The following is a 216,959-nucleotide window of genomic DNA, read 5'->3' as shown; positions in this document are numbered from 1 at the left end:
CAGGAGTCACTCCTGAGTGCAGAGCCAGGAGTAACCCCTGAGCACCGCCAGTGTGGACCAAAACGAAAACAGAAGTAGAGCAATTGACGTCTTTAAAGAAAGACCCATCTCTCCACCTTCCTCCTGTGCAGTGCCAGGAATTAAGCCCAGGAAGGTCACCTTTTCCATGGTGTCCCCGAGGTTTGCTCAGCTCCACACATGTGTCGTACTTGTCCTGAGAAGCGCTGACCGTGGGTCTTTAGGGCCAGACGGACCCGCTCCAAGTTCTCATCTCCGCCCCCCTTTTCTTCTTTGATTTTTGCTATTGATTTGGGGCCACTACCAGAGGTGGCCAGGGGTTGCTCCTGGCTATTCACTCAGGGGTCACTCCTGGTGGGACTCAGGGGGCCATATGGGATGCTGGGGATCAAACCCGGTCAGCCATATGCAAGGCAAGTGCATATGGTATTATCATTCCATCCCCGGGGGCCATACCTGGTGATGTTCATAAGTTACTCCTGGCTCTGCACTCAGGAATTCCTCCTGGTGCTGCTCAGGGGACCCTATGGGATGCTGGGAGTCGAACCCAGGTCAGCCGCATATCAGGCAAACGCCCTACCCACTGTGCTATTGCTCCAGCCCCAGTTTATTTTTTGTTTTGTTTTGTTTTGAGCCAAATGGTGGTGCTTCGAGCCGACTCCTGGCCTTGCACGCCGGCATCACCCCTGGTGCATTGGGGGGGGGAGGGGTCCCTGTGTGGTGCCTGGATCAAACCCAGGTCAGCACTTGCAAAGCAGGCACCGGACTGTCTCCTCAGCCTCCATTTTCCTCTTTTCCTCTCTGAAATTTCCTGTCCAGCCTGTGGGTTGGGGGCACCGGGGGCTTTCTACAGAGTCGCCACGAAGCCGTGTGCAAACAGCACGTGCCCGGCACGCGGGGTGCTGGCAGCGGCCAGAGAACTCATCGCCCTCCCAGTCTCCACGGCCTGGCCCGGGACCTGGCCAGCTTCTGCCCACGTCAGGTACTAAGTAAGTACTTGGGGCTCGGGGAGCCAGGGAGCGGCGCCCAGATGTGATTCAAGGACTCGAGTGACTGTGGCACATGTGATCATTTTGAACATGTCAAAAAAAAAAAATCCTCTGAGCTTCATGAGAAGAAAACAAGCCGGCGGATGGAGGAGAGCCGAGTCCCTGTGTGCCCGCAGCCCTGCTTCTCCTACTTTCCTCACAGGGAAAGTTTCTCTGAAGTGTGTTTACGGAACATTCGTCTTTCACATGACCATGAGAAAGCCTCGTGTGGTCAGAGCTGCTGAGCCCGCATTTCTGAGCATCTGCCCTCCCCGCTGGGAGAGCACTGAGGGCTGGGAGCATCCTGTAGAATCCGGGTCCCAGAGGACTGAGAGTTCGCTCACGGCGCATGCTGAGGCCTGAGTGCTGGCTCTGGCGTCACCCGGTCCCTGGATCACTGCTAAGAGATAGCCCAAACGGCTTTTGGCATCCCAGGTTTTTTAGGGGATGGCCACTCCTGGCTCTGTGCTCAGGAATCACTCCTGACAGTGCTCTGGGACTATACGTGGTGCCGGGGATTGAACCTGGGTCAATGCAAGGCCAGTGCCTTACTGCTAGACTCTCTCTCTGGCCGCTAGTGTAAGTTTCCTTTAGGTGTCGTGGTTCCCAACAGTGTTTCTAACATTTCAGGGCACGGCGTGGCTGCACCCCGCCAAGCACCAGTGTCAGCCCCCGCCTCACTGTCTCTCGGGCCCTCCCTGTCCCTCTCAGCACTCTGGTGCTGTTACATTGACCGCTGTGGACCCCCGCCCGCGTGGCTCTGCGCCACATTCTTTGTCCTTCCTCTCAGCATCTCCCACCCCCTCTAGCTGCAGCCAAGTTGCAGTGACCTTGAAGAAAAGCATTTGTTGGGGCTGGAGCCATAGCACAGCGGGGAGGGCGTTTGCCTTGCACGCAGCCAACACAGGTTCGACGCCCAGCATCCCATAGGGTTCCCTGAGCACCGCCAGGAGTAACCCCTGTGCATTGCCGGGTATGCCCCAAAGAGCCAAAAAAAGAAAAGCATTTGTTTTCAGCTACTGGTCCACACAGAGGAAAAGGTGGAAAACACTGGATTCCGTCTCGGGCTGCGATGGCCGCGCAGATTCTCTCACTCCCATTATCGGTTGTTAAAAGTCACACTTTCTAAGAACCAATTTACATTAAATTAGGACTTACCACTCCTGCGATATTATATTAGCCTGTTACTCCAATTCACTTGCTTATAGAACTTCGTTCTTGAAGTCGGCATTGAGCTGATTTAAAATCTGCCTAGAGGGGGCCAGAGCTATAGCACAACGGGTAGGGCGCTTGCCTTGCATGTGGCTGACCTGGGTTCGATCCCCGACATCCCATATGGTCCCCCAAGCACTGCCAGGAGTAATTCCTGAGTGCAAAACCAGGAGTAACCCCTGAGCATCGCTGGGTGTGACCCAAAAAGCAAAAAAATAAATAAGTAAAATCTGCCTAGAGCGTCTTTTTTTTTTTTTTTTTTTTGCTTTTTGGGTCATACCCGGCAATGCACAGGGGTTACTCCTGGCTCTGCACTCAGGAATCACCCCTGGCGGTTCTTGGGGGACCATATGGGATGCTGGGAATCGAACCCGGGTCGGCCGTGTGCAAGGCAAACGCCCTACCCGCTGTGCTATTCCTCCAGCCCCTAGAGCGTCTTTAAAAATGATCAAAATGTGGGGCTGGAGCAATAGCACAGCGGGTAGGGCGTTTGCCTTGCACGCGGCCGACCCAGGTTCGATTCCCAGCATCCCATATGGTCCCCCGAGCACCGCCAGGGGTGATTCTTGAGTGCAGAGCCAGGAGCAACCCCTGTGCATCGCCGGGTGTGACCCAAAAAGAAAAAAAAAAAAAGATCAAAATGTGGGGTTGGAGCAGCAGCATAGCAGGGAGAGCGGTGGCCTTGCATGCAGCTGACCAGGGTTCAACCTCGGGCACCACATATGGTCCCTGAGCCCCATGAATGATCACTGCGTACAGAGCCAAGAGAAAGCCCTGAGTACAGCCGGTGGTGGCTCAGAAATAAATAGAAAAGATTAAAATGAGTCAGAGAGATGGCCTGTGCATATTCAGGGGCATTTGAGTTCTCCATTTAGCTGCTTTTTTTTTTTTCCTTCTTGCCACCCTAGGCAGTGCTCAGCGCTTATTCCTGGCTCGGCACTCGGGTCACTCACTCCTAGGGGTCCTTAGCGGACCACCAGGGGTGCAGGATGGAGCCAGTAAGCCAGACACCCCACCCTCTGTACTGTCTCTCTGTGGTGGGAATGATCTTAAACTCCACCCTGGTCCAGTGTTGCTGAGTTCAAGTTGTTGCAAGGTCTGGGCTGTCATGCTCTCTGTCCCTGTCTCTGTCTCTCTCGCACGCGTGCACACAAACACACACACACACACACACACTCTGTCTCTCTTGCACGTGCGCGCGCGCACGCGCACACACACACACACACACACTCTCTCTCTCTCTCTCTCTCTCTCTCATAAAAGGACATTAGCAAGAGTTAAGTGGATGCTAAAGGCAAGCTAACACTAAATGGATGTTCTGCTTCATTAGAACCTAAGAATCGTGAGAGCACCGAGTGGTAACATGGGGTGCACTGGAACTCGGGTCCCGCCGACTAACTGCCACCCCACATCCCACCCTTAGACTGAAAGGAAACAAAGCAAGCCGGGCCGGGAGGGAGCCTGAGGACCCAGATTCTACCCCGAGCTCCCCGCTTCTGCCAGCACCAAACTAGATGCCTCTGAGCATCTCCAGATACGGCCCCAAAATCAAAAAAAGAAAAAGAAGAAAAAAAAAATCAAACAGAACAGGGCTGGGGTGGTAGCACAGAAGATAAGGTGCTGAGTTAGTGTGCACCCAGCTCCAGGCCCGCATATCACCAGGGCTCACCCTGAGCACCAAGAAAGTAGCCCAAACCCCCCCACTCCCCAAAAAGAAAAAAAAATCCAGATTAATTTTACTGCTTTTGTGGATCCCGGGGTCATTGGACAACTCAACCGAACCTCAACACGGCAGACTGTGGGAGACGAGAGGAGCTGGGTGGGGCACTCCGGGAGCCGCCGGGGCGGCAGTCAGTGCCTCTTCATGGCTCTCCATCACATGCTGAGAGCGACACGCCACATCCGGTCACTCCGTTCCGCATCTGATGCTCCTGTGAGGTCCGTGGGAAAAATCATTTTGATTTCAGTGGAAACTCTTGGATGCTCTCTCCTCCACGGGATAGAATTACAGTAAGACTTTTCCAAGCCCTTTGTGTGGCAAGAAACAAAAGAGAGAATTCTCTGTAGGGGGGTGTTGCTATAAACACAGCCTGGAGTGCTGTAAATTCCTCTCCGTTTGGGGGTTTCTCTGCCTCAGCCAGGGAGCCCTCTGGGCAGGGTTGGCTGGGAACTCAGAGCTCTTAGTGTTTCCTGACGACTGGCCCGCCCAGCGGGGTGCTGGCAAAGGCCGGGAAAGCAAGAAGGGGCGCTGGGAGACGAGCCGTACAGGGCTGCGGACACGTGTCCGGTGTGTGAACAGCCCAGGTTCTGTCCGGAGCCCTGTACGGCCCGAGCGGCTGCTCAGTCCCCTGCCCCCACTGGAATTGTCACCCTGGTTGGCCAAGACTGGCCACGGGATGGCACGGGGTCAGCATGGGTGTGACAAATGCCCTACCCTCTGTCCTACCGCCCCCGTCCCTCTGATTTCTTTTTTGCTTCTGGAGATAAAGCCAGGACCTCATGCCTCACGCACTGGTGCGTGTATTCTTCCACTCACTTTGTTTTCTTTCTCTTTCTTTATTTTATTTCTTTCTTTTTTCTTTTTGCTTTTTGGGTCACACCTGGCGATGCACAGGGGTTACTCCTGGCTCTGCACTCAGGAATCACCCCTGGCGGTGCTCATGGGACCCTATGGGATGCTGGGAATCGAACCCGGGTCGGCTGCTTGCAAGGCAAACGCCCTCCCCGCTGTGCTACCACTCCAGCCCCTTTATTTTTTTTCTATGTCGCTCTTCCTTTTCTTTTTTGGTTTCAATTTGGGCGTCACAGGTGTGGTACTCCATGGTCTCCCCTGGTGTGGTGGTTAGGGGTCATGCCTGTTGGTGCTAGGTATTGAACCCAGGGTGCCTGCGTGCAAAGCACATGTTCTAGTCCTTTGAGCTCTCTTTTGGGCCCCGCATTCTGTGTTCTTATTGTGCGTCAGTGTGGCATGGCAGCCAGTTGGTACTCACACAGAGCTGAATTCCTGCCTGCAAAGTGAGTATAATTATAGCCCCTGCCTCCTAGGGCTGGTCTAAGATTAAAGGAGTTAATAAATGCCAGGTAATCAGAGCAATGGCAGCACATAGTAAATGCTCAGTTTGGGGTAGCTGTCCCCATTGTTGCTGTTAATATAATTACATACATGCACTAACAGATGTTTGTGTGTAATATACATTGTGAGTTTTAATTACTTCAGTATCGTGAGTCACAGATTTCTAAAAAACGCTATGTGGGGTGAGCTCTTGTAGCCCACATAGCCCCCCTGGCACCACTGGGTGTCAGCCCCCCACCAAAAGGAAAATACGTATTTGGTCACTCATGTCTCTTAAAGGTTCAATTTTTTGCTTCGTTTTGCAGCTACACTAGCGATGCTCAGGGCTTTTTCTTGGTGCTGTGCTCGGGGAGCACTCCTGGCGGGGCTCAAGGGAGCATGAGGATCGAAGGGGGGTGGATCGCACTAGGGTCAGCCACGTGCGGGGCAAGCACCCTGCCCTCTGTGCCACCACCCTGGCCCCAAGGGACAGTGTTTGGTTTTGGGGGGTGGGGGTCGCACACTCGTATACCCCGGGGTGGGGTATGAGGACTCATGTTTTGTGGTGACTCCAGGGATCCAAGACGGCAGAACCGGCAGCATCACGTTTGGGCATGTGCGGTGGTGCCAAGGGTCAGACTCAGCCTAGGCTCGCCAAGCCGGCACTTTGGGCATCGCCCTACGGCCAGAGCCCGAGGCTGCTATTACAGCTGAAAAATGATGGTTTTTCCAATTCCACTGCTGCCTTCTTACCGGTGAGCGCCCAGCATCTGTCAGCAAGAGTCCTCTCCTCCGTCCCATTATTCATCTATTTATAATTTTCTCTATACTAATGGATTTGCATTATTTTCAATGATTTATAATTTATGGCTGTTATTATTTTGGTGCTTGAACTGTCCTAGATTTGGCCAGGGAAAGCCCCTGGGGCTGGCTTTTTGTGTCCTTGGGACATGTCCCCCCCCATTCTTTTTGTTTTGTTTCGTTTTGTTTTTGGGCCACACCTGACTCTGCTCAGGGCTTGCTCTCGGCTCTGTGCGCAGGGATCACTCCTGGAGGTGCTCAGGGGACCATTTGGGGTGCTGGGGGTCGAGCCTGGGTTGACCAGGTGCCAGGCCAATGTCCTGCGTGTTGAGCTGTCTCTTTGGCTCCTTCCTTTGAACTTTGGAGTTTAATTCTCTTCCCAGAAGTGCAGGGGGAGATATGGGCCACACCTAGTGGTGGTCAGGGGCTATCCTGGCCCTGGAGTGACCCTGAATGATGTTCAGGAAATCATGGGGAGTGGGGATCAAACCACGGCTTTGGCCCCTGTTCCATCTCTCTCTCCCGTATTTAATGTTTTGCCACCAGAGTCCATTTGGTGAACTGCACAGGCCTCAGATATAATTGGCCTCATTAGATTCACACACTTCTTGGCCTACAACTGTATAATGGGTAGTTTGTTCTGGCTTGTTCTGCTTCTCCTCCCCACACACTTTAAAAATTAAATTTGGAGCGATGGAACAGCGGGGAGGGCATTTGCCTTGCACGTGGCTGACCCAACTTCAACCCCCGGCATCCCATATGGTCCCCCGAGCACCAGCAGGAGTAATTCCCGAGTGTAGAGCCAGGAGTAACCCCTGAGCATCGCTGAATGTGACCCAAAAGCAGCCAAACAATTAAAATTAAAGCAGTGTTTTATTTTATGACTTTATCCAAAGAACCCAAATTTTTATTTGTTTTGATCTACTCTCTTCCAGTTCCCAACTTCATTACATCCTGCTTTGTTCTCGATTGTTTTCTTCCTTGTGATTTTTTTTCATTCTTTTGCTAACTTGAATTGGGAATTTAATTCAGTTCAACCCATTGTTAATTTGCTTGTTTGCTTGGGGGCTACAGCCAGCAGTGCTCAGGGATTGTTCCTGGCTCTGCACTCAGTAATCACTCCTGGTCATGCCCTGGGGATCATGTTGGTTTACAGGGAAAAAACCTGGGTCACCCACATCCTCGCTGTACTCTCGCTGTACTCTCTCTTCAGCACCTCATTGTGAAATTTTTGTTGGTGTAGGTCTGAGGTCCCTGGTATATATGAAACACACACACACACACATACACACACACACACACACACACACACACACAGAGCCACTGATTCTGATATGCAGGGATCCTGTGTTTTATGCAGTTCCCTTACACTCATGGTTTTTTTTTGCTTTTTTGGGTCATACCTGGCGATGCACAGGGGTTACTCCTGGCTCTACACTCAGGAATTACCCCTGGCTGTGCTCAGGGGACCATATGGGATGCTGGGATTCGAACCCGGGTCGGCCGCATGCAAGGCAAACGCCCTACCCGCTGTGCTATCGCTCCAGCCCCTACACTCATGTATTATTCAATAAGACGTTTAAGGTGTTCAGGTGGGAAATCATCCCAGTGAGCGAGCCACAGCATTTCTCTTCTGCTCTGTGAAAATGGGTGTGGGCCCTTTAAGTAGCGTGCCCATTGGCACTGTGCCTAGCTTTGACCATAGAGGGCACTAGAGAGGCGTCGCGGGAGGCTTGCCCTCTGACTTTCTCAGCCGTCGGCGGCTCCTGGTGCCAGGCCTGCCCGGTGGGGGACAGGCCGCCTGGACAGTGCCTGCCCCAGTGCCTGAAGTTCAGACTCTCCTGTGTTGCCTCGGGCTCCTGCCAGGGCCGGGAGCTGCACCGAGGGCTCCCTGCAGAGGGGCCCCTGTCAGCAGCGCCCGGCCCTCGCAGGGCAGGTGCCTGGCCATCCCTACACAGGACTTTCCTGCAACTGTATTTTTGCTTGGGGGCCATAAGCAGAGGGGTTCCCCCTGACGCCGGGCTCGGCGCTGGTGCTGGTGGGTGGCTCCTGGGGGCACTCACGGATGGAGGCCAGGCCTCCCCCGCCCCGAGCACACGCAGGACCTCGCTCTCCCCGCCTGGCTGCAGTGAGCTGGAGGCGAGTTGCAGCTAGGGCTGGAGATCACACAGCCTGGAGCCATGGGGGTCCTGTCCCGGGGTTGGGGGGGTGCTGGGGATCACACTCGAGGTCTCCTGCCCACAGGGAGTCTTTATTCCTCTTCATTCCTCAGGACAAATCGATGAGAGCAAACACATCTCTCAGTAACAGGAAGGAAAGAGGACTTCCTTCATCTCTTTCAGGGCCCCGCTTTCAGACCTGGCCAGCCAGGGGGGCTGGGGCGATGGACAGCAGCTAGGGTGAGCTAACAGACATTTGAAAAGTAGTAGTCTTTTTTTTTTGGGTCACACCGGTGATGCACAGGGGTTACTACTGGCTCATGCACTCAGGAATTACCCCTGGCGGTGCTCAGGGGACCACATGGGATGCTGGGAATCGAACCCGAGTCGGCCACGTGCAAGGCAAATGCCTACCCGCTGTGCTATTAACTCCAGCCCTGAAAACTAGTAGTGTTTGTTTTCATGCTAGGGGGATTTGGGGGCCACGCCGAGCGGTGCTTAGGGGCGGCTCCCAGCTCCATCCTCGGGAGTGACCCTGGCCGTGCCGGGGAGGACGTCTGGGCGGGCAGTGTGCCGCACGAGCACTGCCTCACCCCCTCCTCTCTGTGGCTCCTCTGTGAGTTTTCAAACATCAGTCTTCACAAGAGCTAAAATGTACAAACAACTCACATGTCTACCCACAAAAGCATAAACAAACAAAGCCTGGTTTACCGGCAATGGAATATCAAGTGGCCATAAAAGGAGTGGAGTTCTGGTGTGTTCTGCAACGTGGACCCAACTGGAAGCAGTTACGCTGTGTGGAAGAAGCCAGTCTCAGAAGAACAGGTGTAGTTTTGTTTGTTTCTCTGTCTTTTTGGGTCACACCCGGCGATGCTCAGAGGCTGCTCCTGGCTCTACACTCGGGAATTACTCCTGGCGGTGCTCAGGGGACTATATGGGATGCCGGGGATTGAGTCACGGGGATTGTGTGTGTGCATACAAGTCAAATGCCCTTCCCACTGTGCTATCTTTCCAGCCCCTGTCTGGAAATATCATTCACTGTATCTAGTGAATGCAATTATGCAATGGGCACTCCCAAGAACCTCTTTGTTTTAGCAGTAAGCGCCCAAGCCTTGTGCTGTGCCCGCCCTCCCCGATGACGTGGTGTTCACCTGTGGTCCCCTTGGAATATGCTGGGCCGAGGGCTGCTTGAGAAATGCTGCCTGGCAGGGTAACCAGCATCGACTCAGCCTTTTCCCTTCAGGGGAGCGACGGGGTGACGCCAGGCATTCCCCAGCTGGGAAGGATCAGATCGTTCTGATGCAATGACTGAATCTCTCACGACTGCTGGAAACTCATAAAAATGTCTGAGATTGCATCTAAGCCATTTGAATGTTCAGCAACACTCCCCAGAACGACACGACTTCATCAGTCTGTACCTGGTTTTGGGGGTCACACCCAGTGGTGCTCAGGGACCCATGTGGTGCCAAGGATGGAACCTGGTTCTCCTGCTGCAAAGCCTGGGCTACAGCCCTGTGCATTATCTCCCGTCTGTGCACATTTAATATTAGATGACTGCAGTTTCTTGCAAGATCCTTGCATGCTTGAGGCCAGTGGATAGATGGTTTGCCTTGCATGTGGCCAGCCCGGGTTCCATCCCTGGCATCCAGAACACTGCTAGGAGGAATTCCTGTGTCCCAGGACGGGAGTTACCCCTGACTGTTGCCAGGTGCGGCTCCCAAACAAGCAGCTATTTTCATGCCTTCATGTAGCAAGCATAGTGGTGTGTGTGTATGCTTGATGTTTGATGAACACCATCACCCACTAAATACCAGGGTCCAAATATTCGCATTTTTAGACTGTACTGAGTTAGATTCCCACATGGGGAATAATCCCACGTCAAGGGATCTGAACATTTTTACTCTTGATCTGTATTGACAAATTGCTTTGTAAAAAGATTGCACCAATTCACACTCCCACCAGCAGTGTATGAAAATATATTTAAATGCAAATTCCAAGCTGCAGAGTCTTTTTCTCACATATTTCATTTAAGAAAATGTTTGGTTTTGGGCCACACCCAGGCATTGCTCAGGGGTTACTCCTGGCTCTGGAATCACTCGGGAATCACTCCTGGCAGTACTTGGGGGACCGTATGGGATGGCAGAGATTGAACCTGGGTGATCGGTAAGCAAGGCAAACACCCTACCCACTGTACTATCGCTCAGACCCCTTAAAAAAGTTTATGCTAAACAATAGCTGACCAGGACTTTTAAAAATACATAACAATTATAAATAAGGATCTGATATGGGGCCAGGGAAATAGTACAGTGGATAAGGCACATGCCTTGGCTGCAGCTGACCCAGGTTTGATCCCCAGGACTTCAGACTCTGAGAGGCCAGGGGGCAAGATAAGCCAGCCCAGGGTGGTCCAGCACTGCCAGGAATCCAGGAATGATCCCTGAAGTGCAGAGCTGTGAGTGTGGCACCAAACCCCAAATTAAACATTTAAAGCCAAAGATCTGATATCTATCTATCTATCTATCTATATATCTTTTTGGGTCACACCTGGCGATGCACAGGGGTCACTCCTGGCTCTGCACTCAGGAATTACCCCTGGAGGTGCTCAGGGGACCACATAGGATGCTGGGAATCAAACCTGCGTTGGCCACGTGCAAGGCAAACGCCCTACCCGCTGTGCTATTGCTCCAGCTGAGATCTGATATTTTTAAAATGGAGCAGACAGGGGCCGGAGCAATAGTACAGCGGTAAGGTGTTTGCTTGCTTGCAACTGACCTGGGTTCCATCCGCGGCATCCCATATGGTCCCCTGAGCACCGCCAGGAGTAGTAATTCCTGAATGTAGAGCCAGGAGTTACCCCTGAGCATCGCCCGGTGTGACCCAAAAAGACAAAAAAGAAAAAAAGAAGAATTTAAAAAGCATGGAGCAGATAGCTAAGACCAAACACCTCCCCTCCTAGAAAAAAGAAAAAAAATCAAGCAAAAATAAAGAAACCAGCCTTTAGGCAGAGATATATAAGCTTTAGAGAGCCCGAAGCAGGCCCAAGATTTCTCTGAAGGCAAGGAGCAAGGAGCACAATTGTGAAGGGACAAATTAACAGTCTGGCTTGGAAGGGGCTGGCCACCGCCAAGAATGTGGGGTGCGGCCGATGGGCCAAACTCGAGTTTCAGAAAGCAGGGTCTCCTGTTTATTTGGACTTCACTTTGTTCGAGGGCCGAGGGACCTTCCAAGGGAGGAGCCGGGCGCGGGGGTGGCTTGGGTCTGGATGGCCCCAGTGCGGTGGCACCAGCCGCCGCCCCGGCGCCCAGGGCGGGCGCTTATCTGCGCGCACCGGCCCAGCCTGCAGCCCAGCGGCCGCCTCGACGTGCGCAAGACTGGGGCGCCGTGATTGCCCGTGTGTGTGTGTGTGTGTGTGTGTGTGTGTGTGTGTGTGTGTGTGTTGGAGGGGGAACGTGGGGAAAGCAGAGCGCGGCAGCAAGGAGAAGCCCATGCCCAACGCCCCTCCGCTGCCCAGTAGATATTCGGGGCCCGCCCTCCGGACTCCTCGGCGACACCCCCTCCACGAGGAGAAAGACGCCGCAGGGGGAGTCCGAAAGTCGACCCCGACCCCCTCCCGCTGTCTCCCTCGGCTTCCTTCTTTCCCGAGCGCGGTCCCCGGGCTGCCCTGGCCTCTCGCCGCCCTCCCCTCTCGGTCCCCGGCGCTCCGGGCCCGCAGACTGGTCCCTCTTGCGCCCCGGGGACGGGGGCGGGGGGGGTTTCGGGCTCCGGACGCCCCGCCCCCGCGCCCGCATCCCGCCAATCGGCGCGAGGCCCCGCCCCCGAGGCTCCCGGACGCCCCGCCCCCGACCGGCCTCCGCCAATCGGCGCGCGGCCCCGCCCCCCGCGGCTTCCGAGCGGGCCGGGCCGGGCCCGGGCGGCGGGCGCGGAGGGCGGCGCCGCGGGGCGGGCGCCGATGGGGCGGCGCGGGCGGGCGGCGCGGGCGCGGGGCCGGCCGGGGCGCGGGCGCGCGGGGCCGTGAGGGGCGGGCGGCCCGGGATGGGCCAGCGCGGGCGCGGCGGGCCCGGGGGCTGAGAGGAAGGGGCCGAGCCTCGGCGGTGGGTGGAGCGGCGAGGGGGGCGGCGCGGGCCGGAGCGCGGCGCAGGCGGCGGCGGCGGCGGCGGCGGCGGCGGCGCGCGCGGGCCCGGACGAGCGCCCGGAGGGGGCGGACGCGGCGCCGGGGGCCCCCATGGGCGGGTGTGTGGGCGCCCAGCACGAGTCCTCGGGCAGCCTCAACGAGAACTCGGAGGGCACCGGAGGTAGGTGAGCGCCAGGGGGCGGCGGCGGCCCCCCATTGTTCGCGGCCCGGCCGGGCCACCTGTCCCGGCGGGGGTCCCCGCGCCCCCTTTGTCATCCCCGCCGCCACGTCAGCCCCGGCGCCCCGCTTCCGGCCGGCGCGCGGGGGTCGGCGCGCGCGCGGCGCGGGGCGGGGCGGGGGCTCCGGCCCGAGGGCGCCCCGAGTGCCCGTTGGCGGCCGCAGCGGAGGATGGCGGCGCCGGGGATGCGGGAGCGGCGGGCGGACGCGGGCGCGGGCGCGGGTACCCCCCGCCCGCCCCCCGACGGGCCCCGCCGCCGCCGCCGCCGCCGCCGCGCCCCGCCGCCGGCCTGCGCGGGGGCCCCGGGGCCGCCGCAGCCCGCCCGGGTTTCGGATGACAGCTGCCCGGGTGGGTGCCGGCGGGCCGGGCCGGGCGGGGCGGCGGGGGTCCCGGGCGGGGACTCCGCGGGGCGGGGGACGCGGCGCTCCCCGGCCCCACCCCCGCCCCGCCCCGCCCCGCTCCCCTCCGCCCCCGGCCCCGGAGTCCAACGTGGCTTCTTGGCTGCGGCCGCCGGGGGAAAGGGCGCGGGGCGCGGGGCGGCGCTGCTGGGCCCGCCCGGGGGTCGGCGGGGCCGGGCCGGCCGAATTCCTGCGCGTCTGAGGTCAGGGCGGGCGGCGGGGGCCGCGAGTCCGGAGGCCCCGGCGCCCCCCTGCTCGCCCCCCGCCCCGTCGGGGCAGTGCCGCCGAAGTTTGGGAGCGCGGGGCGCACTTGGACTTGGCTCGGGCGGGTGGGCGCGGCGGGGCGGGGGCGCCGCGGGGCTGCGGGGACCCCGGCGCCCGGCGCAGTGCGCGCCTCTGTGCCCCGGGGGGTCACCTTTTGGCGACTCCAGCCTATAGCTTTGCGTCGAGGCGAGAATGTTTTAGTTAAACAAGAAACAGCTTCTAGGAATAGCAGAGCCCGGGCTTGGTCGGGTTCCAACCTTATGTTCGGCGTCTCCAAATGTGCGGGGCATGTGTGTGCCTCAGCGCGTGGAAGGGGGCTGGCGGGTTGGCCACTTTTCCCTCCTCCTCCTCCTCCTTAGCATACCAGCATTCGGAGGCCACTTCGGTTGGCCCTGCCTCGGGAGCCCCGTCCCTAACTCTCCTTTGGCTTTCCTTTTTGGATTTTGGGCCACACCCCGGGGTGCTCACAGGGACCGGCGCGGTGCTCGGTGCTCGGGGACCCACCAGTATCATTCACGGACTCTCAGCTTTTTTTTGCTAATGAATTTTCTTGAATTAGAGTGGGACCGCTTCATTACAATTGGTGGGCATTCGGTATCATTAAATGCTGGGCAAATAGCTTAGCAGTGCGGGGAAGTGGGGGGGAGGGTCAAAATATCCACGAAATTGCTCATTTGCAGCACATTCCGTGTCATAACATTACTTGGTGGCACATCAGTAATGGGCTCAGGGACAGGACAGGGAGGCAGATGAGAAGGCATGGTTTCAAGTCTTGGCTCCAGGTGATCATTCTGGGTACTGAACTTTATCAGGAGCGTTTGTAGTGTTGCATTTCTGTTTTGGAGGGGGCTATAGCGAAAAGGATTGTTGCATCTTTCAGTTTTGGAGGGGGCTTTAGGGGGCCACGCCCAGTAGAACTGAGAGGCTCTTCTGAACTCTATACTCAGGAGTCTCTCCGGGCCTTATTCCTGCAGGAGACCGTAGCCAGGCAGCGTCAGGGATCCAACCCAGCCTTCTTGTTTTAATAAAACGTTTATTTTCCACACATTTTAAAGTTTTAATAAGCATTTATTTTTCAGTAACGAATGTGAACAATTGATTTAAAGCCCTTTGGGTAGTATGTCTTCAGAGGTGACTGGCATTGGCCTTTAAAAGCATAAAATGTGAGCGAAATTGGTAGCTAATTACCAGGGGTGTCAGTTTTCTTTGAGGACTGAGTTCCCAAGACCACGGGGCTGTACACTTCCCAAAGTTGTGTAAAGAGGAGGGGCCAGTGGGGCCGGAGCGATAGCACAGCGGGTAGGGCGTTTGCCTTGCACTCGGCCGACCCGGGTTCGATCCCAGGCATCCCATATGGTCCCCCAAGCACCGCCAGGAGTAATTCCTGAGTGCAAAGCCAGGAGTAACCCCTGAGCATCGCTGGGTGTGACCCCCCCAAAAAAAAGCAAGAAAAAAGAGGGGGGCCGGAGAGAGAGGAGCCGGCCGGGCACTTGCCTCGCTTATAGCTGACCCGGGTTCTATCCCTGCCAACCTCATATTGTCCCTCGAGCCCTCCAGGAATGATCCTTGAATATAGCTGGGTGTGGGCCCCAAACTGAAAGAAAGCACACAGACATATACCGCACATGCACACGCAGCACACACGTGCACACACATGCCACCAGTGCAATTTCATCTGGAGAGGAGTGACCCTGGTGTAGTGGGCAGGTGAAGGCCTGTGTGAACGAAAAGGATGATTTCCGGAATTTAACTATGGTCGCCTTTATTTTCCATTATTGTCGTGGTAGCTGGAGTTAATTGTGGTTAAAGGAATTAGCTCGGATGTTTCAGGTTCACTGTCCATGGCCGCGCGCTGCTGAGAAAGGGAAGATGCTGCTTCCTAACGCCTTTGGTGCAAAGCCTTCTCTTCCCAGATGCTCAGTGGTGCTTAGTCGCTTCCACCCGCAGCTAACTGGGCTGTGAAAATCCTGTCAAGCTGGAGCAAAATAGTCTTCAGAGGCTTTTCATGGCAGATTTCTACTTTCCAGGGTAGACTTAGTTTTCTTCAGAATATTGGGCAAACGTGATTTTAGAATGCCCGAACACTTTCTCAATAGCAGCTAACCTTAGTAAAAAAGTTTTTAAAAATATTTTTTGGCTGTTTGAGAGGTGGACTTGCTTTCCCTCAGAACTAAGTCTCTGGTTTTTGTTTTTGTTTTTGTTTTTTGGGCCACACCCAGCAGTGCTCAGAGGTTCCTCCTGGCCCTGCATTCAGGAATTCTTCCTGGTGGTGCTCCGGGACCTGTATGGAATGCCGGGATCCATCCCGGGCTGAGTTCCCCGCTCTGGCCTCTCCAGTCCAGCACGGGCACTTGGGGTCATGCGCTTCCCTGGGTCTGGGAGGGAGGCCCCGCGCAGGACGCCCTTTTCTTTATTTCTGAATGTCTCTGAGATACCATCGTGTTCTCGCAAACATTTGTTTATTGCAGCAGATTTCCCAGCACCTACTTGATGAGAGTAGGGGCTTTTAATAACAACTAACACAATCCAGTTTTGATTATGTACCACATACTTGACCTGTCACGTCGTCCGCAACCCCGGGTGGATAATACTTCCACTTCTTAGGTGAAGAGAGTGAAGCACAGAGAACTGAACAGCTTTTTAACATCTTTATTGCTCTAGAAAGGCAGGACCAGAAGCTTAACCTGGGCTACACTGTAGAATGCTAGTTTCTTTCCATCTGGCTTTGCTCATCTTTGTCTTGTTTGGGGCCTGGTGATGCTGGGGGCTGCTTCCAGCCCAGTGCTCGGTGAGCCACTTGGTGCCAGGGATTGTACCAGAAGCTCTCACATGCCAAGCCTGTGCTCCGCCCATTGAACTAGCTCTCCTGCCCTAATCACATTTTATGAACTGTAGCAAAGTACATGTAAAATTTGCCACTTTGACCACTTCTAAGGCTTATGATTAGTGTCATTATATTTACATTGAAATCATCCAAATGTCACTGGGTTAGCTCCAAGATTTTACATCACGGGAGCATCTCTAAGCCGTGTATCCGCTCCCGCGCTCCCCACGGCCTGATAACCACGACTCCCTTTTTGTCCTTATGAATATTCCATTTCCGTACATTTTCTATAAGTAAAATTGTACAATATTTTTGTCCTTTTCCTTGTACTCTATCCCATTTAGTGTAATATGTTTATATTCATTCAGTTGTATCAATACTCCGTCTTTTTTATGAGTAATACTTCACTGTATGTCTATCTGTTCTGCGTATATACATATCACATTTTGTTTATCCATTCATCTATTGGTGGGCATTTGGATTATTTACGGTTTGGGGGGTTGTTACAAATTTAAATAATGCAGCTGTGAACGTTCGTGTACAGGTACCTGAGGCCTTGTTTTTGCCGCTATGGGGTACTTGGTGGTACTTCTCTGTTTATCTTTCTGAGGTATCGATAGACTTTTCCATGGTGGCTGTAGCATTTGGCATTTCCCAGAAGCAATTTACTCTGGTTCTGATCTCTCTATATCTTCTGCAATTGTTGTCTTTTTGTTTTAAAGTCAGAGCCATTTTAGTGGGTGTGAAGTGGCATCTCATTGAGGTTTGGGTTTGCATTTCCTGAGTGACTTGTATTATCGAGCATCTTTTAATGTGTTTGTTGGACATTTCTAATTTATTTATTTATTTGCCATACCTGGTTGTGCTCGGGGCTTACTCCTGACTCTGCACTCAGGGATCATTCCTGGAGGTGCTCAGGAGCCGTGGGGGTGCCGGGGAATGAACCCAGGTTGGCCTTGCACCCTGCTTGCTCTCCTGTCTCTCCGGTCCCAAGATGTTGAATTCTAATGTACCCTGAAAACCTATGTAATATTATAAACCATTGTACCTTCAGTGAAAGAAACTGTCATGAAAAATTCACAAAGGGCTGAGAAATGAGAGATCAGCTCAGGTCCCACTGAGCCTGGATATGGCTGCGTGGTGCGTGGTGTTGTATTTGGACTGATTGGAAAACGGGTCGGCTTTAAAAACTGTGAGGTCCTGATTGTATTGGAACCAGACCATTCTTGTAATTTTAACAAATAGTGTGTTTTTATTAGCTACATCCTTGTGTGGTGTTGATAGCAATTCTAGCTGTGGTTTGGAAATCAGAGTCTAGAACAAGAGACTTCTCGGCTATCCAGCCCCAGAATAAGCCAGAACCTGGGGATCAGAATGCGCATGTTTCTAAGACACCAGCCGGTCCCGGAACCAGGCCCATGCTGACTGCTTACGTGTTTTCAATGTCCTCATCTATGACTTCCGTGCATTATCTAACGAGGCTATTGATTGACTTCTCTTGTGCTCCTACCCTCTGTGCTGTGCCTATAAATAAGAAAGGAAGCAGAGTCGGGCATGAAGATTTTGTCTCTTCCTGTTGTCCCTGGTGGGTGAGTCAAAAGTCCTTGATGTTTCTGGGCTGGTGAGCTGTAGGGCATCGTGAGAGGGCGCCTAACGTTCCGTGTCACTGGGAGAGAAACGTGCTGTCAAACAGGAGGCACGTACTGGACAGACAGCAGAAGACGGCAGCTTTTACTGAACGGTGGGGATGGGTGCAGAAAGAAGGCAGGCGGCAAGAAACATAGGTGGGAAATATGGTGGTGCCCCGGGGGTCGGCAGGCGGGTTTGAGAACCAGAGTGAGTCCAGGAGAGCACTGACAAGACGGTGCGAGTGGGACGTGTGGAAAGCCGGGTCCTCTGGGGAGGAGATGGACGCTCAGGTAACGCAGCCGGGGAGGCCGTGCAGCCCCACCGGGACACTTTGCAGTCAAGATGATCTTGAACTTTATGTTGGAAAGGCAGTTTTTTCTTTTACTGAATCACCGTGAGATGCACAGTTGCAAAGTTGTTCAATCATTGCGTTTCAGTCCTACGTAGAGTGTTCCAGCGCCCACCCAGAAAGGCCTTTCCAAAAGGAGGTTCTCACTATGGATATCGAAGGAAGTCATTTTTCTCTTCATTTATTTATTTTTGCGTTTTGGGTCGCACCCGGTGATTCTCAGAACCTCCTGGCTCTGCACTCAGGAATGACTCCTGGTGGTGCTTGGGGGACTATATAGGATGGTGGGGATTGAGCCTGGGTTGGCCGTGTGCAAAGCAAACGCCCTCCCGGCTGTACTATGGCTCTGGCCCCTCTATTTTGGAATCGAGTGACTAGCATTATATCCCAGGAGTAGAAGTGTCAAGTGGCTGGTTTTGAGTCTTCTAACACCTATAGATCAACATTCAACTATTTAGTGGTTGAAAACTGCAGGTCTCGTGACTGGAGCCATAGTAGGGAGGGGAAGGCTCTTGCCTTGCACATAGCTCCCTTGGATCTGATCCCCTGTACTCTGCATGGTCCCCAGAACTCTGCCAGGAGCAATTCCTGAGCTCAGAGCTAAGGGTAAGCCTTTTTTTTTTTTTTTTTTTGGCCTTTTTGGGTCACACCCGGCAATGCACAGAGGTTACTCCTGGCTCTGCACTCAGGAATCACCCCTGGCGGTGCTCAGGGGACCATATGGGATGCTGGGGATCGAACCCGGGTCGGCCGCGTGCAATGCAAACGCCCTACCCCCTGTGCTATTGCTCCAGCCCCTCCAAGCGTAATCCTTGAGCACAGGGCACTGCCAGGTGTGGCCCTAAAACCAAGGGGCGTATGGGGGGCGGGGGTGTGTTGGGAGGACAAGAAACAGAACAAAACCACCCCGGTGCTCTTAAGCCATCAGACATAACAGGAATCTTTCTTTTTCGTTATTATTATTATTTTTTTTTGCTTTTTGGGTCACACCCGGCGGTGCACAGGGGTCACTCCTGGCTCTGCAGTAGCTCAGGAATTACCCCTGGCGGTGCTCAGGGGACCATATGGGATGCTGGGAATCGAACCCGGGTCAGCCGCATGCAAGGCAAATGCCCTACCGGCTGTGCTATCACTCCAGCCCCGGAATCTTTCTTTTTCGAATTTTGCATTCTTCTGGGAAAACAAAGAATTGATGAATTTAGGTTTTGAGTTAGATTTTCTGACTATAAATGCAAACCTTTGTCAGCACCTTGCTAATGAGCTTGGTTAATGCCAATCACCGGTGATAATGAACTTTTGCCTTTCTCCTCACAAATTGGTTCCCTCTTTAGGCTTTCGGCCAGACACATCCTTCACTTGTTGCAAGAAAGCACCAGGTGGATTTGGGTTCAAGTGACAGGATGGGATTAATTGGATGGCGTGATCGATTTGCTGATTTAGTGATTCTCTCATTTCTCCTCACTGCAGACCACCTGCTTTACCTTCATTTGGTGGACCACTGCCCCTGAGTCTTCCCGCCGCCCCTCGTCCTTCCCCAGCTTTCGCTCCTGCTTATCGGGCAGTTATAGCTACCAGCAAGCGCCTCATGACCCCTGGTAGTTCCGGGACCCTAGGTTGAGCCTTTGCTAATGCGTATGTACTTCACGATGCATGTGTGTCCCGCAGAGCGATCGGCATGTGTGGGTCTTGCACCGGCCACTTTGACTTGCAGTCAGCAAGAATCGCGTTTGGTTTTGAATCTATTCCATGTATCGAGCGGAGAGGTTAAATATTGCTGAGTAGACAGTGGGTGTTATAAGGCCATATTTTTTGCATGCTTTTAATGTTTGGAAGTTTCCGTTACAGCTGCTGAAAGTTGCACATCTAAGAAAAAATATTTTCACGTGAAAATTGTTTGAGGGCCGGAGCCATGGTACATTCCGAGGGGCACTGGCCTTGCACACGGTCATCCTGGGCTCAATCCCCAGCATCCCATAGGGCCCCCCCCCCATGCACCGCCAGGAGTAATTCCTGAGTGCAGAGCCAGGAGTAACCCCTGAGCCAACACCGGGTCTGACCCAAAAAGGGAAGAAAAAAGAAAAAAAATAAGTAAAAAATAGTTTGAGATGAATTTTACTTCGGTAAAGTCTTAATGCTGCCCATTTACTCCAGACCTTCATGAATTAGTGACTGTGGGGATTTACCGATTAAATTCTTACACTCTCAGGAAACGCTTTGGATAATTTTTTGAATTTGTTATAATTGACTCTAGAGTATAAGCTGGATCTGGCAGTGCCTTTGTGTCGGTTCAGATCGTTTTCATGCTATGGTTTATGTGATAGAGGGTCAAAGAATCGGGGAAACAAGTATTCCGAGTCATTTAGTTATGAATCTGCTTAACACCAAGCTTTCCCCATCAGCCTCGAGTAAACACTTCAACTTTTAGGCAAGTAAAGTTATTTCTTCCCAAAACTTTTTTTTTTTTTTTAAAGGCCAGCTATCATTATTTTTAACTCTTAGTTTTAAGTAGAAATAGAATTAAGGTCTGTTTTGGAATATCAAAGTAGCTTATGGTGTGGTAAGAGATCATACACTTAAATAATTAGGCACAGTTTTAAAAGAATAAGTGAAAAATGTATTATGGGGCCTGCTGAATTGAAGCAGCGGGGACTAAGCTGAAAGCTTCCTGGAGAAAGATGTGCAAAAGAACTTGGTCTATAAAGGGGAGTAGACCAGAGCCCAAGGGACTATCTGTGTAGAGAAATTGCTTGTCTAGAAGTCGGAAGATGCGTGGCGTTTTGGCGAGCCCGAGGAAGCTAGTGGAAGGGCTGAGATGTGAAGTTGGGTCTCGGGCATGTTATTAGGTTTCGGGCAGCATAATTGTCCTAATCGGGCCAGCTTGTGGGACAGTTGTATTGTAAGTGGTAACCAATGAATTAGTTTAAGTTATTTTTGTTTTTTTCATGTTGTAGTTAAGCAGATGACTGTTTTTTAGGTTATTTTATCCAAAATTTGATATATCAGGTAGATACCATCTGGAACCGTTTTACAATTTTATAATTTTGCGGGGGTGGGGGGTGGGAATTTGGGGCCACATCAGGAAGTGGTCCAGGCCTGCTCCTGACTCTGTGCTTGGGGATCACTCCTGACAGCAGGGCGGCTGCGTGCACGGCAAGTCCCTGAGCCCTGTGCGGTGACTCGAGCCCCGAGACCTCTTCCTGAAGGGGTCTAGGCTGAGACTCTGCAGGCCTCGGCCGAGAGCAGGGCTGCGTGGGCTCTGGTACCTTTTCGCTTGTAAGAGGACGAGAGAGTGGGTCAGATTCTCTTCACCACGTGTGAAGGGAGTTGCTGTTTTTAAGGCCTCATGGCTTACAAGCCAGTTAATGCGGCTTCCACTCACAGAACATTCCAGCACCCCGCCCTCCGAGCCAGTACCCCCTTGTGAGTTATTTATTTATTTTTTTAATGTTTTGACTGGGGGCTGGAGCGGTAGCACAGCGGGTAGGGCATTTGCCTTGCACGCAGCCGACCCGGGTTCGATTCCCAGCATCCCATAGGGTCCCGTGAGCATGGCCAGGGGCAATTCCTGAGTGCAGAGCCAGGAGTGACCCCTGAGCATCGCTGGGTGTGACCCAAAAAGCAAAAAAAAAAAAAAAAGAAAAAATGTTTTGACTAACAGTTTCAGCCATATAATTTTTTGTTTTTGGGGCCCCACCTGGCGCACTCCTGAAGTGCTCGGGGGACCGTTGGTATACACAGTGCCAGAGTTTGAATTCGGGTCAGCCTCATGCAAGGCAGGACCCTGCCCGTGGCACGCTCTTTTGGGCCCCCATATATTTATTTTCTGTTTGTTTTTCAGCCACACCCAGGAGTGCTCAGGGTTTACTCTTGGCTCTGTGTCCAGGGAATCCTGCTAGCAGGCTCAGTGGACCCTGTGGGATGCTGGAGCTTGAACCCGGGTCAGTCGCGTGCATGGCAGGTGCCTTATGCACTGTATGTACTATCTCTCGGACCCAACTCTTAATTTTCCATCTGGTGAGAATGCTTAAGATTTATTCTCGGGCTGGAGCGATAGTACAGTGGGGAGGGCATTTGCCTTGTGCGCGGCCAACTGGGTTTGATCCCCGGAATCCCATAGGGTTCCCCGAGCACCGCTAGGAGTGATTCCTGAGTGCAGAGCTATGAGTAACCCCTGAGCATTGCCACGTGTGGCCCTAAAACAAACAACACCCCCCCCCAAAAAAAAAAGATTTCCTGTCAGAAACTTTGAAGTGTATATTACTCTTTTTGTATTTTTTGTTTAGTTACCTTCCTTGCTGGGCACTTCATATACACAAAGGTTACTCTTCTTTTTTTTTTTTTTTTTTTTTTTTTTTTTGCTTTTTGGGTCACACCCAGCGATGCTCAGGGGTTACTCCTGGCTCTGCACTCAGGAATTACTCCTGGCGGTGCTTGGGGGACCATATGGGATGCCGGGGATTGAACCCGGGTCGGCCGCGTGCAAGGCGAACGCCCTACCCACTGTGCTATCACTCCGGCCCCTTCTTTTTTTTTTTTTTTGCTTTATTTTGGGTCACACCTGGCGACGCATAGGGGTTACTCCTGGCAGTGCTCGGGGGACCCTATGGGATGCTGGGAATCGAACCCAGGTCAGCCGTGTGCAAGGCAAACGCCCTCCCCGCTGTACTGTCACTCCAGCCCCCAAGATTACTCTTCTGACTGAAGCTCGAGCCCTCTGGTGCACGCCTGCTTCTGTGTAAGGACGTTTCTCCCCCAGGCTGCCTTGTATGCTGCTTATCTCTGTAGACTGGAACTTGTGCAAGAGCTGGGACAGAGGCTTCAGTCCTTTGGGAATTCATCAAACTCAGTGACAGTTGTGCGAAACATTTCTTTGACTTTCTAATGGCAGTGGAGGAGAAAGTAATATTCCCGTGCTAGAGACGTTCTTTCCTTTTAGAATAAGAACTTTACGGGCCGGAGCTATAGCACAGCGGGTAGGGCGTTTGCCTTGCACGCGGCCGACCTGGGTTCGATCCCCGGCATCCCATATGGTCCCCCAAGCACTGCCAGGAGCAATTACTGAGTGCAAAGCCAGGAGTAACCCCTGCGCATCGCTGGGTGTGACCCAAAAAGCAAAAAAAAAAAAAAAAATAGAATAAGAACTTTACTAAATAGGATCGTAGATAACTGGGAACACCTAGGGATCGGTGCCTTTGAGCTCTGCCTCAGCATCTGATCAGTAGCTGTGATCTTAAGTAAAGCACTGACTTCCTGCTTTTATTTTCTCAGTTACAAAATGAGCATTTAAATGAGGCCAGTGGGGACGGGAGAGGTAGTCCAGCTGGGAGGCCGACTCGGGTTTGGCCCCCGGTGTCCCATGTGGTCCCCTGAGCACCACCAAAAATGGTCCCTGGGTGCAGAGTCAGGAGTCCTGAGCATCACTGGATATCGCAAAAAAAAGTATTTATATTTTTTGTGCCATTTCCGAAGGTGCTGAGCCCAGACGCACTAACCCCAGCTGGAAGTGGCTCCTGGAAGTCCTGGGAGAGGCCCTGTGTCGTGGGGACCGGGCCTGGGCTGAGACTGACCTTTCATGGCACACTAACTTCGTCCCTGGCGTGGGGTTTCCTTTGAGTCCGACTGTCCAGTTAACAAAGTCCCGGTTCACTGAAAATAAACAGGAAGCGGTAGAGCACCTGGTCTGGCAGGTGCCAAGGCCTGTTTCTGCATCACCCCAGCACTGCCCCATGACCCTCTTAATTTTTTTTTTCTTTTTGGGTCACACCCGGCGATGCACAGGGGTTTCTTCCGGCTCATGCACTAAGGAATGACTCCTGGCGGTGCTCAGGGGACCCTATGGGATGCTGGGATCGAACCCGGGTTGGCCACGTGCAAGGCAAACGCCCTACCGGCTGTGCTATCGCTCCAGCCCCCACGGTCCCTCTTAATTGGTAGTGATCACTACAGAGTGAGTCTCAGGAAGTTCCCCAGCAGATTTGTGTCTGTTTGTGGCGTGGTGAGCAGACACATGTATGTGCTCCGCCACTCAGCTCTTTCCTAGCCCACGAGGCTTTTTCCAAAAAAGTACTTGACTTCGGTTTTGAGCTGCAAGTTCTGCTCCATCTGGGTTGCGTCCTGGTGGTGCCCAGGGACCCTGCGGTGCCAGGTTGAATCCTGGCCTCTGCACTCCAGCCTCGGAAGCCGTCTCTCTGGCCCCAGGAGTTAGTACAAAATTTTTTTTTTTCAACTTTCGGGGCACACCCAGCTGTGCTCAGGACTTTCTCCTGACTCTGTGCTCAGGGATCACTCCTAGTAATGCTTGGAGGACCTTACAGGGTGCCCAGATTGAATCCTGGTCGGCCGCATGGAAGGCAAGCGGCTCTACCGGTCTCTCCGACAGGAGGTTCCCTGTCGGGTGACTCACGAGCACTGTCAGCTGCACACAGACACTGACATCTCACGCTGGACTGTGACATGTCTTCCCTAAGCACTGTCCAGTGACTTGCAGTTCTTCTTGCTCTTTCTCTTCCCCTCTGCTCGTGCTTCACCTGTCTCTCTATTGGTCAGGGTTGCCCGCCCGATTCTGGAGTGCTCACGCTTTAGGTATGAGCCTCCCCGCCCAGAGTTCGCACCCAGCAGCTGTGGTACTTGCGCTTGTGTTGGTTGCAGTCTGGGCCTGCACACTTCAAACGCAGGTCTGGATCCAGGGGGCGGGGATCAGACGCACTCAGGGCTTCACTGCCCCGATACTTGCAGGCCACGCTGTCCCCGGTCCCCGTTCAGTGACTGCTGAGGCTGAGAGAAGATCCTGAATAAACCTCTGACTGTGCTCTCTGGAGCCCTGGGTGGGCCGGGTGTGGTGTGACTGTGCTCACCGTTTCAGCGTGCATGCGTGGATAGACAAATACCCCCTGCAGAGCAATGAGGTCCTAATCAATGACAATTTATATATGCATAGAGATGGCAAAAGCGGTTTCGTGCCAGGGTCTCCACCGTTTGGCCTGCGGTATAAGTCACGTGGCTGATGACGGTCTTTATAGAGAAACTTTGCACTCAGGGCCTGGGGAGCCAGTAGCGGGTAGGCATTTACCCTGCTCGCAGCCGACCTAGGTTCTATCCCCAGCATCCCGTATGGCTCCCCCGAGCTCGCCAGGAGTAAGCCCTGAGCATCACCAGGTGTAGCCCCCAAACAAAAGTAACAAAAAGCGAAACCGTTGCTGTAGGGTGCTTGCTGAAAATGCTGAAAATGCCTATCCTGGCTTGGCGAGAGAATACGGGGCTTAAGGCACTTGCCGTGGGTGTGTCTCCGTCCCTGGCACGGCTCGGAACGCCAGGCAGCTCGCATCGCCGGGTGTGGCGTTCAGCCCCCTCCCTCAAGAGCACTCTGCGTAAGATAATTGGAATTATGTCTCTGGTGCTCTGACGCCGGTGTTGGTTTTTACCCGTAAGTTCTTTTGAACCCGTCTCGGTGGCTCTGACCCGGCTGGAGCGCCGACGGGCTGAGCACAGCACACCTTTGCACGCAGGCGGCACAGGCTGGGTCCCGGCACCGCAGAGCGTGGCCCCAAACCAGAAAATCAGCTGTGGCTATGTCAGAGGAAAAATACTCAATCAATTTTCGTGATAAGGCTACTCTGTTGGGCATTTAGAGTTGCCGAGGTTGGAAGAACAGTGTTTAGACAGAAGTCTGTGAAAGCTGGAGAAGCCAACGCTTCCCACACCCAGCGAGGCGAACGTCAAGGGCAGGCGGGGAAAGAGGAGTGTGGGGACTCGTGGAGGCCCAGCGAGGCACTGCTGGCCCCGGCTGGCCGGGTCTGGTTATGGACACGGACTCTGGTTTGCCCCCTTTGCACCTGTGTGTGCTGGGGACGAGGAGGGCAGGGACCGAGGCTTCAGGTGACTTCGCGGCCCTAGGTGAGGCTCTTCGTCGCTCTGCGGCCTGCTGGCTGCAGGGACAGGCACCTCGCACTCGGGTCTGCTCCTTCCTGCGCTGATCCCCGCAGTCCTAACGTCCCGGCCGGTGCTTTGCCTGCAGCGTGTTTAACCGCGGGGGCTCAGACAGGAGGTGCTTCACAGAGAGGGGCTGCCGAGTGGACGCGCTCTGTGTCGGGAAGGTTTGAGCGAGGCCTGGGAAGGAGCGGGGGAGGTGATGGGCACCAGGAGGCGATCCCAGGACGCCTGTGTGTGGGGAGTGGGCCGGGTGGAGACGGGTGCGTGCAAAGTGCCTGTTCCCCCCGCATAACCCACACTCACTTCTTCCCAGTTCGGGGCCTTTGCCGAATGCCCATGTACTCGCACGGCAAATGTTTGCTGGGCAGCGTGATCCATTACGGTTCTTAAAAACAGCATGTCCCTCCCCATGTTTTAATTTTTTTCAATTGCTTTTAGAGACATTTGTTTACTCAGCTCCTGACCTTCCCCATCACACTGTGACCCCTGTAAGGTTGTCTGCAGGGGCTTCGGCGAGTTCTCGATGTCGGGCACAGGCTCTTGGAAACGGTGCGTTTCAGTGGAACGACTGTTAGCAGTTTCCCGCTGACCAATCAGAGTTAAATTCTCAGGGCACGAAGACCCCAAAGACTTCTAATACCGAAGCCATCATTTACGTTTCTTCACTTACTTTCCGACCCACTTAGCTGCGTTCAGAATTCCCCGAGGCTGGCGCCTGTCCTGGCACTTGGCACCGGCCGCAGGAGGACCCTTCCGTCACACGCTCGGGACACAGCAGGGCACCCATCGCACGCTGGCTCCGGTGGGACCTCGTGGGCACATCTTTGGGCTGGGGGAGGAATGCCGAGTCCCTGGAGGCAGTCCAGACGGCAGTGGGAGAGCGGGCCGATCCCGCCCAGGGGGTAGAGCTACTGCTCTTCGTCAGCATTAATCACCGAGGGACACTTGCGCACCTGCTGTGTCATTGGTCGAGTTACGGATTAGGGCTCACCGAGCAGCTCGATGCTGACTGCTGAATAACAAGTGAAATATTTGTGACCACTCTGTCATTTGGAGAGTGAAAGGTTTGCTTCATGGCATTTAATTATCTCATTTTGTTTTGGGTGAAATTATTTTCTTACTGGTTTCTCAGTTGGACAAAAGCCCATTATCTTCAGAGACTCCCCTCATTAACTCTGAAATAGGCATTTGTCCGTTGAATGAAAGGACGCAGTGATCTGATTTGTTCACTGACGCTCCCGACGCACCCTTGTCGTTCCCCCCGACCCAGTGGGCCTCGTGGTGATGGGGGATGCTGTGCCGGGAGCAGAGGGTTGGTTCACCCAGCCCGGCGAAGCTGTGTTAGGTGACCTTCTCGTTCCTTCGGTGCTTATATTGAATGAAGAAAAAAAATCAAATTTATAGAGTATGAGCACAGGGAATTGAAGAGTTCTCTAAGAATTCTGTGAGTCGCGGGAGTGGGAAGGCGGCTCAGCCGGGGGAGACTGCGCGTGTGTGTGGCTGGGGCGTCACTCCCTGCTGCCATGTGGCACCCCCCAATGTTGCGTAGCCTTAGCGCCCCCTAAACAACAGCAGCAAGAAGAGATCTTTGACATGAGGATTTCGTCTCCCCAAACTAACACTTTAGGATTGTGGAGAAGGGAAAAGTTTGGGAGTCATTTGTAGCATAGAATCGATCTTTTTTTGGTTTGTTTTTGGGCCACACCCAGTGATGCTCAGGGGTTACTCCTGGCTCTGCACTCAGGCATCACTCCAGGCGGTGCTCGGGGGGACCGTATGGGATGCCGGGGGTCGAACCCAGGTCTGCTGCATGTAAGGCAAGGCCCCTACCTGTACTGTCTGCCTGGCCCCTGGAATTGATCTTTGAAGTTCTTTGCTTAAGACTAATGTCACTTTGGTGCTCAGAATATCCATATTTCATTTATTGTTTGGGGGAGGGCGCTCCTTGTGCTCAGGGCTTACTCCTGGTTCTGTGCTCACGTATCACTCCTGGCAGGCTCAGGGGACCCTGTGGGGTGCCAGGGGTAGAATCTGGATTAACTGCGTGCAAGACCAATCCCCCCACACCCCCGTACTAGACAGCTGCATGCTGGGGATGTGAACCAGGGTTGAGATGGCCATCGCTGCATACAAGGCAGGTACCTCACCTCCCGTTCCTAAACCACATTCCTCCATATAAAAATCCATAGAGCATTGTTTTGGAGGAAAATTCCTTATTCAGTTGTGTCGAGATAACTTGGAAATGTGTATGATTTAGGAGCGCAACTTCTGAGATATTTAGTGATGCAAATGTATTTCATGCATTCTGGTCCTATTTTTTTCCTCCTTAAGATCTCTCTGCCTGACTGTGCTATTTGCACAATAAACAGAAGCTGAGTATACCTGACATCCTGGAGCTTGTATGTAAATATCTCCGCGGGGCCCAGTGCCTTGGAAGTACCGGGCACACGGTATGTGTTTGCTGCTCAGTGGCTGAGGTGGAAACTTCCTTCCTGTTTGATCCCCGGGGCGGGTGCTGCACGCTCACTGAGTGTGTCTGCTGGACCCCCGCTGACGCAGCGTGACCCCGACGAGCACCACAGACGAGGAAGGGGGTGGCTGTCACGAGAGTAACAGCTTTGCAGCCGTTTTCGTGGTTCACCATGATGGCGACATGTCGCGTTGCCATGTGAGTTTTTCAGTAGGCTGCAGGTGCTGGTCGGAGACCCCATGACTCTAAGGAAGGCCAGTGTCGGTGGCACCGTTTAGTAGAGGAAATGCTGTTGGAGTAAGGGATTAAGAGTACCCCAAACTGTCAGCCCAACCAGGTCCATCTTCTCTTCCCAGATGGCGAGGGTCTGGGTTGCCTTTTCTTTCTTTGGGGTGGGGTGTGTGTGTGGGGGGGGGTGGGTGCGTGGGTGTGTGTATGTGTGTGTGTGTGTTGGGTTGCCTTTTCTTTCTTTGGAGCAGGGTTTTTATGGTGTGTGGGGGTGTGTGTGGGGGTGTTTGTTCCTTTCCAGTGTGTGTGTGTTCGTTCCTTTCTTTTCTTTCTTTGGATCAGGGTGTGTGTGTGTGTGTGTGTGTGTGTGTGTGTTCATTCCTTCCCAGCAGTAAATTGTGTGTGTGTGTGTTCTTCCTTTTCTTTGGAGCAGGGTGTGTGTGTGTGTGTGTGTGTGTGTGTGTGTGTCTTTGTGTGTGTTCATTCCTTCCCAGCAGTAAATTGAGTGTGTGTTCTTCCTTTTCTTTCTTTGGAGCAGGGTATGTGTATGTCTCTGTGTGTGTGTGTGTGTGTGTGTGTGTGTGTGTTTTCATTCTTTCCCGGCAGTAAATAATTGAGTTGCGGTTAATGGCACGTGGCTCGTAAGGGCTCTTGTTGTTCTGAGGAAAGGAGGCAACAGCAGAGATGGGGCAGGGAATTGTCTTGGATCTTAATCAACACATTAGATTGCATTTTGCAGGATTGAAATTTTGAACTGAACTACAAACTACAAATCTCACTGGACCAGATGCCACTAAGGTGGTCCGTTGCTTCTCTTCTTGTGCTCTCGACTCGCTGGCCCCTCTCCACCCTCCGTTCCCGCTGCTGTTGTTGTGATACACCGTTGTTGGGCCCTCAGGGGGGTCGCCGAGGTGTTCACGTGCAGGCTTGTGGGAGGTGGGCCACAGTGCCAGCATACAGCTGACTCCTCTCCACCGATGGAACAGTCTGTTGTGGTGCCATAGCTTCCACAGGGAACCGAGGCACCGTGTTCCCTGCATGCGGGGTCGCTGGGGATCAAACTTGAGGCCTGGCATCTGCGGGGCAGGCACCCGCCCTTCACCCCACCCTCAGTTCACTAACTTCTAAAAAGTCACCTCTGCTTCCTGGGGGCCTGGGCGATAGTACAGTGGGTTGCACCTTGGCTTCTCACGTGCCCGCCCCAGGTTGGAGCCCCGGCATCCCACACGGCCCCTCGAGCACTGCCAGGAGCGACTCTTGAGTGCAGAGCCAGGAGTAACCTTTGCGCATCCCTGGGTGTGGCCCCCCAAAAAGAAACAGCCCCTCAGTTTCTTGTCTCAGAATGGAAATCATCTCAAAACATAAAGGCAGTGTTGTTAGCTTCACGCAGTCTGCTCGGGCCCGGCTCGGGTTTAGCAGTGAACTGTGTGGGGAAACTGGTTTTTCTCGGAGAAGCTGACTGCGGGTCCTTGTGACCTTTCAGCTTTCCAGTGGTGCAAAAGTGAAATCCGTTCGGAAGAAATCATACTCTGAAGTTTTACTCTACTTGGGTGGGTGTTTGGGCCACACCTGGCAGTGCTTTGGGGCAGTTCCCGGCTTGGTGGCTGGGGATTGTGCCCCCCCCCACCGTGTCGGGGACCATTTGGTACTGGAGTCAATCAAACCCAGGGCGTAAGCATACAACTGTGCCCCAGGCTCCTGCCTGAGCTACTACCCTCCTCCTGGACTTTGGTTTTTAATTCTTTCCCGGGCTAGTGAGAGCCTGTCTCTGTTCTCTCCTCATGCTGTCCCGTGAGAGAGGCTGGAGCCCCCTGTCAGCCAAGTGACCCGGAGTGTAGACAGGTCTCTCTGTCCCGGGCTGCGTGAGACGGTCAGCACTCTCCGGGGGCTTTGCGTAAGGTCGTTGACCCAGCTCTCGGCTCACGTGTTTGAGCCTGTGCACGATGAGCTCAGCTGGGCTGCAGTGGCTCAGTAAGTTTGGTGCATTAAAAGCCTCTTATGTTATTTTCAACTCTAATGGGTTTATTAGCACGTAACTCCAGCACAGGACGAGGTCTGTGTGGCTTTGTGTTTGCGTAGTGCGGAGAGGGCGTCTCCAGCTTTCAGAGGTCCCCGGTGGAGTATTAGAAGACCTGTTTCAGGTCCTGAGGTGGTGATAGTGCCGAGGGGTCAGTAGATGGACGGTCCGCGGAGGCCTTGGGATTCAGAAGTGAGGGCGTCTGACCCCACAGGAGCACTCGAGCCCTCGGAGCCGCCTGCTTTGGTACCTCAGAGGAAGAGCAAAGACTTTTTTGCGGGGGGTGGGGAGGGAGGCAGTGGCTACAACGGGCAGTGCTCAGGGCTCACTCCTGGCTTCACTCAGCGATCACTCCTGGAGAATTCAGGGGACCCCGTGGGGTGCCGGGGACTGAGCTCAGGTCCGCTGTGTGCCCGGCAGGCGCCCTCCCCCGTGCTGCCGCTCACAGAGCTTCGTTGTCAGTGGCTTGTACGTTTTCTGGCGCTCACTCATAACTTTCTGCCGTGGGCTTCAGTTGCCTTGGAGATGACTCAGCTTGCCGGGGACCTGGTCGTCGGTGCTTGGCCAGACGTGAGCACGGCCCTGTGGAGCAAGGCCTCCCGCGACTCGCGCTCTCGCCGCCCCGGTTCCGTGGTGGTTGCATCTGGTCTCAGTCACTTCACTCCCCCTCAATGCTGCAGAATCGTTTATTTCATTTCCCATTATTTTAATTTGTTTATGTGCCCTTAATGTCCTACTAATTTTGCAGCGAAAAAGTCAGATGGGCTGTCGTTGGCCATAATGAAAAGGAATTTAAGAAATAATAAAATAATACCCGGTGCTTCTTGCTGGCATAAAGCACTGAGGCAGACATGTGCACTGTCATGGGAGTCCTGGCCAGGGAGAGAACTGCTGGCGTGTTAGTGACGGGAATATGACACTCCTGGAAGCTTTGGGTTGATCATGGAGTAGAAGACAGTCGTGTGTGTGTGTGTGTGTGTGTGTGTGTGTGTGTGTACGTGTGTGTGTGTGTGTGTGTGTGTGTGTGTGTGTGTGTGTGTGTGTACCACACTTCAGTACTCAGGACTTACTCCTGGCTCTGCGCCCGGGGATCACTCCTGGCCAGAAGGGGTCCCGGTGGTCCCGCCAAGCTGTCCACACGCTAAGCCGCGCCCTGCCGGCCGTGTTGTGCCCCTGGCCCAGACAGTGTGTGGAGGATCAGGAGCACTGATGCTGCGGGCTGGATCCCGGAGAGGATCACTTTCACCTTGGTAAGAGAATTTGAGTTTCCTGGCGTGCTAGCTTTGGGGTGCAATGAAAAGGTTATTGTTAGTGTTTTGGTTTTATTTTTATTTATTTATTTTTTTTGGGGGGGGTCACACCTGGCGATGCACAGGGGTTACTCCTGGCCCTGCACTCAGGAATTACCCCTGGCGGTGCTCAGGGGACCATATGGGATGCTGGGATTCGAACCCGGGTCGACTTCGTGCAAGGCAAACGCCCTACCCGCTGTGCTATCGCTCCAGCTCCCAGTGTTTTGGTCTTAAATGTATATTTTGTTTGGTGTTTGGCTTTCTTGGGTCATGCCCGGTGATGTTCAGAGGCTACTCCTGGCTCTGTACTCAGGAATTATCCCTAGTGGTGCTCGGGGACCCTTCGGGGTCCTGGGGGTTGAACTCAGGTTGGCCCCGTGCAAGGCAAATCCCCTGCCCCTATACTGTCACTCCAGCCCATTGTTAGAGGGGTTTTTTTTCTTTCAGTTTTGGAAAAGAGTCAGTTTTTTTTCTCAGTGATTTAGCTTTTTTTTTTTAAAAAAAAAAAACAAACGTTAAGAATGAGGGGCAGAGAGATAGTACGGGAGGTAAGGCGCGTGCTGGCCGAGGGTGGCCCACCCTGCGTCAGTCCCTAGACCCCTAGGGCTCTCCCCCACCCAGCACCCCTGGATGTGCCCTAACACTCCTCCCCCCGCCCCCCCAAGAAAGAAAGAAAGTTCAGATGGGCAGCGCGGTAGTCACGTGAGTAGGTTCTTGCCTTGCATGCAGGTTTGATCTCCTCAGCCCGCCAGGAGTGATCCCTGAGCACTGTTGGGGATGGCCCCAGACGCTCCAAGTATTAGCAGTCTGTGCCTGGGTGGGCTGGAGTACGTGCTGTGTTTGCCGGAGGCCCCCGAGCACTGCCAGGTGGGCCCCCGCCAGACCAAGAAAGACCAGTCACCACAGTGATGTGACGGATGCACGGCCCGGGACTCCGTCTGAGGAAATACGGTGTAAAGGAGAGCGCGGGGACGCCCGCTGTGGCCGGGCAGTTGCCCCACGCCACGCTTCTTCTCACCGTCAGAGCCGGGACTTCCTTTCGTCCGAGCCTTTGGAGGAGCCGGACCTGAAGCGTCGGCCTTTGGCACGGCGCTAGCCACGCGTGCAGTTTGCAGAGAGTAAGTGGCCTCCGAGACGCTGCCTCTGCTTCGGGGACCCAACCCCGCGGCAGCACTGCCTGCCTGCACGTCGCGGCCCTGTGCCGCCCTTGTTCGGGTCTGTTGATCGCCCTCTTCTGTAAAGAGGAGAGAGGCCGGGGCCTCGACCCTGAGTCCTGCCGTGTGGGAGGAGAGTCTCCGGCACGCCCGTCCCCGCCGCGTTCCACAGCTCTGTGGAGTCCACGCGCCTTCCCGTCCCTTCGTAGCTGCCTCAGGCTCACTGGGCCGTCCTCCTGGCCTCCGTGTCCCCACGTCTGCCAGTGGCGCCCGCCAGCACTCGCGACCTTCAGGTGTGGCGTTTGCTGTACCCTGGTGGGCTGGGCCGCCCAGACCCCTCGTGGCCTGGTGCTGCGTTGCTTTCCCTGAGCACCACCAAGTGTGGCCCCCAAACAAATAAAAAATAGTTTTAAACACAGACAAGGGAAGGCCAGTGCGAGTGAGCCTTGTTGGTTTCCCTCCTTGGTTATCGCCGCCGCTTAAGAGCAGGACGGCTCTGATTGCACTTAGAAAGCCGATTTGTTTTGTCTGGTCATCAGCTTTATGTTCTTACACGGCACGCAGGGCTGAAGGCATCCTGAACGGTGTTTCCCCAGTAACTCCGAGAGCCGTTAGGCTGTGTCACTGCAGAAGCTGAGAGTTTGAACCCTGGGCTGGTCGTTCTTGGGGCTCCCAGCCGTGCCAGTTAGCAGTGTGTTGTTGGAGGGGACCTACGGGAGGGGGTGCCACTCCTGGTAATAGTGGGGGTTACTCCGAGCTCAGTACTAGGGTCACTCTTGGTGGGGGCTCTCAAGGGGTAATATTCTGATTAAATCACTTCTTTAGTATTTATTAATTGACGTTTCTGTGTTCGCTCCTTTCCCCTGTTAATTTACCTACATGAATGGTCTCACAGCCTTCTGCTGTACACTACAGGGTATAGAAGTTGTTCCGAGTGGTTTTTTTTTTTTTTTTGATGCTCAGATACCCGAGTGGCCACAGCACCTCCAACTGGCTCTTGTGTTCCCTTGACGTACCTGCGTCATTCTTTGAACATGTCTTTGCTCTCTGCCGTGGCAGACTGTCCCTTCTTCTTACGCACATCCAGAGCCTTGGAACCAGCCTTGAATCCCACCCTGGTTCCTTGTAGTGGAAAGGATACTTAGGAGCCAAGATCTAGATCCTCGTTAAAATCGGCGTTCGTGGGGTGCCACTGCACCTCCATCTTCTTATTGGAAAGAGCTCAGTGTTCGAGGAGCTGGAGCAATAGCACAGCGGGGAGGCATTTGCCTTGCACTCGGCAGACCCGGGTTCGACCCCCAGCATCCCATATGGTCCCCCAAGCACCGCCAGGACTAATTCCTGAGTGCATGAGTAATTCCTGAGTCCCTGTGCATCGCCGGGTGTGACCCAAAAAGAAAAAAAAAAAGCTCAGTGTTTGAAAACCCACAGAGATAAGCACACGGAGATGAATGAGTGATGTAGAAGCACGGGCAGCTCAGCTCCAGATGCATCAGTACCGACGCATTCACACCGGCATCTCCGGTTCCAGCTTCACAGCGCAGGGCTCCCTCGGTCTCTGTCGTTCCGTGCCGGGGCTGGCCGTGGGGCGCCTGCACATGCAGTGCTGGGAACCGAACCAAGCCCCCCGCCATGCAGGGCTCACTCGCACTGGCCTTCCCTTGTCTGTGTTTAAAATTAGTTTTTGCTTGTTTGGGGGCCACACTTGGTGGTGCTCAGGGATCACTCCTGGCATCCTTGGGGGGGTCTCGGGGGTGCCAGGGATCAAACCTGGTTGGCTGTTTGCAAGGCAGGACCCCTACCCACTGTACTATTGCTCCAGCCCCTGTGATTCTTTTTTTTTTTTTAATTATTTTTTGGGGGTGGAGGGTTTGAGCCTTTGCCGGTGGGGTTCCGAGACCCTGTGTGATGCCATGGGTCGAACCAGAGTTGCCCCAGGTGCCTTGAGCACTAAACTCTCTCCCTGTCCTGTAATTCTCTAACCGCGAGGAGCATGGCTTCGTTTCCGCAGTTCCCAAGCTTAGAATGTGCTCACCATTCGTTTCAGAGTTGCTAGCTCGTTTCCTTTCTCTTGGGAGTGCTCGGGGCCAGGGGCCACTCCTGGCAGCCCTCAGCCCTGCCTGTCAGTGCCGCGTGGGGCCCTCCAGGGCCACAGCTGGTGGTGCTGTGGAGGCCTGGGGGGCGGGGGGTGTCAGGTGCAGGCAAGGCACGCACCCGGACCTTGACTGCTCAGTTAATTGTGAGAAACAAAGTGACCGAGCCAGATTCAGTGTTTGTTTATAGTTGTTTAGTTTAAGGGTCAAAGTACTGACAAGATTGCTGTTCTGGAGTGAGCGAGGGGACGAGAGAGATGGGACAGCTGGCAGGGCCCTTGCCTTGCGTGCAGCCCACGTGGCTCCTACCACCAGCACCCCGCAGGGGCCCCGGAGCACCCCTGGGTGCAGCCCCTAAGCCACATGCCCTTTCTTTTTGTTTGGGGGGCCACACCTGAGACGCTCGGGGGTCACTCCTGGCTTTACACTCAGATAGTGCTCCCGATATGCTTCGGGGACCGTCTGGGATGCCAGGGATGGAACCCAGCCACCCACGTGCCAAGCGAGTGCCGTAGCCGAGGCCTGGGACCCCAGCCCCCTGTCAGTGTAAGTCACGGTAACCACTGAAACTCAGTCTGGTTTACTGTTTAGTTTCCTCGCCTGCCCCCATGGTTTTGTTTTTGTTTAGTAATTTGAGCCCATGAAATGTTACCGAAGTTCTGAAGGTTGGAACTTGGTGAGAAGGCGCTTTGGAGTAACATTACCGGTCACCTGGGCCTGCCTGCCGCCCGCCCTCTCCTTGTCTCCGTCTTCACCGCCTTCCCGCTAAGTAACAGTACTGGCGTCTGGCTTATCTGTGTTTGTGCAGATGAGCTGGCGTATGCCTGTCTGTCCATTCGTTCATCCCTCTATCTGTCTGTCTGTCTTCATTCTGGCTTTTTTTCTGCCAAATTCAGAAGAGACTTTAAGAGACCAGACAGAAAGAAGACAGGAGGGCAGGAAGTCACCCAGAGTCGCTCCCAGGAGCTTGCGGGAGGCCCAGATTTGCTCTTGGGCGCCACGTGTCCCCCGAGCACGTCAATGGGAGTAGTCCTTGAGCACCGAGCTGGGAGGAGCCCCCGAGTGTGCTGGTGTGGCCCATGCCCAAGCAAGTGAGTTTCTCCCGGAGCCTGAGGTCTCCCCCCTTGGCCCTTCACACCTGGCTCTCTGCGGTTCTCTGGGCGCGTGGAAGCGGCTCGTCTAAAGCCTCCCGCGTGAGTCCAGCGTCTGTTCATGGCAGCTGCTCTGGCGGGCTTCCTGCTCACGCTGGAGGTGCTGTGTGGCCCCGAGGCCCGGCCCGAGGCTTGCTGGAGACACTGGTCTGTGCAGTCCTGGCCTGAGCCCTCGCCCGCAGCTCAGCTGCTCCTCTCCCCTCCCGACTCCCTCGCTCCGGGGCAGCTCTCAGGAGGCCCGGGGCTCAGTGGCTGGCTTCCCCGCGCCGCCTGCTCCCTGCCGGGTGTCCGTCAGGGCGCGCCTCCTCCCCTCCTCCCCTCATCCCCTTGCCCCCGCCCCGGCCCCGTCACCGGCTTGGCCGCAGTGTCGCTGGCTGTGCCCAGCCCAGGCCACACGTGTTTCTGCGTGTTGGCCAGGAGGGCTCACTGCGGCAGGGAGGGGAACGGTCAGCAGTGCCGGTGCCCGACTAGACCCCTCACGGAGCTCCGGGAGGCCCAGTGCAGAGCAGCCTCTGGGGAGTCCCTGGCGCGGCAGAGAGGGGGCCTCAGAGGGGCAGCTGGGGACGGCTTGGGGACCTCCGTCTTTTGGTCCTCAAGGTTACCTGGAGCTCGGGAGGGGAGGGGGCTGGGCCCATAATACTGGCGGGCTTTGTCCAAGTTCAGTTTTTGACTATAAAAGAATAAATTAAAAGAATAAATGCCCCCCAGATTGCTACTTTTTTTTTTTTTTTTTTGCTTTTTTGGGGTCACACCAGATGATGCTGAGGGGTTACTCCTGGCTCTACACTCAGGATTTACTCCTGGCGATTCTCGGGGGACCAAATGGGATGCTGGGGATCGAACCTGGGTCAGCTATGTGCAAGGCAAACGCCCGGCCTTCTGTCCTATTGCTCGGGCCCTGATTATTACGTAGTTCGGTTAATTTCCAGAATTCTGAAGAAAATGATTTTGATTGTTTTTGCCAGGGTTCTCATTACGTTTTTGGAGGCGTCGGGAAGCTCTTGCTTCATTTTTCCCCTTGACATAAGTCGGTTCTAGATAGTAATTTCGCAAATGTCTTTTGTAGACATCCCTGCAGTTAGAAACTTCTGATGTTCCCCATTTCTTCATGTAGATTCTGTAAGTCATCAGTTATCATCTTACTTCTCTCCCATCTCGTAGACACCCCTGCTGGGTGTCCCTCCCAGCTTAATTTCTTCAGCCAAACGGTGATGTTGGCTTGTAAAACATAAGGCCACCTCTACCTTTAAATCTCAGAAAATAGAGAACCGCTGGTATGATGCTGACCTTCCTCGCGTGTTGGTTCTCCTGCTGGAGGCTAAATTTTACCTCCGCATCTCTATTTTTATTGTGGCATTTGTAGTTAGTTGCTTTAGATAGAGGGAATATATGCATTATGCATTAAATGAAGGTGCGTGGGCTCATCCATATATAGTGTGTTCTAAATTAACATGAGAATGAAATACTTTATGAATATCCTTTTAGGCCAGCAATCTGTTACAGAAAGTATGTAGGGTCCGTCTCCCCTTGGAATGGCAGAAGTTTTTCCCCTTCTGTTTTTATTTTCGCCCTCTTAAGACTTGAATGCTGCTTTCCGAAGCCTGTCGGTTCTTCGGCGCAGGTTTTTGGCCTTTTGCTGGCGAGCCTTTCGGTCCTTGCTTTCCTCGCTCCGGTGGTCCTGCTTCCGGCCCGCAGCCCGCGAGAGCGATCACGGCTGAGTCACGGCCACACTCACCTCTGCGGTGTGCCCGCCCTGGCTTCCTCGCTGGCCTTCCCGAGGAGGTGAGGGCAGATGGCTATCGACAGACGTCCTTTGGGTGAGAAGTGCTGTCTGTCGATAGAATGTTAAAATTAGGGCACGAAGCAGTAGGACCTTGCCCTGCACGTGGCCGGCCCGGGTCCGGTTCCCTGCCCCCTGTATGGTCCCCAAGTCTGCCGGGAGTGATCCCTGAGCTCAGAGCCAGGATTAAGTCCTGAAAGTGGCCGGGTAGCGGGTAGGCCCCCTCCCCCCCCAAAGGAAAACAGTTCCCTGTGCTTGCTAGCGGGGGTCTGCTCAGCGGTGTCCACCCCTTGCAGCCAGGGACAGAGCCATGCCTGTGGCTTTGGGGCTGTGCCCCTCCCCCACTTTGTGCCCTGGCGATAGAATTAAAAAAAAAAGTTGAAATTAGTTTTGTCAACTTCGTGCAGTAAAACTGTTTTTAGGTTTTGTTGCTATTTAGATTTGGGATTCAAGCCTTTGGGGCTCTGCGCTTAGATCCTGCTGTGTCACCAAGTGGGAAGGTGCCGGCAGGCGCCGGAGGCCAGGGGAGTAGACGACTGTGACTCATCTGGGAAGGGGGTGAGCTTGGGAGATAGTTGACGCTGGTAAATGTGAGTTAATGGCGGGGAAAGGTGCATTTTCTGAAATGACGTGTTGCTCTAAATATGGTACAATTTAGGGCAGGAGTGCTAGTACAAGGGTAGGGCGTTTGCCGTGTACACAGCCAACCGGGGTTCAATACCCAGCACCCCTGTGGTACACCCCCTGCCCCCTCCCCCCAGCACTGCCAGGACTGATCCCTGAGTGCAGACCCAGGAGTGATCCTTGAGCACTGCTGGATGTGCCCCCCCAAAAAAAGAAAAAGATTAAAAATAATTTTAATAGACTTATTGCTTCTATTGTTTTATATATACATATATATTTTTTCTTTTTGGGTCACCCAGCTATGCACAGGGGTCACTCCTGGCTCTGCACTCAGGAATTACCACTGGCGGTGCTCACGGGACCATATGGAATGCTGGGAATCGAACCCGGGTTGGCTGCATGCAAGGCAAATGCCCTATCCGCTGTGCTATTGCTCCAGCCCCAATGTGTGTGTGTGTGTGTGTGTGTGTGTGTGTGTGTGTGTGTGTGTGTGTGTGTATTAAGTTATGGATTAAAACTATGTTCAGTTTCCAAGATCTAGAAACAATTACTTATTTTTTATTTTGTTTTTGGTTTACAATGACAAGGCTCCGGGCTTACTCCTGGCCTAGTGCTCAGGGCAAAAGGCAAATGCTTGACCCTTAGACTATCTCTCAGGCCCTAGAAACATAAATAGAGGGACTCAGAATTGCCTCTGTCTGTAACGTCATTGTTCGAGGAGCAGTTGGTCCCAGGTCCTGTGAGTGCTGCTGAGCTGCCCTCCCCGTACCCTCCCCGTACCTTCCTGTACCCTCCTGTACCCTCCTGTACCCCCCTCGTACCCTCCTCATACCCTCCTCGTACCCTCCTCATACCCTCCTCGTACCCTCCTCGTACCCTCCTCGTACGGGCAGTCAGAGATGTGGAGCTGAGTAGCCGGGAAGTTTCCGAGCATAACGTGTGAGCTGATTAAGCATGTTTGCCCTTTTTTTCCCCCGTCTTAATTGAATATACTTGCCTTGATAATTACTATCTGCTACACTGATCTCTCTGCTCAGGTATTTTCAAAACTTTGAGTTTTGTGGCACTTCCTAAAATTAAAACACAAGACTCAGAGAGCAAATCCTTAGAAAATAGACCCTGCTAATTGCACAGAAAGTCGTACAACATTCTATTACCATTCTTTTTACTATTAGGGAAGCTACTTTGTGCTAAATTTGTAGAACAAGAAGATTCTATTAAAAGTTGAAAAAAAAAGACAGCTTGTATAGTTTTGAAAAAATGTTTAAAGATTTATATTTCATATAGTACTCCCACATTTAATTCTTGCTTTTTTAGCACTTAGTAGTGGCTTAATTATACGCCGATCAGTATTTCCAGAGCTTCCCCGCCACACCGACTCCTGGTGTTCTCTGGAGCCCCCGAGAGGCCGAGCTTGCTCGGGGCCCTTCCCGCGCGGCGTTTGCCGGAGGAGTCAGGCAGCGCCTGCATCCGGCTCGAAGGATGCTCGCGTTAGGGTTCTCCACTGCTCGGGTGGCTCGTGATGTTTTCTGTCAGAAAGCGTGTTTGGGGCCTCGGCCTGGTGGTGCCCGGGACCCTGCGTCCTGGGGGCCACGCCTGGGGCTCAGCACGCAGACGTGCGCTCTAGGCTTTGAGTCATACCCATAGGCCCCCAAAAGCAGTGTTTCTCTTTTTGGGTCACACCCAGCGATGCTCAGGGGTCACTCCTGGCTCTGCACTCAGGAATCACTCCTAGCAGTGCTGGGGGACCCTATGGGATGCTGGGAATCAAACCCGGGTTGGCCGTGTGCAAGGCAAACGCCCTCCCTGCTGTACTATCGCTCCAGCCCCCAAAAGCATTTTTTTAAATGGATATTTGATCGACATTCGGTATGATATATTTGAACGTGGTGAAGGGGGGGAGGGACCCAGACAGAAAGATAAAGCAAGTCGCTTCTGTCACGTTTATTTTTGTCTCACTCGCATTCCGCGTTGCGTTGGCACTTCTGACAGCATGAGGATCTAAGTGCATTGGGGATGGTTTTCCTGGGGCGGCAAAATGCGTCGTCTGCTCTCCGTCCTTTCAAGCTGGACTGGGTTCTCAGGCCCACTGGACTCGGGGGTGCGGCGGTACAAAAGGTACTTCCATGTCCGTCACCAAATAGCACAGCGGTTGGGCGTTCGCCTTTCACGCGGCTGACCTCAGTTCGAATCCTTCCGCCCCTCTCGGAGAGCCCAACAAGCTATTAACAGTATCGAGCTCGCGCGGCAGAGCCTGGCAAGCTACTCGTGCGTATTGGATATGCCAAAAACAGTAACAATAAGTCTTTCAATGAGAGACGTTACTGGTGCCTGCTCGAACAACTTATGAAATTGTTTTCCCTGTTGGCCTCCTGAGTTTTCGCTTCCTCTCTCGGAGTACTCAGCGTGGGGTGCTCATGCTGCTTCCGCCTTTATTTGCCTGTGATTCGCAAATGACAAGATTACCCCAGTTTATCCTTTGGGGGCGGGGTGTGGGCAAGACGCATGCGTTCAGGGTCTGCTCCCGACGGTGCTGGGGGCCGTGGGGGCTGGAGATTGGATCAGTACCTTAGATCAGAGGCGGCAGGCGGTGAGATGACGAACTGACCCCAGTGCTCTCTCCCACCCAGAGACGTCCCCTCCGTCTCTGGAACTGCCAGTGTCCCCCAAACCTGATTTACGTAGGTATCTCCTGTGGGTATTGATTGCTGCCTCCGAGCCTTCTCCCTCCTGCGCCCTCCTTCCCTGCCAGCCTGCGGGAGCTATTGCTGACTCATCTGAGGTTAATGCACCGGAAACCGTTTCTTCTTCCCTTGTTGGCGGGATCGGCGGGGGGGTAGATTGTGATGCTGTGACTTAGTGTTAACACCTTTCCCAGCCTTTCGCCCCAGCTGTGTGTTTATCTGTGTGCCTTGAGCGGCTGTGGAGGGAAGCCGTGAGGACGGACTCACTCACTCGGAGTCAGACCTGCCGCACACGTGTGCGGCATTGGCCTTAGTCAGCACACAGGAACTGCTCGCGGGCAAAAGGAGAAAACTGGGTTCTATTTCCGGCGCTGCTGCTAAGCAGACAGCTGCCCCCCTCTGCGCTCTGCACCCTTCTGGAGCTCCACTGGTTGCATTTCGCAAGGAGCAGGGGGACGGCGGGAGGGGGGAGTGGGTCAGGGAGACTGCGTGCTCTGGGAGAGGGCAGCTGAGGGCAGCAGCCGAGCTGCCCCCTGCTCCTTCCCCCTCCCCCCTCCCCGCCACCGCGGGCAGTGAGTGGGAGCACTGAAGGCTTCCACCTTGGGTCAGGAGTGGGGACTGACCTCTGTGTCACCAGGAGCATCCCGGAGGTGGGGAGAGTGCCCAGGGCTGGAGACTCGCTCTGTTTCCCTGGGGGTGGCCCGCCCCGGTTCCCTGGGGGTGGTTCTGTTTCCCTGGGGGTGGTTCTGTTTCCCTGGGGGTGGCCCGCCCCGGTTCCCTGGGGGTGGTTCTGTTTCCCTGGGGGTGGCCCGCCCCGGCAGAGAGGGAGTGGTCGCATGTACGAATTCTTCCGAACTTTGTTGAGAGTAATTTCCTTTCAAATTAGTATTCTTTCTGCAATTAAATATAGAGCCTGGGATCTTGACACGCACCCTTCCTCCCACCTGCTCTGTCACTTATTTCCCACCCACTCGTGTCCTTCTACCCAACGGTGTCTTGCCGCTGCTGCTGTATCCAGTGAGGAGGGCGCGGGCGCGGGCCTCGCTCCCGCCTGATGTGGGCTCTGGCCCTCGGCTTCCTTCTCCTGGCCTGAGACCAGAGTGGGACGTCGGGGAACCCCGTGTCGCAGCCCTGGCTCCCCGAGAGGCGCTGACCTCAGCTCTTCCGCCCCACGTCCAGGGAAGGGAAGTCACAGCTGCCCAGGGAGCTGTTGTCTGCCGGCCTGCGGTGTCCAGGCTGCCTCTGGACCCTGCAGAGCTGACCGCTGTGTCCAGGGGTTGGCCTTTGAGTTTGCCTAGTTCTCCTCTCTTTCTTCCTTTTTTTTTTTTAAAAAAAAAGAAATGATTTTGTAAGGTAGTTGACAATATTTGATACTCAGACACCAGTCCCACCGCCATTCTACCTTCCCACCACCAGGTTGGGATGTTTCCACACCAAATCCTAATCCCTGGCCCAAAGCAGGACCAAAATAATAATATATTTTGTATTGTTTGTTACGAAAAACCGCCGAAAATGCTACAGGAAAGTATCCATAGAGGAAAGAATGTGAAAATTGTTCTATTTTGGCAGGGGCCTTTAAGACCTTCTGTAAGAGGTCACTAACATGTTGTTAAAGGGTGAGCCTTGTGAGCTTTCGTATATAGCACTGTCGCACTGTCGTCCCGTCGTTCATCGATTTGCTTGAGTGGGCACCAGTAACGTCTCCCTTGTAAGACTTGTGACTGTTTTTGGCATATTGAATATGCCACGGGGAGCTTGCCAGGCTCTGCTGTGCGGGCGGGATACTCTTGGTAGCTTGCTGGGCTCTCTGAGAGGGATGGAGGAATCGAACCCCAGTTGGCCTCGTGCAAGGCAAACGCCCTAACTGCTATGATATATATTTCGTAGAGAGAGAGAGAGAGAGAGAGAGAGAGATTGATTTCCCTCTATGATTGCTGCCTTCTACTTGAGCCCCACCCAGTGTGGTGGGCCCCGTCCTGCCAGTCTGGGAGAATGGGCAGGGCGTGTCTCACCGCGTGTCCAGGAATAGGATCACACGTGCGTGAGGCTCGGCCTGAGCTCGCCTCTGTCTCCTGGCCTCCTTTCATTGCTGACTTATGCTGAGATGCGGGACCCTCACTCGACTATTTTCTTTGGTGACTTCTTCCTTTCTCCACCTCTCCTCTCTCTTGCTGCTGCTGCGGTGTCCGGGCGGGTGTGGGCACCCCGGGTCACGTGCCGGCACACGTGGCACCCAGGCCTTGCTGAGGGCTGGGCTCATCTCAGGGGACGTTGGAAAGTCGGGTGGTTCCCCCCACTCTGTAATGTGTGGGAGGAGGCTTTGGGGAGGGAGCTTTGTGCCCAGCCTCGTCTGTCTCCTTTGCTCCGTCGTTCTGACCCTGGGCGGGGGGGTTTCAGAAGTGCCGGCTTCTGGCTATACTTTCACTGGGAAAAGGATTTCCCAGCGGGAGGGCCAGGCCGCGTCTGATCCATCTCCTGTGAGCTCGGGGTTTGATGTCCGCCTCTCCGTTCCCTCCCCAGTTGCTCTGGGCCGAAACCAGCCTTTGAAGAAGGAGAAGCCCAAATGGAAGAGCGACTACCCCATGACGGACGGGCAGCTGCGCAGCAAGCGCGACGAGTTCTGGGACACGGCGCCGGCCTTTGAGGGCCGCAAGGAGATCTGGGACGCGCTGAAGGCGGCGGCGCACGCCTTCGAGAGCAACGACCACGAGCTGGCCCAGGCCATCATCGACGGTGCCAGCATCACCTTGCCACACGGTGGGTCCGCCCGGAAGGGCCACGCGGGAGCGTGGCGGCCTTCTCGCGGGGCACTTCCCCACATTTAGGAGTCGCGGCCTAAACCTTCCTGCAGCTGGACACAGGCCTCCCTGGTGCGGTTCATGAGCACAGGATTTCCTTACATCTCAGAAAAGACTCGGGAACCTCCATTTCCTGGTTGCCGTATAGCCTAGTTCTCGGTAAAAGGTTCCCACCTCACCCCCCTGCCGCCCGCCCCCGCCCCATCTTTTGAGCTCCTGCCTCACCTGCCCCCCCAGCCTTAGACCCGGCTCTCAGCCCCTCGTCACACTTTCTCACTGAACTGTTGTTAGTAGCAGGAGCAGCCGGGGGCTTAGAAGTGCCTTCAGGACGCGTGTGCAAGAGCAGGAGTTTCTTTGGTCTTTTGTTTGCTTTTGTTTCAGGGCTATGGGACTGGGGGGCTACCCCTGACTCGGGGGTCATGCCTGGCAGTGCTCGGGGTCCTTCCTGGCAGCGCTTGGCACCCGGGCACGCCACGTGCAGACTGCGCACCCCGCCCTGCTGAGCCTTCCTCGGCGCTCGGACAGTTTTCCGTGATCATCCTAAGGATTACTAGAAACTTCTTTGCTTAGGAAAGTGACTCTCTGAGGCCATCCACGACCTTTGGCCCGTGCTCAGGACATGCAGATTGCCGGGCGTCCCGAGTCCCCACTAGGGTCTTGCTGCTCCTGATTCTGACCCCAGGTGGACGCACACGGCCTCCTACACGGCCGTACCCGGGGCCCATCGCAACTTTGCTTTTGAGTTTTTCAAGTTACTGTTTGTCTGAGGTGCTTCTGTGGGCCCCCCGGGCGTCGCCTGGGGACCCCTGCTCGGGCTTCTGTTCAGTCTCAGTGCTCTCGCGTCTTCATGGTTTTAATAGCTCCCTTCCCTTTCTGCATTTTTAGAGATTTGTGCTTTTTGCTGCTTGCTTTACACCTTTTGGTTCTTTTTCAATAAAACGACTCTGACTTAGGGCTGGAGAGTATCACGGCAGGGCTTACTCCCGACTCTGTGCTCGGGAATCACTCCTGCAAAGGCTTGAGGAGCCGGGAATCGCACTAGGGTCAGCTGTACGCAGGGCCAGCACCTTGCCCTCCTGTGCTCTCTCCAGCCCGAAAGCCGGGAATGAAAGCACGGGAGGGTTGCGTGTCTGTGGGAGACGGGATTTTCTCCAGACTGTTGTTTCGAAGTGAAGCAGCTCAGTGAAGGATCTGATGGCTGATCAATCAGAAACGAAATGCTGTGTAGTTTTTCTGCTCTTTGTTCTCAAGGAAGAGGTTTCTTGGAGTTAGGAAATGGAGAAGTATCCACTTCCCTGCTGTCACCCTGTCGACTCCGAGGTAGCCCACAGGCGGCTGAGGTGGCGGTCACCCCGAGTCAGTCTCTGAAGGTCTCTTTCCTTTGCTTTCCGGAGATGGGCTGTCAGGACAGGGTTTCCGGCATTGCCCCCAGAGTGTACCACCCCAGCTGCTAGAAAGCAGGGCCCTTTCCGTGACCCCCCACGTCTAAGGACTTGTGCTGCGGACTCTGTCCCTCTCCAGGAGCCAGGATGTCGGGTCAGAAAGGTGGTATAGCTGACCGGGGCGATAGCGCAGCGGGGAGCGTGTTAGCCTTGTACACAGCCGATCCGGGTTCGATTCCCGGATCCCGTATGGTCTCCCGAGCACCGCCAGGACTAAGCCCTGAGTGCAGAGCCAGGAGTAACCCCTGAGCATTGCTGGGTGTGACCCAAAAAGCAAAAAAGAAAAAAAGAGGGGCTGGAGCAATAGCACAGCGGGTAGGGCGTTTGCCTTGCACGCGGCCGAACCGGGTTTGATTCCCAGCATCCCATATGGTCCCCCTGGCACTGCCAGGAGTAATTCCTGAGTGCAGAGCCAGGAGTAACCCCTGAGCATTGCAAGGTGTGACCCAAAAAGCAAAAAAAAAAAAGAAAAAAGGAGAAAAGAAAGGTAGTATAGCAGAGAAGGTGCTGGCCTTGCGTGTTGGTGGCCTGGTTCTGGTCCCCGACACTGAGCAGGGTCTCCTGAGCACCCAGGAGAGAGTCCTGAGCGAGGCCAGGGGTGGCCCAGACCTTCCCCCGAAAATGAAGAGCTGGAGTGAAGAATCAGTGTCTGAACCAGGCAGTTCCATGCGTGATTTGTTGCTTCACCCTTGCCGTGACTTTGCGAGGTGACCCGTGAAGGAAGACTCTGTCCCCGTTTAGGGTCTGAGTCAGAACATGGGTGTGATCGACCCCCGCGCCCTGCTCCATGGTGACGTCTCCTGCGGACCCCTCAGACATGGGCTGTCTGGGTCACGGGTCTGAGCCACCTTTTTTTTTTTTTTTTTTTTTTTGCTTTTTGGGTCACACCCAGCGATGCTCAGGGGTTACTCCTGGCTTTGCACTCAGGAATTACTCCTGGCAGTGCTTGGGGGACCATATGGGATGCCGGGGATCGAACCCGGGTCAGCCGCGTACAAGGCAAACGCCCTCCCCGCTGTGCTATCGCTCCGCCCCCCCCCTTTTTTTTTTTTAAGGTAGAGAAGTTGATTGGGAAGTTGAATATATTGGGAAAAAGGAAGAATAACCCCCAGCGGGGCGGGAGGGGCTTGGCACAGGACTTAAGTTCTGAGCTCCTCACTTACTGCCTTCGTCCTTTTCAGCTCTGTCCGTACGGAGGCGTTGGGCCTCCTTGGCTCATGCTTGTGGCAAAATAGGCTTCAGGCCTCTGGGCGAGCCTGAGGAGTCAGGTGGAGACACCCTCTCACAGGCCTGCGGAAGGCCCTCGCCCACCCAGCCCTGCGGCCCAGCGTCACTGCCCGCGTGATGAGTCCCGGGGGGCAGTTCCGTGTCAGGTGCCCCGTGTGTTTTAGATGTTAACTTGAGGGGGGGGAGGCAGGAGTCAAGATGCACGTTTGACCCCAGCGTCAGGTGGCCCCTGCGCGTTTCCAGTTGTCAGCTGGAGGCCCCTGGGCGATGCTGGGTGGCCCGAGTCGTCCCAGGAAAGGCTCACACCTCCCGAGCACTGCTTAGGAGGCCCCTGCAGAAACAACCGAGAAGTAAATTTTCAACTTCTTTGAGGGTTGTATTGAGATGCTTGCTGTTTGTTCGGGGCCACACCTGGCAGTGCTCAGGGCTGACTCCAGGCTCCGGGGAGACCCTGTGGGATGCCAGGGATCGAGCCCAGGTGGGTTTCTGTACTGTACGCCCTCTCTCTCTCCCCCCCCCCCTCTTCTCTCTCCCCCTCTCTCCTGTCTCCCTCTCCCTGTCTCTTTCACTCTCCCTCCTCTCTCTCCCCCTTGCTCTCTCCCTCCCTGTCTCTTTCCCTCTCTCCCCCTCTCCCTCTCTCCCCCCCGTCTCTCTCTCCCTCCCTGTCTCTTTCCCTCTCTCTCCCCTTTCTCTCCCTCCCTGTCTGTCTTCTCCCTCCCTCTTTCCTCTCTCTCTCTCTCTCTCTCTCTCTCTCTCTCTCTCTCTCTCTCTCTCTCTCTCTCTCTCTCTCTCTCTCTCTCATTTTGGGCCACACCGAGCGGTGCTCAGGGCTTACTCCTGGCCCTGCACTCAGAAGTCCCTCCTAGCACTGCATGGGAGAGACCATGCGGGATGCCCGAGGTCAGAGCAGGGTCGGCCGTGTGCCAGGCAGGTGCCTGCTGGACTCGCTCTGGCCCCAGAGCTGTCGCTGTCTTGTTGCTGTGATCTTCTCTTGCTCGTTTTCTCCCTCTGGCTTTTGTCCTCTGCTTCTCCCGCCTTGCACTGCGCCCCCTGGACATCACTTTCTCCTGACCCAGGAGCGAGCCCCGTAGTCTTACCCCGGCTTACAGGTCTGCTTCCTGGGAATCTGACTTCCACGCTTCCTGCGTGGGCCCCTGGGTGGGTAGTCACTGCTCTCCGGGAGCGGCTGCGTGAGTGTGAGGCTGTGTCAAGTGCCTGGTCTCCAAGGCTGGCGAGGACCCCCAAGGGTCTGCTCTCACTTGAGACCCCCGACATTCAGGTCGAGAGTTTTTGCCGCTTCGCTGACTTTTAGACCGTCAAGCGGGAGCACAGCCTCACTGCAGCAGAAGCAGCTGGACGGAGGGGCCGACGGAGGGGGGTCGGGCGAGCTCGGAGGGCTGGGGTGTGAGTGTGAGGGACGGGGGCTCCCGCTTGGCCCCGCGCCAGTTGGGACAGCGCCGCCAGCACCTCCAGACGAGACGAGGCAGAGGATCCTGTGGCTCTCAGTCCTCCCGCTTGCCGTGCTCCCTCCAGGGCCTCTTTCTGTGTTGCCGCTTACCAGTGGGCCACTGAGGCCTGCCGGCTCCCGCCGCTTCTCTCACCCGCTTGTTCCCGGTGCGGCAGTCGGGCTGCCGGGCCGGAGCGAGAGCCCTGGGGGCTGAGCCCCAGCAGCAAGCAGCAGGCAGACCCTCGGGCTCTGTCTCTGGGCCCTCAGAACAGTGCTGGAGAAGTCTTTGGTTCTGTTTACTTTGGGGTTGGGAGTCACAGCATCAGGTGCTCGGGGCCTGGTCCTGTTCTGTGCTCAGCATCCCTGGTGGTGCTCTGGGCACCAAGGATCAAGGGTCAGACTGTGTCCACCTGCATGCAAGCGAAGTTCCTTACCTCCTGTTCCACCCCTCTGGCCCTCCCGAGGAATCGGATGTTTCAGTTGTTGGCTTGGTGTTTGCACCACACCCACCAGCGCTCGGCTCTTGCTCCTGGCTCTGCTCTGGGGTTGCTCCTGGCAGTGCTGAGGGACCATACGCAGTCCTGAGATCAGACCCGGGGTCGGCTGTGCATCACCGCTCTGCCTTCTCCAGCCGTGCCTTGACTGGGTGTAAGCTGCACAGCATGTTCACATGTTCAGATGCTATTGTGATTTTGCTTGTAGTGGTCATAAGCTACATTACAACTATTGTGTAATTGTGGTTCTATAATAATTATCCCTTGCTTAGCACAGAGGGTAGGGCGTTTGCCTTGCACAGGGCCGACCCGGGTTCGAGTCCCTCGTCCCTCTCGGAGAGCCCGCAAGCTACTGAGAGTATCCCGCCTGCACAGCAGAGCCTGGCAAGCTCCCCGTGGTGTATTTGATATGCCAAAAACAGTAACAAGTCTCACAATGGAGTTGTTACTGGTGCCCGCTTGGGCAAATCGATGAGCAATGAGATGACAGTGATACAGTGATACACAACTGTATGATGTCGTTTGTACCTGCAGTGCTGTGCCTTGGGTCTCTGGCGTCCTCATTGCTCATTGCACTTTTATAATCTTGCTATTTTGCAGTGGGGGTTTGGGGGTGGTCAGGCCTCGAGAGCTTGGTGGCTGTTTCAGTCTCATCTTGCTTTTTTTTTCTTTTTGGGGTTTTTGGGCCACATCCGGTGATGTTCAGGGGTTACTCCTGGATCTGCACTCAGGAATCACTCTGGCGGTGCTCAGGGGACCCTATGGGATGCTGGGAATCGAACCCGGGTCGGCTGCGTGCAAGGCAAACGCTCTACCCGCTGTGCTATCGCTCCAGTCCCACAGTCTCTTCTTGGACGCTCTTGTCTTTTCCACCTGTCAGCGATGATGAGGAGGGTCCTGACTCAGATACTCACCGACACGCGTCTCCCAGGGTCCACTCCTCCTGCTCCTTCGGCCCGCGCAGTGGGAGTGTTTGGGACATGGAAGATGTTTGTTTATTTCTAATTCAGACTGAGGCTCGGCTGACGGTCAGGTCGGGGAGAGGCCAGGGACAGGCGGTGAGTCACCTTGCAGTAAAGCGTTTGTTAAGGAGCCTTCCAAAGCCCCGGGGCAAGTGCTGATGCCTCCACCAGCCCTGCCTTCCCGCCGCCTGTGAACATGGTGTGCTTCCTCTTCGGGGTTAAATTGGGCATCTCAGGTTTATTTCTGTGGTGACCAGACTAATGGGACGCCCTTGTGAGCCGTGGGCTAGCGGCACCCGGGCTGCAGCGGAGAGAGAGCGCCTGCGCCGAGGGCCTGCTGCTGGCGGTCGGGCACACTTTTCTCTACGTGCTGATGCGTCCTTTCTTTTTTTTCCCTTTTTGGGTCACGCCTCACTCTGCACTCAGGGATTACTCCTGGCGGTGCTCAGGGGACCATATGAGATGCTGGGAATCGGACCCAGGTTGGCCGTGTGCAAGGCCTCCCCGCTGTGCTGTCGCTCTGGCCCCCCTGATTTGTTTCTCGAGAGAGATTCGGTGCAGCCATTCAGAGTATAAGTCAGAGGCCAGGGGCTGTCAGCACCGTCTGCCTTTTTCCCTGCTGGTGTTTCAATGGGCGTGTGTCATTGAAGGGACCCAGAAGTGTCATGGAAGGACCTAGAAGAAGTAGATCCTTGGGTAATGTGACGGTAAATCAACCCTCCGGCTGTCCGGGCGCCCGGTGGCCGGCCCTGTGTGCGTGGCGCCCGGTGCAGGCATCAAGCCGAGCCCCCCAGGAGGCGGACTAACCCCCTCCCCGTCTTCTCCCCGTGCAGGTGCCCTGACGGAGTGCTACGATGAACTGGGCAACAGGTACCAGCTGCCGGTGTACTGCCTGGCGCCGCCGATCAACATGATCGAGGAGAAGAGCGACCTAGAGACTCTGGACATCCCTGAGCCGCCCCCCAACTCCGGGTACGAGTGCCAGCTGCGGCTGCGCCTGTCCACGGGCAGAGACCTGCGGCTGGCGGTACGCAGCACGGACTCCGTGTTCCACATGAAGCGGCGGCTGCTCGCGGCCGAGGGCGTGGACCCCGGCAGCCAGCGCTGGTTCTTCTCCGGCCGGCCTCTGACCGACAAGATGAAGCTGGAGGAGCTCAAGATCCCCAAGGACTACGTGGTGCAGGTGATCATCAGCCAGCCCCTGCCGGGCCCCACGCCCGTCGAGAACTGAGCCGGGCTCTCCCGCTCCTCTGACCCTTGTGCTCTCCTGCTCGATGGCGTGAAATGTACTTTCACGGCTCTGAATTCCCTGTGAATGGATTTAGTTCTGAGGAATGACCAGTGAGAAATTCCATCTGTGATGGAGACCAACAAAAATGATTAATAAAAACACAAAGAGCCTGCCTTGGAGACTCATGTGACCCCAGTGTCTCATTTGAGAGGCAGCTGAGAATTAGACAACCGTGTTATTTTTAAAGCGCCCGGCAACCATGTCATGGCTGTGTGTAAATGACCTGGACTGTGCTTAGGATGCTGCATCCGTGAAGAACAGCCCCCAGCACCTTTTGAATTCAGAATCTTGGGAAATCAGATTTCCAGTTGTCCTCAATCACAGTGATAAAACTTGAGCCTTTCAGTGGAAGCTCAAGGGACCAGAGAGAGAGAGAGAGAGAGAGAGAGCAGGGCGGGTATGGCACTTGCCTGGCATGTGACCAAGCCAGCCTGATCCTGGCACCGCATAGGGTCCCCTCAGTACTGCCAGGGCTGCCCCTTGAGCCCAGAGCCAGATAGAGCCCCCGAGTAACAGTGGAAGGGGGAAAGAGCAGTATTTTGCGGTTCAATTCTGTTCTGGGCTTCATTCTTTGCTCAGTTCTTGTTTAGCCATAAAGGAGAGGAGACTGAGAAATGGTGTTTCAGCATTGCTCTCCCTGTCCCCGTGTCGCACTCCTTACTTACATACACAGGCGACTTTGGTGCCTTCCAGCCGTCGGCGGTGGCACCCGCCCAGAACACGAGGCAATAATTCCGTCCGTGCAGGCAGAGCGCTGGTTTTCAGCTGACACTCAGTTGGAGATTCCCATCCTCTCGCGGCAGGGGCGCTGCGAGACATCCGTAGGCCGACGCTGTCCTCAGGTCCAGACGCGAGAGTCCCTGCCAGGACACCTCCTCTCGCCCGGCCTGCTCTGCATGGAACTTTTCGAGGGCGTCTGGGGCCCGGAGTGCGGGAGCCCAGGGGAGCTGTTGGTACTCTAAGACGCCGACCCCTGACTCCGCGGTCGGTCGGAGGGGAGGGCGTGAGGGAGCCTGTTCTATCTGTGCCTGGGAGATTTGTGCCTACTTTAAATTCTTTTAGAGAAAAAAAAAATCAGCTTATAATCTACAGTGTGAAAAGTTTACCAAGTTCACGTAAACATCAGCAGTGAAACCAAATGACACAACATTGCTTTAGACTTTAGTGCTCTCCAGCTCAGTTACCTCTGTCACGGTGGAGGATGATTTTCCTCTTGTCTTTCCTAGCGAAGAGGCGAGTTAAGAACCAGCTGCAGGGGCCAGAGAGACCCTAGAGTGTGTAAGGCACTTGCCTTGCATGCCGCCGGCCCGGGTGCCTGGCCCCCCCCATCTGGGTCCCTCCAAACCCTGCCAGGAGTGATCCCTGAATGCAGAGCCAGGAGTAAGACTTGAGTACAGTCGGGTGTGGCTCAAACACCCAAACAACAACAACAACAGCAGCAAGCCTGCAAGTTAGAGAACTGAAAATTCCCGTGAGATAGGCTGACTCTTGAGCAACGACTGGGATGGAACTGCTGAAGGTTCTGTTCCCGTTGGAGCCTTTACAGGGTCGGTGCCATGGGTGGGAGGTGAGGGGTGGGGTAGCTCAGTGGTGGTCGAGCCCGTGCCCAGGGGTTTTTCTCTGGCACCACACACACACACACACTGGCCCCGTAAGGCCAGGTGACTGAGCACGCTATGGGAGTGTAGAGGCAGGGAGGCACTTCAGCTGTTCTCAAGCTGGGAAATAACCTCCACACCGATCTGGACACGAAACACCACCATTAATCCTAACAGCAAAACGGAAGTGCTAATTAGTTTAAATGTAATGTTTAAAATGGTATTACATTTCCTATAGCCTGACTAGATAGATCTGTAACTGTAACTCTTCAGTGTTTCTTCTGAGAGCTTTAACTACTCCCTTTTTTTATGCAATCATTCTGAAAGATTTACATTTAACTTTGGTTTGCTGGGAACAGCTGCACGCATGGGCAGGCCTTGGTCTGCGTTCGGGGGTCGATGCCGGAGAGTTTCCCAGCCGAAGGGCCCCGACAGCAGGGAGTGTCTTTGTTCATTCGTCATCCGCAGCTCGGTCGCCACCTCTCTTGTAGGTTGTCAGCCCAGAGGAAAAAGTGTTCAAGACTTTTTTTTTTTTTTTTTTGAGTTTGGTGATATCATTAATCTGTGTTTGGTAAAAGGTCTTTTATGTTGAGGATTGGAGCTCTCTTAAGAGATGATTTTATTTTAAAGGAACATATACTTTGAATAACAATTTTGGGGGCATGTTTAACTAACCTAGGTGAGAAAACCATGGTGCTGTTCATTGTAAATAGATTGATATAAGATTGGACCAATACTTGATGTATACAATTTTAGTATGTAGGGGTTTTGTGCTTTTTTTAAAAAAAAAAATGTTCAATTTTTCTCTTTGTCTTTTTCTTTATTCTGGGTTTTTGTTATTCGCCACAAGGGTGATCTGCTTTCTTCTAATAAAACCTCTAAAAAGGTTTTCCTCCTATTTAGACCTTCAGTAAATGACAAGTTCATGCACACTGATCTAGGCTCCGAGCCATCATGGTCAGATGGACAGGCCCTTTGGGTGGTGGGGGGTTTCAGAAGCCCATCATAGGGCCAGAACATTAGTACCGAACGGAGGGCGCTGGCCTGGCACGTGCACGACCCAGGTTCTATCCCTAGCACCCATACGATCCCTCAAATACCACCGCGAGGAATTCCCGAGTGCAGAACCAGGAGTGACCCCCGAGCAGGGCCCAGTGTGCCCCCAGAGCCAGAAACCAACATACAGGTGGCACGGCAAGTGGATCTCAATGGAGTGTCCCAAGGCTGAAGCGAGAGTCCAGCAGGGAGGGCACTGGCCTGGCTCACGGCGAACCCGGGTGGCATCCCCGGCACCCCGATGGTCCCCTGAACCCCGCCAGGAGGTACCCCTGAGCGCAGAGCCCGGAGGAAGCCCTGAACACTAGCTGTGTGTGGCTCAAAAACCCAAACACTGACCTCAGACAGGCAGGTGGGAGCCCAGAGCTCTGAGACCAAAGTCTGTTTTTCTTCCCAGACATTCTCTGCCCGTGCCATGCGTGGAGCCCGGCCACGCGCCTCTCTGAGTGCCCAGGTGCCACTTCACTGGAGATGGTGCTGGGGGGGGGTCAGAGCCTCCCGGGTGCCCGCCGCCCCGAAGCCTGCCCTCAGTGTGCTCCGGCCCTGCCTCATGGCCTGGGGAACGGGGACTCGGCATCTCCCGAGTGAGTAGACCTGGGTCTGCCCCGTTCCTCTGGCCACGGAATGGCGTTGTCCGGGAGGACACGGTGACGGCAGACAGTTACGCTCACTCCCCGTTAGCTGGGCCTGTTCCCAGGGCGCCTTTGCTCTGGGCCCATCTTTGCACCCTGGGTAAGCTGCCGGGGATGGGGCCGGGCCAGGCTCGGACCGGGTATCCGGAGAGCTGCCGCGCCACTGCCCTCCCACCTGCCACTGCGCTTCAGCAGGACTCGGGCCCTGTCCCCTGACCGACGTCGTCATCTTTGGCTAGTCAAGGAAAAATCTGTGTCCTGTGTTTTGTCTTTTTTTTTTTTCCCCAGTGAAAGAAGCTTAGCGTGATGCTGCATAATTATTTCAAGGCCGTTGGTACTCTCCCCCGCAGACTGTGTCTGTGTGCCAGTTCTCTCTCTGCGGCCGTCCCGTCCCAGAGATGAGCAACCCCCAGGCCCTCGCCCCAGCTGCGCTGCTCTGGCCCCTGTTGGCATTCTTGTTGCCTTTCCGCTCTTTCACTCTCTTCCTCTGTGAATAGCTCTGGGTTGCGGAAATCGCTTTTCTGCTGTGTCAGCACTTGCTTTGGATTTGTGTGATTGACCGGGTTCAAATTTTAAGTTTTGCATCTTCAGAGCTATTAATCTTGTGTTTCATGGCTTCTGGGTCTACCCTGTTCTGAGAGTACCACCCCCAGCCCTGGGACGGAGTCGAGCCAATTGGGTACAGAGCCAGAAGTAAAAACTGAGCACCACTGGGTATGACCCCAAACAACAAAAAACTGTAGCACCTATTTCCCTCCCCCCCCCCAGTATCAGCCATCAAATCTAAAGTTAATTTCTTTGAATCAGTTTAAATAAAACACTTGAATTTTTTTTTTTTTTTGCTTTTTGAGTCACACCCAGAGATGCTCAGGGATTACTCCTGGCTCTGCACTCAGGAATTACCCCCTGGCGGTGCTCAGGGGACCATATGGGATGCTGGGAATCGAACCCTGGTCGGCCGCGTGCAAGGCAGACGCCCTACCCGCTGTGCTATCGCTCCAGCCCCAACACTTGAATAATTCTCAGTGTGAAATTTAGCCGAACTAATGCCTACTCTGTTTATTCTGGGGGCCGTACTTTGAATGGCATTGGTGGTACGCTGGGCCACCATCCCCAACTAATATTTGTCTTTGCACTTCTTCAGAGGTGGAGTCTTGGCTGCTTTCGAGGTTATGTCGGGTAGGAGAAGCCCCTTATTGCGGAAATATCCCCCTGCAAGCTGGGAAAGAGAAGGCTGCCCAGAACTCTCTGGGACAGTCTCTTCCGAGAGCCAGCCTCCGGCCTCAGGCTGTCTGGTGGCAAAAGCCAACGTAGGGTGGATGAGTGCTGACCAGGTTTTCGTCTAGAAAGCTCTCGTCTCGGCACACACTGTTGTTGCAGTGGGAAGCGCCTGCAAACTCTCGCCCAGATCAGAGACAGAGAACAGCCACTGGCCATGGGAGGCCGGGCACCTCCTGGCTCCCACGGCTGCCTGGGGTCCCGCCCTCGGCCAGTTGAAGTGAGTACTGGCTGCTGAAGGGGCTGCTCGTGCTTGAAGCTCTCAAGACCCCGTGTCCCGTCGGGTGGTGAGAGCGACCAGCAGGGCTTCTGCTCTCACCTGTTTGACGTGAGGGTGACGGTGTCGGAGCAGCGAGCGAGCTCAGCAGGCTGGCGTGCGTGCTCCGTGCCAGAGGCCCGGACGTGGTCCTTGCCAGCTCCTGGCCGAGTGGCCCGGAGTGCCCAGCTGGGAGCAGCCCTGAGCCCTGCCAGGTGTGGCCCAAACACCACCGGCCCCACAACAACTATTGCTATCGTTAGACAGTCTTAGGTAACAGCAGGCTTCTGGGTCGCACGTTCGCAATATGGTTTTGATCACTCCCGAGTAATCTGGAATTAATTGGGTCGCTTATGTTGCACAACGTGTTCTTGAGAAATCCATGGTTGGGCTGGCAGCTTGGCTCAGTGCTCGGACACATTCTTGCCTCTATGCGGGCCTGGGTTCAGGACACAGCACGGCCAGAAACAGGACAAAGCCTCGCTCTTGCCAAGCCCCCGTTCCCTCCATCACGTCTCTCTCTCTCTCTCTCTCTCTCTCTCTCTCTCTCTCTCTCTCTCTCTCTCTCTCTCTCTCTCTCCTCTCTCTCTCTCTGCTCCTCTTCCTGTCTCCAGAAGCATGGGCTCTCTCCCAAACACATTTCTCTCTCCCCCCATGTCTCCGTACATTTCATTTATAAAAACTATATTACTTCAAAGAGAGAGGTAGAGAAGAGGGAAGGAAAGAAATCCTGGGGTAAATAAGGCTTATTTTTCTCATGGCCAAACTTGTTCCTTCAGAACTGGTGGTGAAAGGAGATGTGATGAGTAGGTGGGGGTCCCAAGTCTGTGAGATACCGGCTGAACACTCCAGATGTGCAGGAGCTGAAGCCGAGTTACGTCTCCGGCTTGACCGTGCAAAGGTCAGCGTGTCTAAATGCCCTTGCATTTTGACTCCAGACCCTTGTACCACGTGTCACTGTTTATGAGCATCTGTGGTCCGCGCACGGCCTGTCATCTCCCTTGGCTCTAATTTTCTGATCTGTACGTGGAAGACACCCAGCGTACAAGGTTACGAGGAGAAATGAAATCATGCCTAAAAATCACCGGACTGATCCGTAGGAAGCACCTAGTGAATGTGGTTGTCGTCATTAAAGTTCGAATATGAGGGGCTGGAGCGATACCACAGCGGATAGGGTTGTTTGCCTTGCACATGGCTGACCTGGGTTCGATTCCTAGCTTCCCATATGGTCCCCTGAGCATCACCAGGAGTAATTCCTGAGTGCAGAGCCAGGAGTAACCCCTGAGCATCGCCAGGTGTGACTCAAAAAGAAAAAAAAAAAAAAGTTCGAATATGAGACTGGAGCGACAGCACAGTAGCAGGGGGCCCTCGCCTGGCATGTGACCAAGCTGGGTTATATCCCCGGCATCCCATACGGTCCCCTGAGCACTGCCAGGAGTTACCACTGAGTGCAGAGCCAGGAGGAACCCCTGAGGACTTCCAGATGTGGCCCCCCCTCCAAAAAAAAAATCAGAATATGGGTCTGGAGAGATAGGACTCTTGTCTTGCATGTGGCCAACCCTGATTTGACCTCTGGCACCCCACATGGTTCCCCAGACACTGCCAGGGACCACTCCTGAGCACAGAGCTAGGAGTAAGCCCTGCGTACAGCAAACAGAACTGTATGGTTAGTTTCACAGTCCCTCGTGATGAGAACATACTTATGTTGTTCAAGGCACCAATTATATCCCAATGAAAATTACATAATGGCATGTATTAATGACTTGCCTCAGTTGATTGGATGCCGTTGCTTAAGCGTCTCATCAAGGGCCCGGGAAGGCAGAGCCACCATTCCCCTGAACGTCAGTCTCCCTTGTGGCTGTCACTCATCATTGTATGTCCATGTCCGTGTGAATTGCCGAGTGGCCTGAGCCCGAGGACTGGAGAATAGAAGGGTCTCCGGAAGTATCCAACCCACGGGATCAAGCACCACGGCTTTCTCTCACCTCTGCCTCGGAAGTGTAGCTCATTAACGAATAACCTGGCAGAAGGGCTGGGGGGAGCACGGGGCAAAGTGCCCTGAGTGTGGAGGGGCCTCTGAGTGTGTCCAGCCCCCACCCGCCCCCCAGATACAATCACCAGAGATCATCTCAGAACAGGGACAAAGGCGCGCTGCACGTTAGCGTGTCCCTGACAGGCCAGAGAGCTCTGAAGCAAAGGAAAAGATCCGTGGAACACGCTTCGCTCAGGCACTCTGAGTTTATTTTTGCGTGTTCGAAGTGGAAAGGCTTGTGTTCGACAGGGTGGTTGGTTGTAATGTCAGGAGATTTGTGCTCGTATGTGGCTGGTCCCTTTTAAGCTTCTTATGTTTCCTTTTCTCCTTCCCTTTCTGCTTCATTTGGTATTTGTCCATGAAGAATATAGTAAACAGCTTAAATTCCTTGTAATTAAGACGCTTTCGTTGGTGGGTGGTGGTGGGTGGGGGAGAGAAAATTATTTTAGCAAGTGTTTCTTACCTTGTTTCAACAAACGGCAGCATAGTAATCATTTCTCATTTTAAAACTTGGGAAACTGGGGGGCTGGAGTGATAGTGCAGCCGGGAGGGCGTTTGCCTTGCACACGGCCAACCCAGGTTTGATCCCCGGCATCCCATAGGGTTCCCCTGAGCACTGCCAGGAATAATTCCTGAGTGCAGAGCCAGGACTAACCCCTGAGCATCGCCGGTGTGACCCCCCCCCAAAAAAAAGTTTGAAAACTGGGCCCCAGAGATAAAGCTGGGGCGAGTATGCATAAGACCCTGGTTCACACGGCACCCCGTGTGCCTTGGTGTTACCTGGTGGCACCACATCGCTGTACCCTGGCACTGAACCATGCAGCCGGTTTGGCGTAGTATTGTTGGATGTGGTCACCGGGCCTTCTAAACATTTTTTGGGAGGACTCCCCACTGCTACCCACCGTCCCCACCCTCCCCCCCAAAAAAAAGAACAAATAGCCAACTTGGAAACTCCAAGAGGCTCAGTGATTCCGACACAGTTGGACTCTGATTGTGGCCTAGGAACTGGGGAGCGAATCGTACAGACTAAAGGAAACCAGAGCAAAGGAATCCTTTCCCTTGGCCCCATCATGCCCTCCTGCTTCAGACTTAGCGTCATCGTATGAGCTGGAGCACACGCAGCTCTTGGCGCTTTGTCCTTCGGCCACCTGCGTGCCCCACCTGCCGCTGCTCCTTCCACGGTGAGAAATCTCTGTCTCTCTCTCTCTCTCTCTCTCTCTCTCTGTCTCTCTCTCTCTCTGTCTCTCTCTCTCTCGCTCTCTCGGGATCTTGCTTCTGTTCCCATCACAGACTCTCTTCCTCTCTGCATCCTCAAGTCCATGAGCCCTTCCCCAAGCCCAAGGCCGCTCTGCGCTGCTGTCGCTCTGCCCAGCCCGCTCCTGTCCCAGAGACGGTGCAACTCTCCCCCCCCACCCCCCCCCCACGCCTGTGCCCACAGCAGGCAGCAGGACACTGTCCGCTGGCCTTGGGAAGAAAGGCTTGCAGCCCGCACTTACCCGGTCACCGGTGATATCGAAATCGTGGTAGATTTCGCCGAATTTTTGCTTTTTGATGTTGAAGAGGAAGTCGTACGTTTGGAAGGTGCTGCTGCCGATTCTCCGCTCCCCGTCCAGGTCCAGCAGGTCAAACACGGGGCGGGAGTGGCGGAAGATAAACTGCTCTTCCAGGTTGTTCTGTTGGGAGACAGGCAGGTCGAACACGGGCCCATGCGGGCACCACCGTCCACACGTGGGGTAGAAAGCTCAGAACCGGGGCCAGAGTGATAGCACAGTGGGGAGGGCGTTCGCCTTGCACGCGGCCGACCCGGGTTCGATCCCCGGCATCCCATATGGTCCCCCAAGCACCGCCAGGAGTAATTCCTGAGTGCAAAAGCCAGGAGTAACCCCTGAGCATCACTGGGTGTGACCCAAAAATAAAAGAAAAAAGAAAGCTCAGAACCTCTAGCGCCAGCTCCAGGGGCACCAGGAGCGGGATCAGGCGGAGGGAGGCACGAAGAGCACTTTTCTCCGTTACTCGTCCCTCCCGGAAAGTCGGCAAGGCCCCGGGAGAACCAACAGGAAGGCCGAGGGGGCGGGGCTCGCCGCAAAGGAACCGGGTGCTCTGAACTGGGTGCTCTGCCCCGAGCAGGGCGGCAGCTGCGTGTGGGTGAGACGCTTCCCGGCCGTGAGCCCAGACTTGCCTCCACTGTGCTCCTGCCCGTTGCCAGGGAAAGGCAAAAGAACCCCAACCCACTCGGGACCGGGGGCCCCTGGCCGGGGTGGGGGGCAGCCAGGCTCCCACCGCCCCCGCCCCCTGCCCCCCGGGGCTGCCCCGGGCCTCACTTGGCGCGCCAGCAGGATGCACACCAGCGTGTAGAACTGGTCAAAGCCGATCTCGCCCGAAGCGTTCCAGTCCAGCATGTAAAACACACTCATGATCTGACTCTTGCTCAGGTCGCTCACGTGGGCGAGGAAGTGATAGAACAGCACGTCTGTGAGGGTGAGGACCGAGGGCATGGAGCAGCCAAGGGGGAGCACCCCCCGGGAGCTGCACGGGCAGGTGTGGGACAGTCTGCGCCTCCGCCTCCAGCCGGCTCCACGGGGCTGCTCCTTCCCCGCTTCCTGCGGCGTTAGAACTCGGGGTGGGGGGGGCAGTGAGCAGGGCGCTGGCCTGGCACCAAGAGGACCCAGTTCCGATCCTGCAAGCACCACGGGGAGTGATCCCCAAGGACAAATCCCCTGTGAGCCAAAGGCCTGGACAGCCGGGCGGGAGCCACAGTCCAGCGGGGAGGACGCTGGCTTTGCAGGCAGACGAAGCGGGGCCTGATCCCCGGCATCCCATAGGGCCCCGGGAGCACTGCCAGGAGTGATTCTTGAGTGCGGCGCCAGGAGGCACCTCTGAGCATCTCAGGGGTGGCCCAGCAGGAGCCGGGCAATCGCGTGTGAAAGACGGGGACAGCAAAAAACAAGGGCACCCGCAGGGGTTCTCGAGTGCCACTGTCTCCCGTGGCTTCCCCAGGGTGGGGCGGGGAGCGCGTGGCCTGGCCGTGGGGTGTGGAGGCCCTGCAGGAGTCGGCTGTGTCCACGTGAACCCGTCACGGAAGCCACGGCAGGGCCGCGGGTGCTGCTGCTGCTCCTCCCCCGCCCCCAGGGACGCAGGACACAGAGCTCTGGACAGCACCTCCGTCCTCTCTGCCAGGGGCGCCGCCAACCCTTCTCAGGTCACGCTCTCCGCCCCCTGGGTGACCCAGACACAGGAGTCCGCGAGCCCAGGGGCATTGCATCACCGGGAGTGATTCAGTTACCGGGGCGATCGGCCTCCTCTCAGCACATTCCAGGGAGACCAAGAATGTGGGCTTTGAAGTCAGACAGCCCTGGGCTCGGGCCCAGCTGTTGCCTCGCTGGGCTGGGCTGGGCTGTTGCAAGCCCCGTGATGGAGTGTGTGGAAATCGAGGCCAGACGGGGAGAGCTGAGCTTGGGATGGGGAGAAGGTGACGGGGGAAGGACCCAGGACCAATCTCGTTGTGTGTTTTGGGGGCCCACACCCAGTAGCGGATGTTCCTCGGCAGTGCTCGGGGGAGCCCGTGAAATGCCACGGATTCTCACCTGTGCCAGCCCTCCAGCCCGCTCAGGTCACGAGGAATGGACGGCTCGAGTATTGGAAGGTATGGGCTGGCATAGAGGCCCCTGGGGAGCTCAGGGCACCCCCCAGGATGTCAGGTGTTGAGCCCTGGTTGGTCGTGTGCAAAGTAAGTGCCCTCCCCACTGTACTGTCTCTCCAGCACCCAGTCATGAGCACTTTGGAGTCCTCATGATGTGTCCAGTTGCCAGGCTAAGCATTTTTTTTTTTTTGCTTTTTGCAATGCACTGGAGTTACTTCTGGCTTTGCACTCAGGAATCACTCCTGGCGGTGCTCAGGGGACCCTATGGGATGCTGGGATTCGAACCCGGGTTGGCTGCGTGCAAGTCAAACGCCCTACCCGCCATGCTATCGCTCCAGCTCCCAGGCTAAGCATTTTTCATATGTTATTGAATTGTCCCCTCCCCCCAGTGAGAGAGGCCCCCTTACTAGAAGCCCCGCTTGTAGATGAGGAAGGTGAGGCCTTAAAGAACAGATGCCAGCGTTTTTTTCAGGGACCAAGGGGAGCAGGCAGATTAAAATCTCAGAGATGTTGGTGTAGGGGGAAAAAAAAAAGATTTAAGGGCCCTAGAGTTCGGGCGCTTGGCTGTGAATAGGCTGGGCTCTAGTCATTGCCTTTTGCCACAAAAGGTCCCTTGAGGCCCCCCAGAAGTGCCCTCTGGGCACAGGCCAGGAGTGAGCCTTAAGCACCGACAATGGGGCTCAATCCCGGCCCCCCCCCCCCCCGCCACCACCAAAAAGTAAGGTTTCTGGCTTTGCCGCTGTTCTGGGACTTTAACCACAGGACCCCAGGAAGCCCGTCCAGATAGACCGACCGTTCAAGGTGTTCTTGTGGTGCACGTCGAGAAGGCGGAAATACTCCATCAGAGCCTTCACGTTTTTCAGGGAGAGTAAGCAGTAGAGTTTGTCCAGATAGAGGAACCAGAGAAACGACTCTTCCCGAAGCCGCATGGTGCTCCCCGTAGCCGGGGGTGGCCACAGGGCAGAAGCAAGAATCCTGCCTTGGAACTAGAATGCGGGGGCACAGGAGCGTCCTAGGAAACCCGCCTCGGGAAGGGGCCCGGCCCTGTGCTTTGTGTCTGCTGTCTGACACCCCTTCTTAGCCGGACAGTGCCTGTCACGAGACAAGAGTGTGTCCCAGAGGGCTTCCAGCTCGGGGAGGCCGGCGAGGGCCAGTCAGGGGGTCCCCAGGGGGCTCTTCCCACCCGCCATACAGTTCCCGAGAACCCCAGAACAGTGCCCGGAAGGCACTCAAGAGAACCGCGACCAGCAGTCCAAACCAAAGCGAAGGATCAGGGAAGGAGTTTGGGAAGACACACGCGAGCTCGGAAACCAAAGGAGGGGCAGAAGCAGGATTGTCAAGATGGTTCTTGTTCTTTGATCGTGGGAAGTTTCTAACGCCCCGAAGTGGGGAGATGAGCCTACCAAACAGAGGGGTGCTTGTCACCCTCCCCGGCAAGTGCTCCCCAGAGAGAGAAGGAACCTCCCCACCCCTCACACCCAGCCCCGTCCCGGGCAGGGCCTGACTGCACGTCCATCACAGACTTGAAGACTAGACACGATGCAGAATATGATTTTATTTCCTTTGGCTAAGGGGGTCTTAGGGCACACCTGTCAGTTCTCAGGGGGTTACTCCTGGTACAGTGCTCGAGAGCTGTACTCAGGGTACCTTCTGGTGCTCGAGACCAGACTGACCCTCCAGCATGCAAAGTGTGAGTTTGGTCTTTTGAGTCACCTCCCTTCTGTTCTGTTTTATTTGGGGAATGGAGGTGCTTGGGGCCGGTCCTGGTGATGCTCAAGGGACAGTGCGTCATGCCAGAGTTTGGAGAGGGGTCACTCACAGGCAAGGCAAGTTCCTTAACCCCTGTCTTACCTCTGCAGCCCCAGTAATAATAAAGACGTTTGATTTTTTTTTTCTTTTTTGCCACACCTGACTCTGCTGTACCCCTGGTTCGGCACTCGAAAGGCAAGTGCCTTAAGCCCTGCACTCTCTGTGGCCCCAGCAAAGTCTTCCAAACTAAAATGCATTGTTTTTAGAGTTATGGCGAATTTCCTTTCGCCTGTACCTGCCTCCACATCAACTGGCTATTTTGAATAACCTCAATAAATAACCGCCAGCGTGACTTCTCAGCTGTTAAATATACTCAGTGCGATGTTGGGGATTGAACCTGGGGCTGCTTTTCTGCGTGCAAAGCATGTGCCCCAGCCCTTGGAGCCGTCCCCCTGGCCCCAGAAACCACAATTTCTTTTCTTCATCTATGCTGGGCATTTGGATTGTTTCTCTACTCTGACTATTGTGAATTGGGGGCTGCCTAGTGTAGACCTCAGATTTTGTTTATTTTGGCTTTGGGGCCACGCCCTGCGGTGCTGGAGGGTTATTTCTGGATCTGAGCTCAGACAAAAACCCCGTATGCACTGGCCGGGATTTGAACTGGGGTCTGGGGCATGCAGCCAAGTCCTCACCTCCCGGACAACCCTGCGGAACTTGTCTTGCATCTGCGTTTTTGAGGCGCATCGTTTTGAGTATAGTTTGGGGGAGCATAGCTTTGAGCTGCGTTTCCGTCTAGAAGTAATAGAAACTTCTAATTAGGTCACGGGGGAGGCGGGGTGGAGGTGGGGGGACCTTTCAAACTGCAGACACCGGGGAGCGACTTCCTTTCCAAATGAAAACGACCCAGCGTTCTCGTGCGGCCTTCAAAGGAGGGTTTGGAGCAAGGGGCCCCCAAGGGGCGAGGAACCTCAGCGCTGCACCTGCACGGAGGGCTGGCGAAGACCAGGCTACAGATGAGACCTTGGCAGGCGGGCTGGACCATCCCGCCCTCTGCGCTCGGGTCCCACCGTCACTAGTGCCCCTGGTCTATGTCCCGCGCGCACAGGCGGCGGGGAAGCGAGTCGGCCGGCAGGACCCAGCACGATCCGAGGGATCAGAGTTCAGTTCTCCGTTCGTACCGCGCTCGCGAGGCCGGGAAAGTGGAGAATAAAAGCTTTAATTTCATCAGCCCGAGTCCCGCAGGCGGCCGGTGGGAGGAAGGGGCAGCCCGGGCTGGGGGCGCGGCGGGGCGGCGGACCCCGGCTCCGGTGACGGCGCACGGCCGCCAGGGCGCAGCAGCGGGCGCGCTCGGGACCCGCGGCGGGCGCGCTCGGCCGGCCGGGACGTGCCGCGCTGGACAGTGGGCGCGGGCCGGACTGCCTCCGCGAGCCGTTCCGGGTCGGACCCACTGGTGAAGAGGGTTCCCCTGGCCGGCCCCGGGGCCACGGGGAGTGGACACTCGCCCAAACCCACTTCTCTTCCTCTCCCGCGCCCAGGAGAGGCTTCCGGGAGCCCCGCGGCGCGGCTCAGCCGCCCCCGCAGGCCGGGCCCGTGCGGCGCGGGGGTCTCCCGCGGGTCCCCGGCCCCGCCCGGGAACTACAGTGTCCAGAGTGCCCCGCGGCCAGGGGCGGAGCCGAAGGGCGGCAGGTGGGGCCGGCGGGGCGGGGCGGGGCGGGGCGGGGCGCGCGCCCGGGGAGGGGACAGGGGCCGGCGGGGCCGGGGCGCCGTGGCCTCGCGGTTCCGGGAGCGCCCGGGAGCGCCTCGGAGGGTCCCTGCGCCGCGCGCCCCTCGGCCATGGCTTTCGCCAATTTCCGCCGCATCCTGCGGCTGTCCAACTTCGAGAAGAGGAAATCCCGCGAATACGAGCACGTCCGCCGGGACGTGGACCCCAACGACGTGTGGGAGATAGTGGGCGAGCTGGGGGACGGCGCCTTCGGCAAGGTTTACAAGGTGAGGCGCCCCCCGCCCCAAGACCCACTCCTGGAGCCGCGGCCGCCGAGACCCTCCGCTCTGGCCGCCTGCGCGTCGCGCCCCGCGCCGGGCACCGTCGGGGACGCAGGGGGCACGCGCGCGCCCTGGGCATCCGCGAACCCTTCCCGCGCGCCGGCCACCGTCGGGGAGGTAGGGGGCACGCGCGCGCCCCGGGCATCCGCGGGGGCGTCCTTGCGCCCCGCGCCCCCTTCCCGCGCGCCGCACACCGTGGAGAGGCAGGGGGGCACGCGCGCGCCCTGGGCATCCGCGCCCCCTTCCCGCGCGCCGGGCACCTTCGGGGACTCAGGGGGCCACGCGCGCGTCCTGGGCATCCACGGGGGCGTCCCTACGCCCCACGACCCCGTCCCGCGCCCCGGGCACCGTGGGGCCACGCGCGCGCCCTGGGCATCCGCGCCCCCTTCCTGCGCGCCGGGCGTCGTGGGGAGGCGGGGGGACACGCGCGCGCCCGCCCTGGGCACCCGCGGGGGCCGCCCACGGCGTCCTCGAGCCCCGCGCGCTTTGTAGGCGAGGTCACGCCGCCGCGGCACGCGCGAGGGATGAGGATCCGGCCACACCTGCGGCCCCGAGCACCTGCGGGCCAGCCGGAGCCCGGAGGGGCGGGGCCCTCGGAGGAGCGGGCCGGGCTGGGAACCGGAGCCGGGCCGGGCCCAGGGCCCAGGGATCCTGCGCTGCAGGGATGAGTCAGGGCTGGGGACGCTCCTAGCTTGCGGGAACCTTTCCCCTAGAGGTGTCGGGGGCCCCGGGAGCTGGGGGGAGGGTGGGCGGGGCAGAGCTGAGTAACTGCGGACACCGCCGCCGCGGGCCATGGTCTTGGGCGGGGGAAGCCAGGCCGGTGGCAGGTCCCCAGAAGGTGTTTCTGGTCGTAAAACTGAGGCAGAGCCCTGCGGTTAAGGCACAGCAACAGTCGCTTCCTGAGCCCGGAGAACCCAAGCGGGCTTGCCTCCCCCCACCCCTTCCCAGACCTTCCCCTCCAGGGAAGGCTGCATTGTCCGCTGGTGACCCCAGGCTCCTTCAGAAGGTAGCAGTGCTCCAGGGGGAACCCCCTGATGTTCCGCACCCAGTTATCCGAGCGTGGTTCCCCACCCCCGCCCCCCCACACTGGGTTCAGTGGAAATACAGAATTTCGGCCCCGCCCCCAGGCCCACTCCACGAAGGACTGCGTTTCTTTTCCTGTTTCTGGACCACACCCAGCCGTGCTCATGGCTTGCTCCTGGCTCTGTGCTCAGGGTCACGTATGACCGTACTCGGAGGACCATATGGGGTGCCCGGGGTTAAACCCTGGCTGGCTGTGTGCAAGGCAAACTCCAAACTCCCTCCCCGCTGCGCGCTCTCTCTCTCCCGGGACTGCGTTTCCAAAAAAACATTAAAAATTTTCGTTTCTCTTCAAAATTTTTAATTCAGTTTGGGTTTGGGGGCCACACCCGGCAGTGTTCAGGGGTCCCTCCGGGCTCTGCAATCACTGAGAATCGCAGAGTTACACAATTATTACTAAATTTCAGGCGTACAGTATTCCAACACCAAACTTTTTGTTGTTGTTGTTTGATTGATTGAGGTTTTGTGATGTGCAGTTCTGTCGATGCTGGTTTCCGGTGTCTGTAATTCCAGCGTCACACCCGTCCCTCCCCGAAGGACTCCGGTGCCCCTCCCTTCCGCACCCCCCAGCCCCCCAAACTCAGCTGTGCGGCTCAGGTGTCTAGTAGAGAGCCTGCATTTTTTTTTTTTTTGGCTTTTTTTTATTGAATCACTGTGAGATAGGCCCTGACAAAGCTGTTCGTGATTAGGTTTCAGTCCTACAGTGTCCCAGCACCCGTCCCTCCGCCAGGGCACATGTCCCAGCACCTGTGTCCCCAAGTTCCCTCCCATCACCCCCCACCCCCACCCGCCTCTATGACTGACACTTCTGTCTCCCTCTTTCCCGTTCTCTCTCTCTCTCTCTCTCCCTCCCCCCCTCTCTCCCTCTCTCCCTCTCTCCCTCTCTCTCTCTCTCTCTCTCTCTCTCTCTCTCTCTCTCTCTCTCTCTCTCTCTCTCTCTCCCCCTCTCTTTCTGAGAGTCTGCATTTTGACACGAGCCCCCGGTCTTGCTAAGCCCACCAGGCGACTGGATTTTGTGTGTTTGCTTGTTTGGGGCCACACCGGGTGGTACTCAGAATCTACTCCCCGATCAGTGCTCCCGGGTTGCTCCTGGTGATGCCTGCCGTGGGGGGCGGGGGGAGGAGAGGATTCAGCAGTGCCTGGGGTCAGCGGGGTCTGGAGCGAGCACCCCGTGGGCTCAGCCCTTGCGCCCTCACCCTGCCTAGGGACAGTGTGGAGACGGCGGGCCCCTTCCGGGCTGCCTCTTCCCATCTCATCTCTTCCCCGCCACGCCCCAGCTGAGCCAGCACTTGGGCGGGTCCCTGTGGTCTGGGCCCCCCCACCCCGGGCCACCTCCTCTCTGTCAGGAGCTCTGCCGTGCAAAGAGGCCGGGGCACCTTGCTCTCTGGCGCCCGTGCTCCCCAGGGCCCTCTCCTGCCTGGTGCTCTCGGGGTCTCTCGGCGTGCCCCTGTCCTCACTCCGTCCGGGGGTGCGGCGGGATGCTTCGGGACTCGTGTTGGTGGTGCTTCTGTTAGGGATGGCCCCGACCCCCCCACCCCGCGCCAGCCTTCTCCCGGTGCGTCCTGGCTGCCCGTGGTTCCTACTCTCTCAAACTGAAATGCAGGACTTTGGCCCCGGAAATTTTGCTGGGCACATGGTTGACTGGGGTTCCGCCCCCGGTACCCCGTGTGGTCCCCCGGGCCTCTCCGGGAGTGATCTCTGAGCACAGAGGCCAGGCGGACACCCTGAGCACTGCCGGGCGGAGCCCAGGATCAAAGGGGCCAAGAGAGATCAACGTGAGTCAGAGAGATGTCCTGCTCCGAGGGGCCTCTGTGCAGACAGTCCTTTCTTCTTTCGCTGCTGGGGACCCTTCCTGGCGCTGTGCTCCTCGGACCGTGCGGTGCCGGGGGTGGAACCCGGGGCTCCAGCCGGGGAGCACTGAGCACTGAGCACTCTCTGCTGAGCGATAGGCAGCCCCCCCTCGGCTCCAGGGCCCGGTTTGTGGGCGCAGGGGAGGGGAGAGCCCGTCATCCACAGGCATCCTGCTGGGTTCCGCAGGGGCTCAGAGGAGGGCACTCCGCACCCCTATGCCCTGCCTCCCCCAGGGGTGAGCGAGGAGGCTGGCTGAGTCGCTTCCTCTCGGCCTCCGGGCCTGCAAACGGGCCTCACGGAACCATCCCCGGGCCCCTCACTCACGCCAGGGGCGGTTTCAGTTCTCACCCCAGAAGCCTCTCGACTCGGAGGCCCGAGGTGGCAGGGGAGGAAGTGTGGGGTGGTGCTGGCTGCCCAGAAGCGGGTCCCCGAGGCGGTCACGTGTTGCGGCGGGAAGGGTGCAGAAATGAAGAAAGAGGTCGGGTGGCGGGCTCGGGCGCCTTGTCCCCTCCCATTTCTTGAAAATGGCGCCGCTTTGGGTCTTTCGTGGTCTTGCACCTTTCCTGACACTTTGTGAGTGTATTGATTTAGTTTTGGTTCCTGGTGGCCACACCTGGTGAGGCCAGGGGGTTGCTCCTGGCTCTGTGTTTAGGATTGGCTCCGGGCGGGCTTGGGGGCCCCTGCGGGGTGCTGGCGATTAAACCTGGGTCAGCCTTGTACAAGGCAAGGGCCGTCCCCGCTGCGCTATCCCTCTGACCCCAGACAGCTTATGGCTTTGACACTTGGAGGTCCTGGGCTGGAGCAATAGCACAGCGGGGAGGGCGCTTGCCTTGCACGTGGCTGACCCGGGTTCGATTCCCAGCATCCCATATGGTCCCCTGAGCACCGCCAGGAGTGATTCCTGAGTGCAGAGCCAGGAGTAGCCCCTGAGCATCACTGGGTGTGACCCAAAAAGAAAAAAAAACTTGAAGTCCCCAAAACGGCTCCTACCGATTGGGCTGGAGACGCCCCAGTGGAGCGAGCTGCAGGCTTTGGGTGTGGGGCGCCTGGGTCCGAGCCCCGCCCCGACAGTCTCCCTGACACCACTGGAGGTGGCCCCCTAGTGAACACACATATGCGAAAGGATATCAGCCGAAATCTCTTCCTGGCTGTTGGGTTTTTGGGAGCCACCCCCTTGCTCTGCACTCAGGGGTCACTCCTGGCGGAGCTCTGGACCCTGTGGGGTGCTGGGGGTTGCGCCCGGGTCAGCCTCGAGCCAGGCCAGCGCCCTCCCCGCCGTGCTGCCCAGCCCTGCTCTATTTCCTTGCAGACTCGACCAGGGTTATGGTGGATTTTTTTTTTAAATTTTTTAAATTTTATTGAATCACCGTGAGGTAGTTATAAGCTTTCATGTTTGGGTTACAGCCTCACGTGTGGTGGAATTCTTATTCGTGGTTGGAAGCGGTGATGCAGTTCCTCTTTCCCCCACCCACCTTGGTTTTGCCTTGGTTTTGCGTTGCCATGGCGATACCCTGATAGGCTGTGGTGTGCCGAGAGGGAGCATTTACCGGTGGCCCGGGGGAACTCAGCAGAGCTGCTGGGTGACATGCGGAGTGGGTCTGGGATCAGACACCCTCTGTGAGTGCCCTGGGGCCCTCCTGCCCAGCTCTGCCCTCTTGATATTACTGGTCTTTTTATTTGTTTATTTTGGCCATACCTGTGGTTCTCAGGGGTTACTCCTGGCAGGGCTGGGGGGACGGGTCAGCCACATGCAAGGCAAGTGCCCTGCCTGCTGTATTGTCTCTCTGGCCCCAATTACTGTGTGTGTGTGTGTGTGTGTGTGTGTGTGTGTGTGTGTGTGTGTGTGTGTGTGTGTGTGTGTGTGTGTGTGTGTGTGTGTGTGTGTGTGTGTGTGTGTGTGTGTGTGTGTGATGCAAAAGCCCAGCTGTGCCCAGGGACCATTCCTGGTGGTGCTGGGTGGGGATTTATGTGATGCCAAGGATAGAAATAGGGTCAACTCTGTGCCAGGCGAAGACCTTAAAACTCAGTCTTCCGTTTCTCTGGTCCTTGGTCCTGATCCTTATTGGACGTTTTGCTTTTGATTGCATTTATGTGCATTTGCTCACTGGGCAAGTGTGAGTTGGTGAGCGGCTTCTCCCTCTCGGGCCACTGTGCCGTGTGTTTGTTTTATTTGGGGCCTCAGCCCCGGTGCTCAGGGCTAACTCCTGGCTCTGCACTTAGTGGTCATTCCCGGCCTCCCGGTGGGGTCCAGGGGTCCCTATGTGGTATCTGGGATCAGATCCAGACTGGCCCCGTGCCAGCCAAATGCCTGCCCTGCTGTCCCGTGGCTCTGGTGAGCATCGGGACCCCCAGCTCACTCCCCGAGGCCTGAAGGGGCCCCCTAAAACCGGTGGGTGTGACCCTGGTGTTTCCTGATACTACTTTCTGTGGGCCTTTGCATGGACACCCTGAAGGTTTGTATGTCAACTGGGTCCCCTGAACACTGCCTGGGAGACCCCCACCCTCTCCCAGCAAAACAACAGACTGAAGAGAAAGATGGGACTAAGGGTTCAAATGCACAAGCACCACCTGGAGTATGTGCTTCACTGGATCACAGGTGTGTGTGTGTGTGTGTGTGTGTGTGCATGCATGTGCATGTGTGTGTCTGTTTGTGTGTCTGTGAGTGTGTGTGTCTGTGTGTGTGCATGTGCATGTGTACGTCTGTGAGTGTGTGTCTGTGTGCATGTGTGTGCGTGTGTGCATGTGTCTGTGTGCGTGTGCATGTCTGTGCATGTGTGCTTGTGCGTGTGCGCACATGTGTGTCTGTGTGTGCATGTATGCATGTGTGTGTGTTCACTGTGGTAGGACCTGTGACGCCGGTGACCCGGTTTGGCACAGGCTTCGGATGAGCAGCAGGCAGCAGGGCCGGGAGAGGGGGCTGGCGTGCGGGTCTCCGTCCTGAGCCAGCCCAGCAGCCAGCAGGAGCCACCCGCGGGCACCGGGCTGCGGGTCAGCGGGAGGGCAGGTGCCTCACAGGGCCCAGGGCTCTGTCCCTCTCGGCAGTCCACATTCTTCCCGAGCCGGGAGCCTGCCCAGAGGTGCCCAAAAACAAACAAAAAAGGCCAGTTGAGGAGATTTCGGCCCTGCGAGAGGAGGAGGGTGAGCACGGGAGCCTGCCCCAGGGGAGGGCGGTGAGGGCAGAGGTCACAGGTCACGGGAGCCTGGGCGGGGGGGCGGTGAGGGCAGGGGCCAGGATGCCCGTTTGCCTCTGTCCCTCGCTCTTCGCTCTTCCATGGCTCCCAGGGGGGGTTTTCCTTCTTTGTGTTTTTGGGCCACACCCGCCTGTGCTCGGGGGTCACCGGACCCTGCGAGTGCTCGGAGGACGCTGCCTGGTGCCAGGACGGACTCAGGTCGGCCACGCGAGGCGGCGCCCCCTCCGCAGCGCCCTCCGGACAGCATGAATGGGCCGTTTGTCCGCCGCGTCCCTGCCGTGTCCGCGGCATTCAAAGAATCAAAAGTTTCTTTTTCGCTTTTTATTTTTAGGCCACACTCACTACTGGTGCGGCTCAGGGTTTCCTCCGGGCTCAGGGATCACCCCGGTGGTGTCTGGGGGTCCCCTGGGTGCCAGGGACTGACCTGGGGTCAGCTGCGAGCAGGGCAGGGCCTTGAGCCCTGGACTGTGCCTCTGGCCCTGTTTGGTGTGCAGTATTAGGGTGTTGCCTGTGGTTTTATTTTTTTTTATTTTTGGGTCACACCCGGCGATGCTCAGGGGTTGCTCCTGGCTCTGCACTCAGGAATCACTCCTGACGGTGCTCGGGGGACCCTATGGGATGCCGGGGATTGAACCCGGGTCGGCTGCGTGCAAGGCCAACACCGTCCCTGCTGTGCTGTCGCTCCGGCCCTGTGCAGTGACTTTTCAAGTGGGATGAAGAGCTGGGTGGTTGCCAGGGGCCGGCGGGAGGCCCAGCGCCTCAGGCTGCAGGAAGCAGAGGGGCCTCGGCAGCGCCAGGCTCTGAGCGTGACTCAGGCGGCCGGAAGCTGTGTCCGAGGGCCCCGGGACGAGGTGCCGGCACCCCAGCTCACCGTGTGTCCGCTAGAGACGGAGGGTCCCGGGAGTGACCTCTGGCGCCGAGCCGGGAAACCCTCCGAGCGCCCCCCACCCCCTCCCCGGTGTGGCCCCGCCCCCCCTAAAGAAACCCAGACTAGAGCCCCCCCAAGCCCCCCCACCCCAGGACCCTTGCTCTTGCCCAGGGCCAGGCCTGAGTCCTATCCCGGCTGCCCCCTCCCCGCCCCCACTCCTCCGCCTCCCCAGCCCCTGAGACTCGGAAAGCCTGAGTTTCCGCTTCCTCTGGGGGCTGCCCAGGCCCCCCTCCCCCCCTCCCTGGGGCCCCCCGGAAGGAGAGCTGCCCCGGCCAGTAACCTTGCTTCCGCTCGGCCGGTATTTTTAAACCACCCGCTGGACTCTGAGCGGGAGTGCTAGGGGAGGGGAGCAGGGCTGAGTTTTGTGGGGTGCTCCCTGAGCCGGCGGGGCACGTGTCGCCCCGAGGGTTCTGCCTGGCTGCCCCCAGAGTGGACGGGGCAGGGCAGGGTGTATAGGAGACTCGGGGCTTCCCAGATCCCGCCTCCCCCGGGGTCCCCTGGCCACCTGGGGGTGGGGGCTGCTCAGTGCCTGGCCCCGCTGCGGTGCAGGGCGGTCGGGCGGGGTCAGGCCTGGGCCTCCGCTCCGGGGGGGCTCTTGTCTGCGTGCAGGGGTGTGGGCTGGGGGCCACAGCTCAGGGGGGAAGGCCGGGCGGGGGGCTGTCCTCTCGGCCCTAGTGGGGCCAAGGCAGGCAGCCCAGATGTGGGCCCACGTGCTTTGGCGCCGTGACCTCTGGCGCGGCCGTCCTTGGCCGTGGGGGGCTGTCCACGCGGTGCCTCTGCTTTCCCGCCGGCTGGCCCCTGGCCGTGGCCGCTTAATCTCCGTGTGCTTGGGTTCGAACCCCAGCATGGCTCTGGGGGTGCTGGCGCCTGGGGGAGCCCCCAGCCGGGCGGGCAGAGCTCGAGGGGACAGCAGGGAGCCTAGGTCAGCGCAGAGGCCTGGAGTGGCCCCGCCTGACCCGTGCGTGCTGCGTCAGCCGGCGGGTGGGAACCAGGCGAAGCCACGTAACAGCCTGGACACGAGCCTCGGAGCAGAACCTCGGGCTGGAGAAGCCCCAGGCCTGGCCCACGTGCCGTGGGGACTGTCCTGGCAGCCCCAGGGCGAGGGGGCTGGGCAGGTGGACCCGAGGGCTGCAGCTGGGCGGGGGGGTAGTGCAGTGGGTAGGGCTCTTGCCCAGCATGCGGCCAGCCCAGATTCCACCCCTGCACTCTCCCCCGAGCCGGCCAGGTGTGGCCCCCCCCAAACCTAAAACCAGACGAACAAAAACACCCCAAAATCCCCCAAACCACCCAAATATCTGGGGCTCAGGCTTTGCATGGGGGAGCCGCAGGTTCCACGCCCACCTCCACGAGCTCTCCTGAGAGCACTGTCGGCATGAGCCCTGTCACGGAGCCCTAAGGAGCTCCTGTGCACTGCCAGGTGTCACCAAAGCCCAAACTGGGAAAATGGAAAAGAGGAACGGGCCAGATGAATGGGGGAGGGGGGACACCCGTTCCGCAGTGCTCAGGCCGGGGCGGCCGTGCCGGGGAGAGAACGCAGGGCCTTGTGCACGTCACAGATGTGAACGCTCCTTGATGGTTTTAGTTTTGTTTTGTTTGGGGCCTTATCCGGCGGTGCTGGGGATCAAACTGGGCCTCTCGCAGGCGGGCTAAGTGCTGGCACTGCCCTTTGAGCCCGTGCCCGGGAGAGAGGAATTTTAAATAGCGTGCGTCAGTTTACACGGCGGATCCAAGGTGTCCCGGGTGCGGGAAGAAAGAGACTTCCCCCGCCCTGTCAGCCGGCCGAGTCTCTGGAATCCTGCGTGGATTTTGGACCTGCCCGGGTCGCTGACCCCAGGCCGCTGTCTCAGGTTTGATGCATCATCCTGCGATGCTCAGGGCCGACTCCCGGCCGTGCTCGAGGTCCCTGTGGGATGTTACTGGCCAGTGAGGCAAACACCCTCCCCCTTTTGCTGCCGCTCTGTGAGCGGTGGAGGGGTGGGGTGGGGGGGAGTCCCGGCTCATTCCCAGATTTTCTGTCCCTCGGGGCTCCCTCGGGGCTGGGGGAGGGGCCGGGGTCACTGGGTGGCTGCCAGGCCGAGTGTCTGGGCGTGCCCGCCCAGCTGAGCCTGTGCCCCTGGGTGGCCCCTGGCCCCGGAGGTGGCCTCTCGCACAGAGGAAGTGGTGCCGGGGCCAGAGGAAGGGGCGGGCCCCGCGGGCAGAGACGCTGGGTGTGTGCAGGGCCCCTGTGCCCCACTCGCTCCCACCCCCTTGGCGCCCTCTCTCTCTTCCCTTTTCTCTCTGCTTTCCCCTTTCCCACCCATTTCTTACTTCATTCCCCAGAGGCCAACTTTTTCTCATTAATAGGCTGTCAGTCTGCTGCTGAGCAGAAGGGCTCCCTCCTGCCAGCCTCTGTCATGCATGCCCCACGCCCAGCGGCCCTTCCTGCCCCAGGACCTTTGCACATGCCAGACCAGCCAGCTCTCTCTCTCTCCTGAGGGCCCCTGCTCCTCTACCCCCTACCTCCTCTTCTACTTCTTCCACCTCCTTCTTCTGTTTTGTTTTCTGGGCCAAACCTGGCTGTTCTTGGGGCTTACTCCTGGCTCTGTGCTCAGGGGTCAGTCCTGCTTGGGCTTGGGGAACCCTCTGCAGTGCCAAAGGCAAGTGAGCTCCTTAACCCCAGCCCCTGAGGCCCCTCCTCAGGTGGCCCCCAGCTGTGGCTCTGTTCCCATTCACTCCTTCCGGAGTTCTGGGGGGAGTGGGAGCCCCTGAGTGTCCCCAGAGTGTGAGTGGGTGACCCAGGCGTGCCTGTGGGGGGGCGAGTGAGCCCAGCCCCTGCCTCCCTCCCCACTCTGGCCTCTCCCTGGGACGTTCTGGCTGCAGGACTGGGGCGCCCCCACCCCACCCCCCCGTTCTACTTCCTCGTGCTTGAGGGGCCCCTGGGGGCCTTAGGGTCAGCCCAAAGCCTCCTGTCCTCTGGACTCATGGGAAAAGGACGTGATTCCGGCATCGCTGTGTGTGCCTGTAAGCGTCAGGTCACGGGTTCGAGGCCCGGTGCTGACAGTACACGATTGGGCCGTGGCTGAATGTGACTGGGGGCGTCGTGGCTGCTGTTGTCGGCTTGGGGGCCCCACCCAGCAGTGCTTGGGCTTCCTCGGGACTCACTGTGCTCGGGAGTCACTCGTGGCCGGTGCTCTCTGGCACCCAGGATCACAGGGGCAGGCCCTGGCGCTGACGCATGCATGACTGGGTGTAGACGCATGTGCCTGTGGGTGGAAGGTCACAGGTTTGAGCCAGTGCTGACGCGTGAGCCTGGCCCCTGACTTCCTGGGATTCCCCAGCACTGCAGAGGGCTCCTGCCCTGCCGCTGCTGCGTGTGTGTGTGTGCATGTGTATGCGTGTGCATGTGTGTGCATGTGTACACGTGTGTGCATGTGCATTGTGTGCGTGCACACGTGTGCATATGTGCACGTACCTGTGTATATGTGCACACGCCTGTGTATGTGTGCTTATGTGTGCATGTATGTGCGTGCTCATGTGTGTGCATGTGCATTGTGTGCATGCACAAGTGTGCATGTGTGCACACATCTGTGTATGTGTGCACACACCTGTGTATGTGTGCTTATGTGTGCATGTATGTGCGTGCTCATGTGTGTGCATGTGCATGTGTGTGTACACGCCCCATGCCAGCACCACTACCGAGATGTGTGCACCGCCCCCCCCCTGCACCCTGCCATGAGCCTGATGACCGCGTGTGGCCCTGTGGCGAGCAGAGCCAGGCGTGTGCGGTGAAGGGCGGGGTGGGGGGAGCCTCAGGGTCCGGGCTGGGGAGCTGCTCAGGGCCCGGCCGTGCCCACTGGCAGAGGCAACCCAGGGTTGAGGCGAGCCCCTGCCCTGCCCCAGACGCAAGGGTGAGGACGCGGCAGGAATGACGGTGGCTGGGGGGAGAGGCCGGTGGCTGGTGCATCCCTGGAAGGGCTGCAGAGGGCCGGACGGCCTTCCTGGAAAGCCGGGCCAGTGTCTGGGCTGGGCCCAGGCCCGGCTCTGGCCCCAGCAGGCGCCGCCGCCTCCAGCGTGTCCCTCCGGGCTGCTTCCTGCTCGGGGCTTTCTAAGTTCCTTTCAGGGTTCAGTTTTTAAAACAATGTTTTTTGTTTTGGCTCTTGGGGCCCCACCCAGCGGTGCCGGAGCTCAGCTCACTCCCAGCTCTGTGCTCCCTCCTGGCGGGCAGGGGTCAGGCTCAGCTGCAGCCCCCAGAAGCAGTTGTTTTTGTTTGTGGTGAGGGCCACACCCGGCAGTGCTCTGGGCCGGGCGAGCCCTGCAGTCTCTGTGGCCCCAGGGCTGTCCTGGCACTGCCGGAGGGGCTGGGGCAAAGACCCCGCCCTGGGGCCCCCTCTGGGCCTCTCGAGGACCCTCCACTGTGCTCCTGTCCATTTTGTCTGGGGGCTGGGGCCACCCCTGGCGGTTCCCGGGGCTGCTCCCAGCGAGGTGCAGGGCCCCGCGCGCACAGCATCCTCTCAGCCCCCGGGTGCTTCCCGGCTTCCTCCTTCCTAAGCCCCCCGCCCCCCATGAGACCCCCACCCGGGGCACTGCCCCCCACGCAGCTCCTTCCCTGGACCCTGGTTTTTTTTTTTTTTTTTTCCTTTTTGGGTCACACCCGGCGATGCTCAGGGGTTACTCCTGGTTCTACACTCAGGAATTACTCCTGGCGGTGCTCAGGGGACCATATGGGATGCTGGGACTCGAACCCGGGTCGGCTGCGTGCCAGGCAGACGCCCTCCCCGCTGTGCTATCGCTCCAGCCCCCATTCCGTGGACCCTGGGGAAGCGGCTCAGCACTTGCCTGGCACCTGCGAGACCAGGGAAGGGCTGAGGGTCCCGGCTTCTGTCCCAGGCACCACGCCGTCCCCTGAGCACTGGGAGTAAGCCCCAAACACAGCTGGGAATGCCCGCCCCACCCCCCCAATAAATGCAGACACTTGTGAGACCCCCTCCCCCCAAGGCCCTCCCTGGCCTCACCCTGTTCCAACACCACGTATCACGGCGTGCTTACCCCAGCGCCCCCCTCCGTTCCGTCCCCCGGGCGGGAGTTTGCGTGGGCTGCCTGGACGAGGGAGGAGAGCGGGCAGGGGAGTGCCCCGGGCTGGCCAGCGGCTGCAGGTCCTTGAGAGCAGGGCAGCAGCCCCCGAGGGCAGCCAGCTCTGGCGGGTGGAGCTTCCTCTTGGCTCATTCACCGTTTGAAGGTTCTTTTTGCATGTGGGGGCTGCACCTGCGATGCTCAGGGGTTGCTCCTGGCTCTGCCCTCGGGAGCCACTCCTGGCGGTGCGTGGGGGACCCTAGGGGATGCTGGAAGCCCGGGTCGGCCCCGCGAGTCACTCTCTGGATGACAGCGTGCTGCAGGGAGGGGGGAGGGTGGGTCCCGGGGCCACCGTACTTCCTGGGGCCACTGTCCCCCGAGATCACGGGGACACAGCGAGGTCGGGCGTGCAGGGCATGAGTCCAGCTCTCCCGCCCGGTGACTCAGTGGCTGGCCGTGTCCCCGTGGGAGGGATCGGCGTGCTCGGGTTCCCCCTGGCACCGCGGCGCTGAAACCAGCTCCCACGGCCTCAGCCAAGCCCGACAGGTTGCCCGGGTTTTCGGCCAGGGCCTGCCGCGGTGCCTCCGGGGCCGTCCCCTTGGCCCCGCTGGGGCTCGGCGCTGGCCCCGGGCGGGCCGGAGGGCCGGCCAGTTCCCCACCCGCGCGGAGAGCGTTGGGGGCAGCCTTGGCGCCGCCCTCGGAGTCTGTGCGCCAGAATCTCGGCCACCCCCTGCGTCACCGGCCAGGCCGGCCGGTCGGTTTGTTTGCGGAGCTGGAACTTGGCCCCGTGATTATTGATCAGGAAGTGGTTTCTCCGCTCCTGCCAGGCCGAGTTAACTGTGTCCCAGCCGTGGCCAGGCAGGGGCACCGGCTCCTCTGACCACCCCAGACTCGGCACCCGCCCGGGGGGCATGTGGGCTCCCCCCGGTCATCCTGCTGCCTTTCCCTCTGCGGGGGGCACCGCAGCTTTGCCCTCGTCCACCGGCCTGTCCACCCTGTCCACCCACCCAGCCATCGCTCACCCGTCCCTGTATCCCTCCCTCCACCCACAGCCCCACCGGCCCACCCATCCCCCCTCCACCCACCCATCCCCCATCCCCCCACCCATCCATTCATCTATCCATCCACCCAACTTCTCAGTCTTTTATCCACCCTGTCCACCCCCCCATCCATCCCTCCCTCTCTCCCTCCCTCCTTCCCTCCATTAACCAACCCACCCACCATCCACCCACCCACCCACCCGCCATTCTTATTGATTGAACTTATTGATCCACCCACCCAACTTATTGATTTACCACCCACTGGCCCATCTACCATCTGTCCATCCATCCGTCCACCCTCTATTCACCCGTCCATTCATCTAGCCGCCCATCCAACTACTCATCCACTTACCCACCCATCCATCCACCATCCATCCATTCACCCACCCACCGATCCGCCATCCATCCATTTACCCACCCATGTATCCATTCACCCGTCCACCCATCCATCAGCCGGCCCACCTGGTCTTCCATCCATCCATCCATTCGTCCGTCCATCCATCCATCCATCCATCCATCCGTCCATCTGTCCATCCATCCACCCACCCCCCTGCCCTGTATCCGTCCCTGACCGCCCATGCTTCCGCCTACGTTTGTTTGCCTGCTTTGCTGTCCTTCCACAGCCCTCCCCACACGCATTGACAGGGAGCTGTCACCTCCCCACCCCCCAGCTCTCCCTCTCCAGCCCATACACATTCACACCCATCCCCTCACTGCCCTCCTCTTGTCCGTCTGCTCCCCGCCCGTCCTGCGCTCCCCTGTGGAGCATGCAGACCCCCACCTGTGTTCACACCCGCGTCCATCTAGTCATCCTGCCCACACAGCCCCAGCTCTGTGCCCCCTTCTCTGTCGTCTCTCTCACCCCCCTCTCGTGCCCAGCTCTGCTGTGCTGGACCGGGGAGGGTGCGGCCCTAAGCAGGCTGAGGCGAGGGCATTGAGGGGACCCCACATGGGGATGCAGGGGTCTTTGGGGATGGGGGGGCCCTGGGGGGGCAGCGCTGCTGGGAGGGAGCGAGGGGCCGAGCCTGATGCTGCCACCCCAGTGCCGGCCTCCAGTGCCCCTCTGGCCCCCCGGCAGGTGGCTCGACCCCTGCGGCACCCCACGGCCCTTGGCCACTCAGCTGCTCTCTGCGGTCCCAGGCGGGCGGGAACACGCTCTCTCCCGCTGCTTTGCTGGCCCTTTTATTGTTGGGGGGCCGCACTCGGGGATCTCAGGCTCACCCCGATTCTGCTGTGGGGATGCTCGGGGGTCTGAGCGGTGCTGGGGTCAAGCCCGGGTGGCTGCATGCACGGCGAGTGCGGCCCCCCGGTGCTGTCTCCGCACCTCCTCTCCAGGGTGTTTTTTTTTTTTTTTCTTTTGGGCCACGCCATGGTGCTCTGGGCTGACACCTGGCTCTGTGCTCAGGCATCACTCTTGACAGTGCTCAGGAATCACTCTCGACAGTGCTCAGGGACCATGTGGGATGCCAGGGATGGAACCCAGGTCAGCTGGGTGCAGGCAGTTCCCCTCCATGCTGCACTATCGCTGTGGGCCCTAGACTTTTTTTTTTCTTTTTGGGTCACACCTAGCATTGCACAGGGGTTCCTCCTGGCTCTGCACTCAGAAATTACCCCTGGCAGTGCTCAGGGGACCCTATGGGATGCCAGGGATCGAACCCGGGTCAGCCGTGTTCGAGGCAAACGCCCTCCCCGCTGTGCTATCGCTCCGGCCCCTTGTGTGTGCTTTTTTACTGGTGTGGGGGATTCTTTTTTGTTTTGGGGGCACACCCGGCAGTGCATGGGGGCTCTTTGAGGCTTGGTACTCGGAGACCCAGGCCCTGCCAGGGGTGGAGCGGGGTCTTCTGCCTTTGGATCGTGTGTCCCAGCCCTCTGCCCGTCTCCCTGGCCCGGAAGGAGATTCTTGGGCAGAAAGTCTCCGGCATTTTCTCAGCCTGTGACCCTGACAGGTGGGTCAGCCTGTCAGGCCCCAGGAGGCCTTCGTGAAGGTCACTTGGGAGAGGAGGTGGCCCCGGGCAGGGGGCGAGGGGCATTGCTCCTGCAGGACCCCCGGACCTGGGCACTGCTGTTCCTTCATGGTGCCCACAGCAGAGGTGCGGGCGGGGCGGGCAGGGCAGCAGCCTGGGGGCAGCTGGCCCTCGGGAGTGGCCGGCTCCCGCTGTCCACAGCGCCTCAGCTGTGGTCTCTGTCCTGGGCGCGCCCTGCCCGCCTTGTCCTGCCCGCCGCCTTCGCGCTCTCCGAGGCCTGCTCAGGGAGGGAAGCTGCTCGCAAGGGGGCGGTACTGCAGCCCCCAGCCCCCGGGGTGACCCTGTGTGCAGCCAGGCTGGGCCCCAGGGAGGAGGGGGAGGGCGCTGCCCAGGGAGGCCTGCAGTGGCCTGGCCTTGGCCCAGCCGCCCGCCCCGGTGCTGGCCTCGGAGCGGAGCTGCAGGGTTGGGGCTCGGGGCGGAGGGGTCCCCGGCCCGGCGTGGAGGGGGCCGGTGCTGAGTCTGGGCCTGGCCTTCCAGGAGCGCCCACCCCTCCTCCCGCGGGACCCCGCCTCGCGCCGCACAGGGCCGGTTTGTTCCCTCCGAGGTGTCCGCGCCCGGAGCACAAGCGGCTACTGTGTTTGCTCCCCAGGGTGTGGGCCGAGGCGCTGGGCCCGCCGGCCAGCCTGGAGGACCGGGGGCTCCCCAAGGCCCCGCGCGGGACACGGACGGCAGCGGTCAGCGGCCACAGACCGGCTCTGTTCTCTCTGCTCTGCCCGCCCGGGCCACCCACAGCCCCGCTGGCCACGCCCTCCCCACCTGCCCGGAGCTGGAGGGGTGGGGGTGGGGGGTTCCCTGCCAGCCCCTGGACACCCCCTGAGGCAGAGACTACCCCCTCCCCTAGCCTGGGAGCCACTGGGTAGAGGTGGCCCCCCCGCACCCCTGGCCCTGTTGCTTAGCTGCTGTGTGACCCCACACAAAGACCTTCCGTCTCTGAGCCTTTGCTTTCACACAGACCAGGGAGCTGCCTTAAAAAATATTTCAGGGGGCTGGAGCGATAGTACAGCAGGGAGGGCATTTGCCTTGCACATGGCCGACCTGGGTTCGATCCCCAGCATCCCATATGGTCTCCCGAGTACAGCCAGAAGTAATTCCTGAGTACAGAGCCAGGAGTGACCCCTGTGCATCGCTGAAATGCAAAAAAAAAAAAAAAAAAATTTCTTTGGGGCTGGACCCATAGTACAGTGGGTAGGGCATTTGCCTTGCACATGGCCGACCCGGGTTCGATCCATGGCATCCCAAAGGGTCCCTCCGTGCACTGCCAGGAGTGATTCCTGAGTGCGGAGCTGGGAGTAACCCCCGAGCATCGCCGGGTGTGGCCCAAAGAAGCAAAAATAAATAAACAAATACATTTGGTTTGGGGCCACACCTGCAGTGCTCAGGAGCCCTTCCCTGTGGTGCCAGGGATGGAACCCAGGTGAGCTCGTGCCAGGAAAGCTCCTCACCCCTGCACGTCTGTCTGGCCCTGAGGGGAGGGTGGGGACCACACCCAGCCTGCTCACGGCCTGTCCCTTGGGAGCCCTATGGGTGCTGGCTGGACCCCGGCTGGCCACGTGCAAGGCCAGTGTCTGCCCGCTGGACTCCTGCTCTGGCCCCGCTGCTTTTTCATTGTCCCCTTGGGCCTCCCAGGCAGTGCTCGGGAACCCAGGGGCCACTCCCGGCTATACCCGGCTGTACCCAGGGAATGGGTGCGTGTGTTGCTGGGGGTCGAACCCAGGACCTTGTTCCCACCAGCGTGAGCTCTCCTGCCTCGGCACCCCGAAGTGACACTCTTATTGGCAGTTTTGTGCCGGGGGGGTCCCTTGGGGGCGTGATGGCAGATGGTGAGTGTGGGGGTTGGTGCCCGTTCCCTTCCAGCCCGCCTGGGGGAGGGATCGCAGGGCAGGAGGGCGCTGGACGCTGGGAGGAGAGCCCAGGAGGGCAGTTCCAGGCCGGGCGGGCAGGGGCTCCCCGACCCAACACTCACGCTTTATTTTTGCTTTTGACCTGGGGCTGCGGCTGGTGGTGCTCAGGGCTGACTCCTGGCTCTGTGCTCAGAGATCCCTCCTGGCAAGGCTCCGGGCACTCAGCAGGGTGCCGGGGGTTGAGCCTGGGCCAGGCTTGTGCAAGGCCCGCACCCTCCCCGCTGCTGCTCTAACGGAGCGTCCACACCTCGCGTGTCCAGCCGTTTCCGTCTCTCCGTGGCCTGGGGCTGTCTCCGGGAGAGTTTCCGCCACTCCCTGGGCCTTGCTTGTTTCCCGCCGGAAGGAGGGGCTCCGGGAGGGTCCCCAATGGGGGTTCCAGCTCCCTCCACTTTGCTGCCCCACTGTGTCCATCCCCCCTCCCCGCCCACACACACCCCTGGATTTCTCCCAGCACCAGCTTCCAGGGCCCATGTGTGACCTCTGGGTAACTCTTGTTTATTTTAGGGCCACACCTTGCTGGGCACAGAGCGGACTCTCCTGACAGTGCTCAGGGCACCCTGTGTGTGAGTCCTGCGTCTTGGCGCCCCTGCAATCTCTCTCTCCCTCTTGCCTTGCAGGCTAAGAACAAGGAGACGGGCACGCTGGCGGCCGCCAAGGTCATCGAGACGAAGAGCGAGGAGGAGCTGGAGGACTACATGGTGGAGATCGAGATCCTGGCCACGTGCGAGCACCCCTACATCGTGAAGCTGCTGGGGGCCTACTACCACGAGAGCAAGCTGTGGGTGAGCGACCCCCCAACCCGCCCCCCTACCCCGAACGCCCTGAGGCTCGGGAGAGCGTCTCCGGGTCTCCAACCCAGCGTGGCTCTTTCTGGGTCCTAACTGCCCAGGCCCGTGCCTCAGTTTCTCCGTCTGTCAGGTGGGGCCCAGCTGCTTTCTGCTTCGTGGGGGCACAGCCCCATGGCCCCACCTACGCTGGCAGCGGGGGGCTCCTTCAAAGACTGCTGAAGGAACTTTATTTTTTTTTCCTTTTTGTCTTCATCCACGACTCTATATTTTTGCCTCCTTTCGTTTTGTTTTGGAGCCACTCCCGCTGGTGCGCAGGGCTTCCTCGCTCCCGAGTCAGGGGTGCCTCCGGGCAGGACTCGGGGGGCCAGCGGGGATGTCGGGGATCGAGCCCAGGGCAGCCGCCCGCAGGTCAAGGGCCCTCCCCGCTGTCCCATCGCTCCACCCCTCACGACCTTGTATTCAGAAGCTTCGAGGCAGCCACAGCTCCAAGACCCTCTCCCACGCCTCGTGTCACCCCCCCCATGTCAGTCCCGCGCCTCGTTTTCCTGGGGTGAGCCTGCCTGCAGCAAGACCTCACCTGTTGCTGTCTCAGTGCTCGGCCCCCGGTGTAGACGGAGCCTCCGACAGCAGCTGTGTTTCTGCCCCCAGCCTCCAGACTCAGCTTTCATGGCCGAGCACTGCCAGGGGAGCCTCGTGCCCTACAGAGTCCGCTGGAAAGGCCTGGCAGGGCTGGCTGTCACGCGGATCCTGGTGCTGGGGGCCGGCGGGCCCCTCCACTGAGTTTCTGCATTGCACGAATCGTTCGTTACTAATCAGGAACCCGGCGGGGAGTAAGGCGGTCGTACTGATGTACGGGTGGGGGCAGTTTCCCCGTGGGCTGGAGATGTGTCTCCAGTGGTGGCTGGAATTGGATCCCCGCACTGCAGGGTCCCCCGAGCACCTCAGGAGTGAGTCCCGAGCACTGAGCCGGGAGTAGTCCTTGAGCAGTGCTGGGTCTGAGTGTGACCTGTCCCCACACCCCCAGAAAAAAAAAAACCCATAAAAATAGAAATATTCCCACTGATCAGATGCTGGTGAGCTTCCTGTGGGCTGGCAGGCCTGAGCTTGGGGGGTGCTGGGGGGGGGTACCCAGCAGTGCTCAGGGCTTACTCCTGGCTTTGTGCTCATGGGTCACTCCTGGTGATGTCGGTGGCACCGATGCAGTGCCAGGGATTGAACCAGGGTTGGGGGCTGGAGAGAGAGTCCCGTGGGGAGAGCACTTTGCCTTGCTCGTGACCGGCCTGAGCACCCCGTATGGCTCCCCGAGTACCGAGAACAGTAACTCCTGAGTGCAGAGCCGGGAGCGAGTAACCCCTGAGGGTTGCCGGGTGTGAACCACCAGCCCACAGAGAGGAAGAAGGGAATGAGCAGGGTGGGCTGCAGGTGAGGCAGGAGTCCTCCCTGTTGTTTATTTATTTATTTTTTTAGGCACAGACTCTGATACTTCCCACCCATGGGGACAAAATGTGTTTCCCGCCTGCTGTTTGCTGAGTAAACTGGCCCAGTGGTCAGAGCACTTGCTATGCATGTGTGAGGCCCTGGGTTCGATTCCCAGCGCCGCTGTTGAAATGAAACAAGACCGAGCTAGGAGCTGCCCAGGAGAGCTTCATTGCAGAGACACAGGAAGCCCCGAGTCGAGAAAAATGAGAACCGGGGCCCCTCCCTCTAACGTGGCGAGCCAGCCCGTCCAGGCCGACTTCCTCTCTGGGGAGCCCCGAAGGGACGCCCGCTCCAGCCTCTCCGGCCCCCACGGCCCCTAGTCAGCAGTGTCCGGGCCCCTTGGGGCGAGCAGGCCTGGGAGATGGGTAGACGGGAGCGGGTGGAGACGGGCGGACACGGGCAGGCGGCCCCCATGCTGGCACCGCTCTGATTCACGAAGTTGCTTTTTTAAGGAAGTTTCTTCATCTTCCCTCCCCCCCACCCTGGTGTTCTGGGCCGTGCCCACATTGCTGAGGGCTCGCTGCTGGCCCGGTGCCAGGGACGGCTCCTGCCGGCTGAGCGCTGCCTCTGGCCAGGGGCTGCTGCTCTTAAGAAGTGGGGCGAGTCCTGGCACCACCTGGCCCCCGGGCACCGCCGGGAGTGGTCCTCGGAACTCGGAATTGGGTGTGACTTTGGAGCACTGCGGCTCTGCATAACCCAAACCTTTCCTCTTGGCAAAAAGAAAGAAAGAAAGAAAGAAATCCAATATTTTGTATACGATTATCAGGGAAAGGTGAGAATGAAGTTCAAGAAAGCAAAAGCAAGAAAGTAAAGAGAGAGAATACCAGGAGTGAGATAAACTCGGTCAAGCAGGGAGTGTTCGGGCGGGAGCGAGAGCTCAGGACGGGACCCTTTCCTTGCCTGGGCCAGCCCGGCCCGGGAGCCAGGAGTAGCCCCCGAACTGGGTGTCCGGTGCACCCCGAGACCCCCAGAATTCTCCATGCCAGGGCTGCTTCCTGGGCCCCCCAAACAGGAACACTCGGAGCATGTTTTTCTCGATTGTTTTATTTTTTGCTTTTTGGGTCACGCCCAGCGATGCTCAGGGGTTACCCCTGGCTCTGCACTCAGGAATGACTCCTCCTGGTGGTGCTCAGGGGGCCACAAGGGATGCTGGGATCGAACTCGGGTTGGCTGTGTGCAAGGCCCTCCCTGCCGTGCTGTCGCTCCAGCCCCATCTCCAGCTGTTTTCTGACACGCGCCCGTGCCCGCGGTCGGGAGGGGGCGTCCGGCTTCTCCCCGGCCCGCTCCCCACTGTTTCCTCTCCTCCTTGGCGGCCCTTGGCCCCTGTCTTTGCCCGAGTGCGGGAAGCACCTGGGCTTCTATTTTTTATTTGCGGATCCGATTTCTTCTCCGGACTCGGCCATTCAGCATTGTCGAGGGCCGGCCGCTTCCTCTTCTCTCCCTCTCCTGCCTGCCGTGAGCGGCCCGGCGAGGCCCGTGCTCAGCCTTGTCCCGGGGCTCCCCGCCGAGCCCTGCGGAACCCCCATCGGATTTTTAGGATTTCTCATTGCTGGCTGCCAAGCCGGCCTCACAGAGCCGCCTTTGAGTCCGGCAAAGGCGCCGCCCCGTCCACCGCCTCCGCCCACACCCACCGTCCTCTCATCTGCCGTCCACCCTCCTACCTTCCTGCCCCGGAGGAGGCTCTTCGCTCAGCAGCTCAAGTTCCTTTATTTTGCAGGTTCCATATTTCACCAGAGAGGTGTCACCTCGGCAGAGTCGAGAGCCCCTGTTTTTAGCAATTGGAAAAATTAGAAGTACTGGGGCTGGAGAGATAGCACAGCGGGGAGGGCGTTTGCCTTGCACGCGGCCGACCCGGGTTCAAATCCCAGCATCCTATATAGTCCTCTGAGCACCGCCAGGAGTAATTCCTGAGTGCATGAGCCAGGAATGACCCCTGTGCATTGCTGGGCGTGACCCAAAAAGCAAAAAAAAAAAAAAATTAGAAGTACTTAGCCTAAGGTCAGCACGCCCCCAAGGGAGCACTGTGGAGTGATAGTACAGTGAAGAGGGGGCTGGCCTGGCACGCAGCCGGCCTGGGTTTGAGCCCCGGCACCCCAGAGGGCCCCCTGAGTTCCGGCAGGAGCCAACCCTGAGCACAGGGTCAGGAGTCAGCCCTGAGCACTGCCGGGTGTGGTCCCCAAACCAAAAATTAGTAAATGAACACGCTCCCTTAGGTTCTGAGCCTTTGTCCAGGGGACAGGGCTGGGCCCGTGTGACCTGCAAACTCAGACTTCCCTGGGACAGGTCCCGGGGGTCTCTGATACTTGTGACAAGTGGACTATCTTCTGTCGCAGGGCAGGAGGCGCCGGGCTCCGAGGGAGGCAGGACAGTTCCCCTCGCGCACGCCTGAGGAGGACTCGTGGCCTATCCGTGCTTCCCCCAAGGGTCCTGTGGTGCTTTGCGGGGGGCACCTCTGGGCCTCAGGATGCGTCCAGGCCTACCCGCCTTCCTGTTGCGAGTGACCCTTTGCGGCCTGGTCACTTGCAACTGAGAACCGTGCATGGACCCTTAGCCCAGCCCCTGGAGTGCTTGTGTGACCCATTCAGGTCAGGGTGTAGACAGAGACCCCTTTTGCTGGGTATGTGACTTGGTGGAGGTTTGCCGGCGGTGTTTGGTCAGAGGAAGGCCTACGACTGGCCCTCCCACTTTTCTAGGAGAGTCTGGAGATGGGGTGGCATGTCGCGGGAGTCGGGGCGAGGAGGGGCGAGAGGGCTCTCCAGTTAGCCGCAGGCCCCACCGCTCCCTAATGCCTCCCCACGCGCCCAGCAGAACCCAGGAGCTGTGGTTTTCGCCCACAGCTCTGTCCGCAGAGGAGAGGAGCCGTGGCCAAGGCGGCAGGAGGGCTGGCGTGAGGGCTCCTCGCCACCTGCGCCCCGGAGCGAACTGCCTGACACGGCGCCCTCAGAGCCTGGACTCGGCCGCAGGGCTCCAGGCAGGGACAGGAGGGGGATGCCCATGAGGGGGCTGTGGCCAGCCAGGACATGAACGCTGACGTGCGTGTGTGGCCTAGTGTGGGGTGTGTGTGTATGAGAGAGAGCCTAGGAGTGTGGGTGTGAGGATGAGTGTGGGACAGTGTGAGTGTGGGAATGTGTGAGCGTGTAAGAGAGTGTGAGTGTGAGTGTCTGAGAGTGACCGAGTGTAATAGAGTGTATACGGGTGTGAGAATGGATGTGAGTGCGAGAATGTGAGTGTGAAAGTGAACGTGAGTCTGATGGTGTGTGTGTGAGATTGTGACTGAATGTGTGTTGTGAGAATGTGTGTGTAAGAGTGTGAGTGTGTGTGAGAGTGTGTGTATGAGAGTGTGAGTGTGTTGTGAGAATGTGTGTGTAAGAGTGTGCATGAGAGTGTGTGAGTGTGTGTGTTGTGAGAATGTATGTGTAAGAATATGCGTGTGTGTGTGAGTGTGTGTATGAGAGTGTATGAGTGTGAGAGTGTGAGTGTGTGTGTGTGTGTGTGAGAGAGAGAGAGAGAGAGAGAGAGAGAGCCATGACTGGCCTCCCAGAGTTTTCCTCCTTGCCCGAAACCGGCCCTTTGCAAAGAGGAAGTGCTGTCGGGGTCAAAGAGCAGGGTGTGGGCAGGGCGGCCACGGGGCGCCAGCAGCCAGGGTTCCTCAGCGGGGACACCAGCGCTGCTCCAGACAGACAGACAGACAGACAGACAGACAGACACGTGCCTGGTGTTTAGGGGGCGCCCAGTGGGCCTGGCGGTCAGCTCAGCCGGAAGGGTGTTTGCCTCGCATGGGGCCCGCCTGGGTTTGACCCCCGACATCCCCTAGGGCCGCCTGAGCACAGCCTGGAGTAACCCGGGCACTGCCGGGGGTGCCACCCCTACCTGGGGCCTGAGGCGCCGGCCTGGCCTGCGGCTGACCCGGATGGGATCCCCGGCACTGCTGGGCGCCCGGAGCAGCCGGGAGGAGCCCTGGGTACTGCTGGCTGTGCCCCCCAGCGCCCCGACTGCCCAAACGCAATAAATAAGCTCATAGTGGGCCGGGCAGCTTCTCGGGAGGGGGATACGGGCCCCCTGCACCGGCACCCCGGCTCACGCCCCTCTGTGGGGCTGGTGCGGTGGTCCAGCGGGGGGAGCGTGTCCTTGCACGCGGCCGACCTGCATTCAATCCCCGGCTTCCCATAGGGCCCCCCGGCACCGCCAGGAGTAACCCCTGAGCGTCTCCGGGTGTGACCCCCCTCCCCCGAGAAAAGCCCTCTGTGGCCCTGAGTGTCACCCGTCTGGGCTGAGTGTCACCCGTCTGGGCTGAGCGTCACCTGTGTGGCCCTGAGCGTTGCCCGTCTGGGCTGAGCGTCAGTCTGGGCTGAACGTCACCCACGTGTCCGAGGCCCCCAGCACCTCCAGCTGTGGGCCGGGGCCCCCTGCTCCTTCAGCCCCTGTGTTGAACCGACTGTTTTCGAGAGCCGGAAGGACACGGGGAAGAAGCCGCGGGCTCGGGGGTGGGCCTGGCGCGATGGCCCCGACTCGGAGTTAGTGCGGGGCCGGGACGGCCGTCCAGTGGTCAGGGTCTGCCGGGCTGGTAAACCGCCCGCCCTGGGTGCGAGACGGGCGAACACCCAGACCTGCGCCTGCCCCGTGGCGGCCACGGTCAGTGCAGACCCTGGGGGTGGGCAGTGGGCAAGCAGGTGCCTTGGCAGCCCCCTCAGGTCGGCCGCGGGAGACCCCGTGATTCCTGGCGCCGGGGAGGGGGGAGTGTGGCCGCTGACTCTCTTGCTCGTGGGCCAGCCTCTCCCGGGACTCGGGACACCCTGGGTGTCGGGCCCCGGGGAAAGGCCCTGGGGGCGGGGTCCAGCCCACCGGCCCCTCTCCTGGGTGGTCAGGCCCGGCATGTCGTTTGAGGCCGAGAAGGGGTGAGGGGGCAGTGTGAGGATGGGGCGTCCGGCTGCGGGGCCTGGCACTGCCCGCTTCCGTCCCCCCGTCGGGTCCTCGTTTGTGCTCGTTCCCATCCCTCTCCCTTTTCTCTCTCGCTCCCCCTCTCTCAGGCCACACATGGCAGTGCTCAGGGCTGACTCCTGACTCAGTGCTCCGGGCCGGCGGCAGGCACATCAAGCGCCCTGCCCCCTGTCCTCGCTCTCTGGCCCTTTCCCAGTTTAAAGCCGTGTGCCCGAGCACTGTGCAGGGGCAGCAGGCGAGCGAGCACGCCCTCCTAAAGCACCCACGGTCCGTGTTTGCACCCCTGGGCCCTCTCCGAGGGTGAGGAGGGACTCGGGGGAGCCCACAGGTTCCGGGGGCAGGGCAAGGCCACACCCAGGGATGCTCAGCAGATACTCCGGCTCTGCTCGGGGCACCGGAGGGGGTGCTGGGGCAGATGCCGGGGAAGCATCTGCACCCCCAGCGCGGCACGGCCCACGCCGAGCACTCTGGACATCGCGGTGGGCGCCCCGGGACCAGCAAGCCCCAGCACTGGGCATTCGGCCCTACCCCTGGGCTGAGTCGCTTTGGGGACCTGGTGTCTGTGTGCTGGACCCCTCCGGCTCAGGGGCTACTCAGGGCTCTGTGCTCAGCAGGCTGAACAGGCTTGGTACTCGCAAGGAGAGTGCCTCACCCCTGCTCTTTGTGAGGAGAGTGCCTCACCCTGCTCCCTGTGAGGAGAGTGCCTCACCCCTGCCATACGCGAGGAGAGTGCCTCACTCCTGCCATACATGAGGAGAGTGCCTCACCCCTGCTGTACACGAGGAGAGTGCCTCACTCCTGCCATACATGAGGAGAGTGCCTCACCCTGCCATACACGAGGAGAGTGCCTCATCCTGCCATATGCAAGGAGAGTGCCTCACCCCTGCCATACGTGAGGATAGTGCCTCACCCCTGCTGTACACGAGGAGAGTGCCTCACCCCTGCCATACGTGAGGAGAGTGCCTCACCCCTGCTCTCCGTCTGGCCTGAGCATTCCGGACTTTATCAACGTTTGAGGGCGTAGAGCCGAGCGGAAGCGGCCGGGTGTCGGACTCCCCAGGCCTGCAGGCTGGGCCTCCCGGGCCCCGGGGCCTGTTTCCTGACCTCCTGTCTGGTCACTTCCCGCAGCCAAGGGCCACGGCCCGGCCCCTTCCTCTCCGCGTGCTATGGCGCCGGGAGGGGAGGACCCCGCAGGGGACACACGGTTGGCGTCCCCCCAGTACGGCGCAGTCCCGGGGAGGGAGCGAGGGCCCCGGTTCCAGCCGCCTGTGGCTTCCTGCCCGCAGGGGCGGAGGGTCAGGGGTCGCTTGGGGCACCCGAGCTGCTGCCTATGCCCCCTCCAGCCGAGCCTGAAGCACCCGGCCTGGCCCCCTTCCCCGAGCTTTTCGCTGGTTGTTTTGGCGTGGGCGCCACACCTGGCGGGGTGGGACACGAATCCGGTCTGCGGCGGGCCTGGCGAGCTCAACCCTGAACTGTGTCTTTCGCCTGCTTTTCCCCGTTGTCCCCGGGGTACGGACACGGCTGGTGTTCCGGAGACGTGGGGCGTTTGTGAGTGTGACGTGCGGGGTGTCACTCTCGGGACTCAGCAGGGTCTCTGAAGGGGTCTGCGCCCCGCCTGTCCTCCCGCTGGAGGCTGTCCCCTGAGCTTGCTTTTCATTTGGGGTTTTGTTTTGTTTTCCCTTTCAGGCCACACCCGGCGATGCTCAGGCTTTAGTCCTGGCTCTGTGCTCGGGATCACTCCTGACCTGACCGGGCTCGGGGCACCCCAGGGTGCTGGGCTCCAACCTGGGTCGGCCACGCGTGCAAACGGAGGCGTTCTGCCCTGCCGAATGGCATTTCCGGTTCTGTGTCGTGTTAAGGACTCTGCATATAGGCTGCCCCACCCCGCCCGCTTACCTTGGCACCTCCAAGCCTGCACCACCCCTTCTCGTCCCGGGGCCCAGCCCGCGGCCTTGGAGGGGGCGGGGGGGGGGCACCGGGGAGGGAGGGAGAAGGGACCAGGGTGGGGGGCGGCATAGAACACTCCAGCGGGCTCTGAGCCTCCTCCCTTTCCTCCGGGTAGAACGTGACCCCCCACCCCACAGTTTGTGTCCCCCAAGGTCACCCCGAGGCGTCAGCCGCTTCCCCCCTGCTCCTGGGGGTGGGGGTGGGAGACAGCCTGAATTCCTTCCCCTCGTTCCCAGGCCCGTGGGTGTAGGACCTGCTCAATGGCCGCATTGTCCACCGCGCCCAGGCTCTGCGGCTCTGCCCACAGGCCGGGCGGCCCACACCTTCCGTCCTTTCTTGTGGGTTTTTTTTTTTTTTCTGTGGCTGAGGCCGTGTATCCTCTGCCACCAGGCCTGAGTTGCTCTGTGTGAAGGAGGACGGGCCCCCCAACACCCTGCACCCCCGAGTCTGGGCTCTGAACTCAGGCTGGTTCTGTCGCTTCCGAGCGGGCTGGCTCTGGGCGAGCCCTGGCCCTGCCGAGCCTCAGTTTCCCCGTATCTGAAGCAGGAGCAGTGTGGGGGCTGGGCGAGATCTCGGGGGCCAGGGGAGCAGGCGTGTAGGGGTGAGTCCCCGAGCTCTGTCCCCGGCCCTGCTGGCCTTGGGACGCCCCGTGTCCTTGGCCGAGCCTTGAGCCGTCCGGCACATTTGGTTTGGTTTGGTTTGGGCCCCTGTGGCCGTGCTCAGGGGTCACCCCTGCTGGGGCTCAGGGGCCAGAATGCGGGTTGGGGGCTGACCCTGGGCCTCGGGCCCGTGAAGGCTGGTCGCAGCTGCTTTAAGCCCCCCTCTCTGGCCCATGGTCTTCTCTGTCTGAGCCTCACCCTGCAGTGCTCGGGGACAACCTGGGGGGCTGCGGGGACCGTGCGGTACCGGGGCTGGAACCCGTGCTCGACCCCCTGTGCGGTCTCAGAGATTCCTCACAGGGTCCGCATGCCTTGTCGCTGAGGTGAAGGTGAAAGGTCATCAGGGATGGACCTGGTCAGTCTGCGGGGAATGAATGAAGGGGTGAGTGAATGAATGAGTGAGTGAATGAATGAGTGAGGGTTGTCAGATGAGTCAGGGTTGTGCATCTGGTCCATCTGTGAGTGGATGAATGAATGAATGAATGAGCAACTGGATGAATGCGAGAGGGTCGTCGGAAGTAGCTGTTGGGATCCCGGACCTGGTCAATCTGGGTGAAGGAGCAAGCAAGTGAATGAATGAAGGGCCATCATTTGTTCACTCTCACCCCTCGCCGGCTGCCTCATCTCAACCCGGGCCGGGGGAAACGCCAGCTTCCAGTTTCCTCTGGCCTGCAGCCAGCCCCACCTCCCGGCTGTCCCGTCGGCCCCTCCCAGGGCTCCGGGGCCAAGTTTCCAGGGAAACGGGGGGCTCCTGGGGGCCCCAGAGGGAGGCAGTCTCGGGAGGCTGTGAGCACGAGGGCGCCTCCCTTACGGGTGCAACCCAGCCCCCAGCTTGGCCCAGGGTGGCACAGCCAGGCAGAGCTCTGGGTTCAGGGGAGGGAGGTGGCGGAACCCCTCCGGGCCACACTCCCCAGGGTCTGCTCTGCAGGGGGTGCTCACTCGCCCCCGCCCGCCCCTGCTCTGCGGGCGCCCAGAGCCGTGCTGGGTCCTGCGTTGGGCGGCTGCTGTTCCAAAGTTCCGGAGGCTCAGCGACCTCCCACAGCCCAGTGCCCGGGGGCTGGAACCCGGCCCCTGTGTGCAGACCCCTGAGGCTCCTGGAGGCAGAAGCCGGAGGGGCACTTTCCAGGCCGTCCTGGGGCGGGGGAGGGGGTGTGTGCGGGTTCCGGGAAACCGGGCAGGCCTTGGTGTTCGGCTTCAAGTGCTGGGTTCCTGGTCTCTGAGCCGTGTGGTCACTGCTCTTGGGGTCCCCCCGAGTGCCCCCAGCCGCTATCTATTTCCCCCTTCCTACGGAGACCCCCGTTTTCTGTCTCTCGTGGACCTGCCTCTCGGGGCACTTGGCACTGGGAGCACGGAAGGCGTAACCCTCTCTTCTCCCGCCCTTCCCACGGAGGGTCCGAGGACGCGATGCTGCTCAGGGCCCGAGGCGCTGCTGGTGGTCTCCAGGGCCAGGCCGGGGGGGGCTGGGGGTGCCAGGACAGGAATTAAGCCCAGCCCGGGCTTGCCCCCTCGCACCCTCCCGGCACCCTCCATTGCTGTCCCTCTGGGCGGTGTGGGGGCTCCTGCCACTGGCCTTGTGCTGGTGACCTCTGGGCAGAGCTTCCGCTTGGTTGCTTTGGATCTGCCCCAGCGACGCTCGGGGTCTTCCCGGCAGTGCTCGGGGGACCCGGTGGCTTGGAATCCAGTCCGGGCTCCTGGACTGTCCCGTCAGCGCGAGGACCACAGTGAGACGTCTGCCTCGTCCGTCACTGACCCGGGTCCCCTCCCTGACACCCCCTGGGGTCCCCGAGCACAGAGCCAGGAGTGTGCAGCCCTGAGCCAGGTGTGACCCAGAACACAATGACCCTCCTCCCAGCCCCCCCGCCGGCCCCCGTGTGCCCAGGGTCTGCCCAGGGTCTGCCGCCCTCTCAGCAGGAGTGTCTCTGGGAAGCCACCGGGCGCGTGGGGCGGTGCCAGGGGTCCTGGGCGTGCCTCGCCCGTGCCGTGTGTCCAGCGGCCCCGCAGCCTGTAACTCTACCCATCTCACCGCCCACAGCAGCTGTCAGGCCTCCGTCCCTGTCCCCCGGGAACCCGGCCGGCCGGGCCCGGCCACCTGTGTGGGGTGCTTGGGGTATTTGAAGCGTCTGCCCGTGGCTGGAGCACTCTTGGGCGAGCTGGGGGGTGGCCTCGGGGGGGGGGGGGTACTGTGCCTTCTATGGACGGCCGGGAAGGCACTGGCCTCGCGTACGGCCGACCCAGGCTCCGGCCCCGGCACCTTGAGGGGCTGCCCCCGGGAGTGACGGACCCCTGGGCACGGCTGGGTGTGGCCCCGGGGCCCAACACGCAAACAAGATGCACAGCAAGAAATGGGCCGTTTTAGGGGGGCCGGAGCCATAGTACCACGGGGAGGGCGTTTGCCTTGGACCCAGGTTCAATCCCCGGCATCCCGTAAGGTCCCCTGAGCACTGCCAGGAGCCACTCCTGAGTGCAGGGCCAGGAGTTAGCCTGAGCATTACCGGGGGTGACCCCGGAAAGCAAAATAATAATAATAAAAATAAAAAGAAAGAAGTTGACCATTTTTAGAGTTCTTTTGTGGGGAGTGAAAAGTTTGGGCCTTACCTGGCTCGGGGCCCAGGGAGCAGGGGGTGTCGGGGATGGAACCGGGGGCTCAGGGGTTCCTCCCGACTCTGCTCAGGAATTACTCCCGACAGTGCTCAGGGGACCCTGTGGGGTTGCGGGGACCGAACCCGAATCGGCCGCGTGCCAAGCAAGCGCCTGACCCGCTGTGCGTGGGCCCCGCCCGTTTCACTGCCTTGTTTGGGGGCCACACCCGGCAGTGCTCAGGGGGCTCTGCCTGGGCTGTGGACGGGGTGGGAGTGCCCGCCCCTGAGGGAGAGGGACAGCAGGCCGGGCCGAGTCCACCGCCGGCGCCCAGCAGAGCGAGCCTAAGGGAGCCGGCCCCTGGTGGGGGGGTTGCGGGGGTCCTGGCCGCCGCGGGCGCCTGCTCACAGCCCGCCTTGTGTCCTCTGCAGATCATGATCGAGTTCTGCGCCGGGGGCGCCGTGGATGCCATCATGCTGGGTGAGTCCCCCGGGGCCGCCCGCTGCCACTGAGGGCACCCCGGAAGCTTCCGGGCCCTCCGCTCTGGGCCCCTCTGGGTGGGTGAGGAGAGCCGGCCCCACCCACTGTCCCCAGAGGAGCCCCGTGGGCCCCTTCCGGAGCCCTCCCAGCCCTCGGGGGTCTCCTGTGCTCCACCCCGTGAAGGCCCCCAGGGGCCGCTCCGTGGGCCCCGAGTAATCGTGGGGTGTCCCCTCTCCCCTGGGGCCAGGGGATGGAGGGGCTCGGCCTCGGGCGCCCACAGCACGCGGGGGCAGGGGCAGAGCCTGTCGGGCAGGGGATGGCATCACCATGGGAGGGACGGGAGCGACAGAGATGGGCACAGAGTGACCCCAGCACTGACCCCCCCAGCACTGACCCCACAGCACTGACCTCCCCCAGCACTGACCTCCCCAGCACTGACCCCCCCAACACTGACCCCCCCAGCACTGACCCCAGCACTGACCCCCCCTGCACTGACCCCCCCCAGCACTGACCCCCCCTGCACTGACCCCCCCCAGCACTGACCTCCCCCCACACTGACTCCCCCAGCACTGACCCCAGCACTGACCTCTCCCTCTCCCACTGGGGAACCTGAGCAGTGTGGCCCTCGGGGGCCCTGTGTGGCCTCCTCCTGGCTCTTACCCCCTGCCCCCGTGGACAGTGCTCCCTGAGGGGTGAGACCTACAGCCAGAGTGTGCGGAAGCACAGGTGCTGGGCAGGGTGAGGTGGGCGCTGAGGGTGTAGCTGCCCAGGGCCGGGCCCACCCGCCGGGGTGTCCTGGGCGGCCCCTGCTGCCGGGCCAGGGTTTGGAGCTGGTCCCCGAGTTCCCTCCCCAGAAGAGAGCACTGCAGGTGTGGGCACTCAGGGTGTCGCCGGGGCTTCGGGGCCGTGCGAGGGCACAGACCCGACCCTGCCCGCTGCCCTCTGTCCACGTTGCCCCAGTGGCCAGCACTGTGCGGGGCCCCGCGTCTCTGTGCCACCAGCCCGCATGGAGCACCTGGCCACCCGGTGGGCACCGGAGTCCCCAGCCCTGGGGCGGCTGCGGGCTGAGCGTCCCCCGCGCCCCGTCCCGCAGCGCGGGTGCCCTGGGGGGCCGTGCGGGGCTGACCGCCGCCTCCCCCCGCCCGCAGAGCTGGACCGCGGCCTGACGGAGCCCCAGATCCAGGTGGTGTGCCGCCAGATGCTGGAGGCGCTGGCCTTCCTGCACGCCCGGAGGGTCATCCACCGCGACCTGAAGGCCGGCAACGTGCTCATGACCCTGGAGGGCGACATCCGGCTGGGTAAGGGGCCGCGGCCCGGCGGTGCGGCCCAGTGGGCATCGTTGTGGTCGTCGTGACTGTTGTCTTCTGGTGGGGGGCCACTCCGAGGGGCTCAGGGGACCCTGTGGGATGCTGGGAATCGAACCTGGGTTGGCCGCATGCAAGGCAAACGCCCTCCCCGCTGTGCTATTGCTCCAGCCCAGACCCCCCAAGTGATTTTAAGTGAAACTGGCACTTTTTTTTTTCCCAAAAAAGCTTCGCAGAATGATTCCACTCCAACATTTTTTGGAAAAAAAAAACAAAAAAACTGGGCCTAAACTCTGCCCAGCAGTTGTGTGGTGACACGTGGCATCTCCTCAGCCAGAAGGAGTGCCCCCTGCGGCCCCCGCTCCCAGACGAGAGCCAGGGAGGGGAGCGACCCCAGGAGGTCTGGGCGTGCCCTGGGATTTCCAAGTGGGGGGGCAGGAAGCCCTCGATTCTCTGGTCTGACCTGTTTTAGCCCGTGGCCCCCATTTTAGCCCCCCCCCCAAACCTCACTACACCATCCCTGCCCGGCTTGCTCACAGGCTCACTCCTGACACGCGGCACTTTGGCTTGTTTGGGGGCTCACCCCGCAGTGCTCAGGGGCTACTCCTGACTCTGCACACAGGGGTCCCTCCTGGCAGGGCTGGGGGACCCCAGGGGTTGAGCCCGGGCTGGCCGCGTGTAAGGCCAGTGTCTGACCCGCTCTCCTGTCGCTCTGGCCCCGCTTGGCGTGAGTGAGGAAGGTCTGATGCTGATGCCTCCCGTGCTCACTGCTCTGTGCGCGTGTGTAACGCCCTTCACACACTTCTTTCATGTTCCATAAGGTAGGAGCACTTCTGTTTCTCCAGCCACTGATTAAGCTGATTGAATTGGGCATGAACTCCACATTACGTTTTCTTTTTAACTAAAAAAAAAAAAATTTTAGGGGCTGGAGCGATAGCACAGCGGTTAGGGCGTTTGCCTTGCACGTGGCCAACCCGGGTTTGATTCCCAGCATCCCATATGGTCCCCTGAGCACCACCAGGGGTAATTCCTGAGCGCAGAGCCGGGAGTAACCCTGTGCATTGCCAGGTGTGACCCAAAAAGCAAAAAATACATATATATTGAATCCCCATGAGGTGGTTAAAGAGCTTTCATGTTCGAGGTTCAGCTGTACATCCCTCCACCAGTGCACACTCCCCCACAGTGTCCCCAGTGTACCCCCCCTGTCCCCGTCCTCACCCTTCCTCCATGCACACAGTTCCCCCCAGACTCTCTCTACTTGCGGGCATTATACATTGCTGGAATTTCCCCACCACCATTCACGCCTGGCAGATGCTAGATCGTGTACTATCCCTTGCTCACTGGGAATATCCTGGGAGCCACCACGCAGTTATTTTCTGCTTCTAAATTACGATTATTATTTAGTTCTGGGGCCACACCAGGCAGTGCTCAGGGTTGACTCCTTCTTCTGTGCTCAGGGGTCCCTCCTGCTGGTGGTGCCTGGGGACCCTGCGGGCTGCCAGGGGTGGAACCCGGGTTGGCCATGTGCAAGGCCAGTGTCCTCCCCGCTGCCCCCTCCCCGGCCCCTGGGCGACAGTCCCTGTGGCCATAGACACAGCCAGGCTAGAGAGGAATGATTGAAGTCCCGATGTGCCACGGCGTGGGGTCTTCCTCAGCTGTCAGGGGGTCCGAGACGCCCCTGAGAGAACATCTGGGAAGGGGCAGGCCCCGCAGCAGGACCGCGTGGGTGCTCCGTGCGCCAAGGCCGGCCCATTTCAGTTCACGGAGATGAGTTTCTTCACTTACGTAAATACAGCCAGGGTCCCTGCGGGGAACTCCTGGTGCGCGTCCGCGCCTGCTCGGGGGCCTGGGGGTCTGACGGGAAGCAACCGAGGCAGCCAGACAAGAATCTGCCCACGAGGGCTTAGTTCCAGCCCCGAAAGGGCCGGGTAAAGCGAGGGGACAGCGGGTCACTCCTGAGGGCTGCCTGGAGGAGGGGGACTCAGGCCGCGGAGGTGGGAGACGGGAGTGGGCCGTGGGGAGGGGACGGCCTCAGAGCCAGGAGGGGCCGATGGCGGGGGATGGTGGTGCATGCAGTGGCGAAGCACGAGCCTTGCCGGTGTGAGACGCGGGCTCAACCCCAGCACCGGGGAAACAGAACAGAAAACGCCACAGAAAGCCAAGCCCAAGCCCAGCTCGTGGCGTCTGTCCTGCACGAGGCCGTCCGGTCAGGGTTTGAGCCACTTCCCGCGCCTGTGGGCCTGGGCGATGCCCTTCCCTGAGGAGAGCACACGGTGGCGAGTGGGGACAGACGTTTAAGGCCAGCACGGCTGGGCTCGCCTCGGCACACAGCGCCGGTAAATGCATGAGGCGAGCACCTTTGGGGTGATTTATTTGGGGCCTCAGCTTGCGGTGCTCGGGGCTGACTCCAGGCTCTGTGCTCAGGGCTGACTCCTGGCTCTGTGCTCAGGGCTGACTTCTGGCTCTGTGCTCAGGGCTGACTCCTGGCTCTGTGCTCAGGACTGACTCCTGGCTCTGTGCTCAGGGCTGACTCCTGGCTCTGGGCTCAGGGCTTGGGGAGCTCTATGGGATGCTGCATGCGAGGCTGTCCGAGGCTCCGACCCAGCAGTGAGCACTCCCTGGGGGCTGAGAGGGAGGGGAGGGCCGCCCTGGGCTCATGCTTCAGCACCTCACGGTTTTCCCGGCACCCCCAGATGTGGCCCAGCCACCCCCTCCCCAAACAGACGAAACAACAAAGCATTTTTGTAAGTGGTGACGCGGGACTCTGTCTTCTTTTCTGTTGCATGGGGGTGGGTCACCTGTCGCTACTCAGAGTGCTCAGCCTGATCTTTCCTAAACTAACAAAGAGGCGCTATCAGTGGCCCTCCCCGTCCCTGAGTCCTCCGGGAACCCAGCATCTCCGGGCCCGCCCCGGGAGATGGGATGGAGGTGGGGCGGGGAGCCTGCTCGGTTCCCATCTGGGGCCTGGCGGTGCCGTGGTCACGGGCGGTTTGCAGCCCCCTTCCCGCCCTCCCCCACCAGAACAGGAGGTGACATACTTTCGCCACATCCTGGTCGCTCCCCCCATGCCCCCAGCTGTTACATAAACAAAAAAGCCACAAATGCAGAAAATTTGGCCTCATGCATTTTGCTTTGTAAACTAGAGGGGCGGCAGGAGCGGAGGGTCCCTCATCTGTCAGCAGCTGTGGGGGCGCGAGGGGACAGCCTTGCACGAGGCCAACCGGGCTTCCGCCTCAGCACCCCGTGTGGCCCCAAAGCTCTGCAGGATCTCCCTGAGCACAGAGCCCCGAGCACTGTATCCAAGAATGGGGACAGGAAAAAAGGGTCCCTTAGTGCCCTGCCCCCACCCACATCCCATCCCGTAAGACCCCACAGACCCTCACTCCCCCCCAGACCCTTACTCCCCCTCAGACCCTCACTCCCCCTCAGACCCTCACTCCCCCTCTGACCCTCACTCCCACAGACCCTCACTCCCCCCCAGACCCTCACTCTCCCTCAGACCCTCACTCCCCCTCAGACCCTCACTCCCCCTCAGACCCTCACTCCCCCCCAGACCCTCACTCCCCCTCAGACCCTCACTCCCCCTCAGACCCTCACTCCCCCTCAGGCCCTCACTCCCCCTCAGGCCCTCACTCTCCCTCAGACCCTCACTCCCCCTCAGACCCTCACTCCCCCTCTGACCCTCACTCCCACAGACCCTCACTCCCCCCCAGACCCTCACTCTCCCTCAGTCCCATAGAACCTCACTCCCCCCCAGACCCTCACTCCCCCTCAGTCCCACAGAACCTCACTCCCCCCAGACCCTCACTCCCCCTCAGACCCTCACTCCCACAGACCCTCACGCCCCCTCAGACCCTCACTCCCCCTCAGACCCTCACTCCCACAGACCCTCACTCCCCTTCAGACCCTCACTCCCCCTCAGACCCTCACTCCTCCTCAGACCCTCACTCCCCCAGACCCTCACTCCCCCTCAGACCCTCACTCCCCCTCAGACCCTCACTCCCACAGACCCTCACTCCCCCTCAGACCCTCACTCCCCCTCAGACCCTCAGACCCTCACTCCCCCTCAGACCCTCACTCCTCCTCAGACCCTCACCCCCGATCAGACCCTCACTCCCACAGACCCTCACTCCCCCCAGACCCTCACTCCCCCTCAGACCCTCACTCCCTCAGACCCTCACTCCCTCAGACCCTCACTCTCCCTCAGACCCTCACTCCCCCTCAGACCCTCACTCTCCCTCAGACCCTCACTCCCCCCCAGACCCTCACTCCCCATCAGACCCTCACTCTCCCTCAGACCCTCACTCCCACAGACCCTCACTCCCCCTCAGACCCTCACTCCCCCTCAGACCCTCACTCCCCCTCAGACCCTCACCCCCGCTCAGACCCTCACTCCCCCAGACCCTCACTCTCCCTCAGACCCTCACTCCCCCTCAGACCCTCACTCCCACAGACCCTCACTCCCCCTCAGACCCTCACTCCCCCTCAGACCCTCACTCCCCCCCAGACCCTCACTCCCCATCAGACCCTCACTCTCCCTCAGACCCTCACTCCCACAGACCCTCACTCCCCCTTAGACCCTCCCCCACAGACCCTCACTCACCCTCAGACCCTCACTCCTTCTCAGACCCTCACTCCCTCTTAGACCCTCCCCCACAGACCCTCACTCCCCCTCAGACCCTCACTCCCCCTCAGACCCTCACTCCCCCTCAGACCCTCACTCTCTGAACAGCATCACCAGGAGATGGGGAGACGGTTGCTGCCCTACCCCCATTTCTCTGATCCTTACTCTGGGTACATTGTTGACTGAGGGCAGTTGTTGTTTCATCAGCAGACACCCCACCATGGGGACCCCCAAAGAGAACCCATCCATGTGCATTGAGGCCTGAGGACCCGGTGATCCTGCCCAGGGTGTCTGGCCGGGGAATGGGGCGCCCAGCAGGAGGGAAGTGGCGGCTTCCCCCACCCAGGCTGGCTGAGGCTTCCTGGGTTCGGGGCCTTGGGCCTCCCGGGGGTCACTGCCCTTGTGCATGGCGTTGGTTTGGGTTACCCTGTCCTTCTGAGGGAAGGAGGGCGGGCAAGCACTCCCTTCTTTTTCCATTTTTTTTTTTTTGTCACACCCAGCGGTGCTCAGGGCCTACTGCTGGCTCTGCACTCAGACTCAGGAGTCACTCCTCTCGGTGCTTGGGGGACCCTATAGGGTGCCGGGATTGAACCCGGGTCATCCGTGTGCGAGGCAGATGCCCTCCCTGCTGTGCTTGGCTCCCGCCTCATCTGTAAGAACTCCAGGTCTGGGCTGGAGCCATAGCACAGGGGGTAGGGCATTTGCCTTGCATGTGGCCAACCCGGTTCGAATCCCAGCATCCCATATAGTCCCCTGAGCACCGCCAGGGGTGATTCCTGAGTGCAGAGCCAGGAGTGACCCCTGTGCATCGCCGGGTGTGAACTAAAAAGCAAAAAAAACAAGTTTTTGTTTGGGGGGGCTGGAATGATAGCACAGCAGGTAGTACGTGAGCCAGGAGTGACCCCTGTGCATTGCTGGGTGTGACCCAAAAAGAAAAAAAAAAAGAACTCCAGGTCTGTCCTCCGAGAGCTGAGTGGCTGTGTTTGAAGCCTGCTGCGTGTGAGTGTCGCCGCACACCTCTGGCCACCGACGAGTGCCGGCCTGGTGGGCTTGGAATTGTTGCCTCAAGAGACTAGCCTGGCCGGAGTGACCGCTGTGTGTGCAGGAGACCCGGGGCCAGCCTCGGTGCCCTCCGGGCCTTGAGCACACTGGGGAGTGTCCCCCCCTTTAGAAGATACAGAGAGAGAACAGAGAGACAGAGGCAGAGATGAGACAGAGAGAAACAGAGACAGATAGAGACAGGCACAGAGATAGAGATACAGAGAGACACAGAGATAGAGAGACAGAGACAGAGATAGAGAGACAGAAATGAGGACAGAGGGAAAGAGACAGAGAGACACAGAGATAGAGAGACACAGATAGAGATACAGAGAGATAGAGACACAGAGAGCGCGAGACAGTGGGGGAGAGGCAGAGGCCTCGATAGCGCTCGTGCTGCTCGTTGGGAAGCCCCCCCCATCGCTGTCCCCAATGGGAGTTTCGTCCCCCACAGGCTGGCCCGTCCGTGGGCATCTGGGGCAGGGGCGGAAGCCTCATCCCTGCGAGCGTCCATGTGACCTCTCTCTCTTTCTCTCTCTCTCTTTCTCTCTCTCTCCTCTCTCTCTCTCCTCTGTCTCCTCTCTCTATCCTCTCTCTCCTCTATCCTCTCTCTCTCCCTCTCTCCCCCCTCTCTCTCTCCTCTTTCTCTCCCTCTCTCTCTCCTCTCTTTCCCTCTCTCTCTTTCTCTCTCTCTCCTCTCTCTCTCCTCTCCCCTCTCTCTCTCTCTCTCTCTCTCTCTCTCTCTCTCTCTCTCTCTCTCTCGCAGCTGACTTCGGGGTGTCTGCCAAGAATCTGAAGACGCTGCAGAAGCGAGACTCCTTCATCGGGACACCCTACTGGTGAGTGCCCGTCCCGCCCCTCCCATGCCCTCACCGCGCCCAGTGCCCGGCCTGGCTGCCTCAGTTTCTGCGCCTGGGGCGTCCTGGCACCAGCCTCAAGGGTCTGTGAGCTTCGCGGGGTCCCGCCAGGAGACCCCCCCAAAGGCCACTCCTGGCCTGGGCTCTCCAGGCTGCCTCCTAAAGATTGCATGTTTTTCTTCTTTTAAAACTTTGGTTTGGGGGCTCTGCCCTGCCCTGCTGTGGAGCCCCCGGGACGTCTCTGCCGCTGCGTCTCGCCTCTGTCTGTTGAAACGTTTCTGTGCAGACTGTGCCCTGCTCGGTCCGCCCGGCCACCTTCTGCCTCTACTCACATTCTCTCTCCTCACCCTTTCGCTCCCACTTTCCGCGTCTCCTCCCGTCTCTCTCCCTCTGTCTCCCCCGTCTCTCTGTCTCTGTCTCTCTCATAGAGTCCACCATAGGGCCCCTCCCCCCAGCCTGGCCCTTCCCCGGCGCCCCCCAAAGCCCCGCAGGACGCTGCTGCGCTCTGGATCGCTGCTGCCCCCTGGCGGCAGGCATGGGGAGCTGCGTCCCGTGGAGGCTCGCGCAGGACCTGGGGCTGGTGGGGGCGGCCGGGCGGAGCCGGGTCCTCAGAGCCCCGCTGTCCCCCCGGCCGGCTCAGGATGGCCCCGGAGGTGGTGCTGTGCGAGACCATGAAGGACACGCCATACGACTACAAGGCAGACATCTGGTCGCTGGGCATTACGCTCATCGAGATGGCCCAGATCGAGCCCCCCCACCACGAGCTCAACCCCATGCGGGTCCTGCTCAAGATCGCCAAGTCCGACCCCCCAACGCTGCTGACGCCGTCCAAGTGGTAGGGGGGCCAGGCGGGCGGGGGGCCCCGAGGCCCTGCTGGGGCCTGGGCGCATCACTGGACCTACCGCTCAGAGGCCCGCGGCCCCTGCCACCTGGTCAGCCGGGTCACATGCTTCCCACCGCCAGGTCCGCGGACTTCCGGGACTTTCTGAAGATGGCGCTGGACAAGAGTCCCGAGAGCCGGCCCAGCGCCACGCAGCTGCTGGAGGTGGGGCCGCCCCTCCCCCCCGCTCCCCCCTGGGACTGGCAGGGGCCTGGGGTGTGGGTCACTACACAGCAGGTCCTCCGAGGCCCCCCCCCGTGACTGCCCCCGGGGAAAGGGGGACTGGGCCCGGGGCGTCAGCCTTGCCCAGACACACACGGGCTCAGAGGACAGCTGGCTGGGGACCCCCGAGTGCGTGAGCTTCCGGGATGCTCTCGGCTTGGAAACCCCGCTCAGTGCTCAGTGCTCAGTGGTCCTCAGGGCTCCGCCTTGGGCGCTAAGTGGGGCCCTCCCCATTCTAGGGGCCCGCGGCACCTCGGCCAGGCCACCCGGGGGCTTAGCCAGGACCCGAGGGCCGGGGGGGGGTCTGCCGTGGGGGACGCTCATCTGAGGTGGCCCTCACCCCTGTGGGGAACAGGAGAGCCTCAGGCAGGATGGTTTTCTGGAGGCTTCTGAGGTCCTGGGGCTGCCGCCCAGCCCCACTTCCTGCCTGCTGGCCCCGGTCAGCTGCCGGTCATCCCCGCGCCCAGCTCCTCTCCGGAGAGGAAGGACGCGGGTGGACCGATGGGACACTGAGCCCGCGATCGGCCTCTGCCCGCCGGGCAGTGCTGTGCGCGGCGAGGAACCTTGGGCTCCCGGGCCGGGGGCTGCCCTGTGCCGGCCAGGGGGTCCCTCTGCACCGGACTCCACACGAGGGTGGGGGCAGGGGTCCAGGCACGCAGCCTCAGGCCCCTGGGCCAGTCGCGTCCTGGCCTGGCCATTCCACAGCTGCCCCCGGCCGCATCCCAGCTGCACTCAGGAATTTCCCGGGTTGCAAAATCCTGACTGCGCCCCACCCCCGGCCCCCACCCCCATGTCAGCAGAGGGACAGGGCGTGGGGCGGGGGGACAGCGAGGGGGGACCCGCCAGTGTGGAGGGGAGACAGTGCTCGGGCACCTCCTGAGGCACGGAGCAGATGGGGGTGTGGAGGCAGCGTTTTCTGAAGCCGGTCTGGGAAGGTGGCCGCCCCGGCTGGGGACCCCTGCGCAGATGGGGACAGATTTCCCCCCAACAGCCTCGGAATGTCCAGACGGGCCGGGCCGCAGCCCAGGGGCGCGCGTCCCGGCTCAGGCAGCGAGTTCGAGTTCCTGCTGCAGATGGGACAGCGGCCTGAGGTGCCGGCCTTGCACGCGCTGACCCGCGTCCCGTCTCCGGCAGCCCGTAGGTGCCCCTGCGCCCGCCGGGAGTGGCCCCCGAGAGCAGAGCCAGGATGTGGCCCCCAAACTAGCTCCTTGTTGGGCTCCAGCTGGCCGGGAGCATGCTCTGCGGGGGGGAGAGTCCTCCGCCGTCCGGCCCCGGCCCCCCAGGAGGTCCCCTGACGCCCCTGTCGGGCCCCTGGCCCCCCGGGAGGCCCCCTGATGCCCCTGTCGGGCCCCTGGCCCCCCGGGAGGCCCCCTGACGCCCCTGTCCGGCCCCCAGCACCCCTTTGTCCGCGGCGTGAGCAGCAACAAGGCCCTGCGGGAGCTGGTGGCGGAGGCCAAGGCCGAGGTGATGGAGGAGGTCGAGCACGGCCAGGACGAGGCAGAGGACGAGGACCCGGTGGACACTGCAGACCCCGCCCCCGTGCACGTACGTGGGGGTGCTGGGCGGGGCGCCCCTTAGAGGTCACAGACCCCCGCTGGGCAGGGCAGGGTGCCCATGGGCTCTCCCCCGTGCAGAAATGGGTCTTCTGTTCCACACCGGCGTCCTTTCGGGTCCCGTGTGCCCCCTGCCAGGAGCCCTGAGAGAAGCAGATAAGACCCCCAAGCCCACCAGCCAGGCTCGGGGGCCGACCCGCCCTCCAGCCACTTTGCCGCACCGGACTAAGCATTTGTTTGGCCATTTATTTATTTATTTACACTTTTTGGGTCACACCCAGAGATACCCAGAGGTTACTCCTGGCTTTGCATTCAGGAATTGCTCCTGGCAGTACTTGGGGCACTGTACAGGATGCTGGGGATCAAACCCGGGTCAGCCGCATGCAAGGCAAACGCCCTACCTGCTGTGCTATTGCTCCGGCCCCTTGTTTGGCCTTTTATTGGGACGTTGTTGGGTGTGGCGTCAGCTGCCCCTTGCACGGCCGTCTTGCAGCAAGTGTGTGAGGGCCAGAGGCCCCCGGGGGTCCTCAGCCCTTTAGACAGGCCGTGGAGCAGTTCCCGGGTGGGCACTGGGGAGTGGCAGGGACTGCGGTTTGCGGGGGAGAGCGGCCACACTGATTCTCTCACCCCCCTGTGTGCATCTTATTTTATTTTTTGGTTTGGTCACACCCGGCGATGCTCGGGGTTAGTCCCGGCTCATGCACTCAGGAATCACTCCTGGCGGTGCTCAGGGGACCATATGGGATGCTGGGAATCGAACCCGGGTTTGGCCCCATGCAAGGCAAACGCCCTCCCCGCTGTGCTATCGCTCCAGCCCACCGGTGTGCGTCTGACCGGTGCCAGGGCCACAGCTCCGGGGGGCGGTGGTGCTGAGGGGTGGCTCTTGATGACCTCCCCACCCCCCACCCCACCCCTGCAGCCTCCGGGGACCCACGCACACGCACACGACCCCTCCGACACCAGCCTCAAGGAGCTGCCGCCCAGCCAGCCCCAGAGCAGCGTCAACGGGCCCAGCTCGGCCCCCGCAGACGGAGCAGCGCCGGCCGCCGCCAAGCACGAGAACGGCCCCGTGGCGCCCGCGCCCCTGCGGAAAGCCCGGCCCGTGTCCGTGGGTGCCCGGATCCAGGACTCGGAGGAGCCGAAAGCCGGCCTAGTGGCCGGCACGTCCCAGCACCCGGGCCAGAGCCGGCCCAGCAGCAGTGCCCTGGAGAGCCTAGCGCTGCCCTCCCAGCTCTCCGACCCCGTGTCCACGCCCCAGCACCCGGGCCAGAGCCGGCCCAGCAGCAGTGCCCTGGAGAGCCTGGCGCTGCCCTCCCAGCTCTCCGACCCCGCGTCCAGGAGGGACTCGGCCTGCAGCACCGTGTCCACCTCCGAGAGCACCGAGTGCATCAGTTCCTCGCTCTCGGCCGAGCTGGCCATCAACAAGGAGACGGGGTCCCTGTCCCTCAAGGTGACGCCCTGCCCTCTGCGGGGGGCTGCGTCCTGGTGCAGGGGCGGGGAGGGGGGAGGCTCCTCTGGGGGGCTCGTGGCAGCCAAGGCTCAGTGCCCTTCCCAGCTCAGAGAGGTGGACACAGCCCCGGCCCACGGGGGTCCCCACACCCACCGTGGGCAGGGGGCTGCGCTGGGGAGGAAGAGCTCTGGGAGCCAGAGGACTCCCGGGAGGGGTGCTCGTGCCCGCCCAGCAGTGGCCTCAGCAGGGACGGGGCTGAGCTCTGCCCGCCCCCCCCAGGACTCCAGGCTGCACAAGAAGACCCTGAAGAGGACGCGCAGGTTCGTGGTGGACGGCGTGGAGGTGAGCGTGACCACGTCCAAGATCATCAGCGAGGACGAGAAGAAGGACGAGGACATGCGCTTCCTCAGGCAGGCACCCGGCCGCCGGGGACGTGGGCGTGGGTGGTGGTGCTGGCCCTGCGTGCCGCTGACCCCGACTCAGCCCGAGCACCACACAGGGTCCCCCTGAGCACCGCCGGGTGCGACCCCCAAGCCCAAGGGGTAGAGGAGCTTACATGACCACAGCCCACTGCCCTGTCCAGCCACCCCTCCCCCGTCTGCCCAGCCACTGTGGGGGTAGCCGCCCCCCGTCCACACACCGCCCCTCACCTACTGCCCACCTGCCAGAGCGGGGAATGTGCCTCCTCCCTCCTTCCCTTCCCCACCCATCATCCGTCCGTCCCTCCCCAATGCGTCCCTCCCTTCCTCCCTCCTCCCCCCATGCATCCCTCCCTCCCCCATGCATCCCTCTCTTCCTCCCTCCCCCACCCATGCATCCCTCCCTCCCCCACGCATCCCTCCCTCTCACCCACGCACCCCTCCCTCCCTTTCCCACCCGTGCATCCCTCTGCCCCTCCCCCACCCATGCATCCCGGCCCCTCCCCCCCATGCATCCCTCCCTCCCTCCATTCATCCATCCATCCTTTCCTCCACCCCCAGCCCCCTCCGCCTCCCCTGCCTGGAGGGGCAGTTCTCACCCCACTTCCTGTTTGTCCATCTTCCTACCGACCCACCCGTCTCCCTCATCCTGGGGGGTGTTCACCTCCCAAGCAGGACCCCGGGGGCCCCGGGCCCACTCCCAGGGATCCTGGCCGTGCCCTGGGCACCCTGGGTGGCTTGCGGGGAAGGTGGTGCTGGATGGAAGCTGGGCCTGCGCGTGAGGCGTGAGGCCTGGCCCCTGGCCCCCGAGCCCCCGTGCTGCGGGCGCCCGCAGACCCCCTCTCTCCCCCCCCCCAGGCGCCAGGAGCTGCGGGAGCTGCGGCTGCTGCAGAAGGAGGAGCACCGGAACCAGGCCCAGCTGAGCAGCCGGCACGAGCTGCAGCTGGAGCAGATGCAGAGGCGCTTCGAGCAGGAGATGAGCGTGAGTGCGGCGGGGGCGGGCGCGGGGCACGGGTGGGCATGGGCGGGGACGGGCTCCAGCGCACAGAGGCCAAGCGCCCCGCCCCCGCAGGCCAAGAAGAAGGCCTTCGACGCGGAGCTGGAGACCCTGGAGCGGCAGCAGAAGCAGCAGGTGGAGCGGCTGGAGCAGGAGCACAACGTGCGCCGGCGGGACGAGGCCCGGCGCCTGAGGCTGGAGCAGGAGCGCGACTACGCCCGCTTCCAGGAGCAGCTCCGGCTGCGGAAGAAGGAGGTGGGCCGGCGCGGAGGGGGGCCGCGGGGCTGCCTGCCGGGCCCCTTCCCGGCCGCGTGCGCGCGCGTGCATGCATGCATTTGCGTGTGCATGCATGCTTGTGTACATGCGTGTTTGCGTGTGCACACGCGTGCCCATCATGGTCCGCCTCTCCGATCTCCCCTCCGGGCGCTGTCAGCCCCTGCAGCGCCCCCCTCTGTCAGGCCCCAGGGGCCGCGGTCGCCTTGTGCGCCCACCCCGCCCCTCCCCCAGTGTGCGGATTTTGTCTGTGCCTTTCCTGTGGTGAAGGCTGGGCTCCCAGGCCCTGGGTGACCCCCGGCCTCCCCACCGCTCTCGCGCAGGTGAAGAACGAGGTGGAGAAGCTGCCCCGGCAGCAGCGGAAGGAGAACCTGAAGCAGAAGATGGAGGAGCACGCACAGAAAAAGCAGCAGCTTGTAAGGGGCCACCTCCCCCGTGCAGCCCTCCCTGACTGCTCCCAGGACACACCCCTGCCCCGTGCCTTGTTTGGTGCTGGCCACATCTCTTTTTTTATTTTCTTTTTGGGTCACACCCGGCTATGCACAGGGGTTACTCCTGGCTCTGCACTCAGGAATTACTCCTGGCGGTGCTTGGGGGACCCTATGGGATGCCGGGGATTGAACCCGGGTCGGCTGCATGCAAGGCAAACGCCCTCCCCGCTGTGCTATCGCTCCAGCCCCTGGCCACATCTCTTGACCAAACCGGGAAAGCCTCTGGGCGCCGTTCCTGTGTGTCCCGTCACTGTCCGCCACCCCCATCAGGTGGGGAGCCTGGCCTGGAGGTGCCAGGGTCCCTGTGTGCTGTGCCTGGCCAGCAGGTGGGGCAGCTGAGGCCCAGAGCGGACAGCCGGCCGGTGCCGGGCACGGTCTAGGATCCTCCCTCCGCTCCCCGTTTCCCGGCTCAGCGTGGCGAGTCTCGGGGGCCCAGAGCTGCTGGCGCGCGTCCCTCATGGGGCCCCTGGACTCTGGGCCGGCCGGCCGCACTGCACAGGCCCTCGCCTGCCCACTGGCTCCGATCCCACTGAGCCCGGCCCTGCCCCCCAGGACCGGGACTTCCTGGCCAAGCAGAAGGAAGACCTGCAGCAGGCCATGCGGAAGGTCACGGCCGACAACAGGCGCGAGATCTGCAACAAGGAGCGCGAGTGTCTCACCAAGAAGCAGAAGCTGCTTCGAGGTGTGTGTGTGGGGGGTGCAGGCTCGGGGAGGGGGAGCTCGGGGGTGCCCCCAGCAGCAGCTGCCCCAGCCTGGCCGCTGGCGAGGCTGGGGGAGGCTCTTTCCCCGATGCACGGGGGCACTCCAGGGCTTGCCTGCGTGCGTGTCCCTGTGTGGGTCTCTGAGGGGCTGTGCTGTCCGTCTGTGCAGACCGCGAGGCGGCCCTGTGGGACATGGAGGAGCTGCAGCTGCAGGAGCGGCACCAGCTGGTCAAGCAGCAGCTCAAGGACCAGTATTTCCTGCAGCGGCACGAGCTCATGCGGAAGCACGAGAAGGTGAGGCGGGCACCAGCCCCCTGGACTCCGGGGGGGAGCGGGAGAGGGGTCCCAGCCGGCGGGCACCAGACCCCTGAGCTCTGGGGGAAGGAGGTGAGGGGTCCCGGCTGGCGGGCACCAGCCCCCTGGGCTCCCGGGGGAGGCGTGAGGGGCCCAGCCGGTCCCGCACAGGCCCGGGCGGGGCGGAGGGGGCAGTCCCCGGAGGGTCCCCAGGTCCCCCTCTCTCTCGGGGGTGGGCGGGGCGGGCGTGCCCTCAGCCGGTGCCCTGCGCAGGAGCGGGAGCAGATGCAGCGCTACAACCAGCGCATGCTGGAGCAGCTGCGGGCGCGGCAGCAGCAGGAGCGCGCGCGGCTGCCCAAGATCCAGCGCAGCGAGGGCAAGACGCGCATGGCCATGTACAAGAAGAGCCTGCACATCGCGGGCGCCCCCGCCGCCCAGCAGCGCGACCGCGTCAAGCAGGTGGGCAGGGGGCCGCCTGGGGGTGGGGCCCCGGGGCCCGGCGTCCGCTGACGCCCCCACGCGCCCGCCCCGCAGTTCTCCCTGCAGGAGGAGAAGAGGCAGAAGTCGGAGCGGCTGCAGCAGCAGCAGAAGCACGAGAACCAGACGCGGGACATGGCGGCCCAGTGCGAGGCCAACATGGAGGAGCTGCAGCAGCTGCAGGTGCCCCCGGGGGGCGCGCGGACCCCCAGGCACTGCTGGGGTGGCGCCCCCGTGACCGGCCCCAGAGGGGGGGGGGGCAGATAGCCGCTCCGGGGCTCCACAGGGAACCTGGATACGCGTGTAGCCGGGTGGCGCCTGGAACCCGCCAGCGCAGGGTCCAGCAGGGGGGAGTGGGCGCGGCCGGCCCACAGGGTGGCGCCCCCACCTGGCAGGGCCTTCCTCGGCCGGGCGCCCCTTGTGGCGGGGGACGGCACTGCAGGGATCGAGGCCGCCTACCCGCCAGCAGGTGGGGGGTCTGAGTGCAGCGCGGCCCTGCCCCTGGCTCCTGGGGTGGGGGGCGATCCCGGGCGACTCACCCCAGCGGCTGATGGAGGACCGTCCTCCCTGACCTGCAGCGTCTGTGCTGTCTGGGCGGGGGCCGTCCTGGAGGGCTGCGGGACCCCCCCCCACCCCGGGATGTCTCGGCCTGTCCCGAGCTGTCCCCCGGGACTTGTCTTCCAGCGGGAGAAGTGCCACCTACTGCTGGAGCTCGAGGGGCAGAAGCTCAAGGCCCTGGACGAAGACCACAGCCAGGCCCTGCGGGAGTGGCGGGACCAGCTCCGGCCGCGCAAAAAGGTAGCGGATGTGTGTGCACACACATGCGTGTGTGTGTGTGTGTGTATGGATGCGCACGTGAGCACTTTGGGGACCCGTCTCCCCGCCCCCGGCCCGGGGCTTCGCTAAGGTCCATTTCTCTGTGCTGGCCGCACCCGGGGGGCGTGAGCTGGCCTGTTGGGTCACCCCCACGCTCATGTCTTTCGGGGGGAAGGGGAGGGCCGTGCCAGGGATGACCGTGGGGTGGTGCCCAGTACCTGCAGGCACGGCCTCCCGAGCCGGGCCCGCCCCAGGCCGGGGTGGACAGCAGCGGCTGCTGCCACACTCACCCGCCCGGCACCCCCTGGCTGCCCCAGCTCTGGTCCTCCATTGCCTGGGTGTCCGTCCGTCTATCCGTCCCCTGCCTCACACTCAGGGCCTGGCCTGGGCTTTGTGGTCTCGGCTTCACGTGTGGTTCTCTGGCGGGCCCTGGCCGTGGCAGGGACTGGGGGGAGGGTGCTGAGCAGGGGCGAGGGGCCGAGCCTGAGGCTGCCCCGTCCGGTGTCCACTGCGGGGGAGCGAGCCAGTGGGGCGAGAGTCTCTGCTTCGCGTCCACACCCCAGGTCCCCGGGCCCCTCTGCACGCTGCTCTTGCCCTGGCCCGAGGCGTCACCGCTGGGCTTAGAGACCCCTGACCTAGACGCCGAGGGGGGAGGCGGCAGGTCCGGAAAACTCACCCGGCCAGTAGCACACGCGGCCAGGGACACTGCCATGAGGGCCACTCCCCGGGGTGCTCGGACACGGCGTCCGGCCAAGAACAGGAATTCGGGGGCCGGAGGGGGACACCAGGCCCCTCCTCCATGGAATCTAACAGGCTGCAGCCTTGCCTGCAGTGGGGGACCCTGGTTGGGCCCTCCCGACCCCCTCCTGGCTGTGGGACCCGGGGCCGGTGGCTCAGCCTCTCTGGGCTTCCAAAGCCCTGAGCTGGCGTTTCCAGAGCAGAAGCCTCAGGTGCGGTGGCGGGTCACCTGAGCGTGAGGGAGTGGGGGGCGAGGGGTGTCCACTCGGGCAGCCCCCACCCCACCCCTCACCCAGGCTGCAGAGCCGAGAGTGGCCCCCCGAACCTATCAGTCTCCGAGCACCATTCTTGGGGCATGTGGGGTCCTTCCGGAGGGTGCCCCAGGCGGCTGGAGCCACGGGACAGCCGGGAGGGCACTGGCCTTGCACATGGAGGACCTGGATTCAATCCCCGGCATCTGCACGGGGTCCCCTGAGCACAGAGCTGGGAGTTGGTCGGCCCTGAGCACTGCCGGGTGGGCCCCCAACACACCGACACTCCAGGAGGTGCTCAGGGGCTCCTGCGGGGGATGGAGCCCGCGGGGCAGCCGGGGGCTGGCGTCCAATCCCTCCCTCCCCGCCCCACGCAGGCACTGGAGGACGAGCTGACCCAGAAGAGGCTGGAGCAGGAGCAGTTCTTCACGCTCAGGGAGGAGGCCGAGTCCCCGGAGCCCAGCACCCCCGGCAAGGGCACCAAGTTCTTCCCCTACAGCGCACTGGACGCCCCCTAGGGCCCCGGCCGGCCCTGTCAACAAGGCACTCAGGACTCCCGCCCCGCCGAGTCCCGGGCAGGGCCGGCAGAGGGGTGACCCGCGGCCCCCAGCCCCTGCTTTTGCCAAAATGCCAGCACAGCCGCGCTCTCCACGGGCTGTGCTGGGCCCGGGGCTGGCGAGCCCCAGACGCTGCCCCCACCCCGATGAAAGCTCAAACCCGCAGGGAGAGGAGGCCTTCAGGGGGCCCCGCCCCCACAGCCCCTCAGTCCTGGGAAGTGGAGGTGGAGGCTGGTCTTGGGGGCCCGGCGTGAGCACGCGCCTGCGGTTCCCGCCCACCCAGGCACCCGAGTCCCAGGGGCAGCTGGGAGGCCACTGCGGGGTTGTGCCTGGCTGGACGTGTCCCCCCAGCCCCTCTCCAGGAGGTGCTGCCATCCCCCCGCCCCCGCTGCAGCCTTCCCCACCGGCCCGCCCCAGCCAGCAGAGCTGGCCCGACGTCAGCCGGACACAAAGTATAAAGGGTCTTCGCAAGGAGGACCCCGCCAGGATCAGGAGACGGAATGCGGCGGGATCACAGAGGCGCCCCCGCACACTCGGCCCTCAGAGCCCACGGGGCAACAGGGACCTTGTGGCCTCGAGACCACCTTTGCAGAGGCTGTAACGGAGACGCCCGGCATGGAGCGTGCCCCGCCGCGCACTGCCAGACTAAGGTTCAAACAGCCGCCGACGACAGCCAACGATGCCGCCAGTCGCGCCGCCCCGAGACACTGTCTGCTAATAAAGACGGAAGCGCCTGTGTCCCGGTGGTGCTTCAGGTGGGAGGGCCGGGCAAGGCCGCAGCCGAGGGGTCCCGTGTGTGCTCTCTGCAGACAAGCAGAACGTGTGCGGGTGACATGTGACGCGTGGTGGGACCTGCAAGCATGTGGGGGTGTGTGTGTGGGATGTGTGAATGGGAGAGGGGCGCTGTGAGACTTGCGAGCATGTGTGCGTGGGATGTGAGAGTGTGAGAGGCATGTGTGTGTGGGACATGAGTGTGTGGGGTTGTGTGGGACATGAGCGCATGCGTGAGTGTGGGATGTGAAAGAGTTGTGTGTGAGAGGAATGTGTGTGTGACATGAGTGTGTGGGGGACATGCGAGCATGTGTGTGTGTGTGAGAGGGGGACAGTTTGTGTGAGAGAATGTGTGTGTGTGAGAGAGGGGGAGAGTGTGTGTGTATGTGAGAGAAAATATGTTTGTGTATGTGTGAGTGTGAGGGGGGAGAGTGTGTGAGGGAGAGAGTGTGAGAGAGGGAGAGGAAGAGGGTGTGAGGGAGAGTGTGAGAGAGACGGAGAGTATATGTGAGGGAGAGGGAGGATGAGAGAGTGTATGAGGGAGAGTGTGAGAGGGAGAGTGTGTGAGGGAGAGAGTGTATGAGGGAGAGTGTGTGAGGGAGAGTGTGAATGAGGGAGAGAGAGTGTGAGAGTGTGAGAGAGTGAGGGAGTGTGTGAGGGAGAGAGTGTATGAGGGAGAGTGTAAGAGGGAGAGAGTGTGAGGGAGAGAGTGTATGAGGGAGAGTGTGTGAGGGAGAGTGTGAGGGAGAGTGTATGAGGGAGAGTGTAAGGGGGAGTGTGAGGGAGAGAGTGTGAGGGAGAGAGTGTATGAGGGAGAGTGAGGGAGAGAGTGTGTGAGGGAGAGTGTATGAGGGAGAGTGTGAGGGAGAGAGTGTATGAGGGAGAGTGAGGGAGAGTGTGTGAGGGAGAGTGTGTGAGGGAGAGAGAGTGTGAGGGAGAGAGAGTGTGAGGGAGAGAGTGTGTGAGGGAGAGTGTGAGAGAGTGTATGAGGGAGAGTGTGAGGGAGAGAGTATGAGGGAGAGTGTATGAGGGAGAGTGAGGGAGAGTGTGTGAGAGAGAGTGTGTGAGGGAGAGTGTGTGAGGGAGAGTGTGAGGGAGGGAGAGTGTGAGGGAGAGAGTGTGTGAGGGAGAGTGTGTGAGGGAGAGAGAGTGTGAGAGGGAGAGTGTGTGAGGGAGAGTGTGAGGGAGAGGAAGAGTGTGTGAGGGAGAGAGTGTATGAGGGAGTGTGTGGGGGAGAGGGAGAGGGAGAGTGTGTTAGGGAGAGTGTGAATGAGGGGGAGAGAATGTGAGAGAGAGAGAGAGTGTGAGAGAGATTGTGTGTGTGTGTGAGTGTGAGAGAGTGTGGGAGAGGGAGATGGAGCAAGTGAGCGCACTAGGCGAAGGCCCGACTCCAGCTGAGCCAAACTGCAGCCGAGGTGGCCGGCCCGGCTCCAGGCCGCTGCACGGGGCTGCCCAGGCCGGAAGCCGGGGCCTGCTCTGGGCCGGGGGGCCGCGTGTGACGGGGCAGCAGGGCTGCAGGATGGGAGGCGCCTCGGGAGCACCTGCCAGAAGCACGGTGGGGGTGGGGCAGTGGGAGCCAGGGGTGCCCGGGGGGCCGAGGGGCAAGGGCGAGAAGGCAGCAGGATGCGGATCCAGGGACGGGGGCCCCCGGGGCCCCCACCCGGACCCTGGCTCTGCAGCCACCCGCAGAGGGACCCAGCGGAGCTGAAGAGACTGAGGCACACCCCACCCAGCCCCGCTCTCTCTCTCGGGCAGCAGGCAGGGCTGTCCTCCGGCTCTCTGGGTCTGGCCAGGGGCAGAGGAAACCCGCCCGCATCTCCGCACGGGCTGGCCCACCAGCCAGGCGCCCCCAGCCCCTCAACATGGGGCCGCAGCGCCGCCTGCTGGGGAGACACGGCCAATGCCGCCAGACAGGAGCCGCAGCGCCGCCTGGTGGGGAGACGCCGCCGATGCCGCACAGAGGATCCGGTTCCATAGGAAACGGGCCTTTAGGACAGGTGACTTGAAATGGTCATCCTGGTTACAACTGCATCAAAAAAGTTAAAATAGGGCCTGAGCAATAGTGGGTAGGGCGACTGCCTTGCCTCGGCCGACCACTGAGCATTGCCTGGTGTGACCCAAAAAAAAAACCAACAACAAAAAAGTAAAATAGCGGAGGCCGGTGGGATAGTACACAGGTACTGTCTTGCATGTGGCCGACCTGGGTTCAATCCCCAGGCTCCTTGAGTCCTGCCAGGAGTAAGTCTCCAAAATGAGAATAAATAAAATACTTGGAAGTCAATCTAGCAAAGTATATGAAAGAACTGTACAGTGAAAACTAGTAAGGCATCATATTTTTTTTGTACAACAAATAATACACAAAGTGGAAAGACATACCATGTTTATGGATTAGAAGAACAAAGCAGCTATATTAAAAAAAAAGGCATTTTTTCAAGGAAATAGAATAACATGTGAATGTAAAGAAAAACTACCTCCGACTCCCAAAGCAATATACTGAGAGAAAAGAAGACTTGAGAGATAGTAGGGCGTTTGCTTGGCCTGGGGTCAACCAGGGTTTGATCCCTGGCATAGCAAGTGGTCCTCTGAGCCAGAAGTCAGCCCTGAGCACAGCCAGGTGTGGCCCCAAAACCGAAAACAAATTGAAAAAAAAATATTGGAGGCATTACATTCCCTGACTTCAAACATTCATTAAAACCATGTGGTCCTGAAACAAAAAGACACACAGGGGGCTGGAGCGATAGCACAGCGGGTAGGGCGTTTGCCTTGCACGCGGCTGACCTGGGTTCGATTCCCAGCATCCCATATGGTCCCCTGAGCACCGCCAGGGGTAATTCCTGAGTGCAGAGCCAGGAGTAACCCCTGTGTGTTGCCAGGTGTAACCCAAAAAGCAAAAAAAAAAAAAAAAAAAAAAAAAGACACAGACCACTGGAATGAGCAAGCGCGCCCCCCCCCCCCCCGCCCCCGATAAACCCGCACACCTGTGAATATGTACGACACGGTGCAACTCCTTAAGTGGAGGGAAGACACTCATGAGCAGCCGACGGCTACTGGTCACGGTGAGGAGATCGTGGGTCTGGTGCGGGGCTGAGCCTGGGTCTCTGTGCGCAGGTTGAGCACCTGACCAGGGGTTCTGTGTTGCTCCGGTCCCTGTGTTTAAAAAGGGAAACTCGGCTCCACCTGTACCTGAACTTGCCACGCGGGAGAGTCTTGGGGCTTGGTCACCCCCACCGAGGGTTCAGTCGTGGCTGGCTGGAACTGGGGGCGGCCATTCCTCGGGGCTCCCCTACACTGCGTCTGGCAGGGGGCCCGGGGTCTCTGTCTGCTGCTCACAGCTGTGCTACATGGGCCAGTTCGAGCAGAGTGCATCGGACCTCGGCTCTGACCTGCCATGGGACACCGCGTGAGGGGCTCAAATGCTGCCCCTCGCTGCCGGAGAGATGGGAAGTGGCCGGGCCAGGCACGGGCTGGGTGGGGAGAAGCCACGGCCAGGATCAGGCCCCCCTGGCTGATCAGCCCGGCAGTGGCCATCCCAAAGCTGGGGCCAGCAAACGCCGGCATCCCACGGGAGCCGAGAAGGGCAGCTCGCCGACCGCTGTTCCCGGGCACAGAGGAGCACAACGTCCAGTCTCTGCCTCTGGGGAGGCCAGGTCACTGCCGGACACCAGCCACTGTACACCGAGTGCGACAGTAAGACTTTCCTGCCACGGCAGCTGCAGGGAACGGGGGACCCAAGACGCACATGACCCAGAGCTGGAGGTCACGCGAGCACTGAGAACACCCTCCGGGGGCCTCGGCAGCCACAGGCCCCAACGGGCATTGGAGCAGGAGCACCGGGTAGCTGCCCAGGCCGGCCGCCGCCGGGAGCTCCGCCCGCTGTTGGCACCAGGATCGAGGGGAGGATGAAGGCTTCAGTGGTACCGCTGGATGGGGGTCAAAGCGCAGGTCAGGTTCTCGACGACACCAGACTTTGTGCCCTGCCCAAGGGTGACTGTCGGGCCGCCACTCTCGAGAGTTCACTGAAGAAACCCACCAACCAGAGAACCAATAACCTCCAAGAAAGACCGAAGGAGGGGCTGGAGCGACAGCACAGCGGGGAGGGCATTTGCTGGCATTCGGCCAACCCGGGTTCAATTCCCGGCTTCCCATCTGGTCCCCTGAGCACCGCCAGGAGTTAATTCCTGAGTGCATGAGCCAGGAGTAACCCCTGTGCATCGCCGGGTGTGACCCAAAAGCTGAAAAAAAAAAACAGCCTAAATAAAGACGGAGGGAATAAAACATGGAAGAGCCTATTCAAACAGAAATGAAGGTGCTCAGAGATGCCACAGCAGACGCCCTAGGACACAGAATCAGTGGCCTCGAAGACAAGACACACAACATTGCCAAGAAAGGAGGAGCAGTGGAGAGAGTTCGTAAGGAAGATAACGGGCCAGATGTACCTGACGATACCAAGAGGAACAACTGTGAGGCCAGGGAGAGCACAGCGGGGAGGGTTGCATTGCTTTGCAGGTGACCTACCCACATTGGACCCCCGGCCCCCCATACGGCCCTCTGAGCCCCGCCAGGAGTAATTCCTGAGTGCTGAGCGCTGGGAAGTAAGCCCTGAGCATCACCAAGTGTGCCACCCCCCTCTCCAAAAAAAAAAAAAAAAAAAGAGAACCCACAGGCATTTATCCTATTTATTTTCTTTTGGGGTTATACCCAGCGATGTTCAGGGGTTATTCCTGGCTCTGCGCTCAGGGATTACTCCTGGCGGTGCTCGGGGGACCATATGGGATGCTCAGGGTTGAACCCAGGTCGGGCACATGCGAGGCAAATGCCCTCCCCGCTGTGCTCGGGCCTGCATTCATCCTACGTAGGGCAGAGGGAGCAGCTGGCGCGTGGGGCCGGCCCCACCCGCCTCTGCATTCCCACAGGGACTGGCCAGGACCTGGGACTCACCCGGCCTGGGCCGTGAACCTGGCAGCACTTGGGCGGGCCGTGTTTTGAGGAAGCAGGAGCAGACCCTGGAACGGCAGATAAGCGTCAGCTGGAAGCGGGCGGCCCGTAGGCGGACGGGCTGTTCGGCTCCCCACATCAGAGCCGCAGGCCGCGCCCGCCTTCCCGTGCAGGGGAGGCAGGCGGGCCAGCGCCCAGGTGGGTGCAGGGCTCCGTGAGTCAGCCCAGCCTTCGGAGACTCAGCTGAGCCCAGTCAGCCCACAGGACTGTAAGATAAAGAAACAGCCAGTGTTAGTTCAGGCCACCGCGCTGTAGGTGACCGGCAGCAGCGGCCTCTTTACTGTGCGTCCCCAGGTCCAGATAAGGACACTGACGGCATTCGGGCACATGTGACCAGCAAGAACTTAAGGATTCTGATTTTTTTTTTTTGGTTTTTTTTGGATCACACCCGGCAATGCACAGGGGTTACTCCTGGCTCTGCACTCAGGAATTACCCCCGGCGGAGCTCAGGGGACCATATGGGATTCGAACCCCGAGTCGGCCGCGTGCAAGGCAAACGCCCTACCTGCTGTGCTATCACTCCAGCCCCAAGAACTTAAGGATTCTGGCCTGTTTTTTTTTTTCTTTTTGAGGGGGTGGGGGGACGAATACCCCACGGTGCAGGGCTTGTCTGCGGCGGGCTGTGAGCAGGACAGGGCCCCCCATGCTGGACTCTCTCGCCAGCCCTCTTTCTTCCAGGAGCTCCGCTGTCTTTCTCTGCAGGATGCACAGCACCACATTGGGACCCAGTGCTGGGGACAAAACCCGCGTTCTGCGGGCATCCGTGTCCTGCCAGAATGCAAAGGCCGCGGGGCACCTGGGACCTTCCCTTCACGGGTGCAGAGAACGAAAGCACGTGAGAGCAGTGCTCTGATGACCGCCCGTGCCGGGCCCCCTGAACCGGCCAGCTGCCTGGAGAGGCAGGGGTGGGGAGGGGGGAGTGTGGCATCACTCTACAATATTTTTGCTTTGCTTTCAAAATAAATTTGTGGGGGCTGGAGCAATAGCACAGTGGGTAGGGCGTTTGCCTTGCACGTGGCCGACCCGGGTTCGATTCCCAGCATCCCATATGGTCCCCTGAGCACTGCCAGGTGTGATTTGTGAGTGCAGAGCCAGGAGTAACCCCTGTGCATGACCAGGTGTGACCCAAAAAGCAAAAAAAAAAAAATTGTGATGTTTTAACTAGTAAATGCATGATCGGTATGCCCGTTATAGACAGCTCTACCCAGGGAAAAGGAGGCGTGGAGAAGGGGAAGGAGTTGACTGTGGGTTCTCCAGTTGAAAGGAATTTCGTAGACATCCCCCCCACCCCCAAACACACACCAGACAGGAACCATGACAGAGCAAGGCGAAAACAAGGGCGCAGTCCTTCGCCCTGACCCCTGATAGAGCAGCAGCACTGTGCAAACGGAGAAGGGACGCCTCCCCACCGTCCCTGGGCCCCAGACTGGCAGGCAGGAGGGGGCCGCCTTCCTGCTGCTCTTGGGGGACAATTTCAAGCTCCATCTAGCACTAGTCCCTCCTGCCGGCTAAGGTTTGTTAGTACCACGTTGACCGAGGGCTGGGGCCTGCGTTCAGTGGATCTTTGCACCCTTTGCACCCCCAGACTCTCTGCAGGGCGAAGCCGGCTTCCCCCGCCGCAGCACCCCCCCTTTGCAGAGCTCAGCTCCGGGAGCGCACAGGCTCGGTCGGGCACGGCCCGGGCACGGTCCGGGCTCACTCCCAGCGCCCAGACGCGTGGTCTGCCTGGGAATGAAAACTGGGGGCGGGGGGGTCTCCAAACCGGCACTCCCGTCCTCGACTCTTCGCAGCTCGGCCGGGCTCCCATGCAGGACCCCGTCGGTTCGGTCCAGAGGAACCGCCGAAGCCCCTAGTAACTGGCGCATCGCAGGGTGCGGCCCCCAAACAAACATAAAAGATTAAAAATAAAGATAACTGGCCTGAAAGAAAGAAAAGGAAGGAAAGAAAAAAGGAAGAAAAGAAAGAAAATAAAGGGAAGAAGGAAGAGAAGGAAACAAGAAAAAAGAAAAGAAACGGAAGGAAAGAAGAAAAGAAAAAAGCGAAGAAAAGAAGAAAGGAAAGGAAAAAGCAAAAAAGGAAGAAAAGAAAAGAGCGAGAGCGAGGGCGGGCCCCGCGCGCGGACCGCGGGCCTCGGGATGCTCCGGGACGCACCTGCCCGCATCAGCTTCCTCCGCCCGCCGCGCCGCTACCTGCGCGCCCGCGGGCCCGGCGGCCTCCACCGCGCATGTGCGGAAGCCGGTCGCGCCCGCGGGATTTCAGACGAGTCGCCGGAGTTTCCGCCCGGAGTTGGGGGCGGGGCGGGGGGGGGTCGGCCGGAAGTCAGGCTTGGGAAGGGGGAGGGGTGCGGGGTGTGTGTGTTGGGGGAGCGGTGGACTCGCCGGAAGCCGCCTCCGCGCGCGGGGCACGCTGGGACTTGTGGTCGGGGAGCTGCCCGGATCGCAGCCTCGGCGCGTCCATCGTTCCTCTCGCAGGTCGCGTCCGGTCCAGGCGGGCTGCGGTGTGTGTGGGGCTCCGGCTCCCGAGCGGCGGGCGGCCGCGGGGCGGGGGGGCCGCGGGGAGCGCGGGCCGAGCGGGGCGGCCGGGCGGAGCGCGCGGGCCGGCGGGGGCGCGCGGCGGGGCGCGCGGCGCCTGCCGGGAGTTGTAGTCCGCGGCGCGCGCGGCGCGCGGAGGGCGGAGCTGCCGGCGGCGGCCCGGGCGGGCGGGCAGCGCGAGTGGGTGCGAGCGGCGCGTCCGCCTCCGCCGCCGCGGCCGTCGCCTCCTCCTCCTCCTCCTCCTCCTCCTCCTCCTCCTCTCCTCCTCCTCCTCCTCTCCTCCTCCTCTCCTCTCCTCCGCCTCCTCCGCTGCGCCTCCTCCGCTGCGCCTCCTCCGCCCGGGCCGTGCGCCGCCGCGCGGGGCGAGCGAGGCGGGGCCGCCGGGGCCGCCATGGAGCCCGACTCGGTGATCGAGGACAAGACGATCGAGCTCATGGTGAGTGGCCCGGGCGGCCGGGGCTTCCGGCGCCGGACAAAGGCCCCGCGGCCGGGCCGCCCCCGCCCCCCGCCCCGCCGCCCCGGGGCGCCCGGGGCCTCGCAGGGATCCCTCCCCGCCACCCATTTGTTTGCTTGATTTTGTTATTATTATGCATTTATTTATTTATTTATTTATTTTGGTAAAGAAACAGAATCCGAGAGGGTGGCCCCGTGGTGGGGGGTGGGGGTGGGGGTGGGGGGGAGCGGAGGCTTTTGCAAGCCTCGCTTGGATCCCGGGGTTGGAAAGAAATGAGAATATGGCAGCCCGGGTGATCGCTGCCCGTCCGGAGCCGGGAGGGAAGCGCAGCGCGGCTCCCCCTCCCCGGGGCCGGCGGAGGAGGAAGTCTGGGCCCGCCAGGGACCGGCCCGGGGGCTTCTCCGGCTTCTTTGTATCGCTGGCCCCACTGTAGCAACTGATCCCCGCGGGGTAAGAGAGGAAAGGGGGCAAGGCAGCCCCCTTCACCCCGCTAGAGAGAGAGAGAGAGAGAGAGAGAGAGAGAGATAAATTCCCCCCTCCCACCCCAGCCAGAGTTTGCTTTTTTCTCCTGCCCCCTTCTTTTCTCCAGCGTGAAAATGTTTATTGAGTCAGGGATCCCAGTGCGTAGGGCCGGTGACATCAGAGCCACTTCCCCCATTTAACGTTATCAATAATACATGGTGACACCGAGTCTGCCGGAGAGCCGCTGGGTTCCTGCGGATGATGGCATCTGGGGAGTTGAGATGCACGTTTTTAAAATGGAAGTACAGTAGCTTACACACGGAGGCAGGTCCATCTCTGCCGCCCGGTGCATCACGCACAGGGCGAAAACTTCCCCAGCATCCTGGAAAACCAGAGGGAAGGGAAGGTGAAAAAAAGAAGAAGCCCCTGCTACTTTCTGGGGTGTGTGTGTGTGACTGTGTGTGTGTTTGTGTTGGTGTGTGTGTGTGTGTGTGTGTGTGTGTGTGTGTGTGTGTACACCCTCCCACACGCGTTCGGTTGCTTTCTGAGGGATGCTGCCATTTGTGGGTTTTCATTTGATTTTCGTGTATTAAATTCTCCTCTTCGGTATAATTTCTCAAACCTTGTTACAGTTAAGCCTTTGCTCTTCTGCAGATTCCGTAGTGGGTCTTGGTAAAGATCTTAAGTGGGAATTATATTTATAGTACATATTCTTGTGGCTGTATCATACATGTATTTATAGCAGGGGAGTACTTTATATCGACAAATTGTAACTCGGTACCATTTTAAAATGGGCTGTTCTGTGCTCCCTGCATTCCCATTCACTCAAAAGATTCCTAAGATGGCTATTTCCTGAGACAGAGAATACAGTGTGACCCATTCATTGCCTTTGACCACGATTGAAAAATATATATATATATATTTTTTTCAGATTAATTTTACTGGCCTCCTATGTTCATAACTTAGGAAACTTGTGATTTTACATGATCGTACTTGTCTATAATCTGAGAAGATAATTCAGCCTTCCTCCAAGACACGATAAGCTGAGACCTTTGAAAAATTGACCAGGGCTTACTAGTCACCTGGAACAATGCTAAAATAGCTTTTCACATAGAGATTTTAAAGATGTTCCCTCAAGGGACGCCAACTGAGATTCCGAGGCCTTCCTTTTCCTACAAATAGTATTTATGCGGATGTAGTTGACTTAGTGTACCCTTAACAACCGATACCTTAGTGTACCCTTAACAGCTGATACAGTCAGTCCAGGACGAGCTATAGAAGTGCTGAAGCTTTGAAATCTAATTGCAAGTGGTTTTCAGAATTGACTGCTTTTCATTTTTCAGAACTCAGTAGGAATATTTTTTATATTGATTTCAGAATAGCATGATAGGAGGAGTGAAAGGGATTTAACTTGAGGGTTGGAGCAATAGCACAGTGGGGAGGGTGTTTGCCTCGCACGAGGCTGACCTGGGTTCGATTCCCAGCATCCCGTATGGTCCCCTGAGCACCTCCAGGAGGAATTCCTGAGTGCAGAGCCAGGAGTAACCCTGTGCATCCTCGGGGTGTGACCCAAAAAGCTAAAAACAAAAACGAAAGGGATTTAACTTGGTGGTTTTTTTGTTTCTGTTTTTGGGCCACACCCTGTGGTGCTCAGGGCATACTCTGGTGGACCTTATGGGGAGCCACGGATCGAACCTGGGTCCATCACACACAAGACAACCGCCCTATAGTGATAGTACTTTGAAAGCCTAAACTATGGAGGAGTTTTTGGATTTCATGAGTGGGGTTCTGATGCTTCCGTATTTGCGATTGAGCTCTTGACTTCATCTCTCTACATTCTTTGACATCAATTCTTCTTTCTTCTTGCACTTTTGATAAGTTGACTAGGGAACAGATGATCTCTGAGAGAGAGAGAGACAGAGAAAGAGAGAGAGACACTCGGCAGTGGCTGAGGGTGAATAATGGAACTGTCACCCAGCCACTGGCCCCCCCATCCCATGTCTATTTGGGGGAACTAATGTTTCACCCCCCGGCCTGCCCGAGCTGCCCTTAGCAAAGCCTTGATTTCAGAGCCCTGTCGATTTCTGCTCTGGGCTGGAAGGAAGGAAACCCGGGTGAGGTCACGTGGCGTCTGCTGACCAGTGTGGGTCTAGGCTTTCTGCCTGGGCCCTCCTGCTGCCCAGCTCCGGGAGGCGCTGATCGGAGCACGGGCCCTTGTGTGACCCTCTCCCGGGCTTCTCTCCTCCCCCCTCTTCACACTGTGAACAGGCCATCTTAGCTCCCGAGTGCTCTCCCTCTGTGCTAAGTGGCCTTAAGTGAGTCATTTCCCCTCTGGGTTATCTCTGAGTGGGTTACCTGTTGGATGAAGTAATGACAGGTAAAATGCGTGGCCTCTCCCCCCACCCTCTTTTTGGAGGGTGGATTGTTCACGGCTAACGTGGACGGGTGGGATCACTCCTGCTGGTGCCCTGGGACCCACAGCACACCTGACCTTCCCAGGTGCCTCGCGTACGCTCCGGCCACCGCTCTGGCTCCCACCTTGTGCCTCGGGAGGAGGTGTTTAAAAAAATGCTGTTTTTGGAGTTACTGAAGTCGCCCACGGGGAGACAGGTTGTGGAGATGAAAGACACAGATAAGTAAAGTGCTTGGAAATTTTTCTGTATTTTTTTTTTCTCTTTTTGCACTTGGCCCTGGCCCTTGACCGTGGGCTCACTCGGTGACTCCCGTAAAGAAACCGGATCTGCCCCTCTCATTCTCCCTGATCCCCCCTTCTCCGAGCCCCGCGTTGATGTGCCAGCGGCAGATTAAATAGAAAGGTCTAAGGTTGGGGCTGGCCGGAGAGGACCTGAGTCAGAGGGGCCAGAGACTCAGGTGCATCCGTCCGTCCCTGACCCTGGGTCGGAGTGAGCCAGGTGGCCCTTCAGCTGGTCAGGGAGAAGGTGGGCGCGGGCCTGAGCACTGACCCCAGACACCTGGGGCTCTGGATTGCAGAAACGCCCCTCTCTGTGCCGGGCTCCTTGGGACCCTGGTTTCGCCAGGGAGTGTTGCCTACTCCCGGGGAGAAGCAGCCTCTCACAGAGCCTCAGTCTCCCCATCCCGCTTTCATTCCCTTTCTCCGGCCGCCGGGGAGGGACCCTGGAGCCCGGCTCGGCGCCTCTGTCGGGGCAGAGTAAAGTGCGCCTGTGCCCTCTCCCCTTCCAGACCCCAGGCGGGGATGGTCCCTTCCTGCCCGTGGCCCTGATGGGCTCACCCGGGCCTGCCTGGAGGAGGTCTTTCCCGGGGATGGTTCACGTGCATTATTGCCGCTCACCGGCCACCTGACCAGCAGGCTGCCTGTTTTTTGGTCATTGTCAGTTTCTCGAACTTCTTCACCAGTGACCAAGGCGGGTCTCCGGGGCCTGCCTCCCTGCCTGCCTGTCCCAGGGCTGCCCGTCTCTCCAGGCCCCTGGCCCAGGGCCGGACTCTGATTGTCCCTTGAATCCTCGGAACTTGCCAGTTGGGTGCTTGGGGGAAGTGCTCGGAGTCAGCCTTGGGGTTCCGTGGGATTCTGTGTCCAGAGGCCCCGCCCCCTTCTCAAGATTCCCTCTTGCCGACCTGAGGACGGGGCTTGTGATGCATGGAGTTGGTCTGGGAAAGGGGTGTGAGGGGGTGAGGGCAGCGCCTGACACCAGGACGGCCAGGGGGGGCCCTGGGACCACGTTACGGACGTCACGTGTGTCCAGTTGATGGGCAGACACCCGGGCGATGAACGCGGCGCCTCTTCTCCAGCTCCTGGTTCCCGTGAGACGCGCCAAGAGCAGACCCTCGGCGGCTCTCAGAGACAGGCGCAATGTGGCCGAAGGCAAGTCTGTGTCCTGGCCGCCACCTGCCCGCGGTGGGCCCTTAGGGAAGCGGAGGCCGCTGGGCTTTGAGCCGTCCTGCTCCTGGGGTCCAGCGGACTTTGCTCGGGCTCAGCTGCTCGCTAGGCTGACACGGGAGGCAGGACCGGCACAGCCGGGGCGAGAGGGCGGGCTGAGCTCGGCCCCGCCCCGGGGGTGCAGGCACTGATTGTAGAGCCAGGCAGAGGCGTGAAATTCAGTTGCTTTCGGCTGTGTATTTAAGGAGGCATCTTGGGGAGAGGTGGGGTGGGGGGGAATGAGGAAATGCCAGTCAGTCCTGCCTGGAAAATCTGGGGGGGTCCTGGGGGAGCGCGTGCCCCGCCCCGCCCCGGTGATGAATTCCCACTCACTCCAGCGTTGTGACGCAACTTGGATCTGTCGAGTTTCGACCGGGGAAATTAGGACTTTGCAGTTCTTATTTCCGTCCGAGCAAGGCGGGCGCGTCTGACCTCTAACAGAAGGCGCATTGAGGAGGCTGCCGGGGAGAGGGACCTGTCGGTCGGGCACGTGCTCGGGCCCTCGCTGGAGTTTCTGCCGCTCGCAGTTGCCCAACAGGAAGTTTGTCTGGGTAGGCAAATGCGCAGCCGACCAGGAAGACCTGACTGTCAGGTAGCGTATCTCGCGCCCGATCTGGCTCCTGTGACACTCCCGTGACGTCAGCAGGAAGTTTTTGAGGTTCAGGGTCAGCAGGAAGTAGGACCAGGGGAGAGCAGGCCAGTTCTTCGCAGATGGGAAGCGGGGCAGTGGGAGGGGGCTTCCCCCCTCCCGAAAGTGAAACCCCCCTCGTGTCAGGGGGCAGAGGGCCGGGCTGGGCCCGCTGTGCTGCTGTTTGGGAGGGAAAAAAGGGAAAATCCGGTGAGAAAAGAATCCAAGTCATTCTCTCCTCTGTCAGGAGGGTTTGCCCGGCTTCCCAGAGGTAAAAACCAGAGTGTTTTTGGTGTGTTTTGGTGTGTTTGGGAATTCAGGCCAAGCAGCACTTCCTGCATCTGATCACCTACCGGCTCCTCTTTCCGTCTCGACTGCGGGTTGGGGGGCACCACTTAGATCTCGCAGAAGGTGAATTTGAAGATGGGGGGACTGGGTGGATGGCCCGGGAGCTCCAGGAGTGAGTCTCTTGCTCACGTGGCTGTGGGCGTGTTTGCTGGCGCTGCTCCGCGTGTCGTGCTCAGGAAGCCCACCTCGCCCCACTGCTCGCTGCTGGCCGTGGCTTCAGCGGGGGGTCCAGCTCGGTCTGCCCCAGGGTCACGCGCGTGGGCAGAGCTTGGCCACCCGTGACTGGCTTGAGCGCCTCTGGGGTTGCGGGTTAGTCAGCTGTTTCTGTCTCATCGTCGTCATGGTGAGGTTGATCGTAAGAGGGGTTTCCAGTTACCTCAGCACTTCGGGTCGCCCTGCCAGCGGGTGACACGTGCACCTTGCAGTGTCAGCATGCCCCCGCGGCGGCTGGATCGGGAGCCGCGTGTCTCGCCTGGACACCAGCGCCGCCTCGCATGTTCGCAGATGCTGCGGGAGCCCTGTGGCTCCTGGCTCAGGTGCCCGAGTGGCAGGAGGTGGGCCCGGCCCCTCCACCGTGCCACACCCGCTCCCTCCGCCTTCTGGTTCGGTCCGCTCCCGGGTGCCCGGAGTGTCTGCGCAGAAGGCCCGGGGAGGGAGGAGGGGCGGGGCCGGGTTCCTGCCGCTGTGCTCCGCTGTCTTTCTAAAATCCTTCTTGAGAACTCGGTGTGCGTGAGGGGTGTGGAGGGCCCGTCCTGCACGGCCGTCTGGAGAGCGGTGGGCTCCTGGGAGCCCCGCTCGCCTGTGGCCACTGAGTTGCCATCTCTGCCTCCCTATGAGTGCTTTGTTTGTATTATGTTTGGGCCCCCCCCCAGCAGTGCTCAGAGGTCACTCCTGCTCTGCACTCAGTGACCACTCCTGGCGGTCTCGGGGACCCTCTGCAGTGCCGGGGATGGAATATGGGTCAGCGGCGTGCAAGGGCAGGTGCCTGCCGGCGGCTGTGCTGCCATCCCTGCCCCTTGAGTGCTCTTTCATCTCCTGGGCACGTTGATAAGATTGTGACAGGCTCTGGCTGGGGTGTCAGCCTAGAGTCCCGGGGAGGTGTCAGCTAGTAGACTGTTTACGGGCGCTGTGACTTTCCCTCGCTGGCCCTGGCTGAGCCAGAGGCTCTCTCGTGAGGTTGTCCAACACCCGGCCAGGTCCAGGTGGGGATCTTGGCTGAGTGGACCGCGGGCGCCTGCTGTGTGGCCGACGCAGCTTCCTGTCGGGTTTCCGCGCGTCTTGGTCGGGAGGCGTGTGTGGCCGCCCCGTCTCGTTCATGCCTTCCGTCGCGGTGGCGGGGCTGAGAGAACGCCCCAGAGAACGCTCTCTCTCGCCGAGCAGTCTGGGCGGCAGAGTAGGGCTCTGGACACGCGTGCCGTTCACATGTAAGTATGAGCCGAGGCTCCCGCGTGTGCCCCGCGGACCTGCTCGTCCTTCTCTGGCCGCCGCGGTCTGGGGAACGCCCCACAGCCGCCCGCACACTCGCTTCCACGCCTGGTGGCCGGCCCCTGCCGCCGGTGCCACGGTGGGTGTACGGATTGCTTTCTGTCTCCCAACAGTTCCCGAAGTGCATGTGTGGGATTTGGTTGAAGAAGGCTGGCTACAGTAATCGGAAAGCTCCGGGGACGCTGCTTGCCTGCGCTCTTTTCTCAGACTAGTCTGAAAGGGAATGCCTCACTCAGGCGGGATTGGTGCCTCCGAAGGGCAGGATATTCTCCAGGTAAGCACTTCCCTGTATTGTTCTGTCCGTGTGAAACTGCTCGACTGAAAGAAACCTGCTAAGCATCTTTCGCTTTTCCAGCAAGGGAAGAAACGTTTGGGTGTGGATGAGAGAGGCCCATCCCGGGGCCCCAGGAGCCTGGTTTCAGGGTAGGGAGCGAGTTCAGGGCCCGGGAGCCCGGTGTGTGGGTAGGGCCTAACGCTTCCAGTCCTAGTTTCTGGGTCCCTTTGCCGGGGCTCGACTGTGGCCTGTGTCAGAAGGAAGCCGTGAGCCGGAGGCGGCGGTGCCGTGCTGCATCTCCTGGTCTCAGGCCTGGTCGGAGTGGGGATTTTTTTGTAGTTCCCATTAAATCCATGTTGCTTTTTCATTCTTGGGGCTGTCTCGGGCCCCTTGACACGGCGCTGGCGTCTGTTGAGTGCCGTGTTCCGCTGTGGACCCCGGCTTTGATTTTTGGTGGAGGGCTTGGGGTGGAGGGTCGGCCGACCCCTGGTGGGGTAAGAGTGACCTCTGGGAATTCTTGGCGGACACTGTGGCTCCAGGGCCTGAGGGGGTGTCGGCCGGGTGCGATGCAGGAGCCTTGTTCGGCTGTGCCACTGCAGGTGCTGCGTGTGCGGCACTGTTCAGTGAGTCCGTGCCGTTCCCTCCCTGCCGACAGGGGTGTTGAGGAAGGGTGTGGTGGGCGTCGGGGACAGCCGAGCGCGGGTCCCCGAGGCTCTGGCTTCGCGTGTCTCGCCCCTCCTGCTCTCCTCCCGGCGCCGGCTGACGCGTGCAGGGTGCAGAAGCTTTGTACAGCGAGGTCCCGGTGTGGCCGGTGCCCACCCTGCTTGGTGGACAGGCAGGGTCCTCAGTCACAGGAAGACCAGGAAGGAGGCGGGGGGGGAGGGGACCCCGGCACCGCAGGGCGCGCCACTCGCTGGGAGGCACCGCAGCCTTTGGCCCGAGGGTGCCGTCCTGTCCTCTCAGAGTCTCTTTGGTCATTATTGGATTTTTAACTTGTGTAAGAACTTTTTTGACCAGTGGCTTGACAGGTCAGGCTGTCACATTGCCTTGACCACTTGTATTTGGGGTGGGGGGTATTTAATGTTATCTCCAGGCTACCACCCACTGCTTTTTAAATGTTTTTTAAAAAATCTTCATCGTGGACCAATCTTCTCCACGATTCGTGTTTCCGCTGTGTTCCGCGGTGTTTGCTGGGGTTTCTCCCGAGTGAGCCTTGGTTGCATGGGGCATCTCGTGCAGTTGGAGAGGGGCTGGTCATGGCAGTGGCAGCAGCCATGGACCTGTGACCAGCCAGGGCACGATGTGTGTCCCCCTGTGGCCAGTACTGTGTTCAGCGCCGGGCAGAGCGTGCTATGTACATCCACCCGTTTCTTCTCCGGTAACCCACGGGGAGGCGGCCGTTGCAGGGGACAGGGCAGGTGAGTCAGGTGCAGACGCAGACACTGGGCGTGAGTGTCACTGGTTGGTAGAGGTCAGGGGGCTGGAGAGCGTCACCCACTCTGTCTCAGCGGCTTTGGCCAGTGGGACACGTGGGACACGTGTGTGTGTGTGTGGGGGGGCCCTTCCGTGCAGAGCAGCGTGGAGGGGGCGTGGTCAGGTGAGCTCTGCAGGGTGCTGAGGGTAGCCACGAGCTCCGCACTGCTCTCGGCAGCGGCCGCGTGGGTCTCTCCCTGGCGGGTGCCCCTCGGCACAAGCGGTCTCTTGTAGGCCGTGGGGAGGAGCGAATGCTCGGCGCTGTGGAAACGGCGCGGGAGAGCTGGTCTTCAGTCGGAAACGTGCCTTCGGGGGGAGGCAGCGGTGCTGGCAGGTGGTGGCGTGCGAGGTGTGACCGCTTCCTGCAGCGGGGCCAGAAAACAGCGCCAGACCTTCCAAAGCAAAGATCGCCCCTCGCGGCAGCCGCCGGGGCGTGTGCCCGGAACCTCGTCAGGAATGACTTGGTCGTTCGCGCTGGCCGAGGAGAAAGCACCCAGCACTGGCCTGCCCCGGGCAGCGCGGCCTCCGACCCCACTCCGGTTTGCCAGTTTGCCTTCGGCCGCCCTCCCCGGCGGGGGCGGTCCCTGGCCAGGGGTGGCCCTGCCTCTCTGGCTCACCCGACGGGTGTCGTCCCTCCCGCCGGCGGCTCCCTGCCCGGTGCTGGTCCCCGGGGCCTTCTGCTGCCCGCACACCCCTCAGCGCGTTCAGTCCGGCCCGAGAAGGGGCCGGTGGGGCTGGTGCTTGCTCCTCTCGCCCCACCCTGCCATCGGGTGACGTTGCTCTGGCTTGTTCTCTCGTCACCCCGGGGCTGCCCCCATTGAGGCAGGGACACACGTGCACGCTGCTGTTTCAGGGGGTGCTGGGGGGGGGCAAGGCCAATGGGGACATGAGTTGGTTCAGCTGGACCGTGTGAACCCCGCCCCCCCCAGAGTGTGGACCGCAGGCCAGGAGAGGACAGGCTGGGGGTGGCAGATGGTCCCTCTCCAGGCTCTGGTTCTCTCTTCCAGGACAGGGCAGCGGCCGACGGGATTGGGAAGGCCCTGGGTGTGGGCGTGGTGGCCCCTCGCAGAGTGGGGGGGGGGGGCAAGTCCCCCAGGGACAGTGGCGGAAGGTTGGGCGCCCGTGGCAGAGAGTGGGGTGCCGGGTAGGTGCTGGCCAAGGAGGCCGGTGGAGGGCTGCCTCTTGGGGTCCGTCACGACGTTTGTCACACGGCTGCTCTGAGTGCCCGGCCCTGCCCTGGCCACAGAGAGGAGTGGGGAGAGGGGGAGAGAGACACAGAGAGAGGGAGGGAGCCGCTGCCCAGGTTCTCGGTCTGCTGTGAGGGGTCGGGGGTCCGACTCAGCTCTTGTGTGAGGGCCAGGGTCTGGGGGTTTAGACCCCCCAGTGTTGCTGCTTGGGCGGTCCCAGCTCCAGCCGTCACACCCGAGATACCTGGGCCCCTGGTGGGCTGCGTGTCGGGCAGCCCCTACCCGCTGTCCATGGCTCCGTTCCTGCTCTCGGCGGGGCCTGCCGGGGGGGTCACGTGTCTCTGACGTAGAAGTAAGGCCTGGAGCTGTGACTTGGCGTTGCCAGCGACGGCCGGGGGGTCTTTGGGCAACCAGAGCGCCCAGGTCTTCTGGGGCAGGCTGGAAGTGGCGGCTGGCGCGGGCCCCCGTGGGCGGCTCCAGGCGTGGGAGGGCCCCAGGGCCGCCAGGAGGGGGGCTGGAGCCCTAGGACGCACGGAGGGTCTCTGCCTTGTAAGTGGCCGAACTGGGCTCCTTCCCGGCGCCCTGCGGGGAGTGAGCCCCGAGCATCCTGGGTGGGGCCCCAACTGGACAGAGCAGGGACCAGCAGCCTGAGAGCCTGGCTCCGGCCTTGCACCCCTGTGAGCCCCACCCCGCCGGCCGGGCGTCCACCTGGCCGGGGCCTCCCGAGGCGCCCAGGTCTCACTCTGGAGGCTCCTTTCCTGACACGGCATCGGCTGACGGTGCGGAGATGGTGCTCTCCTGCCCGCTCCTCCCGGGACGGCTCCCGGTGCCAGCCCAAGGCCCGGGGGCGCAGGGAGCCCCTGTGTGCTCGCCTGTGCTGCCCGCCCAGCTCGGTTCTCGGTCCTGTCCCTACTCTTCCCTGCACTCTCTCCTCCCTCCCCCACCCCTGCCGTGGCTTTGAAGGGCAGCGGAACCTCCCACCCGTCACGGTTCATGCGCATCCCCCGCCACACCCAAGGTGTTTCCTTCTTGTGCACCCCTGCACTGAACTCCGTGTGGTAAGTGCGTCTGCGGCCATAGGACAGGCCAGAGAGAGCGCAGCTGTCGGGGCACTTGCCACCTGGGCTCTATCCCTGACACGCCCTGTGGTCCCCAAGCCCACCAGGAGCCATCACAGATCACTGAGCACAGTGCCAAGAGTCAGCGCCCCAGAACCCAAATAAATAAGACCACGTCTGAGACAGTGTCCAGTTAGAACCTTGTTTCTAGGGTGGGATTTGGCCCAGATTTGGCCTCTGTGGCCACTGGTGGGGGCCCCGGTACTCGGGCGGGACTGGCATTGGCACGCCTGTGGCGCCAGCTGCCGGCGTTGGTGACCACGGTGCCTCAGTCAGACCTGGGCGAGGGGCAAGACTCTGCCAGGCGTGGGCTGAGGACAGGCCCGTGTCCCCTGCCGTGTGCTCTGAGCAGCCAAGCAGACTCACTCAGCGCAGCACCCAGCTCCTGGGAGGGTCGGGGGAGCGCAGGCCACGTGCTTTCCCGAGCCCTCACCGTCCCATCCTCGCCCCTTCACCTACACTCCAGGGGGGGGGTCGTCCCCTCGCCCCTCCCGCCTCGGCCCTCTGTGTGGGGGCCACGCCCAGCAGTGCTCGGGGCTGCTCCTGGCTCTGCGCTCAGGGTCTGTTCTGGTGGGACTCAGGGGACCCTGTGGGGTGCCGGGGATGGAGCCTGGGTCACTGGCGAGCAGGCAGCAGTGACTCGGGACCCTCCTCCCTGGCATTGCTTGTTCCATTTTGGGGGCGGGGGTGGTTTGGGTCAGGAGGTGCTTGTGTCCACTGCCCAGGATTGCACCGGTGGCCTCCGTTCACCCTGGGGTGGTCCCTGCATCCCGGGGGCCTGAGCGGCGCCCTTCGCCCGCGGGGGTTCCCCTTGGCTTCCTCCCTTGCGCCTGTCCTTCCTGCCCTGTGGTCGGGGAAAGCGTTGGCCAGGGATGCTTCGTCCGAGCACGGTGCTGTCTGCCTCGTGAGTGCCCGTGGCGTCAGCGTCCCGATCCCAACTGGACAGGAGCTGCGGCCGGGGGTTTTCTAGGCGGTCACCGCGCGGCCACCTCGGGAGGGCCGGGCCCGCTTCTCTGTCAGGCGCCCAGACTGCTGCATTCTGCCAAGAGCCCCTCGGCTCCTGCCCAGCCAGGACCTGACTGGGCTTCCTCCTTTCCCTGCACGCCAGTGACCGGCCTTCCTCCAGGCCTGGCATCTCTCGGGGGGCAGTCGGATTTAGATGCTCAACCCATTGTTCTGGGGCTGTGGTTGCTTCTGGATCCTTCTATGGACCAAAGAACCGTGATGTTGCCAATCGCGGTGACTGGGAGTTATTTTCCAATCCAGAAGTCGTCTCCACAGGAGTATCTCGCCGGATCTGTAAGCCCTGGCGTTTTCGAAAGCCCCAGGAATCACGTCATGTTGAGGTGTACATTATTACGTGAAAAAGCCCCCGCCCCTGTAGTACTGGGGGCCGTGCGTCCGTCCCAGGCTCAGGCCTAACGGGCACGTGGGCGGGGCTAGGCGAGGAAGGAGGGGCACTTGGTGGGGCATGGCAGGAGAGGGCGGGGGCAGGCAGAGACTGTCCAGAGGGGGGACACGGGGCTGCTTTGCAGGTGCTGAAAGACAGAGGGTGTGAAGGGGGAGGAGGAGACGATTCACCCCGTGGAGGGTCCCAGGTGGGAGGGGGGGAGGGCGGGTGAGCAGCAGCTGGGGCCCTGGGGCTGGCCGTTTTGCGTGTGATCCTTGCTGAGATTGCCGGCGGGGGGAGGGCTGGGGGTGGCTGTGGCCTGAAGGCAGAGGTGACATTGGAAACCCGAGCGGGACGGGTGCCTTGGGGAGCTCCCACTGCCCGTCGGGCTGGACTGCGCATAAGCGCAGGGAGGCAGGGCAGGGACACCACGAGGAGACCGTGGAATATTCCAGGCGCGGGGCGGCGGGATAGTCACAGATGGTGGGAAGAGGCGGAACCCCGGAGAGCGGGTCGGTCCTCCCGACAGCTAGGAGTGTGTGTGTGTGTGTGTGTGTCCTGTGTGCGCTGACACGCCGCGCGGCTCAGCACGAGGCCTGTCTCTGGAAAGCTTGGCTCGTCGTCGGTGCCTGGAAGTCGACCCCTCGCTCTCCGAGTCTCGGCCCCTGGGGGAGGCAGCGGGGGAGGCTCTGCACTGGCATCACGCGGGGTTTGGCTGAGTTACACACACGAGCAGCTGGTTAGGAGAACGGAACTGACCCGGCTTCACCTCTGAACGTTGTGTGCAGAGTGCACGGTCTTCCTCCCTCGGTCCTCCCTTCCCGGCCCGGAGCTGGACTCCCCGGGCCGGGCCGCGCAACCGCAGCCGCTCGCGGCCCCGGCCGGCTGCTGTGTGACTCTGGGCCGTCCCTGCGGGCTGTGAAGCCCAGCCGAGCACGCGTGTCCGCAGGGCCTGGCCGCGCCTTTGGAACCTGTGGTCAGGCGGGTGCTCGGGAACCCCCTGGCGGGTTGGGCCCTGACTGTCCAGTGCGTGGCACCCCTGGGCCAGGCGGTCGGGGGAGATAGAGGTGGACAGCAAGCCAAGCGCCAGCCTGGGAGGGAGGGGACGCAGCAGCCCGGGCCCCACCCAAGGTGTACACCTGAGGCCTGCGTCCTGCCGGGCTTCTCGCTTTTGTCTCTGGGGGGATTCCAGTCGAGGTGGGCGGCACCCCCCTCCCGGTCCAGCTCGTACCCCTGCCTGGGACTCGGCAGAGGCCATTTGATTTTGCCAGGCCTTTTTGATTTTTTGGGGTCTGGGGCCACTCCTGGCAATGCTCGGGGGCTGACCCCTGCTCTGAGCTCAGGGGTCACTCCTGGGGGTGACTTGGGTGACCCTGTGGAGTGCTGGGGATTGGGCCCCAGGCGGGCTGCCCCTGACGGTTGCGGGGTGGCGTCTGTGCTGGGGGCTTGCTTTGGTGGCTTTGCTTTCTTAGCGCCCTTCAGCTGTCGTTGGCGGGTCACCCGCTGTCACAGGGCAGGGGGGGGGGGGAGAAGACAGTGGGCAGAGCATCTGCCCGCCCAGGTTTCATCCCCAGCACCCCAGAAGGTCCCCTGAGCCCGGCCAGGCCTGATGACTGTGTGTAGAGCCAGCAGGAAGCCCCGATACCCCCGGTGTGGCCCCCAAACCCCACGGGAAAGAAAGGCGTGTCCCCAGGGGCTCGGGAGCCGCGCTGTGTGTCTCGCGGCCCCACTCCTGTTCTGCCGGGCTCCTCTTGCTCCGCGGGTTTTTGAGGTTCACTCTGGTGTCAGGTGTTTGTCCCTCGCCATCGCTCCGTGGGATGACATCATGTGCGTGGGCGGCAGCTGGCCGGCCCGGCTGATGGTATCTGGGCTGCCTCCGGGCTGCGTGTGCAGAAAGCTCCTGGCACGGGCTCGTGGGACGTTTCTCTCCTGAGCCTCCCCGGGGGTCCAGCATCGGCGGTCGGGGTGGGGGGCAGCTGCCCCGGGCTGGCCCTGTGGTGCCACTGTGGGGGAGGGGAGGGAGAGCCCCTCGCGGTGTCCGCTTGCACCTGCCGTGCGGCCCTGGGGGTCAGCACCTCCGGGTGTGCTCCAGACTCTTTATTCTCATCGTTTTGGTGGGGGGCCACACCCGGCAGTGCTCGGGGGACCCCGTGGGGTGCCGGGCATCAAACCCGGGTTGGCTGCGTGCCAGGCACAGGCCCTGCCCTCTGTCCTGTGGCGCTAGTGGCACTAGGGAGGTGGCTGCGTGTGCCTGAGCGTCAGCTGCGTCTCCGGCCGGGCTGTGTGGGCTCCGCCGGCCAGTGCTGGGCAGGCCCCGGGCTGCTGGCCTTCAGCTGGCCCGAGGGTCCTACACTGACCCAGGGATTTGCCATTGCGCCCGGAACTTTGATTATAGTGGCGTTGTAAATCACGGTGCCAAAGTACACGCGGAAAAAGACCCGCCTTTCTGCGGGCTGGGGGAGCCCCTGCTTCCTGGGGGCTGACGCCCGGCCGGGCCCAGAGACCGCACAGGGCACGGGGAGTCATTCCCGGGTCGGCCGTGTGCAAGGCAGGTGCTCCCACCTCCCCCTGCCGTTGCTCAGGCCCCAGGGATCAAGATTCCTTCCTCCACCCCCAGTGCTTGTCCCATTAACCCGAGTTGCTGTTCATACCGTGTTGGACTGTTGGGACGTTGTCCAGTAAGGCACGTTTTCTTTCCAAGAGGTAGTGTGTGTTACAGGAAAAGAGGTATGGACAGGATATAAAATAAGTAAACAGAGAAGCCGGAGAGGGGTGGAGGGACCCTGTGGGGTGCCAGGGCTTGAACCCTGGCCGGCCATGTGCAAGGGAGCCCCCCACGCCCGCTGTGCCGCCTGCCCGCCTGCTCTTTGCTCTCTGTGTCACACCTCTGTCTCTCCATGCTGAAGTCATTTTGCAGACTGTGTTTTCTGCTTAGGTGCCTGGGGCAGCGTAGTGAGCCATTGCCTCGTGGGCACGTTCCATTTTATTTTATTTTGCTCTTTGGGTCACACCCAGTGATGCTCAGGGGTTCCTCCTGGCTCTGCGCTTAGGAATTACTCCAGGTTGTACGCAGGGGTCATGTCTTAAGAGGTGCCTGTTGGGCTGAGTACCTGGGTAGCCAGTCACACCTGCCTGTACTGGTCTCCAGGCAGTGAAGCGGGCGGCGCGTTCTCGTGGGCGGTGGTTGCCACCGTGGGCGAGTGTCTCCGAGCCGGGGCTGGTGTGTCCTGAGAGCACGCGCACAGAGCGCAGGGAGCCCGGCCCTCTGCTGGCGGCCCCCTGGCAGGCCGTGGACCCCTCGGAGTCTGCGTGGCTGTGCTGTTCCGAGGGGCTGGGCTTCCCCCAGTTCCCCCTGCGGGTGGAGAACCGAACCGCTTATTGCTCCCAGTACAGTGGCATCGTTTGTTTTATACTGGGGCGGGGGGGGGGGGGTCTGCTCCCGGCAGTGCTCAGGAGCCACTCCTGGCTCTGTGTGGGGGAGTCGCTTCTGGCGGTACCCGGCGGGCCCTTTGCGGTGCCAGGGACAGAACGGACTTGGCTGTAGTGCAGGGCCAGAGCCTTCGGCCCGATGGGCCTGATTCGCGTCCATCTGTACCCTCAGTCTCCGTGGGTGACGCGTGGGCAGGCCCCCTGCTCACCCCGTTACACCCGGAGTCCCGGGGAGGCGGCGCTTGGGTCAGTCTTCCGGGATCCCGCACGTGTGCACGTCTGTCTGTCGGTCAGGTCTGCTGGGCGCCTCCGTCCTGGAGGGGCGTAGCTCTCTGTGCCTTGTCCAGCGCGGCCTTTCCCGGTGCCTTTAGGGGACTCTGCCCGAGTCCTCTGTTCTGGACCCCGCTGCCCGCCAGGGCCTCTGCTTTCCTCCTGGCCTTGCCTGGTCTTCATAGAAAATGAGGGAACAATTCCTCTACACTAAGTATGTGTAGGGGCCGGAGCGATAGCGCAGCAGGTAGGACATTTGCCTGCGTGTGGCTGGCCTGGGTTCGGGCCCCCGCAGGGCTCCCTGAGTCCCGCCAGGAGTGATCCTAGAGGCCAGGAGTGATCCCAGAGCCCGCGGCACCGCTGGGTGTGGCCCGAATAGCAGCTGCAACTAAGCCGCGTTATACTTAACTGCCTGATGGACTCATAAATATCTTTGAAGTGAGCAGTCTTTATTTTGAAGATGTGCGGAGTGATGGAACAGAGCCTGGGGTCCCCCTGGAGCCCCATCGGTGACGTCCTGCACTCGCACACGTCTGTGTCAGTGGCCAGAGCCCAGGGCTGTCCCGACCTGTCTGCCCGTTTGCGATCCTACTTTGTGTTTGTGTCACTGTCCCCGGCCCGGGTCCGAGACCGTCTCTGAGGACCTTGTCCGTTTCACGGAGGGTCGAGTGTGGCGGATTGCCCTCAGTTGGGGTCTGCGGTTTCTCTCCCGAGCGTCCTGGTTGGTTTCTTCAGCTCCGGCCCAACACGTGCTGTGGAGTTGGTGGTCACTTAACTCTCTCGTGAGTCACCACTCCCATCCTTCCTCTTTCTTTAAAGAAAAAGAAATTTGCACGTGTTTGTGTGTTCTTTGTTCCCCGTATCTTCATGGTTCTTGGCCTTTGATCCGGAGGTTTCTTGCATCCGGATTCAGCCTGTCTGTCTCCCTGTCAGCTGAAACCAAAAATCCAGCCCTCCTCCCCCCCCACCCCCCGCCTCGTCCTCTCTCTTCTGAGCCCGTTTCTTGCTCAGTGCCCGGCGTGCTCTGTTCTTGCTTGGGGAGGGACCCTGGGAGAGACGAGGGGTCATGCGCGGGGGGGCCCCAGGCGGCCAGAGCCCGCCCCGCTCACAGGCGCTCTCCACTGCCGTCTCTTGCCTTTTCTTTTTTCTTCTCTTCTCTTCTCTTCTCTTCTCTTCTCTTCTCTTCTCTTCTCTTCTCTTCTCTTCTCTTCTCTTCTCTTCTCTTCTCTTCTCTTCTCTTCTCTTCTCTTCTCTTCCCCTCCCCTCCCCTCCCCTCCCCTCCCCTCCCCTCCCCTCCCCTCCCCTCCCCTCCTCTCCGTTTGGGGGTGCTCAGGGGTCGCTCCCGTGCGGGGCCCGAGGCGCCTGCCGTGTGCAGGGCATGTCGGCTAAACTCACTCCCCAGCCCAGCTCTTGCCCTCGGTGCCTTCGTGCTGCTCGGCTGCTGTCCGCCTGCCTTGGTTCCAGAGACGAGGCTTTGGGTGACGACAGTGACGCATCCGATGTAGGAAGATAGAAACAAAATAAAAGGGAGAAAGAAAGTGTGGTGAAACATGTGTAGGCAAATGAGATGAAGGCGGGAGAGGGGGTGCCGGCTGCTGCCGAGGGCACCTGTGCCCGGGCACCCTTGGCGACACCCTGTTGGTCGCGGGCCTGGAGGGCAGTGCCCTGCGCGGCAGGGGGGTGCTCAGAGGAGTCCTGCCGGAGACTGGGCTGTGCCGTCTCCCGGACACCCTGAGGGGTGTCGTCCCGGTGTCTGTCCCCTGCAGCCCCTCTGTCGGTGGCGGGACTCTGTCCCCCGGGCCCCTGCTGTCCTGTCGTTTCCAGTTGTAAGTACGGAAGCCCCGTCACTGTCTCACATCGGGAAGGAACTGGGTCGATGGCAGGTCCCCAGGAAGCTGTGGACCCCCCGTTCCTCCCCAGCCGCACTCGGGCCCCTGCCGGTGACCCCGGAGCTGGCCCCGGGACAGAGGCTTCCTGCCCTCTGCCCTGACCCCCTAACGTGAGAGAGGCAGACACCGGCTGGCGGGCCGTCCCGAGGCAGGCGGTGAGAGAGGCAGTTTGGGGTTTTGAATGTGATCAGTGTTATGGGGAGACTAGTGTCACCTGTCGTCCTTTCCAGTTCTGGGAGCTGTTACAATTGTTCTTCTCTCGTCTTTCAACTCATCAGTCCTAAGAAGTGTGCCTCGCAGATGGTTTTTCCCTTTTTTTTTTCTTTTTTTTTTTGCTTTTTGGGTCACTCCTGGCGGTGCTCAGGGGACCATATGGGATGCCGGGGATCGAACCCGGGTCGGCCGAGTGCAAGGCGAACACCCTCCCTGCTGTGCTATTGCTCCGGCCCCTGGTTTTTCTCTTGAACTCGGGAGGAAATGGTTTCCTCAAGGCAGCGGGAGAATTCCCAGGAGAGCTGCCTCTTGTCCCTCCTCCCAGAATTAGTGAAACGTGTGTTTGGAGAGTGACGTCTGTGTTGTGTAGCGCATCTTGACTGATTACTTTGGGCTGAGTCATTCATGGTCATTGGGACAGTGGAGGAGCCGCCCGAGCGCCCCGCGTGTGCGCCCGGCCCAGACGCTGCCCCCCGCGCCGCAGGCAGACCCATTGATCGTGAGAGCCTGGCCACCGGGTGGAGACGAAGGTCGGCTCGGGACACGGAACAGTGGCCGCTAGGAGAGTCCGCGCATCACATCACGATGACGAGAATGAAGGGGCTGAGAGATGGGCCCTTCCTGTCTGTTAATAGGCCACTCTCATTCTGCTCTCCGCGCGCAGACATTGCTTTGGGTGGGAGACAGGGAGAGAAGGACAGAGAGAGGGGGAGAGAGAGAGAGAGAGGGACAGGGAGAGGGAGGAGAGCCGTCCTGCAGTCTGGGCACCGCCTGCCTCGGGACAGCCCGCCAGCCGTTGTCTGTGAAGACGCCCTTCAGGGGGAGCCGTGCCCGGAGTGCCTCAGGGTGTCCTTCCCTAGACTCAAGCTTAGGTTCTCCTGGTTTCTTAGCCAGGTCAGCATCCACGCCACATGCTGGGCTTGGGAGACGGCTTGTGGCCGGAGCCAGCTGAGGCCCCCCCAGACTGTTCCACACGCAGTAGTTGGGGGGCTGCACCCTTGGAGCCACATTTCTTTCTTTTTCTTTTTTTAAATTTATTTTTTTTTGCTTTTTGGGTCACACCTGGCGATGCTCAGGGGTTACTGCTGGCTCTGCGCTCAGGAATTACTCCCGGCGGTGCTCGGGGAACCTTGTGGGATGCTGGGAATCGAACCCGGGCCAGCCATGTGCAAGGCAAACGCCCTCCCTGCTTGCTATCGGCCCAGAGCTGCATTTCTGTAAGCACTTTTTATTTTTTGGGAAGTGACCTTTCTTCCCCCTCCCCCCTTATAAACCAGGAAGTAATGAAGCTTTGTTGCCAGAAATACCCCGTGGCACTGGAGCCTTCGGCCTTGAGAACCCCAGCCTTCCGCACTCCTCAGCCTCGGCTAGGGGCAGGCCCGGCACACTGGCTGCTGGAGCAGCAGCGTCTGTGGTGTGGCCTGCCCGGGGGTCCCACACCCCTCTTCCGGAAAGCTGTGGCTGTGCGTCCTCACGGGGACAGACTCGGTGCTCCTCTGGGCCGGGGCCCACCCCCGCGCCTCCCGGCCTGTGTGCTCTCAGGCCCCCACCCGTGGTTTCCTCCGGGGGAAGCAGCGTCAGGATTCGGGCCCCTCACCTCCCCCTGCAGGTGCTTCCAGAAGTCTCCGTCAGAAGCGGGCACAGGCTGTGGGCCGGGAGGTGGCAGGCAGCTCGGGGGCCCGTGCGGAGAGACACAGGCGCCTTTCTGCGGCCTTCTCCGGGGCACGCTCAGCTCCTTGAGGCCCGGTGGTGGCAGAGGTGTGGCCGCTCTCGGCGGGTCCCAGGGGCCAGTGCCCACCACTAGACCCCGCGGAAGCCTGGGGAGTGCCAGCTCCTCTGCGTGGAGCTGGCCTGGAGGAAGGCGGGATGGGAACCGGGAGTGCCCGTCACTGGGTGCGACTGAGGAAAGGAAGGGGGGCAGGGCATGCGGGTATCCCTCTGCTTAGTATTTGGGACACATTTGTTGGTAGTGTTCCTTATTGCTAGGACTGGAACAATAGCACAGCAGGGAGGGCGTTTGCCTTGCACGCGGCTGACCCAGGTTCGATTCCTCCGCCCCTCTCGGAGAACCTGGCAAGTTACCATGAGTATCCTGCCCACACAGCAGAGCCTGGCAAGCTCCACGTGGCGTATTCGATATGCCAAAAACAGTAACAAGTCTCACAATGGAGACATTACTGGTGCCCGCTCGAGCAAATCTATGAACAACGGGACATCGGTGCTACAGTGCATTAGTTACTTAAGGACGTAATTATTAAATGTGACTTAATTGGGGTCATAGTATGTCTATTTTTGTTTGTTGGCTGCACTGGCGATGCTCAGGGGTTACTCCTGGCTCTGCACGCAGGAATCACTCCTGGGGGTGCTCTGGGAACCTCCCGGGATGCCGGGGATGGAATCAGGTCGGCCGCATGCAAAGCAAGGGCTGTTCCTGCTGTGCTTTCGCTCCTGCCCTCGCAGCTGTACTTTTGGCCTTGGCCGAGCCTTCCCCTTTTCCCCACCCCCATAGTTTAATTGTAGTTTAATTTCCTACACGTTGAAATTGCTGAGTCAGGTAAGGCGCGAGGGTTTCCAGCCTTGACTGTGTGTTCCTCTCCCCTTGGCAGTCTAGGTGAGTGACAAGAGATTGGGAAATAAGTGTGAGGTAGCTGCTGCTCCCGGAACGGCGTGGCTGGAGGGAGGCGGGCACCGCCCATCCCGCTCCTCTCTGGGCCTCTGTAAATTGAGGCCTCCAGAGGGCTAGTGGCATCCTTGGGAGAACAATGGATAGTGAAAATGAGGCTGGACTTCAAAGTTAGCTGCTTCTCCCGCAGGCACTGGCTGGTTCCCTAATGGAAAGCTTCCTTCCCCAGCCCACCTCGGCCCTGGGGGTCCCGGGGGTCCCAGCTGGGTTTGCTTGGTGGGGGATCCCAGCCTTTGCAGCCTCACCTCACGCCGGTGCTGCTGCAGCCCGAGCCAGCGGGCCCTGCCGGAAATAGATCATTTGGTTACATCCTGTTCTCTGTCTGCTGCTTAGAATAGAGGTTCCGCTCCCCCCGCCCCCACAGTCTAGGCCTCCGCCTCCTCTGAGCCCCGGGAGAAGCCCAGGACAGCCCTGGAGTCGCCGTCGTAGCTGGAGTTGGGGGAATCGCTGTTAGCGGCTAATGGCTCGACTGTTTCTGCTGATTACTCGGCGAAACGCCTCCCCAGCACTCAGCATCTCTGCTGAAGATGGGCCTGGAGGTATGAAGATGGGCCTGGAGGTACTGGGAAAAGGAACCCGTTCCTACAGACACCGCCAGGGCACTGTTTACGCCCTACAGCAACTTACATAACGAGCGCTGTAATTATAAGGCACCCCTGTAAAACTCACAGTGCGTGAACGGTGACCGGAAGCGCCGGGAGCACCGGGTTGTCCATGGAGAAGCAGCAGCAGATGTGAATGAGTCAGAAATGGGGAGTGCAGAGCCGCCGTCCCTCTCTTACAGACGAGGGCCTGCCGTGGGGCCGCTGGCCTCTGAGCCCGGTGTCACTCAGCACGTGATCGGCGTCACACGTCTAATGTCTCGGGGTGTGCGGAAGGGCTGGGCTGTGGCCTCTGGTCCCTGTTCCACGACAGTCCGGCCGAGAATAAATTCTCTCCTTCCTTTGGGGCGCTGGAGCTCGGGGTCTCCCGCCCGAACCCAGTTCCTGGCCCCCTTTCCCCACCTCTTCTCTCCTTTTCTAGGGGCAGGGGGCATGCTCTGCAGTGCTGGGGGCCTCTTCTGGGGCTTGGGACTCCCCCCCCACATGCTTCCCCCCAGACCTCTGCGCCCGCTTCCTGGCCGGCTCCCCAGTCTTCTTCCTCCCCCCCCCTTCCTTCTCCCCGGGCCTAGCCTGAGGGATGCCTTCTGGGGTTACTTGTAAGTAGAGAGTCCTGAAGTACTGGGGCCCCTTTCTGGGCCCCGTGTTCCCTGGCTGCTGGCAGACTCCGTCGTGCTGACGTGCAGTTACCTGGTGGGGGTGACGTGGGGTGTCGTCTCTGCAGTTACTGGGCGGTAGCCCAAGCAGGGTGGGGGCGGGGGAGGAGTGGTGTTCTGGGAGGGGGGGAGGCCTGACTCACTCACAGGGCGCCACAGCCACAGCCGGAGCCCTTCGTGGCGGTGTCATTTCAGTGGCGGCTGGCGTGGAGGGCGGGGAACCCCCGTGTGACCTGGCCTCGACGAGGACTAGCCGCAGTGGGGAGCCACCCTGCTGTCCAGGCGCCAGCTCCGGGGCGGAGAGCGGTTGGAGGGGGGTTCCTGCCCTGAGGGCCCCTGCTGCATCCTGCATCCTGCGCCCGAGCCCCCAGGGCCCGCCTGCTGCCCTCCCGGACGCGGTGCCCTCTCCCTGGGGAAAGCTGCCAGGCCGACTAGCAAGATCGGCTCCTGGGCACGGACCTCGGGGGTGTGAGGGCTGGCCGCTGTCCTCCACCAGGGAGGGCTTGGCACTGGCCGCAAGACAGAGATAGGAGGCAGGTGTGAGGGCCCCAGTCATGGTCCCCCCCGGCTGCCCAGGCCCGTGGACTCCCGCGTCACAGCTGCCAGCGTGGTAGGACGTCGCCGCCGGGCCAGAGAGGTGCTTGTTTGCCCTGCGAGCAGCCTGGCCCGATCAGCCCCGGGCACGCCACGTCCCCAGCTCGGCTGCACAGGGCTGTTCTGGTTGGGATGTCCCACTCCCGCACACAGGGCTTCAGGACACGGGACCTACGGCAGCCAGGAGCGCGCGTGTGGCTGCTGAGGGCCCTGGGTGTGTCCTCGGTCAGGCCCAGGCTCGGCCAGCACCAGACCTGGGTTCCACCTCCGCTCCCCTCTCCCCGTAAAGATTTTTTTGAAAAAAGGACCAGACTGTCTGTCCCCCTGGGCCAACCCCTGCCGAGTGACCCTGGCTGTCTCTGGCACGTGGCAGATGCCCGCCCAGTCTTCCCCAGGTGCAGACGTGAGGGGGGGCTGCCTGCGTACAATGCCCCGCCCCTGCCTCTTTGACCCCACGGTCTGTCACCTGGACCCTTTTGTCCAGCTCTGACATGTTTTTGAAACTGTATGTTGATGGCTTGTCAAAAAAACAAAAACCCTCCTGTAGATCCTTATTTCAGAAATACTGGGCAGCGTGCCTGGGAGGCCGCCTGTCCCCGTCTCAGGATGAAGCTCCCAAGTCTGTGGCCGAGTGGGTGGGGGCTGAGGTGTGTTGACCCGAGTACAAGCCTTCTTGCCCTCCAAGCTGGAGAAATGCACAGTTGCCCTGTGGGGGCAGATCGGGCTCTCCCCACCCCCAGCTTTCTCCTCGCTCTGTGCCAGGGTCTGTCCCGCCCGCAGCCGCCTCCTGCCCGTCCTTCAGGGCTTCGTCAGGTCGGGCTCCTCTTGGTGGGTTTCAGTCTGTGAGTGTGTGTACGTGCGTGTGTGTGTGTGTCTGTGAGAGTGTGTCCGCGTGTCAGTGTGTGTGAGTGTATCTGAGTGTGAGTGTGTGTGTGCGCGTGTGTGTGAGTGTGTGTGAGTGCGAGAGTGTATCTGAGTGTGAGTGTGTGAGAGTTGTGTGTGTGAGTGTGTGTGTGTTCGTGCGTGTTGTCTGTGAGAGTGTCCGCGTGTGAGTGTGAGAGTGTATCTGAGTGTGTGTGTGCGTGCGTGTTGTCTGTGAGAGTGTCCTCGTGTGAGTGTGAGAGTGTATCTGAGTGTGTGTGTGCGTGCGTGCGTGTGTGTCTGTGAGAGTGTGTCCGAGTGTGTGTGAGTGCGAGAGTGTATCTGAGTGTGAGTGTGTGTGCGTGCGTGCGTGTGTGTTTGTGAGAGTGTATCTGAGTGTGAGTGTGTGTTAGAGTTGTGCGTGTGAGTGTGTGTGTTCACACTGCACATTCTCAGGGTCCCCTCCTAGGGTCTTGGTTGCTGCCTCGCGGCGGCGTCAGCTCAAGAAGTTGGGGTTGGACGGGGTGGTATCCAGCCCTTGGCCAGGCGTGCTGAGGGTGGGAGTTCTCCGAGGCCGGTGCTGATCTGGGCGAGGCTTGAGTGCGTGACTCGCGGGAGGGTCGCCCTGGGCTGAGCCCGTTTGGAGACAGACTCCCGCCAGAGTGCGGCCCGGTGGTGCGTGCGCTCGGCCCTCGCGCGCTCCTGTGGGGGCTCCTGTGGCGGCCGGGAGGGAGCCGGGGGGGGTCTCTCTCCTGCCTCGTCATGACGGCTGCCTCGGGGAATGCCGAAAGCTGTGGCTGCTCGTCGTTGGCCTGGTGGCCCCCAGTCTGCCTGGGCCTCGCCGTGGGTGGCCACAGAAGCCTCAGCGCCCCGGGGCTCACGGTGACCCCGCAGAACACAGCCTGGGGCCGGGGCCCGAGACTCATTTCCTCATCTCAGGAATCCTAAGTTGGCACGTGCTAAAGGTGAAGTCGTGACCCACATTTCTTGGGGATTTTCTAATCTCCCAGGGCCTTTTCAGTGGCGCACGCGCGCACGCGCGCGTGTGTGTCCGTCCCCATATCCCTTCTCTGGAGGCTGAGGTGACAGTCTGTAGAGGAAAGCGGCTTAGCTGGGTGGGGGGGCGGTGTGTGTGTCTTACTTAGCTGGCTAGCATGGGTGTGTGTGTGTTTGTGTGTGTGTGTGTGTGTGTGTGTGTGTGTGTCTTAGCTGGCTAGCATGAGTGTGTGTGTGTCTTAGCTGGCTAGCATTGTTGTTCCCTGAAGAAGTAGGTCAGTAGTATTTGTTGAAACTGGCAAGTTCCCACTGCATTGGGATCAGTTCTTGAGGTGTATCTTAGCGGCAAGAGTGTGCCGACATGGCAGGGAGGCCACTGTCTGTCGGTTCATTTATTTATTTATTTATTTTTGGGTCACACCCGGCAGTGCTCAGGGGTTTCTCCTGGCTCTGCACTCAGGAATTACTCCTGGCGGTGCTCGGGGGGACCATATGGGATGCTGGGAATCGAACCCGGGTGCAAGGCAAACACCCTACCCGCTGTGCTATCGCTCCAGCCCTGTTGTTTTATTTTTAATTAAAAATGAAGTAAAAGACAGTGGCCTGGCTTATGGTTCCGCTGAAGAATGAGGGACACTGCTTCACCCACGGCGGTCAGCCGGGGCTGCCTCCAGCCACATCCCCAAGTGTCCGGGCCTGGCCTCACTCGCATCTCGGCTCGGGGTTGGGCGCTGTCTCCCGCTGGGTGCAGCCCCGAGCCTTGTGAGAGGCCTGGCCGGCCCCCGGCTCCCCCCGGGACAGTCCCCTTTGGCGGCTCTTGCTGGGCCTGCCCTGCAAGCATCTCCTCCCCCGGTAACCTGTAAGAAGCGGGGGTGTTGGGGCTGGAGCGATAGCACAGCGGGTAGGGCGTTTGCCTTGCACGCGGCCGACCCGGGTTCGAATCCCAGCATCCCATATGGTCCCCTGAGCACGGCCAGGGGTGATTCCTGAGTGCAGAGCCAGGAGTAACCCCTGTGCATCGCCAGGTGTGACCCAAAAAGCAAAAAAAAAAAAAAAAAAAAAAAGAAGCGGGGGTGTTTGCAGTTGGCATTGCGGCCAATGGTGGGGTTTCTCGTGGGGGATTCCAGCACCCGGCACCCCTCACCCCTGTGCAGTGCCTGACGTGCTCGTGCCCCTCACCATCATGCCCACCCCCCGCCACCACCGTCACCGCCATGGGCAGTATTTTGAAGTTCTAAGTTTTCAGATGATTGCATTTTCCTCGGGTTTTTTTTTTTTTTCTTTTTGGGTCACAGCCGCCGATGCTCGGGGTCACTCCTGGCTCTGAGCTCAGGAATTACTCTTGGCGGTGTGTGGGGGACCCTATGGGATGCTGGGACTCGAACCCGGGTCGGCCACGTACAAGGCAAACGTCCTGCTGGCTGTGCTATTGCTCTGGCCCCTTTCCGCATTTTTTCTAAGTTTGGTTTGATCATGAGCTGGTTGAGAACCCGTGGACCAATCATTGTTTCTTCCTCTTTAACCGTCGGTGTCTTCATCTCTAGACTCCGTAATAGGAAGTCTCCAGATTTCTGATTCTCGGAGTGGAAAGCATTGCCCCTCCCCCCTTAAGGTTTAGTTCTCAAATTAATTTTTGTTTGTTTTGGTTTTGGGGCCACACCTGGCGATGCTCAGGGGTTACTCCTGGCTCAGCCACAAGAATGATTCCTTGTGGTGCTCAGGGGGACCGTGTGGGATGCCGGGGATCGAACCCGGTTGGCAAAGCAAATGCCCTACCCACAGCACTCTCTCTGGCCCCTCGCCAGCCACTCTGCTTCCGGAGAATAGTGACTTTCACCTTCGTGGCGTTGTGGGGGGTAGCCGTTTGGGAGGGCTCGGTTCACCCTGCTGAGAGGGGCTGTGGGCTGGGGTCAGCTGCTCGAAGGCCGCAGGGAGCAGACGCCCCGCCTCTCTCTGGGTCCTGCTTCCAGGGCTTGGACCCTCGGGACAAACCCAGCCTGGTTTGGGGGGAGAAGTGAAAGTGGGTTTGCAGGTACCCCTGGGTGCCCACCTGTTCCTGGTCGCTGCGTGCAGGTGTGGTCCCGACCTTCTGCTGTCCGGTCAGAGCGACCATGTCCCTGAACTAACCGAGAGATTTCAGGCTGGAATGGTGGGTATGGGCGTGCGTGAGGATGGTGGACGTTGGCTCAGACGCGGTCATCTGGCTGTGTGGTGTGCCTGGACCTTCCCGCCCCGCTCCTGATGCAGGCTGGTGTCTGTCTGAGAAGAGCGAGCCAGAGAGAGAGAGAGAGAGAGAGAGAGAGAGAGAGAGGGAGAGAGGGAGGGAGAGGGAGGAGTGGGGGAGAGGCTGGCACCCTGTCTGCCAGGGTCCTGCTGTCAGTTCTGTCTCCAGCTTTGGTTCTTGTTCCCCGTGCTTTGGGACGGTTGCAGTTTTAACAGACCCCCACCAGCTCGCCTGGTGCCTTTGAAGCCGGGGTCCCTGGCTTCTGAAGGAAAGAGCCCCCATCTTGCCAGACCCCCCGTGTGGCGGCGGCTTGCTCTCCGCAGCCTTCCGGGGCCATGGTTGGGGCCGTGCTGGGCCCTGATTCCTGCCCGCCTCTGCTCCGCAGCCCCAGGATTCTGTATTCTTCACTCCTAGTTTATTTCTTTCCTTATTCATTTGTTTCTTCCCTGTGCTGCTTCCAGGGGTCCCTTCTGGGGATTCGGGGCCAGGTGGGTCGGTTCCATGTGCTGCTTGCCCCCTCCGGGGTGGGGGTTCCCAGGGGCTGGGGGCTGCACTCCCCGTGGGGCCCGGCTCCAGGCTCAGCTCTCTCAGGTCACGCGGGAGGCGAGGTGTCAACATGGGCGTGGCGCGTTAGAGTGGCCAGGGGGCCTGGCACATGGCACTGCATGGACTCCCCCGAGCACAGAGCCAGGAGTAAGCCCTGAGCACGGCTGGGGTGACACATCCCTCGGAGCCCCAGGGGCCTGGAGGCCCGCTTCCAGCCCAGAAGCTCCGAGCGGGAAAGTTGTGCGGGGCCTGCGGATACCCCCCCAGCCGGCCCCACCTGGAGCCGGGGCTCCGCACTGTTTTCCTGCCGGCCAGGGTTGCCATAGTAATTTCTTTGACCCTCGATTGGAAACGGTTTCTCAAAAGTGTGCCCAGGCCCGCAGACCGTGTCGTGGGCATTAGACGCTCGCCCTGCACGTCCCTGTTCCCTTTTGGCTCTGTTTTAGCACTAAAACTTTCTTCCCGGGTCCCTTAAAACTCACGTGCTGCCCAGAGAGGGCGGGGCGGGCGCGGCCAGCCCTCCTTGTCCCCTCTGCCCCGCTCGCTGCCTCTCGCTCATCCGTCGCCTCCCTTTGGCCTCTTGGCCTTGAGGGCGGCGCCCGGCTAAGATGCCGGGGTGGCCGGGGTCTCCCCAGCACCCGAGGCCCAGTGGGAGCCGGCCAGGCTGGGCCCCTCCCCTCGCTTCGGCTGGGAGGGAGGGACCAGCGCGTGACTTGCCCCCCCCACCCGGCCTCCGGGACGCCCGGAATCCCAGAGATGAGGAATTGGGGTTGTGGCCGGGCCCAGCCCAGCCAGCAGTCTCCGCGGGCCCCCCACCCTCACCCACCCCTCGCGGCCCCACCCCCACCCCGCTCTCCCTGTGGGTTTCCATGGAAACGTGCGCTCCCTCTTGATTCTGCGCACGCACGGGCTCCTGAGGCCTGAGGCGTGAGTGGCTGGGAGCAGAAGCACCCGCCCCCGTTCCCGAGGGCCAGCAGTGGGTGTCCCCCCCCCAGGGTCAGGGCGCCGCGCGGGCGCCCCCGGCCCGTCCCCCGCCCCCGCCCCACTAACAGTCGGGATGCCTGCGGGGTGATGGCGACGCTCTAACTGCTTCTTCTCTTCCTTCCTTTTTGTCACCCTGCAGTGTTCTGTGCCCAGGTCATTGTGGCTAGGCTGCGCCACCCTGGCAGAGAGCATGTGCACGCTGAGTTGCCTGCGCAGCCTGCCCAATGCCAGCTGTCTCCAGGTGCCTCTTCTTTCTTGTCCTACATGTGTTTCCTTACGTATGCCACGCGCGCGTGTCGGGGCCGGCCGTGCCGAGCGGGGGCCGGGTGGCGTCTGCTCCGTGTTCTGTGTGACCCTCTGCTCGCCTCCAGCCTGCGGGCCTCCCTCGGAGGGGTGAGGACGGGTGGGGGGCGGGGTGGGGGAGGGGCTCTTCTGCTTTTGACTCCCGCGCCAGCCCGGCCCGGCCCCATCCTTCTCACCCACCGCTCGGGGCCCGTTTTCCGTGGCCTGCTCCGTGGGGGCTGCTGGGACCAGGCGGCAGCGGGGGGGGCTCCCTAAAGTGGCTTTTTTCCCCCCTGTCGGAGGCTCTTCCTCGGGGCCTGCACCACTCCCCCTGCCAGCCAGCGGGGAGCGGGAGGGGACTCCCGGCCGGCCTCCGGCCTTCCACGGGAATTTTTGGACATCACAGCTTCATGCTGCCGGGGTCCGTCCCCAGGGGCCGCCGGCCCCTCGGGCCAGGCTGAGTGCCCGCCCCCAGGCCCAGCTCCCCAACTTTCCAGGCTGAGGCCGGCAGAGAATTCCACAGACGGAAGTAGAGTGGGGGGTGGGCTGGGGCGGGGGGAGGCTCTCTGGCACGCAGCCGTGCCCAGTGGCGTGGGGGGCGGGCGGGCGGGCTCCGACTGGGCTAACGCGGGAGGCTCCGCGGCGTGGCCGGGGAGCTCGGGTGGGCTCGGGCGGGCTCAGCCGGCTGCGTGTCATGGCGGCACAGTTCAGACGGTCGCAGGGGTCTGGGCCACGGGCAGACACAGGCGCCCGTGACGGGCAGGAACGGGCTGTGAGCAGCAGGTGGGTTTAGCCAGAGGCCCCTGCTGGGCCTGGGAGCGTCACGAGCCTCGGGTGCTCTCTCTGCTCACGTGGCGGGGTGGGGGGGCGGGAAGGCACCTTTGGCCTCTGCGCGGGTGGGCGTATTGCGTGTCCTTCCTGGCGGGTGCATGAGACTGCGTTCCCGGGGACTCTGGGGCCTCCCTCGCTATGCGCCGTCCAGGTGGGAGTGCTCCTAGGCCGGGGGGCTGCGGGGGTGGGGCTGCCGTCCCCGGTGCCGGCTGACGGACGCCAGTGTCCCTGGCTGCCGGCTCCCGCTGGGTTTTCTGGAAGCGCTTCCTTGGCCCCTCCCGGGGCCGGGTCGAGGCGCAGGGCCGGTGGCCAGTGAGGGCCGGGTACAGGAGCTGTGGGAGGCAGCGCCGGGCACACTTGGTGGCGGTGCTGTTTGTGTGCGGGGTGGGGGGGTCCGCGGTTGGAGAGGGAGGCCCCGGGCGCTGGGGGTCCCCCCTGCTCTGCTCTCCGGGAGACCCCGGGAGGACGGTGTTGTCTGCTTGGGCCTTGGATGAGACGCGGCGACGTGGTGGTGAGCGTCAGTGAGGCGGGGGTGGGGGGAGGCGAATCCCCTCCTGCCGGGTGTCTGGGGGCCCGTCCGAGCCGGTGACGAGACGGGCGCGCAGGCCAGTTAGGCGTGGCTCTCGCCTCCCTGGGCGGGCGTGGGGCCTTTCCCGGCTGCTGTGACCCCGGCGCCCACAGCCCCCCCAGGCGGCACAGGAATGGGTGTGAGAGGCCCAAGTACCGGTCTGCTCGCTGCAGCCCCTGTCCCCTCCAGAGGCCCCAGGAGACCCCGCCCGGTACCCCCAGCCCGGCAGCTGCAACCTCTGGGAAGCAGGAGAGATGGTGGCTGCTTTTAACTACTGTTCAGATGGCAAGGAAGCCCGTGTGTGTGTGTGTGTGTGTGTGTGTGTGTGTGTGTGTTTGCGCATGCATGCACACGTGCAAACCAGTTGAGATACTCCTTTACCATTTTACGGCTGGAATAGTTGAGTGAGTCCCTGGGGTCTGAACTGAGCTGAGGTGAGTCTGTTTCAGCTGCCGCCTTGCCCGAGTTCAGCCCGGCCATTGTTCCAGTCACCAGCCCAGGGCTCGGCCTCCAGCTTCTGTGCCCAGGGAGACCCCGTCAGAGTCCCGCAGCCCTTCCGGCCCCCTCTCCCCCTACACGAGGCAGCCCACCTCCAGCAGCATCTCTCGTGGAGGGCGGCCGTGCAGAGTCCACCGGCAAGTGGAAACCGCCCATTGAATTCACCCCCCGCCCCCCCAGTGATATTTCTCACCTTTTACTGTGAATTAAGATTAAAAATTATTTTCATGTTAGAGGTTCTGAAGGCAGTAAAGATGGTAGTCAAAGGACTTGACGCATCAGAGTAGAAGCAGATAAACGTAGGTTTTGGAAACGGTTCTGATGAGGATCGCACACTAGGAACGACGTGCAGTCTCGGCTGTGGGGACGTTGAAACTGCCCACCCACCAGCAGCCTCGGTGCAGGGTTCCCCCAGCGACCTGTACGGCGGGGAGTTTTATGTCTTCATTTTTGTTTGTGGGCCACACCTGGCAGTGTGGAAGCTGGTAGCACCTGGGGACCCCTGGAGTGCTGGGGAGAAGCCCAGGCAAGCCCCCCACCCCTGGGGGATAGTCTGAGCACAGGAAGGAGTTAGAGAGTTCAGATCCCATTTAAAACACCTTTATTATTTTTTTCTTTTTTGGCTTTTTGGGTCACACCCAGCGATGCACAGGGGTCACTCCTGGCTCCGCACTCAGGAATCACTCCTGGTGGTGCTCAGGGACCCTGTGGGATGCCAGGGATTGAACCCAGGTCGGCTGCGTGCAAGACAAACACTTTACCTGCTGTGCTATGGCTCCAGCCCTTAAAGCACCTTCTAACCCAGGTGCAGTCAGCCCTGCGCCCGGTGTCGGTGTGTGGCTGTGGGGGTGCCATGTCCCGGCCCCATGGCTGCAGGCTCCCTGTCGGTCAGTGCGGGTGCCGCTGTTGTGCTGAGGTTGCAGCCCACAGAGCAGGCGTCTCGCTGTCCTCCAGCCCGTTCCCTTTCGGGGCCACCCTCCCGTTTATATTATTATTATTATTTTTTTTAAGCGCGTGCTCTCTCTGGGCTTCTGGGGAATCCCTGTTGAAATGCTGCAGTCGAAATCATAAAGTAGAAACTGACCATTCAGCTGCGACCTCACTTCTTTCCGTGCCTGTCCTCCATCTCTCCCCTGGGGGCGCACGGAGGTGGGCAGGCGCCTTTCTATGAACGCCTGCCCAGGTGAGCTGGGCACGGAGATGGGCAGGCGCCTTTCTGTGAATGCCTGCCCAGGTGAGCTGGGCACAGAGATGGGCAGGCACCTTTCTGTGAACTCCTCCCAACTGAGCTGGGCCCAGTTTTCACCAGTGCGGCTTCTGCGAGGTGCAGGGTTTTGTTTGTTGGGGTCACACTCGGCCGTGCTCGGGATCACTTCTGGCAGTGCTCGGGGACCATCATACGGGTGCCAGGATCGGACCCAGGTCAGTCGTGTGCGAGGCAAGCGCCCTCCCCGCCGTCCTGTCACACGCCGTCCTGACATTGCCCCGGAGGCGCAATGTCAGCCGTTCTGGTGGGCATGGTTGTTTGGCTAGACAGAAATTCAGCCTTTTATTGGTGCGTGTGGAGGTCTCTAGACGTTAGTGGACGTGCACGATTAATTTCTTCGATTATATTAATTGAAAAAAAAAATCCCTGAGCGAGAAGGGTAGGAGCTTTCTTAGTGCTTTCCAACTTTGCCCACACCTCGGGGCTGGAGAGGTGGCACAGGATGTAAGAGGTGGTACAGGTGCCGCTTTGCTTGCAGCTGGCCTTGGATCACTTCCCAGACATCACATACAGTCCCTGAGCACTGGTAGGTGTGACTTAGAAACTATGTCTTAAAGGTTTACCAAACTTGGTCCACAAAAGATTGTTCCACATCATTTTCAGCAGTTTCGGATCATAATGAGGGCCCAGACATACGACGGAGTATCCTTTGTGTACTTTTCCTGCCAGCCAGCACTGGATGTTTATAAACTTATTTGGGATGCTCATCCAGAAGTGCTCAGGGCTGGCATCCAGCTCTGCTCTGGGTTGCTCCCGGTGGTGCTCAGGGCACCGTGTGGTGCCGGGGACGGAACTGGAGCCAGCCGCACACAAGGCACGTGCCATAAGACCTTTTCCAGCCCCAGCAGACTCAGCTGCTGGCACCCGTGAGCCTGGCGTGAGCGGCGAGGCTGGGAACACAGGCACACATGGGCCCGAGCCAGCGGACGGTGGGTGGGCGCTTGCCTGGCACACGGCCAACCTGGGTTCGATCCCCAGCATCCCATATGGTCCCCCAAGCACTGCCAGGAGTGTCCCTGAGTGCCGAGTGATGCTGAGCACCTCGGAGCCCCCAGAAGAGCACTCCCTGGGACCCCAGTGTCAGAGGGCAGAGGGCGAGTCAGGCAGGTGCGTCAGTGAGGGGGCAAGGCAGGCGTCTCAAGGCTTCCATCCTGCACGCCTCCGGCAGCTTTGGCCTTGGGGGTGCCCGAGGTGACGGAGGGAGAGAGGCAGCAGAGACCCGCTCCCACTTGGAGCAGCGGGGGTGGACAGAGGTGGGTGGGTGCTGGCCGGCAGCTCCCGTAAACTGAGGCCTGTGCGGAGGGTCTGGCTGCTGTGGTGTGGAGGCCGGTGGCCCGCTGGGCTGGGAGTTTGGGGTCGCGGTGTGGAGACTCTTGGCCTTCCCTCAGGAGGGCACGGCTCTCTACCAGACCCTCATGCAGACTCCTCGGGGCTCCAGAAGGCCTGGCCCCCAGGTACCGCCAATGGGGGACGGGACAGAAACGGGGGGGGGTCCCTAAGTGAAGAGAGAGGGGTTGCAGACAGGGGGTGCGCGCCTCACAAGGATGAGGCCAGCGGTTTACAGACACACATGCTCACTCACGCTCACACTCAGACACGCTCACGCATTCACGTTTAGAGACTCACATGCACACATTCACATTCAGACACACATGCTCACACGCTCACACTCAGACACACACGCTCACTCACACGCACACATTCACATTCAGACACACATGCGCACACACGCTCACACTCAGACACGCACACACTCAGACACATGCTCACACTCAGACACACACGCACACGCACACTCTCGAGCATGTATGTCCGGCAGTCATCTCTCAGGCTCACAGCTGACAGTTCGTCGGAGGGGTGTAGTCAGAGAGCCGAGTCCTGCTCCTTCGTGGAGAATCTTTGTCGGGGGCTGTCTGCGCGCCAGGCCTTGGCTCAGCGTCCCCCGTGCCCTCCCCGCCCTCCCCAGCAGCCCTGGTCGACTGTGTTGGCTGGGGGCGGCGCTCCCTTCAGTGTTGCAGACTGCTCGGGTGCGAGGGGACTGAGCCAGAGGACACATGCCCTTGGGAAAGCGCCTCTGGTGCGGGTCCCCGTTGCATGGGCCGGAACTTCAGCTGTGCGGTGCCGTTGGAATGTGTTTCCGTTCTGTCCCCGTAGTTTGGCGGGCACCTGGCCCCTTGGAGGTCTCCAGGCCAGCAGCTGCAGGGGCTGGACGGGGCCTCGTGCTGAGCCCACTCCCGGCCCGCCGCGTGTCCAGTTCAGGCAGCGTTTGCCTCACCTCGGGTGGAGTTTACAGGAAGGGGCCGGGCAGCGGGTGCTGGGGCAGCCCAGGGCGCCTGGGAGGGCGTCTGCGGAGGGCCCTGCCCGGACAGCCCTGGCCTTGGGTGCCCTGCGATCTGGGCCCGGCGTGGGAAGGCCCGGCGGCCAGGTCTGCTCTGCTGCCTGGCTAGCTGGTGTGTGCTTCTCTGGGCTGGGGCCGTAGTCAGGGCGCTTGGCTCCTGTGACCAACTCAGCTTGATCCCCGGCATCCCCTGGGGTCCCCGCCCCCTCCAGGGTCTGGAATGACCCAAGCACAGCTGGATGTGGCCCGCCCCACCCCCCAGCGTAAAAGTGGTTGCTGGTCCTTATGGATACAGTACAGAGGAACGAGGCCGTCTCGGGGGGGTTCCCTCGCCCCTTCGGGAAACCGTCTCCGAGTGGCGCCTCATACTCGCCGCCCTGTTGCAGGAGGCCCCCCCGTGACTGACCTGGGCTGGTCCCGGAGTCCTGGGCATTGCCCTCCGGCTCGGGGGAGAGCACTGGGCCCTGGGTTCTTTTGTTTGACCCTGGTACCACGTGGTGCCGTGAGCACTGAGCCAGGCAGCTAGCAGAGAGGTGCTCCGGAGAGGGGCGCATCGCACTGCGTGGCCCTGGCTAGGCGAGGACCGGCCCTGCAGCAGAAGTGACTGGTGGTGCAGGGATGGATTCTCGGGCCGCGTCCAGCAGAGCGGGCGTGAATGTGCCTCCCCTTGGGAATAGCACGGCCTGGGGCTCTGGCGTTGCCTGTGCTTGTGGCCGTGCCCAGCAGTGCCCAGGCCTTTCCTGGCTCTGCACTCAAGAACCATTCTTGGTGGGGCTCAGGGAACCGTACGGGGCACCGGGGATCGAACCCGGATCGACTGTGGGCAAGGCCAGCGCCCTCCCTGCTGTGCTACTCCTATGCCCTTCCGGACTGTTCCAGGTGTTGGTCAGTGTACGCGTTACTGTTGAGAACGGGGCTTTAATTACTATACTGTCACATTTTTACTGTGCTGAAATTAAATTGATTAAATTTAGTTCTTGTTTTAAGCTGTTTGTTTTGTTTGGGGGCCTCCCCGGTGGGGCTGGGGGGCTCTGCCCCGAAGTGCCTGTCTGGCGGGACGTATGGCCGCAGGGGGAGGCCGTGCAGCGCTGAGCTGGACTTGTGGCCCTGGCCGCGTCGGGTGTGCGCCTTACCCCGTGTCTCTCAGGCCCCTGGTCGCGCTCCTGCTCCCTCTTCGCCTGCCCCTGGTTGTCAGGGTCAGAGCTGTATCTGGACTGTCTGTTGTTGGGGCCATGCCCGGAGGGGCTCAGGGACGTCCCGGGTGCAGAGGGAGGGCCAGGCCAGGACTTGGCAGACACCCTCACCCCACCCACCCCCCAGCCCTAACCCTGCCCAGTTCTCTGCTGTGCTTCTCGGAGCTGCGCGTACTCTTGGAAAGGTGCTCCCTGTCCTGGCGCCAGACTCACGGCAGGCTGTGCTCAGTCTTTCATCTATGCGCAAAGTAACACATGTGTTTCGGCTTCCTAAATTATAAGTGTTTTCATATGAGGCAATTTTTCTCCCAGTGACTGTCAGTGTCGTCAGTCGTGAATATGCCTGACTATTGTCTCAGCCCGGTGCGTGTTCCATGCCCTGCTCAGAGACCTCGCCCCTTACTGTTTCACGGGTGGGAAAGGTGTTCTTATCTTTGCTCCTAGTACTTTGGTGGGCTTAGTTATCCTCTGGGTTCCCTTTAACCGTGATCCAAGGTGTGACGAGAGGCGGCAGTGTCTGAGCCTTGTTCCGGTGAGTTGGTGACTTTGGCTTTCTGGCCACGCCTGCTGGTGCTGGTGCCCAGCTCCTGCCCGGGCCACGCCCATAATGCCGGGGACTGTAGCTGGTGCCCGGGCCACGCCCACAGTGCCGGGGACAGTAGCTGGTGCCCAGGCCACCCCACAGTGCCGGGACTGTAGCTGGTGCCCGGGCCACGCCCACAGTGCCAGGGACAGCAGCTGGTGCCCGGGCCACCCCACAGTTTGGGGACTGTAGCTGGTGCCTGGGCCACGCCCACAGTGCAGGAACTGTAGCTGGTGCCCGGGCCACGCCCACAGTGCCAGGACAGTAGCTGGTGCCTGGGCCATGCCCACAGTGCCAGGGACAGCAGCTGGTGCCCGGGCCACGCCCACAGTGCGGGGACAGTAGCTGGTGCCCGGGACTAATTTCCTATTTCCACTTGTATTGACTTCATGGGTGTAAATGAGTCTTTCTTGATTTTCTATTTGGTTTGATTTTTTTTTCTTTTTTGGGTCACACCCGGCGATACACAGGGGTTATTTCTGGCTCATGCATTCAAGAGCTACTCCCAGCAGTGCTCGGGGGACCACCTGGGATGCTGGGACTCGGACCTGGGTTGGCCGCGTGCAAGGCAAACGCCCTTCCCACTGTGCTATCGCTCCAGCCCTATTTGGTTTGATTTTTCTTAAAGAAATATTCGGGGAGCTGGAGGATAGTACAGCGGGGAGGGCATTTGCCTTGCACGTGGCTGACCTGAGTTCAATCCCCAGCATCCCATGTGGACCCCCCACCCCCTGTCCTAGTACAGCCAGGGGTGGTACCTGAGCCCAGAGCCAGGAGTCGCCCCTGAGCATTGCCAGGTGGGGCCTTTGCCTGGCCTGCGGCTGACCCAGGTGTGACCCCCAGTGTAGGGTCCCCAGGCCCACCAGAAGTAGGCCCTGAGCGCTGCGGGCTCCCCCACCCCAGCAAGACCTCCAAATGAAGATTCGGTCAGGGGGGAAGGAAGGACATGTCAGAGCCCAGGGGCCTCAGGCTCCGGATGGATAGAAAGCTTAGTTGCATCTCGGTTGCAGCCAGAAAACGTCAGGTTCTGAGGTTTCCGTGTGGGCGTGACGGGGCGCCAGGGGTGTGGCTGTCTGTCCCTCCCGGGGGGAGGTGCGGGGTGGGCGGTGGGACAGGCACAGCCCGGTTCCCGCATTTCTGTCAGGACGCTCTCGCCGTGTCCCCAAGGCCCCCGCGCACGGCCTTGCCTTTCTCCGCTCCCCGTCCCTGCGGCCGAGTCGTGACTCAGTGCAGCTCATTATTCTCGGGGTGCGGATGCCCGTGTCCACTCAGTTCTGCGGATAGAATGTCCAGTTCTGAGTACTGGGGCCGTTTGTTGTTCCTTTTCAAGGTTGCTTTTGCTCCTGCCTGTGGGAGCGACCTTTTGAAAAGCGTTGCCATGGTGACGGGAACACCTACACAATATAGATGGCTAAAGCTAAACTCCTGAGATTCCACCAAGTTGTAGCTGAATAAGGTAATGGAAACAGTGCCCCCCCCCAGAAAAACCCGGCTGCTTTTGCAGATAGGTAAATGTGCACATTAACAGTGTGATGTTAATACTGACGTGCAGTGGGTAAACCCTGCGGGTACACAGTCCGGTAAGGGTGGCCAGGAGGGCCAGGACGAGGGCCGGTCTGGGTGCACAGGCTGACCGTCAGGAGCCCTCCTCTCGCCCGCTGGGCAGCTGCGCGCAGGCGTCTCCCTGCCTCGCCCGCTTCCCTGCTGCTCTCCAGGGAGTTGGGAAGGATGCCGAGTCCCTTTCGGAGTCAGAGTGGAGCTGCTCGGAGGGAGGCGGGGTTGGGGCCAGGTGTGGCCGGCTCTGGTTTGCCTCAGGTTCCGGGCTGCTGAGGCCTCCTGCCTCCTTTCCCGGAAGACAGGCTCCTCACTGTGCCCCCCTCCCCAACATTCTAGCCCCTCCCATCACTCCTGAGCCTGCCAGCACCCCCGGGTCATCCTGTCCCCCCGCCTGGGAACGCCCACGTTGGGGGATTCCAGCTCTCTTGATGCGGGAACAGAGCGGAGGTGCTCGGGTCCCCAGGGTGGCTGTGGGACCCCGCACCCTGTCGGGGACGGGGGTTGCTGGCTACGGGGTGCCTGGGCCTTACCCTTGGCTTCCCTCAACCTGCTTGCTCCTGGCTGTTAGCCTTTTGACTCTCTTTTATGGGGGGGGGTGAATTTTTTTTTTTTTCAGGGGGAGCACACCTGGTAATGCTTTGGGGTTCTCCCGGCTCTGCATTCTCCTGGCAGTGCTTTGGAACCCTGTGGGATGCTGAGGGTCGAACCCGGGCTGGCATCATGTTCTGCTGTGCTCTGCTATACTGTACACCTACTGGCTGTGCTGTGCTGTACCCCTACTGTACTGTACTACTGTACTATCCTGTACACCTGCTGTACGATGCCGTACACCTACTCTGCTATACTGTACACCTCCTATGCTGTGCTGCGCTATCCTATAACATACTCCTACTGTACTACACTGTACACCTACTATGCTGCACTGTACACCTACTGTGCTGTGCTGTGCTGTACTGTACACCTACTCTGCTGTGCTGCGCTATACTAGAACATACTCCTACTGTACTACACTGTACACCTACTATGCTGCACTATACACCTACTGTGCTGTGCTGTGCTATACTGTACACCTGCTATACTATACTGCTATACTAGACCTACTGTGCTGTACTACACACCTACTGTGCTGTGCTGTGCTATACAATACACCTGCTATACTATACTGTACACCTACTATGCTATACTGTGTGCCTACTGTGCTGTGCTACACTATACCATACCATACCATACCGTATACCTGCTGTACTATACTATACTGTACTGTACTGTACTCCTACTGTACTGTACTGTACACCTACTGTACTATACTATATACCTACTGTGCTATGCTACACACCTTCTGTACTATACTCCTACTGTACTGTACTGTAGCACTGTAGCACTGTCGTCCCATTGTTCATGGATTTGCTTGAGCAGGCATCAGTAGCATCTCCATTGTGAGGCTTGTTGTTACTGTTGTGGCATATCGAATACGCCACGGGGAGCTTTCCAGGCTCTGCCGTGCAGATTGGATACTCTCGGTAGCTTGCTGGCTCTCTGAGAGGGACGGAGGAATCAAACCCAGGTCGGCTGCGTGCAAGACAAACGCCTTCCCCGCTGTGCTGTTGCTGCAGTCCACCTACAATACTACACTACACTACACTACATCATACTACACTATACTATACACCTACTATACTGTACATCTACTGTACTATACTATAAACCTACTATGCTATACTACACACCTGCTGTGCTATAGTATATACTTAATGTGCTGTACTATACTATACTACACTATACTATGCTATACACCTACTATGCTATACTACACACCTGCTGTGCTATATCATATACTTAATGTGCTGTGCTATACTATACTACACTATACTATACACCTACTATGCTATACTACACACCTGCTGTGCTATATTATATACTTAATGTGCTGTGCTATACTATACTATACTCCTACTATGGTATACTATACACCTGCTGTGTTGTGCTGCGCTGTACCATACACCTACTATACTATATTCCTACTGTATTACACTGTACACCTACTGTGCGATACTGTACACCTGCTGTACTATACAATACATCTATACTGTACAATACTCCTACTATGCTTACTATACATGTACTATACTGTACTATGCTCTGCTATATTTTTGATACACCTGTGTCCTATGCTGTACACTCACTGTACTGTACTATGCTCTGAGATACTCTACAGTACCCCTACTATGCTGTATGGTACTCGGAGCACTGCCTCGTCCAGTCTCACCCCCCGGGAACCACCGGCTGCTCCCTCCCACGGCCTTCACAGGCCGAGGCCACCAGTGGAAACCACCTGTGCTGCTGTTTGCTGTGTGGGAAGCCCATTGGCTTCAAGGGGACAGACCCCAGCGGGTTCCACTTCCTCCTGCCTGGTGGGGTTTGTGGCCAGCGATGTCCCTCCCACGACGCTCTGGGAATCGCGGCTGTGTCTGTCCTGGCAGGGAGAGTCATGGCTAGTGCCTGCGTAGGTGTTGCTTCATGTCTAACTGGGGACGAGGGAAAGGGCCGGTGTCGCCAGGGTCCACAGTTCCCGAGACATCAAGACAATTCTTGGGTGGAAAATGAGTGGCCGAGACACTGGTCCTCCTGATACCAGAAATACAGACCTACCATACAGTACTGGACACCTACTGTGCTACACTATATACGTAGTACACTGTTCTGTGCTGTACACCTACTGTGCTGTACTATATACGTAGTACACTATTCTGTGCTGTACACCTACTGTGCTGTACTATATTCGTAGTACACTATTCTGTGCTGTACTATATTCGTAGTACACTATTCTGTGCTGTACACCTACTGTGCTGTACTATATTCGTAGTACACTATTCTGTGCTGTACACCTACTGTGCTGTACTATATTCGTAGTACACTATTCTGTGCTGTACACCTACTGTGCTGTACTATATTCGTAGTACACTATTCTGTGCTGTACACCTACTATGCTATACTATACATCTACTGTATTATACACCTGCTGAGCTGTACATCTGTACTATACTATGCTATATACCTCTTACACTAGTACCTACTGTACTACATACCTACTGTACTAGACACCTACTATACTAAACGATGCTATACTACGCACCTACTATACTATGCACCTACTGTACTGAGCTGGGCTGTGCTGTACATCTACTGTACCATATTATACACCGACTATACTGTGCTGTGTGTGCTCTGCACCCCCTGTACTGTGCTGTACACCTGTACTGTACACCCGCTCCCCTGTGCTAGACTCCTTCTGTGCTGTGTGTCCCACACCCCCTGTACTGTGCTGTACACCAGTACTGTACACCCGCTCCCCTGTGCTAGACTCCTACTGTGCTGTGTCCCACACCCCCTGTACTGTGCTGTACACCTCCTGTACTGTTCACCCGCTCTCCTGCGCTAGACTCCTGCTGTGCTGTGCTGCGTGTCCCACACCCCCTGTACTGTGCTGTACACCTCCTGTACTGTTCACCCGCTCTCCTGCGCTAGACTCCTGCTGTGCTGTGTGTCCCACACCCCCTGTACTGTGCTGTACACCTCCTGTACTGTACACCCGCTCCCCTGTGCTAGACTCCTTCTGTGCTGTGTGTCCCACACCCCCTGTACTGTGCTGTACACCAGTACTGTACACCCGCTCCCCTGTGCTAGACTCCTACTGTGCTGTGTCCCACACCCCCTGTACTGTGCTGTACACCTCCTGTACTGTTCACCCGCTCTCCTGCGCTAGACTCCTGCTGTGCTGTGTGTCCCACACCCCCTGTACTGTGCTGTACACCTCCTGTACTGTTCACCCGCTCCCCTGTGCTAGACTCCTGCTGTGCTGTGCTGCGTGTCCCACACCCGCCTGCTCCGCTGTGCTCTGCTCCACACCTGCTGCATCCTGCTGTAGCTGAAGGAAGTTCCCCAGCCTGCCCCAGGGGACTCTGGGAGTCCTTCCAAGCTGACGGGTCTCCTGCGAGTGGTGACGGGGCTGTGACTCCGGGTCAGCCTGGAGGGGCTCGCCCGGCTGTGGGGCCCACTGGCCTCACAGGCTCCCAGTGCCGGGTCTGGGCCTCCTGCCCCTCGTCCTGAGTAGGGGGTGCCCCCAGCCCGCCTTTGGGCGCCGACCCCTGAGAGGGCAGGCATTGGCGCGGCCTGTCCGTGGGCGCCAGGGGCTCTCGCTGGCCCGGGTGGGTGACGTGTGCCCGCGGGATCCGTTCTGTGCGTGGCTGGGCCGCATCCTTGCCCAGGTGACGCCGGTCCTGGCCCCGACACCATTGACCTGATTTAATTTTAACTAAGTTTAAAAGATTAAAATTTCTTTCTGTGTTGGGCGGCCCCTGGGCTGTCCTGGCTGTGCTCTGGGCCGTCTGGGTGGGGCGGCTGGCAGCTCACGAGGGGCTCTGCGCAGGGCCCGCCCCTGGGCTCGGGGGACCGTCGGTGGTGCCGGGGTCAGCCTGGGTCGGCCGTGCGCGCGCAGGCCGAGCTGCGTGTCCACGGTTCCCTGGGGGACTCCGACACCTCCCCCCGCTCTCCCTCGCCAGCCGCCCTTCTCTCCCTCACCCAGGCCTGAGATGCGCGAGGAAGGGGGCCTGCGGGCCCGGGGTGAGGTTCCCTTCCCTGGCCCCGAGAGCGGCCGAGGGAGCCGGAGAGGGCGGCCGACGCCTTTCCTGGCCTGGCCCCTCGCCCGCCTCTCCGCGCCCAGGAAGTGGCTTTGCCCTGCACCCACCCTGTGTTGCCTGGACTCGGGGCATGCTTGGGGCCTCCCCCCCCACATCCAGGGGGCCCCAGGTCGAGTCTGAGCGGCCGCAGGCCAGTCCAGTGCCGAGGCACCTCGGGGGGCTCCTGGCCTCGGTGCTCTCTCCCCGTCTCCTTTGGGCGCCTCCATCCTCAGGGAGCGTCTGCCTGGCCGGGAGGTTGGCGCTTCCTTAGAGGGGGATTGTCTCCGGGGTGGTCTCCTGCGCAGGCGTGCCCGGCTCGCAGCGCCCCCTGGAGGCTGTGGGGCAGGGCTGGGGGTGGAGCACGACCTCTGGGTGTATGAAAGCAGGCCCTGGCCCGTGGGGGGGGGGGGGCGGGGCATGTTAGCCACAGGCCACGGAACTCAGGCCAGCGTGGACACGAACCCATTTGGCTGGTCACGTTTGTTTAGGATTCACAAGACTCCGCATGATCCAGATAACTTGTTTTCCCTCCTTCGAGCACCTGAGTTAGGGAGGGTCAGATGGAAGAGGGGTCTTTCGGACCCATGGCCCCTGTGACTGTCGGGTGGCGTTGGTGCCCACAGCCCGTTCCCCAGTCCCCGCCACGGGCTCCGGGTCCTTTGGGAAGGGCCTGGTGTCCGTCGAGCTGCTGACTCGCACGGGGCAGATGGGCACGCGGGGGGTGGGGGCTTTGTCCCCCGAATGGCCCCGTGTCCGTGTGGCCGGCCTGTCACCTGCTGCCCCGGCCTTTCCTCTCCCATCCCGCCGCCGTGCCAGCTCGGCGTTGGGGGCTTGCGTTCCTGCAGGGCCCCCCGTCCCGGGTTCCCTGGCCGCGAGACCCAGAGGCGGTGCCAGCAGGGACAGTGTGTGTCCCCCCCGCCGCGTGGGGACAGGCCTTGGTCACCCCACAGCGGCTCTTCCTACTTTGGCGCCCCGTGTTTCTCACACACGTCCTCCAGCCCGAGGGCGACTCCGGGGAGGTTTGGGGCGTCCGGGACGGGAGGACCGGGAATGCTTGGCGTCCCTCTCGCTGCGAGGAGCAGGTGTGGGCCCAGGCGGGCCCCCAGCAGTGTTCGCGTGTCCCCTCCACTCGTCTTTCCTTTGTCCTGTTTGACGGTTGGTGACAGGGGCCGCGTCTTCGTCTCGGGGGCTTTCCTTGTGGCGGCTTCCTTACGTGTTCCCTGCACGGGCACGGCTGGCTGGCAGCACGGTGAACGTCCTCCTCCTTTGCCGGGGGCTCGGGGAGGGGGCACAGCGGGAGTGGCCGGGAGGCCGTCAGCTGAGCGAGTGCCAGCGCGTGCAGGCCTTCAGCCCTGCGCCGTCGGGCCCCGGGTGCCCTTCATCTTAGAAACGGCCGAGGCGTCTCTGAAGCTGACTGGGAGCACAGCGGGTGGTCGAGCTGTCCTGTTTGGTACCGATTTGGGTATTTATTCAGCGACGTTGCTCAGAGCTGCCTGCTGGGCTCAGTGCTCAGGGGACCCCCGGGGTGCCGGAGATCAGACCCAGGCCGGCTGTGTGCAGGACAAACGCCCTGCTCTCCGGACGGTCTCCCTGGCCCACTGCTTTCATGGTGGTTGTTTTTATGGTTTTCATATTTTTTTTTTTGCTTTTTGGGTCACACCCGGCGATGCACAGGGATTACTCCTGGCTCTGCACTCAGGAATTACTCCTGGCGGTGCTCGGGGATCTGTGAGATGCTGGGACTCGAACGTGTGCAAGGCAGACGCCCTCCCCGCTGCGCTTTATAAGATATTTTTGACTTTGTTGTGGATTAAAGTATTTGGTTTGGGGGACCAGAGAGATGCCCAGGGGTCGAGGCGCTTGCAGCCTCCCCTGGCGTGGTCCGGGGCACCACCAGGAGTGAGCCCTGAGCACAGCCGGTGTGCCTCCGCCCAGAAGCCGGGTCCGAAGTCTGTCTGTGGACTTGAGTCTGGCCACGGCTGCCCCCTGGTGGCGGTGTCCGGGAGTTAGGGGGACACGTGGAGAGGCGTGCAGAAGCCCCAGCGTGGCTCCTGATGGCGGCGGCGGCGGTGGACGCATGTGGTCCAGTGCTACAGACGGGCCCCAGGCACATGGCGGGGCAGGTGCGTGGCAGACGCCGCGGGGTTGTTGGGGTCCTGCCGGGCAGGCTGTGTGTCCACTCCCGGGGGGAGGTGGGCTGTAAACGCGGTCCCCGAGGCAGTGCTGGCCTCTCAGGGCCCCGGCCACGTGCTGTCCACATGCGAGACCCCGCGGCCCCGCAGCATGGCACGGGCTCTCCCCCGGCAGCAGGCTCCCGAGGTGCAGGGCGCCTCCGCTGCTGCAGACCCCCGTGGGCACACAGCCCCCGCCTGCCCCTTTTGCGAAGCTGCTGCTGGAGTGAATGTGGGAAGGACGGGAAGGACGGGCTGGGGGCCGGGGGCCAGGCGCATGGGGCCGGCTAGGGGGTTCCTCGCGCTTCCGGTCAGCCTTCCCTGCCGACCCCTGAAGCTCTGCTCTCCTCCCCCAGATAAGTAACGGGACGTCGTCTGTGATCGTCTCCCGGAAGCGGCCCTCGGAAGGCAACTACCAGAAGGAGAAAGACTTGTGTATTAAGTACTTCGACCAGTGGTCTGAGTCGGATCAAGTGGAGTTTGTGGAGCACCTCATTTCACGGATGTGTCATTACCAGCATGGACATATTAACTCTTACCTGAAGCCCATGTTACAGCGGGACTTCATTACCGCCTTACCAGGTAACAGCGCGCCCTTCCCCACGGGGCCTGGCAGGGCAGGCGGGAGTCGGTGGCATGCTGCCTGGTGTCCCATGCCACGGCTGGCCGGGCTGCACTTCCCGGCGCGACTCAGGAGTGCCCCCTGGTGGTGCTCAGGGGACCCTGCAGGGTGCCTTCCCCCCACCCCCCAGGGTTTCTGCGTGTTTGAGGGGGGCGTGGTAAAGATATCGGCCACATCCTCGGCCGGCCCCTCTCTGGACGGCGCTCGGCCTGGGCCTCTTTCCTCCCAGCCATTCCCGCTGGGCAGCGGGGGCGGCCCCAGAGTCGGGGAGACGCGCATCAGGGGGCAGGTGACTCGGGGCAGTCCGAGATTGTCCCCTGTGGAGGCATCACCACTTGCGTCGGGGTGATTTTGCCGGGTCCCAGCACGCCGTGTGCCGGCGCCCCTTCGGGGGTCCTGTGAGGACGGCCCCTCTGCACCTGCCTGCAGCCCGCTCCTCCGTCTGCCTTGCTGGTCTTCGGGCGCTGCCGGGTGCGGGGCGCCTGTTTCCGGGCCCTCCACGAGGTGGCGCTGTTGGCGTGTGCTCGCTCTGCCGAGCGCTGCTGCCCGCCTCGGCCCCTCGCCCGGGGAGGGCTCGTCTCAGAGAGGAGACGGAACAGATGAACATGTGTTACGGATATAAACATGGTTAGTGGAATCGCAGACGACTCAGCTTGCGTTATAGCGAATCCGAAGGCATTGTCCGTGCCTCTGGTACAGTGGAGTTTTGTGTTACTGAATGTTGCGTCGGAGCGAGTGGACCGTGAGCAGGACGTGGACATATTTCTGCTACGCTGCTCTTTGCCTGAACACGGTTTGACCTGAGCACATACACGTATGTCAGCCTGTTGTGTTCACGGGAGTCTCGTCGCTGGGGCTGCGCTGGCCACGTCCACGGTGCTGGCGGCTCATGGGGGTGGCCCCCGGTGTGGCCCCTTACTCGGGCCTGGTGTCCGTGCTGTGCGGAGATCGGGGCCGGCGCTGCGGGCTCTGGGCCCCAGGGGCAGACGGGGCTTTGTCAGACGGGCTCTGCATGCTCCTGCTCTCACACACACACACACACACACACAAACTCACACACACGCTCACACATACACGCTCACACACATACTCATGCACGGTGCCCACGCAGACACACATGCTCACATACATACTTATGGCACACACAGTCTCCAGGTGGTGCCCCCACACACATACACGCTTACGCACACACTCATGTGCGCGCGCACACACACACACACACACTTATGCATACTCACCGTCCAGTGGGGCAGGAAGCACCTGCTCTCCAGAGGGCTGAGCACCATGCCAGGAAGCTCGGGTTCTGCCCCCACGAGTTTCCGAGTTGATTCACGGTGACGTCACCCAGGGGCAGGGGCCTGGCCGGGCACCTTTCTGCTGCTCCGGGATTCTCCAGGAGTCCGCCCGGGGGGCAGAGGGCAAGGCGTCAGGCGTCCAGGCCGTGCCCATTGCCCGTCCCTGTCTGGAGCCCCCTCCCCACCGGGAGAGGGGCGGGTGCCTGGGGAAGGACGCGACGTTGCAGCTGCGCTTGGAGTTGCGTTTCTGAGACCGCCAAGTCTCTGGGACGGAGGCTGGGGCGCCGGGTCCCGAGCAGCTCCAGCCACGGCACGGGGGCCGCTGCGCGTCCGCTCCTTCTGGTGCGGTGTGACTTGCACGCCGGCTCGCCACGGGTGCCCTCCAGTTGTCTTAATTTCTTGTGGAAGTGCATCCAGCCCTTCTTCTGCTGCCTGTAGTCACTGTGTGTGTGTGTGTGTGTGTGTGTGTGTGTGTGTGTGTGAGACCTGGAAGAGGGGGGAGGGGGCTGTCATAGCACAGCCGAGTAAATGAGAGCCAGACGCGGGCCCTTGAGGCATGGCAGGGGGCCCCTTCACGCCTGCGAGCAGCGTGTGGCAGGTCCGTTTGCCGTCAGGCCTGGGGACCGTCCCTGCCTCGCTGGGCGAGCCCGGTTGGCAGCTCCGTGCCAGGCCCCAAGGAGGCGGCGCCCGGGCGAGCTGTGCAGCCTTGCCTGTGCCCGCCCCGGGCTTTCTCCTCCAGCGGGTGGGCTTGGGCCCCTGCCTGACCCACACAGGGTCGTCCTGGACGGCGGTGCCCCTGCGCTGGGCAGTGGACAGGGTGCCTCTGTGCTGGGCAGTGGACGGTGGTGCCCCTGGGCAGGGCAGTGGACAGCGGTGCCCCTGCGCTGGGCAGTGGACGGGGTGCCTCTGTGCTGGGCAGTGGACGACGGTGCCTCTGTGCTGGGCAGTGGACGACGGTGCCCCTGCGCTGGGCAGTGGACAGCAGTGCCCCTTCACTGGGCAGTGGACGGCGGCCCTTCCTGGAGGCTGAGCATGCGGAGAGGAGCCTGTGGAGCTCCCACCACCCTCCCTGACCCAGACCAGGACCCCCCGGAGGAACCTCTTGGTCCCAGCCCTGGCAGGGCACGCGGGAGCCGGCCCAGGAGCCGAGCTGGCAGGCCTGGCATGTGGGTCTCGTCCCTTTGCTTCCTCCTTTGCCTTCCCCAGCGAGTGTGACGCCAGGACGCGGAGCCCCTCGGCCGCCCGGGACCCAGTGCCCGAGGCCTGGGGTGCCGGGTGGGGGTGGGCGACAGAGCCTGGGTGCTGTCCTTGGTTCTGACCCACCTGGCACGTGTGCCTGGACTCGGGAGAGTGACCTCCCTGCTCCATCTTGCAGGGCCGGTGGGGTGCCCACTGGGCAGGAGAGTCAGGTAACGCCCTGGAGTGGTGATGGGAGGCCAGTTCCAGAAGTCGCACCCAGGCCCAGAGAGCCAGGGGTCGGGAGCGGGTCGGGAGGCCGCTGCTCCTCACAGCTGCCCTCCCCCTCCCCGGGAGTCAGCACTCGGGGGGTCGTCCTCATCCCGGGTCAGGCAGGAGGAAGTGGCCCCGGGTGGCCGGCTGCGGTAGGGGCCAGAGCAGAGCGTGACACACGGGCCGAGAGGAGCTTGCGTCAGCGTCTCCCCTGCATCCCCCACACCTGAGCCAGAGGGTCTCGGGCTCTGCCCAAGCCTGTCTCCTGGGCCTGAGAGCTGCGAAGCCTTGCTGTTCAGGGGTCTCAGGGTGGGCCTCGGGCCGCGCCTGGCAGACAGCACCGCTCCCCCGCTGGTCGGCGCCGGGGCTGGGGGGTGCTCGGCCATGTTTGTGTGCAGCCACAGACTCGAGTGGCACGTCTGCTCTTAAAAGGCGGCCAGGGCTCCAGTGTGTGTGCCCCGGCCGCTCCCAGCAGTGCTCCCGGGGGCCTGTCCTGGTGAGCCCGTGTGTGTGTGTGTGTGTGTGTGTGTGTGTGTGTGTGTGTGTGTGTGTGCGCGCGCGCGCCTTTGTGTGTGCATATGTGTGTGCATCTGCGTGTGTGTGTGTCTGCATGTATGTGTATGTGCACGTCTGTGCATGCCTGTGTGTGCCTGTGTCTGTGCGTGGAAACAGCTTCGCTCTGGAGTTTGGGGGCCCTGGCGGGTTTCTCCCACACTGACGGCCGTGAGGGCAACAGCTCTCGCCCCCTTCCGCACGCTCTGGGCTCGTGAAGGGCGTTGGGCCCCCCGGGCTTGGCCAGCACACGCTCCCTGGGCCCCACCTGAGGTGGTGGGTTCCCGGCTCAGCGCACGGGGGGCCGTGCCTGGCAGAGGGCCAGTGCCCCCTCTGGCCACCCGCACAGGTGCAGCGCTGGTGAGGGCTGCAGAGATGGAGCCAGGCCGGGCCGGGGATGCCCGTCACGCCCCCCGGGAGCCCCCTCGGCCGCGCGCGTGCCCCTGCCGCCCGCCCACTCCCTTACGGCCTTTTCTGTTTTGTAGAGCAAGGCTTAGATCACATAGCAGAAAACATTCTCTCCTACCTGGACGCCAGGTCGCTGTGTGCCGCGGAGCTGGTGTGCAAGGAATGGCAGCGGGTCATCTCGGAGGGCATGCTGTGGAAGAAGCTCATCGAGAGGATGGTGCGCACCGACCCGCTCTGGAAGGGGCTGTCGGAGCGCAGGGGCTGGTGAGTGCCCGAGGGGCCCCACGGGCACCCCTGGGGTCCTCGAGCACCGTCAGGGGTCTGCCCACACCCCCTGGAATAAGCCGAGGAACAGGGTGGACGAGAAGTGATGGTGCAGGGAAGAGCGGGGGAGCAGGAGGGGAGCAGGCCCGTGGGGTGGGCCGAGGGGCGTGTCCAGCCTGATCCAGAGCACAGAGGGGGCGGGGGGCACTCTGAGAAGTTTGAGGGGCCCTGGGTTCGGCTGACCAGGGTCTGTCAGGGCGGAGGGGGGCAGCTGTGTGGGCGAGCTACATCTGGGGTCATGGTCAGGGGCTGCCGGAGGGGTCCCGGGCCCTCAGGACAGCTTAGTGAACGGTCACCTTTTTTTGTGCGAGAAATGTGACTTGTTTGTTTTTCCTCTGCCAGGGATCAGTACCTGTTTAAAAACAGGCCCACGGACGGCCCTCCCAACTCGTTTTACAGGTCACTGTACCCAAAGATCATCCAGGATATAGAGGTAACTGCGGCTCTCTGTCTTGCTCTCAGCCTCTGGTCACTTGTTTGTCGCACGACACGATTGTGTGGTTGCTCTTCGGGGCGGGTATAAACCTTTCTGCTTTACCCCTTTCTGAAACTGGGAAGGCGCCTGCAAGGCTGTGGGTTCACTCCAACCTTCACTTGAACAACCTCTTTTCTCCCCCTCGTTTCGTAAGTGTCTCCCAGTGCTGCAGGCCTGGAGTGCGGGGCAGGCTGGCTCTCGGTGCCGTGAGTGAAGGCCGGGCCGGCTTCCTCTGTAAATACCCCGGAAAGTTTCGCCAGGGGACTCAGAGATGATTCTCAGCAACGGCTGAGTGGGTTTTATGAGCAGTCGCGCTCCTGGACCACTCTGGGCCGGAGGGGTCTCCACCAGACCCTGAAACCCCGTAAACTTGACGAGAAGCAGTGGGGACGTGGGGACTGTCCGCCCGTCCTAATTAGTTCCGTGCGCTGCTCGGCGTGCCCCGGCACTGCTCATTAACTCCGTCACACGTGCTCGGCCCGCTCCTGGCCGCGTCCCCTGCTTCCTCCCTGGCCGGGCAGGTGATCCCGTGTCCCCATAAAGCGCCACGCAGTTTCCCGAACGTGAAGTAATCCTCTTCCCCCAGGTGGGAGACATAAAAGTTATTGTGCCAGGATCCATTAACGGAGAAACATGTGCTCGGGGCCGCTCTGGCCCCCTCCGCCTCCCGGCAGATGTGGGCTGATGGGGTGGCCCCGCCATTAAGGGCCCGGCAGAGCAGGGCTGGAATCTCGCTCACGGGAGCACGGGCTGAGCAGGCCCTCCGACGGCCGCAGTGTCGGCCCAGTCCCCCCTCCGTGTCCGTCGTGGAGACTCGGGGTGGACGTGGCTCCTGGGGGGCGGGGGCGTGCACGGAGGGCCCATCTCTCTCTCTCTCTCTTGCACACACACACACACACACGCACACACACACGCACACCCGAATCACAGTGTCTGCCCATCTCTCCCTCTCTCTCACACACACACAAAAAACATACATAACATACACACACCCCCCGAATCACAGTGTCTGCTCCTTGGTTGCTGGTGGGGGTGCTGGATGCTCAGCCAGGCTCCAGAGAGGAAGACCCTTCCTTTCCCCGGCTCCCGTGAGCGCTCCCCTAACCAACAGTAACCCAGGTGAACTCGGCCCCCCCCCCCATCCCGCCCAGGCCCCCTGCAGGTCTCTGTGTCAGACCCTCGTTGTGACGGGGCAGTCCTGTCCCGAAATGGCTGTCGGACCCTCGTTAGGATGGGGAGGTCGTGTCCTGGGAACGGGCTGCTTGCTTGCCCAGACGTGTTTCCTAGGGGGGTTTTCTGAGTTCCGGCTCCAGGAGAGAGTAGACAGACAGACACATTAACACAGCGATGATTCGAGACAGGAACATTTATGGGGCTCCCGTTAACATGTTAGAAACAAATCCTAAATTAAGGAGGAAGAACAATGGCTCGCACCGACTGAACGTTCTCTGTATCGAGTTCCACGTTCTAGTCGGGAACTGAGAGCTAGCTCAGCGGGCCCCGCCTGCTCCTCAGGCAGTGCTCAGAGCGCCTGTTGGGGGCGTGGGCGTGCAGCCCCCTAGGCGGAGGGAGGTCCCTACAGAGGTCTGGACCGTGGTCATCGCCCCCCTTGCAGGCCGACCTAGGCCTTGCCCTGACCCCAGCCCCAGGCTTCCTGCTGCTGCAGCTGCTTACAGAGGGAGAGGGGCCCTCCACGGCGCCCGTGCCCCCAGCAGGGGGCGCTCACAGCCCCGGCCTTGTTCGGGTCCTCTGGCGGGAGGGCTGGCCCCTCGCCTGAAGATAGAGCGGGGCCCCCAGGTTGCCCGCAGGCCCCTGCTCACTCAGGTGTGTATCCCACCCCACCCCCACAAATAGGGCAAGGTGAGTGCACACACACACTCGCTCTCACATGCACACACACACACTCTCATACAACATACTCAACATACTCACACTCTCATAGACACACACTCACACAGACACTCGCACATTCACACACACTCACATGCTCTCACATACACACACGCGTACACACTCAAACACATTCACACTCACGCTCTCACACACACTCACACTTAAACACCCACTCACATGCACTCAGATATACTCTCACACACCCTCTCACACACACTCACACTTTCATACACACACATTCACGAGGAGCCCTGGCATTTTCAGTGGGTTCCGAGATGAGGCAGCTCTTACTCGTCCTCCCGTCTCTCTGCATCTCGGGCGAGCGTGTGTGTATCAGGCACGAGAACAGCCGTGGGGATTGGAAGGCGGCGCCCGCCTGACCGGTGACACGCAGCGGCCTGGGCGTCCCGTGTCCCAGGCCCGGCCTGACGACTGCCTGTGCACCTCAGCCAGTGCTGACCTGGGGCTCGGTCACGGTCACCAGAGACGCCACGTCTCAGAGATGCTGCAAGCGTCGGGGTTGGCTCCAGGGTCCTTTGGAGACGGTCTCTGGCTCGGTGCCTGGTGTCTGCCGAGAGGGAGCGGGGCAGGTACCCCTGGCGCGTGTCGGGTTTGCAAAGTGGTCTCGGAGGCGCCGTGCTCCGAGCCCATCAGGGCAGGGGGTCTCTGGGGGGAGTGTGCCCCCACCCTGCTCTTCCCCGGGACAGCTGGGCTGGGAGTCTGCCGGGACGGGATTGGTTCCCCCACATCCCGTGCCATGTGCCGAGGCCACCCGTCATGGGCCTGCCTCTCCTTTCTAAGTGCTCCCTGTCCCGGAGCCCCCAGTCCTTCATTCCCGGGGAGGTGACAGTCATTTTGGCCTCGACATTAGGGTGCTCAAGTGACCCAGCGCCTTGCCCAGGAGCGTGGGAGACCCTGAAGGTGCCACTTGCCAGCCCTGGGGTGGCTCTCGGGGTCCCCTCTGACACACCCACCGGGAAGAGGCTGGGTGCGGTTACGTTCGCAGCACGTCAGTTCTGGTCCCCTGTGTGTCCGGGCCGGGCGCCACTCTGGGAGGGGGGACGGCGCTTCCTGTGGGTCCGGGCACCTGGGCTTGGCTCTCAGAGGCGCCCACGAGAATCCACGCGTGAAACGGGCTGTTCTGCGCCGACGCGCTTCCGCCCGCAGGAAGATCAAAGGCGGTCGTGGTCCAGCTTCTTCCTCCGGCGGTCGTCTTGGAGAGCGGCTTGGGTTTCTCTTGCCGGCCGTGAGCGCCGTGCGCTGGGCGGGTCCCGGGCCTGCCAGGGTCGGCCCCGCAGTGATGTGGATCTTCCGCCAGATATTTTGATTGGCATTAGCAAGTGACCCGGCGAGTTATTATTTATTTGTATGCTTTGGGTGCAAAAGGCATTCTTTAGGCATATTGAATTCTGTCTGGGCCTTTTTTTTTTCCCTCCTCAAACCCAGCCCAAACTCATTGGAAATCCCGTGATTGCTGCCAGATGGGTAGGAACGCTGGAGCAGAAGTGCCGTGTCTGGGCGGGCGCGTGCTCTGCTGTTCCCGGAGGCAGAGGCTCACCTCTCCCCCTGCCCCCCCCTGTGCCCCCCAGACTATAGAATCCAACTGGCGGTGCGGCCGGCACAACCTGCAGCGGATCCAGTGCCGCTCGGAGAACAGCAAGGGCGTCTACTGCCTGCAGTATGACGACGAGAAGATCATCAGCGGGCTCCGGGACAACTCCATCAAGGTGAGGGCGTCGGGCTCCCGCTGGCCGGCCTGTGGACCGGCCGAGGCCCCCAGAGGACCAACCCACCGGGGCACTTCCTGTTCTTTTTCATTCACTTCCTGCTCGGGAGGAATCCGGGGTGTTGCTCCGGGTTCCGCGTTGGACGGCTTCTCTGCCGGGCCGTTGTTTCACTCTGAGCCTTACTTCTCATGAAGGGAACGTGGATTCTCTCTTTCCCCCTTTCCGTAATGAGGCTGTGGCTGGCCGTCACTGGGAGCCGTCGAGATGCCAGCCCCGTCGTCCCCGCCACACTCACGGGGCGAGGTAGCCCCTGGCGAGAGGAGGCCCCTCAGTGGCGTCCCGGCTCCAGGACACGGACGGCAGGACTCTCCCTTCTCCAGCTCTGGCCACAGCCCTGCTGGCCCTGCCCCCGTAAGGGACACACGGGGCTGGTTTAGAGGACCCTGTCCTCGCCGAGGCCGGTTCTAATGGTCACCTCTGAGGATGATGATGGTTGCTCTCCAGAGTATTCTTTCACAGAGGAAAGAACAGGACCCTGGGATCTATTTTTAGCAGTTCAGTCTTTGAAAAAAACCATCAATTTTCTTTCCCTTATTATGTTTGGACGATATTGAAAACTTGGAAAATACTGGAATGATTTTATTTTATTTTATTTTATTTTTTAAGAAGAAAGAGACCAGGGGCTGGAGCGATAGCACAGCGGGTAGGGTGTTTGCCTTGCACGTGGCCAACCCAGGTTTGATTCCCAGCATCCCATATGGCCCCCTGAGCACGGCCAGGGGTAAATCCTGAGTGCAGAGCCAGGAGTAACCCCTGTGCATCACTGGGTGTGACCTAAAAAGCAAAAGAAAAAAAAAAGAGACCAGTATTTGGAAAGTGCTTTTTAATACTTTATTTTTTTTTTTAACAAATACACATATTATATATGACCACTACAAATTTTATTTTGTTTGTTTTTTGTTTTTTGGGTCACACCTGGCGATGCACGGGGGTTACTCCTGGCTCTGCACTCAGGAATTATCCCTGGCCGTGCTCAGGGGACCATATGGGATGCTGGGATTTGAACCCGGGTCAGCCACGTGCAAGGCAAACGCCCTACCCGCTGTGCTATCTCTCCAGCCCCTACAATTTTAAAGTTAGTAAAGTAGTGTTTTCTCATTAAAATTTCATTTCATTTACTCTGATAATGTCCTCACATTTTGAGCCTTTTGACAGCTGTGTTTTGTTTTCCAACTCCCTTTGTACGGCTGAGTATGTGGGGTACACGTGTGCCAGGCACGCCATCGACATGACCACGCCTGCGTGTGCGGGGAGGCACTGGGGGTCCCCCTCCCTTAGACCGTGTGTGCGCACACGCGTGTGTGTGTGTGTATGTGTGTGTGAGAGAGAGAGAGAGAGGGAGGGAGGGAGGGAGACCGGTCGCTCGTCCCACCTTGCCGCCGCCATGGCTTCCATCTGTCCCGCCGGGGCTGGGCTGGTACACGGTTCGCCTGACGGTCCCCTTCTCCGCAGATCTGGGATAAGACCAGCCTGGAGTGTCTGAAGGTGCTCACGGGCCACACAGGCTCCGTCCTATGTCTCCAGTACGACGAGCGGGTCATCGTGACGGGCTCCTCGGACTCCACAGTGAGGTGGGTGACGCGTCCGGCAGGTCACCATGGCTCGGGGCCGTCCCGTGAGCCGCCCCCGTTGGCACAGAGGCTCTGTGCCCCTTACCCGGGTGCCGTGGCCATGCTCCTGCGCGCCAGGAGGCAGGGCTGCTGGCAGGGGGTGGGTGTGGCGGGGGAGACGGCCTCGATGCCCTCCAAGCCCCTGGTCAGGAGGGGACCCGTCACCTCAGCCCGGACACAGACTCAGAGCTGGGGTATCTCCGCGTCCCCCCTTCTGCCCGGTTCTCTGCGACTCTGTCTCGGGGCAGTGGGGGCTTCTGCCTGTCTCTCGGGCGACGTGGCCCAGACCCCCCCAGGCCCCGGCCCCTGCGCCCTCCGTCTGAGCCTGCCCCCGCCCGCAGGGTGTGGGACGTGCACACGGGCGAGGTGCTCAACACGCTCATCCACCACAACGAGGCCGTCCTGCACCTGCGCTTCAGCAATGGGCTGATGGTCACCTGCTCCAAGGACCGCTCCATCGCCGTCTGGGACATGGCCTCGGCCACCGACATCACCCTGCGCCGCGTCCTGGTGGGCCACCGCGCGGCCGTCAACGTGGTGGACTTCGACGACAAGTACATCGTGTCCGCCTCCGGCGACAGGACCATCAAAGTGAGTGTCCACTCGGAGCGCCTGGGCAGAGGATGTGCCCCCTCCTGGCACCGTGGGCGGCCCCGCGGCTGGTCTGCGGCAGAGCCGAGACACAGAGAGGCATAGACATGGAGAGTTGCCGCGGCACGGGCCTGGGCTGCGTGCTGGGGAGTCGGGGTCATCGGGGCTGGGGTCCTCCAGGGGTGTGTGTGTGTGTCTGTGTGTCTCTGTGTGTGTGTGTGTGTGTGTCTGGGGCACTGGGCTCTGACCAGGACCTGAGGGCCTGTCTCCTTGCACCCAGGCCCTGGGCCGTGCAGATCTCGGGTCCCAGACAGGGCGAGCGCTGGCCCAGCCCTGTTTGCAGGCAGGTCCGTGCCAGGCATGTCCGGCAGCCCGGGGAAGGGCTCTGGACTCCCGGGTCAGCCGGTGACCAGTTGAGTGTCTGTGAACATCTCGGTCCCGCAGAGGGTCTCACACGGGAGGGGTCGCTGACTGCTCACACACCAGACGGCCCTGGCGCGGCCCCCGAGTGCCCCCAGCCCCACGGTGGAGGTGAGGGCGAGCGTGTCCTCACGACCGCGTCTCTGGCGGGTCTCCACAGCCCTGATTTCCTCGGGAGACTGGGGGGCTCCCCGCCCCCACTCTAACCGCGCGGCCGCTTGTCCCGCAGGTCTGGAGCACGAGCACCTGTGAGTTCGTGCGGACTCTGAACGGGCACAAGCGGGGCATCGCCTGTCTGCAGTACCGGGACCGGCTGGTGGTCAGCGGCTCCTCGGACAACACCATCAGGTGGGCGGAGCCCCTCGGCGGCCGCCGCGTCCCACCCACCCTCTGCGTTAGGTTGCTGGGCCCTGGGGAGACGTTTCTCTCCGGGCTGTCCCGCGTAGCTGGGCCTTCCCCACGGCCCCGCGTGGCCCCGCGTGTGCTCGGAACTCGGGCTGAGAGTGACCAGGGCAGCGCAGTGGCCCAGGGCCGGAGCGATAGCGCAGCGGGGAGGGCGGGCCTTGCATGCGGCCAGCCCGGGTTCAATCCCCAGCACCCCACAGGGTCCCCCGAGCACCGCCAGGAGTAATTCCTGAGTGCAGAGCCAGGAGTGACCCCTGAGCATCGCCAGTGTGACCGGCCCCCACCCCCCCAAAAAAAAATAAATAAGTAAAAGATCAGAGAGGAGAGGAGACACCCGCCAGCTTGGACCGTTCCCCTCGCCCTTTGTAGCTTCGGAAGTGCCCTCCGTGTCCTTAGAACCCGGGCTTGGTTCTGCCACGTGGGCACGCTCGCGTTCCCTGCAGCGACTTCTCAGCCCTCGGAGGCCCTGGAGGCGTTATAGCCGGTCCTGGGGACCAGTTCCTCTGTGTCGTCTAGCCCTCGGCCGCGCGTCCCCGTGGGGAGCTGGGCCACGCTCGGGAGAGCAGGGGGCGCGAGACAGGGCTGCCCACCGTGCACCTCCTCTCCGTGTTGCCCGCTTGCACGCAGTGGGTGGGCAGAGATGGTGCCTCAGGAAGGGGGGGACCGGCCCAACCCCCGAACTGTCACCTGAAGCTTAGTTCCCGTTCCGAGCCCCAGCGTCCCCCTGAGGTCTTTCTCTCTCGGACCCCTCGTGTCAGGAGGGGCTGTGTCCAGGCTGGGGCGTCTCGGTGGGGCGTGGTGGGCAGGCGTTGACCGGGCTCTGCTCTCCCCAAGGCTGTGGGACATCGAGTGCGGCGCCTGCCTGCGCGTCCTGGAGGGCCACGAGGAGCTGGTGCGCTGCATCCGCTTCGATAACAAGAGGATCGTCAGCGGGGCCTACGACGGGTACGTGACCGCGCCGTGCCGAGTCCCCCGTGGGTGCTCGAAGCTCCTGCTGCCCTGGAATCCAGCCCTTGACCTTTGACCTCACCCCTCCCCACCACTCCCCTCTCCTGTCTCTTTCCTCACGCGTACCTGGAAGATCCTCCCTTAAAGCCTCACCCCTTTCAGAATGAGCGCAGTGGCCACTGGCAGCGTCCAGGGAGCCCCCGAGTGTCCCTCCCGGCAGGCTGGGGTCAGGCTGTGCTGCCCGCCGTTGTCTGTGGCGAAAGGGACCCTGGCCTTCAGCGAGCTCCTGTGCCCGTTGTGTTCCCCACTAGCCCCCCCCCCCACCCCGCAGCCTCCTGGTCCATGAATCTGGGGACAAAGACAGTCAAGCCAGGAGCTGAATTTTGAGAACTAAGTGGCTTTAAATAATATCAAAATAGGGACTGGAGTGACAGCACAGAGGGGAGGACCTTTACCTTGCACACGGCAGACCCGGGTTCAATTCCCAGCATCTCATAGGGTCCCCCACATACTGCCAGGAGTAATTCCTGAGTGCAGAGCCAGGAGGAACCCCTGAGCATCGCCAGGTGTGACCCAAAAAGCAAACTAATAATTATAATAGCACTGTCGTCCCGTTGTTCATGGATTTGCTCGAGCGGGCACAGTAACGTCTCCATTGTGAGACTTGTTACTGTTTTGGGCATATCGAATACGCCACGGGGAGCTTGCCAGGCTCTGCCGTACGGACAGGATACTCTTGATAGCTTGCCGGGCTCTCCGAGAGGGATGGAAGAATCAACCCAGGTTGGCCACGTGCAAGGCAAACGCCCTAGCCCACTGTCTTATCGCTCCAGCCCAATAATAATAATCATCATATTTAAAAATATATTAATATTGTTAATAAGACTAATAATATTAAAATATTTTTAAATAATGCAATAACATTCAATAACATTTCTCCAAATTTTTAGCAATTCTGAGAACGTTACAGCCCTTTACTTCCCATGGTTTGGGAACTCACACGTCATGGTTTGACCTAACTCAGGAGCGGGGTCCCGGGCCCCTGCCGACACATCGCCTTTGGCGCCAATCACCTTCCGCTTTCCTTTCTAGGAAGATCAAAGTCTGGGATTTGCAGGCCGCCCTGGACCCCCGCGCCCCCGCGAGCACGCTGTGTCTGCGCACGTTGGTGGTAGGTGACCCCTGAGTGGGCCGGGGCCCCTGTGCTGGGGGTGGGGGGCTGCGGGAGCCGTGCACCGGGCAGGAGGCCTGTGGGCGCCCGGCAGGCCGAAGCCCTGCGCGGGTCTGTGCAGGGAGAAGCGCGGCAGGTGCACGGCAGCCTCGGGCACGGGCTTCGCCTTCCTGGAGCTCCAGGGTGACATGCTCCATGGGGCATCAGGGCACTCTGTCCCCTGGCCTCGGGGATCCGCCCTCTTGGCCTTGCCCGGAAACCCAGCAGAGCTTCTCTCTCAGCGCCACCTCACCCGTGTTGTATTCTGAGGGGACGTCGTTTGAAAATGCTGATTTTTAAAATTTTCCTTTGCCTCCTGTGTTTCCTGTTCGTTACATTTTACCTCTGTTCCCCTCTGCGCAGCGTGGCCTGCAGGACCAGGGCCGGGGCCTTTCCCCCACGTCTGCCCCTCCTCACCGCACTGCTGGCCTTGCGCTCTCCGTGCTGGTGTTGCTTGGGGGTGGGCCGCCCCCAGTAGTGCTCCAGGGGTGCTCCTGGCTCAGTACCGGGGGGACGGGCGGGGCCGGGAGTGGAGCCCCGGCTGCTGTGCAGAAAGTCTGTGCCCCCGGTCTAGCGGTCTGAGCCCCTGCTTCTAGGTTCTTGATTGGTTTACTTGGGCTTTTGGGGGCCACCCCTGGTGGGGCCGGGGACAGCGCCTGCCCTCAGGCCTGTGGCTGTGGTTCACACCGTGCTGGGGAATGCGCCTCACGCGATGTTGCTGGCCGCAGCCCCTGTGTTGGCCTTTCCGACACGCCAGACGGCGGCCGCAGGGTCTGGTGGGGGGACACGGGCCGGGGTGGAGAAGGGTGCGCCTGTCCCAGAAGGGGAAGGCCGGGGCCCACTCACTCACTGGCCGGGCCTGTCCCCCAGGAGCACTCAGGACGCGTGTTCCGGCTCCAGTTCGACGAGTTTCAGATCATCAGCAGCTCCCACGACGACACGATTCTGATCTGGGACTTCCTGAACGTGCCGCCCAGCGCCCAGAGCGAGACCCGCTCCCCTTCCAGAACCTACACATACATCTCCAGATAACAGTCTGCGCTTGACGAGTCAGGTGAGCTCTGTGTGTGTGTGTGTGTGTGTGTGTGTGTGTGTGTGTGTGTGTGTGTGTGTGTGTGTGTGTGTGTGTGTGTGTGTGTGTGTGTGTGTGTGTTGGGCAGGGGGGAGCTGCTGGCAGTGCTGGGGAGGCCCCATGTGGTGGCAGGGAGTGAACTGGACGGCTCAGGACGTACCAGGCCCACCCGATACTGCCTCTCCAGCCCTGATTTCGGTTTTGGAAAACTTCTTAACTCGGGCTGGAGAGATAGGACAGCGGGTCAGGCTCTTGCCTTGCATGTAGCGTCCCTGGGTTTGATCCCTCTGGTCCCCCTTGTGGTTCCCCAAGCCCTGCTAGAATCTAGGCTCTGAGTGAAGACCCAGGAGGAAGCCCTGAGCACTGCCAGGAATAGCCAGGAACCCACAAAATGAAATTTTCCTAAGTGGGTTCCCCTGTCCGGGCAGTTCGAACCCCGGTGAGGTTGGGTTTGCAGGCGCAAGGATCTCCTTTCCCGTGGGTGTCTCGTCATTCCCCTCCTGCTGTCCCAGGTCAGCCGCCACTGTTTGTCCCCTTCATGAGGGCTCCAAGACCCATGTCGGTGAGGCCAGCCTGGTCACTCTCCTGACCCCACACACCACACGGCCCTTTGCTCAGGCCTGGCCTGGTCCCGGGACCCAGCTCAGGGGACAGAAGCTTTGCTTGGCTTCTTTGTCTTGGCACCGGTTGTTAGATGGAATCCCATCAGGATTCAGCCAGGGCTTGCTGAAGCCCAGGGTGCCCCTGGCCCTGTGCTCAGGAGTGACCCCTGGCTGTGCTTGGGGGATCCTCCCGGGCCGGGAATCAAGCCAGAGTTGGCCGCATGCAAAGGCAGGGCCCTGCTCCTTCCCTCTCTCCGGCCAAATCCATTTGCATTTTAAAAGTTTACTTGACTCTTAGTGACTCTTTCTGCACGTTTCCTTTGCGTTGGATATTCACATTGTAAAGAAAGTGTGTTGCAGATGCCTGAAAATTTTTGATGCAAAGCTGGGGAACCCTAAGGCACTGATTTTCTTTCTGCGCTCCTATTTAAGACTCGGGCCCAGTAAAGAGATCCAGGGAGTTCTTTATGCTCAAGGGGCTGTTGAGTAAGTGTCGGGCCAGGGGCCAGATTTGACCCAAGCGCCCGCCCCCAGCATAGCAAGCTAGAAACGACTCTTTGGAACTTTGAAGAAGAGTACTAGAAAAGAACACTTCGTGACCATGAAAATTACATGAGATTCCAATTCTGGTATCTATAAATAGAGTTTCGTTGGCATACGGCCACGGTCCCAGCGTAGTGGCTGTGGCTGCCTCCACCGTGGCACCGCGTGGCTTGGACAGGGACCATGTGCCCCGAAAGGTCTGAGTCACATGCCTGGTGGCCCTGTAAGCACAGGCCTGCCGGGACCCCAGAGAGGACTCCTGTGTGCGTGTCCCCTCCTGCACCCCCACCCCCAGCACTGCCGCGAGTGGCCCCTGGACTGCTGGCGTGTACGCGCGCGCACGCACACACACACACATACACACACACACACACACACACACACACACTCGCTCTTTCCAGAAAGGGGGAGGTGGCTTGGCGCGAGCCCATTTCGGGAGCGGGAAGACAAGGAGAGGGCGGCTCGCTGCTTCTCGCCGTCCACGGGGGGGCAGGAGGCGGCTGTCCCCAGGCCGGCCTTCTGGCTCTCGCGCTTGCTCCCGGCCCTTTCTGAGAACCTGAGGAAACTCGGGCCTGCTCCGTCCCAGGCCGGCCGGGGGGCTGCTCCAGTTCAGCCGCGCGGGCGCGTCCCCCGCAGGGCCCACGTCTTTTCAAAGCAAATTGCTCTGGGCAACCTTGGCTGCCAACTCTCTAGATTCTGTTGCTCCTTTCCAAATTCTTTTCATTTATTGTAACATGAAAACAATTATTACCATGTAAGCTTTATGCCTAGAAAGAAACCGTGATTTATGTGATTAGCCTCGCAGTTAAATATTCACCCCTAAAATACAAGGTAAGAGGGTCTGTATGTCAGCAAATGCAGCAATAGATTTATTGGCTGGACTCTTTTTTTTTTTTTTTTTAATTTTTGAAATTTTTTGAATTGCTCACTTCTAAGAACTATATATATACAAGGTCTTCTTCTACTCCAAGGTCATGGTTTGGAAACTTTTGAGCCAGTAAACCCAGGGAAGAAAAGAATGTGTGCTCAAGGCCCACGGCCGGTGGCGCCTTTGTGCGGCTCCTTTGCAAGGGCCCCAGGATGGTGGCTGCTGGCGAGACGCGTCCCCCAGCGCCTGCTCCCCTTTGTTGGGGACTGGCCGCGCGTCCCCGCCCAGCGGCTCTGCCTGATGCCGGCCCTCGGGGCAGGGTCTCTGCTCGCTTGACCAGCCTGTGGTCTGCCGGGACCTGCGCTCTCTCAGTGCTCGGGGACCTTGCCGCCTTATCCCTCGGCGCTCGCTCTCGGCCCCGCCCACTGTCGCCTCCGCGGCGGAGGATTCCAGAGATGCCCGGGTGGCTAGGGAGAGAGGTGTGGCTACGGGGAGCCGCTTCCCCACAGGGGCGGTGAGGTCAGGGTGTGCGTGGCACTTGGGGGCTTTTCCAGAAAGATGTTTGACGGGAGGGCAGCGGCCGCTGGGATGGAGCCTCCCTCGCACCCCCCTCGAGGGGGTCGATGCGGATTCTTGAGCTTCCTGGAAATGGACCGCCATTTCACAAAGGCCTGTGGGAAAGCCCACGCACTCCTGGCGAGGTGGATCGGGTCGTGGGAATTTAGACCGAGGCCAGAGGGGCAGCACAGCAGGCGTGACGCCTGCCTTGCACGTGAGCAATGGGGTTCGTTGCTCCTAGTTAGTGCCTAACTAACTCTCTGGCACCCCATCAAGACCCTCAAGCCCCACCAGGAGTGATGCCTGAGTGCAGGGTCGGGAGGAAGCCCTGACTGCAGGTGCGAATGCCATGCCCCCCCCCAATCGATTAATTAAAGAGAGAGAAACTTGGACTTGCAGGGATCTGGAGGTCGTAGGCCATCAGGTGAGGGCCGTGCCTCGGAGAGGGCTCTGGCCCTTCCCGCCGCTCACTTAGCCAGGTCACGAGCTGGACCCGGGTTCTCTTCCTTGGGAAGTGGGTATGGGTGGGTTTCCAGGCGAGGGGGCCCCTGCTCCCCGGTTTTGCCCCTGTGTCCGCCCCCCGCCTCACTTGGCCTCGCTGTGTCCTCAGGGCTTCCTCGTCTTGGACTACTGGCTCCGTGGCTACAGACGCCTGCGGAAGTTCTTCACCGCTGAGTTATGAAGCTGGAATTGGTTCTAGACGCTGGGTAGATGCAAAGCAGCCTAACTAACTCTTCAAGCTCCGACATTTCTCACCTCCGGTCCCGGCCTCTGCCGGGGGAAGGCCGCGCTCCCTTCCCGGACTTCAAGCCCACCCGAAGCCCCTCGCCCCCCGCCCTCCGTGATACAGCCTCTCCCGCTCCGAGTGCAGACTGTCCTTCCCGAGGAGCACGCGGGAGCACTGGCGCCGAGAGGCGTCGCTTTGCACGCGGCGGCATCGAGCAGCAGCGTTCCTCGGTGAGCGTTTGGGTGCCAAACACCTACCCAGGACGTCGGCGTCCGCGCAGAAGCTAGTACCCCTCTTCTGATGGGCACGTGCTGGTGGATTCTGGCTTGTATTAGGAACTCGTTGGACAATGGAAACATTTCTCTGGGTTGTTCGAGTACTATTTTTTGTTTGTTTGTTTTGGATTACACTTCCTTTCTGTATCGGCTTCTTTTAATTTAAAGAACTATAAGGTTATATTATCTCACAGCAGGTAATATAGCTTTTCTCCCCCCCTTTTATTAACTGTTCTCTCTGTACATCCCCCACCCACCTGATACTTGGTAGAGTAACGCCTTTACCTGCGTGCTTGCCTCCTAATTTAAGATACTGTATCCGCATGTAGATATAATGTACATAACAGTTGAACCTCAAGGCGGCTGGCGTCCGGCCCGGGCACAGCCCCTGACCCAGCGTGCTCGCACTTCGCTGTGGGCCGGGCTCAGAGACCTGATGCGGGCAGGCGTGGCTTGCCCCGGGCCCTCCTGCAGTCAGTATTCACGGTGTTCTTGGCTTGTCGTCATTGTGTGTCTGCGCGTGCGTGTCTCCCAGGAACCCTGTTTCAGAGTCGTCATTTCTAAAGTTCCACATGAACCGTCTTACCTGTTGTGCGAGTCTGTACAGTAGAGCGAGGGTACCTTCACGCTTGCTTCCGGTGGTGGAACGTGGGGGGAGAGAGTCGTGACTGTTACTTCCCTTCCCCCGAGCGTAGCGATCACGGCCATAGTGTTCATTTGCTTTCGGTGTCAAAGGTCATTGCCCCGTGTCTGTCCCCCAGGAAGGGAGTCGGATAGGTCCCGGGATTGGGGTTTCCTGGCTTGGCGTTCATGCGGCCTGGTGTGGGCGGGGCTCCCAGCAGCCCCGGAGCCCACGCGCCAGGCTATCCCCCCGCCACCCATGGGGACCACTGCTGGTGTCCCGATGCCTGGCTGCAGTCAGCCGACCACACGTGCCACGGACTCAGGCCTCCCGTTGGCACTGCTGTCCCAGGTCAGTAGTGGGTTTCGACTTGCCCCCTTGCCTGTTTCCAAAGATCAAGGAATGTCCGTGCTGTCTGAAAGGACCAATAAGAATCTCCTCTCAACTCACCCTCTCCGGGCGGTGCCGGCCCCTGGTTTGTCCTTGGCATTGAGAACGGTGCGGGGATCAACTCGTGTGCGTGTGTGCGTGTGCGTGTGCCGGTGTGTGTGTGTGTGTAAGCGTCACTGTTTTTTTCCTTGTTTTTACTACAGTTCCCCCTCCCCCAGTTACTATTAGTTTCTGTTTTGGTGGAGAAGTGGAGTTCAGATGCACGTCCCTCCTGCCCCACACCCAAGCCCAAGGGGGGGTGTTCGAAAGTGACTTGCCTTTTTGCCGCATCTTCCGTTTTCATTTCAAAGAACTTGGGCGCGGAGGGGACACGGTGGAGGGGTGGCTCTCCTGCCCAGATGGACCTTGGTGTTGTTTTTGCATGTTGGTGATAGAAGTTCTTCCTGCTTGGGAGATCATGGTCTGTGAACGCACACACGGCGTCTGAATCGTGCCTACTAAATTATAAGCAGGGGGTGTTGGCACCCAAGGAATTCTGACTTCCTGGGATTCTCAAGCTGTCATTCCCAGGCGTAGTCTGGACTTTATTTGCTGCCCATCACTGAGCAACTGTAAATTCATGCTATATTAATGTTTTAAAAGCACTGGGATAGTCTGATTCTAACTTGTAATTATGTTCGCCAATTATCTGTTTGAAATAAATGTGTCAGAAGAGCTCACTGAAACTGTTGAATTGTACAGATATTACTCATGACGGCTTTGTACTGTGGAATGTGCTCGATAAAAAAACAAAAAAAAAACAAAAAAAAACAAAAAGTTTGACCTGTGTCCAATACATTGCTAAGTAATGTCAATCAATCAAGTTATGAGTATTATGCAGTACACCCGACGTGGCTTCATGCAGTTGTTACTTCAGATACTAATTCAAAGCCAATACTCTTAATAAAGTGTTGCAATACTCGGATATTCTCTCCAGCAGTCTTTCCAGCCCGGAGAAGCCGTGTGGGATCCTGGTCCATTTCCCTGGCACCTGGTCTCGAAACATCGTGCACATTGGTCGGATCGCAAACTCCGCTGCCCTCGAGAGGGAGGTGGAAGGCAGTGTCCTTGGCGCGTGAGGCCCCCTGACAACTGCTCGGGGCAGGTGTAGGGGGTGGAAGTTGGCTTGAACAGGGCGGGGGGTGCTGCTTAAGCAAATCCGCACCCAGGAGTACCTACGGTTCGATCAGTAATTGGGAAAGAAGAAAGTAAGTCTGGGAGAGGACTCCGAGGGCTGGACACTGCGAGTGGGCCTTGGCTTGGGGGTGAGAGCTGTTTCTAAATACCCGATACACACATCACGAGAAGGCCCAGGGCAGGGCCCTGAGGAGAGGGAAGCGGGAGGGCTTCTTTCCTTCTTGATCTCTGGTCCCCAGCCATGTTAACCAGTTTTCCCGCACTCGTGACTGAGGATACTTGGGTGTAGATGTGCGCGGGTGCGACACGTGTGCGCGGAGGGGACACGGTGGGAGTCGTCGGAGGGGTTCAGTGACCTGTCTCCGTTAGTCATGCATATTTATGCCGCGTAATAAAAGCCAAAAACATTTTAAAAGACAAACATGAAAACTGGATGAATTTTTTACAAGAATGTTTCAATGTAAATATATTGCAAAAATAGTACAAGCTAGTGGCCTGGAGGCTCCTCCTGGCACGCACAGGCCCAGAGTTCGGTGCCCAGGGCAGCAGGGTGCCCCCGGCGCGGCTGGGTGGGGCTCGGCCCAGAGCACTGCCGCGGAGGGGCTGGGGAGGCCTGGGAGGCGCCTGCCTTGCCAGGCTGGACCCTTGACTGCCCTGATGGTCCCCTGCGCCCCCTCCCCTCCCCCCGGGTGACCCCTGAACACAGAGCCAGGAGTCAGCCAGCCCTGGACACCACCCGGTGTCGAAAAACAAAGAAGGAAAAAAGTCAAAAATAGTAAGATTCCAAAACACGAACCTCTTCCCAGCGAGGGTCCGGGAGCGCAGCTCTGCGCATGCGCAGCTCCATGCCGTGGCACTGACGCACCGGCCGGTCCCGCGCGCTTGTCGGCCGCCACGCTTTACGGCCGGTGTATCCCGTGGAAGGAGACCCCATGCCCCGGTGGGGTGGGCAAGGCCACAGCTCAAACAGGGGCGCAGTGACCTGTCCCCACGGGCAGGACGGACACGAGGGCCCAGCGGCCTGTCCCCACAGGCACCGGGTGTGCAGTGACCTGTCCCCATGGACACTGGGGGTGCAGAGCCTGTCCCCGCGGCCAGCAGTGGGCACCGGGGGGGGGGGGCAGCGGCCTGTCCCCAGGGCCTGGAGCGGGGCCCAGCGGCCCAGGGCACCGGGTGTGCAGTGACTTGTCCCCACGGGTACCAGGCACACAGTGACCTGTCCCCATGGACACTGGGGGCACGGAGCCTGTCCTCACGGCCAGCAGTAGGCACCAGGGGCCCATCGGCCTGTCCCCACGGCTTGGAGTGGGCACTAGGGGCCCAGCGGCCTGTCCCCAGGGCCCGGAGCGGGCACGGGGGGCCCAGCAGCCCGGGCGCCCCCGCGTGTGGGTAAGGAGCAGGAAGCAGCGAGCATGGGCCGTGGAGCAGAAGGCGGAGGTGAGGAGGGCCCAGGCCTGGTGAGCAGGAAGGTGGGCGGGAGGGGGTGGTCGTACCTGGAGTGCCAAGGAGAAGGGGTCTGAGGGTTCCATCCCCCTGCAGGAGCCGAGGCCAGACCGCCAGCCGCCCTGCCCGAGGCTGCCCAGGCGCCGGGAGCGGCCGGAAGGTAGGAGGCCGGGGCCCTCGTGGCCCGGCAGCGCCGAGACACACCGTCCCCGAGCTGGCACCGCATCCCGCCTGGCGCTGCTGCTGGCTGCCCAGGCCCCAGGATGGCACGGTTGCTGCCCCCCCCCCTTGCACACTCGTCCTTGGGCGAGCGCGCCGCGGGCCATCTGCGCCAGCAGGCCGGGGGGGCCGGGTGTGCGCCTGGGGACCAAGATAAAGGGGCCATCGGGCGTCTCCACCAGAGGCCAGCGTGTTTTATGGACCCGGGCTGCTGGGTTCTCGCTTCAGGAAATGTCATCATGTCTCCGAGAAAAGGGGGTGTCGGGGGCGGCTGGTGGGCGGGGGGCGAGCAGGGGGCGAAGGAGCGAGAAGTTAATTGGCCTCAGCCCCGCTCGCTCCCTTTTCATGTCGGTAACATGAGGCGGCCCGGGTCAGCCCGGGGTCAGCCGCGCAGGGCTCTTTAGGGCCCCTCGGCGAATACCTCACTCCTGTAATAGTTTTTCCTTTAAGACCTGGGCTCCGGCTGCCTTGGCAGATGGTGACATTCCATTAGCATATGGAATATTTTTCAAAACACATCCGAAAGCATGTGTGACGGCGGAGGCAGGGCACACGCACACGGGGCTGGCGAGGCATGCCGGGAGCGCGGCGGCTTCTCACACACGGCTCCCGCGCTCCCCGCACCCCCGAAGACACCCCCAGCCTCCCGCCCCCGCCCCGGTTGTGCAGCTGCCGTGGAGAGGCGAGGACCGCCGAGCCCCTCACCCTCGCACCGTGTGTGGGCTGGACACTGACCCTCGCGGTCCCCACCCTCAGGAGCTGGGGCCCAGGCAGGGGCGGGTGGATACGATGCTTCTTGGCCTCTCGTGCTGTGTGTGACCAGCATGATTGGGTTCCTGTTTGTCTTGCTTTGCCACCTGGAGAACGTACCCCCGTCAGGCCAGGCCACTGATCTCCTGAGTCCTTCCCCGGACGCTAGATCAGTCAAGTTTGAATCTGGGTGTGGTCTGCCCACCCTCTGCCCTGCCCGTTACCCCCGAGGTGACTCCCTAGCCAGCTGCCTGGCACATTTCCTTTCTCCTCTGGGTTTCTGCCACAGGGCCTTTGCATGTGTCGCACCCTCTGCACTGGCAGCCACTTCTCCTAGGCGTCCACTCCCACCAGGCCATCTGAGCCATCCCAGGTGGCTCCTCCTTGTGGCCTTGTCCTCTGTTGCCTACGTCCTCAGTGCCGCACAGAGGTGAGGCGAGCTGGGAAAGCGCGCAGTGAAGTGGCTTTGTCCTGTGTCGGAACCATCAGCATGGAATCAGACCCAGGCGGGCCCCTCCTAGACCAGATGGTACAGGTGGGGGGCCGCTGGTGACCAAGATGCCCCTGGGTGCCACGTGGCCGTGTGACCGGTATTTCTTTGCCTGCGTCAAGGCGAGCACAGCACCAGCAGGCACCCGAGTGTCCGGGGTTGAGCTCGGCGCCGGGCCTCAGAGACCCCACCCGAGTCTTTCCTGCTCCTGTCGGGAAGCACAGAGGGTGGGAGTGACCGATTCTGTGAGTCCCCTGTGTGCCACTGACCACGTCCCCCTGCGTCTCAGATTCCCCTCCTGCCGTCGGGTAGAGTAGATGCCGGTGTGTGTGTGTGTGTGTGTTTGTGTGTGTGTCCTGCCGTTGGGTAGAATAGATGCCATGCCTCTGTGTGTGTGTGTGTGTGTGTGTGTGTGTGTGTGTGTGTGTGTGTGTGTGTGTGTGTCCGTGGGTGGAGAGGGTCAGCCTCTGGGTCTACACTTCCCGCCCCACGCGCCTGCCTTGGCCCAGAGAGGCGACCGAGCCCACCCCATCCTGGGCCCAGCCGAGTGTGTGCCTGTCCCCGGTCTGAGGTGAGGAAGGTCCCTGGGCAGACCACTGGCCGGAGCTGCCGGCCGTGACGCGGGGGCACGTGGCTGCAGGCCGCCTTCTCTGCGCCGACCTCAGTGCCCCCACCGCGGGGAAGCCGCGTCTCCCTGCATCGTTGCAGGCCGGTGACGATTTGGGTTTGGCTGCCTGGTTTGGGAGCGTCAGCGGTGCTGGGGGACCCGGGGCTCTGCGCTCGCTCGGGGATCACTCCTGGAAGGGTTTGGGTTTTTTTTGTTTTTTGCACTGGGGGAGGAGGGCATAGTTTGCAAGTCTAGGAAGGTGCTAGAGTGTAGTCCAGGGGCACCAGGAGTGAGTGATGCCTGAACAGAGCCCCGAGTGACCCTGAGCACCACGGGTGTGGGCCCACCTCCCTGGGCCCAGAGCAGTGCTACGGGGCCACTCTGCAAAGCTGCTTGTTAAAAGGCAGGCGAGGGGCTGGAGCGATAGCACAGTGGGTAGGGCATTTGCCTTGCACATGGCCGACCCGGGTTCGATTCCCAGCAACCCATATGGTCCCCCGAGCACCGCCAGGAGTAATTCCTGAGTGCAGAGCCAGGAGTAACCCCTGTGCATCGCTGGGTGTGGCCCAAAAAAAGCAAAAAAAAAGAAAATAAATAAATAAATAAATGAAAGGCAGGCGAGTCGGTTCTGTGTGGCAGTACGGCTGCTCGCTCCCCGCCGGCCTGGCTCTTGCCTTTGCCGGGGGGGTATGTGAGCCCCTGCCAAGTTGTGGTGGTCGGCGGGGGGTACTGGGAGTCATGGAGGGTGGGAGCAGTCGCTCCCGGGTGTCCCGGCCCCTCTCAGAGCCCGCCTCCCTCGGAGCAGCGGGTACCAGGACACAGACTTCCTCCCCGCCCTCCCCCCCCCCCCTGCACACGTGTCCTCTGCGGGGGGCAAAAGTGACTCTGACTGAGGCCCACTGACTCTCTGGAAAGCTTGACCAGCCTGTGGGTGCCTTGCCAAGCCTCTGCCCGTACCCTGGGAGGGAGGAAGACAGCTCGGGGCTCCAGAGCAGAGGCGCTGCCAGCTCATTAGTTCAGGGACCCCCCTCGGGTGCTTGCTTGCCTGGCCCTCAGGACTCGTGTGTGTGCTGAGATTCTTGGTTACACGTGTCAGAAAGCCCAATCCAAAGCGGTCTGAGAAAAAGGGTCTGGGAAGGTGTGGTTGGCGGGGCTCAGGGGGCGGAGGGGAGAGGGGGCTCCTGTAAGAGGGGAGTAATGAGTCCGCCACACCTCCAGCCTCAGGTATAGCTGGATCCAGGCGCTTAAGCGATGTTCCCAGCGCTGAAGGGTCAGCGCCTTGCTTGGTGGTCCCTGGGCCGCGTGCTCAGGCTCTTCCTGAGTCCTTGCTGCAAAGACCCGGTGGGAGTGGGGGGGGCGGTGTCACCATGGCCTCGTGGCCTGGTGAAAGTCCTGCATCTGGCATACGGACCCCCTGTGAGGCCGTCTGTCCCACCCGCCCCTGGGGCCTGGCTTAGAGGTAGCACCAGGGGACGGGGGTCGCAGGGGGCAGCAGGATGGTGGGTCGGTGCGAGGGTGTGGGTAGGTCAAGTGCCTCCATGGACCCTCGGGAACTGGACCCACTGCCCAAACGGGTGGTCCCTGACGGTGGCCCCTCCCTGTCTGCTGTGACCCCCCTCCACGGCCACCACCTTCTGGTTGTGTCTCGCCTGTCAGGCGCCGGGGTGTGTCCTGGCCGCAGCCGGCCGTCGGATAGGATAATTCCCACGGCACAGCGGGAGAAACACCAGCCGGGCTCTCGCCTGTGAGCGGGACCGATTGTCCGTGCTGTCTGCGTGGTGGGTCACCTCGCCCTGTTGCCCCCCGTAGTCCCGAGAGGCGGTGGCCGTCTCCCCACTGCAGAGCTGGGAATGGCTCTCGGGGGGAGGGGAAGGGACGCGGTCACGGTCGCCGCCCCACCTGTCCCTTTCTGTGCTGCACCCCTGAGGGCCATGCCCGCTGCTTGCTCCGCTCCCCGCCTGCCTCCCCCCCCAGGCCCCCTTACTTGTGTCATCTGAGCCCCCTGGTGTATGACTTACTTGGCCTGAGGCCCCGTGTTCCTGCAGTGCCCGAAACATTCCTTCTGCAACCTGGTTCCCGTAAAAATGTCTGCTGAGATTTGAACACACTCCCCGCGGTTGGAAAACACGTGGCGTGTCCCGAGCGCCCCTTTGACTTCCTCCAGGGGGCGCTGTTCCGGCGCCTCTGCCCCGTCCCGCGGTGCCGGGGTGCACGGGCAGGAGCCTGCGTGGACCTCCTGGTTGTCCAGTCTCAGGAACCCGCGGGGCGAGGAAGAGCCGAAACGAAGCCCGCTGCCCACCACAGTGACCGACCCCTGACTCACCCGGTCCGGCGTATTTTTCCACTTCCCAGTGGCGTCTGGCCGGGACGCGCCCTTCCTGGGGCCCGGCCCTCTCTCGGCCCGGCAGCGGGCTCGCCAAGTCTTCCTGTGCGTGGGGAAAAGGGTGGTGGGTGGCCAGGTTAGTAACGGGGTGATTTATCCCATGGAACTTCTCTGTGTTTTCCCGTGGACTTGAACTTGAGCTGAACAAGTGGGAGGCGGGTCAGTGGGAGGGTTGGCAGGGGGAGGGTTGGGGAAGGGCTGTGTGCTCCCTGCCGATGCCCGTGCCCTTCTGGGGCGCAGAAGAGCCCCTTGTGTGTCTGGAAACCTGCACGCCAGCCCCTGGTGCCCGCCCGGGGCCTGAGTGATGGGTGGGGGTGGGGGTGGTCTCCTGCAGAGGGGAGCTCAGACTCGGGGTGTGGGGGTGGGCTCAGCGATCATCTCCAGGGGGGGGTCGCACACAGAGGAACAAACACCCCCACCCCGAGGAAGCCTCCTGCAAGGTGCAGTCTGGCCGCAGGCGCTGCGTGTGGCCCGCTCCGTCTCCCCCTGGAAGTGACCCCCTGGCTCAGGCACAGACCCCCCCCCCCCGGCAGGGAGCTGTGAGGGCAGAGCCGGGGTGGTGATGGGGGTCAGGGGTAGAAGAAGGGACAGTGGACAGTCCCCAGCGGTGGGGGGAGGGGGCAGCTGGGGGAAGGAGGGATTTGGAGGGCGGTGAGCTGGGGAAGGCGGATGCTGCCGCCCAGCCCCACTCCGCCCGGTGTGCCCCCTTTCGCCCTGGCGCGCCTGCCGGGTGGTGTTGCTCTGTGTTGAGATGGGGGCTTCCCTGGCCGCGGGGGGTGGGGCCAGGGGGGCCTGGCGCAGGGATTTCTGCCGGATGGCGGCGGGATGCACTTTCCGAGTGGCGATCTCGGGGCTGGGCCAGGGTCTCCCGGGGGCGGCCGCCTTGGCAGGGAGGCGTGTCCATTTGCCAGGGTGCCCGTCACTTGGCACCACCGCCGGGGGCCGCTTCCACCTGGAGCCCCCACCCGCCGGGGCCAGAGGCCAGAGGCCACGGTCGGTGTCGGCGCCTTTGCCGCTCCTCTCGCCTCTCTTGGCCCCCAGCTGCTCTTCCCTCCGTCTGTCTGTGCTCCGATCTCTCTTAGAGACCACGGCTTGTCTCTGCTTCCCTCCCCTGGCCTGCCGGTGCTGCAGAGAGCGGGGTTCCGGGGCAGAGCAGAGGCTGTGGTAGTCGTGGTGTCCTGCAGGGGGCGCCCTCACACTCACCTGGGGCTCACGGGGGTCACAGGGTCACAGCCCCTCTCCCTCCCCCGCCCCTGTCCTTCCCAGAGAGAGAGGAAAGGTAGCCCTGGGGGCCAGGGCTGTGAGGCTAGTGCCCCGGGCCACACGTGTGTTGAGCGTGATCTGCTGCGGGATAAAACACAGCATGTGCAGTTAAGCCCACGGACCGGCTCTGAGGCAGGGGACGCTGCCTTCGAGCATCAAGTCATGAGTTCGGTCCCCAGTGCTGCCACATGCGCTCAGGGTGATCCTGGCCCATCTGCTGGCTGGGGGTCCCCGTGCTTCGAGCTTTTGCTGACCCCCTGCCCCTTTCATCCAGCAAAAGGGGTGCCACCCCAGCAGGCGCCAAGGCTGGTGTGCCACCCCCGTCACTGCCGACAGGGAAGGGAAGGAGGGGAGTGGGGGGATTTCCTTTTTTTTTTTTTTAATCATCTGCCTTGGGGAAGAAGTAAGAGTTTGATTTTCAGCTCAAGCTCGACCAGACGTCCTGTTGTCTTGTTTCCTGGGAGCTGGAGGGGGGGCACTTGGCCCCCGCACTGCCGCTGACAGCCCTCGGCTTCAGTTCTGTGCCAGGGGGTTCCTGCCCCTTCCGTTTCTGGGCCCAGGCGCCTGTCTTGGGGGGTGGGTTGGTAGCACCGCTGGGTCTGGTCGAACCCCGGACAGCGAGCTTCAGCTGCAGTTCCTCCGAGCCCCGAGCCCCCCCTTTAAGTCTTGTTTTCAAAGCCTCTGGGAAGGTAGGAAGGACTCCCAGGATCATTTGTTTTGTTTTGGGGTCACACCTGGCGATGCTCAGGGGTTGCCCCTGTCTCTGCACGCAGCAGTTACTCCTGGTGGTGCTCTGGGGACCACGTGGGTGCTGAGGGCTGGACCCCGGCCGGCAGCGTGCAAGGCAAACGCCCTCTCTGCTGTAACTACCGTTCCAGCCCCACCGTTTCTTTCCTGAACGAGACCACCCCCCCTTCCCCCAGGGCTTGCGGGAGGGGGTGTCCCTAGAGGCGTACAACTGCGGGATCGTTGTGGAGGGCCGGAGAGAGGGTCCTGCAGGCAGGGGTCCTCCCGGCAGAGCAGGTGGAGGGAGGCACCGAGCCGGAGTGGAAATAATCTACAGGGTGGACTGTCTAGACAGCGCCCGCTCCCTGGGCAGGGCGGGGGTGGGGGGAGCAGACAGGAGCGGGCTTTGGCCAGCGCTGAAACTCAAGCCGTCTCGGAGCCATCCTCAGACTGGCTGGCTGGGCCGTGGCCAGAACTGGCCCGGGCTGTGGCTCGCTCCGATTTCAAAGGAGTTGTTGGGCCTGCGCTGGAGGAAAAGTTCGAATGTTTCCCAGAGACAAAAATGAAACGAAAAAAAAAAAGAAAGAAAGCATCTGCGGCCAGGTGGAGGTCAGCGGGGGCAGAGGTGCCGCTGGCCCTGGCTCAGCGTCTCCGGCCGGGGCGGGCGGCGGCCGAGGGGAAGCCACGTGTCGGCTCTCGGCCACTGGCCCGAGCGCGGCTTCGCGGGAGCCATTCACTAATCGAAAACATCCTTTCGGGGGGGCGGTTCTGAGGTCAAGGGGGACAGGTGCAGGCCTGTGGCTTGGGAGGGAGGACGTCTCGGGACCAGGGAAGGAGAGCAGCGCGTCCTAGACAGGCCCTCGGGTTCCCCTCCGCTTCTCGAGCCTCGGGAAGGTGACTGAGGAGAGGGACGGGGAACACCCGACCCCTCCTCCTTCCACAGCTTCGCGTCCGGCTGTGCCCCCCCCCCCCAGCCTGGGCCTCTGCCCCGCAGCCACTTTGCACCATACTCTGGGTTTTGCTTTTGGGGGGCCAGGCGGGGGCCACCAGCACGATGCCCAGCGTGCCCTGTGCCCGCCAGGCGTGCATCCCGGCCCAGGCCTTCTCTCTCTGTACAAGCTCAGGGGTGCTGGCTGTGCCTGACCCCCAGTTCCAGGGTGCTGGGGCAGCAGCGTCAGGGTCCAGCGCCTTGGGAGGAGAGCGCCTCGAGGTTAAGGGCCGCCAGCACCACTCCCTCCCCGGCCAGAGCCAGCAGGAGAGCCCGGGCACCCTGGGTGCAGTGCCAACCCTCCCGCACAGGGAGTGTCCCTGCCTGCTAGCCGCGTGTGGGCCTGTGGCGGGGTGACAGCGTCTACAGGTGGGGGTGACGCTCTCATTCTCTCGGAGCATCCAGGAACGTTGGGAGGAGGCAACAGGCTGAAGAATGTGAAAGGCAGGTGGATCTTCACCCCTCCTTTCACACCCCTTCGTCAGCACCCCCCCCCCAGCATGGTTAGCAGGTGTGGACCAGTGGTCGGAGGCCTTAGCGAGACCACGCACCTCCCGGGCCCAGGGACGGCCACACAGCAGGTTGTTGTTGGTGTTCAGGTCTTACTCCTGTTTCTGTGCTCAAGGATGACTACTGGTGAGGCGTAGGGGGGCATATGGGGTGCCCGGGGTCTAACCTGGGTCAGCTGCATCAATAAGGCAAACTTCCCAGCTGCTTGCACACAGTCGGGGGGGAAGGGGCATAGTAAAACCAAAAGGTCTGATACCTGCATGTTGTGTGAAGTCCCGCCTGCTCTTCCCAGAAAGGCGGCTGGCTCGGGGTCCCTGACACCTGGACAGGAAGGGCTGTGTGTGTGTGTGTGTGTGTGTGTGTGTGTGTGTGTGTGTGTGTGTGTGTGTCTCACTGGATGATGGCAGGAGGAGGCTCAGTTGGCTCGGGGTCTCTGACACCTGGACAGGAAGGGCTGTGTGTGTGTGTGTGTGTGTGTGTGTGTGTGTGTGTGTGTGTGTGTCTCACTGGATGATGGCAGGAGGAGGCTCAGTTCCTCCCCCCTGATTCTCTCCAGCTTGCGGGAGCAGGGGCTTTATCAGAGGCCATGTGGAGTGACGGACAGCCCTGGGCTTCCACTCATTGGCTGCAAGTCCCCGGGTCCCGCCCACACTGGGGGTTGGGGGAATCCAAGGACAGGGACCCTGGGAGGGGGCTCCTGGAAGACACGACCACCAAGAGGGACATGAGCATGGCTGGTGACAGCTGCTGGCACCAACCGATGCCCCCGGCCACCCTCCCCGCGCACTGTCTCCCGCCCCACCGGCTGCCTCACGGCGTGAGGCGTCCCACACACGCCCACGTGGGGTCCCCTCCTACCCCTCCTGCGACGTGGCTTCCTTGACCGGAGCCCACCAAGCTGCGGGGTCAGGGCCAGCCCCCCCCACGAGGTCGGGGTCGGGAAGAGGAGCAGAGCTGGCGCCCTTGGCTTTCGGGGAGCGGCCGGAAGCCTCCTCTTGCCCTTAGGTGGGCGGGGGCGGGCGGGCTGCCGGGAGGGGCGTGGGTGAGAGTGCGGGGAATTCCCAGTTGCAGCCCAGCAGGCTGTAAATTTGTAAGGCCTCTTTGGAGGGAGAGTTGGCAGGATCTATTAAACTTTTAAAAGGACATAAAAATAAAAAATAAAAATGTGCATAGCCTCTGACCCGGCAATTACGCTTATGAATCTCTGGCCCGGAGAGGCTTTCGCACGTGTTCCTGGAATGCCGTGAACATTCCAGTGGGGTCGCCGGCGACGCGCAGGGCCTGGGGCCCGTGGGCAGCCGTGCCGCTGATGAGGGTGGCAGCAGCGGGTGCCTCTGCGTGGCACGGCGCCACTCACACTCGGGACCGGGGAAGGCACCGCCCTTGCATGCTTGATCGATCCTGGCGTCCACCCGGGAGCGGATGGTGCCCGAGCACTGCCAGGGTGTCATCCATGAGTGCAGAGCCTGGAATGGCCCCCGAATGCCACCTGGCCCCGGAACCAGAAAACCGAGAAAATAAGAAATAAAAAGTCCCAAGAGGAGGACAGCGTGGGGGCTGGGAGCCGGGGTCAGCAGCTGTGTGTGTGTGTCCCTTGGACTCTCGGACTGGAGCGTCTCTGGGTCACACCCAGCCGTGCTCCAGGCTCAGGGACAGCACGTGTTGCCTGGGATCGAATCGGGGCCGGCCGTGTGCAAGGCCAGTGTTTGCCTCTCCTCAGCTCTCAGGCCCCTTTCCTAATATTTCTTTTATTTTAAGGAGAATGTAAGTGCCTCGCGCCGGTGGGGGCTGCCTCTGGGAAGCTCACGGAGAGCCTGACTCCCCCGGGGATGGGTTGGCTGCACCGGGCTGCTGGCTAAGAGGAGCCTGGGGCAAGCGTGTCTCGCCCTGCCGGCAGAGTGGGTCCTGAGAAACCCCCAGGGCCGTCCTTGTCCCCCCACCCTGCAGAGCCCGCCCTGCCTCTCTGAGAGACCAGAGTCCAGAGGCGGGGCAGAGCGGCCTGCGGGCTCGGGCAGTCCCTCCTGGTGCCACGAGCACCCGAAGGCCCTGGCGTAGGGTCAGTCGTCGTGGGCCCTGATCCCTTGGGGAAACAGCCCCTTCCTCAAAGACCCCGTGGAGAGCTGCCCCTGCCCGCGTGTCCGCGTGTCCGCAGCTCAGGCAGAGGCTTCACCCAGACACGTAGGTGAGTCTGCGCGTCTCTGCGCCCAGCCTCTCCTCCCTCCCCCTCTCCCTCCCTCTCTCTCCCTCCCTCTCTCTCTCTCTCTCTCTCCCCCCCCCCCGCCCGCCTCTTTTTTTTTTCTTTTTGGGCCACACCCAGTGATGCACAGGGGTTACTCCTGGCTCTGCACTCAGGAATTACTCCTGGCGGTGCTCAGGGGACCATGTGGGATGCTGGGAATGGAACCTGGGTTGGCCGAGTGCAAGGCAAACGCCCTATCTGCTGTGCTATCGCTCCAGCCCCCTCTCCTCTCCCTCTTTTCCTTTCTCCCTTGCTCCCCCACTTCTCTTCCTCTCTTCCCTTCTCCCTCCCTCTCCATCTCTCTCTACTCTCTCCTTCTCTCTCCCTCCTTTCTCTCCCTCCCTCCCTCTCTCCCCTCCCTCTAGCTCTCTCCCTCCTTCTTTCCCCTCCCTCTAGCTCTCTCCCTCCCTCTCTCACCCTTCCTCCCTCTCTCCCTCCCTCTCTCACCCTTCCTCCCTCTCTCCCTCCCTCTCCCTTCCTCCCTCTCTTCCTCCCTCTCTCTCCCTTCCTCCCTCTCTTCCTCCCTCTCCCTTCCTCCCTCTCTCTCTCCCTCTCTCTCTCTTCCTCCCTCTCTCCCTCCCTGGCTCTCTCCCTCTCTGCCCTTTTCGTACTGGCTGAGTTCTGGACAGTGCCAGGTACAGGCTGGGCTGGGGGGCTGCCCCTTCTCCTTTCCCGGTTGGTGCCCCCCTGTTCTGGAGAGGGGCCGTGGAAGGGAGGTTTCCAGGAGCCTGAGGCAGGACTCTGACTTCCGGCTGACTGGGTCACTTCGCTGCTGTCCCCGAGCCCTTCCATTTGTCCAGGTTCCCTGTGTGGAGACGGGGCTGCAGAGTTGCCGCGGGCGACGCCCCTGCAGAGCCGTCCTCCCGGGGCGCCCTCCCTACGGGCCGCTAATCGCTGGCGCACCTAGACATCGGGTTTGGCCGAATTTAGTTCACCTGGTGGCCTGTCGTATCTGCGCCACGTACGGGCGGGACCCTTGGGTGTTTCCCTCCGTCTTCCACCAACCTCGGTACCCCCGTGTCGGCCAGTGCCGCTGGCCCGGCTGCTTAACCCACTGACCGCGGGCAGAAACCTCCTGCCAGTCCGTGAAGAATTTATTGTTGCCGAACTGACGGTGGTTTCTGGTCACTGGCCCACAGACCGGCGTGGTCTGCGAGCGTGGGGAGGCTGGATCCCTCCGGACTGTCACAACAGCGGCAGGGCTGAGGGGCGGGCCTGTGTGTGAGTGTGAGTGTGAGTGTGTGTGAGTGTATGAGTGTGTGAATGCGTGTGAATGTGTGTATGAGTGTGAGTGTGAGTGTGTATGTCAGTGTAAGTGTGTGAATGTGTGTGAGTGTGTGTGTGAGTGTATGTGTGAGTGTGTGAATGCGTGTGAATGTGTGTGTGAGTGTGAGTGTGTATGTCAGTGTATGAGTGTGAGTGTGTGAATGTGTGTGAGTGTGTGAATGCTTGTGAATGTGTGTGTATGTGTGAGTGTGTGAATGTGTGTATGAGTGTGGGTGTGTATGTCAGTGTGTGAGTGTGTGTGTGTGTCCATCCCCAGGCCCTCGGCGTGTGAATAAACAGGCCGCTGGCGGGGGTGGGTAGGAGGTGGGGGGGCCTGTGCCGTGGCCCCTGACATCACTGTCCTTCACCCCCGGCTGCTGTGACTGACAGGCCTTGGGGGAGCTGGGTCAGGGCTGGCACAGAGGCGCGACCCACCCCCCCGCCTGTCTCGAGACCACGGGCCGCGGGATGGCAGCAGGAAGGAAGGTGTCTTCGAGGGGGATGGGCATGTCCTGGCCCAGCCTGGTTGCGGGGAGTTGCTGTGAAGCCGGTCAGCACCTCACCCCGACCAGGCCCCATCCTGAGTTCCCGCGCCCCAGTGCTCACCGTGCAGAGCCAGAGCATGCCGTCTGCAGGCAGCTGGGGCAGGGAGGCGCTGGGCAGCTGAGCAGAGGTCTTGCGGGGGGCTTGGCAGAGGGTGGGCACAGGCGTTTCCCGCCAGGGACCTCACCTCTTCCCTCCCCGACCCCTCCGCCTCCACCTCAATCCCACTGCAGGCTGTGAGGCTAGGGAGACGGAGGGAGGGAAGGAGGGAGGGAGGAAGGAAGGGAGGGAGGGAGGGAAGGAGGGAGAATAAAAGAGGGAGGGAGGAAGGAAGGGGGGGAGGGAGGGAGGGAGGGAGGGAGGGGAGGAAGGAGAAAGAGGGAGGGAGGAAGGAAGGGAGGGAGGGAAGGAGGGAGAAAAAAAGAGGGAGGGAAGAAGGGAGGGAGGGAGGGAGGAAGGAAGGAAGGAAGGAAGGAAGGAAGGAAGGAAGGAAGGAAGGAAGGAAGGAAGGAAGGAAGGAAGGGAGGGAGGAAGGAAGGGAGGGAGGGAGGGAAGGAGAAAGAGAGAGGGAGGGAGTGAGGGAGGGAAGGAAGGAGGGAGGGAGGAAGGAAGGGAGGGAAGGAAGGAGGGAGGGAGGAAGGAAGGAGGGAGGGAGGAAGGAAGGAAGGAAGGAAGGAAGGAAGGAAGGAAGGAAGGAAGGAAGGAAGGAATGGAGGGAGGAAGGAAGGGAGGGAGGGAGGGAAGGAGAAAGAGAGGGAGGGAGGGAGGGAGGGAAGGAAGGAGGGAGGGAGGAAGGAAGGGAGGGAAGGAAGGAGGGAGGGAGGAAGGAAGGAGGGAGGGAGGAAGGAAGGAAGGAAGGAAGGAAGGAAGGAAGGAAGGAAGGAAGGAAGGAAGGAAGGAAGGGAGGGAGGGAGGGAGGGAGAAAGAGGGAGGCAGGGGGGAGGGAGGGAGGAGGGAGGGAGGGAGGAAGCTGTGTGCTTGCTGTGGCGCGGGCGGAGGGGCCGTGGACCTTGGAGCAGCCTGACTTGCGGGTGTGCAGCCGGGTGGGCGGCCTGAGGTGGCCTGAGGTGGCCTGAGGTGGCCTGAGGTGGCCTGAGGTGGCCGCGCGCTCAGGCCGGGCAGAGAGCGAGAGGCTGGGCCTGGCTCTGGCGCCCACTGCGGAGCGTCCAGCGAGTTACGGAGCTCTGGGGACTCGCGGGGCCACGCCAGGCTCCTTAGTTCAAGTTTGCCTTTAAGGGCCTCGAATTCCCTTTATGGAGAACTTTTGTTTTGTTTTGTTTTTAGTGGAGTTGGCGGCGGGAACGGGGGCTGGGGAACAGGTAAAGCCCAGCTGGGCCGTCACGGGCCGTAAAAGTCAGAGAATCTTTGCAGATTTGGGGGCAGTAGAAACAGCCCTCCCCGCCCAGCCCCTGCAGGCCAGCCACGCCGAGGGCCCTTCTGAGAATGCAACGGCCAAGGAGGTGAGGCCGGAGAGGTGAGGGGTCGTCTCGGGGGTGGCGGGGGGAATGGCAGGGCCAGCTGCCCCCAAGCGCCGTCACCCCCGGGGCCCCCACTTTTGCCTGCAAGTGCAAAGCCACAGCCCCACCTAAGAAGCGTGTTTTTGCCCCCCACCCCAAGCCCTACCTGCATGAGGCACGGACATGGAATACGCAGCTGGCACCTGGACACCGGCTCTCCCCGGTCCTCCCGCCCAGCTCTGGGAGTGCCCACCCTGTCCTGGGAAAGAGCCCTCAGGTGCTCGACCCCTGGCGGCCACTCGGCCCTTGGAGCCCCGGGGCAGAGACCGGTGTGGTCCCATTCTGCAGATGTGAAAGGGAGGCCTCTGCATGGAGCCATCCCGCCCTGTGGCTCATGCGTGCTGGTGCTTGGAACCCCAGCCGCCTCCTCCCCCCTCTCCAAGGAAAGAAGATTCTGGCACGTGAGGTTGAGGGTTCGCCAGGCAGGGCTCGGTGGGGACTCGAGTCTGGGCAGGGGCAGCGGGGAGGTCGGGACGGGGGTTCTGATACAGCGGCGCCAACAGCAAGGGTGGACGCCCGGCCAAGGCCGAGGTCGGTGGGGGGGGCCCTCGGGGGGCGGCGAGGAAGACTGGGTCTGGGCTCGTGGAGGTGAGCAGAGAAGGGGCTTGGGTGGCCGGAAGCCATGGACACGGGCTGGCCTGGGCCTGGGCTTGGCGGGTGGCTCTTGGCTCTCGGGCGGGCCTGCGGGAGGCAGTTTCCCATCGCCCGGCCGGGGCTTGCGTGCGGCCGGCCGGCAGCTTTCCTCTCCTTTCATCTTGCTTGGCGCGGGTGGCGTGTTGGGCTTGTGCACCCTCCCCTCGCCCCACACCCTCCCTGCCCTTTCTTTGTGCAGAAATCACTGTTGATTGCAGGGCCGCCGCTCTCGTTTGAAAACTTGTGCAATCTCCGAAATGTCACTGAGCGCCTCGGAGCCCGGCCCTCGAGCAGGAGGGAGCGCGTGCCTCTTACATAAGGCGCCGGGCCTTTGAACGTAATGATTCCCAGAAAGCTCGGCCGGCCTTACATAATGTGGATGCGGCTCCCCGCCCGCTGACCGCCGGTCCTGGACGAGGCCACTGGTAGAGCTGGCTCACGCCGCGCGTCCTGGGGCAGCCAGGTGACCGGGCGGGCACCGCCGCGCGCGTCCTGGGCCCCCTGCGGCCCCGCGCCCCCCCCCCCCCCCGCCCCGGCCAGAGTTGGCCCCGTCTGGGTCGTCTCTCTCAGCCGACGGCGCTGTTTATTTTCCCTTCCCACTGGGTTGGCCTGTTGTGCTGGCTTGGGTGCAGGCGCAGCTACAGCCCAGCCCGGGGCCAGTTCAGTGGGGAGAAACATCTGGGGCGCGCGGCCCTGCCCGCAGGCCTGCGGGCGCTCTCCTCCCCGCTGGCCGCCCGCCGCCACAGTTCGCTGCGTGAGCTGCTGGCTGGCTAGACAGGAGGGGTGGGTGCCCCCACCTGTGCCCGGCCTCTGCCCCCCAGTGGTCCTTGCTGGGCCTCTGGCCGCTCCCCGGGGCACACGGGGAACCAGCTCGCCAGGCTGCCCGGGAGAGAGGACGTTTCTGGGGGTGTGGGGGGGAGGGTGGCCCTTCCCCCCCTGGCGGAGCTCAGGGACACGGGGACCCACATGCAGAGGAGAAAGTGGAGCGAAGCCATTTCCTCCCCGGCTTCTGCCTGCAGGTCTGGTGGCCGGGGGGCGTCCGGGGGTGGCCCCAGCCTCACTGCAGCCCGCTCTCCCCACCCCACCTCGATTCTTGGTCGGTGTGGCCGGGGCCTGCCCTCTGTCGCGAGCTTCAGGAGTGGTCACCCCGAAGAGGGCCCGGCCCGCAGCACGCCAGAAGCCAGGAGGGCCACGTCCTGCGTCCTGCTCCAGCACCTAGCGGCCAGGAGTGTGTGTCCCTGGGCAGCGTCTAGCGCCAGGACCCCTGCCGGGCACGGGCTGAGGCGCTGCCCTCGACTGATCTTGGGGAGGGTGGGAGGGTGCGAAAGTGGAGACTGACCCCCGCGCCGTGCCCAGGGGCAGTTCCTGACTGGGCTCAGGGGCGCCCCCTGGTGGTGCTCAGGGAAGGCCAGCGCCTTCAGCCGGGTCCTGGCTCTCTGGGGTCTCGCTGGAACAGGCCGTGGGGTGGGGGGGACCATGGGAGCACAGGGGGACGCGGGTTTGGCAGAGCCCCCACGGGTTCCTGGTGTGTGTGCCAGGAGAGAGGGCCCGAGGGAAGCAGAGACCCTTCGGGAGCGGGGCCGGGAGCCCAGAGGTGCCCCGAGAGGGAGGGATGGGGAAGTGGTTCCCGGTAGCGGCGCGGATGAGAAGGGGAGCGCCATGGCGGGGCAGGAAGACGCTGGCCTCTGGTTTGGAGGGGCCTGCGGGTGATGATGACAGCCGCGTCCCCCGGGCCTCAGCCATGTGTTTCCTTCCAGGAAGCGGGGCGAGGCGCCCAGCAGCTGGAGGGCCCGCGTCTCCAGACGGGCACCGGCAGGGGACCAGCTGTGTTTTCTCTGCTCCTGACATCATCGCCATCGTAAAACCCGGCGAGGGGAACTGGGCTGGGCTGGGGGGGGGGGGCGCTGAGGCCTGTGCGCCCAGAGGCCGTGGCCGGGGTCTGGGCACTCGGGGTCGGCGGGGGCAGGAGAGGCAGGCCGGGCGCTGGCCCGCTGACCGCCTCCCAGGTGCCGCAGTCCCGGCCGTCCAGCTCAGCTGCCTGCCTGACCCCCGGGTGGCATGGGACCCCCTTGCAGGCCTTTCAGAGTCTGCCTTGGCCCGTGGTGACCCCCCGCCCTGCCACGCCATTGATGCCAAGGGTCCCAAGAGGTGGGAAGAGCACGAAGTCCCTGTCCCTTACGGCCACCCTGGGCGGGCCAGTGGGTAGGACCCACTGCCCTGCATTCTGTGTGCAAGCCCCGCTGGACTGCACACAGTCCAGACCTCCTGGCTCACGTCGGGGAGGGGGGGGCCGGGAACCGAACATCCACCTTCGAGCCCTGGCCAGGCCATCCTGGAACCTGGGGTTCGGGACACAGCGATACGGTCACGGGGGGCGGGGGCAGCCTCTGGGACTCACTTGCCAGCCGGGCCCCTCCACCCGCTGGGTGCTGCCCTCGCCCTGCCCTGCCAGCGCCCTCAGACCTGTGGACCCCCGGTCTGTAGGGCTGGGGAGCCGCGCCCTCGGACCTGTGGACCCCCCATCTGTAGGGCTGGGGAGCCTTGCCCTCCCGCCCCTACACTCCTTTTGGATTTATTCTATTTGGGGCGACAGGTAGCCTCTGAAACAGTGCTCGGGAGGCCTGGGGACCCCTCGTGGTGATTTCCAGCCAACAGGGCGGGGGGTGAAGGAGGCAGCGCTGCTGGTGGTGACCAGTGGACAGTGCTCGGGGATCCTAGTCTGCAGCTGGCAAAGCTTAGGGGATCAGCGATGCAGGGATGTGTGTGGGGGGTGGGCACCTGTGCCATCTCTCTGTCCCGGGTTTTATTTTATTTTTGTGGGGGGGGTCACACCCGGCGATGCACAGGGTCACTCCTGGCTTTGCACTCAGGGGACCCTATGGGATGCTGGGAATCGAACCCGGGTCGGCCGCGTGCAAGGCAAACACCCTACCCGCTGTGCTGTTGCTCCAGCGGCCCAGGTTTATTCTGTGGTGAGTATTCCTGGCGGAGCGCGTGTCTCCCAGTGCAGGGCGGGGGCAGGGGTCGTTATTCGTTGCTTCTGGCACAGGGTCTGTGCGTCTCAGTGCAGGCACACAGGGGTGCGGCTCCGCCCCCCGTCCTATCTCGCGTGACCATGCAGCTTGATGCCTCCCCCTCATTAGATCTTCAGGGTCTTTCTGCACGAGCCCCGTCTCCCCCAGACTCTCCCTGCCGTCCTGGGTGCTCCCGCACCCCTGGGCAGGCCGCACTCCAGCGAGCTGGTCCCGCTGCTGCAGCCCTGGTTCTGGGGGCCGCGCCCGCGTTTGGCCCCGGCGGATGCCCGCTCCCCCGATGGCAGCATTTCCGGGCGAGGATACATCCCCATACCCTTTGCCTGCCGTGGGACCCCCGGTTTCTCTCCGAGTTCCAGGACCACCTCCGTGCCTCTCAGCACCGCGGGGACAAGCCGGTCAGAGCTGGGTGGGGGGGACCCGGAAGGCCCCCGCCGCCAGGCACGTCCCATCAGGCTTCCCTCCCCGCCTTCCTTAGAGCACCCCGAGACGAGACCCCCTTGGTGTGGAGGCCCCCGAGGAGCCCCGGAGAGCGTGGTGGGCCCGCGAGGCTCAGCCGCGTCTGAATCAGTCTGTCAGGCAGCGTTTCCAAGGAACCTCCGTGCAGGAAAACAGCTCCTGATGCAATCAGGGTCCTTGGACCAGCGCTTTGGTGCCGGGAGAACCAGCGATTTGTAATGGAAACAGTTCTGGGCCCACTTCAGACGTCTTTGTAACGTGAGCTGCGAAAGGAAAAGAAAAAAGGAAAAACACAGCCCCGCCCCCACCCGCAGGTGCTGAGCGGGGGAGGGGCGCGGTTTCCACCCTGCAGCTCCTGTCTGTTTCCTTTCTGTGTTCCTGGGGAGGGGGGACGGGGCAGGAGACACCTGACGAGTCAGTTTTCACTTCAGAGATGGAGGGAGGGTTCTGCAGGCAGAAAGCAACGGTCAGGTGGTCCTGGAGTCCTGCGGGCAGAGGGGATGCAGCCCCGGAGCCTCCCCGTTTCCTGCGGAAAAATCCCTCCCAGATGTGTGATCGGGGCTGACATACCTGGGGCTGGCAGAGACATCACTTGGAACGCGGGCGCCCTGTTTTCCTTGCTAATTCTCCTCCCGAACAGAGGGTTACTGAGAGCCCCCCTCGGAGTCGGGCTGGTTTTGAAAAACGGGGAAATGATGAATTCCACCTGGTTTCCCAGGGGGGCGGGGGGGGGCTGCCGGGGGCGGGGGAGCAGGTGTGATGCAAGGAGGGGGCCGTGGGCACTGTGCCCACCCAGCGACAGCCCCCGCCCTGGCCAGAGGCCCCTGGGAGAGCTGTTGTGGCGGGCCAGGCCCCAGGGCTGGGGGGGACAGAGACAGGAAGCGCCTCAGACTCTGCCTCTCGGCTTGCACAGGCTGAGAACAGCACGGAGCACAGGCTCAGGGGCACCTGCCTTTGAAAAAGAACTCTGGTTTTAATTTTTTAGAACTCGAGGCCACGCCCAGCTGTGCTCAGGGCTTCCTCCCGGCTCTGCACTCGGGGGTCACTCCTGGCGCTGCTCGGGGGACCAGAGGGGATGCCGGGGACCCAACCCAGGTCGGCCACGTGCAAGGCCGAGGCTCTCCTCGGAGTCTCGAGAACAGCATTGAGGGGCCGAGAGCTAGCGCAGCGGGTAGGGCGCCAGCGCCCCTGGGGCCCCCCTCCTGGGCCCCACCAGGAGTCAGCCCAGGTGTGGCCCCAACACCCTCCCAAAAAGTCACTATCATCCCATTGCTCATCAATTTGTTGGAGCAGGCACCAGTAACGTCTCTCATTGAGAGACTTATTGTTACTGTGTTTGGCATATCCAACACGCACGGGGAGCTTGCCAGGCTCTGCTGCTCGGGCTCGATACTCTCGGTAGCTTGCCGGACTCTCCGAGAGGGGCGGAGGAATCGAACACGGGTCGGCCGCAGGCAAGGCAAACGCCCAACCGCTGTGGCTGGTCCGAGTGCAGTGGTGTTTACAATTAATTGATCAAGCCAGTTACAGATTTCTTTATTCCTTCTCCCAAAAAGTAACTTAAAAAATTACAGCTTCGGGGCTGGAGCGATAGCATAGCAGAGAGGGCATTTGCCTTGCACATGGCCGACCCGGGTTCGATTCCCAGCATCTCATAGGGTCCCCTGAGCACAACCAGGAGTAATTCCTGAGTGCAGAGCCAGGAGTAACCTCTGTGCATCACCAGTTGTGACTCAGAAAGAAAAACAAAACAACAACAACAAAATAAATTGCAGCTTCGAGTGAGGCCAGAGACTTGGAGTGAGCAGACAGAGACCCTGCCTGGGAACTGACCTTCCGGCGCCCAGGGCTGAGGGAGCCGAGCCTTGGGCCGACACCCAGACCCCCAGGTCCCCGCCCCCCTCAGCCGCTCCCTTCTCCAGCCCTTAGGGACTGCCCTGAGAGCCCTGGGTGGGGCAGCTTTGGGGTCTCCGGTGGCAGCTCTCCAGGCCCCCCCCTCCCCTCCCCTCCCCTCTGCCCGAGCTGGCATAGAGAAGGATGCTTAGGGGGCCTCTATTTTAAAATTTTTATTGTTTATGTTTATATATATATATAATTTTTTTTTCTTTTTGGGTCATACTTGGCGATGCACAGGGGTTACTCCTGGCTCTGCACTCAGGAATCACCCCTGGCAGTGTTCAGGGGACCAGATGGGATGCTGGGAATCAAACCCGGGTCGGCCGTGTGCAAGGCAAACGCCCTACCCGCTGTGCTATCACGCCAGCCCCTGTTTATATTTTTAATGAAAAATTTTTTAAATCTTAGTTTGAAAGTATCAGGGTGGTGAGCTGGGAATTCCCTGAGCCCACGGGCAGCTGCTGGCCAGGTGGTGGAATGAAGTTCAGGTGCAGATAGAGGCTCCGCCCTGGGGAGGGCCCATGGAGAAGCAGCCCTGGGCGGTGCTGCAGACACTACCTGGGTTGGCGGCATCTGTACCCTCGAGCCCGGGGTGGGGGCTGGGGCATAGCACAGCGGGAAGAGCACTTGCCTGGCACGTGGCCAGCCGGGGTTCCATCCCCAGCACCCTGTAAGGTCCCCCAGACCCCACCAGGAGTGGGCTCTGAGCACTGAGCCAGGAGTGGGCTCTGAGCACTGAGCCAGGAGTGGGCCCTGAGCACTGAGCCAGGAGTCAACCCTGAGCCCCACCAGGTGTAGCCCCCAACCAAGAAACAAACCTAGTTTTGTGCTCCCCTGCAGTGGCCCCGCCCTGGCCTCCTTCCTGGACGTGTGTGTTGCAGAGAGGAGGAGAGCGTGCAGGGGGAGTGGCTGGAGGGGCAAAGGCTCTGGGGCCAGGAGACTTCACTTCGGGGGCTCCGGTGTGGAGAGACGTGCCAGGCCGGTGCCCGTGGTGGGCCCGGGAGGAGCGCAGCAGACACGGGGTGGGGGCTGCGGGCAGCCTGAAGGGCAGGGTCTCGGGGCCCAGCGGCGTGGCCGGCCAGGGCGGGATCGGGAGGGCCAGGGACCTTCCGTCACGTGTGAGGCTCACGGGCTCTGACCTGTCCCTGCGTGACCCCACTCAATCCAGAAGGAGCTCGGGGCGGGGGTGGTCAGCGCGTGGCCCTGGCACTGCCGCTTACACTGTGCCTTGGGAGACTTACCCCCCCCCCGCGGCCCCGGCCCCCCATCTTGTGAACAGACGTGGGTGTGCAGTGGGGACTCTGGGGGCTTCCTGGCCTGGAGGGGGTCGTGCTGAGGCCCTGAGGCAGGCGATGGCTGTAAAGCAGTTAGGATAGTGCCCAGAGCACAGTAAACACTAAATAAAACCTCATTCTGTGGCCTCATCCCCACAGGAAGCCCCGGAGATCCGCACTCGCCCCCCCCACCAGCAAAGTGAGGCACAGTGGAGAAGTGGGGGGGAGGGCAGGGGCCAGGTCTCGGCGACCCCACGGCCCAGTGTCAGCTCTGCTGCCCCAGTGGGGGCAACAGCTTCCTGTTGGGGGTCCGCAGCCAGCCTCAGTGTCTGCCGGCCCGCAGCCATCACCCCCGGTCCTGCGCATCCTGATGGCGTATGGCCTTTCAGAGGCTTCCCCGTGTGGCTGCACCTCTGCTTTTCCTTTTTTATTTTTTTATTTTTGTTTTTATTTATTTTATTTTTCTTTTTGGATCACACCCGGCAATGCACAGGGGTCACTCCTGGCTCTGCACTCAGGAATTACTCCTGGTGGTGCTCAGGGGACCATATGGGATACTGGGAATCGAACCCAGGTCGGCCGCGTGCAAAGCAAACGCCCTACCCCTGTGCTATTGCTCCAGCCCCTCTGCTTTTCCCTTTTTAATTATTTTTTTAATTTAAATAAACAAAATTCGGCATCTAGACTGCGGCACTGGGTCGTGAAGTCCACAGGTGACAGGGCTGGTGGTCTGAGAGCCCGGTGAGGGGTCCCCCACACCTCCAGAGTCGCTGGGCTCCCATCAGGCTCTGGGCACCCTGGGGTGCTGGACACCAGCCCTCCAGCACGCCTGGCCATGGCTGTCCCGAGGATGTGCCAGGGCCCCCCCAGTGAGACAGGGCCCCCCCAAAGCTCTGAGCGAGGCCAGGGTCTGGCTGACCCCCGAGTGCCTCACCCTCCCCATCCAGCCCCTGCCCGTCCCTCCTCTCCCTGCCCGAAGGCTGCCATGAAGGTCTCCCGAGAAGGGGCGCAGACGCTCAGGGAAGGCGCCTGCTGGGGCCCCACCCGGCCCCTGTGCCCGGTGAATCCTGCTGACCGCCAGAGCCGGACCTAATTGGATTTAGCGCATTTCACAATGTTGCTGAACAAATTTCTGGATTAAGGGAGCAAATTAAAGCCACGTTTTTTTATTCGACAGCATCAAGACCTAAGACAGGCAGACGGGGAGGGGACCGATCTCCCGGTCTGGGAGGGCCCCAGGGCCCCCACCCCTGCCCCAGGGCCTTTAACAGGCCCTCTCAAGGGAGCCCGAGCCTGGGGTGGGATGCGGGCTGCCCCCCCCCCGTGCAGATGGCGCCTCTGTTTGCCCCTCAGGACAGCCCCCTCGCCTGAGCTTTGTGGATCGTTAAGCCCCAGGACGTCCCTAGAACCCGACCAACCTGCTTCCGAGTGGACAGCGCCCACCTCCTCGAACCCTTCCTTGGGCCAATACTTGCGTTGCTGATTTGGCAGCCCCCCCCCCCCCCCCCGGGCCTTTGGCTGACAGAACGGTGCAGTTTGCCTGCCCTACCTGTTACCTCATCTCTGCGCCGGGGACGCGCCTTCTGCTCCCCTCTCGGGCCTGCGGCGAGTATCTCGCCCCTCGTGAGTGCAATCAGCGCTGGGTGACTTAGGGACAGGGGAACCTTGCAGGACCGAGGAGGGTCTTGGCTGTAGAGGGGGGGAGCGGCCCGTGTGGTACTCTTGGGGGGGCACCCATGCCCCCCCGGCTAGCTTGGGTTAGAACCCTGGCTCCCCGCAGATGCTCGGTGCTCCTGCTCCGTGCCTCAGTTCCCCGCTCCAGAGCTGGGAAGAGCAGCCCTTGGCCCCGCCCTTGAGCGGGAGCCCAGGAAGCTGCCGTGGGCCTGGCTCACCTCCCCCTACTTCTGAGAAAGTGCCCCTCTCCGAGTGTGTCTGCTGTGCTGGCCGGAAGACATGAGTCGCCCGGCGGCCATGGTGTCCATGTCCCCTCTATCGGACCAGAGAGAAGAGAAGCCGGTCCCCTCCCAGCAGTCAGAGCCAAGGGAAAAGGACGTTTTCTGAATCAGCAGTAGCCAGGGGCTGGAGCGATAGCACAGCGGGGAGGGCGTTTGCCTTGCATGCGGCCGACCCGGGTTCAATTCCCAGCATCCCATAGGGTCCCCTGAGCACCGTCAGGGGTAATTCCTGAGTGCAGAGCCAGGAGTAACCCCTGAGCATCACCAGGTGTGACCCAAAAAGCAAAAAAAAAAAAAAAAAAGTGAATCAGCAGTAGCCAAAGACAAGGGCCAGAGGGGAGAAAGCCGTCCCTTAGAGCTGATTCCCAGCTTGCCTTGGCCTCAGCTGCTGACCTCTCCCTCCAGATGCCCAGAGGGAAGAGCAGGTGACGGGTCAGGACTTTCTCCCACTGGCCACCCGCCCTCAGCAGGAGCCAGCGCCTCTTTCCTCCTGCCCTCGCAGCCCCTTCGATCAGGGAGGGCGCAACGCTGCAGGCACTGTCCCTGGTGGGCCGGGGGCGGGGGGGGGGGGCTGTCCTATGGCCCTGTGCGGCCTCACAGCTCTGCTCAGAGACCACTAGCATCCACCGACATATTTCCCCCCTCCAGAGTCCAAGCCTCATTTTCTTTTATTTTCCCTATTCGTCTCCCCCTTCATATAAATATACATGACCGTATTGCACATAAGCTATCATATGAAATCTCTGGGTATTTATCTCCTGTAGACACGGAGTGTAACACCTGTCCACAGACACGTACAATAGGATTGTAACTTGGCATCCCCAGTGTGTGTCAGGCTAAAATTATTCAAAGGCCATCTGCCTGGTCTTTATTTCTTGGGTTTTAAAAATTTTTTTTTCTTTTTGGGTCACACCCGGCGATGCTCAGGGGTTACTCCTGGCTCATGCACTCAGGAATTACTCCCAGTGGTGCTCAGGGGACCCTATGGGATGCTGGGATTCAAACCCCGGTCGGCCGCGTGCAAGGCAAACACCCTACCTGCTATGCTATTGCTCCAGCCCTGGGGTTTAAAATTTTTTTTTTTTTTGCTTTTTGGACGGGGGTTACTCCTGGCTCTGCACTCAGGAATTACTCCTGGCGGAGCTCGGGGGACCCTATGGGATGCTGGGGATCGAACCCGGGTCAGCCGCGTGCAAGGCAAGCGTCCTACCTCTGTGCTATGGCTCCAGCCCCCCTGGCCTTTATTTCTGAGGCCCTTCTGCTGGCTGCCCCAGAACCCTTTCCAGTCCTCCTAGAAGAGATACGCATGCTTTGGGGTGTGTGACCCCAGGCACGGCCGAGGAAACAGGAGCACGTCATCGTGCCCACCAGCACCCCCTGTAGGGCACTTGCTGAGGTGCGGGCGGAAGCCGCTGACGGAGCCAGGCTCCTCCCCCAGAAGCCCGTTGGCCCCTGGTGGCTGGCGGTTCTCTCTTCCCGCAAGTGCACTGCTGGGGGCTCCTGGTGTCCGGCGGCCTCTGAGATTACATAAACGGGACCCTCGGGACTTCCCAGAAACGGCGTTGGCCCTAATGAATGCTTTCTGCGCGGGACTCCATTAAAACATGGCAGAGGGCGGGGGGGGGGGGGAGAAAGAGCCGTCAGTGAGGTGGGCGGTTCCCGTAATGGGCGCTCTGGCTCGAGTGCTCTCCGGGGTGGGAGAGAGGGCCGGCCAGAGGCCTGCTTGGAATCAGAAGGCGGTCCCCAGAGGGAGGGGCTCCCGGGCCCAGGGTTGCCGAGCAGGGAGGGGGCTGTGGCGATGGCCCGTCTGTGAGCAGAGTGCGAGGACAGCAGCGAGGGGTCCAGCTGCAGCCTTCCCGGCACCCCCCCCCCACCGCTTCCCCTCCTGGTGGTCTCACGGCGCCTCCTCCAACACGGGCCGTATCTTATCTGCTGCCCCCCTTTACGCCTGGGCGTCTTTCATCTAACGACCCCCCACGTGGGCTCATTTCTTCCGGCCGCAGCATCTTCTCGAGGGACCCCACCCAGTCAGCAGGCCAGGGGCACCCGTGCCCCCCACCCCGCAGTGTACAGCCCCGTGCCCGCTGCGAGGCCAAGTGGCACGGGGGGGGGGGCTCGGGAGGGGCCGTCCACAGGCAAGAGAGCACCTGGGAAGCGCACGCAGGCCGTTCGCCCCACCCCTGCCCGCTGTCCTCACCTGCCCCGGCTGTCCCGAACGTGCTCCCCGCCAGAGGCCCCCACAGCACCTAGTGCCCCAGCTCTTTATTCCAGGGTCCGCCTCGCCGCGCCCCCCGGGCCCCGCCCGGCCCCTCACGCGTGGTCCCCGAGGCTGGAGCAGAGGGGCTCGGGGGGCTCCCCCAGCAGGGCGTCCAGCCAGCCCTCCAGCTCCCGCACCAGCCGCTCCAGCTCCCGCACCTCCCCCTCCAGCTTCTCCAGGAACGCCTGCAGGTGGTCCTTCAGCCACCGCCGGAGGGCCTTCATGGGCTGCTCCCTGGGCTCGCTGGCCGGGTAGCTCAGTCCCTGCAAGGCGACCCCCGGGCTGCCAAGAGCTTTTCGTCAAGCCGGGCCACCGCCCCTGCCTGCCCCCCTCCCCCCAGCGTTGCCCTCCGCCCCCCCTGCCCCAAGTCCGATCACGTCTTGCCCTCCCGGCTAACTCCTAGGTAGCCGCCAACCACCGGCTTGCCGGAGCCGCCTCTGGGAAGCCCTCCCGGACTGCCCCACACGCCCTGGGTCAGTGCCTTCCCGGACGCGTTACCGGGGCGGCCGCAGAGCTCTGGGCGTAGTTACACCCTCGGATTCTCTCGGATGCCTCCCAGCTTCTTCCTGCAACACGCACAGGCCCCCCATAAGAGAGGCAGAGAGTGGCAGGGGGCCCCCGGCCTTCCTGGGCAGGCACCGGATCCAGACGACCCAGCCCAGAGGCTCTGCCGCCACCCCCCCTCCCCAGGGCGCTCACCCGTCATGCCCGTGCACAGGTACAGCACCAGGATCAGCAATGTCAGCAGGGTCTGCAGGGGGAAGCGGAGGAGGGCTGAGGGGTGGGGGGGCAGGCCAGCTCCCCCCTCGGGGCTGCAGCTCAGCAGTGCTCCAGGCCCTGTCTCCCGCCTTCCTACTCCTCTCGCTGTCGCCCGCTCCAATGCGGCTGATGTCAGGGATAGAGCAACTTGTGGCCTTCCATGGCCCCCCGCTACCCCCCTCCTCTTCCTCGCTTCACCGTGCCCCTTCCCTGTCTGCAGTGAGCTTTCATGCAGGCACCGGAGATGTCCCCATGGGTGTGCTCTGACCAGCGCATCTGTCCCTGGGGAGACCCTGGCACGAACCTAGGCCCGGGATTCTAGAAGGTTCCTTGTAACCCCACTCTTTACCCACCCCCCCCCCCATGGCCAGAGGGAAACACGAATCTGCCTTCGTCACCCCAGGACAGGGTTGGTGTGTTCTAGAATATCCTCAAGGGACAGGTGGACTCTTGGATTCATCTACTTTTGTTTTGTTTGGGGGCCACACTGGCGATGCTCAGGGGTCAGTCCTGGCCGGCTTGGGGGGCCCTGTGGGGTGCTGGGGTTTGTGGATGAGGTCAGGTCTTGAGAACATTTCAGTCATGGTGTGTGTGTGTGTGTGTGTGTGTGTGTGTGTGTGTGTGTGTGTGTGTGTTGGGTGTGTGTGTGTGGTTCCAGGCTGTGGACAGTAAGAGTTACTTGGCCCCTCTGAGCTTCGCACCCCAGCCCTGGGAACAAATGCTTCGAGACCCTGCAGAGGCGGGGAGACGAGCCCTCCGGGTCACCCTGTGCACCCGCTCACACGCCCGTTCCCTCAGTCTGCCCCTCCCGGGCAGCCTGCTGGAATCGGAGGGTCCCCACGCCAAGAGCTGAGCCCTCTCTGCTGGGTCCCCCGGGGTCTGGCCCGGGAGTCAGACCCCAAGCCTGGTCCTGGCCCCTGCCGGCCTCACCTGCTTCTTATCCTCACCGGGGCTGCTCCTCCGCTCCACCAGCTCGCCAGCCATGCGCCCCCTGCTGCCCGCCTGTGGGATCACCATGGTCTCGGGAGCACCTGCCCTGCTGAGGGCGGGCCGAGGGCTGTTCTGGCTTCCTGCTCACCAGGCGTCCCTCCAGCCCTGAGCTCTGATGTCACAGAGCTGGGGCCAGCAAGGCCCTCCTGCGGTCATCACCCCCATTGCTGCCTGCTCGTCCCCTCCCTCCCCATACACAGCAGAGTATAATGAAGGGGAAGGGACGCATCCAGAGATGATGTTCCTGGCTGGCCACCCCTCCCCAAGGGGACTAGGGCAAGTACCCAGCCTTCAGGCCTGAGCTGGAGGGGTGTGGGGGGCTCCCTCATGCCCCCCCACTTTACCCTGCTGCTTTCTTTCTATATATAACTCCCTAGAGCCACTATTTTTTAAAAAAATCTTATTTATTTATTTACTTATTTTGCTTTTTGGGTCACACTCAGCAATGCTCAGGGGTTGCTCCTGGCTCTGCACTCAGGAATCACTCCTGGCGGTGCTTGGGGGACCATATGGGATGCTGGGAATTGAACCCGGGTCTGCTGCATGCAAGGCAAATGCCCTACCCACTATCCTATTGCTCCAGCTCCCTAAAGATCGTTTTTTAAAGTTCATATCAGTAAAAACATATTTGTTTCTTTTTATTGGCAGGGGGGAACACACCGTAGTGCTCAGGGCTCAGGGGTCGCTCCTGGCAGTGCTGGGGGTCATACAGTGGTGAGGGTCAAGCCCAATGCTCCTGTGTGGAGCCCTGACCTCTGGTCACTGAGCCGTCTTTGGCCCCTGGAGCCCCCGCCCTCACCTCACTTTACACACTGATTTACAAAGTTCTTGATGATTTGTTACAAGCGTTCAATATTCCAACTCCAGTCCCACCACCACTCCTGGATAGTCCCGGAGTGGAGATAGTCATTGACCCCCCAAAATCACAGGGGGACCCAGTGTCCCCCACGGTTAAGCCCACAGTGTGATGCCATAATGCCAAAATGTCTAAAACAAAAAATGAGGGAAACACCTGATGCTGGTGAGCATGAAGAGAATCACACCCCTCGAACATCGTGGCTGGGACTGACCCATGGTGCCACCATTCTGGGAAACACCCCACAAAACCACAGCAGCCCTCCTCCACAGCAGCAGCCCTCTGGCTCAGGTGTGCTGTGAGCCACCAAGGCCATTCCTGGCAGTGCCAGGCTGTGGGGAGAGACTCAGGGCGCTCAGGGGCCAGACTCGGGGCAGGCAAGCAAGCACTTCAGCGTTCTGAGCCGTCTTCCCCATCCAAGATGTTTTTCATTCCTCCGCAGGATTCTTTGGAAACGCGTCCAGACTGTCACTTGTACTTCCCCAGGGGCTCGCTCGTGGTTGGCACCTGGTTTTCTGTGGCGTCCCTAGCCCAGTTATATTGGCCTGTTCGCTCATGGGAAGACAGCAGAACCATTTCCAGCCTTGGACTCAAGAATAGGGCTGATCCGGAATTCCTTGTACAGATTTTTATGGGAGTGAAGTTCTCATTTTTCTGGGATGCCTCAGAGGGTGGTTCTGGGCGATATGATAATTGTGTGGTAGTTTTTATTTTCTTTTTTGGGTCACACCCGGCGATGCTCAGGGGTTCCTCCTGGCTCCACTCAGGAATTACTCCTGGCGGTGCTCAGGGGACCCTATGGGATGCCAGGGACTGAACCCAGGTCAGCCGCATGCAAG

The 216,959-nt window shown here is 60.7% G+C and overlaps 5 protein-coding genes and 1 long non-coding RNA gene across 11 annotated transcripts; 3 read left to right on the top strand and 3 right to left on the bottom strand.

Moving 5' to 3' along the window:
• Nucleotides 1-12,384: 12,384 nt before the first annotated feature.
• On the top strand, nt 12,385-51,285 carry UBTD2 (ubiquitin domain containing 2). The gene is made up of 3 exons (XM_055126787.1): nt 12,385-12,562; nt 44,026-44,262; nt 50,709-51,285. The coding sequence occupies exons 1-3, from the start codon at nt 12,493-12,495 to the stop codon at nt 51,104-51,106; spliced, it is 705 nt and encodes a 234-aa protein (XP_054982762.1). The 5' UTR covers nt 12,385-12,492; the 3' UTR covers nt 51,107-51,285.
• A 6,940-nt stretch (nt 51,286-58,225) lies between these two features.
• On the bottom strand, nt 58,226-62,587 carry EFCAB9 (EF-hand calcium binding domain 9). The gene is made up of 4 exons (XM_004611566.2): nt 62,452-62,587; nt 60,340-60,488; nt 59,515-59,691; nt 58,226-58,420 (listed from the first exon to the last, which is right to left on the bottom strand). Exons 1-4 carry the CDS (start codon nt 62,585-62,587, stop codon nt 58,226-58,228), a joined length of 657 nt encoding a protein of 218 aa, XP_004611623.1.
• Nucleotides 62,588-65,143: 2,556 nt separating this feature from the next.
• Nucleotides 65,144-114,062, top strand: STK10 (serine/threonine kinase 10). Its single transcript, XM_055128238.1, has 19 exons — nt 65,144-65,396; nt 83,132-83,296; nt 95,334-95,382; nt 96,531-96,680; nt 103,115-103,187; nt 103,846-104,040; nt 104,169-104,250; nt 105,703-105,852; nt 106,780-107,310; nt 107,590-107,720; nt 108,588-108,711; nt 108,802-108,981; nt 109,323-109,415; nt 110,043-110,172; nt 110,361-110,485; nt 110,759-110,944; nt 111,020-111,145; nt 111,647-111,760; nt 113,145-114,062. The coding sequence occupies exons 1-19, from the start codon at nt 65,241-65,243 to the stop codon at nt 113,283-113,285; spliced, it is 2,901 nt and encodes a 966-aa protein (XP_054984213.1). The 5' UTR covers nt 65,144-65,240; the 3' UTR covers nt 113,286-114,062.
• Nucleotides 114,063-117,072: 3,010 nt separating this feature from the next.
• On the bottom strand, nt 117,073-121,305 carry LOC129402287 (uncharacterized). The gene is made up of 3 exons (XR_008628619.1): nt 121,242-121,305; nt 119,034-119,098; nt 117,073-117,242 (listed from the first exon to the last, which is right to left on the bottom strand). It is a non-coding gene; the product is annotated as an uncharacterized LOC129402287 (long non-coding RNA).
• Nucleotides 121,306-121,514: 209 nt separating this feature from the next.
• On the top strand, nt 121,515-186,853 carry FBXW11 (F-box and WD repeat domain containing 11). 6 transcript variants are annotated; one of them, XM_055125624.1, is made up of 14 exons: nt 121,762-122,057; nt 129,007-129,167; nt 150,419-150,520; nt 166,600-166,825; nt 170,647-170,833; nt 171,236-171,326; nt 174,851-174,988; nt 176,501-176,619; nt 177,000-177,249; nt 177,899-178,017; nt 178,909-179,019; nt 180,115-180,193; nt 181,103-181,286; nt 184,486-186,853. In XM_055125624.1, exons 2-13 carry the CDS (start codon nt 129,117-129,119, stop codon nt 181,262-181,264), a joined length of 1,635 nt encoding a protein of 544 aa, XP_054981599.1. In that variant the 5' UTR covers nt 121,762-122,057; nt 129,007-129,116; the 3' UTR covers nt 181,265-181,286; nt 184,486-186,853. The 6 variants fall into 6 exon arrangements, with proteins under 6 accessions (XP_054981603.1, XP_054981600.1, XP_054981604.1 ...); XM_055125628.1 differs by lacking the exons at nt 121,762-122,057; nt 129,007-129,167 and adding an exon at nt 121,515-121,587; XM_055125625.1 differs by lacking the exon at nt 129,007-129,167 and having other exon boundaries at nt 121,729-122,057.
• A 26,715-nt stretch (nt 186,854-213,568) lies between these two features.
• Nucleotides 213,569-215,291, bottom strand: SMIM23 (small integral membrane protein 23). The gene is made up of 4 exons (XM_004611563.1): nt 215,205-215,291; nt 214,215-214,266; nt 214,014-214,081; nt 213,569-213,778 (listed from the first exon to the last, which is right to left on the bottom strand). Exons 1-4 carry the CDS (start codon nt 215,289-215,291, stop codon nt 213,569-213,571), a joined length of 417 nt encoding a protein of 138 aa, XP_004611620.1.
• Between the last annotated feature and the right edge of the window lie 1,668 nt (nt 215,292-216,959).

Source organism: Sorex araneus, chromosome 2 (assembly GCF_027595985.1).
Source record: "Sorex araneus isolate mSorAra2 chromosome 2, mSorAra2.pri, whole genome shotgun sequence".
In the NCBI taxonomy this organism is placed as follows: Eukaryota; Metazoa; Chordata; class Mammalia; order Eulipotyphla; family Soricidae; genus Sorex; species Sorex araneus.
The sequence above is the reverse complement of the archived record's forward strand: the minus strand, read 5'-3'. Positions and strand labels throughout refer to the sequence as shown.

Excerpts from the sequence above, each read along its gene's own strand:
- UBTD2 (XM_055126787.1), top strand. The coding sequence starts at position 12,493 with ATGGGCGGGTGTGTGGGCGCCCAGCACGAGTCCTCGGGCAGCCTCAAC. Across the intron at positions 12,563-44,025 it reads GAACTCGGAGGGCACCGGAG|TTGCTCTGGGCCGAAACCAG; the intron begins GTAGGTGAGCGC and ends TTCCCTCCCCAG. Across the intron at positions 44,263-50,708 it reads CAGCATCACCTTGCCACACG|GTGCCCTGACGGAGTGCTAC; the intron begins GTGGGTCCGCCC and ends CTCCCCGTGCAG.
- EFCAB9 (XM_004611566.2), bottom strand. The coding sequence starts at position 62,587 with ATGCGGCTTCGGGAAGAGTCGTTTCTCTGGTTCCTCTATCTGGACAAA. Across the intron at positions 60,489-62,451 it reads CCACAAGAACACCTTGAACG|ACGTGCTGTTCTATCACTTC; the intron begins GTCGGTCTATCT and ends TCACCCTCACAG. Across the intron at positions 58,421-59,514 it reads TCGATATCACCGGTGACCGG|CGTCTTAATTACAAGGAATT; the intron begins GTAAGTGCGGGC and ends CACCAACGAAAG.
- STK10 (XM_055128238.1), top strand. The coding sequence starts at position 65,241 with ATGGCTTTCGCCAATTTCCGCCGCATCCTGCGGCTGTCCAACTTCGAG. Across the intron at positions 108,982-109,322 it reads TCCGGCTGCGGAAGAAGGAG|GTGAAGAACGAGGTGGAGAA; the intron begins GTGGGCCGGCGC and ends GCTCTCGCGCAG. Across the intron at positions 110,486-110,758 it reads TCATGCGGAAGCACGAGAAG|GAGCGGGAGCAGATGCAGCG; the intron begins GTGAGGCGGGCA and ends TGCCCTGCGCAG.
- FBXW11 (XM_055125624.1), top strand. The coding sequence starts at position 129,117 with ATGCCTCACTCAGGCGGGATTGGTGCCTCCGAAGGGCAGGATATTCTC. Across the intron at positions 170,834-171,235 it reads CTGTCGGAGCGCAGGGGCTG|GGATCAGTACCTGTTTAAAA; the intron begins GTGAGTGCCCGA and ends TTCCTCTGCCAG. Across the intron at positions 176,620-176,999 it reads TCCTCGGACTCCACAGTGAG|GGTGTGGGACGTGCACACGG; the intron begins GTGGGTGACGCG and ends CCCCGCCCGCAG.
- SMIM23 (XM_004611563.1), bottom strand. The coding sequence starts at position 215,291 with ATGGTGATCCCACAGGCGGGCAGCAGGGGGCGCATGGCTGGCGAGCTG. Across the intron at positions 214,267-215,204 it reads CCGGTGAGGATAAGAAGCAG|ACCCTGCTGACATTGCTGAT; the intron begins GTGAGGCCGGCA and ends TTCCCCCTGCAG. Across the intron at positions 213,779-214,013 it reads AGAGCTCTGCGGCCGCCCCG|GGACTGAGCTACCCGGCCAG; the intron begins GTAACGCGTCCG and ends GTCGCCTTGCAG.